The following is a 288,358-nucleotide window of genomic DNA, read 5'->3' as shown; positions in this document are numbered from 1 at the left end:
CACTGCTGGTATATACTTATATCTGCGGTATATACACTGCTTCTATATATGGATCAGAGCGGTATATACACTGCTGGTATATATTTATATCTGCGGTATATTCACTGCTGCTACTCTTTTAATAGAAAAATATAAAACATTACAAAATAAACGGTATTTACAAAACAAACACAACAAAACAAAACTTATGTACATTTCTGTACAATTTACCCAGCCTGGCCCTTCTTACATAAATCCCTATGCATACATAACTATAATCCCATACTCATTCATACACACACCTAAACCCCCCCAACCCCAAGAAAACATAACTATAACACTATATACAACATACTCTTAAAAACCATGTGCCAACCAATGGCCCCCTAAAAAAAAAAAAAAATCAAGACATATATAAAACAAAATAAATAATAATCACAATAATAATATAAACAAAATAATAATAATAATAATAATAATAAACTCTGAAAATAAAAGTTACCATCCCATGGTGCACTTACTCCAGTGCACCATGTAAATGAAAAGAAAAGAACAAAACACAAAAAAAACAAAAAAAAATATATATATATATATATATATATATATATATATATATATATATATATATATATATATATATATATATATATATTTATTTATTTCTTTCTAATTTTTTTCAATTATTATTTTTTTTTTTTTTTTTTTTTTTTATATATTTTTTACTTTTTTTTTATTTTATTTTATTAACTTATCCACATTCATACCTAACCCTGTACACACTAACTTATCCATCACCACCCATCACCTCCCCCAACCAGCATCACGCCTCATGTCCTTCCATGTCCGCATAGTTCAGATGCTGGCCCCCACCACCCAACACATCACCCACCCAGCCCGATCCCACGTCTCATGTCCTCCTCACGTCCACGTAGTCCAGAATCGGGATGGGCACACCCCCAGGCCCCCCACCCCACCTATCTACTGCCCATCTTATCTAAACATTCACTCAAACCCATGCATACACCTATACACCATATAATCATACCGACACATAACTATAACAAAATATCATACTGTATACAATAACCCGAAAACCTAAGTTTGGCTGCTTGTAAGCCCTTTTTCTGTCTCCAAAAAGCTCAAAACAAAAACCTACTTGTGCTTACTCAGCCCATCACCAGAGGAGAGAGAGAGGAAAGCCCCCCTAGAGCACCAGCCCAGAGGCCAAAGCCAACCCCCAACCACCACCCCGGTCCCTATCGCTAAACCTATGCTGCTTGCCCTATCTCTATCCCTTATTACTTTATAAACTAATCTGTCCCTCCTGCTGTCTCTCATTCTGTCCCTATCGCTATTTCCCGGTGTCATGGCCAGGTGCAGACCCCCACCTCCAGTCTAATACCCAGGGGCACTCCCTCCCCTCCCCCTGAAGGTTGGTTCCACCTAGGGCACCCTAAAATTGAAGCCCCTCCAAAGTCGAGAGGCCTTGGATGCACCCAGTTTCTCAACCTCCAGAGACCGGACCTTCACCAGGTCACCCATGATATTCCTACACACCTCGTCCTCCAGGAGGATTTTACACTGAGTCGATACTAAGCACCGTGCGTTCCACGTGAAATACCTGATCACTAAACTAACTAAAAAAGAAGTGCAATGATCCCTTCCACCCAGGTCTCCGAATGCCCCATAGGCCCAACCAGCGTAGGAGAGGTTGGTCAGACCGGGCCAACCGATGGAGGCACCCACCCGTTTGTAAACCTCTGCATTGAAGGGACACTGAAGCAAGAAATGGTCCATGCTTTCCAGCGTGTCATCGCACTCCTCCCGAGGACAACCTCTTTCATCGGAGTTTCTGTACTTCAGATTGCCCCTTACATACAGCCTCCCATGGAAGCAGCGCCAAGCCAGATCCCAAAACTTCTGGGGAATCCTCACAGAGTTTAAAAGTTTTAATCCCACCCCGAGGTCGCTACTTGGGCAGTCCCTGAGCGCCAGGGGCTTCTGGAAGCAGGTCAACAAGACCTTTCTGTCAAGAAATTTTCTCGACATGGTCTTGATCTCCCTCGCCTCCAGACCCCACCGACGAACAACCTTCAGAACCGGGGCGGCATAAGCCGGGAGGTGCCCATGGGGTACACGCAGGTCTTTCGCTTGGCCTCCTGTCTCCCATTCCTGGAAGAAAGGCCGAAACCATCCCCTGCAGGAGGATATCCACAGAGGAGCCCTTTCTCTTTCAAAGAGGTTTGCCAAATTAATTTTAATGAAGGTGTTTACTAGAAACACCACTGGGTTAACCATACCTAACCCACCTAGTTTCCTCGGTAGGTAAGTAACCTCCCTCTTGATTAGGTTAAGCCTGTTTCCCCATAACAGTTGGAAGAACAGGCTATAGACCCGAGTCCAGAGAGGTTCTGGCAACATGCACACGCTGCCAAGGTAGAGCAACATGGGCATCAGGTAAGCCTTGGCCAGGTGAACCCTTTCCCTAAGGGACAAAGACCATCCCTTCCATTGGCCAACCTTCTGGGCAGCTATTGATAGCCTACCTTCCCAGTTTTTCATGGGGTAATCACCCGGGCCAAATTCAATGCCTAAGATTTTAGCAGACCCTTTGGGCTCTGGGAGGGTGTCCGGGAGATCAAAACTAGGATCCCCTCCCCCCAGCCAGAGACTTTCACACTTGTCCCGGTTGATCCTGGACCCAGATGCCCGTGAGTAGCGCTCAACTTCTGACATCACCCACTCTGCCTCCCCTCTCGAGGAGACAAAGATAGTGACGTCATCCGCGTACGCAACCACCCTCTGAGTGGCTTCCGGCTCCTCCAAGTCCATCCCCACCCCCGCCAATGGCCCACGATCGAGCCGCCTAAGAAAGGGGTCGATCGCGAAAACATACAGCAAGGGGCTTAAGGGACAACCCTGGCGGACACCAGACCCAACCTCAAAGGGGGTTCCAGTCCAACCGTTCACCAGTGCAAAAGACTCAGCCCCAGCGTATAGGGTCTGGAGCCAATTAACGAACTCACCCGGTAGGCCATACCTCAGAAGGACTGACCAAAGGTACTTGTGATTCACCCGGTCAAAAGCTTTGGCCTGATCCAAGGACAGCATGTACCCCTCCCATCGGCCAGAATGTCCCTGCTCCACTGCCTCTCTGACACTGAGGACAGCACTAAAGGTGCTGCGGCCTGGAACAGAGCAATGCTGGGCCGACGAAAGGAGCCGGGGTGCAAACTTCACCAGCCGATTAAACAGTACTTTTGCGAGAACCTTTCTGTCCGTATTGAGGAGCGCTATGGGACGCCAGTTCTCAATACGTGTCGAATCCTTACCCTTTGACAGAATGATCAAGGCCGACTTGCCCATTGACTTTGGAAGAGCGCCCGAGGAGAGGCACTCATTAAAAACCGCAGTCAAGAGGGGAACTAAGGTTCCCTTAAAAGCCTTATAAAACTCAGATGTTAAGCCATCTGGGCCTGGCGACTTTTTGATGGCCAACCCATCAATCGCCAGCATCACTTCCTCTTCCTTGATCGACTCTGTCAAAACACCAAGCGAGGGGTCTGCTCCTGGCTCAGGGATGGTTTCAGCCAGGAAAGCCGACATTTCGTCTCGGTTTAGATCCTGCTCACCCAAAAGCTGCGAATAAAAGGATCTGATGACCTCCAGGATCCCTGATTTGGATCTCATCAGGGAGCCTGTACTATCTACCAGTCCTGTCACCACCTTACGACTCACTGACATCTTGCAGTTCTTGTAAGGGTCGGGCGAGCGGTACTTCCCGAAATCCCGTTCAAGAACCAAAGACGTGTGCCTATCATATTGGCATCTTTTGAGCAGAGCTTTCACCACGGAGATTTCCTCACGGCTACCTCCGGTTGAGACTAGATGTTCGAGTTTCCTCCTCATGTCTTGATACAGGCGATACCTGCTCATAGACCTGAGGCACGAGATCTGACGGAAAAACTCAGCCACCCGTTCTTTGAACACCTCCCACCACTCAGACTTAGTACCACCTAGATCCAATAAAGGTACCTGGCTCTGAAGAAAATCCTCGAAGGCCTGTCTTATCTCTGCTTCTTCCAGGAGAGTAGAATTCAGCCTCCATATACCTCTTCCCATCTGGAGGGACTCTGCAACATTCAAAGAAAACATAATCATACAGTGATCGGAGAACTCCACCTCAACGACGGACACTGCCGAAGAGATGGCGTCCTCCTTTAAAAAAAACCTGTCTATTCTGGATCTACGACTACCACTATGATAGGTGAATCCCGAGTGGCCTGGGGTATACCGAATGTGGATGTCCTCCAGGCGAGCATCACTAGCTATTCTATTCAACTCGACACTATCATAGGCCAGTACCTTTCTGGAACCTCCTCTGTCTTGGGGCCTAACGACAGTGTTAAAGTCCCCTCCAAAAATGACTTGTCGGCCTGTAAAAAGGAAGGGCTTAATCCTCATGAAGAGACTTTTCCGGTCCCACTTTGTCTGGGGACCGTAGATGTTAATGAGTCTTAGTTCTTGTCCCCTCATGAGAACATCTAAGATCAAGCACCGCCCCATTTCTAACTCGATCATCCGCCGGCATGTGACCGGTGCGGTAAAAAGTACCGCCACCCCGCTATATGGCTCAGCCGCAAGAGACCAGTAGGAGGGCCCACGTCGCCACTCCCTCCTAGCTTTCACGACCTCTGCCAAAAGTGACAGTCTGGTCTCCTGCAAAAACAAAATGTCAGCTTCAACCCGGCCGAGAAAATCAAAGGCTGCAAATCTAGCCATATTCGACTTAATGCTGGCAACGTTAATCGATGCCAGCGTCAACGGAGTGGGTGCCGCCATCATAAATGATTGAGTTAGACGGTTTTCTTCTTCCCACCCCTTGCTTTCTCCTCTGAGGAGGACCCCTCACCCTCTTTACCTCTTTTTTTTGTTGTTGAGGAGTCCATAACCTCCACCACCCCCCTCCCATTCTCATCTCCTGGGTCCGGGCCGACCCCCTCCCCCGGGGACAGTGGCCCCCGCAGAAGAGGAGGCTCAACGACTCCTAGACTCCCTACCGTGCTCTCCCCCCCGGCCTGGGGGTCTGGAATATCCATGAGAACACGGTATCGGTTGGGGGAGCACACCAGGGGGGTGCAGGTTTTGCCTTCCTTGGCCGGGGCAGAGCCAGATGTTTTTAGCCCTGTTTTGATGTTACCCGGTGTCCCCTGTTTTGTTTTAGGCTGTGACCTCCCTTCCTCTTCCACACTTTCATAGTGGGAGGACTGGGAGTCCTCAGCCCTCTGCTCTCTCTCTATCCTCCTTATCTCCTCGTCCAGTACGGCCCCCCCAAGAGCATCAGTATCCTGGGGGGCATCCAGGTCCGAGCCAGAGGAGTCCCCAGTTTCCTGGGTCCTCCTCAGCTCTCGTTCCCTTCTGCGTTTTTCCACCCTTCTCTGACGAGAAGGGGGTCCCCTCCTGGCGTTCGTCCTTTGCTCTTGGGCTCTATCGTCTCTGTCCGCCCCCTCGCCCACGGAGACCTCCCTCCTTACATTCTCCGTAGGGTTGGAACAGACATTGACGACTGAGCGCGGACACCGACTGAAAGGGTGACCTAGGTCACCACACAGGTTACACCTAATCTGCTCACACGATGCGGCCAGATGGCCTACCCCCCCACAATGAGCGCACTTCTGCACAGTGCAGCCTGCGCTCAAGTGTGAGGGGTCGCCACACCGGTGACACAGCTTCGGCTGCCCCTGGTAGAAGACAAGGATTCGATCTCTTCCCAAGAAAGCAGATGATGGTATGTGGGACACCGTCTGCCCCAGACGCTTAAGTTTAACCATAAACGTCCAGGCTCCCGACCAGATGCCAAACTCATCGCAGTTCTTCCGTGGCATCTCTGCTACCTCACCGTATCTTCCCAACCAGGTCATGATGTCCACACAGGAAAGCGACTCGTTACGGGTAAGAACGGTCACTTTCCTGAGACCATTCTGGCGAGAGATTGCTTGCGCAGCAAACCCTCGCCAGCCGGGCTCGCTTTTCACCAGCTCATAGTTCCCCCAGAAGACCTCAAGGCCCCCCGGCTGAACAAAGCTGATGTCAAACTCAGCCGTACCATGAGGATGTATCAAGGCGTAGATGTCACTCGCCTTGAAGCCCATCTCCAGCAGCAGCTCCACCACCCTCTTACGAGGAGGGCACGCATCATTGCCACGCCACTGGAGACGGACTACATTCCTCCTGGCCACGGCCGGCCCGGTTGTTGGGAGCGACCACTGATCTCCCCGTCTCTCTCGGAAGGCATCCAGACCATACCTATTTATCCAAAAGGATAGGTCCTTCTGCACTCCCCCTACTGTTATCGTCTGCTTCCCCTCCCTTAAGGCTTCTAGGAGGCGCTGTTGCAAACTGCCGTCCCCGGGCCCAGAAGATGAGGATGGGTGGGCCGACGGTCCCCCCACCACAACGCCCGCATACGACCTGCCGGGCGCTCTGGCAGAAGGAGCAACCGGCCCGCCACTGGTTGACACTCCCCCCACAATATTACAACCCACATTAACATCCACAACATTACCACCACCAACAATATTACCAACACTACTAACGCTACCATTAATATTTACATTTCCACTTACATTCCTCTCCACAACTTTCATACCGGCCAGGCTGGTTACAGAGTTCTTCCTCTTGTCCATGGGCTTTTTATAAGTTGTTTTTGTCGTTTTTGGGGTCTCCACATCATCAGGTGCCGCTACTTCTGGGGCGCCGCCGGATATCTCAGGCGGCAATCCCTCAGCACCCTCCGCTTCACCGACCTCCATATCTGCTGCGCCACCAATGCAATGTTCGGGAGGAGGGGTGCCGTCACCCCCCGTGCCCGCTAAACCCCTCCCACCGCCTTGCGGCGATGCAGATGGAGGGGCCGCAGGCACCGCTAGAGCCGCTCCCGGCACCAAACCAACCCCCCCTCCCGTCGGGGGATGGCCAGCAGTGCCGGAGCCTCTCCTACCGCCACCACTCGCTGCCGCAACACTTTTTGGTGCGTCCGCCGGCCGAGTCACATGACCAGCGGACTTCCGGTTTTCCGGCGCCACATCCGGTTTCCGGTTCCCCCCGTCCCCCGGCCTCCGGCTTGCGCCAGAGACCGGCTTCTGAGGTTCCCCATCCGCCGGACATGGGGACACGCCCCCTAGCGCCACGTGGCCATCGACACCACCTCCTTTACAGGAGACGGCATCTGGCGCCATCTTGGCCACATTGCTCAAAACCAGCACCATATTTTTCTGCCCACATACCCGCCACGACCCCACTGCAGAGGCCGGAGCTGGGGGATTTGCGGGGTTTGCGTCCCGAACCGAGCTCTCACCCGGTCCGGAACGCAAGGAAGACAGGTAGGAATACTTATAGGTTACTCCACCTGTCTTCGCCTTTGCCTTCTTCCTCATCTTCCATAATTTTTTCTTCTTCCTTTTTTCCTCCTCTGGCGGCAACTCTGCTCCAAACGAAAAATTCTGCATAGACACTGGGGACTCCTGCTGCCGTATTTGTGTGAGCAACCCCGGGGGGTGCTCACTGTTAGATTCATAGTTCTCCACAGATCGGTTATAGGAATGTTCCACATTTGCCTCTCCATTGCTGCTTTCCCAGGGGGCCTCTGAGCCCGTCTCCGTCTCCCCCCGGGTCAGCATCCTCTCCTCCTCCGCTTCCACACTCTCCTCCGCTTCCACACTCTCCTCCATCTCCACAATTTCTCCAGCCTCCACTTCCACGGCCTCCGTTTCCACGGCCTCCACTTCCACGGCCTCCACTTCCACGGCCTCCACTTCCACGGCCTCCATGTTTATAGCAGCATTAGCATCCTTATTTTTCCTGACTTTGCTGTCTTTCTTTTTTGCTACTTCCCCTTTCCAGGGGGTTTCGTTACCTTGTGTGGGGGACGCCATCAGGGAAAACCTCTCATCGTTTTCCAGCTTCTCCCCGAAGGCTCCCCCACCAGCCACGATCTCCGATCGCCTTTCCTCCACCGCCTTGACTTCCTCCAGGATTTGTTTTACCTGGAGACTATACCGGGACCTCTTGGTGCCTGATGTTTTTGCGGCTCGTCCCCTGGCGACCGCCAGATCTTCACGCAGCCGCCGCAGGGACTTACCGAGGTCCCGGTATTCTTCCAGCCGGGCAGCTAGGCGGGAGCTGAACGTCTCCATCGACTCCCCCGACTGCAGTAGCCCCCACTCCTCGACCGTGCTCTGGTCCCTTGGTCGGGCATCTGGCCTTGCTGGGCCTTCTGGTCCTCCACCTGGATGATCCGCCATGTCTCTCCTCCTGGCTCCTTCCAGAGCCCCAGCATCAGGGGGGGCCGCACAGATCTTTACACGGAATGACCTTCTCACCCCTGATGCTGGCTGCACGCTCCCAGCAGGTTGGGAAGACCCCCTACCCCCCGCCTGCATGCTCCAGGGGGTAGAGGTCTGAGGCTCCATGTATGAATGGAGCCTCCTTCAGGGAAGCTTCCTTAGCCCAGGCAGGTGATAGAAACCTGGGCTGGTGAAAGAAAGGAAACTCCCTGGATTCCGGGTGTGGTCCACACAGCACACAAACAGCACACACTCAGGAGCTCTCTCACACACAACCTCCCTCCTTGCTAGTCACTGCTGCTACTCTTTTAATAGAAAAATATAAAACATTACAAAATAAACGGTATTTACAAAACAAACACAACAAAACAAAACTTATGTACATTTCTGTACAATTTACCCAGCCTGGCCCTTCTTACATAAATCCCCATGCATACATAACTATAATCCCATACTCATTCGTACACACACCTATACCCCCCCAACCCCAAGAAAACATAACTATAACACTATATACAACATACTCTTAAAAACCATGTGCCAACCAATGGCCCCCTAAAAAAAAAATTAAGACATATATAAAACAAAATAAATAATAATCACAATAATAATATAAACAAAATAATAATAATAATAATAATAATAATAATAATAATAATAATAAACTCTGAAAATAAAAGTTACCATCCCATGGTGCACTTACTCCAGTGCACCATGTAAATGAAAAGAAAAGAACAAAACACAAAAATATATATATATATATATATATATATATATATATATATATATATTTATTTATTTATTTTTTTCTAATTTTTGAAATTATTATTTTTTTTTTTTTTTTTTTTTTTTTTATATATTTTTTACTTTTTTTTATTTTATTAACTTATCCACATTCATACCTAACCCTGTACACACTAACTTATCCATCACCACCCATCACCTCCCCCAACCAGCATCACGCCTCATGTCCTTCCATGTCCGCATAGTTCAGATGCTGGCCCCCACCACCCAACACATCACCCACCCAGCCCGATCCCACGTCTCATGTCCTCCTCACGTCCACGTAGTCCAGAATCGGGATGGGCACACCCCCAGGCCCCCCACCCCACCTATCTACTGCCCATCTTATCTAAACATTCACTCAAACCCATGCATACACCTATACACCATATAATCATACCGACACATAACTATAACAAAATATCATACTGTATACAATAACCCGAAAACCTAAGTTTGGCTGCTTGTAAGCCCTTTTTCTGTCTCCAAAAAGCTCAAAACAAAAACCTACTTGTGCTTACTCAGCCCATCACCAGAGGAGAGAGAGAGGAAAGCCCCCCTAGAGCACCAGCCCAGAGGCCAAAGCCAACCCCCAACCACCACCCCGGTCCCTATCGCTAAACCTATGCTGCTTGCCCTATCTCTATCCCTTATTACTTTATAAACTAATCTGTCCCTCCTGCTGTCTCTCATTCTGTCCCTATCGCTATTTCCCGGTGTCATGGCCAGGTGCAGACCCCCACCTCCAGTCTAATACCCAGGGGCACTCCCTCCCCTCCCCCTGAAGGTTGGTTCCACCTAGGGCACCCTAAAATTGAAGCCCCTCCAAAGTCGAGAGGCCTTGGATGCACCCAGTTTCTCAACCTCCAGAGACCGGACCTTCACCAGGTCACCCATGATATTCCTACACACCTCGTCCTCCAGGAGGATTTTACACTGAGTCGATACTAAGCACCGTGCGTTCCACGTGAAATACCTGATCACTAAACTAACTAAAAAAGAAGTGCAATGATCCCTTCCACCCAGGTCTCCGAATGCCCCATAGGCCCAACCAGCGTAGGAGAGGTTGGTCAGACCGGGCCAACCGATGGAGGCACCCACCCGTTTGTAAACCTCTGCATTGAAGGGACACTGAAGCAAGAAATGGTCCATGCTTTCCAGCGTGTCATCGCACTCCTCCCGAGGACAACCTCTTTCATCGGAGTTTCTGTACTTCAGATTGCCCCTTACATACAGCCTCCCATGGAAGCAGCGCCAAGCCAGATCCCAAAATTTCTGGGGAATCCTCACAGAGTTTAAAAGTTTTAATCCCACCCCGAGGTCGCTACTTGGGCAGTCCCTGAGCGCCAGGGGCTTCTGGAAGCAGGTCAACAAGACCTTTCTGTCAAGAAATTTTCTCGACATGGTCTTGATCTCCCTCGCCTCCAGACCCCACCGACGAACAACCTTCAGAACCGGGGCGGCATAAGCCGGGAGGTGCCCATGGGGTACACGCAGGTCTTTCGCTTGGCCTCCTGTCTCCCATTCCTGGAAGAAAGGCCGAAACCATCCCCTGCAGGAGGATATCCACAGAGGAGCCCTTTCTCTTTCAAAGAGGTTTGCCAAATTAATTTTAATGAAGGTGTTTACTAGAAACACCACTGGGTTAACCATACCTAACCCACCTAGTTTCCTCGGTAGGTAAGTAACCTCCCTCTTGATTAGGTTAAGCCTGTTTCCCCATAACAGTTGGAAGAACAGGCTATAGACCCGAGTCCAGAGAGGTTCTGGCAACATGCACACGCTGCCAAGGTAGAGCAACATGGGCATCAGGTAAGCCTTGGCCAGGTGAACCCTTTCCCTAAGGGACAAAGACCATCCCTTCCATTGGCCAACCTTCTGGGCAGCTATTGATAGCCTACCTTCCCAGTTTTTCATGGGGTAATCACCCGGGCCAAATTCAATGCCTAAGATTTTAGCAGACCCTTTGGGCTCTGGGAGGGTGTCCGGGAGATCAAAACTAGGATCCCCTCCCCCCAGCCAGAGACTTTCACACTTGTCCCGGTTGATCCTGGACCCAGATGCCCGTGAGTAGCGCTCAACTTCTGACATCACCCACTCTGCCTCCCCTCTCGAGGAGACAAAGATAGTGACGTCATCCGCGTACGCAACCACCCTCTGAGTGGCTTCCGGCTCCTCCAAGTCCATCCCCACCCCCGCCAATGGCCCACGATCGAGCCGCCTAAGAAAGGGGTCGATCGCGAAAACATACAGCAAGGGGCTTAAGGGACAACCCTGGCGGACACCAGACCCAACCTCAAAGGGGGTTCCAGTCCAACCGTTCACCAGTGCAAAAGACTCAGCCCCAGCGTATAGGGTCTGGAGCCAATTAACGAACTCACCCGGTAGGCCATACCTCAGAAGGACTGACCAAAGGTACTTGTGATTCACCCGGTCAAAAGCTTTGGCCTGATCCAAGGACAGCATGTACCCCTCCCATCGGCCAGAATGTCCCTGCTCCACTGCCTCTCTGACACTGAGGACAGCACTAAAGGTGCTGCGGCCTGGAACAGAGCAATGCTGGGCCGACGAAAGGAGCCGGGGTGCAAACTTCACCAGCCGATTAAACAGTACTTTTGCGAGAACCTTTCTGTCCGTATTGAGGAGCGCTATGGGACGCCAGTTCTCAATACGTGTCGAATCCTTACCCTTTGACAGAATGATCAAGGCCGACTTGCCCATTGACTTTGGAAGAGCGCCCGAGGAGAGGCACTCATTAAAAACCGCAGTCAAGAGGGGAACTAAGGTTCCCTTAAAAGCCTTATAAAACTCAGATGTTAAGCCATCTGGGCCTGGCGACTTTTTGATGGCCAACCCATCAATCGCCAGCATCACTTCCTCTTCCTTGATCGACTCTGTCAAAACACCAAGCGAGGGGTCTGCTCCTGGCTCAGGGATGGTTTCAGCCAGGAAAGCCGACATTTCGTCTCGGTTTAGATCCTGCTCACCCAAAAGCTGCGAATAAAAGGATCTGATGACCTCCAGGATCCCTGATTTGGATCTCATCAGGGAGCCTGTACTATCTACCAGTCCTGTCACCACCTTACGACTCACTGACATCTTGCAGTTCTTGTAAGGGTCGGGCGAGCGGTACCTCCCGAAATCCCGTTCAAGAACCAAAGACGTGTGCCTATCATATTGGCATCTTTTGAGCAGAGCTTTCACCACGGAGATTTCCTCACGGCTACCTCCGGTTGAGACTAGATGTTCGAGTTTCCTCCTCATGTCTTGATACAGGCGATACCTGCTCATAGACCTGAGGCACGAGATCTGACGGAAAAACTCAGCCACCCGTTCTTTGAACACCTCCCACCACTCAGACTTAGTACCACCTAGATCCAATAAAGGTACCTGGCTCTGAAGAAAATCCTCGAAGGCCTGTCTTATCTCTGCTTCTTCCAGGAGAGTAGAATTCAGCCTCCATATACCTCTTCCCATCTGGAGGGACTCTGCAACATTCAAAGAAAACATAATCATACAGTGATCGGAGAACTCCACCTCAACGACGGACACTGCCGAAGAGATGGCGTCCTCCTTTAAAAAAAACCTGTCTATTCTGGATCTACGACTACCACTATGATAGGTGAATCCCGAGTGGCCTGGGGTATACCGAATGTGGATGTCCTCCAGGCGAGCATCACTAGCTATTCTATTCAACTCGACACTATCATAGGCCAGTACCTTTCTGGAACCTCCTCTGTCTTGGGGCCTAACGACAGTGTTAAAGTCCCCTCCAAAAATGACTTGTCGGCCTGTAAAAAGGAAGGGCTTAATCCTCATGAAGAGACTTTTCCGGTCCCACTTTGTCTGGGGACCGTAGATGTTAATGAGTCTTAGTTCTTGTCCCCTCATGAGAACATCTAAGATCAAGCACCGCCCCATTTCTAACTCGATCATCCGCCGGCATGTGACCGGTGCGGTAAAAAGTACCGCCACCCCGCTATATGGCTCAGCCGCAAGAGACCAGTAGGAGGGCCCACGTCGCCACTCCCTCCTAGCTTTCACGACCTCTGCCAAAAGTGACAGTCTGGTCTCCTGCAAAAACAAAATGTCAGCTTCAACCCGGCCGAGAAAATCAAAGGCTGCAAATCTAGCCATATTCGACTTAATGCTGGCAACATTAATCGATGCCAGCGTCAACGGAGTGGGTGCCGCCATCATAAATGATTGAGTTAGACGGTTTTCTTCTTCCCACCCCTTGCTTTCTCCTCTGAGGAGGACCCCTCACCCTCTTTACCTCTTTTTTTTGTTTTTGAGGAGTCCATAACCTCCACCACCCCCCTCCCATTCTCATCTCCTGGGTCCGGGCCGACCCCCTCCCCCGGGGACAGTGGCCCCCGCAGAAGAGGAGGCTCAACGACACCTAGACTCCCTACCGTGCTCTCCCCCCCGTCCTGGGGGTCTGGAATATCCATGAGAACACGGTATCGGTTGGGGGAGCACACCAGGGGGGTGCAGGTTTTGCCTTCCTTGGCCGGGGCAGGGCCAGATGTTTTTAGCCCTGTTTTGATGTTACCCGGTGTCCCCTGTTTTGTTTTAGGCTGTGACCTCCCTTCCTCTTCCACACTTTCATAGTGGGAGGACTGGGAGTCCTCAGCCCTCTGCTCTCTCTCTATCCTCCTTATCTCCTCGTCCAGTACGGCCCCCCCAAGAGCATCAGTATCCTGGGGGGCATCCAGGTCCGAGCCAGAGGAGTCCCCAGTTTCCTGGGTCCTCCTCAGCTCTCGTTCCCTTCTGCGTTTTTGCGCCCTTCTCTGACGAGAAGGGGGTCCCCTCCTGGCGTTCGTCCTTTGCTCTTGGGCTCTATCGTCTCTGTCCGCCCCCTCGCCCACGGAGACCTCCCTCCTTACATTCTCCGTAGGGTTGGAACAGACATTGACGACTGAGCGCGGACACCGACTGAAAGGGTGACCTAGGTCACCACACAGGTTACACCTAATCTGCTCACACGATGCGGCCAGATGGCCTACCCCCCCACAATGAGCGCACTTCTGCACAGTGCAGCTTGCGCTCAAGTGTGAGGGGTCGCCACACCGGTGACACAGCTTCGGCTGCCCCTGGTAGAAGACAAGGATTCGATCTCTTCCCAAGAAAGCAGATGATGGTATGTGGGACACCGTCTGCCCCAGACGCTTAAGTTTAACCATAAACGTCCAGGCTCCCGACCAGATGCCAAACTCATCGCAGTTCTTCCGTGGCATCTCTGCTACCTCACCGTATCTTCCCAACCAGGTCATGATGTCCACACAGGAAAGCGACTCGTTACGGGTAAGAACGGTCACTTTCCTGAGACCATTCTGGCGAGAGATTGCTTGCGCAGCAAACCCTCGCCAGCCGGGCTCGCTTTTCACCAGCTCATAGTTCCCCCAGAAGACCTCAAGGCCCCCCGGCTGAACAAAGCTGATGTCAAACTCAGCCGTACCATGAGGATGTATCAAGGCGTAGATGTCACTCGCCTTGAAGCCCATCTCCAGCAGCAGCTCCACCACCCTCTTACGAGGAGGGCACGCATCATTGCCACGCCACTGGAGACGGACCACATTCCTCCTGGCCACGGCCGGCCCGGTTGTTGGGAGCGACCACTGATCTCCCCGTCTCTCTCGGAAGGCATCCAGACCATACCTATTTATCCAAAAGGATAGGTCCTTCTGCACTCCCCCTACTGTTATCGTCTGCTTCCCCTCCCTTAAGGCTTCTAGGAGGCGCTGTTGCAAACTGCCGTCCCCGGGCCCAGAAGATGAGGATGGGTGGGCCGACGGTCCCCCCACCACAACGCCCGCATACGACCTGCCGGGCGCTCTGGCAGAAGGAGCAACCGGCCCGCCAATGGTTGACACTCCCCCCACAATATTACAACCCACATTAACATCCACAACATTACCACCACCAACAATATTACCAACACTACTAACATTACCATTAATATTTACATTTTCACTTACATTCCTCTCCACAACTTTCATACCGGTCAGGCTGGTAACGGAGTTCTTCCTTTTGTCCATAGGCTTTATATATGTTGTTTTTGGGGTCTCCACATCATCAGGTGCCGCTACTTCTGGGGCGCCGCCGGATATCTCAGGCGGCAATCCCTCAGCACCCTCCGCTTCACCGACCTCCATTTCTGCTGCGCCACCAATGCAATGTTCGGGAGGAGGGGTGCCGTCACCCCCCGTGCCCGCTAAACCCCTCCCACCGCCTTGCGGCGATGCAGATGGAGGGGCCGCAGGCACAGCTAGAGCCGCTCCCGGCACCAAACCACCCCCCCCTCCCGTCGGGGGATGGCCAGCAGTGCCGAAGCCTCTCCTACCGCCACCACTCGCTGCCGCAACACTTTCTGGTGCGTCCGCCGGCCGAGTCACATGACCAGCGGACTTCCGGTTTTTCGGCGCCACATCCGGTTTCCGGTTCCCCCCGTCCCCCGGCCTCCGGCTTGCGCCAGAGACCGGCTTCTGAGGTTCCCCATCCGCCGGACATGGGGACACGCCCCCTAGCGCCACGTGGCCATCGACACCACCTCCTTTACAGGAGACGGCGTCTGGCGCCATCTTGGCCACATTGCTCAAAACCAGCACCATATCTTTCTGCCCACATACCCGCCACGACCCCACTGCAGAGGCCGGAGCTGGGGGATTTGCGGGGTTTGCGTCCCGAACCGAGCTCTCACCCGGTCCGGAACGCAAGGAAGACAGGTAGGAATATTTATAGGATACCCCACCTGTCTTCGCCTTTGTTTTCTTCCGCCTTAACTTCCAAAGCTTCTTCTTCTGTACTTTGTCCTCCTCTGGTGGCAACTCAGCTCCAAAAGTAAAGTTCTGGAGGGACACTGGGGACTCCTGCAGCCGTATTTGCGTGAGCAACCCCGGGGGGTGCCCACTGCCCGATTCAATGTCTTGCACACCTTGGCTGCAGGAAAGTTCCCCACTTGCCCCTCCATTACTGCCCTCCCAGGGGTCCTCCGAGCCCGTCTCCTCCCGGGTAGGCGTCCTCTCCACCTCCACGCTTTCCTCCATTTCTGTGGCCTCCACTTCTGCGGCCTCCAATTTTGCGGCCTCCATTTTTTCGGCCTCCACTTTTGCGGCCTCCACTTTTGCGGCCTCCACTTTTGCGGCCTCCACTGCCTCTGCACTTTTAGCAGCCAATGCCTTTACTCCCCTTTTGCAGGGGGTTTCATTACTTTGCGTGGGGGACGCCATCAGGGAAAACCTTTCATCATTCTCCAATTTCTCCCCGAAGGCTCCCCCACCGACCACAATCTCCATCTTTCTCTCCTCCACCATATTAATTTCTTCCAGTATTTCCTTTACCTGTAGATTATACCGGGACCTCTTGGAGCCTGATGTTTTAGCTGCTCGTCCCCTTGCGGCCGCCAGATCTTCCCGCAGCCGCCGCAGGGACTTACCGAGGTCCCGGTATTCTTCCAGCCGGGCAGCTAGGCGGGAGCTGAACGTCTCCACAGACTCTCCTGACCGAAGTAGCCCCCACTCCTCGACCGTGCTCTGGTCCCTTGGTCGGGCATCTGGCCTTGCTGGGCCTTCTGGTCCTCCACCTGGATGATCCGCCATGTCTCTCCTCCTGGCTCCTTCCAGAGCCCCAGCATCAGGGGGGGCCGCACAGATCTTTACACGGGATGACCTTCTCACCCCTGATGCTGGCTGCACGCTCCCAGCAGGTTGGGAAGACCCCCTACCCCCCGCCTGCATGCTCCAGGGGGTAGAGGTCTGAGGCTCCATGTATGAATGGAGCCTCCTTCAGGGAAGCTTCCTTAGCCCAGGCAGGTGATAGAAACCTGGGCTGGTGAAAGAAAGGAAACTCCCTGGATCTCGGGTGTGGTCCACCAAACACACACACACAGCAGCTCTCTCACACACAACCTCCCTCCTTGCTGGTCACTGCTGCTATGTATTGATCTGTGCGGTATATACACTGCTGCTATATATGGATCTGTGCGGTATATACACTGCTGCTATATATGGATCTGTGCGGTATATTCACTGCTGCTATATATGGATCTGTGCGGTATATTCACTGCTGGTACATATTTATTTATAGGTTGTGCGCAGTTTATTTTTTGCTTTGCTTCTGTTCCATATGCCTTTTTTTCTAAATATACATTTTTGCCCCTCGAAGTTAAAGGGGTTGTTCCAAGATTAAATGTTATCCCCTGTCTACAGGACAGGACATAACATGCTGATCGGTGGGGGTCTGACCACTGGGACCCCCACTGATAACTGGAACGGTGGTCCCTTGTACCCCTGAGTAACTGGAGCGGCAGGGTGTATGCTTGACCTGCAGCGTCATTAACTCAGGGGTACGAGGGACCCCCACTGATCAGCATGTTATCTCCTATCCTGTAGAGAGGGGATAACATTTAATCTTGGGACGACCCCTTTAAGACCTGAACATGCAGTGAATAGTTTTCAGATTATATTACTGGCTCGATGATCACATTCATTCCTAGTCTGGTCTGTGCAGTTTCGGTTTACAAATATTACGGATTGGCAGTACAGATCCAACAGACGTGGACAGAAAGCAAGTGCAGCGTGCGTTACTATACTGACTGTAAAGTGCAGCGTGCGTTACTATACTGACTGTAAAGAGCAGCATGTGTTACTATACTGACTGTAAAGTGCAGCATGTGTTACTATACTGACTGTAAAGTGCAGCATGCGTTACTATACTGACTGTAAAGTGCAGCGTGTGTTACTATACTGACTGTAAAGAGCAGCATGCGTTACTATACTGACTGTAAAGTGCAGCGTGTGTTACTATACTGACTGTAAAGTGCAGCATGTGTTACTATACTGACTGTAAAGAGCAGCATGTGTTACTATACTGACTGTAAAGAGCAGCGTGTGTTACTATACTGACTGTAAAGAGCAGCGTGTGTTACTATACTGACTGTAAAGAGCAGCGTGCGTTACTATACTGGCTGTAAAGTGCAGCATGCGTTACTATACTGACTGTAAAGAGCAGCGTGTGTTACTATACTGACTGTAAAGTGCAGCATGCGTTACTATACTGACTGTAAAGTGCAGCATGCGTTACTATACTGACTGTAAAGTGCAGCGTGTGTTACTATACTGACTGTAAAGAGCAGCATGCGTTACTATACTGACTGTAAAGTGCCGCATGTGTTACTATACTGACTGTAAAGAGCAGCATGCGTTACTATACTGACTGTAAAGAGCAGCATGCGTTACTATACTGACTGTAAAGAGCAGCATGCGTTACTATACTGACTGTAAAGAGCAGCATGCGTTACTATACTGACTGTAAAGTGCCGCGTGTGTTACTATACTGACTGTAAAGAGCAGCGTGCGTTACTATACTGACTGTAAAGAGCAGCATGCGTTACTATACTGACTGTAAAGTGCCGCATGTGTTACTATACAGACTGTAAAGAGCAGCGTGTGTTACTATACTGACTGTAAAGTGCAGCATGTGTTACTATACTGACTGTAAAGTGCAGCATGTGTTACTATACTGACTGTAAAGTGCAGCGTGCGTTACTATACTGACTGTAAAGAGCTGCGTGTGTTACTATACTGACTGTAAAGTGTAGCGTGTGTTACTATACTGACTGTAAAGTGCAGCAGGTGTTACTATACTGACTGTAAAGTGCAGCGTGCGTTACTATACTGACTGTAAAGAGCAGTGTGTGTTACTATACTGACTGTAAAGTGCAGCATGTGTTACTATACTGACTGTAAAGTGCAGCGTGTGTTACTATACTGACTGTAAAGTGCAGCATGTGTTACTATACTGACTGTAAAGTGCAGCGTGCGTTACTATACTGACTGTAAAGAGCAGCGTGTGTTACTATACTGACTGTAAAGAGCAGCGTGTGTTACTATACTGACTGTAAAGTGCCGCATGTGTTACTATACTGACTGTAAAGTGCCGCATGTGTTACTATACTGACTGTGAAGAGCAGCGTGCGTTACTATGCTGACTGTAAAGAGCAGCGTGCGTTACTATACTGACTGTAAAGTGCAGCGTGCGTTACTATACTGACTGTAAAGAGCAGCGTGCGTTACTATACTGACTGTAAAGTGCAGCGTGTGTTACTATACTGACTGTAATGTGCAGCATGTGTTACTATACTGACTGTAAAGAGCAGCATGTGTTACTATACTGACTGTAAAGTGCCGCGTGTGTTACTATACTGACTGTAAAGTGCAGCGTGCGTTACTATACTGACTGTAAAGTGCAGCGTGCGTTACTATACTGACTGTAAAGTGCTGCATGTGTTACTATACTGACTGTAAAGTGCAGCGTGCGTTACTATACTGACTGTAAAGTGCAGCGTGTGTTACTATACTGACTGTAAAGTGCAGCGTGCGTTACTATACTGACTGTAAAGTGCAGCGTGCGTTACTATACTGACTGTAAAGTGCAGCATGCGTTACTATACTGACTGTAAAGAGCAGCATGCGTTACTATACTGACTGTAAAGTGCCGCATGTGTTACTATACTGACTGTAAAGTGCAGCATGCGTTACTATACTGACTGTAAAGAGCAGCGTGTGTTACTATACTGACTGTAAAGAGCAGCGTGTGTTACTATACTGACTGTAAAGTGCAGCGTGTGTTACTATACTGACTGTAAAGTGCAGCGTGCGTTACTATACTGACTGTAAAGTGCAGCAGGCGTTACTATACTGACTGTAAAGTGCAGCGTGCGTTACTATACTGACTGTAAAGTGCAGCGTGTGTTACTATACTGACTGTAAAGTGCCGCATGTGTTACTATACTGACTGTAAAGTGCCGCATGTGTTACTATACTGACTGTAAAGTGCAGCATGTGTTACTATACTGACTGTAAAGTGCAGCATGTGTTACTGTACTGACTGTAAAGTGCAGCATGCATTACTATACTGACTGTAAAGTGCAGCGTGTGTTACTATACTGACTGTAAAGTGCAGCGTGTGTTACTATACTGACTGTAAAGAGCAGCGTGTGTTACTATACTGACTGTAAAGTGCCGCATGTGTTACTATACTGACTGTAAAGTGCCGCATGTGTTACTATACTGACTGTAAAGTGCAGCATGTGTTACTGTACTGACTGTAAAGTGCAGCATGTGTTACTATACTGACTGTAAAGTGCAGCGTGTGTTACTATACTGACTGTAAAGTGCAGCGTGTGTTACTATACTGACTGTAAAGAGCAGCGTGTGTTACTATACTGACTTTAAAGTGCCGCATGTGTTACTATACTGACTGTAAAGTGCCGCATGTGTTACTATACTGACTGTGAAGAGCAGCGTGCGTTACTATGCTGACTGTAAAGAGCAGCGTGCGTTACTATACTGACTGTAAAGTGCAGCGTGCGTTACTATACTGACTGTAAAGAGCAGCGTGCGTTACTATACTGACTGTAAAGTGCAGCGTGTGTTACTATACTGACTGTAAAGTGCAGCGTGTGTTACTATACTGACTGTAATGTGCAGCATGTGTTACTATACTGACTGTAAAGAGCAGCATGTGTTACTATACTGACTGTAAAGTGCCGCGTGTGTTACTATACTGACTGTAAAGTGCAGCGTGCGTTACTATACTGACTGTAAAGTGCAGCGTGCGTTACTATACTGACTGTAAAGTGCTGCATGTGTTACTATACTGACTGTAAAGTGCAGCGTGCGTTACTATACTGACTGTAAAGTGCAGCGTGTGTTACTATACTGACTGTAAAGTGCTGCATGTGTTACTATACTGACTGTAAAGTGCAGCGTGCGTTACTATACTGACTGTAAAGTGCAGCGTGCGTTACTATACTGACTGTAAAGTGCAGCATGCGTTACTATACTGACTGTAAAGAGCAGCATGCGTTACTATACTGACTGTAAAGTGCCGCATGTGTTACTATACTGACTGTAAAGTGCAGCATGCGTTACTATACTGACTGTAAAGAGCAGCGTGTGTTACTATACTGACTGTAAAGAGCAGCGTGTGTTACTATACTGACTGTAAAGTGCAGCGTGTGTTACTATACTGACTGTAAAGTGCAGCGTGCGTTACTATACTGACTGTAAAGTGCAGCAGGCGTTACTATACTGACTGTAAAGTGCAGCGTGCGTTACTATACTGACTGTAAAGTGCAGCGTGTGTTACTATACTGACTGTAAAGTGCCGCATGTGTTACTATACTGACTGTAAAGTGCCGCATGTGTTACTATACTGACTGTGAAGAGCAGCGTGCGTTACTATGCTGACTGTAAAGAGCAGCGTGCGTTACTATACTGACTGTAAAGAGCAGCGTGCGTTACTATACTGACTGTAAAGTGCAGCGTGTGTTACTATACTGACTGTAAAGTGCAGCGTGCATTACTATACTGACTGTAATGTGCAGCATGTGTTACTATACTGACTGTAAAGAGCAGCATGTGTTACTATACTGACTGTAAAGTGCCGCGTGTGTTACTATACTGACTGTAAAGTGCAGCGTGCGTTACTATACTGACTGTAAAGTGCAGCGTGCGTTACTATACTGACTGTAAAGTGCTGCATGTGTTACTATACTGACTGTAAAGTGCAGCGTGTGTTACTATACTGACTGTAAAGTGCAGCAGGCGTTACTATACTGACTGTAAAGAGCAGCATGCGTTACTATGCTGACTGTAAATTGCAGCGTGTGTTACTATACTGACTGTAAAGAGCAGCATGTGTTACTATACTGACTGTAAAGTGCAGCATGTGTTACTATACTGACTGTAAAGTGCAGCATGTGTTACTATACTGACTGTAAAGAGCAGCGTGTGTTACTATACTGACTGTAAAGAGCAGCATGTGTTACTATACTGACTGTAAAGTGCAGCATGTGTTACTATACTGACTGTAAAGTGCAGCATGTGTTACTATACTGACTGTAAAGTGCCGCATGTGTTACTATACTGACTGTAAAGTGCAGCATGTGTTACTATACTGACTGTAAAGAGCAGCGTGCGTTACTATACTGACTGTAAAGTGCCGCGTGTGTTACTATACTGACTGTAAAGTGCAGCGTGCGTTACTATACTGACTGTAAAGTGCAGCGTGCGTTACTATACTGACTGTAAAGTGCAGCGTGCGTTACTATACTGACTGTAAAGTGCAGCGTGCGTTACTATACTGACTGTAAAGTGCAGCGTGCGTTACTATACTGACTGTAAAGTGCAGCGTGCGTTACTATACTGACTGTAAAGAGCAGCATGCGTTACTGTACTGACTGTAAAGTGCCGCATGCGTTACTATACTGACTGTAATGTGCAGCATGTGTTACTATACTGACTGTAAAGAGCAGCATGTGTTACTATACTGACTGTAAAGTGCCGCGTGTGTTACTATACTGACTGTAAAGTGCAGCGTGCGTTACTATACTGACTGTAAAGTGCAGCGTGCGTTACTATACTGACTGTAAAGTGCTGCATGTGTTACTATACTGACTGTAAAGTGCAGCGTGTGTTACTATACTGACTGTAAAGTGCAGCAGGCGTTACTATACTGACTGTAAAGAGCAGCATGCGTTACTATACTGACTGTAAATTGCAGCGTGTGTTACTATACTGACTGTAAAGTGCAGCATGCGTTACTATACTGACTGTAAAGTGCAGCGTGTGTTACTATACTGACTGTAAAGTGCAGCGTGCGTTACTATACTGACTGTAAAGAGCAGCATGCGTTACTATACTGACTGTAAAGTGCCGCGTGTGTTACTATACTGACTGTAAAGAGCAGCGTGCGTTACTATACTGACTGTAAAGAGCAGCATGCGTTACTATACTGACTGTAAAGTGCCGCATGTGTTACTATACTGACTGTAAAGTGCAGCATGTGTTACTATACTGACTGTAAAGAGCAGCGTGTGTTACTATACTGACTGTAAAGTGCAGCATGTGTTACTATACTGACTGTAAAGTGCAGCGTGCGTTACTATACTGACTGTAAAGAGCAGCGTGTGTTACTATACTGACTGTAAAGTGCAGCGTGTGTTACTATACTGACTGTAAAGTGCAGCAGGTGTTACTATACTGACTGTAAAGTGCAGCGTGCGTTACTATACTGACTGTAAAGAGCAGTGTGTGTTACTATACTGACTGTAAAGTGCAGCATGTGTTACTATACTGACTGTAAAGTGCAGCGTGTGTTACTATACTGACTGTAAAGTGCAGCATGTGTTACTATACTGACTGTAAAGTGCAGCGTGCGTTACTATACTGACTGTAAAGAGCAGCGTGTGTTACTATACTGACTGTAAAGAGCAGCGTGTGTTACTATACTGACTGTAAAGTGCAGCATGTGTTACTATACTGACTGTAAAGTGCAGCGTGTGTTACTATACTGATTGTAAAGTGCAGCGTGTGTTACTATACTGACTGTAAAGTGCAGCATGCGTTACTATACTGACTGTAAAGAGCAGCATGCGTTACTATACTGACTGTAAAGTGCAGCGTGTGTTACTATACTGACTGTAAAGTGCAGCATGCATTACTATACTGACTGTAAAGAGCAGCGTGTGTTACTATACTGACTGTAAAGTGCAGCATGTGTTACTATACTGACTGTAAAGTGCAGCGTGCGTTACTATACTGACTGTAAAGAGCAGTGTGTGTTACTATACTGACTGTAAAGTGCAGCATGTGTTACTATACTGACTGTAAAGTGCAGCGTGTGTTACTATACTGACTGTAAAGTGCAGCATGTGTTACTATACTGACTGTAAAGTGCAGCGTGCGTTACTATACTGACTGTAAAGAGCAGCGTGTGTTACTATACTGACTGTAAAGTGCAGCATGTGTTACTATACTGACTGTAAAGTGCAGCGTGTGTTACTATACTGATTGTAAAGTGCACCGTGTGTTACTATACTGACTGTAAAGTGCAGCATGCGTTACTATACTGACTGTAAAGAGCAGCATGCGTTACTATACTGACTGTAAAGTGCAGCGTGTGTTACTATACTGACTGTAAAGTGCAGCATGCATTACTATACTGACTGTAAAGAGCAGCGTGTGTTACTATACTGACTGTAAAGTGCAGCATGTGTTACTATACTGACTGTAAAGAGCAGCATGCGTTACTATACTGACTGTAAAGTGCCGCATGTGTTACTATACTGACTGTAAAGAGCAGCGTGTGTTACTATACTGACTGTAAAGAGCAGCGTGCGTTACTATACTGACTGTAAAGTGCCGCATGTGTTACTATACTGACTGTAAAGAGCAGCGTGTGTTACTATACTGACTGTAAAGAGCAGCGTGCGTTACTATACTGACTGTAAAGTGCAGCGTGTGTTACTATACTGACTGTAAAGAGCAGCATGCGTTACTATACTGACTGTAAAGTGCCGCATGTGTTACTATACTGACTGTAAAGAGCAGTGTGTGTTACTATACTGACTGTAAAGTGCAGCGTGTGTTACTATACTGACTGTAAAGAGCAGCGTGCGTTAATATACTGACTGTAAAGTGCAGCAGGCGTTACTATACTGACTGTAAAGTGCAGCAGGCGTTACTATACTGACTGTAAAGAGCAGCATGCATTACTATACTGACTGTAAAGTGCCGCATGTGTTACTATACTGACTGTAAAGAGCAGCGTGTGTTACTATACTGACTGTAAAGTGCAGCGTGTGTTACTATACTGACTGTAAAGAGCAGCGTGCGTTACTATACTGACTGTAAAGTGCAGCAGGCGTTACTATACTGACTGTAAAGTGCAGCGTGTGTTACTATACTGACTGTAAAGTGCAGCGTGTGTTACTATACTGACTGTAAAGTGCCGCATGTGTTACTATACTGACTGTAAAGAGCAGCGTGTGTTACTATACTGACTGTAAAGAGCAGCATGTGTTACTATACTGACTGTAAAGTGCAGCGTGTGTTACTATACTGACTGTAAAGAGCAGCGTGCGTTACTATACTGACTGTAAAGTGCAGCAGGCGTTACTATACTGACTGTAAAGAGCAGCATGTGTTACTATACTGACTGTAAAGTGCAGCGTGTGTTACTATACTGACTGTAAAGTGCAGCGTGCGTTACTATACTGACTGTAAAGAGCAGCATGCGTTACTATACTGACTGTAAAGTGCCGCATGTGTTACTATACTGACTGTAAAGTGCAGCGTGTGTTACTATACTGACTGTAAAGAGCAGCGTGCGTTACTATACTGACTGTAAAGTGCCGCATGTGTTACTATACTGACTGTAAAGTGCAGCGTGCGTTACTATACTGACTGTAAAGTGCCGCATGTGTTACTATACTGACTGTAAAGTGCAGCGTGCGTTACTATACTGACTGTAAAGTGCCGCATGTGTTACTATACTGACTGTAAAGTGCAGCGTGCGTTACTATACTGACTGTAAAGAGCAGCGTGCGTTATTATACTGACTGTAAAGAGCAGCGTGTGTTACTATACTGACTGCAAAGTGCAGCGTGCGTTACTATACTGACTGTAAAGTGCAGCAGGCGTTACTATACTGACTGTAAAGTGCAGCATGCGTTACTATACTGACTGTAAAGTGCCGCATGTGTTACTATACTGACTGTAAAGTGCAGCGTGTGTTACTATACTGACTGTAAAGTGCCGCATGTGTTACTATACTGACTGTAAAGTGCAGCGTGTGTTACTATACTGACTGTAAAGTGCCGCATGTGTTACTATACTGACTGTAAAGTGCCGCATGTGTTACTATACTGACTGTAAAGTGCAGCGTGTGTTACTATACTGACTGTAAAGTGCCGCATGTGTTACTATACTGACTGTAAAGTGCAGCATGTGTTACTGTACTGACTGTAAAGTGCAGCATGCGTTACTATACTGACTGTAAAGTGCAGCGTGTGTTACTATACTGACTGTAAAGTGCCGCATGTGTTACTATACTGACTGTAAAGTGCCGCATGTGTTACTATACTGACTGTGAAGAGCAGCGTGCGTTACTATACTGACTGTAAAGTGCAGCGTGCGTTACTATACTGACTGTAAAGAGCAGCGTGCGTTACTATACTGACTGTAAAGTGCAGCGTGTGTTACTATACTGACTGTAAAGTGCAGCATGTGTTACTATACTGACTGTAAAGTGCAGCGTGTGTTACTATACTGACTGTAAAGAGCAGCATGTGTTACTATACTGACTGTAAAGTGCCGCGTGTGTTACTATACTGACTGTAAAGTGCAGCGTGCGTTACTATACTGACTGTAAAGTGCTGCATGTGTTACTATACTGACTGTAAAGTGCCGCATGCGTTACTATACTGACTGTAAAGTGCAGCGTGTGTTACTATACTGACTGTAAAGTGCAGCAGGCGTTACTATACTGACTGTAAAGAGCAGCATGCGTTACTATACTGACTGTAAAGTGCAGCGTGTGTTACTATACTGACTGTAAAGTGCAGCGTGCGTTACTATACTGACTGTAAAGTGCAGCGTGCGTTACTATACTGACTGTAAAGTGCAGCGTGCGTTACTATACTGACTGTAAAGTGCAGCATGTGTTACTATACTGACTGTAAAGAGCAGCATGCGTTACTATACTGACTGTAAAGTGCCGCATGTGTTACTATACTGACTGTAAAGTGCAGCATGTGGTACTATACTGACTGTAAAGTGCAGCGTGCGTTACTATACTGACTGTAAAGAGCAGCATGTGTTACTATACTGACTGTAAAGTGCAGCAGGCGTTACTATACTGACTGTAAAGTGCAGCGTGCGTTACTATACTGACTGTAAAGTGCAGCGTGTGTTACTATACTGACTGTAAAGTGCCGCATGTGTTAATATACTGACTGTAAAGTGCAGCGTGTGTTACTATACTGACTGTAAAGTGCAGCGTGTGTTACTATACTGACTGTAAAGTGCCGCATGTGTTACTATACTGACTGTAAAGTGCCGCATGTGTTACTATACTGACTGTAAAGTGCAGCATGTGTTACTATACTGACTGTAAAGTGCCGCATGTGTTACTATACTGACTGTAAAGTGCAGCATGTGTTACTATACTGACTGTAAAGTGCAGCAGGCGTTACTATACTGACTGTAAAGTGCAGCGTGCGTTACTATACTGACTGTAAAGTGCAGCATGTGTTACTATACTGACTGTAAAGTGCCGCATGTGTTACTATACTGACTGTAAAGTGCAGCGTGTGTTACTATACTGACTGTAAAGTGCAGTGTGTGTTACTATACTGACTGTAAAGTGCTGCATGTGTTACTATACTGACTGTAAAGTGCCGCATGTGTTACTATACTGACTGTAAAGTGCAGCGTGTGTTACTATACTGACTGTAAAGTGCCGCATGTGTTACTATACTGACTGTAAAGTGCAGCATGTGTTACTGTACTGACTGTAAAGTGCAGCATGCGTTACTATACTGACTGTAAAGTGCAGCGTGTGTTACTATACTGACTGTAAAGTGCAGCGTGTGTTACTATACTGACTGTAAAGAGCAGCGTGTGTTACTATACTGACTGTAAAGTGCCGCATGTGTTACTATACTGACTGTAAAGTGCCGCATGTGTTACTATACTGACTGTGAAGAGCAGCGTGCGTTACTATGCTGACTGTAAAGAGCAGCGTGCGTTACTATACTGACTGTAAAGTGCAGCGTGCGTTACTATACTGACTGTAAAGAGCAGCGTGCGTTACTATACTGACTGTAAAGTGCAGCGTGTGTTACTATACTGACTGTAAAGTGCAGCGTGTGTTACTATACTGACTGTAATGTGCAGCATGTGTTACTATACTGACTGTAAAGAGCAGCATGTGTTACTATGCTGACTGTAAAGTGCCGCGTGTGTTACTATACTGACTGTAAAGTGCAGCGTGCGTTACTATACTGACTGTAAAGTGCAGCGTGCATTACTATACTGACTGTAAAGTGCTGCATGTGTTACTATACTGACTGTAAAGTGCAGCGTGCGTTACTATACTGACTGTAAAGTGCAGCGTGTGTTACTATACTGACTGTAAAGTGCAGCGTGCGTTACTATACTGACTGTAAAGTGCAGCGTGCGTTACTATACTGACTGTAAAGTGCAGCATGCGTTACTATACTGACTGTAAAGAGCAGCATGCGTTACTATACTGACTGTAAAGTGCCGCATGTGTTACTATACTGACTGTAAAGTGCAGCATGCGTTACTATACTGACTGTAAAGAGCAGCGTGTGTTACTATACTGACTGTAAAGAGCAGCGTGTGTTACTATACTGACTGTAAAGTGCAGCGTGTGTTACTATACTGACTGTAAAGTGCAGCGTGCGTTACTATACTGACTGTAAAGTGCAGCAGGCGTTACTATACTGACTGTAAAGTGCAGCGTGCGTTACTATACTGACTGTAAAGTGCAGCGTGTGTTACTATACTGACTGTAAAGTGCCGCATGTGTTACTATACTGACTGTAAAGTGCCGCATGTGTTACTATACTGACTGTAAAGTGCAGCATGTGTTACTATACTGACTGTAAAGTGCAGCATGTGTTACTATACTGACTGTAAAGTGCAGCGTGTGTTACTATACTGACTGTAAAGAGCAGCGTGTGTTACTATACTGACTGTAAAGTGCCGCATGTGTTACTATACTGACTGTAAAGTGCCGCATGTGTTACTATACTGACTGTAAAGTGCAGCATGTGTTACTGTACTGACTGTAAAGTGCAGCATGCGTTACTATACTGACTGTAAAGTGCAGCGTGTGTTACTATACTGACTGTAAAGTGCAGCGTGTGTTACTATACTGACTGTAAAGAGCAGCGTGTGTTATTATACTGACTGTAAAGTGCCGCATGTGTTACTATACTGACTGTAAAGTGCCGCATGTGTTACTATACTGACTGTGAAGAGCAGCGTGCGTTACTATGCTGACTGTAAAGAGCAGCGTGCGTTACTATACTGACTGTAAAGTGCAGCGTGCGTTACTATACTGACTGTAAAGAGCAGCGTGCGTTACTATACTGACTGTAAAGTGCAGCGTGTGTTACTATACTGACTGTAATGTGCAGCATGTGTTACTATACTGACTGTAAAGAGCAGCATGTGTTACTATACTGACTGTAAAGTGCCGCGTGTGTTACTATACTGACTGTAAAGTGCAGCGTGCGTTACTATACTGACTGTAAAGTGCAGCGTGCGTTACTATACTGACTGTAAAGTGCTGCATGTGTTACTATACTGACTGTAAAGTGCAGCGTGCGTTACTATACTGACTGTAAAGTGCAGCGTGTGTTACTATACTGACTGTAAAGTGCAGCGTGCGTTACTATACTGACTGTAAAGTGCAGCGTGCGTTACTATACTGACTGTAAAGTGCAGCATGCGTTACTATACTGACTGTAAAGAGCAGCATGCGTTACTATACTGACTGTAAAGTGCCGCATGTGTTACTATACTGACTGTAAAGTGCAGCATGCGTTACTATACTGACTGTAAAGAGCAGCGTGTGTTACTATACTGACTGTAAAGAGCAGCGTGTGTTACTATACTGACTGTAAAGTGCAGCGTGTGTTACTATACTGACTGTAAAGTGCAGCGTGCGTTACTATACTGACTGTAAAGTGCAGCAGGCGTTACTATACTGACTGTAAAGTGCAGCGTGCGTTACTATACTGACTGTAATGTTCAGCGTGTGTTACTATACTGACTGTAAAGTGCCGCATGTGTTACTATACTGACTGTAAAGTGCCGCATGTGTTACTATACTGACTGTAAAGTGCAGCATGTGTTACTATACTGACTGTAAAGTGCAGCATGTGTTACTGTACTGACTGTAAAGTGCAGCATGCATTACTATACTGACTGTAAAGTGCAGCGTGTGTTACTATACTGACTGTAAAGTGCAGCGTGTGTTACTATACTGACTGTAAAGAGCAGCGTGTGTTACTATACTGACTGTAAAGTGCCGCATGTGTTACTATACTGACTGTAAAGTGCCGCATGTGTTACTATACTGACTGTAAAGTGCAGCATGCGTTACTGTACTGACTGTAAAGTGCAGCATGTGTTACTATACTGACTGTAAAGTGCAGCGTGTGTTACTATACTGACTGTAAAGTGCAGCGTGTGTTACTATACTGACTGTAAAGAGCAGCGTGTGTTACTATACTGACTTTAAAGTGCCGCATGTGTTACTATACTGACTGTAAAGTGCCGCATGTGTTACTATACTGACTGTGAAGAGCAGCGTGCGTTACTATGCTGACTGTAAAGAGCAGCGTGCGTTACTATACTGACTGTAAAGTGCAGCGTGCGTTACTATACTGACTGTAAAGAGCAGCGTGCGTTACTATACTGACTGTAAAGTGCAGCGTGTGTTACTATACTGACTGTAAAGTGCAGCGTGTGTTACTATACTGACTGTAATGTGCAGCATGTGTTACTATACTGACTGTAAAGAGCAGCATGTGTTACTATACTGACTGTAAAGTGCCGCGTGTGTTACTATACTGACTGTAAAGTGCAGCGTGCGTTACTATACTGACTGTAAAGTGCAGCGTGCGTTACTATACTGACTGTAAAGTGCTGCATGTGTTACTATACTGACTGTAAAGTGCAGCGTGCGTTACTATACTGACTGTAAAGTGCAGCGTGTGTTACTATACTGACTGTAAAGTGCTGCATGTGTTACTATACTGACTGTAAAGTGCAGCGTGCGTTACTATACTGACTGTAAAGTGCAGCGTGCGTTACTATACTGACTGTAAAGTGCAGCATGCGTTACTATACTGACTGTAAAGAGCAGCATGCGTTACTATACTGACTGTAAAGTGCCGCATGTGTTACTATACTGACTGTAAAGTGCAGCATGCGTTACTATACTGACTGTAAAGAGCAGCGTGTGTTACTATACTGACTGTAAAGAGCAGCGTGTGTTACTATACTGACTGTAAAGTGCAGCGTGTGTTACTATACTGACTGTAAAGTGCAGCGTGCGTTACTATACTGACTGTAAAGTGCAGCAGGCGTTACTATACTGACTGTAAAGTGCAGCGTGCGTTACTATACTGACTGTAAAGTGCAGCGTGTGTTACTATACTGACTGTAAAGTGCCGCATGTGTTACTATACTGACTGTAAAGTGCCGCATGTGTTACTATACTGACTGTGAAGAGCAGCGTGCGTTACTATGCTGACTGTAAAGAGCAGCGTGCGTTACTATACTGACTGTAAAGAGCAGCGTGCGTTACTATACTGACTGTAAAGTGCAGCGTGTGTTACTATACTGACTGTAAAGTGCAGCGTGCATTACTATACTGACTGTAATGTGCAGCATGTGTTACTATACTGACTGTAAAGAGCAGCATGTGTTACTATACTGACTGTAAAGTGCCGCGTGTGTTACTATACTGACTGTAAAGTGCAGCGTGCGTTACTATACTGACTGTAAAGTGCAGCGTGCGTTACTATACTGACTGTAAAGTGCTGCATGTGTTACTATACTGACTGTAAAGTGCAGCGTGTGTTACTATACTGACTGTAAAGTGCAGCAGGCGTTACTATACTGACTGTAAAGAGCAGCATGCGTTACTATGCTGACTGTAAATTGCAGCGTGTGTTACTATACTGACTGTAAAGAGCAGCATGTGTTACTATACTGACTGTAAAGTGCAGCATGTGTTACTATACTGACTGTAAAGTGCAGCATGTGTTACTATACTGACTGTAAAGAGCAGCGTGTGTTACTATACTGACTGTAAAGAGCAGCATGTGTTACTATACTGACTGTAAAGTGCAGCATGTGTTACTATACTGACTGTAAAGTGCAGCATGTGTTACTATACTGACTGTAAAGTGCAGCATGTGTTACTATACTGACTGTAAAGAGCAGCGTGCGTTACTATACTGACTGTAAAGTGCCGCGTGTGTTACTATACTGACTGTAAAGTGCAGCGTGCGTTACTATACTGACTGTAAAGTGCAGCGTGCGTTACTATACTGACTGTAAAGTGCAGCGTGCGTTACTATACTGACTGTAAAGTGCAGCGTGCGTTACTATACTGACTGTAAAGTGCAGCGTGCGTTACTATACTGACTGTAAAGTGCAGCGTGCGTTACTATACTGACTGTAAAGAGCAGCATGCGTTACTGTACTGACTGTAAAGTGCCGCATGCGTTACTATACTGACTGTAATGTGCAGCATGTGTTACTATACTGACTGTAAAGAGCAGCATGTGTTACTATACTGACTGTAAAGTGCCGCGTGTGTTACTATACTGACTGTAAAGTGCAGCGTGCGTTACTATACTGACTGTAAAGTGCAGCGTGCGTTACTATACTGACTGTAAAGTGCTGCATGTGTTACTATACTGACTGTAAAGTGCAGCGTGTGTTACTATACTGACTGTAAAGTGCAGCAGGCGTTACTATACTGACTGTAAAGAGCAGCATGCGTTACTATACTGACTGTAAATTGCAGCGTGTGTTACTATACTGACTGTAAAGTGCAGCATGCGTTACTATACTGACTGTAAAGTGCAGCGTGTGTTACTATACTGACTGTAAAGTGCAGCGTGCGTTACTATACTGACTGTAAAGTGCAGCGTGCGTTACTATACTGACTGTAAAGTGCAGCGTGCGTTACTATACTGACTGTAAAGTGCAGCGTGCGTTACTATACTGACTGTAAAGTGCAGCGTGCGTTACTATACTGACTGTAAAGAGCAGCATGCGTTACTATACTGACTGTAAAGTGCCGCATGCGTTACTATACTGACTGTAAAGTGCAGCATGCGTTACTATACTGACTGTAAAGTGCCGCATGCGTTACTATACTGACTGTAAAGTGCAGCATGTGTTACTATACTGACTGTAAAGTGCAGCAGGCGTTACTATACTGACTGTAAAGTGCAGCGTGCGTTACTATACTGACTGTAAAGTGCAGCGTGTGTTACTATACTGACTGTAAAGTGCCGCATGTGTTACTATACTGACTGTAAAGTGCAGCGTGTGTTACTATACTGACTGTAAAGTGCAGCGTGTGTTACTATACTGACTGTAAAGTGCCACATGTGTTACTATACTGACTGTAAAGTGCCGCATGTATTACTATACTGACTGTAAAGTGCAGCGTGTGTTACTATACTGACTGTAAAGTGCCGCATGTGTTACTATACTGACTGTAAAGTGCAGCGTGCATTACTATACTGACTGTAAAGTGCAGCAGGCGTTACTATACTGACTGTAAAGTGCAGCGTGCGTTACTATACTGACTGTAAAGTGCAGCGTGTGTTACTATACTGACTGTAAAGTGCCGCATGTGTTACTATACTGACTGTAAAGTGCAGCGTGTGTTACTATACTGACTGTAAAGTGCAGCGTGTGTTACTATACTGACTGTAAAGTGCCGCATGTGTTACTATACTGACTGTAAAGTGCCGCATGTATTACTATACTGACTGTAAAGTGCAGCGTGTGTTACTATACTGACTGTAAAGTGCCGCATGTGTTACTATACTGACTGTAAAGTGCAGCAGGCGTTACTATACTGACTGTAAAGTGCAGCGTGCGTTACTATACTGACTGTAAAGTGCAGCGTGTGTTACTATACTGACTGTAAAGTGCTGCATGTGTTACTATACTGACTGTAAAGTGCAGCGTGTGTTACTATACTGACTGTAAAGTGCAGTGTGTGTTACTATACTGCCTGTAAAGTACCGCATGTGTTACTATACTGACTGTAAAGTGCCGCATGTATTACTATACTGACTGTAAAGTGCAGCGTGTGTTACTATACTGACTGTAAAGTGCCGCGTGTGTTATTATACTGACTGTAAAGTGCAGCGTGCGTTACTATACTGACTGTAAAGAGCAGCATGCGTTACTATACTGACTGTAAAGTGCAGCGTGCATTACTATACTGACTGTAAAGAGCAGCGTGTGTTACTATACTGACTGTAAAGTGCCGCATGTGTTACTATACTGACTGTAAAGTGCAGCATGTGTTACTATACTGACTGTAAAGTGCCGCATGTGTTACTATACTGACTGTAAAGTGCCGCATGTGTTACTATACTGACTGTAAAGTGCCGCATGTGTTACTATACTGACTGTAAAGTGCTGCATGTGTTACTATACTGACTGTAAAGAGCAGCATGTGTTACTATACTGACTGTAAAGTGCAGCATGTGTTACTATACTGACTGTAAAGAGCAGCGTGCGTTACTATACTGACTGTAAAGTACAGCGTGTGTTACTATACTGACTGTAAAGTGCAGCATGTGTTACTATACTGACTGTAAAGTGCAGCATGCGTTACTATACTGACTGTAAAGTGCAGCATGTGTTACTATACTGACTGTAAAGTGCAGCGTGTGTTACTATACTGACTGTAAAGTGCTGCATGTGTTACTATACTGACTGTAAAGTGCCGCATGTGTTACTATACTGACTGTAAAGTGCCGCATGTGTTACTATACTGACTGTAAAGTGCAGCGTGTGTTACTATACTGACTGTAAAGTGCCGCATGTGTTACTATACTGACTGTAAAGTGCAGCGTGTGTTACTATACTGACTGTAAAGTGCCGCATGCGTTACTATACTGACTGTAAAGTGCAGCATGCGTTACTATACTGACTGTAAAGAGCAGCATGTGTTACTATACTGACTGTAAAGTGCAGCGTGTGTTACTATACTGACTGTAAAGTGCTGCATGTGTTACTATACTGACTGTAAAGTTCCGCATGTGTTACTATACTGACTGTAAAGTGCCGCATGTGTTACTATACTGACTGTAAAGTGCAGCGTGTGTTACTATACTGACTGTAAAGTGCCGCATGTGTTACTATACTGACTGTAAAGTGCAGCGTGTGTTACTATACTGACTGTAAAGTGCCGCATGTGTTACTATACTGACTGTAAAGTGCAGCATGCGTTACTATACTGACTGTAAAGAGCAGCGTGTGTTACTATACTGACTGTAAAGTGCAGCATGTGTTACTATACTGACTGTAAAGTGCCGCATTTGTTACTATACTGACTGTAAAGTGCAGCATGTGTTGCTATACTGACTGTAAAGTGCCGCATTTGTTACTATACTGACTGTAAAGTGCCGCATGTGTTACTATACTGACTGTAAAGTGCAGCATGTGTTACTATACTGACTGTAAAGTGCCGCATTTGTTACTATACTGACTGTAAAGTGCAGCATGTGTTACTATACTGACTGTAAAGTGCAGCATGTGTTACTATACTGGCTGTAAAGTGCAGCGTGTGTTACTATACTGACTGTAAAGTGCCGCATGTATTACTATACTGACTGTAAAGTGCAGCATGTGTTACTATACTGACTGTAAAGAGCAGCATGTGTTACTATACTGACTGTAAAGTGCCGCATGTGTTACTATACTGACTATAAAGTGCAGCATGTGTTACTATACTGACTGTAAAGTGCAGCGTGCGTTACTATACTGACTGTAAAGAGCAGCGTGTGTTACTATACTGACTGTAAAGTGCAGCATGCGTTACTATACTGACTGTAAAGAGCAGCGTGTGTTACTATACTGACTGTAAAGTGCAGCATGTGTTACTATACTGACTGTAAAGTGCCGCATTTGTTACTATACTGACTGTAAAGTGCAGCATGTGTTGCTATACTGACTGTAAAGTGCAGCATGTAATACTATACTGACTGTAAAGTGCCGCATGTGTTACTATACTGACTGTAAAGTGCAGCATGTGTTACTATACTGACTGTAAAGTGCCGCATTTGTTACTATACTGACTGTAAAGTGCAGCATGTGTTACTATACTGACTGTAAAGTGCAGCATGTGTTACTATACTGGCTGTAAAGTGCAGCGTGTGTTACTATACTGACTGTAAAGTGCCGCATGTATTACTATACTGACTGTAAAGTGCAGCATGTGTTACTATACTGACTATAAAGTGCAGCATGTTTTACTATACTGACTGTAAAGTGCAGCGTGCGTTACTATACTGACTGTAAAGTGCCGCATGTGTTACTATACTGACTGTAAAGTGCAGCGTGTGTTACTATACTGACTGTAAAGTGCCGCATGTGTTACTATACTGACTGTAAAGAGCAGCATGTGTTACTATACTGACTGTAAAGTGCAGCATGTGTTACTATACTGACTATAAAGTGCAGCATGTTTTACTATACTGACTGTAAAGTGCAGCGTGCGTTACTATACTGACTGTAAAGTGCCGCATGTGTTACTATACTGACTGTAAAGTGCAGCGTGTGTTACTATACTGACTGTAAAGTGCTGCATGTGTTACTATACTGACTGTAAAGTGCTGCATGTGTTACTATACTGACTGTAAAGTGCAGCGTGTGTTACTATACTGACTGTAAAGTGCTGCATGTGTTACTATACTGACTGTAAAGTGCTGCATGTGTTACTATACTGACTGTAAAGTGCTGCATGTGTTACTATACTGACTGTAAAGTGCTGCATGTGTTACTATACTGACTGTAAAGTGCAGCGTGTGTTACTATACTGACTGTAAAGTGCTGCATGTGTTACTATACTGACTGTAAAGTGCTGCATGTGTTACTATACTGACTGTAAAGAGCAGCATGTGTTACTATACTGACTGTAAAGAGCAGCGTGTGTTACTATACTGACTGTAAAGTGCCGCATGTGTTACTATACTGACTGTAAAGAGCAGCGTGTGTTACTATACTGACTGTAAAGAGCAGCGTGCATTACTATACTGACTGTAAAGTGCAGCGTGTGTTACTATACTGACTGTAAAGTGCAGCGTGTGTTACTATACTGACTGTAAAGTGCAGCATGTGTTACTATACTGACTGTAAAGTGCAGCGTGCGTTACTATACTGACTGTAAAGTGCAGCATGTGTTACTATACTGACTGTAAAGTGCAGCGTGTGTTACTATACTGACTGTAAAGTGCAGCATGTGTTACTATACTGACTGTAAAGTGCAGCGTGTGTTACTATACTGACTGTAAAGTGCAGCATGTGTTACTATACTGACTGTAAAGTGCCGCGTGTGTTACTATACTGACTGTAAAGTGCCGCATGTGTTACTATACTGACTGTAAAGTGCAGCGTGTGTTACTATACTGACTGTAAAGTGCAGCGTGTGTTACTATGCTGACTGTAAAGAGCAGCATACGTTACTATACTGACTGTAAAGTGCCGCATGTGTAACTATACTGACTGTAAAGTGCCGCATGTGTTACTATACTGACTGTAGAGAGCAGCATGTGTTACTATACTGACTGTAAAGTGCAGCGTGCGTTACTATACTGACTGTAAAGTGCCGCATGTGTTACTATACTGACTGTAAAGTGCAGCGTGCGTTACTATACTGACTGTAAAGTGCAGCGTGCGTTACTATACTGACTGTAAAGTGCAGCATGTGTTACTATACTGACTGTAAAGTGCAGCGTGCGTTACTATACTGACTGTAAAGTGCCGCATGTGTTACTATACTGACTGTAAAGTGCAGCGTGCGTTACTATACTGACTGTAAAGTGCAGCGTGCGTTACTATACTGACTGTAAAGAGCAGCATGTGTTACTATACTGACTGTAAAGTGCAGCGTGTGTTACTATACTGACTGTAAAGTGCAGCGTGTGTTACTATACTGACTGTAAAGTGCAGCGTGCGTTACTATACTGACTGTAAAGAGCAGCGTGCGTTACTATACTGACTGTAAAGAGCAGCATGTGTTACTATACTGACTGAAAAGAGCAGCGTGCGTTACTATACTGACTGTAAAGAGCAGCGTGCGTTACTATACTGACTGTAAAGAGCAGCATGTGTTACTATACTGACTGTAAAGAGCAGCATACGTTACTATACTGACTGTAAAGTGCCGCATGTGTTACTATACTGACTGTAAAGTGCAGCGTGTGTTACTATACTGACTGTAAAGTGCCGCATGTGTTACTATACTGACTGTAAAGTGCCGCATGTGTTACTATACTGACTGTAAAGTGCAGCGTGTGTTACTATACTGACTGTAAAGTGCCGCATGTGTTACTATACTGACTGTAAAGTGCCGCATGTGTAACTATACTGACTGTAAAGTGCCGCATGTGTTACTATACTGACTGTAGAGAGCAGCATGTGTTACTATACTGACTGTAAAGTGCAGTGTGTGTTACTATACTGACTGTAAAGTGCCGCATGTGTTACTATACTGACTGTAAAGTGCAGCGTGCGTTACTATACTGACTGTAAAGTGCAGCGTGCGTTACTATACTGACTGTAAAGTGCAGCGTGTGTTACTATACTGACTGTAAAGTGCAGCATGTGTTACTATACTGACTGTAAAGAGCAGCATGTGTTACTATACTGACTGTAAAGTGCAGCGTGTGTTACTATACTGACTGTAAAGTGCAGCGTGTGTTACTATACTGACTGTAAAGTGCAGCGTGCGTTACTATACTGACTGTAAAGAGCAGCGTGCGTTACTATACTGACTGTAAAGAGCAGCATGTGTTACTATACTGACTGTAAAGAGCAGCATACGTTACTATACTGACTGTAAAGTGCCGCATGTGTTACTATACTGACTGTAAAGTGCAGCGTGTGTTACTATACTGACTGTAAAGTGCAGCGTGCGTTACTATACTGACTGTAAAGAGCAGCGTGCGTTACTTTACTGACTGTAAAGAGCAGCATGTGTTACTATACTGACTGTAAAGTGCATCGTGTGTTACTATACTGACTGTAAAGAGCAGCATGTGTTACTATACTGACTGTAAGGTGCAGCATGTGTTACTATACTGACTGTAAAGTGCCGCATGTGTTACTATACTGACTGTAAAGTGCAGCGTGTGTTACTATACTGACTGTAAAGTGCAGCGTGCGTTACTATACTGACTGTAAAGAGCAGCGTGCGTTACTATACTGACTGTAAAGAGCAGCATGTGTTACTATACTGACTGTAAAGTGCAGCGTGTGTTACTATACTGACTGTAAAGTGGTGCATGTGTTACTATACTGACTGTAAAGAGCAGCATGTGTTACTATACTGACTGTAAGGTGCAGCATGTGTTACTATACTGACTGTAAAGTGCAGCGTGTGTTACTATACTGACTGTAAAGTGCAGCGTGTGTTACTATACTGACTGTAAAGAGCAGCATGCGTTACTATACTGACTGTAAAGTGCAGCGTGTGTTATTATACTGACTGTAAAGAGCAGCATGTGTTACTATACTGACTGTAAAGAGCAGCATGTGTTACTATACTGACTGTAAAGTGCAGCGTGTGTTACTATACTGACTGTAAAGTGCAGCATGTGTTACTATACTGACTGTAAAGAGCAGCGTGTGTTACTATACTGACTGTAAAGTGCAGCGTGCGTTACTATACTGACTGTAAAGTGCCGCATGTGTTACTATACTGACTGTAAAGAGCCATTAAGGGGGCCCTGACACAAGTTTGAACACTGACATTGTTCTTTCATTTTTGTGTTTGAATTTTGGATACACGTTGCCCTGGTCATTTTACTAGTATTTATAGCTGGGGCAATATAGGGATATTTACTACACAATTGCCTGTAGCATTATGAGACCTTGCAGTTTATAACAACGATGTTCAATAAGGGCCTGTTCACATCACCGTTCCGTTCCGTAGTCGACTTCGCTATTGATTCCGTCGGAAAACTGGAAACCAGCCGGAATGGTGACGAACGGAAGCCATTAGCGATGTTTCCATCAACATTGAGATCAATGGTGACTGAAACGGAAGCTGTGCTGTCACTTTCACTTTCCGTTGCGGGGTTCACCCGACAGAACCTCGGAACGGAAGCGAACGGTGATGTGAACAGGCACTAATGTATTTTTTTGTTCACACAGCTTTAATTTTTTTGTTCCGTTTTACAAGTTGTTTCTTACTTACAATTTCTTTTTATTTATTTTTTTTGTGTGGAGGGGGGGGGGGGGCGCCATTTCCATTTTTGCCTCAGGCAGCAGAAAAGCTAGAATCGGCCCTGTATCTACCTATCTATCTATCTCATATCTATCTATCTATCTATCTATCTATCTATCTATCTATCTCATATCTATCTATCTATCTATCTATCTATCTATCTATCTATCTATCTATCTATCTATCTATCTATCTATCTATCTATCTATCTATCTATCTATCTCATATCTATCTATCTATCTCTTTTCCCATTACATACTTTTATTGCTTATTGATTAGATTTATCATCAAAAGAATTGCCGCTCCAGTCATTGGGAATTATATCAAAACCTGTTTCCTTATCTCTCATTAACTCCCATTAACAAGATTGTTGGAGGTCCGGGTGGTCAGACCCCGCTGAGCAGTTTTATTTTATATCCTGTATAATCAATATGGTCTGTCATGGGAAAAATATCCTTGAAATGTCCCTGGAGGACCCAGGACAATTTGATAATCCAAAACCAAAACCATGAACAATCCAGTAATCTGTATTCTATAGGTGTTGAGAATATCAAAAAAGAAATAAAAATGCCTCTGGCTGCCCAAACACATACAATGGCTGTCGGTCGATCGACAACTATTCTTTTTGACTCCCTCATATACTGTACGTGCACCCTTGACTCGGCCGAGCCACCTCTGCGACCTACTTATCTCCTGGGAAAACAAGGGATCGGGCATGTTAGATCTATCGTTTTCCTGCCCAACATCTGCCACCGGGGGTGGGGGGGGGGGGTCAGGATACCCCCATACACATTAGATAGTCGTCAGACATTCTATGTTATGTGTTTGGGAACCTTTAGGACATGTTCACACAGCTTTTTTTTTTGAGCATTACTTCCCATCCCAAGTAATGAAATCATAAATCAGATTCTCGGTATAGAAGTAATGACGGATAATATAGATGATATCAGTGGTGAGTAATGGAAGGCGAATTACCAATAAATCGTATTTCTGGAATTGATCGCTAACATGTATATTTTGAGTCTACATCAAATATGTAATCGGAGGTTATATGGACAAAAGTATTGGGACCCAGCTCTTAATCATTGAATTCCGGTGTTTCATTCAGTCCCACAGGTGTATAAATCCAGAACTCGCCGTGCAGTCGCCTTTACAGACATTTGTGATAGAATGGGTCATTGTAAAGACATCACTGAATCCCAGCGCGGTCCTGTAATAGGACGTCATCGATGTAACAAGTCAGTTTGTGATATTTCTTCCCTCCTAGATATTCCACTATCAGCTGTGAGTGATATTATTGTAAAGTGGAAGTGTTTAGGAGCCTCAGCAACTCAGCCACGAAGTGCAGACCACGTAAAGTTACACAGCCGGGCGCCGAGTGTTGTGGCGTTTAGTGTATAAAAGTCGCCAACGCTCTGCTGACTCAATAACTGCAGAGTACAGACCTCCTCTGGCATTAATATCTGTACAATCACTGTGCCCCAGGAGCTTCATGGCACGGGGTCCAAGCAGCTCCATGCCAGTCTTACAAAGTCTAAAGTTTTTTACTTTATTTTAGCTTGTATGTGATATTCGCAGGAAAATCTACAGCGGCTAATGCACACTGTTTTTGGTAGCAGAAAGCAAATTCGCACCAAAATTTTCTGGATTCGTGATGGGTGTGGATTTAGTCTAACAGTCTATCAGTGTTGTCTGAAGTGTTCCCTTAAAGGGGCTGTCCAAGATTAGAAAAAGGGTCTGGGGGGGCGTGGCCTGACTGCCGAACTGGATGGCTATGTGAGTGCTTAGCTCCTGCACCGTTAAGCAACTAAAGCGACTTTCAACGGATTTAAACTCTTTTTTTCTGGCTACACCCGGTTTACTGCTTATTTACGATGCCTAGAAGGAAGAGACCGCTGAAGAAACCGGAGAAACTCCTAGATTTCTTCTTTCCCGCGACCTCGGGCAGAATCCAAGATGGCGCCGGGGAAGACTCACACGCAGAGTCTCTGACTTCGGAGCCTGCACTGGAACGTTCAGAGCAGGGAGAGGATGAGGACGCTGTACACGCTAGGAGGAGTACATCCTTACCTCCTAGATCGAGATCGTCAGTATTACCTCCCTCCCGTTTAAGAGGCATCCCAGACCGACATATATCAGGTGAAGGGACACATACCTCAGAACAACAGGGCGTTGTCCAGCGCCGCTCACAGGATGGGGCCTCGTCAACTTCTTCATCTCCTCGGCCGTGTAGTCCTGAATCACGGAGACCGAGGATACAGCCGCAAGATACCCTCCTGGCACAGGTGAGAGATACACCCTCACCACTGTTATCTGTTGCAAATGAGCTCCCTGACGGGTTTGATGAACTGCCGGCTTCCAATATGGCGGTTACAGAAGCCACCATGAAACATATGTTGCAGGCCTTACGCCAATCTCTGCAAGCGGGGTTTGCCAACCTTACACATCCTATTTCCACATCTTTACAAGAAGAGGAGAACCGGGTTAACCACGTGGAAACCAAAATGGGGTCGTTTGCCACCTCACATAATGATCTCATAGACGCTCATTATGGCCTTGAAACGGAAGTACAACAATTACGTGCTAAAGTTGCCGACTTGGAGGATAGATCAAGGCGCAATAACGTGAAGTTTCGATGTATCCCTGAATCGGTTATGCCACAAAATCTGACCCTATGTATTCAATCTCTTGCAAAATGCATACTGCCTGACTGTACCCCGCAGGACTTGATTATTGATAGAGCACACCGGGTGCCACGACCTAAGCATTTGGGAGAACATGTTCCAAGGGATGTCTTGGTTCGTGTCCATTTTTTCCAAACTAAGGAAAACCTGATGTATGCGGCTAGGAAGATGAATCGCCTGCCGGAACCTTATCAGATGGTCACTCTATATATTGATCTATCTTCTACTACCTTGCAACTCCGACGCCAACTATCCCCTATTACTTCAGCATTGAGAGATCAGAAAGTTTTATATAAATGGGGTTTCCCGGTTCGCCTGCTCATCACCCGAAATAATGTTCTACACATCGTTAGAACACTGGAAGAAGGTTCTGCATTATTACACCAATGGAAGATCCCGCTTTCATCAAGACAAGCTCCTCTGCCAACATCTCCTAAACGTATCACGAATGAATGGCGTGTTGCTGGTTCTCCAAAGCACCCACACCGTTGAGGTACTCTCGCTATATTACAGGTGCTTCCTCGGGATGGTTCTCCCAAACCTTGAGGAAACTCACTGACTGTTCTACCCCCCTCTCTTGTAAGACGGCTATAATGCTGTTATGGTCTAACAAAATGTTGTTTTATTGCTGGTATATCAGCTTGTTTTTCTATATGTTTGTTTATTTTTTCCTGTTAGTCATTATGTGGAAAGATGCATCAACTAATTCTTTCTCCAAGGCTGTAATTGCAATATGGTACAGTGATGGTGGAAATAGTCTGTTGTCATGTAATATCCAGCTTAAATGTGAACATCAAGAATCTTACTCTGCACTTATTGACATATCCTAATGGTGTTAAAAATGGCATCCCTTAATGTGAAAGGTCTTAATAGTCCGCAAAAGAGAGCATTTATGTGGGCAGAAGCCCGGGATCTGTCATGTGATGTTTTTTGCATCCAGGAAACGCATATTATCCAGAAAGATGCGTTTAGGATAAAACACCCTAGCTTCCCAGTAATATACCAATCGCATTTCACTTCTAAATCCAGAGGAGTTCTCCTAGCCGTAAAAAATACTATAGCATTCCAACTTATCCAGGAGAAAATAGATACTGCAGGCCGGTATGTTATTTGGGTTTGTTCCCTCAATAATGTCATATATACAGTGGTGTCGGTTTATGCTCCTAATACGGGTCAAATTCGCTTCTTTAATAAGGTAATGCGCCTCATATCTAAAGTGCGGCAGGGAAAACTCCTTATATGTGGCGATTTCAACACAATAACGGATACGAACCTGGATACTACCTCTAGTGTGAGAAGACAACCCAATTCATTGGGTGAGAGTTTATGGAAGGAGGAACTATACGATGCCTGGCGTGTTTTACATAGCACGGAGAGGGATTACTCTTATTTCTCTACGGTTCACAATAGTTATTCTAGGCTAGATATGTTTCTGGTGGACAGAGCATTACTGTTTATGTCTAAATCTTCTACCATTGAAACTATTACATGGTCTGACCATGCGGCAATCACAATTCACATAGAGGAAAAACATAAGGCTCCAGACACCTATCTCTGGCGATGCAATCCATACCTTCTCTCTCATTCTGCACATAAATCTACGATAGAACGGGATCTCAGAGAATTTTTCAGCTTAAATGCCCCATCTGTTACTAGCTCAGATATTCTATGGAATGCTCATAAAGCATATATTAGAGGAACTTTCATTAAACTTGGGCATAGAGACAGGAGGGAGCAGACAAAACAGACGCTGTCCCTTATAGAGAATATCAAACAGCTAGAATGACTAAATAAAACCCAACAAACATCAGATCACGCTGAGAAACGTATGGATCTGAGAAATCAGTTAAGAGCGTGCCTGCTACAAAAATATGACAAGAAGGTTAGGAAAACGAATTCCCACTATTATTCTCAAAACAATAAAGCGGGTAAACTATTGGCCTCCAGACTTAAACGGCAATATACGAAAGCCAGAATCCCATTTCTATTAACAGAAGGAGCAAAGGGAAAAGTGTATGACCCGAGGGAAATTGCTAACAAATTTAAGGCTTACTACTCGTGGCTTTACAATTTGAAGGAGGAGCCTGGATCTTCTCTGGTGACAGAAGACAATATTCAGGAATTTTTACAATCTATTAATCTCCCCACTTTGACCTTAGACCAACTGTCCACCCTTAACTGTCCTATTACTGATGCAGAAATTCTGACTGTAATTAAAAAGCTTCCTTTGGGGAAATCACCCGGCCCTGATGGGTTAACAAATGAATATTATAAAACCTTCCAAAATATCCTTATTAAATATCTTAGACAGACATACCAAGACGCGAGTCTGACTGGCAGATTCCCCAAAGAGAATCAGTCCGCATTGATAGTTACCCTTCCCAAACCCGGAAAGAGCCCAGACGCTCCCCAAAACTTTCGACCTATTTCGCTGTTAAATACTGATTTGAAGATATATGCTAAAGTGCTAGCGTCTAGATTAGCTCCACTTTTACCGAATCTGATTAGGGAAGATCAGGTTGGATTCATAAAAGGTAGACAAGCGACTGATAATACTAGAAGGGTATTAAATATCACTAACTATCTATCCACACGAGAGATACCTGCAATTTTACTTTCGCTCGACGCCGAAAAGGCTTTCGACCGCATCAATTGGATGTATGCCTTTTCCGCGCTGAAGCGGATGGGTTTCTCGGGACATATTCTATCCGCAATTCAAGCTTTATACTCAGACCCGTCGGCCAGGGTATTTACTAACGGCTCTCTGTCAGACGAATTTCCCATTACTAATGGTACCAGGCAGGGGTGCCCTTTATCCCCTCTAATTTTTGTGCTATCTATTGAACCCCTTGCGCAGGTTACACGGGAGGATAGCTTGGTAAAGGGTATACAAATTGGAGATCGTACTCATGTTATATCTTTATATGCGGATGACGTCATACTTACATTGAGTGCCCCTGGCATATCGTTAGGGAGAACTCTCGATATTATCAAGGACTTCGGGAATATCTCAGGGTATAAATTGAACACACAGAAATCACAGATACTACCTTTTCACATCACCTCCGATCCACTCTCCATTTTGAAACATAGATTCCCTTTGGATTGGCAATCAGAGGACATACAGTATTTGGGCCTCACGTTAACTGTCTCACATCAAAAACTCTATAAGGCTAATTATCTGCCACTTCTAGAAGCTATCTCTACTGAAGCATGTCGACTTTCAGCATTTGAAGTTTCATGGATTGGCAGAATAGCGGCTTTTAAAATGCTCCTATTGCCGAGACTTCTTTATTTATTTAGAACGCTCCCTATTGAAGTCCCAGGGTCCTTTTTTACTTCCATACGTCGGGTTGTTTCTTCGTTCATATGGGCTAACCGCATGCCACGAATTTCATACAAACTGCTTACTAAAGATAAGACGAAAGGTGGCTTGGGGGTACCCGATATACACGAATATTTTGTAGCATGTCAAGTCTCTCAGATTAAATGCTGGTGGTCGCTGGATACTGCTAAACACTGGGTACATATAGAAAAATTTTTGGCTTCCCCTACCAATTTGAAAGCGTTATTGATAGCTAATCTATGGAATATTAAAGAGTCAACCCAGATTTCTCCTTTCACAAGGTCATCACTAGTATGCTGGGCTTATTTCCATAGAAACTCAGAGGTAAACACTAGAGATGAGCGAACTTTTCAAAAGTTCGGTTCCGCTAGTTCGCCGAATTTCACAAAAAAGTTTGATTCGGACCAAACTAGTTCGGACCGAACCTGTCACTTCCGTGCGCCGAGCATGCTACTGTCCAGGGTGCTGATAGAGTTAATGGGCTGCACTAACTCTTTCAGCAACCTTGACAGTACATGCTCGACGCGCGGAAAATACAATTTAAATGTAACAAAAAAATAAAAATTATACGTTCGTACTTACTTTCCGCCTGTCCGGCCTCCAGCAATGACGTTTCATCCCTTTCGCCGCTGCAGCCAATCACAGGCTGTAGTGGCGGTCACGCACGTCAGGATGACGCTTCATCCCACGTGACCGCCTCTGCAGCCAATCACAGGCTGCAGCGGCGACATGGATGAAACGTCATCACTGGAGGCCGGACAGGAGGAAAGTAAGTATGAACGTATTATTTTTTTTTTTGGGCATGTATGTATGTTTGTATGTATATTTGCATGTATATATTTGCATGTTTGCATGAATGTATGTATGTATGTTTGCATGTATGTATGTTTGCATGAATGTATGTTTGTATGTATGTATGTATGTATGTTGTCATGTATGTATGTATATATGTGCATGTTTGTATGTATATTTGCATGTATATATTTGCATGTATGTATGTATGTTTGCATGTATGTATGTATGTATGTATGTATGTTGTCATGTATGTTTGCATGTTTTTATTTTTGCATGTATGTTTATATATATGTGCATGTATGTAATTATGTTTGCATGTATTTATGTTTGCATGTATATTTGTGCATGATTGTATATATGTATGTATGTATGTATGTATCTTTGCATGTTTGTATGTATGTATGTTTTCATGTGTGCGTATGCATGTATGTATGATAGTTTGCATGTATGTATGTATATATGTGTGTATGTTTGCATGTATATGTTTGCATGTATGTATGTTTGCATGTATGTTTGTTTGTATATATGTCTGTATGGCGATGTATGATACTGTCTGCTGGCGCCCTGTATCTAAGTCAACTTCGCGGCAGGCTTCTATACATGGTATAACAGTCAGTATCACACATTAAACTGAATCTAAGCCTACGACATGTTTTATTTCATTATTTTTTTTTTACAGGTTTGGTGTTTGGACTACGTCGGTTTCGAGGACTACTTTGATGACAGTTTTTTTTTCTACAATAAAATGGTTAATGAGGGTTGTGTTGGGGGTGCTTTATTTCAATAAAATATTTTATCTATATCTCTGTCTTTTTCTTTTCAAATTTTATTACTACCACTTTAGTAATGGCCGCTGTCTGCGTGACAACATCCATTACTAAGGTGAGGCTTAATGTTAGCCGGTGCAGAGGCTAACACTAAACACCATTATTACCCCGGTACCCACCACCACCAGGGGTGCCGGGAAGAGGCAGGTACGATCCAGTACCCGACCATCTGTTGTGATGGTCGGGCTCTGGGGCGGCCGCAGGCTGGTATTACGAGGCTGGGAAGGGCCAAAAACAGTGGACCTTCCCACCCTTGTAATGCTAGGCTGCTGCTGCTGTGTTGTATCTGGCTGGTTATAAAAGTGGGGGGGACCCCAGGTCATTTTTTTAAATTATTATTATTTTTTTTTTTTTTTTTTTTAAAAAGACATGGGGTTCCACCCAAATTATCATAACCAGCCACATACAACACAGTGTTATTAGCCTGGGAATGGACAAAACCAGTGGCCCTTCCCACCAATGTAATGCCAGACTGCTGCGGCCTTGTATATGGCTGGTTATTAAAAATGTGGGGGACCCAACGTCTATTGTTAAATTTGTTAAATTCAAAAAAAAAAAACGACGTGGGGGTCCCCCCCATTTTTATAACCAGCCCGATACAACACAGCAGCAGCAGCCTAGCATTACAAGGGTGGGAAGGTCCACTGATTTTGGCCCTTCCCAGCCTCATAATACCAGCCTACGGCCGCCCCAGTACCCGACCATCACAACAGATGGTCGGGTACTGGATCGTACCAAGCTCTTCCCGGCACCCCTGGTGGTGGTGGGTACCGGGGTAATAATAGGTGGTTAGTGCTAGCCTCTGCACCGGCTAACATTAAGTACCGCCTTAATAATGGACGCTGTCAATCAGCCAACTGCCATTATCTAGGCACTAATAAAGTTTTAAAAAAAACACAAAGACAATTCTTTTTTATTGAAATAAGAAATCCCCAACAAAACCCTCGTTAACCATTTTATTAAAATTTGAAAAAACGTAGATCTACGCAGTAGTCCAACGAATCGAAGATGTAGTCCAATCGGTACATCAAAATCTGCAACAACATAAAAAAACAGTTATCAATGTGAACAATACCAATACTTCTACTCACCTACACACATATATACACGCACACACAAAGAAACAACCATACACAAACACACACATACACACATATAAACAAACACCCATGTACACAAACACACACATATACAAAAACACACACAAACATCTACACACAAACATATACACAAATACACCCATATATACACACACATATACACAAACACATATACACAAACACACCCATATATACACAAACACACACATAATCACACACCCATACACACACACACACACACACACACACACAAACATCTACACACAAACATATACACATACACCCATATATACACACACACATATACACAAACACATATACACAAACGCACCCATATATACACAAACACACATATACACAAACACACATATAAAAACAAAAACAGACAAAGACACATACCCAAACACACACACTGTTTCTTTTAAATGCTGCCGGGGAACCCGCTCGATCCACTATATAAGGCTGCAATATAGTGCAGCATTTAAAAGAAACAGGATCCTGACCTGTCCATAGAGTTTAAGGCAGCACAGAGTATTTCAGGAGATGAGCGTGCAGATTCAGTGCTGCTGTGAACTCTGCTCTTACCATTACGTAGCTCTCAGTCTGTTACCTCTCCTCCACTCCTGTCCTCAAGAACACCTTCACATGATTGGCAAGTCACCACGTAATGGTAAGAGCAGAGTTCACAGCAGCACAGAGTATTTCAGGAGATGAGCGTGCGGATCTTGTGCGGGGTGGTGACTTGCCAATCATGTGAAGGTGTTATTGAGGACAGGAGTGGAGGAGAGGAAACAGACTGAGCTACGTAATGGTAAGAGCAGAGTTCACAACATCACAGAATCTGCACGCTCCTCTCCTGAAATATTATGTGCTGCTGTGTACTCTGCTCTTACCATTATGTAGCTCTCAGTCTGTTACCTCTCCTCCACTCCTGTCCTCAAGAACACCTTCACATGATTGGCAAGTCACCACGTAATGGTAAGAGCAGAGTTCACAGCAGCACAGAGTATTTCAGGAGATGAGCGTGCGGATCTTGTGCGGGGTGGTGACTTGCCAATCTTGTGAAGGTGTTATTGAGGACAGGAGTGGAGGAGAGGAAACAGACTGAGCTACATAATGGTAAGAGCAGAGTTCACAGCAGCACAGACTCTGCACGCTCCTCTCCTGAAATATTCTGTGCTGCTGTGAACTCTGCTCTTACCATTACGTAGCTCTCAGTCTGTTACCTCTCCTCCACTCCAGTCCTCAAGAACACCTTCACATGATTGGCAAGTCACCACCGCACACAAGATCCGCACGCTCATCTCCTGAAATACTCTATGCTGCTGTGAACTCTGCTCTTACCGTTACGTAGTGACTTGCCAATCATGAAGGTGTTATTGAGGACAGTAATGGAGGAGAGGTAACAGACTGAGAGCTACGTAATGGTAAGAGCAGAGTTCACAGCAGCACTGAATCTTCACGCTCATCTCCTGAAATACTCTGTGCTGCCTTAAAGTCTGTGGACAGGTCAGGATCCTGTTTCTTTTAAATGCTGCACTGTAGCGCAGCCTTATATAGTGGATCGAGCGGGTTCCCTAGCAGCATTTAAAAGAAACAGGATCCTGACCTGTCCACAGAGTTTAAGGCAGCACAGAGTATTTCAGGAGATGAGCACGGCCGGCCACAGGCAGCCGGTCGTTTTTCCAAGCCGTGCTCCAATTATGCACACGACCGTAAAAACACCCGTTATTGCGGGTCGTAATTACGACCCGCAATAATGGGCTCATAGACTTCTGTTACCCACGGGTACCTTCCCGTTTTCTCACGGGAAGGTGCCCGTGCCGTTAAAAAAATAGAACATGTTCTATTTTTCTATTTTACGGGTCGTGCTGCTATAATTAGGGTATGTTCACACGACAGCGTCCGTAACGGCTGAAATTACGGGGATGTTTCCGCCTGAAAACATCCCCGTAATTTCAGCCGTAACGGCATGTGCAGGCGCTTGAACGCCGCGTCCATTACGGACGTAATTGGCGCTGCTATTCATTGGAGTCAATGAATAACGGCTCCAATTACGGCCAAAGAAGTGACAGGTCACTTCTTTGACGCGGGCGTCTATTTACGCGCCGTCATTTGACAGCGGCGCGTAAATATACGCCTCGTGTGAACAGACAAACGTCTGGCCATTGCTTTCAATGGGCAGATGTTTGTCAGCGCTATCGAGGCGCTATTTTCGGGCGTAATTCGGGGCAAAAACGCCCGAATTACGTCCGTAATTAGTGCGTGTGAAAACACCCTTATAATGACAGCACGGCTCGCAAAAGCGGCCGGCTGCCCGTGGCCGGCCGTGCTCGTAATTACGAGTCGTAATTACGAGCACGGCCTGTAAAATAAAAAAATAGAACATGTTCTATCTTTTTAACGGCACGGGCACCTTCCCGTGAGAAAACGGGAGGGTACCCGTGGCTAACAGAAGTCTATGGGCCCGCTATTTCGGGTCGTAATTACGACCCGTAATAACGGGTGTTTTTACGGTCGTGTGCATGAGGCCCTGTAATGACGGGTGGCTACATGTGTGCACCCGTCATTACGGCAGCGTTGCTAGGCGACGTCAGTAAATAGTCACTCTCCAGGGTGCTGAAAGAGTTAACTGATCGGCAGTAACTGTTTCAGCACCCTGGACAGTGACTACCGATCACAATATAGAGTACCTGTAAAAAAAAAAAGACGTTCATACTTACCAGGAACTCCCTGCTTCCTCCAGTCCGGTCTCCTGGCCGTTGCCTTGGTGACGCGTCCCTCGCGACATCCGGCCCGACATTCCTTGATGACGATGCAGCCCATGTGAGCGCTGCAGCCAATCACGGGCTGCAGAGGCCTCTGCAGCCAATCACAGGCTGCAGAGGCCTCTGCAGCCAATCACAGGCTGTCGCGTCAGAAAAGGAGGTCGGACTGGAGGAAGAAGAGGGACTCGTCCGCAAGACAACGACCAGGTACGTATGAAATGCTTTTTATTTTATTTTTAATCAGCAGTGATTGATAGAGACAAGTGGCTGCTGATTTGTATAATATTTTTGACCGGGTTCGGTCAAAACGGGTTCGGCCGAACCCGGTGAAGTTCGGATTCGCTGCGAACCGAACTTTTCCGGAAGTTCGGACCGAAACCGGGTTCGGTTGTCCCGGTTCGCTCATCTCTAGTAACAGGCATGGTAATTCAGTCCAGGAGGGTTTTAAATGTCCAAAGTGTGGTTGACATTGATATCGTTTTTCCATTCATACAATATGTATTTCCAGGGTAGGTGCTCTTATTGTGGCAGTCCAATTGCGGTCCTGAGCTGATCCGCAATATGTATCCAACTTAATATTGATATACTCTATCCTGTAATTGGATAAGGCTTTGTGCAGCAAGTAGATACCTCTACAGCCTCTCATCGAGTCTGCACGTTCTGTGGGGTTTACGATGTTGCTTCCGGGTATGTCAGCTGACGGCCGGGAGTCACATGGTTGAGCGTCACGGATGTGGTGGGCGAGTGTGATTGGCTGGTTTGGAGTATGCCGCCGAAGCCAGGGGGAGGAGTATCCAGTTCATAGTAACTCAGAGTCCCGTAGTGAAACATGCCGCTGACATCTATGCGTGCATGCTTCCGTGTTGTGCAGTAGAATATCTGCTGCTGAAGAAATATCGCTGGCATCCTGGCCAGACTGACCAAGCTACAGACCCCTGATGATAAGTATAGAAACGCGTAGGGTCGGGTTAAGTGAGGGGGCAGTGGCATTGTTGTGTATCCTTTACATCAGGAGATTTAGGTGCGGTTAACTGCAGGCTCCGGTGTGTTTTAGGGTCTAAACCACTGTCACACCAATGTTTAAACGCTGATTCCATGTTTGATATCTCTGTATATACCCAGTCATAGAGGGTTCGCAAACGAATTAGGATTAGTATTTATTTGTTTAATACGTTTTTAAAATACACGGTTGGGCTTTTCACAGTGGTGATTGTACCCCTGTTTTTAGATAGCTATGAAATAAAAATGATACATTTTACTCATTTATCACTTCAGTGAATTTACAATTTTTCATATTTGTGGGAGCACAATATATATCGTTTAAATACAGTGAATTACCATCTGTAAATTTGATAATATTTTTTCAATATATGAAAGCTTAAAAAAATCGCAGAGAAGATAGATTAGGAAGCTTGGGCCTTTAATCATTTAAGCTAGAAGGCAACTCTCTGACTCTTGGGCATCGGGAAATGGTATGACCATCATGACTCAGGAACCTCAATAACCTCTTTGATTTTCAGCACAGACGGGACAGTAGACAGAGAGTGGAATATGTTTCTTTTAGATTTGCCTTAGAGCTAAACCCAGGGGTTGATTGAGAGAATATTAAATCCTTACCTAAACATGCCCCGTAGAGTATATGAACTTTCAGAAGGGAATCCCCAGGTTGTATACCCGGAGTAGTCTTCAAAGCATCAGCTAACTTCTATCCTATAGGGATTTCTGACGCGTGGTACCGTAATTGATAGGCAGAAGAGTAGTAGCAAAAGGTCAGGGCTGGCAGAGTTCATGCTAATACTGGTAAACACACACAGGTCAGGGCAGGCAGCGGTCAATAAATGTAGTCATAAAACAGTACAAGTCAATCCAAAATATCAACAAAACACCTTCATAATAACCACAGGAACGGTTCCATACAGTTGGCACTATAGAATATACTGATTGTAAGCACATATAAATTGTACTGGGAGAACTCCCAATAAAATCCACATCGTAAATGATGACATTCTAGAATAATTCCCATTATGATTTATGCAAAGTGACTGTATATTTCTTGGTGTGTCGCAAAACGATAATCAAGTTTCTGAGCTTTTAGGAGTGGCACAGCACCAGGTTGGGTAGTATAGATAAAAGAATAGAAGCAGAATATGTCATATTTTTCCAGTAGGTTAACAAACAATAGAAAAAAATACCATCCTGATATGATGTAGGAGGTTGGTTAGTTAAAATTGAGGGCACCAAAACATGGTATCTTCAAAATGCCACCACTATAAGTAGAAGATGTCACAACCAGCAGAGATCCATAATAAGAGGAGTTTCTCTTTAATTGTCTTCTCAAAAATAGTACCTAGTGTTTGTTAACCATAACCCCTTAATGACCGCCCACCGTCTTTTGATGGCAACCAGTACAGGTGCTTAATCTACAGCGACGTCTTTTGGCGCTGTTGTAGAAGAGGCTGATGAGCGCTCCTGTGAGCACTCATCCTCTAAGCAGGAACTGTAACTTACAGCTCCTGAACTGAGAGCAGCCTACTGAATACAACTGGGATCGGAAAACATTCCGACCCCAGCTGTTTAACCCTTTGATCGCCGCTGTCCGTTCCGGGGCATGATCAAAGGGCCATTCAGCGCCTTTCCACGAATGAAGCAACTGGTACCTTTTGTACCAGTGACGCTTCCGTCGATGAAAGACGCTGACCTGCCCAGCCAATCAGCGCCTTTCATAGACGCTGTGTTCAACCCCCTGGAGACCTGCGCAGAAGAGCGCAGGTCACCATGGCTGCCGGACGGTGTGGGAGCGGGAATAAGGTGAGTTTGAATATTTTTTTATTTTTTTAACTGTGTTAGAAGTGTGTGTCTGTATCTGCGGGGGGGGGTTATCTACAAGGGGGACTTTATCTACACGGGGGGGCTTTATCTACGGGGGGGTGTCTATCTACAGGGGGGGCTATATACAGGGGGAGCTATATACAGGGGGACTATATCTACAGGGGGACTATATCTACAGGGGGGCTATATCTACAGGGGGTGGGCTATATACAGGGGGACTATATCTACAGGGGGGCTATATACTGGGGTGGGCTATCTACAGGAAGATACAAATTTGCAATTAAGCAAAATGAGAAAAAGATGCCTTTATTTCCAGTCAAGCTATAGTAATATGTAATGTATATGTAAATAAAATATAACTTTTAATGGTTAAGATTAAATACAATTAGAACAGAGACAAAAAATCTAAAATTTAGCCAGAGTTCACTGACAGGTAGATTTGTATCGATCAGATACAGTCAGTATGTGGTGTAAACTGTCTGCCTTTGTGTCTCCTGCGGCATCTGCAGAACACCGGGCGACACAATCGAGTGGCGTATATGTCTCAGTCAGTGAAGACTCTGAGATTAAAAGTAGTGTGGAAGCCCCCCCAGGTGGACTATATCTACAGGGGGTGGGCTATATACAGGGGGACTATATCTACAGGGGGTGGGCTATATACAGGTGGACTATATCTACAGGGGGTGGGCTATATACAGGGGGACTATATCTACAGGGGGGCTATATCCTGGGGTGGGCTATCTACAGGGGGACCATATCTACAGGGGGTGGGCTATATACAGGTGGACTATCTACAGGGGGTAGGCTATATACAGGGGGACTACAGCCCACCCCTGTAGATATAGCCCACCCCAGTAGATATAGCCCCCTATAGATATGGCCCACCCCTGTAGATATAGCCCACCCCTGTAGATATAGCCCACCCCTGTAGATATAGCCCCCCTGTAGATATAGCCCACCCCTGTAGATATAGCCCACCCCTGTAGATATAGCCCACCCCTGTGTATAGCCCAGCCCTGTAGATATGGTCCCCCTTTAGATATGGACGTTGCGGATGACACAGGTGCAGTAGACACGACTCCAACTAGTAGGCACAGGAACAAGAACACAGTACGGGATACAGGAATGGGTAACAGGGCACGGGTAACAACTGGAACGGGAAACAGTAAGGGACCATTTGAAAGACAGACTTGGGGTATACTAACAATGCTCAGGCAAGGATCAGATGGGTTGGGCCCTTCTTATAGTCCAGGAAATCATGTGTGTTGATGATGGTGATTTCCTACATGTGCGTGCGCTGGCCCTTTAAGAGTGGGCACGAGCGTGCGCGCGCACCCTACAGGACAGAACAGATCGTAGCAGAAGTGAGCGCTGGCGTCTCCTGGGAAGGAGATGGGAACCAGCGCTCACAGATCCATGGCTGCGGGCGTCAGGTGAGTGGACCCGATGGCCCTGGACGCTACACTATCCCCCCCTCTTACGCCCCCTCTTCTTGGGACTAGAGTGAGAGAGGAACTTCTAAACAAGAGCAGAGGCATCAAGGCTCTCCTCTGGCTCCCAGGACCTCTCCTCAGGACCAAACCCTCTCCAGTCCACCAAATAGAAAGTCCTTCCTCCTACCCTCTTGCAGTCCAGGATCTCCCTCACCTCGAACACATCAGAAGAACCGCTGGGAGCAGTTGTGGAACAGGAAGTCTTGCTGTAGCAGTTCAGGACCACTGGTTTCAGGAGGGACACATGAAAGGAGTTGGGGATTCTGAGGGTAGGTGGCAGCCGCAGTTTATAGGAGACAGGGTTAATCTGTTGCCGAATCTCAAAAGGACCGAGAAACCTGGGAGCAAACTTGTATGAAGGCACCCTCAAACGAATGTTCCATGAGGACAGCCAGACTTTGGTACCTGGAAGATACTGCGGCGGCTCTCTTCTTGTATCCGCTTTTCGCTTCATGCCCTAGTCTGTTGCCAGATTTACAGGAAGTCCCCAAATGCAGAGTCAGCAGCGGGTACCTGAGAAGTAGTAGACACTGGAAGAGGCACTCTAGGATGTTGACCGTATACAATGTAAAACGGAGTGGAAGTGGTGGACTCGCTTGTGTGGTTGTTGTACGAGAACTCGGCCCATGTAAGAAGCTGTTCCCAGTTATCATGCTGTAAGGAAATGAAGTGACGGAGATAATTCTCCATGATCTGGTTGATCCTCTCGACTTGCCCATTGGACTGGGGGTGATAGGCTGTGGAAAAGTCCAATATCACATCCAGGAGTTTACAGAGAGCCCTCCAGAACCTCGAGGTAAACTGAAACCCCCGATCGGACACAATGTGAAGGGCAAGCCATGCAAGCGGTAGATGTGCTGGATGAAGAGATTCGCCATTCGGGGAACAGAAGGTAGGCCGGTCAGCGGTATAAAATGTGCCATCTTCGAGAACCGGTCCACCACCACCCAGACAGTGTTGCATCCTGCTGAGGGAGGAAGGTCAGTGACAAAGTCCATCACAATGTGCTGCAAGGTGGCATTGGGTATAGGCATAGGTTGATGGAGGCCGACAGGCTTGGAGTTAGTAACCTTGTTAGAAGCACACACCGTGCAAGAAGAGACAAAGTCCACAACATCCTTGGGCAGCGTGGGCCACCAAAAGTGACGAGCAATCAGGTCTCGGGTTTTACGAACACCAGGGTGCCCAGCCAGTTTAGAACTGTGTCCCCATCGGAGAATTCTTCTCCTGCCTGCTAATCGAACAAAAGTCCTCCCCGGAGGGATGTCTCTAACCTGCAAAGGATTGGCAGTGATAATGCAGGACGGGTCTATGATAGTTTGAAGAGTCTCCACCGTGTCATCCGTTTAAAATGACCTGGACAGGGCATCGGCCCTCACATTCCTGTCAGCGGGACGGTAGTGGAGCACAAATTGTAAACGGGTGAAGAACAGCGGCCACTCTGCGTGACAGGGATTTAGTCGTTGAGCGGACTGAAGGTAGGTGAGGTTCATGTGGTCGGTGTAGATTAGGATGGGGTGAGCTGCGCCCTCCAGCAGATGGCTCCACTTCTCCAGAGCCAATTTGATGGCCAGTAGCTCCTGATCCCCAACAGAGTAAATGCGCTCTGCAGAAGAAAAAAGTCTCGAGTAGTAGCCACATACTACTGCCTTTCCTTTGGGGCTCCTCTGGAACAGAAGTGCGCCTGCACCAACATAAGAGGCGTCCACCTCCAAAGAAAACTGTATATATACGTCAGGATGATAGAGGATCGAGGCAGAAGTAAAGGCTTTTTTGAGACTAAAAAATGTGGACTCTGCCTCTGGGGTCCACACCTTGGCGTTCACACCGTTCTTGGTAAGGGTGGGAATAGGAGATGTCAGTGATGAGACGTTTGGGATAAACTGCCGGTAGAAATTGGCAAATCCCAGGAAACGCTGTATGGACCTCAGACCAGGACGTGGCAACTCCAGGACAGCTCTCACTTTCTCAGGATCCATCTTGAGACCTTGATCCGATATGATGTAGCTCAGGAAGTGCAGAGAACTCCTCTCAAAGACGCACTTCTCCAGCTTGGCGTATAAATGATTCTCCCTTAATCGTAGTAGAACTTGACGGACATGCCTCCGATGAGTTGTCGGATCTGGGGAGAAAATCAAAATATCATCGAGATAAACAACAACACAGATAAAGAGGAGATCTCGGAAGATATCATTAACGAGTTCCTGAAACACTGTAGGAGCGTTACACATAGAGATGAGCGAACCGGGACAACCGAACCCGGTTTCGGTCCGAACTTCCGGAAAAGTTCGGTTCGCAGCAAATCCGAACTTCACCGGGTTCGGCCGAACCCGTTTTGACCGAACCCGGTCAAAAACATTATACAAATCGGCAGCCACTTGTCTCTATCAATCACTGATAGAGAAAAGAGGCTGCTGATTAAAAATAAAATAAAAAGCATTTCATACGTACCCGGTCGTTGTCTTGGTGACGAGTCCCTCTTCTTCCTCCAGTCCGACCTTTTCTGACGCGGCAGCCTGTGATTGGCTGCAGAGGCCTCTGCAGCCTGTGATTGGCTGCAGAGGCCGCGGCAGCCTGTGATTGGCTGCAGCGCTCACATGGGCTGCATCGTCATCAAGGGATGTGTATAACTGTGTGTGTGTTTGGATATGTGTGTTTTTGTTTGTATATGTGTGAGTTTGTGTATATGTGTGTGTGTGTTTGTCTGTTTATGTGTGTGTGTGTGTGTGTGTTTGTATATCTTGTTGTGTTTGTGTATATATGTGTGTTTGTGTATGTTTGTTTGTTTGTGTGTGCGTGTATATATGTGTGTAGGTGAGTAGAAGTATTGTTATTGTTCGCATTGATAACTGTTTTTTTATGTTGTTGCAGATTTTGATGTACCGATTGGACTACATCTTCGATTCGTTGGACTACTGCGTAGATCTACGTTTTTTCAAATTTTAATAAAATGGTTAACGAGGGTTTTGTTGGGGATTTCTTATTTCAATAAAAAAGAATTGTCTTTGTGTTTTTTTTAACTTTATTAGTGCCTAGATAATGGCAGTTGGCTGATTGACAGCGTCCATTATTAAGGCGGTACTTAGTGTTAGCCGGTGCAGAGGCTAGCACTAACCACCTATTATTACCCCGGTACCCACCACCACCAGGGGTGCCGGGAAGAGCTTGGTACGATCCAGTACCCGACCATCTGTTGTGATGGTCGGGTACTGGGGCGGCCGTAGGCTGGTATTATGAGGCTGGGAAGGGCCAAAATCAGTGGACCTTCCCACCCTTGTAATGCTAGGCTGCTGCTGCTGTGTTGTATCGGGCTGGTTATAAAAATGGGGGGGACCCCCACGTCGTTTTTTTTTTTGAATTTAACAAATTTAGCAATAGACGGGTCCCCCACATTTTTAATAACCAGCCATATACAAGGCCGCAGCAGTCTGGCATTACATTGGTGGGAAGGGCCACTGGTTTTGTCCATTCCCAGGCTAATAACACTGTGTTGTATGTGGCTGGTTATGATAAATTGGGTGGAACCCCATGTCTTTTAAAAAGAAAAAATTTAAATAAATAATTAAAAAAAATGACGTGGGGTCCCCCCCACTTTTATAACCAGCCAGATACAACACAGCAGTAGCAGCCTAGCATTACAAGGGTGGGAAGGTCCACTGTTTTTGGCCCTTCCCAGCCTCATAATACCAGCCTGCGGCCGCCCCAGAGCCCGCCCATCACAACAGATGGTCGGGTACTGGATCGTACCTGGCTCTTCCCGGCACCCCTGGTGGTGGTGGGTACCGGGGTAATAATGGTGGTTAGTGTTAGCCTCTGCACCGGCTAACACTAAGCCTCGCCTTAGTAATGGATGTTGTCACTCAGACAGTGGCCATTACTAAAGTGGTAGTAATAAAATTTGAAAAGAAAAAGACAAAGATATAGATAAAATATTTTATTGAAATAAAGCACCCCCAACACAACCCTCATTAACCATTTTATTGTAGAAAAAAAACACATCATCTAAGTAGTCCTCGAAACCGACGTAGTCCAAACACCAAACCTGTGGAAAAAAAAAATTAAATAAAACATGTCGTAGGCTTAGATTCAGTTTAATGTGTGATACTGACTGTTATACCATGTATAGAAGCCTGCCGTGAAGTTGACTTAGATACAGGGCGCCAGCAGACAGTATCATACATGGCCATACATACATATATACAAACATACATACAAGCATGCACATATATACATGCAAATATACATACATGCAAACATACACACATATATACATGCAAACTATCATACATACATGCATACACACACACACACACACATGAAAACATACATACAAACAAACATGCAAAGATACATACATACATATATACAAGCATGCACAAATATACATGCAAACATAAATACATGCAAACATAATTACATACATGCACATATATATAAACATACATGCAAAAATAAAAACATGCAAACATACATACATGCACATATATACATACATACATGACAACATACATACAAACATACATGACAACATACATACATGCAAACATACATACATACATGCAAACATACATACACACATGCAAACATATATACATGCAAATATACATACAAACATGCACATGTATACATACATGCCAACATACATGCAAACATACATGCACATATATACATACATACATACATGCAAATATATACATGCAAATATACATACATACACACATGCACATATATACATACATGCCAACATACATGCACATATATACATACATGACAACATACATACATACATACATACATGACAACATACATATATATATATACACACATGCAAATATACATACAAACATGCATACATACATACATGCAAACATACATTCATGCAAACACACATACATGCAAACATACATACATTCATGCAAACATACATACAAATATACATACACACATGCACATATATACATACATACATACATACATGACAACATACATACATACATACATGACAACATACATGCAAAAATACATACATGCAAACATACATACATGCAAATATATACATGCAAATATACATACAAACATGCACATATATACATACATGCCAACATACATGCACAGATATACATACATGACAACATACATACATGCCAACATACATACATACATACATGCCCAAAAAAATAATAATACGTTCATACTTACTTTCCTCCTGTCCGGCCTCTATGTAGATATTGCATTCAAAACCAGACGTTTGCACCTAGAATAGTAATTTACCACATTAACAATGTATAGAGTGTATTCCTGATTAATTTAATGTTATCTTCAATGAAAAAAACTGTGCTTTTCTTTCAAAAATAAGGAAATTTCTAAGTGACCCAAAACTTTTGAACGGTAGTGTATATACATACATACATGCAAACTATCATACATACATGCATACACACACACACACATGAAAACATACATACATACAAACAAACATGCAAAGATACATACATACATATATACAAGCATGCACAAATATACATGCAAACATAAATACATGCAAACATAATTACATACATGCACATATATATAAACATACATGCAAACATACATGCAAAAATAAAAACATGCATACATACATACATACATACATGACAACATACATACATACATACATACATGCAAACATACATACATACATGCAAATATATACATGCAAATATACATACAAACATGCACATATATACATACATGCCAACATACATGCAAACATACATGCACATATATACATACATGACAACATACATACATGACAACATACATACATACATACATACATGCAAACATACCTTCATGCAAACATACATAAATGCAAACATACAAACATACATACATATAAACATACATTCATGCAAACATACATACATACATGCAAATATATACATGCAAATATACATACACACATGCACATATATACATACATGCCAACATACATGCAAACATACATGCACATATATACATACATACATGACAATATACATACATGCAAACATACATACATACATGCAAACATACACACATGCAAACATACATACATGCAAATATATACATGCAAATATACATACAAACATGCACATATATACATACATGCCAACATACATGCACAGATATACATACATGACAACATACATACATGCCAACATACATACATACATACATGCCCAAAAAAATAATAATACGTTCATACTTACTTTCCTCCTGTCCGGCCTCCAGCGATGACGTTTCATTCATGTCGCCGCTGCAGCCTGTGATTGGCTGCAGAGGCGGTCACGTGGGATGAAGCGTCATCCTGGCGTGCGTGACCGCCACTACAGCCTGTGATTGGCTGCAGCGGCGAAAGGGATGAAACGTCATCGCTGGAGGCCGGACAGGAGGAAAGTAAGTACGAACGTATAATTTTTATTTTTTTATTACATTTATTAAAATTGTATTTTCCGCGCGCCGAGCATGTACTGTGAAGGTTGCTGAAAGAGTTAGTGCAGCCCATTAACTCTATCAGCACCCCGGACAGTAGCATGCTCGGCGCACGTAAGTGACAGGTTCGGTCAGAACTAGTTCGGTCCGAACCGAACTTTTTTGTGAAATTCGGCGAACTAGCCGAACCGAACTTTTGATAAGTTCGCTCATCTCTAGTTACACAGTCCGAAGGGCATCACTACGTATTCGTAGTGCCCGTCACGGGTGTTAAATGCCGTCTTCCATTCGTTACCCTAGCGGACCGGAGCGGAAGTGAGATGGGGACCAGCGCTCACAGATCCATGGCTGTGGGCGTCAGGAGGTGAGTGGAACCGACGGCCCGCGGCCATAGATGCTACATGTGAGTAAACTCGCTAATATACATTCCCGTCCCCCTTGGTGCTGTTTCTGAGATTTTCATAGATTTTTATAGCGCTGATGAGGAACCGGAGGTCTAGTTGTATAGTCTTCTTTGGTGACGACACGACTCTTCGTCATGTAATCGGCCCCGCTGTACTCTATGTACTCGCTGTACTACTGCTCCTGCAGTATACGGAGCACAGCGCCGCTCTCTGAGAGGTTCCTCTGAGAGGTTCCTGTTGTTTCTCCTTTGCTTTATCCAATGCTAAAAACTAATAATGATGTTTTTTGTTTTTTTTTTAAATGCAAGCCCCTCAGTTGGAGTCACTGGGACCCAACACTAGAATTTCATCTGATTTGACAGATTATGGCACAATTTTCTATGGGGAACTTATGGTGGTTATTTTGATATTCCCATACTGTTTTTTGACACAGACCACCTACCTAAACATTGCTACAGACAAATCCACCTCTTCATGGTAAAGGTATTCTCTAATGTCAGTGCTGTCTTACAGCAGGATAATGCCCCCGCCACACTGCAAAAATCGTTCAGGACTGATGTGAGGAACATGACAAAGAGTTCAAGGTGTTGACATCTGACATTATCTAAAGGGAGACATTTCCTCAACCTGTTGCAGAAAAATTTTATGGGCCAGTTTTTGGAAGACCCAACTAGAGGTGAAGCTCTGTTGGATCTGGTCATTTCTAATAATGCAGATCTTGTGGGGAATGTCAATGTTCGTGAAAACCTTGGTAACAGTGATCACAATATAGTTACATTTTACCTATACTGTAAAAAACAAACGCAGGCTGGGAGGGCAAAAACATTTAATTTTAAGAAAGCCAATTTCCCCAGGATGCAGGAGCAATTCAGGATATAGACTGGGAAGAACTAATGTCAAGTAATGGGACAAATGATAAATGGGAGATTTTCAAATCTACTTTGGGTTATTATAGTGCAAAATGTATTCCTATAGGTAACAAGCATAAACAATTAAAATTAAATCCCACATGGCTTACACCTTCTGTGAAAGGGGCAATACATGACAAAAAAAGGGCATTTAAAAAATACAAATCTGAGGGTACATCTGAAGCCTTTGTAAAATATAAGGAGCTTAATAAAATCTGTAAAAATGTAATAAAATTAGCAAAAATACAAAATGAAAGGCAGGTAGCCAAGGATAGTAAAACAAATCCCCAAAAATTCTTCAAGTATATAAATGCTAAAAAGCCAAGGTCTGAACATGTAGGACCCCTAGATAGTGGTAATGGGGAGTTGGTCACAGGGGATCAAGAGAAGTCAGAGTTACTAAATGGGTTCTTTAGCTCTGTATATACAACAGAAGAAAGAGCAGCTGATGTAGCCGGTGCCAGTGCTGTTAATATATCAGTTGATATATTGAATTGGATGAATGTAGATATGGTCCAAGCTAAATTAAATAAAATAAATGTGCACAAGGCCCCGGGACCAGATGGGATACACGCTAGACTTCTTAAAGAGCTTAGTTCAGTTATTTCTGTCCCCCTTTTCATAATATTAAGAGAATCTCTAGTGACTGGTATAGTGCCAAGGGACTGGCGTAGGGAAAATGTGGTGCCTATTTTCAAAAAGGACTCTAGGTCTTCCCCGGGTAATTATAGACCAGTAAGCTTAACATCCATCGTGGGGAAAATGTTTGAGGGGCTATTGAGGGACTATATACAGGATTATGTGACAATAAATAGTATTATAAGTGACAGCCAGCACGGTTTTACTAAGGACAGAAGTTGTCAAACTAACCTAATCTTTTTGTATGAAGAGGTGAGCAGAAGCCTAGACACAGGGGCCGCTGTGGATTTAGTGTTTTTGGACTTTGCAAAGGCATTTGACACTGTCCCCCATAGACGCCTAATGGGTAAATTAAGGACTATAGGTTTAGAAAATATAGTTTGTAATTGGATTGAGAATTGGCTCAAGGACCGTATCCAGAGAGTTTTGGTCAATGATTTCTACTCTGAATGGTCCCCGGTTATAAGTGGTGTACCCCAGGGTTCAGTGCTGGGACCACTATTATTCAACTTATTTATTAATGATATAGAGGATGGGATTAATAGCACTATTTCTATTTTTGCAGATGACACCAAGCTATGTAATATAGTTCAGTCTATGGAAGATGTTCATGAATTGCAAGCAGATTTAAACAAACTAAGTGTTTGGGCATCCACTTGGCAGATGAAGTTTAATGTAGATAAATGTAAAGTTATGCATCTGGGTACGAACAACCTTCATGCATCATATGTCCTAGGGGGAGCTACACTGGGGGAGTCACTTGTTGAGAAGGATCTGGGTGTACTTGTAAATCATAAACTCAATAACAGCATGCAGTGTCAATCAGCTGCTTCAAAGGCCAGCAGGATATTGTCGTGTATTAAAAGAGGCATGGACTCGCGGGACAGGGATGTAATATTGCCACTTTACAAAGCATTAGTGAGGCCTCATCTAGAATATGCAGTTCAGTTCTGGGCTCCAGTTCATAGAAAGGATGCCCTGGAGTTGGAAAAAATACAAAGAAGAGCAACGAAGCTAATTAGGGGCATGGAGAATTTAAGTTATGAGGAAAGATTAAAAGAATTAAACCTATTTAGCCTTGAAAAAAGACGACTAAGGGGGGACATGATTAATTTATATAAATATATTAATGGCACTTACAAAAAATATGGTGAAATCCTGTTCCATGTAAAACCCCCTCAAAAAACAAGGGGGCACTCCCTCCCTCTGGAGAAAAAAAGGTTCAACCTGCAGAGGCGACAAGCCCTCTTTACTGTGAGAACTGTGAATCTATGGAATAGCCTACCGCAGGAGCTGGTCACTGCAGGGACAGTAGATGGCTTTAAAAAATGGTTAGATAATTTCCTAGAACAAAAAAGTATTAGCTCCTATGTGTAGAAATTTTTTCCTTCCCTTTTCCCGTCCCTTGGTTGAACTTGATGGACATGTGTCTTTTTTCAGCCGTACTAACTATGTAACTATGTAACTATGACATGTGTCACTTTATGTGGTAATAACTTTGGAATGCCTTTATTTATCCAAGTGATTCTGAGACTGTTTTCTGGTGACACATTGAACTTTATGTTAGTGGTAAAATTTGGTTGATACATTCAGTGAAAAACAGAAAAAATTACAGAAAATGTGGTGTAAGGCAGATGGTTATACCACACAAAATAGTTATTAATTAACAATTTGTTTTTTTAAATAAAGGACTTAATATTGAAAAAAGGTTTTTTATACAACTGTTTTTTTTTTGTCTCACTAGGTGACTTGAAGTCAGGAATCCCTGATCGCTATTCTAATACACTGCACTACATGCGTAGTGCAGTGTAAAAGTGCTGTCAGTTACTCACTGACAGCAAACCTAAGGCAGGACAAACTAGGCTTCCGTAGATGACAAACCCGGAGGCCATTGTTAGGCCTCCTGTTGCCATAACATGATGGAATAGAACGTCAAGGAGCAGGAAGGGGTTAAAGGATCTGCTAACGTCTTGGTGCCAGATACCACAGGACACTTTTAAATATCTTCTGAAATCCATGTCCCAACGGGTCAGAGCTATTATGGCAGCACGAGGAGGACTACACAAGGCAGGTGGTTTTAATGTTATGTCTGGATGGTGTATATGTTAGTAATTAATTTCTATTCATTTGACACATTGATGGAAATTAGGGTATGTTCACACGCAAACTCAAAAATATCTGAAAATACAGAGCTGTTTTCAAGGTTTTCAGCGTTTTTTACGGCCGTTTTTGTGGCTGTTTTCAATATTGTCTAGGAAAAACGGCTCCAAAAGCGGCCCAAGAAGTGACTTGCACTTCTTTTGTGAACATACCCTAAAAAAAGAGTAACTTTTCTGTGCTTTTTATTTTTACAATATATATCAATCACCCTAAATATTGTAATCTTGGGGCCTACATTGCTCCTATGTAAACATGGGAACGCCACCATTCTCACCAGTTTTAAGGCATAATGTAAGTCTTAGGCCAAAACGTAGTAGTAGTCGAAACGCCAATCCAACCGAGATGGAATATGAAATATCCAAGATAGAAGGGAGTCCCAGGCATAAAATAAGATAAGATAACTTTATTAATCCCTGAAGGGAAATTCCAGTATCACATAAATGGATTCTGGGAAACGGCATCAGGGATCTTTTATTATTAGGTCTCTGTGCAGATGGAGATTCTGGCGTCCAAGGTGAAGATGATGAAGAAGTCTAGGTGGTACTGTAGACAAAACAATAAATAATCAGACCAGACGATAATCACTCAGCAATATACTGGTGCCGAAGCTCCAGCCATGATTTCACAAAAATACTATAGATGTCAGTGATCATACCTGTACTGCTGGTGTTTCTTCTGTACCACAGCTGTTGGTACTTATCTCCTCCTCTTTCTTTGAAAGGCATGGACGCGGCACAAGGGACAGCGTGGATTTGTCGGGATCCAATGTGCAATACAAGGCAGATGGAATATGTGAGAACATGGCAGAACGGTGACTTGCTCTCCAATCTCATAGTCCTCTAGGCATATAGTGCAGGACTGGATGTCTTCGTTTTCAGTAAAGTTTCGAGATGCGAGTCTATCAATCTGCCTGCCTCTCCTGCCTCGCCGACGTTGTCTTCTCTGCACAGGTCTGCTGTCTGTGGTCTCTGTTGTCGACTGTTGGTTGGGAAGCAGCTGACTGGTGCTTGGTGTTGGCTCCACCAGCCTGTTAGATGTTTGCTGAGGAGATCTGCTTCCTTCTCTGGACGGCTGCAGGTTTGGTAGCGGCTCACTGGTGCTGGGGTCTTGTGTTGGTTCCTCCAGCCTTTCGGATCTCTCCTGAGTAGTTGATGGAGTAGACCCAGGCTGGGATTCTCCAGGAATTCTGAGCTCGGTCTCACTATTAATACGACGGCCACTTGTCGTTTCAGACTGTTCTATTGGCTCAGGTCGTAATGGGGACCGGCTTCTGTCCGCTCCGTCTTGCTGCAACCTACGGCGCGGTGGAACTTGACCACGTCTTCGTCTCCTGTCGGGGACATTGTCATGGTCTTCATCCTGCTCCACACTCTGACGCCTTCTATGTCCAGATCTTAATCTTCCATCAGCAATGCCTAGATGTGAAACAATGTGTATAACATATATTAATTATGTACAGAAAAAATGGGAAAAAAGATCAATACCAGACATTTCCTATGAACTCGCGTGGCCTTCTTTCTAGAGGAAAGCTCCCATGTTTTTCTAATCTTGGACAACCGTTTTGATACTATGAATACATACACAGGTGAGTCACATTATTATAACTACTACTAATATCCAGAGTAACCGGCGTGTGCAGCACGGACAGCAGTAGACGGGCTGGGAGTGACTCAATAAGGTGCTGGTCAGTGGTCTCATATGTGGAGCCTCGCTGACTCCATACATCCCACATTTACTGGAGGGTGCGTGGGGGAGGATCCATAAAGCGAATAACACGATTGACGTGGTCCCACAGATGCTCAATTGCGTTCAAGTCTGGAGAAATAGGGGGCCAGGGAAGTACTTGGAAGTCTTGGTCGTGCTCTTCCAACCACTGTCGGGCATTTATAGTCGTGTGACATGTCGCATTGTCTTGCTTTAAGATTCCATTTTCTCCAGGGAAGACAATCAGCATGTAGGATGAATGTAGATATGGTCCAAGCTAAATTAAATAAAATAAATGTGCACAAGGCCCCGGGACCAGATGGGATACACGCTAGACTTCTTAAAGAGCTTAGTTCAGTTATTTCTGTCCCCCTTTTCATAATATTAAGAGAATCTCTAGTGACTGGTATAGTGCCAAGGGACTGGCGTAGGGAAAATGTGGTGCCTATTTTCAAAAAGGACTCTAGGTCTTCCCCGGGTAATTATAGACCAGTAAGCTTAACATCCATCGTGGGGAAAATGTTTGAGGGGCTATTGAGGGACTATATACAGGATTATGTGACAATAAATAGTATTATAAGTGACAGCCAGCACGGTTTTACTAAGGACAGAAGTTGTCAAACTAACCTAATCTTTTTGTATGAAGAGGTGAGCAGAAGCCTAGACACAGGGGCCGCTGTGGATTTAGTGTTTTTGGACTTTGCAAAGGCATTTGACACTGTCCCCCATAGACGCCTAATGGGTAAATTAAGGACTATAGGTTTAGAAAATATAGTTTGTAATTGGATTGAGAATTGGCTCAAGGACCGTATCCAGAGAGTTTTGGTCAATGATTTCTACTCTGAATGGTCCCCGGTTATAAGTGGTGTACCCCAGGGTTCAGTGCTGGGACCACTATTATTCAACTTATTTATTAATGATATAGAGGATGGGATTAATAGCACTATTTCTATTTTTGCAGATGACACCAAGCTATGTAATATAGTTCAGTCTATGGAAGATGTTCATGAATTGCAAGCAGATTTAAACAAACTAAGTGTTTGGGCATCCACTTGGCAGATGAAGTTTAATGTAGATAAATGTAAAGTTATGCATCTGGGTACGAACAACCTTCATGCATCATATGTCCTAGGGGGAGCTACACTGGGGGAGTCACTTGTTGAGAAGGATCTGGGTGTACTTGTAAATCATAAACTCAATAACAGCATGCAGTGTCAATCAGCTGCTTCAAAGGCCAGCAGGATATTGTCGTGTATTAAAAGAGGCATGGACTCGCGGGACAGGGATGTAATATTGCCACTTTACAAAGCATTAGTGAGGCCTCATCTAGAATATGCAGTTCAGTTCTGGGCTCCAGTTCATAGAAAGGATGCCCTGGAGTTGGAAAAAATACAAAGAAGAGCAACGAAGCTAATTAGGGGCATGGAGAATTTAAGTTATGAGGAAAGATTAAAAGAATTAAACCTATTTAGCCTTGAAAAAAGACGACTAAGGGGGGACATGATTAATTTATATAAATATATTAATGGCACTTACAAAAAATATGGTGAAATCCTGTTCCATGTAAAACCCCCTCAAAAAACAAGGGGGCACTCCCTCCCTCTGGAGAAAAAAAGGTTCAACCTGCAGAGGCGACAAGCCCTCTTTACTGTGAGAACTGTGAATCTATGGAATAGCCTACCGCAGGAGCTGGTCACTGCAGGGACAGTAGATGGCTTTAAAAAATGGTTAGATAATTTCCTAGAACAAAAAAGTATTAGCTCCTATGTGTAGAAATTTTTTCCTTCCCTTTTCCCGTCCCTTGGTTGAACTTGATGGACATGTGTCTTTTTTCAGCCGTACTAACTATGTAACTATGTAACTATGACATGTGTCACTTTATGTGGTAATAACTTTGGAATGCCTTTATTTATCCAAGTGATTCTGAGACTGTTTTCTGGTGACACATTGAACTTTATGTTAGTGGTAAAATTTGGTTGATACATTCAGTGAAAAACAGAAAAAATTACAGAAAATGTGGTGTAAGGCAGATGGTTATACCACACAAAATAGTTATTAATTAACAATTTGTTTTTTTAAATAAAGGACTTAATATTGAAAAAAGGTTTTTTATACAACTGGTTTTTTTTTGTCTCACTAGGTGACTTGAAGTCAGGAATCCCTGATCGCTATTCTAATACACTGCACTACATGCGTAGTGCAGTGTAAAAGTGCTGTCAGTTACTCACTGACAGCAAACCTAAGGCAGGACAAACTAGGCTTCCGTAGATGACAAACCCGGAGGCCATTGTTAGGCCTCCTGTTGCCATAACATGATGGAATAGAACGTCAAGGAGCAGGAAGGGGTTAAAGGATCTGCTAACGTCTTGGTGCCAGATACCACAGGACACTTTTAAATATCTTCTGAAATCCATGTCCCAACGGGTCAGAGCTATTATGGCAGCACGAGGAGGACTACACAAGGCAGGTGGTTTTAATGTTATGTCTGGATGGTGTATATGTTAGTAATTAATTTCTATTCATTTGACACATTGATGGAAATTAGGGTATGTTCACACGCAAACTCAAAAATATCTGAAAATACAGAGCTGTTTTCAAGGTTTTCAGCGTTTTTTACGGCCGTTTTTGTGGCTATTTTCAATATTGTCTAGGAAAAACGGCTCCAAAAGCGGCCCAAGAAGTGACTTGCACTTCTTTTGTGAACATACCCTAAAAAAAGAGTAACTTTTCTGTGCTTTTTATTTTTACAATATATATCAATCACCCTAAATATTGTAATCTTGGGGCCTACATTGCTCCTATGTAAACATGGGAACGCCACCATTCTCACCAGTTTTAAGGCATAATGTAAGTCTTAGGCCAAAACGTAGTAGTAGTCGAAACGCCAATCCAACCGAGATGGAATATGAAATATCCAAGATAGAAGGGAGTCCCAGGCATAAAATAAGATAAGATAACTTTATTAATCCCTGAAGGGAAATTCCAGTATCACATAAATGGATTCTGGGAAACGGCATCAGGGATCTTTTATTATTAGGTCTCTGTGCAGATGGAGATTCTGGCGTCCAAGGTGAAGATGATGAAGAAGTCTAGGTGGTACTGTAGACAAAACAATAAATAATCAGACCAGACGATAATCACTCAGCAATATACTGGTGCCGAAGCTCCAGCCATGATTTCACAAAAATACTATAGATGTCAGTGATCATACCTGTACTGCTGGTGTTTCTTCTGTACCACAGCTGTTGGTACTTATCTCCTCCTCTTTCTTTGAAAGGCATGGACGCGGCACAAGGGACAGCGTGGATTTGTCGGGATCCAATGTGCAATACAAGGCAGATGGAATATGTGAGAACATGGCAGAACGGTGACTTGCTCTCCAATCTCATAGTCCTCTAGGCATATAGTGCAGGACTGGATGTCTTCGTTTTCAGTAAAGTTTCGAGATGCGAGTCTATCAATCTGCCTGCCTCTCCTGCCTCGCCGACGTTGTCTTCTCTGCACAGGTCTGCTGTCTGTGGTCTCTGTTGTCGACTGTTGGTTGGGAAGCAGCTGACTGGTGCTTGGTGTTGGCTCCACCAGCCTGTTAGATGTTTGCTGAGGAGATCTGCTTCCTTCTCTGGACGGCTGCAGGTTTGGTAGCGGCTCACTGGTGCTGGGGTCTTGTGTTGGTTCCTCCAGCCTTTCGGATCTCTCCTGAGTAGTTGATGGAGTAGACCCAGGCTGGGATTCTCCAGGAATTCTGAGCTCGGTCTCACTATTAATACGACGGCCACTTGTCGTTTCAGACTGTTCTATTGGCTCAGGTCGTAATGGGGACCGGCTTCTGTCCGCTCCGTCTTGCTGCAACCTACGGCGCGGTGGAACTTGACCACGTCTTCGTCTCCTGTCGGGGACATTGTCATGGTCTTCATCCTGCTCCACACTCTGACGCCTTCTATGTCCAGATCTTAATCTTCCATCAGCAATGCCTAGATGTGAAACAATGTGTATAACATATATTAATTATGTACAGAAAAAATGGGAAAAAAGATCAATACCAGACATTTCCTATGAACTCGCGTGGCCTTCTTTCTAGAGGAAAGCTCCCATGTTTTTCTAATCTTGGACAACCGTTTTGATACTATGAATACATACACAGGTGAGTCACATTATTATAACTACTACTAATATCCAGAGTAACCGGCGTGTGCAGCACGGACAGCAGTAGACGGGCTGGGAGTGACTCAATAAGGTGCTGGTCAGTGGTCTCATATGTGGAGCCTCGCTGACTCCATACATCCCACATTTACTGGAGGGTGCGTGGGGGAGGATCCATAAAGCGAATAACACGATTGACGTGGTCCCACAGATGCTCAATTGCGTTCAAGTCTGGAGAAATAGGGGGCCAGGGAAGTACTTGGAAGTCTTGGTCGTGCTCTTCCAACCACTGTCGGGCATTTATAGTCGTGTGACATGTCGCATTGTCTTGCTTTAAGATTCCATTTTCTCCAGGGAAGACAATCAGCATGTATGGTGGATGTGATCTGTAACGATGGATTCATATCTAAATCGACAACAACCTATAGGTACAAACAGGAAGCGATCTCATCAAATTAAATGTAAATGTAAATTGAGTGAAAAACGAGATCCTCTGTAAAACCAAGTATATCTTGGTGCACTGACCCTCAACATCTAATATAAAGCCTATAAGGTGTGGGGTACAATTAACACAACAATGTAGCAGGAAAGAGAATAACAATCTTTATTGAAAAAATCACAGGATTAAAAAGATGAGTCATGCACAGCATGAAATTAAAACGTTCGTCTGATGCCAGAGATACAAGTGCACCATGGGTGGGTAGACACATATATACGGTAGTAACAGCTATGTTGAATAGATAGACCATACAAGTCTGATTAGAAGTTAATCGGACAGGACAGAGATTGTAAAACACAAGTGAAAAAAGTAGATAAGTACATTGGTGAAGTCTCTGTGTCAGTACAGGTTAGAAAATCAGGTCTATGAAAAAAACAGCAAAGAAAGATGAATGTAGCTGGTCACATACCCATGGTGATGTCTCAGGCAGGAGAGATCGTCAGACCCGACGCGCGTTTCGGCGGGATGCCTTCGTCCGGGCTGGGAGTGACTCAATAAGGCTGGGAGTGACTCAATAAGGTGCTGGTCAGTGGTCTCATATGTGGAGCCTCGCTGACTCCATACATCCCACATTTACTGGAGGGTGCGTGGGGGAGGATCCATAAAGCGAACAACACGATTGACGTGGTCCCACAGATGCTCAATTGGGTTCAAGTCTGGAGAAATAGGGGGCCAGGGAAGTACTTGGAAGTCTTGGTCGTGCTCTTCCAACCACTGTCGGGCATTTATAGTCGTGTGACATGTCGCATTGTCTTGCTTTAAGATTCCATTTGCTCCAGGGAAGACAATCAGCATGTATGGTGGATGTGATCTGTAACGATGGATTCATATCTAAATTGGTTCAGAGCCTTCCATATGGATGAGAGGCCCAGAGAGTGCCATGGAAAAATACCCCAGACGCTGACGTCGCCGCCAGCTTTTTCCAGCAATGGTTGTAAAGTCCATCCTTTCGATGAAGCAGAAAACGTGATTTATCGGAGAAGACAACCCTTTGCCAATCATCGGTGCTCTGAGACCAATACTGCCGTGCAAATTGAAGCCATTTTCTCTGATGCACCTTTGTTACATAGGAGCAGTGACCATCCGTCGGGTTCGGAGCCCCATACGCAGTCGGGTTCGCTGAACTGTTGTATTAGACACACGTCTGGTAGCCAACGTTCACCTCTCAAATACATGGCACGTGGTGCTCTGCAGTTTCCATGTCCGTTATTCCCAATGGTGCCATTTGTCCACTCACGATACACTGTCACCACAGCAGCACGCAAACAGTTCACAAACTGCGCTGTTTGAGAAATACCGCCGCCCTTGGTCCGAAAGCCAATAATCATCCCTTTTTGCAACTGAAAAACGGTGCATTTTTTGCGGACGCAAAACGGACACGTTTGTGTGAAACTAGCCTGAATGTATCTGATATAACAAGTTCCACTTACCTTGATTTATCCGGGAACTTTCGTCTATTGCAAGCTGCAAGAGTTCTCGGTAACTCATTGTTCCTTGTAGCAGGCGGCTTGATGTTTAAATTCAGGAACAATGGAAAAACGGGATTCCTCAAATAAGAGGGAATCTACCACGATGTTCAGAAGTTGCACTGGTGTTTAAGTGCTCTGAACAGATGATGTAGTAGTCGCTTTGTAGCACAAATTCGCTCTTTGAAAAACCAAGTGAAGTTTCAGCATCAGCATCAACTCGAGATATGGCACTGATGTGACCGCGCTTGGGGTCCTTAGAACTTCACGCCATTGTGATGTCACTGCTATAGATGCCACACCCTCCATTGTTCTGATGACATCACTGCCTGCAGTGATGTCATAATGCTTACGGTATGTCATAAACGGTCCCCTGCTCTGCATTATACCAATCACTGCAGCAAAGCCTCCAAATAAATAAATAAATAAATATATATTAATTTTTTTTATATTTACATATTGCAGCTGAAAATCTCTAATATTTGATTAGTAAATTTTTCTCTATAAATGTTTAGTAAATGTTGTAGCACACAATTCATCTAAGAAAAAGTCTAAGTAACAGATTACCACAATGGAGAGGTGGAAATGTTACTTTATTTTTCTAAAACTAGATGGTTCTGGAGTAAATAAGAATCCTTTATAACCTAAAGAGGTTGTCTGGTATAAGAAACCCATTGTAAATACCCTATTGGGGAATTCTAAGTTAAGAAAGGACAAGTCTCTTATTGATTTCACTGTGTAATGCTTAGTTTCTCCTGTGGTGGCGCTGCAGGGGAATTCAACACTTCTCAAGTTCCATCACAGATTAAATCTGATCGCTGGGGGTCACAATCAGCGACATTAAGCTGCACTATCTGGATGTACAAATTACACTGGATAAGGGCCGTATTGTTACAGACATTTACACCAAACCAACTGACTGAAAATAACTTTTTAATTTTAGCTTTCAACCCAAATCAGCACAAAAATAAAATTTCACAAAGCCAACTACATAGTGATAGAAAATGCCGCAGAACTTCGCATATAAATGAGACGGATATGTGAGAGGCAGATAGGGCGTGCTCTAGCAAAGTACAAAATGAGCCCCCCATTACTTTATTTTTCTGATCTAAAATGCCAAGATACAATCCCGTTAGTAAGCCCTAAATATACACCTCCTGCAATGAGCCATAATACAATTGTGGGGATCAGACCTTAACCACTTCCGGCCGCAGCCATTTTGAATTTTTTTATTTTTGTTCTTTCCTCCTCACCTTCCAAAAGCCACAACTTTTTTATTTTTCTGTTGATATATCCATATGAGGGCTTGATTTTTGCAGGACGAGTTGTAGTTTTTCATGGCACCATTTATTGTACTAATGAAATGGGAAACTGAAAGAACTTTCTTTGTGGGGTGAAATAGGAAAAAAACAGATTTCTCCATTGTTTTTTGGGTTTAGTTTTTATGGAGATCACCGCGCGGTTTTGTTTCGCCATTATCTGAGAGCCATACGTTTTGTTTTCTTTCCGTCGCTGCAGCAGTGTGAGGGCTTGTTTTTTTGTGGCACGAGCTGTCGTTTTTATTGGTTCATGAGACTTTTTGATCATCTTTTATTCCATTGTTTGTGGGAGATGAGATGACCAAAAAACAGTGATTCTGCCCTCGACATTTTTTGTTTGTTTTAATGCATTCACCATGTGGGTTAAGTAAAGTTATATTGTTATAGCTCTGACTTTTACGGACGTGGCAATACAAGTTATGTTAATTTACTTTTTTTACATTGCTTTATTTTAAACTTTTAATATTTTAACTTTATATATATATATTTATATGTATATATAAACTTAATTTAACTGTATTTTACTTTCTTTACTTGCCCTCTAGGGGACTTAAACCAGCAATCATTGGATCGCTTGCAGGATATACTACAATACTAATGTATTGCAGTATATCGTGTTCTTTACCTGCTCTTATTAAGCCTTGCCAGGGGTGCAAAGATGGCAGACCTGAGGGCCTACATTAGTCCTCCAAGCTGCAATGACAACCATCGGCACCCCACAATCGCAGGGGGGCAATGGGCCATCAGAGATGGCCACCCCCATCTTTCTAATGGCTTAGTTACCGCAGTTACTATTGACCTCAGCATCTAAGGGGTTAAACGAGTGGGATCGTAGTAATCTACGATTTCGCTCGTCGCAGTGAACTGTCAGTTGTAACATACAACCAACACCAGCAAATTATGGAGTAAGCTCAGTCCGTGACCCCACTCCATACTTCCCTCCTGGCCTACACCGTATATATACACGTTGGTTGTCGTGGAAGGGGCTAGGCAGCATTGAAGGGTTATGGTGCTATAAAGCAGATCTTCCCTTACAAAACTAATGACGTTTTGGCAACCAAAGGTGCCCCCCTCAGCATCAGAGCCCCATAGCAGCTTCTATGGCTACTAGGGCTATAGTTATGTCCATGTACAGGGGGAAGATTTGACAGTAACACTACAGGTGATGTATTATCACATTATACATCTAGTATTAGGATAAAATAGAATGACGTACTAGTCCCCAGACATTAGTAGATACGGGTCACTAAGCAAATCATGGTAGTTCCAAGTACCAGGCTCAGGACCAACACCTACTAGAGGAGGAGAGAGAATAAGGAGGTTAAAACGTGGCCAGGTGCGGTGGATTCACTGCTTGTACACAATGCATCTTAAAGGGGTTATGCCGGGGACTAAAAATTATTAGCAGTGTTCTCACTGCATTATGTGATGTCACGGTTTGTGGGTATGTGGACCCACCAGGCCGCACCGCCATAGCAGCGAGGTAGCCGGCCAAACAACAGGGAACCCCAGAAATACAAAGTCCCGCACAAGGGTACAAGGATAGTCCAGACAGTGGCCGCAGCTCTGGCACGGATGGAGGTAGGTAACACAGGATGTGGCGGATGACACAGGTGCAGTAGACACGACTCCAACTAGTAGGCACAGGAACAAGAACACAGTATGGGATACAGGAACGGGTAACAGGGCACGGGTAACAACTGGAACGGGAAACAATAAGGGGCCATTTAAAAGACAGACTTAGGGTATACTAACAATGCTCAGGCAAGGATCAGATGGGTTGGGCCCTTCTTATAGTCCAGGAAATCATGTGTGTTGATGATGGTGATTTCCTACATGTGCGTGCGCTGGCCGTTTAAGAGCGGGCACGAGCGTGCGCGCGCACCCTACGGGACAGAGCAGATCATAGCAGAAGTGAGCGCTGGCGTCTCCTGGTAAGGAGATGGGAACCAGCGCTCACAGATCCATGGCTGCGGGCGTCAGGTGAGTGGACCCGATGGCCCTGGACGCTACAGTATCCTCCTCCTCTTCTTGGGACAAGAGCGAGAGAGGAACTTCTTAACAAGAGCAGAGGCATCAAGGTTCTCCTCCGGCTCCCAGGACCTCTCCGGACCAAACCCTCTCCAGTCCACCAAATAGAAAGTCCTTCCTCCTACCCTCTTGCAGTCCAGGATCTCCCTCACCTCGAACACATCAGAAGAACCGCTGGGAGCAGTTGTGGAACAGGAAGTCTTGCTGTAGCAGTTCAGGACCACTGTTTTCAGGAGGGACACATGAAAGGAGTTGGGGATTCTGAGGGTAGGAGGCAGATGCAGTTTATAGGAGACAGGGTTAATCTGTTGCCGAAACCTGGGAGCAAACTTGTATGAAGGCACCCTCAAACGAATGTTCCATGAGGACAGCCAGACTTTGGTACCTGGAAGATACTGCGGCGGCTCTCTTCTTGTATCCGCTTTTCGCTTCATGCCCGGGTCTGTTGCCAGATTTACAGGAAGTCCCCAAATGCTGAGTCAGCAGCGGGTACCTGAGAAGTAGTAGACACTGGAAGAGGGACTCTAGGATGTTGACCGTATACAATGTAAAACAGAGTGGAAGTGGTGGACTCGCTTGTGTGGTTGTTGTACAAGAACTCGGCCCATGGAAGAAGCTGTACCCAGTTATCATGCTGTAAGGAAATGAAGTGACGGAGATAATTCTCCATGATCTGGTTGATCCTCTCGACTTGCCTATTGGACTGGGGGTGATAGGCTGTGGAAAAGTCCAATATCACATCCAGGAGTTTACAGAGAGCCCTCCAGAACCTCGAGGTAAATTGAAACCCCCGATCGGACACAATGTGAAGGGCAAGCCATGCAAGCGGTAGATGTGCTGGATGAAGAGATTCGCCATTCGGAGAACAGAAGGTAGGCCGGTCAGCGGGATAAAATGTGCCATCTTCGAGAACCGGTCCACCACCACCCAGACAGTGTTGCATCCTGCTGAGGGAGGAAGGTCAGTGACAAAGTCCATCACAATGTGCTGCAAGGTGGAATTGAGTATAGTCACAGGTTGATGGAGGCCGGCAGGCTTGGAGTTAGTAACCTTGTTAGAAGCACACACCGTGCAAGAAGAGACAAAGTCCACAACATCCTTGGGCAGCGTGGGCCACCAAAAGTGACGAGCAATCAGGTCTCGGGTTTTACGAACACCAGGGTGCCCAGCCAGTTTAGAACTGTGTCCCCATCTGAGAATTCTTCTCCTGCCTGCTAATCGAACAAAAGTCCTCCCCGGAGGGATGTCTCTAACCTGCAAAGGATTGGCAGTGATAATGCAGGACGGGTCTATGATAGTTTGAAGAGACTCCACCGTGTCATCCGTTTCAAATGACCTGGACAGGGCATCGGCCCTCAAATTCTTGTCAGCGGGACTTAGTGGAGCACAAATTGTAAACGGGTGATGAACAGCGGCCACCTGGCTTGACGGGGATTTAGTCGTTGAGTGGACTGAAGGTACAGTGAAGGAAATAAGTATTTGATCCCTTGCTGATTTCGTAAGTTTGCCCACTGTTAAAGTCATGAACAGTCTACAATTTTTAGGCTAGGTTAATTTTACCAGTGAGAAATAGATTATATAATTTAAAAAAAAGAAAATCACATAGTCAAAATTATATATATTTATTTGCATTGTGCACAGAGAAATAAGTATTTGATCCCCTACCAACCATTAAGAGTTCAGCCTCCTCCAGACCAGTTACACGCTCCAAATCAACTTGGTGCCTGCATTAAAGACAGCTGTCTTACATGGTCACCTGTATAAAAGACTCCTGTCCACAGACTCAATTTATCAGTCTGACTCTAACCTCTACAACATGGGCAAGACCAAAGAGCTTTCTAAGGATGTCAGAGACAAGATCATAGACCTGCACAAGGCTGGAATAGGCTACAAAACCATAAGTAAGACGCTGGGTGAGAAGGAGACAACTGTTGGTGCAATAGTAAGAAAATGGAAGACATACAAAATGACTGTCAATCGACATCGATCTGGGGCTCCATGCAAAATTTCACCTCGTGGGGTATCCTTGATCCTGAGGAAGGTGAGAGCTCAGCCGAAAACTACACGGGGGAACTTGTTAATGATCTCAAGGCAACTCGGACCACAGTCACCAAGAAAACCATTGGTAACACATTACGCCGTAATGGATTAAAATCCTGCAGTGCCCGCAAGGTTCCCCTGCTCAAGAAGGCACATGTACAGGCCCGTCTGAAGTTTGCAAATGAACATCTGGATGATTCTGAGAGTAATTGGGAGAAGGTGCTGTGGTCAGATGAGACTAAAATTGAGCTCTTTGGCATTAACTCAACTTGCCGTGTTTGGAGGAAGAGAAATGCTGCCTATGACCCAAAGAACACCATCCCCACTGTCAAGCATGGAGGTGGAAACATTATGTTTTGGGGGTGTTTCTCTGCTAAGGGCACAGGACTACTTCACCGCATCAATGGGAGAATGGATGGAGCCATGTACCGTCAAATCCTGAGTGACAACCTCCTTCCCTCCACCAGGACATTAAAAATGTCTCGTGGCTGGGTATTCCAGCACGACAATGACCCGAAACATACAGCCAAGGCAACAAAGGAGTGGCTAAAAAGAAGCACATTAAGGTCATGGAGTGGCCTAGCCAGTCTCCAGACCTTAATCCCATCGAAAACTTATGGAGGGAGCTGAAGATCCGAGTTGCCAAGCGACAGCCTCGAAATCTTAATGGTTTACAGATGATCTGCAAAGGCCAAAATTCCATCTAACATGTGTGCAAACCTCATCATCAACTACAAAAAACGTCTGACTGCTGTGCTTGCCAACAAGGGTTTTGCCACCAAGTATTAAGTCTTGTTTGCCAAAGGGATCAAATACTTATTTCTCTGTGCACAATGCAAATAAATATATATAATTTTGACTATGTGATTTTCTGTTTTTTTTAAATATAATCTATCTCTCACTGGTAAAATTAACCTAGCCTAAAAATTCTAGACTGTTCATGTCTTTGACAGTGGGCAAACTCACAAAATCAGCAAGGGATCAAATACTTATTACCTTCACTGTAGGTGAGGTTCATGTGGTCGGTGTAGATTAGGATGGGCCAATTTGATGGCCAGTAGCTCCTCATCCCCAACAGAGTAAATGCGCTCTGCAGAAGAAAAAAGTCTCGAGTAGTAGCCACATACTACTGCCTTTCCTTTGGGGCTCCTCTGGAACAGAAGTGCACCTGCACCAACATAAGAGGCGTCCACCTCCAAAGAAAACTGTATATATACGTCAGGATGATAGAGGATTGAGGCAGAAGTAAAGGCTTTTTTGAGACTAAAAAATGTGGACTCTGCCTCTGGGGTCCACACCTTGACGTTCACACCGTTCTTGGTAAGGGTGGAAATAGGAGATGTCAGTGATGAGACGTTTGGGATAAACTGCCTGTAGAAATTGGAAAATCCCAGGAAACGCTGTATGGACCTCGGACCTTGAGGACGTGGCCACTCCAGGACAGCTCTCACTTTCTCAGGATCCATCTTGAGACCTTGATCCGATATGATGTAGCCCAGGAAGTGCAGAGAACTCCTCTCAAAGACGCACTTCTCCAGCTTGGCGTATAAATGATTCTCCCTTAATCGTAGTAGAACTTGACGGACATGCCTCCGATGAGTCGTCAGATCTGGGGAGAAAATCAAAATATCATCGAGATAAACAACAACACAGATATAGAGGAGATCTCGGAAGATATCATTAACGAGTTCCTGAAACACTGTAGGAGCGTTACACAGTCCGAAGGGCATCACTACGTATTCGTACTGCCCGTCACGGGTGTTAAATGCCGTCTTCCATTTGTCACCCTGGCGGACCGGAGCGGAAGTGAGATGGGGACCAGCGCTCACAGATCCATGGCTGTGGGCGTCAGGAAGTGAGTGGAACCGACAGCCCGCGGCCATAGATGCTACATGTGAGTAAACCCGCTAATATACATTACCGTCCCCCTTGGTGCTGTTTCTGAGATTTTCATAGATTTTTATAGCGTTGATGAGGAACCGGAAGTCTAGTTGTACAGTCTTCTTTGGTGACGACACGACTCTTCATCATGTGATCGGCCCCGCTGTACTCTATGTACTCGCTGTACTACTGCTCCTGCAGTATACGGAGCACAGCGCCGCTCTCTGAGAGGTTCCTCTGAGAGGTTCCTGTTGTTTCTCCTTTGCTTTATCCAATGCTAAAAACTAATAATGATTTTTTTTTTTTTTTAAATGCAAGCCCCTCAGTTGGAGTCACTGGGACCCAACACTAGAATTTCATCTGATTTGACAGATTATGGCACAATTTTCTATGGGGAACTTATGGTAGTTATTTTGATATTCCCATACTGTTTTTTGACACAGACCATTGCTACATTGCTACAGACAAATCCACCTCTTCATGGTAAAGGTATTCTCTAATGTCAGTGCTGTCTTACAGCAGGATAATGCCCCCGCCACACTGCAAAAATCGTTCAGGACTGATGTGAGGAACATGACAAAGAGTTCAAGGTGTTGACCTGGCCTCCATATTCTTAATTCAATCGATCATCTGTGAAATGTGCTGGAAAAACAAATCCAATCCATGGAGACCCCTACTCACAACTTACAGGACTTAACCCCTTAATGACGAAGCCTAGGTTGGGCCTTAAGGCTCAGAGCCCATTTGTCTAATCTGACATTATCTAAGGGGAGACATTTCCTCAACCTGTTGCAGGAAAATTTTATGGGCCAGTTTGTGGAAGACCCAACTAGAGGTGAAGCTCTGTTGGATCTGGTCATTTCTAATAATGCAGAGCTTGTTGGGAACGTCAATGTTCGTGAAAACCTCGGTAACAGTGATCACAATATAGTTACATTTTACCTATACTGTAAAAAACAAACACAGGCTGGGAGGGCAAAAACATTTAATTTTAAGAAAGCCAATTTCCCCAGGATGAAGGCGGCAATTCAGGATATAGACTGGGAAGAACTAATGTCAAATAATGGGACAAATGATAAATGGGAGATTTTCAAATCTACTTTGGGTTATTATAGTGCAAAATTTATTCCTATAGGTAACAAGTATAAGCGACTAAAATTAAATCCCACATGGCTTACACCTTCTGTGAAAAGGGCAATACATGACAAAAAAAGGGCATTTAAAAAATACTAATCTGAGGGTACATCTGAAGCCTTTGTAAAATATAAAGAGCTTAATAAAATCTGTAAAAATGTAATAAAATTAGCAAAAATACAAAATGAAAGGCAGGTAGCCAAGGATAGTAAAACAAATCCCAAAAAATTCTTAAAGTATATAAATGCTAAAAAGCCAAGGTCTGAACATGTAGGACCCCTAGATAGTGGTAATGGGGAGTTGGTCACAGGGGATCAAGAGAAGGCAGAGTTACTAAATGGGTTCTTTAGCTCTGTATATACAACTGAAGAAAGAGCAGCTGATGTAGCCGGTGCCCGTGCTGTTAATATATCAGTTGATATATTGAATTGGATGAATGTAGATATGGTCCAAGCTAGAATTCTTAAAGAGCTTAGTTCAGTTATTTCTGTCCCCCTTTTCAAAATATTCTCAGAATCTCTAGTGACTGGAATAGTGCCAAGGGACTGGCGCAGGGCAAATGTGGTGCCTATTTTCAAAAAGGGCTCTAGGTCTTCCTCGGGTAATTATAGACCAGTAAGCTTAACATCCATCGTGGGAAAAATGTTTGAGGGGCTATTGAGGGACTATATACAGGATTATGTGACAAAAAATAGCATCATAAGTGACAGCCAGCACGGTTTTACTAAGGACAGAAGTTGTCAAACTAACCTAATGTAAAGGATCTGCCAGGCACAGCTTCGGGGTTAGCGCCCATAGGTAATCAGTCGGCACCTGAGTCTATGTCTCTGAGACTGACTCCAGCTTCCACCACTCAGGCTGGCAGGCTTAGGAGTGGGAGAGCCTATCGCAGCCTGGCCAGACTCAGCTAGCTCCCGCCCTCGGTCTATTTATACCTGCCTTTCCTGTTCCTCCTTTGCTTGTGATTCTTCTCGTGTGGTTTCCTGGCCCAGCTACAGCTTCTGACTATTTGATCCTGCTCCATACTGACCCTGGCTTACTGACTACTCTCCTGCTCTGCGTTTGGTACCTCGTACACTCCTGGTTTGACTCGGCTCGTTCAACTCTCTTTTTGCTCACGGTGTTGCCGTGGGCAACTGCCCCTTTTCCCTTAGCTTTGTGTACCCTTGTCTGTTTGTCTCGTGCACTTACTGAGCGTAGGGACCGCCGCCTAGTTGTGCCCCGTCGCCTAGGGCGGGTCGTTGCAAGTAGGCAGGGACAGAGTGGCGGGTAGATTAGGGCTCACTTGTCCGTTTCCCTACCCCTATCATTACTTAATCACAAGCCCATTACCTAGTCTACCCTGGTCCCATTCTCTACTATGGACCCCTTGAGACCCTGGCCCAGCAAATGCAGGGTCTCTCCCTACAGGTCCAGGCCCTGGCTCAGAGGGTCAACCAGCCTGACGCTACCATGGTAGTGCCCCTCACCTCACCTCTTGAACCCCACCTCAAGTTGCCTGACCGGTTCTTAGGGGACTGGAGGAATTTTCTCTCCTTTCGGGAGAGTTGTAGGCTCTACTTTCGCTTAAAGCCTCACTCCTCAGGTTCTGAGAGCCAGCGGGTGGGTATAATTATGTCCCGGCTCCAGGAAGGGCCCCAAGAGTGGGCCTTCTCCTTGGCTCCTGATGCCCCTGAACTTTCCTCCGTTGATCGTTTCTTTTCTGCTCTCGGACGCATATATGACGAGACTGACAGGACTGCCTTTGCCGAGAGTCAGCTGGTGACCTTACGTCAGGGTAAGAGACCTGTTGAGGAGTATTGTTCTGACTTTAGGAAGTGGTGCGTAGCTTCTCGGTGGAATGACCCTGCCTTAAGGTGCCAGTTTAGGTTGGGTCTGTCGAACGCCCTGAAAGACCTGCTAGTTAGCTATCCCTCGTCTGACTACCTAGACCAGGTTATGGCTTTAGCGGTACGACTTGACCGACGTCTCAGGGAACGACAACTTGAACGTTTTTGTGTTTTCCCCTCTGACTCCCCCATGATGCCTCCCGAGGTCCCGTTGCTTCGCTCTTCCACGGAAGACTCGGAGGTACCTATGTAACTCGGGGCCTCCGTGTCCACCCGACAACGTAGAGAGTTCCGCAGGAAGAATGGTCTCTGCTTCTATTGTGGGGATGACAAGCATCAAGTGAACACCTGTCCTAGGCGTAAGAATAAGCAGCCGGAAAACTTCCGCGCCTAAGTGATCATCGGGGAGGTCACTTGGGCGCACAGGTATTTCCCGTAAATATGAAACGTAATAAAATCTTGCTTCCCTTTCAGGTCTCTTTTGGTGGTAGGTCTGCTACCGGCAGTGCCTTCGTGGATTCAGGGTCTTCTTATAATATCATGTCTGTGGAATTTGCTATGTCTCTAGCTATGCCTTTGATTGATTTGCCTAAACCAGTCCCGGTAGTGGGTATCGACTCCACTCCTCTTGCTAATGGTTATTTTACACAGCATACCCCTGTTTTTTAACTCCTTGTTGGCTCCATGCATTTGGAGCAGTGCTCTGTACTGTTGATGCAGGGATTATCGTCCGATTTGGTTTTAGGCCTTCCCTGGTTGCAGTTGCATAATCCCACGTTTGACTGGAATACTGGGGAGCTTACCAAATGGGGTAATGAATGCTTGACGTCATGTTTTGCTGTTAATTCCATTTCTCCCCCTGAGGAGGTGAACACGCTACCTGAGTTTGTGCAGGACTTCACTGATGTTTTCTATAAGGAGGCCTCCGAAGTTTTACCTCCTCATAGAGAATACGATTGCGCTATCGAATTGGTACCAGGAGCTAAGCTCCCTAAGGGTAGGATATTTAATCTTTCTTGTCCCGAACGTGAAGCCATGAGAGAGTATATCCAGGAATGCCTGGCCAAGGGTTACATTCGCCCCTCTACTTCTCGGGTAGGTGCTGGCTTCTTCTTCGTAGGGAAGACGGATGGTGGTCTTAGGCCATGCATTGACTACCGTACCCTGAATAAGGTCACTGTAAGGAACCAGTATCCCCTTCCTTTGATTCCTGATCACTTTAATCAGGTTCAGGGGGCCCAATGGTTCTCTAAGTTTGATCTACGGGGGGCGTATAACCTTATCCGCATCAAAGAGGGGGATGAGTGGAAGACTGCGTTTAACACGCCCGAAGGTCATTTTGAATACCTCGTCATGCCCTTTGGGTTGTGTTAATGCTCCGGCGGTCTTCCAGAATTTCATAAATGAGATTTTGAGAGATTACCTGGGGATATTTCTTGTAGTGTACCTTGATGACATACTTGTGTTTTCCAAGGACTGGCCCTCCCACATTGAGCATGTCAGGAAGGTGCTCCAGGTCCTTCGGGAAAACAAACTGTTTGCAAAAACCGAAAAAATGTGTGTTTGGGGTACAGGAGATACCATTTTTGGGTCAAATCCTCACTCCTCATGAATTCCGCATGGACCCCGCCAAGGTTCAGGCTGTGGTTGGATGGGTCCAACCTGCCTCCCTGAAGGCGTTACAGTGTTTTTTGCTGTTCGCTAATTATTACAGGAGATTTATTGCTAACTTCTCGGTCATCGCTAAGCCTCTTACGGACCTCACTCGCATAGGTGCTGATCTCCTCCACTGGCCTCCTGAGGCTGTCCAGGCTTTTGAGGTCCTTAAGAAGTGCTTTATCTCGGCCCCGGTGCTGGTTCAGCCCAACCAAATGGAGCCATTTATCGTGGAAGTTGACGTGTCCGAGGTGGGAGTGGGGTCTGTCTTGTCCCAGGGTACCAGGTCCCTCACCCATCTCCGCCCCTGTGTCTACTTCTCCAGGAAGTTTTCGCCCACTGAGAGTAATTATGATATTGGCAACCGCGAACTCAGGAAGATCCTGCTTGTATTTTGCCTCCCGGTATAATCATTTCTTCTATTGATTCTGATTTAGTCTCTGAAATTGCGGCTGATCAAGGTTCAGCTCCCGGGAACCTTCCTGAGGACAAGCTGTTTGTTCCCCTGCAATACCGGCTAAGGGTACTTAGGGAAAATCATGACTCCGCACTATCTGGTCATCCAGGCATCCTGGGTACAAAACACCTCATTGCCAGAAACTATTGGTGGCCTGGTTTGCCTAAAGACGTTAAGGCCTACGTTGCCGCTTGTGAGGTTTGTGCTAGGTCCAAGACTCCCAGGTCCCGACCAGCGGGCTTTCTACGTTCGTTGCCCATTCCCCAGAGACCTTGGACACATATCTCCATGGATTTTATCACCGATTTGCCTCCATCCCAAGGCAAGTCGGTGGTGTGGGTGGTAGTAGATCGCTTCAGTAAGATGTGCCACTTTGTGCCCCTCAAGAAACTACCCAACGCCAAGACGTTAGCTACCTTGTTTGTCAAACACATCCTGCGTCTCCATGGGGTCCCAGTCAATATTGTTTCGGACAGAGGGGTACAATTTGTTTCTTTGTTTTGGAGAGCCTTCTGTAAGAAGTTGGAGATTGATCTGTCCTTCTCCTCTGCCTTTCATCCTGAAACCAATGGCCAAACTGAGAGGACTAATCAATCTCTAGAACAATATTTAAGGTGTTTTATCTCTGACTGTCAATATGATTGGGTCTCATTCATTCCCCTCGCTGAATTTTCCCTTAATAACCGGGTCAGTAACTCGTCAGGGGTCTCCCCCTTTTTCTGTAATTTTGGGTTTAATCCACGGTTCTCCTCCATTTCACCTGGTAGTTCCAACAATCCCGAGGTAGAGGTCGTTCATCTGGAACTGTGCACAGTCTTGGCCCAGGTTCAGAAGAACCTAGAGGCGTCCCAGAGCGTACAAAAAACTCAGGCTGATAGAAGACGTTCTACTAACCCCTTGTTTATGGTCGGGGATCTGGTGTGGTTATCGTCTAGCAACTTGCGTCTTAAGGTCCCGTCCAAGAAGTTTGCTCCCCGGTTTATTGGGCCGTATAAGGTCATTGAAGTCCTCAATCCTGTCTCCTTCCGGCTGGAGTTACCCCCATCTTTTCGTGTGCACTACGTGTTTCATGCCTCCCTCCTTAAACGCTGCTCCCCGTCCTTGGCTCCCTCGAGGAGATCTCCTGTTCCCGTTCTCACCCCTGAGGGGGTGGAATTCGAGGTGGCCAAGATTGTGGACAGCAAGATGGTCCAAGACTCCCTCCAGTACCTGGTCCATTGGAGAGGATACGGGCCTGAGGAGAGGACTTGGGTACCCGCCCGGGATGTTCACGCTGGGGTATTGGTGAGGAAGTTCCACCTTCGTTTCCCCAGTAAACCAGGTCCACTTAGAAAGGGTCCGGTGGCCCCTCATAAAAGGGGAGGTACTGTAAAGGATCTGCCAGGCACAGCTTCGGGGTTAACTCCCATAGGTAATAAGTCTACACCTGAATCTACGTCTCTGAAACTTACTCCTTCTTCCACCACTCAGGATGGCGGGCTTGGGAGTGGGAGAGCCTATCGCAGCCTGGCCAGACGGAGCTAGCTCCCGCCCTCTGTCTATTTGTGCCTGCCTTTCCTGTTTCTCCCTGGCTTTTGATTCTTTCCGTGTGGTTTCCTGGCCCAGCTACAGCTCCTAACTATTTGATCCTGCTCCATACTGACCCTGGCTTACTGACTACTCTTCTGCTCTGCGTTTGGTACCTCGTGCTCTCCTGGTTTGACTTGGCTCGTTCACCACTCTGTTGCTCACGTTGTTGCCGTGGGCAACTGCCCCTTTCCCTTTGCTTTGTATTCCCTTGTATGTTTGTCTCGTGCACTTACTGAGCGTAGGGACCGCCGCCCAGTTGTACCCCGTCGCCTAGGGCGGATCGTTGCAAGTAGGCAGGGACAGATTGGCGGGTAGATTAGGGCTCACTTGTCCGTTTCCCTACCCCTATCATTACTCCTAATCTGTTTTTATGAAGAGGTGAGCAGAAGCCTAGACACAGGGGCCGCTGTGGATTTAGTGTTTTTGGACTTTGCAAAGGCATTTGACACTGTCCCCCATAGACGCCTAATGGGTAAATTAAGGACTATAGGTTTAGAAAATATAGTTTGTAATTGGATTGAGAATTGGCTCAAGGACCGTATCCAGAGAGTTCTGGTCAATGATTCCTACTCTGAATGGTCCCCGGTTATAAGTGGTGTACCCCAGGGTTCAGTGCTGGGACCACTATTATTCAACTTATTTATTAATGATATAGAGGATGGGATTAATAGCACTATTTCTATTTTTGCAGATGACATCAAGCTATGTAATATAGTTCAGTCTAGGGAAGATAGTCATGAATTGCAAGCGGATTTAAACAAACTAAGTGTTTGGGCATCCACTTGGCAGATGAAGTTTAATGTAGATAAATGTAAAGTTATGCATCTGGGTACGAACAACCTGCATGCCTCATATGTCCTAGGGGGAGCTACACTGGGGAGTCAATTGTTGAGAAGGATCTGGGTGTACTTGTAAATCATAAACTAAATAACAGCATGCAGTATCAATCAGCTGCTTCAAAGGCCAGCAGGATATTGTCGTGTATTAAAAGAGGCATGGACTCGCGGGACAGGGATGTAATATTGCCACTTTACAAAGCATTAGTGAGGCCTCATCTAGAATATGCAGTTCAGTTCTGGGCTCCAGTTCATAGAAAGGATGCCCTGGAGTTGGAAAAAATACAAAGAAGAGCAACAAAGCTAATTAGGGGCATGGAGAATTTAAGTTATGAGGAAAGATTAAAAGAATTAAACCTATTTAGCCTTGAAAAAAGATGACTAAGGGGGGACATGATTAATTTATATAAATATATTAATGGCACATACAAAAAATATGGTGAAATCCTGTTCCATGTAAAACCCCCTCAAAAAACAAGGGGACACTCCCTCCGTCTGGAGAAAAAAAGGTTCAACCTGCAGAGGCGACAAGCCTTCTTTACTGTGAGAACTGTGAATCTATGGAATAGCCTACCGCAGGAGCTGGTCACTGCAGGGACAGTAGATGGCTTTAAAAAAGGGTTAGATAATTTCCTAGAACAAAAAAGTATTAGCTCCTAAGTGTAGACATTTTTTCCTTCCCTTTTCCCGTTCCTTGGTTGAACTTGATGGACATGTTTCTTTTTCAGCCGTACTAACTATGTAACTATGTAACTATGACATGTGTCACTTTATGTGGTAATAACTTTGGAATGCCTTTATTTATCCAAGTGATTCTGAGACTGTTTTCTGGTGACACATTGAACTTTATGTTAGTGGTAAAATTAGGTTGATACATTCAGTGAAAAACAGAAACAATTACAGAAAATGTGGTGTAAGGCAGATGGTTATACCACACAAAATAGTTATTAATTAACAATTAGTTTTTTTTAAATAAAGGACTTAATATTAAAAAAGGTTTTTTATACAACTGTTTTTTTTTTTTGTCTCACTAGGTGACTTGAAGTCAGGAATCCCTGATCGCTACTCTAATACACTGCACTACATGCGTAGTGCAGTGTAAAAGTGATGTCAGTTACTCACTGACAGCAAACCTAAGGCAGGACAAACTAGGCTTCCGTAGATGACAAACCCGGAGGCCATTGTTAGGCCTCCTGTTGCCATAACATGATGGAATAGAACGTCAAAGGGCAGGAAGGGGTTAAAGGATCTGCTAACGTCTTGGTGCCAGATACCACAGGACACTTTTAAAGATCTTCTGAAATCCATGTCCCAATGGGTCAGAGCTATTATGGCAGCACGAGGAGGACTACACAAGGCAGGTGGTTTTAATGTTATGTCTGGATGGTGTATATGTTAGTAATTAATTTATATTCATTTGTACATTGATGGAAATTAGGGTATGTTCACATGCAAACTCAAAAATATCTGAAAATACAGAGCTGTTTTCAAGGTTTTCAGCGTTTTTTACGGACGTTTTTGGAGCTGTTTTCAATATTGTCTAGGAAAAACGGCTCCAAAAGTGGCCCAAGAAGTGACTTGCACTTCTTTTGTGAACATACCCTAAAAAAAGAGTAATTTTTCTGTGCTTTTTATTTTTAAAATATATATCAATCACACTAAATATTGTAATCTTGGGGCCTACATTGCTCCTATGTAAACATGGGAACGCCACCATTCTCACCAGTTTTAAGGCGTAATGTAAGTCTTAGGCCAAAACGTAGTAGTAGTCGAAACGCCAATCCAACCGAGATGGAATATGAAATATCCAAGATAGAAGGGAGTCCCAGGCATAAAATAAGATAAGATAACTTTATTAATCCCCGAAGGGAAATGCCAGTATCACATAAATGGATTCTGGGAAACGGCATCATGGATTTTTTATTATTAGGTCTCTGTGCAGATTGAGATTCTGGCGTCCAAGGTGAAGATGATGAAGAAGACTAGGTGGTACTGTAGACAAAACAAAAAATAATCAGACCAGACGATAATCACTCAGCAATATACTGGTGCCGAAGCTCCAGCCATGATTTCACAAAAATACTATAGATGTCAGTGATCATACCTGTACTGCTGGTGTTTCTTCTGTACCACAGCTGTTGGTACTTATCTCCTCCTCTTTCTTTGAAAGGCATGGACGCGGCACAAGGGACAGCGTGGATTTGTCGGGATCCAATGTGCAATACAAGGCAGATGGAATAGGTGAGAACATGGCAGAACGGTGACTTCCTCTCCAATCTCATAGTCCTCTAGGCATATAGTGCAGGACTGGATGTCTTCGTTTTCAGTAAAGGTTCGAGATGGGAGTCTATCAATCTGCCTGCCTCTCCTGCCTCGCCGACGTTGTCTTCTCTGCACAGGTCTGCTGTCTGTGGTCTCTGTTGTCGACTGTTGGTTGGGAAGCAGCTGACTGGTGCTTGGTGTTGGCTCCACCAGCCTGTTAGATGTTTGCTGAGGAGATCTGCTTCCTTCTCTGGACGGCTGCAGGTTTGGTAGCGGCTCACTGGTGCTGGGGTCTTGTGTTGGTTCCTCCAGCCTTTCGGATCTCTCCTGAGTAGTTGATGGAGTAGACCCAGGCTGGGATTCTCCAGGAATTCTGAGCTCGGTCTCACTATTAATACGACGGCCACTTGTCGTTTCAGACTGTTCTATTGGCTCAGGTCGTAATGGGGACCGGCTTCTGTCCGCTCCTTCTTGCTGCAACCTACTGCGCGGTGGAACTTGACCACGTCTTCGTCTCCTGTCGGGGACATTGTCATGGTCTTCATCCTGCTCCACACTCTGACGCCTTCTATGTCCAGATCTTAATCTTCCATCAGCAATGCCTAGATGTGAAACAATGTGTATAACATATATTAATTATGTACAGAAAAAATGGGAAAAAAGATCAATACCAGGCATTTCCTATGGACTCGTGTGGCTTTCTTTCTAGAGGAAAGCTCCCATGTTTTTCTAATCTTGGACAACCGTTTTGATACTATTTATATATACACAGTCGAGTCACATTATTATAACTACTACTAATATCCAGAGTAACCGGCGTGTGCAGCACGGACAGCAGTAGATGGGCTGGGAGTGACTCAATAAGGTGCTGGTCAGTGGTCTCATATGTGGAGCCTCGCTGACTCCATACATCCCACATTTACTGGAGGGTGCGTGGGGGAGGATCCATAAAGCGAACAACACGATTGACGTGGTCCCACAGATGCTCAATTGGGTTCAAGTCTGGAGAAATAGGGGGCCAGGGAAGTACTTGGAAGTCTTGGTCGTGCTCTTCCAACCACTGTCGGGCATTTATAGTCGTGTGACATGTCGCATTGTCTTGCTTTAAGATTCCATTTGCTCCAGGGAAGACAATCAGCATGTATGGTGGATGTGATCTGTAACGATGGTTTCATATCTAAATCGGTTCAGAGCCTTCCATATGGATGAGTGGCCCAGAGAATGCCTGTGAAAAATACCCCAGACGGTGATGTCGCCGCCAGCTTTTTCCAGCAATGTTTGTAAAGTCCATCCTTTCGATGAAGCAGAAAACGTGATTTATCGGAGAAGACAACCCTTTGCCAATACTGAGACCAATACTGCAGTGCAAATTGAAGCCATTTTCTCTGATGCACCTTTGTTACATAGGAGCAGTGACCATGCGTCGGGTTCGGAGCCCCATACGCAGTCGGGTTCGCTGAACTGTTGTATTAGACACACGTCTGGTAGCCAACGTTCACCTCTCAAATACATGGCACGTGGTGCTCTGCAGTTTCTATGTCCGTTATTCCCAATGGTGCCATTTGTCCACTCACGATACACTGTCACCACAGCCGCACGCGAACAGTTCACATCTGCGCTGTTTGAGAAATACCGCCGCCCTTGGTACGAAAGCCAATAATCATTCCTTTTTGCAACTGAAAAATGGTGCATTTTTTGCGGACGCAAAACGGACACGTTTGTGTGAAACTAGCCTAAATGTATCTGATATAACAAGTTCCACTTACCTTGATTTATCCGGGAACTTTCGTCTATTGCAAGCTGCAAGAGTTCTCGGTAACTCATTGTTCCTTGTAGCAAGCGGCTTGATGTTTAAATTCAGGAACAATGGAAAAACGGGATTCCTCAAATAAGAGGGAATCTACCACGATGTTCAGAAGTTGCACTGGTGTTTAAGTGCTCTGAACAGATGATGTAGTAGTCGCTTTGTAGCACAAATTCGCTCTTTGAAAAACCAAGTGAAGTTTCAGCATCAGCATCAACTCGAGATATGGCACTGATGTGACCGCGCTTGGGGTCCTTAGAACTTCACGCCATTGTGATGTCACTGCTATAGATGCCACACCCTCCATTGTTCTGATGACATCACTGCCTGCAGTGATGTCATAATGCTTACGTATGTCATAAACGGTCCCCTGCTCTGCATTATACCAATCACTGCAGCAAAGCCTCCAAATAAATAAATAAATATATATTCAATTTTTTTATATTTACATATTGCAGCTGAAAATCTCTAATATTTGTTTAGTAAATGTTTCTCTATAATTGTTTAGTAAGTGTTGTAGCACACAATTCATCTAAGTAAAAGTCTTAGTAACAGATTACCACAATGGAGAGGTGGAAATGTAACTTTATTTTTCTAAAACTAGATGGTTCTGGAGTAAATAAGAATCCTTTATAACCTAAAGAGGTTGTCTGGTATAAGAAACCCATTGTAAATACCCTATTGGGGAATTCTAAGTTAAGAAAGGACAAGTCTCTTATTGATTTCACTGTGTAATGCTTAGTTTCTCCTGTGGTGGCGCTGCAGGGGAATTCAACACTTCTCAAGTTCCATCACAGATTAAATCTGATCGCTGGGGGTCACAATCAGCGACATTAAGCTGCACTATCTGGATGTACATATTACACTGGATGAGGGCCGTATTGTGACAGACATTTACACCAAACCAACTGACTGAAAATAACTTTTTAATTTTAGCTTTCAACCCAAATCAGCACAAAAATAAAATTTCACAAAGCCAACTACATAGTGATAGAAAATGCCGCAGAACTTCGCATATAAATGAGACGGATATGTGAGAGGCAGATAGATAGGGCGTGCTCTAGCAAAGTAAAAAATGAGCCCCCCATTACTTTATTTTTCTGATCTCAAATGCCAAGATACAATCCCGTTAGTAAGCCCTAAATATACACCTCCTGCAATGAGCCATAATACAATTGTGGGGATCAGACCTTAACCACTTCCTGCCGCAGCCATTTTGAATTTTTTTAATTTTTTTCTTTCCTCCTCACCTTCCAAAAGCCACAACTTTTTTATTTTTATGTTGATGTATCCATATGAGGGCTTGATTTTTGCAGGACGAGTTGTAGTTTTTCATGGCACCATTTATTGTACTAATGAAATGGGAAACTGAAAGAACTTTCTTTGTGGGGTGAAATAGGAAAAAAACAGATTTCTCCATTGCTTTTTGGGTTTAGTTTTTATGGAGATCACCGCGCGGTTTTGTTTCGCCATTATCTGAGAGCCATACGTTTTGTTTTCTTTCCGTCGCTGCACTAGTGTGAATTTAACTGTATTTTACTTTCTTTACTTGCCCTCTAGGGGACTTAAACCAGCAATCATTGGATTGCTTGCAGGATATACTGCAAAACTAATGTATTGCAGTATATCGTGTTCTTTACCTGCTCTTATTAAGCCTTGCCAGGGGTGCAAAGATGGCAGAGCTGAGGGCCTACATTAGTCCTCCAAGCTGCAATGACAACCATCGGCACCCCGCAATCGCAGGGGGGCAATGGGCCGTCAGAGATGGCCACCCCCATCCTTCTAATGGCTTAGTTACCGCAGTTACTATTGACCTCAGCATCTAAGGGGTTAAAAGAGTGGGATCGTAGTAATCTACGATTTTGCTCGTCGCAGTGAACTGTCTGTTGTAACATACAACCAACACCAGCAAATTATGGAGTGAGCTCTGTCCGTGACCCCACTCCATACTTCCCTCCTGGCCTACACCGTATATATGCACGTTGGTTGTCGTGGAAGGGGCTAGGCAGCATTGAAGGGTTATGCTGCTATAAAGCATATCTTCCCTTACAAAAACTAATGATGTTTTGGCAACCAAAGGTGCCCCCTCAGCATCAGAGCCCCGTAGCAGCTTCTATGGCTACTAGGGCTATAGCTATGTCCATGTACAGGGGGAAGATTTGACAGTAACACTACAGGTGATGTATTATCCCAGTATACATCTAGTATTAGGATAAAATAGAATGACGTACCAGTCCCCAGACATTAGTAGATACGGGTCACTAAGCAAATCATGGTGGTTCCAAGTACCAGGCTCAGAACCAACACCTACAAGAGGAGGAGAGAGAATAAGGAGGTTAAAACGTGGCCAGGTGTGGTGGATTCACTGCTTGTACACAATGCATCTTAAAGGGGTTATGCGGGGACTAAAAATTATTAGCAGTGTTCTCACTGCATTATGTGATGTCACGGTTTGTGGGTATGTGGACCCACCAGGCCGCACCGCCATAGCAGCGAGGCAGCTGGCCAAACAACAGGGAACCCCAGAAATACAAAGTCCCGCACAAGGGTACCAGGATAGTCCAGACAGTGGCCGCAGCTCTGGCACGGATGGAGGTAGGTAACACAGGACGTGGCGGATGACACAGGTGCAGTAGACACGACTCCAACTAGTAGGCACAGGAAGAAGAACACAGTACGGGATACAGGAACGGGTAACAGGGCACGGGTAACAACTGGAACGGGAAACAGTAAGGGACCATTTGAAAGACAGACTTGGGGTATAATAACAATGCTCAGGCAAGGATCAGATTGGTTGGGCCCTTCTTATAGTCCAGGAAATCATGTGTGTTGATGACGGTGATTTCCAACATGTGCGTGCGCTGGCCCTTTAAGAGCGGGCACGAGCGTACCCTACGGGACTGAGCAGATCGTAGCAGAAGTGAGCGCTGGCGTCTCCTGGGAAGGAGATGGGAACCAGCGCTCACAGATCCATGGCTGCGGGCGTCAGGTGAGTGGACCCGATGGCCCTGGACGCTACAGTATCCCCCCTCTTACGCCCCCTCTTCTTGGGACTAGAGCGAGAGAGGAACTTCTTAACAAGAGCAGAGGCATCAAGGTTCTCCTCCGGCTCCCAGGACCTCTCCTCAGGACCAAACCCTCTCCAGTCCACCAAATAGAAAGTCCTTCCACCTACCCTCTTGCAGTCCAGGATCTCCCCCACCTCGAACACATCAGAAGAACCGCTGGGAGCAGTTGTGGAACAGGAAGTCTTGCTGTAGCAGTTCAGGACCACTGGTTTCAGGAGGGACACATGAAAGGAGTTGGGGATTCTGAGGGTAGGAGGCAGCCGCAGTTTATAGGAGACAGGGTTAATCTGTTGCCAAATCTCAAAAGGACCGAGAAACCTGGCAGCAAACTTGTATGAAGGCACCCTCAAACGAATGTTCCATGAGGACAGCCAGACTTTGGTACCTGGAAGATACTGTGGCGGCTCTCTTCTTGTATCCGCTTTTCGCTTCATGCCCAGGTCTGTTGCCATATTTACAGGAAGTCCCCAAATGCAGAGTCAGCAGCGGGTACCTGAGAAGTAGTAGACACTGGAAGAGGGACTCTAGGATGTTGACCGTATACAATGTAAAACGGAGTGGAAGTGGTGGACTCACTTGTGTGGTTGTTGTACGAGAACTCGGCCCATGGAAGAAGCTGGGACCCAGTTATCATGCTGTAAGGAAATGAAGTGACGGAGATAATTCTCCATGATCTGGTTGATCCTCTCGACTTGCCCATTGGACTGGGGGTGATAGGCTGTGGAAAAGTCCAATATCACATCCAGGAGTTTACAGAGAGCCCTCCAGAACCTCGAGGTAAATTGAAACCCCCGATGTGCTGGATGAAGAGATTCACCATTCGGGGAACAGAAGGTAGGCCGGTCAGCGGGATAAAATGTGCCATCTTCGAGAACCGGTCCACCACCAACCATACTGTGTTGCATCCTGCTGAGGGAGGAAGGTCAGTGACAAAGTCCATCACAATGTGCTGCAAGGTGGAATTGGGTATAGGCACAGGTTGATGGAGGACGGCAGGCTTGGAGTTAGTAACCTTGATAGAAGCACACACCGTGCAGGGAAGAGACAAAGTCCACAACATCCTTGGGCAGCGTGGGCCACCAAAAGTGACGAGCAATCAGGTCTCGGGTTTTACGAACACCAGGGTGCCCAGCCAGTTTAGAACTGTGTCCCCATCGGAGAATTCTTCTCCTGCCTGCTAATCGAACAAAAGTCCTCCCCGGAGGGATGTCTCTAACCTGCAAAGGATTGGCAGTGATAATGCAGGACGGGTCTATGATAGTTTGAAGAGACTCCACCGTGTCATCCGTTTCAAATGAACTGGACAGGGCATCGGCCCTCACATTCTTGTCAGCGGGACATAGTGGAGTACAAATTATAAACGGGTAAAGAACAGCGGCCACCTGGCTTGACAGGGATTTAGTCGTTGAGCGGACTGAAGGTAGGTGAGGTTCATGTGGTCGGTGTAGATTAGGATGGGGTGAGCTGCGCCCTCCAGCAGATGTCTCCACTTCTCCAGAGCCAATTTTATGGCCAGTAGCTCCTGATCCCCAACAGAGTAAATGCGCTCTGCAGAAGAAAAAAGTCTCGAGTAGTAGCCACATGCTACTGCCTTTCCTTTGGGGCTCCTCTGGAACAGAAGTGCGCCTGCACCAACATAAGAGGCATCCACCTCCAAAGAAAACTGTATATATACGTCAGGATGATAGAGGATTGAGGCAGAAGTAAAGGCTTTTTTTAAATTAAAAAACTGGAGTCCACACCTTGACGTTCACACCGTTCTTGGTAAGGGTGGAAATAGGAGATGTCAGTGATGAGACGTTTGGGATAAACTGCCGGTAGAAATTGGCAAATCCCAGGAAACGCTGTATGGACCTCAGACCTTGAGGACGTGGCCACTCCAGGACAGCTCTCACTTTCTCAGGATCCATCTTGAGACCTTGATCCGATATGATGTAGCCCAGGAAGTGCAGAGAACTCCTCTCAAAGACGCACTTCTCCAGCTTGGCGTATAAATGATTCTCCCTTAATCGTAGTAGAACTTGACAGACATGCCTCCGATGAGTCGTCGGATCTGGGGAGAAAATAAAAATATCATCGAGATAAACAACAACACAGATATAGAGGAGATCTCGGAAAGGTATCATTAACGAGTTCCTGAAACACTGCAGGAGCGTTACACAGTCTGAAGGGCATCACTACGTATTCGTAGTGCCCGTCACGGGTGTTAAATGCTGTCTTCCATTTGTCACCCTGGCGGACCGGAGCGGAAGTGAGATGGGGACCAGCGCTCACAGATCCATGGCTGTGGGCGTCAGGAGGTGAGTGGAACCGACGGCCCGCGGCCATAGATGCTACATGTGAGTAAACTCGCTAATATACATTCCCGTCCCCCTTGGTGCTGTTTCTGAGATTTTCATAGATTTTTATAGCGCTGATGAGGAATCGGAAGTCTAGTTGTACAGTCTTCTTTGGTGACGACACGACTCTTCGTCATGTGATCGGCCCCGCGGTACTCTATGTACTCGCTGTACTACTGCTCCTGCAGTATACGGAGCACAGCGCCGCTCTCTGAGAGGTTCCTCTGAGAGGTTCCTGTTGTTTCTCCTTTGCTTTATCCAATGCTAAAAACTAATAATGATTTTTTTTTTTTTTTAAATGCAAGCCCCTCAGTTGGAGTCACTGGGACCCAACACTAGAATTTCATCTGATTTGACAGATTATGGCACAATTTTCTATGGGGAACTTATGGTGGTTATTTTGATATGCCCATACTGTTTTTTGACACAGACCACCTACCTAAACATTGCTACAGACAAATCCACCTTTTCATGGTAAAGGTATTTTCTAATGCCAGTGCTGTCTTACAGCAGGATAATGCCCCCGCCACACTGCAAAAATCGTTCAGGACTGTTGTGAGGAACATGACAAAGAGTTCAAGGTGTTGACCTGGCCTCCATATTCTTAATTCAATCGATCATCTGTGAGATGTGCTGAAAAAACAAATCCAATCCATGGAGACCCCTACTCACAATTTACAGGACTTAACCCCTTAATGACGAAGCCTAGGTTGGGCCTTAAGGCTCAGAGCCCATTTGTCTAATCTGACATTATCTAAGGGGAGACATTTCCTCAACCTGTTGCAGGAAAATTTTATGGGCCAGTATATGGAAGACCCAACTAGAGGTGAAGCTCTGTTGGATCTGGTCATTTCTAATAATGCAGAGCTTGTTGGGAACATCAATGTTCGTGAAAACCTCGGTAAGAGTGATCACAATATAGTTACATTTTACCTGAACTGTAAAAAACAAACGCAGGCTGGGAGGGCAAAAACATTTAATTTTAAGAAAGCCAATTTCCCCAGGATGAAGGCGGCAATTCAGGATATAGACTGGGAAGAACTAATGTCAAATAATGGGATAAATGATAAATGGGAGATTTTCAAATCTACTTTGGGTTATTATAGTGCAAAATTTATTCCTATAGGTAACAAGTATAAACGACTAAAATTAAATCCCACATGGCTTACACCTTCTGTGAAAGGGGCAATACATGACAAAAAAAGGGCATTTAAAAAATACAAATCTGAGGGTACATCTGAAGCCTTTGTAAAATATAAAGAGCTTAATAAAATCTGTAAAAATGTAATAAAATTAGCAAAAATACAAAATGAAAGGCAGGTAGCCAAGGATAGTAAAACAAATCCCCAAAAATCCTTCAAGTATATAAATGCTAAAAAGCCAAGGTCTGAACATGTAGGACCCCTAAATAGTGGTAATGGGGAGTTGGTCACAGGGGATCAAGAGAAGGCAGAGTTACTAAATGGGTTCTTTAGCTCTGTATATACAACTGAAGAAAGAGCAGCTGATGTAGCCGGTGCCAGTGCTGTTAATATATCAGTTGATATATTGAATTGGATGAATGTAGATATGGTCCAATCTAAATTAAATAAAATAAGTGTGCACAAGGCCCCGGGACCAGATGGGATACACCCTAGAGTTCTTAAAGAGCTTAGTTCAGTTATTTCTGTCCCCCTTTTCATAATATTCAGAGAATCTCTAGTAACTGGAATAGTGCCATGGGACTGGCGCAGGGCAAATGTGGTGCCTATTTTCAAAAAGGGATCTAGGTCTTCCCCGGGTAATTATAGACCAGTAAGCTTAACATCCATCGTGGGGAAAATGTTTGAGGGGCTATTGAGGGACTATATACAGGATTATGTGACAAAAAATAGTATTATAAGTGACAGCCAGCACGGTTTTACTAAGGACAGAAGTTGTCAAACTAACCTAATCTGTTTTTATGAAGAGGTGAGCAGAAGCCTAGACACAGGGGCCGCTGTGGATTTAGTGTTTTTGGATTTTGCAAAGGCATTTGACACTGTCCCCCATAGACGCCTAATGGGTAAATTAAGGACTATAGGTTTAGAAAATATAGTTTGTAAATGGATTGAGAATTGGCTCAAGGACCGTATCCAGAGAGTTGTGGTCAATGATTCCTACTCTGAATGGTCCCCGTTTATAAGTGGTGTACCCCAGGGTTCAGTGCTGGGACCACTATTATTCAACTTATTTATTAATGATATAGAGGATGGGATTAACCCCTTCCCGCTCCTGGACGTACTATTACGTCATGGCAGCTGTATCGTTCGCACTCCATGACGGAATAGTACGTCTCGGGAGTAACGGCCGTTTCGGCCGTCCTCCCGACAAATACAGGAGCTGTGACAGCTGCTGTCTTGTTCAGCAGCTGTCACAGCTCCTACAGCGGGGACCGATCGCTGTGTCCCCGCTGATTAACCCCTTAAAAGCCGTGTTCTATAGAGATCGTGGCTTTTTAGGGGTAAAGCTGCCATCGCCGGCCTGCTACGCGATAGCGGCCGGCGATGGTGACTATGGCAACCGGACACCAAACAATGGCGTCCTGCTTGCTGTCAGTGAGTAGTTGACAGTTCTAATACACTGCACTATGCACTCAAGTCCCCTAGTGGGACAAAGTAATACAGTAAAAAAAAAGTTAAAAGAAGTTGTGTAAAAATAAGAAAATAAAAGTTTTAAAAGTATTAAAAGTAAAAATCCCCCTTTTTCCCTTATCAGTCATTTATTATTAATAAAAATATATAAACAAACAAATAAACTGTACATAATTGGTATCGCCGCGTCCGTAACCTCCTGAACTACAAAATTATTTCATTATTTATCCCGCACGGTGAACGCCGTAAAGGAAAATAATAATAAACCGTACCACAATCACAATTGTTTGGTCACTTCACCTTCCAAAAAATGGAATAAAAAGAGATCAAAAAGTCGCATGTACCAAAAATGGTACGCATCGAAACTACAGTTCGTTACGCAAAAAATAAGTCCTCGCACGGCTTTATTGATTGAAAGATAAAAACGTTATGGCTCTTAGAATAAGGCAACACAAAAAGTAAATGATTGTTTACAAAACGTATTTTATTGTGCAAACGCCATAAGACATAAAAAAAAACTATAAACATCTGGTATCGCCGTAATCGTATCGCCCCGCAGAATAAAGTGAATATGTCATTTATAGCGCACGGTGCACGCAGTAAAAAAAAAAGAATAAAAAAACAATAGTAGAATTGCTGTTTTTTATTCACCACGCAACCTAAAAATAGAATAAAAACTGATCAAAAAGCCGCATGCACCCCAAGAAACTACAATGGATTCCTCAAGGGGTCTAGTTTCCAAATTGGGGTCACTTTTGGGGGGTTCCCAATGTTTTGGCACCACAAGACCTCTTCAAACCGCACATGGTGCCTAATAAAAAAGAGGCCTCAAAATCCACTATGTGCTCCTTTGCTTCGGAGGCCGGTGCTTCAGTCATTACAGCACTAGGGCCACATGTGGGATATTTCTCAAAACTGCAGAATCTGGGCAATACGTATTAAGTTGCGTTTCTGTGATAAATCCTTTTGTGTTATAAAAAAAATGGTATAAAGAGGATTTTCTGACAAAAAAAAAAAAATGTAAATTTCACCTCTACTTTGCTCTAAATTTCTGTGAAACACCTAAAGGGTTCATAAACTTTCTAAATGCTGTTGTGAATACTTTGAGGGGTCTAGTTTCTAAAATGGCATATTTGATAGGGGTTTCTAATATATGGGCCCCTCAAAGCAACTTCAGAACTGAACTGGAACCTAAAAAAATAAATAAATGAGGCAATACTTCGCTTCTTACATTATACTGATAATGAGTCGTGCCCACCCCGAGATGACCCCAGTTTTGACCGTTTGTATAAACGGAGACCCCTATTAGACCGTTCCAGTGCCCGGTTTTCCCAAGCATTCACCCCCGAGAAGTGTATTTCTATTGATGAGTCCCTGGTACATTTTAAAGGGAGGGTTCAATTCCGGGAGTACCTGCCGGGTAAGAGGGCAAGGTATGGCGTGAAGATGTATAAGCTGCGAGAGTGCATCCGGGTATACCTACAGGTTTAGGATATATGAAGGAAAGGCCACCCCCAAACCAGACTGCATCCTGGACTACAATAGGTACATGGGAGGTGTGGACTTGTCAGATCAAATCCTGAAGCCCTACAGCGCCATGCGGTGTGGTATAAGAAGCTGGCAGGGCACATCATACAGATGGCATTGTACAATGCGTACGTGCTATGTCGTTCCTGGAATTTCAAGAGGTGATTATCAAGAACCTAATCTTTAGGGACCAAGAAGGGGGGGCACCCAGTACTTCTGGAAGCGGGGCCACACGCATCGTACCAAGGCGGCAACACTTTCCAGGAGAAGTTCCCCAAACTGGCAAGAAGGAAAAAGTCAAAAGAGGTGCAATGTCTGCTATAAGGGATGACACAATATATCAATGTGACACGTGTCCCGAATAACCAGAGCTCTGTATGAAAGTCAGTTTTAAAATTTATCATACATCCCTTGGTTTATAATTTACCCCAATTTTACTTACCCTGATGCACTCCGCACAGCTTATCCCCCCTCGTCTTTCCCCTCTGAGCCCTGCTGTGTGTCCAGGCAGCTGATAACAACCACATGTAGGGTATTGCCATACCCGGGAGAACCCACATTACAGTTTATGGGGTGTAGGTCTCTGGTCAAAATGCTCACTACACCTCTAGATGAATGCCTTAAGGGTGTAGTTATTAAAATGGGGTCACTTCTTTCGGGTTTCAACTGTACTGGTACCTCAGGTGCTTCTGCATACATGACTTCGCACTAGAAAATCCCCAGTAGGCCAAATGGTGGTCCTTTCCTTCTGAGCCCTCCCATGGGCCCAAACGGCAGTTTATCACCACAAATGGGGTATTGCCGCACTCAGGACAAATTGGGCAACAAAATGGAGTATTTTATTTCTTGTGAAAATAAGAATTTTTGAGCTAAAATGACATATTATAGGAAAAAATATATTTTTTTTAAATTCCCAGACCAATTCAAATAAGTTCTGTGAAGAAACTATGGGGTCTAAAAGGTCACATTACCCATAAATGAATTCCTTGAGGGGTATAGTTTCCAAAATGGGGTCACTTCTGATGGGTTTCCGTTGCTTTGATACCTCTGGGGCTCTGCAAATGCGACATGGCACCCGAAAACCAAACCAGCAAAATCTGTACTCCAAAGAACACACAGCGCTCCTTCCTTTCTGAGGCCTCCCATGGGCCCAAACGGCAGTTTATTGCCACAAATGGGGTTTTGCTGCACTCAGGAAAAATTGGGCAACAAAATTTAGTATTTTGTTCCCTGTAAAAATAAGAAATTTTGATAAACAATTACATCTTATTGGAAAAAATGTCATTTTTTTAATGTCAAAGCCCAATTGAAATAGGTGCTGTGAAAAAACTGTGTGGTCAAAATGCTAACAACAACCATAAATGAATTCCTTGAGGGGTGTAGTTTCCAAAATGGGGTCACTTTTGGTGGGTTTCCATTGCTTTGATACCTCTGAGGCTCTGCAAATGCGACATGGCACCCGAAAACCAATCCAGCAAAATCTGGACTCCAACAAACATATAGCGCTCCTTTCCTTCTGAGCCCTCCCATGGGCCCAAACGGCAGTTTATCACCACATATGGGGTATTGCCACACTAAGGACTAATTGGGCAACAAAATGGGGTATTTTGTTCCCTGTGAAAATAAGAAATTATGATCACAAATGACATTTTATTGGAAAAAATGACATTTTTTTCATTTCACAGCCCAATTCAAATACGTGCTGTGAAAAAACTGTGCGGTCAAAATGGTAACAACAACCATAAATGAATTCCTTGAGGGGTGTAGTTTCCAAAATGGGGTCACTATTGGAGGATTCCTACTGTTTTGGCACCTCAACACCTCTTCAAACCTGGCATGCTGCCTAAAATATATTCTAATAAAAAAAGAGGACTTAAAATGCACTAGGTGCTTCTTTGCTTCTAGGGCTTGTGTTTTATTCCACGAGCGCAGTAGAGCCACATGTGGGACATTTCTAAAAACTGCAGAATCTGGACAATACATATTTAGTAGTGTTTCTCTGGTAAAACCTTCTGTGTTACAGAAAAAAAATGAATAAAATTGAAATTCAGCAAGAAAAATGAAATTTGCAAATTTCACCTCCACTTTGCTTTAATTCCTGTGAAATGCCTGAAGGGTTAAAAAACTTTCTAAATGCTGTTTTGAATACGTTGAGGGGTCTAGTTTTTAAAATGGGGTGCTTTATCAGGACAGATAGTCTCGGTCTTAAATTGTAATATTTATCATTTAATACATATTTTTTCACCATTTAATCTGTATTATTTGTTCTCTCTTCACTTAATAAATACACATATTGAGTCTCTGTTAGTACTCCCTTCACTTTAAAATATATGTATATCATCTAATGATTAAATCTTAATATTTACCATGATGTCTATAGTCGATCCCCTGAATGTGCCGCTCCAGGTTAATCTCGGGGGTTTTTCCGGGGGACAGGTGCCGTCCATCTAAAGATAGATCTGCTTAATCAAATACAGACCACATCCTTGGAGTTGCGCATGAGCAGGGATGCTGGACGCGCGACTCGGTCCCCTCTCTTCTATACGCCCCTCTGCGTTTGCGCGATCTCCATGGAGACGCGTCTTTGGAGACGCGCGTGCGCAGTCGGGGCGTGATGACTGGTGACCGAGTTCTCGTGGTCTATGCAACAATCCCGCGCATGCGCCGTGGACCTCTGATGTGGACTGACACCCGGAACTTCTCTTCTATCCCTCCTCTTTTCTGCGATCCGGGCCGTGGGACAATATAAAAGGGTGGACAGGATATAGTTTAGATCAGACCCCCTGAGGAAGCTGATACAGCGAAACGCGCGTTGGGGTGGCCTTTCACTGTCTGTGGATCACGACTGCACTTTCTTTCAACCATGGGTGAGTTTACGCTTCCTGGCTCTACCCGGTGATTCCGGAGTAGTAGCCGTGCATATGGTGTATACTTTGCACATTGAGTGCAGCTATCACTATAAGTCCTTGGACTTTTTAGATTGGATGGCACTTTGTACCAGTAGTAGGGATCTCTTTGTACGGCACATTCACCTTTGACATAGACTTCATGCTGTCCTTCTTCCCTTTAATATCAGCAGTGCTGGTTAAATTGCTAACTGTGCATTTGAGCAATATATACCTGTATGCTCCTGTGTCATTCATTGTCTATTATACTAATGTACCCATGGTCGTATACTCTCCAAATGTGACCCACAGGCATATCTCTTCTTTTTAGAAACCTCGCCATGTTTTTTATTAAATTATTTATGTTAATTATATCAAATAAAAATTGTATTTTGTACTTCGTACTTTATATATAGCTTATGACTCTTTCTTTCTCATATATATGCTATGCTATCAGTGAGTTTGCTATCTCATGACACTGTGGGGGTACTTTATACCAATGTGGGTTGTACCCAACCAGCTACCTGTCCCTGTGAGACATCTGTTTATAATTAATCTAGAGGTGTAGTGAGCATTTTGACCGGAGACCTACACCCCATAAACTGTAATGTGGGTTCTCCCGGGTATGGCAATACCCTACATGTGGCTGTTATCAGCTGCCTGGGCACACAGCAGGGCTCAGAGGGGAAAGACGAGGGGGGATAAGCTGTGCGGAGTGCATCAGGGTAAGTAAAATTGGGCTAAATTATAAACCAAGGGATGTATGATAAATTTTAAAACACTCTTTCATACAGAGCTCTGGTTATTCGGGACACGTGTCACATTAATATATTGTGTCATCCCTTATCGCCCTCTTATAGCAGACTTTGCACCTCTTTTGACTTTTTCCCTTCTTGCCAGTTTGGGGAACTTCCCCTGGAAAGTGTTGCCGCCCTGGTACGATGCGTGTGGCCCCGCTTCCAGAAGTACTGGGTGCCCCCCCTTCTTGGTCCCTAAAGATTAGGTTCTTGATAATCACCTCTTGAAATTCCTGGAAAGTTCCCGTCTGGCCTGCACATCGACGTAGCATGTACGCATTGTACAATGCCATCTGTATGATGTGCATGGCCAGCTTCTTATACCACACCGCATGGCGCTGTAGGGCTTCAGGATTTGATCTGACAAGTCCACACCTCCCATGTACCTATTGTAGTCCAGGATGCAGTCTGGTTTGGGGGTGGCCTTTCCTTCATATATCCTAAACCTGTAGGTATACCCTGATGCACTCTCGCAGCTTATACATCTTCTGGCCATACCTTGCCCTCTTACCCGGCAGGTACTCGTGGAATTGAACCCTCCCTTTAAAATGTACCAGGGACTCATCAATAGAAATACACTTCTCGGGGTGTATGCTGGGGAAAACCGGGCACTGGAACGGTCTAATAGGGGTCTCCGTTTATACAAACGGTCAAAACTGGGGTCATCTCGGGGTGGGCACGGCTCATTATCAGTATAATGTAAGAAGCGAAGTATTGCCTCATTTATTTATTTTTTTAGGTTCCAGTTCAGTTCTAAAGTTGCTTTGAGGGGCCCATATATTAGAAACCCCTATGAAATACCCCATTTTAGAAACTAGACCCCTCAAAGTATTCACAACAGCATTTAGAAAGTTTATGAACCCTTTAGGTGTTTCACAAAAATTTAGAGCAAAGTAGAGGTGAAATTTAAATTATTTTTTTTGTCAGAAAATCCTCTTTATACCATTTTTTTTATAACACAAAAGGATTTATCAGTGAAACGCAACTTAATACTTATTGCCCAGATTCTGCAGTTTTGAGAAATATCCCACATGTGGCCCTAGTGATGGACTGAAGCGCCGGCCTCCGAAGCAAAGGAGAACCTAGTGGATTTTGAGGCCTCTTTTTTATTAGGCACCATGTCCGGTTTGAAGAGGTCTTGTGGTGCCAAAACATTGGGAACCCCCCAAAAGTGACCCCAATTTGGAAACTAGACCCCTTGAGGAATCCATTGTAGTTTTCTTGGGGTGCATGCAGCTTTTTGATCAGTTTTTATTCTATTTTTAGGTGGCGGGGTGACTAAAAAACAGCAATTCTACTATTGTTTTTTTATTCTTTTTTTTTTACAGCGTTCACCGTGCGCTATAAATGACATATTCACTTTATTCTGCGGGGCGATACGATTACGGCGATACCAGATGTTTATAGGTTTTTTTATGTCTTATGGCGTTTGCACAATAAAATACGTTTTGTAAAAAATCATTCACTTTTTGTGTTACCTTATTCTAAGAGCCATAACGTTTTTATTTTTCAATCAATAAAGCCGTGCGAGGACTTATTTTTTGCGTAACGAACTGTAGTTTCGATCAGTACCATTTTTAGGTACATACGACGTTTTGATCTCTTTTTATTCCATTTTTTGGGAGGTGAAGTGACCAAAGAATTGTGATTGTGGTACGGTTTATTATTATTTTATTTTACGGCGTTCATCGTGTGGGATAAATAACGAAATAGTTTTGTAGTTCAGGCCGTTACGGACGCGGCGATACCAATTATGTATAGTTTATTTGTTTGTTTATATATTTTTATTAATAATAAATGACTGATAAGGGAAACAGGGGGATTTTTACTTTTATTACTTTTAAATCTTTTATTTTCTTATTTTTACACATCTTTTTTTTACTTTATTACTTTGTCCCACTAGGGGACTTGAGGGCAGGAGGCCCTGATCGCTATTCTAATACACTGCACTACATGCGTAGTGCAGTGTATTAGAACTGTCAGCTTCTCACTGACAGCAAGCATAGTGGGTCCTGACGTTGTCAGAACCCACTAGGCTTCCGTCTATGGCATAGCCGGACGCCATTGTTTGGTGTCCGGTTGCCATAGTCACCATCGCCGGCCGCTATCGCGTAGCAGGCCGGCGATGGCAGCTTAACCCCTAAAAAGCCGCAATCTCTATAGAACGCGGCTTTTAAGGGGTTAATCAGCGGGGACACAGCGATCGGTCCCGCTGTAGGAGCTGTGACAGCTGCTGAACAAGACAGCAGCGTCACAGCTCCTGTATGTGTCGGGAGGACGGCCGAAACGGCCGTTACTCCCGTGACGTACTATTACGTCATGGAGCGCGAACGATACAGCTGCCATGACGTAATAGTACGTCAAGGAGCGGGAAGGGGTTATGGGGTTAATAGCACTATTTCTATTTTTGAAGATGACACCAAGCTATGTAATATAGTTCAGTCTATGGAAGATGTTCATGAATTGCAAGCGCATTTAAACAAACTAAGTGTTTGGGCATCCACTTGGCAGATGAAGTTTAATGTAGATAAATGTAAAGTTATGCATCTGGGTACGAACAACCTGCATGCATCATATGTCCTAGGGGGAGCTACACTGGGGAGTCACTTGTTGAGAAGGATCTGGGTGTACTTGTAAACAGGGGCGTAGCTAAAGGCTCATGGGCCCGGGTGCAAGAATTCAGCTTGGGCCCCCCTACCCCTCCCCAGCACCACCATCATCATCAGACCCCTGCGCGCTCCTATGCCCAGACGCCTTGCCCAACAGCCCCCATAGTATAATGCCCCCACACAGTTAATGCTCCCATAGCTGCCCCAAATATCAGCCCCCCCATACAGTATAATGCCCCCATATGTGCATAATTACTTACCTATTCCCGTTCCCACGTCGAGTGGAGGATCCTTCGCCTCCTCCGGTGTGTGGTATGAGTGACTCAGCGCAGGAAGGCGCGATAATGTCGCTACATCCCGCCTGCCTGCGTCGAGCCGCTCACGGCACAGGGAATGCTGGATCAAGGCGATGTCAGCTCCTTGCTCCAGCATTGATTGGAACCGGGACCTCGGTGAGTGACTCACGAACCCCCAGGGGGACGCGACCCACAGTGTAGGGATGTCACGATACCAAAATTTGGACTTTCGATACCGATACTTCGTTTACTTTGCCAACAGTAATAAAAATGAAAAAAAAGTTCTTCCATTTTCTGATGTGAGGCACGGGGTGTGATGATGAATTTTGAATGTGCCTCACATTAATAGTAATTAACCTCATCATGTTTCTCAGTCATAATGGGTTAATGTGTAAGGTACATGATGGGGTTAATTACTATTAATCTGAGGCACATGGAGGTTAAATTCATCATCGCACCTCGTGCCTCACAATTAGGCCCCATGCACACGACCGTAAATAACCTCCATTCACTTTCATTGAGCGCGTACACATTTCCGTAGCGCTACGGATGGGTGTCTGTGCCGTAGAAATGTTCCGAAAATTATGGAACATGTCCGTCCTTTTGCATTTTGCGGGCCGTTCTCCCATACTTTGTATGGGAGCACGGCCCGAAAATGCGGGTGGCAGTCGGCGACCGGCCGTGCCCGCAATCGCGGGCCCTGATTGCGGGCACGGTCGTGTGAATGGGGCCTAAGTGATAGAAAGCAATTTTTATTTTATTTTTTTACAGAGTACACATCATAAATGATGCAAAAAAATTGTTGTGCAGGTTATTAAGGGGGCGCCAATACCGAGTATGTCTATGTTTTATGTATTGAGACTTATTTTAATGTTTATTATAAAAAAAGTGTATGTGTATTTTTTTTATTTAACATTACTTTGTTTTTATTTTATTTTTAAACTTCAATGTACTGGCCTATATCAGATATATGCCAGTACATTAGCCTGTGTACAGATAGTACACAGGCAGTTGTTAGGACATACCTCAGGTATGCCCTAACAACAGGAAATATGGTAGGACAGCCCTGGGGTCCTTCAACAGACCCTGGGCTGTCTGCCCATATATGGTATGGCCCTCGATCGCGTCCCAGGAATTCCCTGTGACGCGATCCAGGGGCATCCCCCCTTCTCATTTTCCCCTGAATGCTGCAGTCAGCTTTGATTGCAGTATTCAGGAGAATAGCGGCGGAGATGAGAGGTTTCTCTGATCTCCGCCGTTATAGAGCGGGGCTGCAGCTGTGTAATACAGCCATTGCCCCACTCCTGATATAAGTGCGCGCGTGGTCAGCATAAGGAGATGCGGCCGGCGCTGCACTAATGAGCGGCGGTTCAGGCAATGAGGACAGAACATGGGGGTGTTTTGTAGCGCGCCCACCATGTTCTGTCTTCAGTGTCGCCGCTCATTAGTGCAGCGCCGGCCGCATCACATCATCCTGACGGCGCGCACATGTTAGGACTCAGGAGCGGGGCAGTGACTGTATTACACAGCCGCAGCCCCGCTCTCATACACTGATGTGTACTATACTGTATTGTGCAGTTTGCGGTGGAGGAGGGGGGGGGTGTGATTTAACGCTCCCCCCCTCTCCACCGCATACAACACAATACATTACAAGGCATCACATACATTACATTACAATACATAACGTTACAACACAATACATTACATTACACTGCAGCTTACCTGGAGTCCTCCGCACCGACTCTTCTGCTCTGTCTGGAAGCCGTGTCACGTGACAACACGGTCACATGGTACACTAAGTGAACCATGTGACCGTAACCCGGAAGTGCCGGCTTCACGGCACAGACGATTTTGTTACAAAAAATGCTGTATGGCAACGGGGGCCCGTGGGCCCCCCAGGCTTAGGGGCCCGGTCGCAACTGCGACCGCTGCGACCCCTATAGCTACGCCACTGCTTGTAAATCATAAACTCAATAACAGCATGCAGTGTCAATCAGCTGCTTCAAAGGCCAGCAGGATATTGTCGTGTATTAAAAGAGGCATGGACTCGCGGGACAGGGATGTAATATTGCCACTTTACAAAGCATTAGTGAGGCCTCATCTAAAATATGCAGTTCAGTTCTGGGCTCCAGTTCATAGAAAGGATGCCCTGGAGTTGGAAAAAATACAAAGAAGAGCAACAAAGCTAATTAGGGGCATGGAGAATTTAAGTTATGAGGAAAGATTAAAATAATTAAACCTATTTAGCCTTGAAAAAAGACGACTAAGTGGGGACATGATTAATTTATATAAATATATTAATGGCACATGCAAAAAATATGGTGAAATCCTGTTCCATGTAAAACCCCCTCAAAAAACAAGGGGGCACTCCCTCCGTCTGGAGAAAAAAAGGTTCAACCTGCAGAGGCGACAAGCCTTCTTTACTGTGAGAACTGTGAATCTATGGAATAGCCTACCGCAGGAGCTGGTCACAGCAGGGACAGGAGATGGCTTTAAAAAAGGGTTAGATAATTTCCTAGAACAAAAAAGTATTAGCTCCTATGTGTAGAAATTTTTTCCTTCCCTTTTCCCGTCCCTTGGTTGAACTTGATGGACATGTGTCTTTTTACAGCCATACTAACTATGTAACTATGTAACTATGTAACTATGACATGTGTCACTTTATGTGGTAATAACTTTGGAATGCCTTTATTTATCCAAGTGATTCTGAGACTGTTTTCTGGTGACACATTGAACTAAAGTTAGTGGTAAAATTTGGTTGATACATTGCCTTTATTTATCCTTTATTTAGCCTTTATTTATCCAAGTGATTCTGAGGCTATGTTCACACGGGGTATTTTGCCGAGTTTTTTGACGCGGAAACCGCGTCGCAAAACTCGGCAGAAACGGCCCGAGAACGCTTCCCATTGATTTCAATGGGAGGCGTCGGCGTCTATTTCCCGCAAGCAGTAAAACTGCCTCGCGGGAAAAAGAAGCGACATGCCCTATCTTCGTGCGCTTCCGCCTCCGACCTCCCATTGACTTCAATGGCAGGCAGGAGAAAGCGTATTTCTCGCTGTTTTATGCCCGCGGCGCTCAATGGCCGCGGGCGAAAAACGGCGCGATAATTGCCGCGAAAATCGGCGTGCAGGGAGAGGAATATCTGCCTCAAAGTTCCAAACGGAATTTTGAGGCAGATATTCCTCCCCCAAAATACTCTGTGTGAACATAGCCTGAGACTGTTTTCTGGTGACACATTGAACTAATGTTAGTGGTAAAATTTGGTTGATACATTCAGTGAAAAACAGAAAAAATTACAGAAAATGTGGTGTAAGGCAGATGGTTATACCGCACAAAATAGTTATTAATTAACAATTAGTTTTTTTAAATAAAGGAATTAATCTTGAAAAAAGTTTTTTTATACAACTGTTTTTTTTTGTCTCACTAGGTGACTTGAAGTCAGGAATCCCTGATCGCTATTCTAATACACTGCACTACATGCGTAGTGCAGTGTAAAAGTGCTGTCAGTTACTCACTGACAGCAAACCTAAGGCAGGACAAACTAGGCTTCCGTAGATGACAAACGCAGAGGCCATTGTTAGGCCTCCTGTTGCCATAACATGATGGAATAGAACGTCAAGGAGCAGGAAGGGGTTAAAGGATCTGCTAACGTCTTGGTGCCAGATACCACAGGACACTTTTAAAGATCTTCTGAAATCCATGTCCCAACGGGTCAGAGCTATTATGGCAGCACGAGGAGGACTACACAAGGCAGGTGGTTTTAATGTTATGTCTGGATGGTGTATATGTTAGTAATTAATTTCTATTCATTTGTACATTGATGGAAATTAGGGTATGTTCACACGCAAACTCAAAAATATCTGAAAATACAGAGCTGTTTTCAAGGTTTGCAGCGTTTTTTACGGCCGTTTTTGGAGCTGTTTTCAATATTGTCTAGGAAAAACGGCTCCAAAAGCGGCCCAAGAAGTGACTTGCACTTCTTTTGTGAACATACCCTAAAAAAAGAGTAATTTTTCTGTGCTTTTTATTTTTACAATATTTATCAATCACCCTAAATATTGTAATCTTAGGGCCTACATTGCTCCTATGTAAACATGGGAACGCCACCATTCTCACCAGTTTTAAGGCGTAATGTAAGTCTTAGGCCAAAATGTAGTAGTAGTCGAAACGCCAATCCAACCGAGATGGAATATGAAATATCCAAGCTAGAAGGGAGTCCCAGGCATAAAATAAGATAAGATAACTTTATTAATCCCTGAAGGGAAATTCCAGTATCACATAAATGGATTTTGGGAAACGGCATCAGGGATCTTTTATTATTAGGTCTCTGTGCAGATTGAGATTCTGGCGTCCAAGGTGAAGATGATGAAGAAGACTAGGTGGTACTGTAGATAAAACAAAAAATAATCAGACCAGACGATAATCACTCAGCAATATACTGGTGCCGAAGCTCCAGCCATGATTTCACAAAAATACTATAGATGTCAGTGATCATACCTGTACTTCTGGTGTTTCTTCTGTTCCACAGCTGTTGGTACTTATCTCCTCCTCTTTCTTTGAAAGGCATGGACGCGGCACAAGGGACAGCGTGGATTTGTCGGGATCCAATGTGCAATACAAGGCAGATGGAATATGTGAGAACATGGCAGAACGGTGACTTCCTCTCCAATCTCATAGTCCTCTAGGCATATAGTGCAGGACTGGATGTCTTCGTTTTCAGTAAAGGTTCGAGATGGGAGTCTATCAATCTGCCTGCCTCTCCTGCCTCGCCGACGTTGTCTTCTCTGCACAGGTCTGCTGTCTGTGGTCTCTGTTGTCGACTGTTGGTTGGGAAGCAGCTGACTGGTGCTTGGTGTTGGCTCCACCAGCCTGTTAGATGTTTGCTGAGGAGATCTGCTTCCTTCTCTGGACGGCTGCAGGTTTGGTAGCGGCTCACTGGTGCTGGGGTCTTGTGTTGGTTCCTCCAGCCTTTCGGATCTCTCCTGAGTAGTTGATGGAGTAGACCCAGGCTGGGATTCTCCAGGAATTCTGAGCTCGGTCTCACTATTAATACGACGGCCACTTGTCGTTTCAGACTGTTCTATTGGCTCAGGTCGTAATGGGGACCGGCTTCTGTCCGCTCCGTCTTGCTGCAACCTACGGCGCGGTGGAACTTGACCACGTCTTCGTCTCCTGTCGGGGACATTGTCATGGTCTTCATCCTGCTCCACACTCTGATGCCTTCTATGTCCAGATCTTAATCTTCCATCAGCAATGCCTAGATGTGAAACAATGTGTATAACATATATTAATTATGTACAGAAAAAATGGGAAAAAAGATCAATACCAGACATTTCCTATGGACTCGCGTGGCCTTCTTTCTAGAGGAAAGCTCCCATGTTTTTCTAATCTTGGACAACCGTTTTGATACTATGAATATATACACAGTCGAGTCACATTATTATAACTACTACTAATATCCAGAGTAACCGGCGTGTGCAGCACGGACAGCAGTAGACGGGCTGGGAGTGACTCAATAAGGTGCTGGTCAGTGGTCTCATATGTGGAGCCTCGCTGACTCCATACATCCCACATTTACTGGAGGTTGCGTGGGGGAGGATCCATAAAGCGAACAACACGATTGACGTGGTCCCACAGATGCTCAATTGGGTTCAAGTCTGGAGAAATAGGGGGCCAGGGAAGTACTTGGAAGTCTTGGTCGTGCGCTTCCAACCACTGTCGGGCATTTATAGTCGTGACATGTCGCATTGTCTTGCTTTAAGATTCCATTTGCTCCAGGGAAGACAGTCAGCATGTATGGTGGATGTGATCTGTAACGATGGATTCATATCTAAATCGGTTCAGAGCCTTCCATATGGATGAGTGGCCCAGAGAATGCCATGGAAAAATACCCCAGACGCTGACGTCGCCGCCAGCTTTTTCCAGCAATGGTTGTAAAGTCCATCCTTTCGATGAAGCAGAAAACATGATTTATCGGAGAAGACAACCCTTTGCCAATCATCGGTGCTCTGAGACCAATACTGCCGTGCAGATTGAAGCCATTTTCTCTGATGCACCTTTGTTACATAGGAGCAGTGACCATCCGTCGGGTTCGGAGCCCCATACGCAGTCGGGTTCGCTGAACTGTTGTATTAGACACACGTCTGGTAGCCAACGTTCACCTCTCAAATACATGGCACGTGGTGCTCTGCAGTTTCCATGTCCGTTATTCCCAATGGTGCCATTTGTCCACTCACGATACACTGTCACTACAGCAGCACGCGAACAGTTCACAAACTGCGCTGTTTGAGAAATACCGCCGCCCTTGGTCCGAAAGCCAATAATCATCCCTTTTTGCAACTGAAAAACGGTGCATTTTTTGCGGACGCAAAACGGACACGTTTGTGTGAAACTAGCCTAAATGTATCTGATATAACAAGTTCCACTTACCTTGATTTATCCGGGAACTTTCGTCTATTGCAAGCTGCAAGAGTTCTCGGTAACTCATTGTTCCTTGTAGCAGGCGGCTTGATGTTTAAATTCAGGAACAATGGAAAAACGGGATTCCTCAAATAAGAGGGAATCTACCACGATGTTCAGAAGTTGCACTGGTGTTTAAGTGCTCTGAACAGATGATGTAGTAGTCGCTTTGTAGCACAAATTCGCTCTTTGAAAAACCAAGTGAAGTTTCAGCATCAGCATCAACTCGAGATATGGCACTGATGTGACCGCGCTTGGGGTCCTTAGAACTTCACGCCATTGTGATGTCACTGCTATAGATGCCACACCCTCCATTGTTCTGATGACATCACTGCCTGCAGTGATGTCATAATGCTTACGGTATGTCATAAAAGGTCCCCTGCTCTGCATTATACCAATCACTGCAGCAAGGCCTCCAAATAAATAAATAAATATATATTACATTTTTTTATATTTACATATTGCAGCTGAAAATCTCTAATATTTGTTTAGTAAATGTTTCTCTATAATTGTTTAGTAAATGTTGTAGCACACAATTCATCTAAGTAAAAGTCTTAGTAACAGATTACCACAATGGAGAGGTGGAAATGTAACGTTATTTTTCTAAAACTAGATGGTTCTGGAGTAAATAAGAATCCTTTATAACCTAAAGAGGTTGTCTGGTATATGAAACCCATTGTAAATACCCTATTCGGGAATTCTAAGTTAAGAAAGGACAAGTCTCTTATTGATTTCACTGTGTAATGCTTAGTTTCTCCTGTGGTGGCGCTGCAGGGGAATTCAACACTTCTCAAGTTCCATCACAGATTAAATCTGATCGCTGGGGGTCACAATCAACGACATTAAGCTGCACTATCTGGATGTACAAATTACACTGGATGAGGGCCGTATTGTGACAGACATTTACACCAAACCAACTGACTGAAAATAACTTTTTAATTTTAGCTTTCAACCCAAATCAGCACAAAAATAAAATTTCACAAAGCCAACTACATAGTGATAGAAAATGCCGCAGAACTTCGCATATAAATGAGACGGATATGTGAGAGGCAGATAGATAGGGCGTGCTCTAGCAAAGTAAAAAATGAGCCCCCCATTACTTTAGTTTTCTGATCTCAAATGCCAAGATACAATCCCGTTAGTAAGCCCTAAATATAAACCTCCTGCAATGAGCCATAATACAATTGTGGGGATCAGACCTTAACCACTTCCTGACGCAGCCATTTTGAATTTTTTTATTTTTGTTCTTTCCTCCTCACCTTCCAAAAGCCACAACTTTTTTATTTTTCTGTTGATATATCCATATGAGGGCTTGATTTTTGCAGGACGAGTTGTAGTTTTTCATGACACCATTTATTGTACTAATGAAATGGGAAACTGAAAGAACTTTCTTTGTGGGGTGAAATAGGAAAAAAACAGATTTCTCCATTGTTTTTTGGGTTTAGTTTTTATGGAGATCACCGCGCGGTTTTGTTTCCCCATTATCTGAGAGCCATACGTTTTGTTTTCTTTCCGTCACTGCAGCAGTGTGAGGGCTTGTTTTTTTGTGGCACGAGCTGTCGTTTTTATTGGTTCATGAGACTTTTTGATCATCTTTTATTCCATTGTTTGTGGGAGATGACCAAAAAACAGTGATTCTGCCCTCGACATTTTTTGTTTGTTTTAATGCATTCACCATGTGGGTTAAATAAAGTTATATTGTTATAGCTCTGACTTCTACGGACGTGGCAATACAAGTTATGTTAATTTACTTTTTTTACATAGCTTTTTTTTTTACTTTTAATATTTTAACTTTATATATAAATATATATATATATATATATATATATATATATATATATATATATATATATATATATATATATATAAACTTAATTTAACTGTATTTTACTTTCTTTACTTGCCCTCTAGGCGACTTAAACCAGCAATCATTGGATCGCTTGCAGGATATACTGCAATACTAATGTATATCAGTATATCGTGTTCTTTACCTGCTCTTATTAAGCCTTGCCAGGGGTGCAAAGATGGCAGACCTGAGGGCCTACATTAGTCCTCCAAGCTGCAATGACAACCATCGGCACCCCACAATCGCAGGGGGGCAATGGGCCGTCAGAGATGGCCACCCCCATCTTTCTAATGGCTTAGTTACCGCAGTTACTATTGACCTCAGCATCTAAGGGGTTAAACGAGTGGGATCGTAGTAATCTACGATTTCGTTCGTCGCAGTGAACTGTCAGTTGTAACATACAACCAACACCAGCAAATTATGGAGTGAGCTCAGTCCGTGACCCCACTCCATACTTCCCTCCTGGCCTACACCGTATATATACACTTTGGTTGTCGTGGAAGGGGCTAGGCAGCATTGAAGGGTTATGGTGCTATAAAGCAGATCTTCCCTTACAAAAACTAATGACGTTTTGGCAACCAAAGGTGCCCCCCTCAGCATCAGAGCCCCATAGCAGCTTCTATAGCTACTAGGGCTATAGTTATGTCCATGTACAGGGGGAAGATTTGACAGTAACACTACAGGTGATGTATTATCACAGTATACATCTAGTATTAGGATAAAATAGAATGACGTACCAGTCCCCAGACATTAGTAGATACGGGTCACTAAGCAAATCATGGTGGTTCCAAGTACCAGGCTCAGGACCAACACCTACAAGAGGAGGAGAGAGAATAAGGAGGTTAAAACGTGGCCAGGTGCGGTGGATTCACTGCTTGTACACAATGCATCTTAAAGGGGTTATGTGGGGACTAAAAATTATTAGCAGTGTTCTCACTGCATTATGTGATGTCACGGTTTGTGGGTATGTGGACCCACCAGGCCGCACCGCCATAGCAGCGAGGCAGCTGGCCAAACAACAGTGAACCCCAGAAATACAAAGTCCCGCACAAGGGTACCAGGATAGTCCAGACAGTGGCCGCAGCTCTGGCTCGGATGGAGGTAGGTAACACAGGACGTGGCGGATGACACAGGTGCAGTAGACACGACTCCAACTAGTAGGCACAGGAACAAGAACACAGTACGGGATACAGGAACGGGTAACAGGGTACGGGTAACAACTGGAACGGGAAACATTAAGGGACCATTTGAAAGACAGTCTTGAGGTATACGAACAATGCTCAGGCAAGGATCAGATGGGTTGGGCCCTTCTTATAGTCCAGGAAATCATGTGTGTTGATGATGGTGATTTCCTACATGTGCGTGCGCTGGCCTTTAAGAGCGGGCACGAGCGTGCGCGCGCACCCTACGGGACAGAGCAGATCGTAGCAGAAGTGAGCGCTGGCGTCTCCTGGGAAGGAGATGGGAACCAGCGCTCACAGATCCATGGCTGCGGGCGTCAGGTGAGTGGACCCGATGGCCCTGGACGCTACAGTATCACCCCCTCTTACGCCCCTCTCTTCTTGGGACTAGAGCGAGAGAGGAACTTCTTAACAAGAGCAGAGGCATCAAGGTTCTCCTCCGGCTCCCAGGACCTCTCCTCAGGACCAAACCCTCTCCAGTCCACCAAATAGAAAGTCCTTCCTCCTACCCTCTTGCAGTCCAGGATCTCCCTCACCTCGAACACATCAGAAGAACCGCTGGGAGCAGTTGTGGAACAGGAAGTCATGCTGTAGCAGTTCAGGACCACTGGTTTCAGGAGGGACACATGAAAGGAGTTGGGGATTCTGAGGGTAGGAGTCAGCCGCAGTTTATAGGAAAAAAAACAGAGAAGCAAAAAGCACGGCGCCACATGGTGCAGGTCAATAGGATTAAAAAGGGTAATAAACGTGGTCTGTTATGCTCACCACGTTAATGTTTGATAAAAGCAGTAGGTAAAACCACTAGTGCTGCCGCCAGGATCCGAACCGGTAAACCGGGTGGTTACCGCTAGATAGAACATAGGGAAAATAGTGGAAAAAAGGGAGGATCCTATGGGGCGCTGCTGCGTGGTTGTTGTGGATATCAATGATGATAGATAAGGAGATATATGAATAGATATTTATTGAAACATTAATTCTACGCGTTTCAACGCTGTACTAGCGTCTTCCTCAGGCCATAAAAAACACATACAAAGAGGTTGCTTATATACCAACAAGAATCAAACAAACAGGAAGGGAATAAAGGTCATACAGGGGAAAGGTCAAAAGGTGACTATGACGTCATAAGCAACACAGGTATCAAGAGATTATCTTAAAGAGGCTCTGTCACCAGATTTTGCAACCCCTATCTGCTATTGCAGCAGATAGGCGCTGCAATGTAGATTCTAGTAACGTTTTTATTTTTTAAAAACGAGCATTTTTGGCCAAGTTATGACCATTCTTGTAGTTATGCAAATGAGGCTTGCAAAAGTCCAAGTGGGCGTGTATTATGTGCGTACATCGGGGCGTTTTTAATACTTTTACTAGCTGGGCGTTCTGATGAGAAATATCATCCACTTCTCTTCAGAACGCCCAGCTTCTGGCAGTGCAGATCTGTGACGTCACTCACAGGTCCTGCATCGTGTCAGACGAGCGAGGACACATCGGCACCAGAGGCTACAGTTGATTCTGCAGCAGCATCAGCGTTTGCAGGTAAGTAGCTACATCGACTTACCTGCTAACGCCGATGCTGCTGCAGAATCATCTGTAGCCTCTGGTGCCGATGTGTCCTCGCTCGTCTGACACGATGCAGGACCTGTGAGTGACGTCACAGCGTGATCTGGCAGAAGCTGGGCGTTCTGAAGAGAAGTGGATGATACTTCTCATCAGAACGCCCAGCTAGTAAAAGTATTAAAAACGCCCCGATGTACGCACATAATACACGCCCACTTGGACTTTTACTTTTAAACACGCCCACTTGGACTTTTGCAAGCCTCATTTGCATAACTACAAAAATGGCCATAACTTGGCCAAAAATGCTCGTTTTTTAAAAATAAAAACGTTACTGTAATCTACATTGCAGTGCCTATCTGCTGCAATAGCAGATAGGGGTTGCAAAATCTGGTGACAGAGCCTCTTTAAAATAAGTTGTTTACGAACAAATTGATATCTGTACCTAGGGGAAAAAAGACGGGAACAGTACCAGTATTAGTATCTTAAAAATCCATAAATTGACATTCATAAATTAACATACATACAATTATGATCAGAACAATGCGTCCTTCAAATGCAATTTTGAAGAGTTAAAAGGAAACGTTAGTAATTCATTTAAAACTTGCAAACTATAAAATAAAACTTAGGACAATAGTGGGTAATAACAAAATGGGAAATTGTCAAAATATTAGTACAATACATACTTGTATTTTTGTCCCTAACCCCTTCCCGACATTTGACGGAAATGTACGTCATGGAAAGCATTAACTTCCCGCAAAATGCCGTACATTTACGTCAAATGTTTGGCATCGGCTCAGAAGCTGAGTCGGTGCCATCATCGTCGGATCTCAGCTGTATCTTACAGCTGACATCCGACTGTAACAGCGGGGACCGAAATTAGCGTAGATCCCCGCCATTAACCCCTTAAGTGCAGCGCTCAAACGCGATCGCTGCACTTAAGGTGTTTGCAGCTCATCGGAGCCCCAGCAATGAAATTGCCGGGGTTCCGGTGGCTGCAATGGCAACCGGAGGCCTAATACTGGCCTCCCGGTCTGCCTAGCACCGAAGCCGGTCAAGTTTTGCCCGGCGGCAGAGACTTGATCGGCTTCCGTAGCTGCCGGCAAGATGGCGCCGGGTCAGGAGCTGATCCGGCGTCATCAGCGGTGGAAGTCAGCTGTACTGTACAGCTGACATCCACCTGTAACGGCAGGAACCGGAGCTAGCTCTGATCCCTGCCATTAACCCCTTTGATGCAGCAATCGAAAGCGATTGCTGCATCGTAGCGGTTACTAGCAGATCGCCAGCCCTGAGAGGCAATCGGGACTGGCGACTGCTGTTATGGCAACAGGAGACACAATGGTCTCCTGCTCTGCCATTACGAAAGCCGATTTAGGCCCCGCCGGGAGGCGAAGCCTAATCGGCTTGCTGTCAGTGAATGACTGACAGATCTAATACATTGCACTACATAGGTAGTGCAATGTATTAGAAAAAAAAAAATCTGACCGTTGGACCTTCAAGTCCCCTAGTGGGACTTGAAGAAAAGTGTAAAAAAAGTATAAAAAAGTGTAAAAAAAAGTGCAAAAAATAAAAGTTTGAAAACGATAAAAGTTTCAAGTAATCAAATAAAACACAATCCCCCTTTTACTCTTATCAAGTCCTTTATTATTGAAAAATAATAATAAACCATATGTATTTGGTATCGCCACGACCGTAACGACCTGAGGTATCAAAATATTATATTATTTATTGCACGCGGTGAACAGCGTAAAAAAAAAACCTTACCAGAGTTTCTGTTTTTTGGTCACTTTGCCCTACAAATATTAGAATAAAAAGTGATCAAAAAGTCGCACGTATCCAAAAATGGTACCTATAAAAACTATAGCTCGTCCCGCAAAAAACAAGCCCTCATACACCTCCGTCGACAAAAAAATTAAAAAGTTATGGTTCTCACAACTTGGCGACAGAAAAAATACATTCTTTTTACAAAAGTAATTTTATTGTGCAAAAAGTTGTAAAACATAAAAATGTGCTATAAATTAGGTATCGCCAGAATCGTACCGACCCGCAGAATAAAGGTAACATGTAGTTTATAACGCATGGTGAACGCTGTATAAAAAAACGAAAAAAGCTGTGCCAGAATTGCGTTTTTTTTTTTACCTGGCATCCCAAAAAATAGGATAAAAGGTGATCAAAAAGTCACATGTACCCCAAAATGGTACCAATAATAACTACAGCTCGTCCCGCAACAAACTAGCCCTCATACCGCTACGTCTATGAAAAATAAAATTAGTTATGGCTCCAATAAGTCAGGAAATAAAAAAATATGCAGTTGTGCCCGAGGGGAATATTTCTTCTGTTTCAAGAGGCGATTTATCAAGGACCTAAAATTAGGGAACCAGGAAGGGGAGAGCCCAAACATATCCGCTGGAAGCGACGGTGCCCGTATTATACCAGGACAACACTTTCCCAGCAAAATTCCCCAAACTACAAAAGGTGCAGAGTGTGGACCAAAAGGGGGATAAGAAATGACACCATTTATCAGTGCGACACCGGCCTGTGCGGAAAGGATTGCTTCACAGCGTAACACACATCTATGGATTATTATTTTTTTTTTATACCACCTGACTATGCCCCTTATATACTCCGCCCCGCTTACATGTACCCCCACATTATAAAACACCAGCAATACTCAAACAAATATAGTACCAAGCAAACTCCGCTCTCCAAAAGCCAAATGGTGCTCCCTCGGCTCTGAACCCTACAGCGTCCCCAAACAGCAGTTTCCTTCAACATATATGGCATCGTCATACCCGGGAGAACCCTTTTAACAATTTTTGGGGAGTGTGTCTCCAGCGTCATAAGCTGGGCATGACATATTTGCCACTGAATGGCATATCTAGGGAAAAATATAAATTTTTAATTTGCACCATCCGCAGCGCATTCATTTATGGAAAAGACCTGTGGGGTGAAAATGCTCACTATACCCCTTAATAAATGCCTTGAGGGGTGCAGTTTCCATAGTGGGGGTCACTTATCAGGGGTTTCTTTTTATTATTTCACATCTGAGCCTCTGCAGTTGTGAACCAATACTTTGTAAATCGCCAAATTAGGCCTCCACTCCGCATGGTACTCTTCACTTCTGAGCCCTGTCATATGTCCAGACAAAAGATTAGGGCCACATGTAGGGTGTTTCTAAAACCGGGAAACACTGCATAATAATTAGAGAGCTGTCTTGTTATGGTTGCACAAGCCGGGCACCACATATTGGCATATCTATGGAAAAAAATCCCATTTTCACTCTGCAACATCGAGTGAACACTAATTTCTACAAAACACCTGCAGGGTTAAAATGCTTACTACACCCCTTGGTAAATGCATTGAGGGGTGTAGTTTCCAAAATGGGGTCACTTCTGGGGGGTTTCCACTGTTTTGGGCACACAGGCGCCCAGAAACCAATCCAGCAACATCTGCACTCCAAATGGCGGTCCTTCCCTTCTGTGCCCTGCCGTTTGCCCAAACAGCAGTTTATGACCACATATGGGGTATAGCCGTACTCGGGAGAAATTGCTTTACAAATGTTGGGTTCTTTTTTTCCTTTATTTGTTGAGAAAATGAAAAAATTTGCGCTAAAGCTACGTCTTATTGAAGAAAAAGGACTGTTTTTATTTTCACTGCCTAATTCTAATAAATTCTATGAAACATCTGTGGGGTCAAAATGCTCACTACACCCCTAGATGAATTCCTCAAGAGGTGTAGTTTCCTAAATGGAGTCCCTTTTTGGGCGTTTTCATTGTTTTGTCCCCTCAGGGGCTTTGCAAATGTGACCTGGCCTCCGCAAATCATTCCTGCTAAATGTGATATCAAAAAGCCAAATAGTGCTCTTTCCCTTCTAAGCCCTGCCGTGTGTCCAAACAGCCGTTTATTACCACATGTGGGGTATTGTTTTACTCGGGAGAAATTGCTTTACAAATTTTGTGGTGCTTTTTCTCCTTCAGTCCTTCTGGAAATGAGAAAAAATTAGCTAAACCTAGATTTTTTTTGAAAAAGTGTAGATTATTATTTTCAGGGCCTACTTCCAATAATTTCTGCAAAAAAACTGTGGGGTCAAATCGCTCACTATACCCCTAGATAATTTCCTCAATGGGTGCAGTCTCCAAAATGGGGTCACTTGTGGGGGGTTTCCACTGTTTTGTCCCCTCAGGGGCTTTGTAAATGCGACATGACCTCCGCAAACCATTCCTGCTAAATGTGAACTCCAAAAGCCAAATAGCGCTCTTTTCCTTCTCAGCCACGCCGTATCTCCAAACAGCCGTTTATTACCACATGTGGAGTATTGTTTTACTCGGGAGAAATTTCTTTACAAATTTTATGGTGCTTTTTCTCCTTTAGTCCTTGTGGAAATGAAAAAAAATGAGCTAAACCTACATTTTATTTGAAAAAATGTCGATTTTTATTTTCACAGCCTACTTGCAAAAATTTCTGCAAAAAACCTGTGGGGTCAAAATGCTCACTATACCCCTAGATAATTTCCTCAAGGGGTATAGTTTCCAAAATGGGGTCATTTGTTGGGGATTTCCACTGTTTTGTCACCTCAGGGGCTTTGTAAATATGACATGGCCTCCGCAAACCATTCCTGCTAAATGTGAACTTCAAAAGCCAAATAGCGCTCTTTCCCTTCTCAGCCACGCTGTGTCTCCAAACAACCGTTTATTACCACATGTGAGGTATTGTTTTACTCGGGAGAAATTGCTTTACAAATTTTGTGGTGCTTTTTCTCCTTTAGTCCTTGTGGAAATGAGAAAAAAAATCGCTAAACCTACATTTTCTTTGAAGAAATGTTGATTTTAATTTTCTCGGCCTACTTCCAATAATTTCTGTAAAAAACCTGTGCGGTCAAAATGCTCACTACACCCCTAGATAATTTCCTTAAAGGTGTCTAGTTTCCCAGATGGGGTCACTTTTGGGGGATTTTTACCGTTTTGGCACTGCACGAGCCCTTCAAACCTGACATGGTGCCTAAAATATATTCTAACAAAAATAAGGCCCCAAAATCCACTAGGTGCTCCTTTGCTTCTGAGGCCGGTGCTTCATTCCACTAGCACGCTACGGCCACATGTGGGATATTTCCTAAAACTGAAGAAACTGGGCAACAAATATTGAGTTGCATTTCTCTGATAAAACCTTCTGTGTTATAAAAAAAATTGTATTAAAAATTTATTTCTGCAGAAAAATATGAAATTTGTAAATTTCACCTCTACTTTGCTTTAATTCCTGTGAAATGTGTAAAGGGTTAAGACATTTTCTAAATGCTGTTTTGAATACTTTGAGGGGTGAAGTTTTTAAAATGGGGTGACTTTTTGGGGGTTCCTAATATATAAGGCCCTCAAAACCACTTCACAACTGAACTGGCCCCTGTAAAAATAGCCTTTTGAAATTTTCTTGAAAATGTGAGAAATTGCTGCTAAAGTTCTAAGCCTTGTGAGGTCATAGAAAAATAAAAGGATGTTCAAAAAACGATGCCAATCTAAATTAGACATATGGGTGATGTTAATTAGCAACAATTTTGTGTGGTATAACTGCCTGTCTTACAAGCAGATACATTTAAATTGAGAAAAATGCTAATTTCCAGTACATCCCTCATGACAGCACTACAGGAGGTTGCCCTCTTGACCTCTGTAGGGACAGGAAGACAGAGAGGTTAAAAGGCCCCTCCCACCATCCACTTGCCAGTGTTCTTCCTGTCCCCACAAGGGTCAGGAGCAGAGAGCATCGCTCCTGTATTAGTGCAGGAAAGAAACTCGGGCAGGGGGCAAGATCGGGGGGTCCGTGCACTCCCCCTTCTCTTCCCCCTAAAGCCCAGGCTAACACCCCTCATACGACGGGTCCCTTAGCTCCCTCCCTAAGACACCTACCGGAGGAATCCTAGGCAGGGTTCTGGTAGTTTGTGGGGGCTGGGGTTTCCCAAGCAGGCTTCGGCCGGACCGCGGACCAGGCGGGGACCGGCAGCTCCATAGGCATGGATGCACCGGCAGGGATCCTCGCTGCACCGCATAGCAAGCCTTAGCGCCGGCTGTGGCGGCTGCTCTCCAGGTACACGCTGGACGAATAGCCGACCGGATATGACGTCGGGCTACTTCCGGTCCGCGGCCATCTTGGAAGGCGGGAAATTCAAAACGCCCGCATTTAAAGGGACACGCACAGGTATGTAGTTAGAGCTGATAACTCTAACTTGGATTTATTTTTTGTGGTTTGCATATTGCATTGCCTGTTACCTGTCGCGATATGGAACTTCCTCGTCCTGATGGAACTCCTGATATGTCCCAGGGTCACGTTAGTCTAACCCTTGGGGAAGGGTATGACCCCTTATGTATGTACACCATACTTTACCTACCTTCTGTTTTCTCTAGGAAAAAGATTTCTCTCAGAGACAAACTGATAAAAAGAAGGTTAAAAAATGTGCGACTTGTGCAAAAAAATTGCCAGAGTCCCATAAAAAACAGTTGTGTCAGCTACTTCACAGAACTACAGCGGGAAAGGGAAGTCCGGTCGCTGGAGTTACCCCAAAAGGAAAAGGGGTCGAGGATATCTCCTTAACCCAAATAATTCATTCCAGCCCTCAAAGCAATGACGCCAAGAGTGTGGGGGGAAGACTCCTACAATTTTATCCCGAATGGTCGAGAATAACCCAGAACCCCTGGGTTCTAAAGATAATAGAAGAAGGATACAAAATAGAATTTTCCTTCATTCCTCCAGAGAAATTCCTAATAACCCAGTACCAAGCAAAAGATCTTCATCAGATACTTATCCAGGACGTCCAGAAACTACTCAGATTGAGAGCCATTTCCCCAGTTCCCCACAACGAGATATGCAAGGGCCACTATTCGAAAATCTTCTTGGTCAAAAAACCAAACGGTTCCTACAGGACAATAATCAACCTGAAGTTCCTAAACAAATGGGTGAATTATCGGAAATTCAAGATGGAGTCTATCAGATCGACTATTCCTCTAATAAGGGAAGAGGCATCAATGGGTACGATCGATTTAAAGGATGCGCATTATCACGTTCCTATCCACCCCGCGTACCAGAGATTCCTCAGATTCGCAATTCAGGACGGTCCTTCCATTCTCCACTTCCAGTTTGTCTGCCTCCCCTTCGGCCTTTCCTCCGCCCCCAGAATTTTTACAAAAATTATGGCAGAGATCATGGCATTCATAAGAAGTCAAGGTATAGTAATTATCCCATATCTAGACGACTTCTTGTTGACAGCAGATACTCCGGCTATCTTAGTCAGTCATCGGTCACAGGTTCTTTCCCTACTACAAGAATTGGGATGGATAATCAACTTTCAGAAGTCGAGTCTTCCTCCCCAGAAACAGAAGGTCTTATTAGGAGTACTGCTGGACTCCTCCATTCAACATTCCTTCCTCCCAAGAGAGAAACAAATACTCCTACTGGCAGAAGTAAGAAAATTTTGGGGGAAAGACACCTGTTCCATAAGGGAATGTATGCGGATGTTGGGAATGATGACGTCTTGCATCCAATATATTCCATGGAGCCAATTTCACTCCAGACCCTTACAGAATCTGATCTTGTCCCGGTGGGATCGAAAACAGAATTCCCTGAATTTAAAAATTCAAATTTCCGAGACTGTGAAATCATCTCTCCTGTGGTGGCTCTGCACAAACAACATAGACAAGGGAGTCCCCTGGAGAACTTCTCCTTATGTAGTGATTACCACAGATGCCAGCAAACACGGCTGGGGGTCAGTAATCCAAGACCAACACTTTCAGGGCACATGGACTGGTCAAATGAAGATGATGTCTTCAAACTTCAAAGAACTAAGAGCTGTATGGGAGACACTTATAAAAGCTTCACCCACCATAAAAGGGAAGCATATAAGAATTTTATTGGACAACATGACAGCAGTGTCCTTTCTTCGCCATCAAGGGGGAACAAGACACACTCTTCTTCAGGGCCTCTCTGCACAAATTTTCAGTTGGGCAGAACAAAAAGGTCCTATCAGTCACGGCAGTCCACCTAAAAGGCTCAGAGAACCTATCAGCAGATTTCCTGAGTCGGGAAAAAATAGACCCAGGAGAATGGTCCCTAAACAAGGAAGTCTTTCAGTCCCTAACCCGAAATTGGGGTTATCCACAAATAGACCTGTTTGCCACAAGGAAAAACACTCAAGTAGAGACATTCTTCTCCCTAAATCTCAGAGACAACCCATTGGGAGTAGATGCATTGTCCCAACACTGGGACATGGATCTGGCCTATGCCTTTCCTCCGTTTCCTCTAATACCAAGGGTGTTAAGAAAAATCCAGGAAGATTTGACAAAGCTCATCATTATTCTTCCCTATTGGCCGAAAAGAAGTTGGTTTCCAATTGTACAATATCTAGCGTTGGAAGATCCTATCATGCTCCCAGTCAAGGAGAATCTTCTCTCCCAGGGTCCCTTATTCTTCCAGGGAATAGAGACTCTGAAATTGTCAGCCTGAATCCTGAAAGGCAGATCTTGAGGAACCACGGTCTGTCAGACGAGGTCATTTCAACTATCTTATCAAGTCATAAAGAAGTTACCTCTAAAATCTATCAAAAAATTTGGAAGAAATTCTGTTCCTGGCATGGAATCCCAGGACCAGATCCCTTTTCTCCCAACATTGCAAAAATCCTAGATTTTTTACAATCGGGATTCAAAAAAGGACTTAGCCCTAGTACCTTAAAGGTACAGATTTCAGCCTTAGGTAATTTTTTTAACACTCCTCTGGCTGAACATCGGTGGATCAGAAGATTCACCCAAGCGGTCTCTAAACTGAAACCTTCCCTAAAGAAATCAGTTCCTACCTGGGATTTGAATGTGGTGTTAACGACTCTTTGTGAGCCCCCCTTTGAGCCGCTCGACGAAATTAGTATGCATTTTTTAACTCTAAAAGCTGCATTCTTAGTCGCTATTACTTCAGCAAGAAGGATTGGAGAAATCCAATCTCTGTCAATCATAGAACCGTACCTAAAAGTACAAGAGGATAAGATCATCCTAAAGCTGGATCCCTCATTTATTCCAAAGGTATCTACCGCTTTCCATAGAGAACAAGAAATAATTCTACCTTCCTTTTATCCAGATCCAAAAGACCAACAAGAAGAAAAATTCCATTGCCTGGATGTCAGGCGAACAATTCTTCAGTATCTGGATAGAACCTCCTCCTGGAGACAAGATAAAAATCTATTTGTCCTATCTGGGGGAAAGAATAGAGGAAAGAAAGCCTCAAAAGGCTCTCTAGCGAGATGGGTAAAAACCACCATACAAGAAGCCTACAAGTCCCAAGGACTATCTGCCCCACAAGGCATCAGAGCCCATTCAACGAGGGCTGTTTCGGCATCCTGGGCAGAAAGAAGAGAAGCCTCTATGGACCAAATCTGTAAAGCTGCCACTTGGTCAAGCCATCATACGTTTTACAAACATTATAGACTCGATGTGCTGTCCGATACGGATTTAAGTTTTGGACGGAAAGTCCTCCAATCCATAGTCCCGCCCTGAGCATTATAATCTGGTATTGCTCCTGTAGTGCTGTCATGAGGGATGTACTGGAAAATAGCAATTAGACCTACCGGTAATTGTATTTCCAGGAATCCATCATGACAGCACCATTATATTCCCTCCCTTATTGAATTCTGATTTGTGCATTTAACATGTCAGTTATTATCCCTAGAAATAAAATAGGGTTGCATCCATCCTGGTGTAGTAATTGAAAAACACTGGCAAGTGGGTGGTGGGAGGGGCCTTTTAACCTCTCTGTCTTCCTGTCGAGGTCAAGAGGGCAACCTCCTGTAGTGCTGTCATGATGGATTCCTGGAAATACAATTACCGGTAGGTCTAATTGCTATTTTTTTTGCAATTTTTCGCTAATTTTTTGTGTTTTTCACAATTAAATACTGAACATATCGAGCAAATTTTGCATGTAACATAAAGTCCAATGTGTCACGAGAAAACAATCTCAGAATCGCTTGGATAGGTGAAAGCATTCCGCAGTTATTACCACATAAAGTGACACATGTCAGATTTGAAAAATGAGGCTTTGTCAGGAAGGTCAAAAGTGGCTAAAGAGGGAAGGGGCTAATACTAAAAATAACCTATCAGGCGAGAATTTTTTCTTTGTTTGAATAGTATTGGAAGTAAAGGATTTTTTTGTAATGGATAATAAACCACTCAAGTACAAAAAACGGGTGAAAGGACATGCAAGGTGTGATTGGGACAATAAATGTTTCAATAAATATCTATTCATATATCTCCTTATCTATCATCATTGATATCCACAACAACCACGCAGCAGTTTATAGGAGACAGGGTTAATCTGTTGCCGAATCTCAAAAGGACCGAGAAACCTTGGAGCAAACTTGTATGAAAGCACCCTCAAACGAATGTTCCATGAGGACAGCCAGACTTTGGTACCTGGAAGATACTGCGGCGGCTCTCTTCTTGTATCCGCTTTTCGCTTCATGCCCGGGTCTGTTGCCAGATTTACAGGAAGTCCCCAAATGCAGAGTCAGCAGCGGGTACCTGAGAAGTAGTAGACACTGGAAGAGGGACTCTAGGATGTTGACCGTATACAATGTAAAATGGAGTGGAAGTGGTGGACTCGCTTGTGTGGTTGTTGTACGAGAACTCGGCCCATGGAAGAAGCTGGGACCCAGTTATCATGCTGTAAGGAAATTAAGTGACGGATATAATTCTCCATGATCTGGTTGATCCTCTCGACTTGCCCATTGGACTGGGGGTGATAGGCTGTGGAAAAGTCCAATATCACATCCAGGAGTTTACAGAGAACCCTCCAGAACCTCGAGGTCAACTGAAACCCCCGATCGGACATAATGTGAAGGGCAAGCCATGCAAGCGGTAGATGTGCTGGATGAAGAGATTCGCCATTCAGGGAACAGAAGGTAGGCCGGTCAGCGGGATAAATTGTGCCTTCTTCGAGAACCGGTCCACCACCACCCAGACAGTGTTGCATCCTGCTGAGGGAGGAAAGTCAGTGACAAAGTCCATCACAATGTGCTGCAAGGTGGCATTGGGTATAGGCACAGGTTGATGGAGGCCGGCAGGCTTGGAGTTAGTAACCTTGTTAGAAGCACACACCGTGCAAAAAGAGACAAAGTTCACAACATCCTTGGGCAGCGTGGGCCACCAAAAGTGACGAGCAATCAGGTCTCGGGTTTTATGAACACCAGGGTCCCCAGCCAGTTTAGAACTGTGTCCCCATCGGAGAATTCTTCTCCTGCCTGCTAATCGAACAAAAGTCCTCCCCGGAGGGATGTCTCTAACCTGCAAAGGATTGGCAGTGATAATGCAGGACGGGTCTATGATAGTTTGAAGAGACTCCACCGTGTCATCCGTTTCAAATGACCTGGACAGGGCATCGGCCCTCACATTCTTATCAGCGGGACGGTAGTGGAGCACAAATTGTAAACGGGTGAAGAACAGCGGCCACCTGGCTTGACAGGGATTTAGTCGTTGAGCGGACTGAAGGTAGGTGAGGTTCATGTGGTCGGTGTAGATTAGGATGGGATGAGCTGCGCCCTCCAGCAGATGTCTCCACTTCTCCAGAGCCAATTTGATGGCCAGTAGCTCCTGATCCCCAACAGAGTAAATGCGCTCTGCAGAAGAAAAAAGTCTAGAGTAATAGCCACATACTACTGCCTTTCCTTTGGGGCTCCTCTGGAACAGAAGTGCGCCTGCACCAACATAAGAGGCGTCCACCTCCAAAGAAAACTGTATATATACGTCAGGATGATAGAGGATCGAGGCAGAAGTAAAGGCTTTTTTGAGACTCAAAAATGTGGACTCTGGGGTCCACACCTTGCCGTTCACACCGTTCTTGGTAAGGGTGGAAATAGGAGATGTCAGTGATGAGACGTATGGGATAAACTGCCGGTAGAAATTGGCAAATCCCAGGGAAAACTGTATGGAACTCAGACCTTGAGGACGTGGCCACTCCAGGACAGCTCTCACTTTTTCAGGATCCATCTTGAGACCTTGATCCGATATGATGTAGCCCAGGAAGTGCAGAGAACTCCTCTCAAAGACGCACTTCTCCAGCTTGGCGTATAAATGATTCTCCCTTAATCGTAGTAGAACTTGACGGACATGCCTCCGATGAGTTTTCGGATATGGGGAGAAAATCAAAATATCATCGAGATAAACAACAACACAGATATAGAGGAGATCTCAGAAGATATAATTAACGAGTTCCTGAAACACTGCAGGAGCGTTACACAGTCCGAAGGGCATCACTACGTATTCGTAGTGCCCGTCACGGGTGTTAAATGCCGTCTTCCATTCGTCACCCTGGCGGACCGGAGCGGAAGTGAGATGGGGACCAGCGCTCACAGATCCATGGCTGTGAGCGTCAGGAAGTGAGTGGAACCGACGGCCCGCGGCCATAGATGCTGCATGTGAGTAAACTCGCTAATATACATTCCCGTCCCCCTTGGTGCTGTTTCTGAAATTTTCATAGATTTTTATAGCGCTGATGAGGAACCGGAAGTCTAGTTGTACAATCTTCTTTGGTGACGACACGACTCTTCGTCATATGATCGGCCCCGCTGTACTCTATGTTCTCGCTGTACTACTGCTCCTGCAGTATACGGAGCACAGTGCCGCTCTCTGAGAGGTTCCTCTGAGAGGTTCCTGTTGTTTCTCCTTTGCTTTATCCAATGCTAAAAACTAATAATGATTTTTTTTTTTTTTTAAATGCAAGCCCCTCAGTTGGAGTCATTGGGAACCAACACTAGAATTTCATCTGATTTGACAGATTATGGCACACTTTTCTATGGGGAAATTATGGTGGTTATTTTGATATTCCCATACTGTTTTTTGACACAGACCACCTACCTAAACATTGCTACAGACAAATCCACCTCTTCATGGTAAAGGTATTCTCTAATGCCAGTGCTGTCTTACAGCAGGATAATGCCCCCGCCACACTGCAAAAATCGTTCAGGACTGATGTGAGGAACATGACAAAGAGTTCAAGGTGTTGACCTGGCCTCCATATTCATCTGTGAGATGTCCTGGAAAAACAAATCCAATCCATAGAGACCCCTACTCACAACTTACAGGACTTAACCCCTTAATGACGAAGCCTAGGTTGGGCCTTAAGGCTCAGAGCCCATTTGTCTAATCTGACATGTGTCACTTTATGTGGTAATAACTTTGGAATGCCTTTATTTATCCAAGTGATTCTGAGACTGTTTTCTGGTGACACATTGAACTTTATGTTAGTGGTAAAATTTGGTTGATACATTCAGTGAAAAACAGAAAAAATTACAGAAAATGTGGTGTAAGGCAGATGGTTATACCACACAAAATAGTTATTAATTAACAATTTGTTTTTTTAAATAAAGGACTCAATATTGAAAAAAGGTTTTTTATACAACTGTTTTTTTTTTGTCTCAATAGGTGACTTGAAGTCAGGAATCCCTGATCGCTATTCTAATACACTGCACTACATGCGTAGTGCAGTGTAAAAGTGCTGTCAGTTACTCACTGACAGCAAACCTAAGGCAGGACAAACTAGGCTTCCGTAGATGACAAACCCGGAGGCCATTGTTAGGCCTCCTGTTGCCATAACATGATGGAATAGAACGTCAAGGAGCAGGAAGGGGTTAAAGGATCTGCTAACGTCTTGGTGCCAGATACCACAGGACACTTTTAAAGATCTTCTGAAATCCATGTCCCAACGGGTCAGAGCTATTATGGCAGCACGAGGAGGACTACACAAGGCAGGTGGTTTTAATGTTATGTCTGGATGGTGTATATGTTAGTAATTAATTTCTATTCATTTGTACATTGATGGAAATTAGGGTATGTTCACACGCAAACTCAAAAATATCTGGAAATACAGAGCTGTTTTCAAGGTTTGCAGCGTTTTTTACGGCCGTTTTTTGAGCTGTTTTCAATATTGTCTAGGAAAAACGGCTCCAGAAGCTGCCCAAGAAGTGACTTGCACTTCTTTTGTGAACATACCCTAAAAAAAGAGTAATTTTTCTGTGCTTTTTATTTTTACAATATATATCAATCACCCTAAATATTGTAATCTTGGGGCCTACATTGCTCCTATGTAAACATGGGAACGCCACCATTCTCACCAGTTTTAAGGCGTAATGTAAGTCTTAGGCCAAAACGTAGTAGTAGTCGAAACGCCAATCCAACCGAGATGGAATATGAAATATCCAAGATAGAAGGGAGTCCCAGGCATAAAATAAGATAAGATAACTTTATTAATCCCCGAAGGGAAATTCCAGTATCACATAAATGGATTCTGGAAAACGGCATCAGGGATCTTTTATCATTAGCTCTCTGTGCAGATTGAGATTCTGGCGTCCAAGGTGAAGATGATGAAGAAGACTAGGTGGTACTGTAGACAAAACAAAAAATAATCAGACCAGACGATAATCACTCAGCAATATACTGGTGCCGAAGCTCCAGCCATGATTTCACAAAAATACTATAGATGTCAGTGATCATACCTGTACTGCTGGTGTTTCTTCTGTACCACAGCTGTTGGTACTTATCTCCTCCTCTTTCTTTGAAAGGCATGGACGCGGCACAAGGGACAGCGTGGATTTGTCGGGATCCAATGTGCAATACAAGGCAGATGGAATATGTGAGAACATGGCAGAACGGTGACTTGCTCTCCAATCTCATAGTCCTCTAGGCATATAGTGCAGGACTGGATGTCTTCGTTTTCAGTAAAGGTTCGAGATGGGAGTCTATCAATCTGCCTGCCTCTCCTGCCTCGCCGACGCTGTCTTCTCTGCACAGGTCTGCTGTCTGTGGTCTCTGTTGTCGACTGTTGGTTGGGAAGCAGCTGACTGGTGCTTGGTGTTGGCTCCACGAGCCTGTTAGATGTTTGCAGAGGAGATCTGCCTCCTTCTCTGGACGGCTGCAGGTTTGGTAGCGGCTCACTGGTGTTGGGGTCTTGTGTTGGTTCCTCCAGCCTTTCGGATCTCTCCTGAGTAGTTGATGGAGTAGACCCAGGCTGGGATTCTCCAGGAATTCTGAGCTCGGTCTCACTATTAATACGACGGCCACTTGTCGTTTCAGACTGTTCTATTGGCTCAGGTCGTAATGGGGACCGGCTTCTGTCCGCTCCTTCTTGCTGCAACCTACGGCGCGGTGGAACTTGACCACGGCTTCGTCTCCTGTCGGGGACATTGTCATGGTCTTCATCCTGCTCCACACTCTGACGCATTCTATGTCCAGATCTTAATCTTCCATCAGAAATGCCTAGATGTGAAACAATGTGTATAACATATACTAATTATGTACAGAAAAAATGGGAAAAAAGATCCATACCAGACATTTCCTATGGACTCGCGTGGCCTTCTTTCTAGAGGAAAGCTCCCATGTTTTTCTAATCTTGGACAACCGTTTTGATACTATGAATATATACACAGTCGCGTCACATTATTATAACTACTACTAATATCCAGAGTAACCGGCGTGTGCAGCACGGACATCAGTAGATGGGCTGGGAGTGACTCAATAAGGTGCTGGTCAGTGGTCTCATATGTGGAGCCTCGCTGACTCCATACATCCCACATTTACTGGAGGGTGCGTGGGGGAGGATCCATAAAGCGAACAACACGATTGACGTGGTCCCACAGATGCTCATTTGGGTTCAAGTCTGGAGAAATAGGGGGCCAGGGAAATACTTGGAAGTCTTGATCGTGCTCTTCCAACCACTGTCGGGCATTTATAGTCGTGTGACATGTCGCATTGTCTTGCTTTAAGATTCCATTTGCTCCAGGGAAGACAATCAGCATGTATCGTGGATGTGATCTGTAACGATGGATTCATATCTAAATCGGTTCAGAGCCTTCCATATGGATGAGTGGCCCAGAGAATGCCATGGAAAAATACCCCAGACGCTGACGTCACCGCCAGCTTTTTCCAGCAATGGTTCTAAAGTCCATCCTTTCGATGAAGCAGAAAACGTGATTTATCGGAGAAGACAACCCTTTGCCAATCATTGGTGCTCTGAGACCAATACTGCCGTGCAAATTGAAGCCATTTTCTCTGATGCACCTTTGTTACATAGGAGTAGTGACCATCCGTCGGGTTCGGAGCCCCATACGCAGTCGGGTTTGCTGAACTGTTGTATTAGACACACGTCTGGTAGCCAACGTTCACCTCTCAAATACATGGCACGTGGTGTTCTGCAGTTTCCATGTCCGTTATTCCCAATGGTGCCATTTGTCCACTCACTATACACTGTCACCACAGCAGCACGCGAACAGTTCACAAACTGTGCTGTTTGAGAAATACCGCCGCCCTTGGTCCGAAAGCCAATAATCATCCCTTTTTGCAACTGAAAAACGGTGCATTTTTTGCGGACGGAAAACGGACACGTTTGTGTGAAACTAGCCTAAATGTATCTGATATAACAAGTTCCACTTACCTTGATTTATCCGGGAACTTTCGTCTATTGCAAGCTGCAAGAGTTCTCGGTAACTCATTGTTCCTTGTAGCAGGCGGCTTGATGTTTAAATTCAGGAACAATGGAAAAACGGGATTCCTCAAATAAGAGGGAATCTACCACGATGTTCAGAAGTTGCACTGGTGTTTTAGTGCTCTGAACAGATGATGTATTAGTCGCTTTGTAGCACAAATTCGCTCTTTGAAAAACCAAGTGAAGTTTCAGCATCAGCATCAACTCGAGATATGGCACTGATGTGACCGCGCTTGGGGTCCTTAGAACTTAACGCCATTGTGATGTCACTGCTATAGATGCCACACCCTCCATTGTTCTGATGACATCACTGCCTGCAGTGATGTCATAATGCTTACGGTATGTCATAAACGGTCCCCTGCTCTGCATTATACCAATCACTGCAGCAAAGCCTCCAAATAAATAAATAAATATATATTAAAAATTTTTATATTTACATATTGCAGCTGAAAATCTCTAATATTTGTTTAGTATATGTTTCTCTATAGTTGTTTAGTAAATGTTGTAGCACACAATTCATCTAAGTAAAAGTCTTAGTAACAGATTACCACAATGGAGAGGTGGAAATGTAACTTTATTTTTCTAAAACTAGATGGTTCTGGAGTAAATACGAATCCTTTATAACCTAAAGAGGTTGTCTGGTATAAGAAACCCATTGTAAATACCCTATTGGGGAATTCTAAGTTAAGAAAGGACAAGTCTCTTATTGATTTCACTGTGTAATGCTTAGTTTCTCCTGTGGTGGCGCTGCAGGGGAATTCAACACTTCTCAAGTTCCATCACAGATTAAATCTGATCGCTGGGGGTCACAATCAGCGACATTAAGCTGCACTATCTGGATGTACAAATGACACTGGATGAGGGCCGTATTGTGACAGACATTTACACCAAACCAACTGACTGAAAATAACTTTTTAATTTTAGCTTTCAACCCAAATCAGCACAAAAATAATATTTCACAAAGCCAACTACATAGTGATAGAAAATGCCGCAGAACTTCGCATATAAATGAGACGGATATGTGAGAGGCAGATAGATAGGGCGTGCTCTAGCAAAGTAAAAAATGAGCCCCCCATTACTTTATTTTTCTGATCTCAAATGCCAAGATACAATCCCGTTAGTAAGCCCTAAATATACACCTCCTGCAATGAGCCATAATACAATTGTGGGGATCAGACCTTAACCACTTCCTGCCGCAGCCATTTTTAATTTTTTTATTTTTGTTCTTTCCTCCTCACCTTCCAAAAGCCACAACTTTTTTATTTTTCTGTTGATATATCCATATGAGGGCTTGATTTTTGCAGGACGAGTTGTAGTTTTTCATGGCACCATTTATTGTACTAATGAAATGGGAAACTGAAAGAACTTTCTTTGTGGGGTGAAATAGGAAAAAAACAGATTTCTCCATTGTTTTTTGGGTTTAGTTTTTATGGAGATCACCGCGCGGTTTTGTTTCGCCATTATCTGAGAGCCATACGTTTTGTTTTCTCTTCCGTCGCTGCAGCAGTGTGAGGGCTTGTTTTTTTGTGGCACGAGCTGTCATTTTTATTGGTTCATGAGACTTTTTGATCATCTTTTATTCCATTGTTTGTGGGAGATGAGATGACCAAAAAACAGTAATTCAGCCCTCGACATTTTTTGTTTGTTTTAATGCATTCACCATGTGGGTTAAATAATGTTATATTGTTATAGCTCTGTCTTTTACGGACGTGGCAATACAAGTTATGTTAATTTCCTTTTTTTGCATTCCTTTTTTTTAACTTTTAATATTTTAACTTTATATATATATATATATATATATATATATATATATATATATATATATATATATATATATATATGTATATATATAAACTTAATTTAACTGTATCTTACTTTCTTTACTTGCCCTCTAGGGGACTTAAACCAGCAATCATTGGATCGCTTGCAGGATATACTGCAATACTAATGTATTGCAGTATATTGTGTTCTTTACCTGCTCTTATTAAGCCTTGCCAGGGGTGCAAAGATGGCAGAGCTGAGGGCCTACATTAGTCCTCCAAGCTGCAATGACAACCACTGGCACCCCGCAATTGCAGGGGGCCAATGGGCCATCAGAGATGGCCACCCCATCTTTCTAATGGCTTTGTTACCGCAGTTACTATTGACCTCAGCATCTTAGGGGTTAAACGAGTGGGATCGTAGTAATCTACGATTTCGCTCGTCGCAGTGAACTGTCAGTTGTAACATACAACCAACACCAGCAAATTATGGAGTAAGCTCAGTCCGTGACCCCACTCCATACTTCCCTCCTGGCCTACACCGTATATATACACGTTGGTTGTCGTGGAAGGGGCTAGGCAGCATTGAAGGGTTATGGTGCTATAAAGCAGATCTTCCCTTACAAAAACTAATGACGTTTTGGCAACCAAAGGTGCTCCCCTCAGCATCAGAGCCCCATAGCAGCTTCTATGGCTACTAGGGCTATAGTTATGTCCATGTACAGGGGGAAGATTTGACAGTAACACTACAGGTGATGTATTATCACAGTATACATCTAGTATTAGGATAAAATAGAATGACGTACCAGTCCCCAGACATTAGTAGATACGGGTCACTAAGCAAATCATGGTGGTTCCAAGTACCAGGCTCAGGACCAACACCTACAAGAGGAGGAGAGAGAATAAGGAGGTTAAAACGTGGCCAGGTGCGGTGGATTCACTGCTTGTACACAATGCATCTTAAAGGGGTTATGCGGGGACTAAAAATTATTAGCAGTGTTCTCACTGCATTATGTGATGTCACGGTTTGTGGGTTTGTGGACCCACCAGGCCGCACCGCCATAGCAGCGAGGCAGCTGGCCAAACAACAGGGAACCCCAGAAATACAAAGTCCCACACAAGGGTACCAGGATAGTCCAGACAGTGGCCGCAGCTCTGGCACGGATGGAGGTAGGTAACACAGGACGTGGCGGATGACACAGGTGCAGTAGACACGACTCCAACTAGTAGGCACAGGAACAAGAACACACTACGGGATACAGGAACGGGTAACAGGGCACGGGTAACAACTGGAACGGGAAACAATAAGGGACCCTTTGAAAGACAGACTTGGGGTATACTAACAATGCTCAGGCAAGGATCCGATGGGTTGGGCCCTTCTTATAGTCCAGGAAATCATGTGTGTTGATGATGGTGATATCCTACATGTGCGTGCGCTGGCCCTTTAAGAGCGGGCACGAGCGTGCGCCCGCACCCTACGGGACAGAGCAGATCGTAGCAGAAGTGAGCGCTGGCGTCTCCTGGGAAGGAGATGGGAACCAGCGCTCACAGATCCATGGCTGCGGGCGTCAGGTGAGTGGACCCGATGGCCCTGGATGCTACAGTATCCCCCCCTCTACGCCCCCTCGTCTTGGGACTAGAGCGAGAGAGGAACTTCTTAACAAGAGCAGAGGCATCAAGGTTCTCCTCCGGCTCCCAGGACCTCTCCTCAGGACCAAACCCTCTCCAGTCCACCAAATAGAAAGTCCTTCCTCCTACCCTCTTGCAGTCCAGGATCTCCCTCACCTCGAACACATGAGAAGAACCGCTGGGAGCAGTTGTGGAACAGGAAGTCTTGCTGTAGCAGTTCAGGACCACTGGTTTCAGGAGGGACACATGAAAGGAGTTGGGGATTCTGAGGGTAGGAGGCAGCCGCAGTTTATAGGAGACAGGGTTAATCTGTTGCCAAATCGCAAAAGGACCGAGAAACTTGGGAGCAAACTTGTATGAAGGCACCCTCAAACGAATGTTCCATGAGGACAGCCAGACTTTGGTACCTGGAAGATACTGCGGCGGCTCTCTTCTTGTATCCGCTTTTCGCTTCATGCCCGGGTCTGTTGCCAGATTTACAGGAAGTCCCCAAATGCAGAGTCAGCAGCGGGTACCTGAGAAGTAGTAGACACTGGAAGAGGGACTCTAGGATGTTGACCGTATACAATGTAAAACGGAGTGGAAGTGGTGGACTCGCTTGTGTGGTTGTTGTACGAGAACTCGGCCCATGGAAGAAGCTGTACCCAGTTATCATGCTGTAAGGAAATGAAGTGACGGAGATAATTCTCCATGATCTGGTTGATCCTCTCGACTTGCCCATTGAACTGGGGGTGATAGGCTGTGGAAAAGTCCAATATCACATCCAGGAGTTTACAGAGAGCCCTCCAGAACCTCAAGGTAAATTGAAACCCCCGATCGGACACAATGTGAAGGGCAAGCCATGCAAGCGGTAGATGTGCTGGATGAAGAGATTCGCCATTCGGGGAACAGAAGGTAGGCCGGTCAGCGGGATAAAATGTGCCATCTTCGAGAACCGGTCCACCACCACCCAGACAGTGTTGCATCCTGCTGAGGGAGGAAGGTCAGTGACAAAGTCCATCACAATGTGCTGCAAGGTGGAATTGGGTATAGGCACAGGTTGATGGAGGCCGGCAGGCTTGGAGTTAGTAACCTTGTTAGAAGCACACACCGTGCAAAAAGAGACAAAGTTCACAACATCCTTGGGCAGCGTGGGCCACCAAAAGTGACGAGCAATCAGGTCTCGGGTTTTATGAACACCAGGGTGCCCAGCCAGTTTAGAACTGTGTCCCCATCGGAGAATTCTTCTCCTGCCTGCTAATCGAACAAAAGTCCTCCCCGGAGGGATGTCTCTAACCTGCAAAGGATTGGCAGTGATAATGCAGGACGGGTCTATGATAGTTTGAAGAGACTCCACCGTGTCATCCGTTTCAAATGACCTGGACAGGGCATCGGCCCTCACATTCTTGTCAGCGGGACGGTAGTGGAGCACAAATTGTAAACGGGTGAAGAACAGCGGCCACCTGGCTTGACAGGGATTTAGTCGTTGAGCGGACTGAAGGTAGGTGAGGTTCATGTGGTCGGTGTAGATTAGGATGGGATGAGCTGCGCCCTCCAGCAGATGTCTCCACTTCTCCAGAGCCAATTTGATGGCCAGTAGCTCCTGATCCCCAACAGAGTAAATGCGCTCTGTAGAAGAAAAAAGTCTCAAGTAATAGCCACATACTACTGCCTTTCCTTTGGGGCTCCTCTGGAACAGAAGTGCGCCTGCACCAACATAAGAGGCGTCCACCTCCAAAGAAAACTGTATATATACGTCAGGATGATAGAGGATCGAGGCAGAAGTAAAGGCTTTTTTGAGACTCAAAAATTTGGACTCTGGGGTCCACACCTTGGCGTTCACACCGTTCTTGTTAAGGGTGGAAATAGGAGATGTCAGTGATGAGACGTTTGGGATAAACTGCCGGTAGAAATTGGCAAATCCCAGGAAAAACTGTATGGAACTCAGACGTTGAGGACGTGGCCACTCCAGGACAGCTCTCACTTTCTCAGGATCCATCTTGAGACCTTGATCCGATATGATGTAGCCCAGGAAGTGCAGAGAACTCCTCTCAAAGACGCACTTCTCCAGCTTGGCGTATAAATGATTCTCCCTTAATCGTAGTAGAACTTGACGGACATGCCTCCGATGAGTTTTCGGATATGGGGAGAAAATCAAAATATCATCGAGATAAACAACAACACAGATATAGAGGAGATCTCAGAAGATATAATTAACGAGTTCCTGAAACACTGCAGGAGCATTACACAGTCCGAAGGGCATCACTACGTATTCGTAGTGCCCGTCACGGGTGTTAAATGCCGTCTTCCATTCGTCACCCTGGCGGATCAGAGCGGAAGTGAGATGGGGACCAGCGCTCACAGATCCATTGCTGTGAGCGTCAGGAAGTGAGTGTAACCGGATGCCCGCGGCCATAGATGCTGCATGTGAGTAAACTCGCTAATATACATTCCCGTCCCCCTTGGTGCTATTTCTGAGATTTTCATAGATTTTTATAGCGCTGATGAGGAACCGGAAGTCTAGTTGTACAGTCTTCTTTGGTGACGACACGACTCTTCGTCATATGATCGGCCCCGCTGTACTCTATGTTCTCGCTGTACTACTGCTCCTGCAGTATACGGAGCACAGTGCCGCTCTCTGAGAGGTTCCTCTGAGAGGTTCCTGTTGTTTCTCCTTTGCTTTATCCAATGCTAAAAACTAATAATGATTTTTTTTTTTTTTTAATGCAAGCCCCTCAGTTGGAGTCACTGGGACCCAACACTAGAATTTCATCTGATTTGACAGATTATGGCACAATTTTCTATGAGGAACTTATGGTGGTTATTTTGATATTCCCATACTGTTTTTTGACACAGACCACCTACCTAAACATTGCTACAGACAAATCCACCTCTTCATGGTAAAGGTATTCTCTAATGTCAGTGCTGTCTTACAGCAGGATAATGCCCCCGCCACACTGCAAAAATCGTTCAGGACTGATGTGAGGAACATGACAAAGAGTTCAAGGTGTTGACCTGGCCTCCATATTCTTAATTCAATCGATCATCTGTGAGATGTGTTGGAAAAACAAATCAAATCCATGGAGACCCCTACTCATAACTTACAGGACTTAACCCCTTAATGACGAAGCCTAGGTTGGGCCTTAAGGCTCAGAGCCCATTTGTCTAATCTGACATTATCTAAGGGGAGACATTTCCTCTACCTGTTGCAGGAAAATTTTATGGGCCAGTTTGTGGAAGACCCTACTAGAGGTGAAGCTCTGTTGGATCTGGTCATTTCTAATAATGCAGAGCTTGTTGGGAACGTCAATGTTCGTGAAAACCTCGGTAACAGTGATCACAATATAGTTATATTTTACCTATACTGTAAAAAACAAGCACAGGCTGGGAGGGCAAAAACATTTAATTTTAAGAAAGCTAATTTCCCCAGGATGAAGGCGGCAATTCAGGATATAGACTGGGAAGAACTAATGTCAAATAATGGGACAAATGATAAATGGGAGATTTTCAAATCTACTTTGGGTTATTATAGTGCAAAATTTATTCCTATAGGTAACAAGTATAAACGACTAAAATTAAATCCCACATGGCTTACACCTTCTGTGAAAGGGGCAATACATGACAAAAAAAGGGCATTTAAAAAATACAAATCTGAGGGTACATCTGAAGCCTTTGTAAAATATAAAGAGCTTAATAAAATCTGTAAAAATGTAATAAAATTAGCAAAAATACAAAATGAAAGGCAGGTAGCCAAGGATAGTAAAACAAATCCCAAAAATCTCTTCAAGTATATAAATGCTAAAAAGCCAAGGTCTGAACATGTAGGACCCCTAGATAGTGGTAATGGGGAGTTGGTCACAGGCGATCAAGAGAAGGCAGAGTTACTAAATGGGTTCTTTAGCTCTGTATATACAACTGAAGAAAGAGCAGCTGATGTAGCCGGTGCCAGTGCTGTTAATATATCAGTTGATATATTGAATTGGATGAATGTAGATATGGTCCAAGCTAAATTAAATAAAATAAATGTGCACAAGGCCCCGGGACCAGATGGGATACACGCTAGAATTCTTAAAGAGCTTAGTTCAGTTATTTCTGTCCCCCTTTTCATAATATTCAGAGAATCTCTAATGACTGGAATAGTGCCAAGGGACTGGCACAGGGCAAATGTAGTGCCGATTTTCAAAAAGGCCTCTAGGTCTTCCCCGGGTAATTATAGACCAGTAAGCTTAACATCCATCGTGGGAAAAATGTTTGAGGGGCTATTGAGGGACTATATACAGGATTATGTGAAAAAAAATAGTATTATAAGTGACAGCCAGCACGGTTTTACTAAGGACAGAAGTTGTCAAACTAACCTAATGTAAAGGATCTGCCAGGCACAGCTTCGGAGTTAGCGCCCATAGGTAATCAGTCGGCACCTGAGTCTATGTCTCTGAGACTGACTCCAGCTTCCACCACTCAGGCTGGCAGGCTTAGGAGTGGGAGAGCCTATCGTAGCCTGGCCAGACTCAGCTAGCTCCCGCCCTCGGTCTATTTATACCTGCCTTTCCTTTTCCTCCTTTGCTTGTGATTCTTCTCGTGTGGTTTCCTGGCCCAGCTACAGCTTCTGACTATTTGATCCTGCTCCATACTGACCCTGGCTTACTGACTACTCTCCTGCTCTGCGTTTGGTACCTTGTACACTCCTGGTTTGACTCGGCTCGTTCACCTCTCTTGTTGCTCAAGGTGTTGCCGTGGGAAACTGCCACTTTTCCCTTAGCTTTGTGTACCCTTGTCTGTTTGTCTTGTGCACTTACTGAGCGTAGGGACCGCCGCCCAGTTGTACCCCGTCGCCTAGGGCGGGTCGTTGCAAGTAGGCAGGGACAGAGTGGCGTGTAGATTAGGGCTCACTTGTCCGTTTCCCTACCCCCATCATTACATAATCACAAGCCCATATACCTAGTCTACCCTGGTCCCTCTCTCTACTATGTACCCCCTTGAGACCCTGGCCCAGCAAATGCAGGGTCTCTCCCTACAAGTCCAGGCCCTGGCTCAGAGGGTCAACCAGCCTGACGCTACCATGGTAGTGCCCCTCACCTGACCGGTTCTCAGGGGACTGGAGGTTTTCTCTCTCCTTTCAGGAGAGTTGTAGGCTCTACTTTCGCTTAAAGCCTCACTCCTCAGGTTCTGAGAGCCAGCGGGTGGGTATAATTATGTCCCGGCTCCAGGAAGGGCCAAAAGAGTGGGCCTTCTCCTTGGCTCCTGACGCCCCTGAACTTTCCTCCGCTGATCGTTTCTTTTCTGCTCTCGGACTCATTTATGACGAGACTTACAGGACTGCCTTTGCCGATAGTCAGCTGGTGACCTTACGTCAGGGTAAAAGACCTGTTGAGGAGTATTGTGCTGACTTTAGGAAGTGGTGCGTAGCTTCTCGGTGGAATGACCCTGCCTTAAGATGCCAGTTTAGGTTGGGTCTGTCGAACGCCCTGAAAGACCTGCTAGTTAGCTATCCCTCTTCTGACTCCCTAGACCAGGTTATGGCTTTAGCGGTACGACTTGACCGACGTCTCAGGGAATGACAACTTGAACGTTTTTGTGTTTTCCCCTCTTACTCCCCCATGATGCCTCCCGAGGTCCCGTTGCTTCGCTCTTCCACGGAAGACTCGGAGGTACCTATGCAACTCGGGGCCTCCGTGTCCCTCCGACAACGTAGAGAGTTCCGCAGGAAGAATGGTCTCTGCTTCTATTGTGGGGATGGCAAGCATCAAGTGAACACCTGTCCTAGGCGTAAAAATAAGCAGCCGGAAAACTTCCGCACCTAAATGATCATCGGGGAGGTCACTTGGGCGCACAGGTATTTCCCGTACATATGAAACGTAGTAAAATTTTGCTTCCCTTTCAGGTCTCTTTTGGTGGTAGGTCTGCTACCGGCAGTGCCTTCGTGGATTCAGGGTCTTCTGCTAATATCATGTCTGTGGAATTTGCTATGTCTCTAGCTATGCCTTTGATTGATTTGATCTGTCCCGGTAGTGGGTATCGACTCCACTCCTCTTGCTAATGGTTATTTTACACAGCATACCCCTGTTTTTGAACTCCTTGTTGGCTCCATGCATTTGGAGCAGTGCTCTGTACTGTTGATGCAGGGATTATCGTCCGATTTTGTTTTAGGCCTTCCCTGGTTGCAGTTGCATAATCCCACGTTTGACTGGAATACTGGGGAGCTTACCAAATGGGGTAATGAATGCTTGACGTCATGTTTTGCTGTTAATTCCATTTCTCCCCCTGAGGAGGTGAACACGCTACCTGAGTTTGTGCAGGACTTCGCTGATGTTTTCTCTAAGGAGGCCTCCGAAGTGTTACCTCCTCATAGAGAATACGATTGCGCTATCGAATTGGTACCAGGAGCTAAGCTCCCTAAGGGTAGGATATTTAATCTTTCTTGTCCCGAACGTGAAGCCATGAGAGAGTATATCCAGGAATGCCTGGCCAAGGGTTACATTCGCCCCTCTACTTCTCCGGTAGGTGCTGGCTTCTTCTTCGTAGGGAATAAGGATGGTGGTCTTAGGCCATGCATTGACTACCGTAACTTGAATAAGGTAACTGTAAGGAACCAGTATCCCCTTCCTTTGATTCCTGATCTATTTAATCAGGTTCAGTGGGCCCAATGGTTCTCTAAGTTTGATCTACGGGGGGGCGTATAACTTTATCCGCATCAAAGAGGGGGATGAGTGGAAGACTGCGTTTAACACGCCCGAAGGTCATTTCGAATACCTCGTCATGCCCTTTGGGTTGTGTAATGCTCCTGCGGTCTTCCAGAATTTCATAAATGAAAATTTAAGGGATTACCTGGGGGTATTTCTTGTAGTGTACCTTGATGACATACTGGTGTTTTCCAAGGACTTGTCCTCCCACATTGAGCATGTCAGGAAGGTGCTCCAGGTCCTTCGGGAAAACAAACTGTTTGCGAAAAATGTGTGTTTGGGGTACAGGACAAACCATTTTTGGGTCAAATCCTCACTCCTCATGAATTCCGCATGGACCCCGCCAAGGTCCAGGCTGTGGCGGAATGGGTCCAACCTGCCTCCCTGAAGGCGTTACAGTGTTTCTTTGGGTTCGCTAATTATTACAGGAGATTTATAACTAACTTCTCGGTCATCGCTAAGCCTCTTACGGACCTCACTCACAAAGGTGCTGATCTCCTCCACTGGCCTGCTGAGGCTGTCCAGGCTTTTGAGGTCCTTAAGAAGTGTTTTATCTCGGCCCCGGTGCTGGTTCAGCCCAAACAAATGGAGCCATTTATCGTGGAAGTTGACGCATCCGAGGTGGGAGTGGGGGCTGTCTTGTCCCAGGGTACCATGTCCCTCACCCATCTCCGTCCCTGTGCCTACTTCTCCAGGAAGTTTTCGCCAACTGAGAGTAACTATGATATTGGCAACCGCGAACTCTTAGCCATTAAATGGGCATTTGAAGAGTGGCGCCACTTCCTGGAGGGGGCTAGGCACCAGCTAACGGTCCTTACCGACCACAAGAATCTGGTTTTCCTAGAATCTGCCCGGAGGCTAAACCCGAGACAAGCTCGATGGGCGCTATTTTTTACCAGAATCAACTTTTTGGTTACCTATAGGGCTGGGTCGCGTAGCTTCATGGCCAGCCCCCCTTCGGAGGAAAATCCTGCTTGTATTCTGCCTCCTGGTATAATAATTTCTTCTATTGATTCTGATTTAGTCTCTGAGATTGCGGCTGATCAAGGTTCAGCTCCCGGGAACCTTCCTGAGGACAAGCTGTTTGTTCCCCTGCAATTCCGGCTTAGGGTACTTAGGGAAAATCATGACTCCGCACTATCTGGTCATCCAGGCGTCCTGGGTTCCAAACACCTCATTGCCAGAAACTATTGGTGGCCTGGGTTGCCTAAAGACGTTAAGGCCTACGTCGCCGCTTGTGAGGTTTGTGCTAGGTCCAAGACTCCCAGGTCCCGACCAGCAGGCTTACTACGTTCTTTGCCCATTCCCCAGAGACCTTGGACCCATATCTCCATGGATTTTATCACCGATTTGCCTCCATCTCAAGGCAAGTCGGTGGTGTGGGTTGTAGTAGACCGCTTCAGTAAGATGTGCCTTTTTGTGCCCCTCAAGAAACTACCCAATGCCAAGACGTTAGCTACCTTCTTTGTCAAACACATCCTGCGTCTCCATGGGGTCCCAGTCAATATTGTTTCGGACAGAGGGGTACAATTTGTTTCATTGTTTTGGAGAGCCTTCTGTAAAAAGTTGGAGATTGATCTGTCCTTCTCCTCTGCCTTCCATCCTGAAACTAATGGCCAAACCGAGAGGACTAATCAATCTCTTATATTTAAGGTGTTTTATCTCTGACTGTCAATATGATTGGGTCTCATTCATTCCCCTCGCCGAATTTTCCCTTAATAACCGGTCAGTAACTCGTCAGGGGTCTCCCCCTTTTTCTGTAATTTTGGGTTTAATCCACGGTTCTCCTCCGTTTCACCTGGTAGTTCCAACAATCCCGAGGTAGAGGTCGTTCATCGGGAACTGTGCACAGTCTTGGCCCAGGTTCAGAAGAACCTAGAGGCGTCCCAGAGCGTACAAAAAACTCAGGCTGATAGAAGACGTTCTGCTAACCCCTTGTTTATGGTCGGGGATCTGGTGTGGTTATCGTCTAGGAACTTGCGCCTTAAGATCCTGTCCAAGAAATTTGCTCCCCGGTTTATTGGGCCGTATAAGGTCATTGAAGTCCTCAATCCTGTCTCCTTCCGACTGGAGTTGCCCCCATCTTTTCGAGTACACGACGTGTTTCATGCCTCCCTCCTTAAACGCTGCTCCCCGTCCTTGGCTCCCTCGAGGAAACCTCCTGTCCCCGTTCTCACCCCTGAGGGGGTAGAATTCGAGGTGGCCAAGATTGTGGACAGCAAGATGGTCCAAGGCTCCCTCCAGTACCTGGTCCATTGGAGAGGATACGGGCCTGAGGAGAGGACTTGGGTACCCGCCCGGGATGTTCACGCTGGGGTATTGGTCAGGAGGTTCCAGCTTCGTTTCCCCAATAAACCAGGTCCATCTAGAAAGGGTCCGGTGGCCCCTCATAAAAGGGGGGTTACTGTTAAGGATCTGCCAGGCACAGCTTATGTATCCACGCCCATAGGTAATCAGTCGGCACCTGAGTCTATGTCTCTGAGACTGACTCCATCTTCCACCACTCAGGATGACAGGCTTAGGAGTAGGAGAGCCTATCACAGCCTGGCCAGACGGAGCTAGCTCCCGCCCTCTGTCTATTTATACCTGCCTTTCCTGTTCCTCCTTGCTTGTGATTCTTCTCTGTTGGTTTCCTGGCCCTGCTGCAGCTTCTTGAACTACTTGTCCCTGCTTCGTATTGACCCTGGCTTACTGACTACTCTTCTGCTCTGTGTTTGGTACCTCGTACACTCATGGTTTGACTCGGCTTGTTCACTACTCTCCTGCTCTGCGTTTGGCACCTCGTACTCTCCTGGTTTGACTCGGCTCGTTTACTACTCTTGTTGCTCACGGTGTTGCCGTGGGCAACTGCCCCATTTCCCTTGTTCTGTGTTTCCTTGTCTGGTTGTCTGTCGTGCACTTACTGAGTGTAGGGACCGTCGCCCAGTTGTACCCCGTCGCCTAGGGCGGGTCGTTGCAAGTAGGCAGGGACTGAGTGGCGGGTAGATTAGGGCTCACTTGTCTGTTTCCCTATCCCTGTCATTACAACCAGGTACAATTTCATTGTTACCTACAGGCCTGGTTCAAAGAATATTAAAGCGGATGCTTTGTTCCGTAGTTTTCTGGCCACCCCTCCGCCTGAGACCGAACCCAAAGGAGTATTGCTTCCTGGTGCGGTAGTGGCAACCGTAGACTCTGACCTGACCACAGAGATCACGGCCAGTCAGGACTCTGCCCCTTCCAGAGGGCAAATTGTTTGTACCCCTACACCTCCGGCTGAGGCTCCTCCAGGAGTGTCATGACTCAGTCCTGTCAGGTCACCCAGGCATCTCTGGTACCAGGGACCTTGTCATCCGTGGTTTCTGGTGGCCAGGGCTGCTACGGGATGTCCAAGCCTACGTGGTCTCATGTGAGACCTGCGCCCGGTCTAAAACTCCCAGATCCCGACCTGCAGGCTTGCTGTGTCCTTTGCCTGTGCCCAAGGACCCTGAACCCATCTAGCCATGGATTTTATCACCGATCTCCCTTCGTCCCAGGGCAGGTCGGTGATCTGGGTAGTGGTAGACCGATTTAGTAAAATGGCCCACTTCATTCCCCTGAAGAAATTGCCCAATGCTAAAGAGCTAGTTAACCTCTTTATTAAACATATATTACGTTTACCTGTTAACATCGTCTCTGACAGGGGGGTCCAATTGGTATCATTGTTTTGGAGGGCGTTCTGCAAGCAGTTAGGACTAGACTTGTCCTTTTCATCGGCCTTCCATACAGAAACTAATGGCCAGACTGAGAGGACCAATCAGTCTCTGGAACAGTATCTCAGATGTTTGAGGCCGACGGGTTTACTCTCCTCCTGATGCCCGCAGCCATGGATCCGTGAGCGCTGGTTCCCATCTCCTTCCTAGGAGACGCCAGCGCTCACTTCCGTTCCGTTCTGCTGTGTCCCGTAGGACACACATAGGAAATCGTCTTCATCATCAACGGCCATGATTTCCTGGTCTATAAGAAGAACCCAGGCCTTCTGATCCTTGCCTGAGCGTTGTTAGTCTATCCCAGTCTGTCTTGCAAATGGTCCCTTAGTGTTTCCCCATTTCAGTTGTTACCCGTACCCCATTCCTGTATCCCGTATTGTTCCTGTTCCTGTGCCTACCAGTGTTGGAGTCGTGTCTACTGCACCTACTGTCGTTTGCCACGTCCAGTGTCGTTTTCCACGTCCAGTGTCGTTTGCCACGTCCAGCGTCTTCTGCCACGTCCAGTGTCTTCTGCCACATCCAGTGTCTTCTGCCACATCGGATACTGCCCGCCACATCTCGCGCTACCTGCCGCACCGGCCTCCATCCGTGCTGAAACCACAGTCACCGTCTGAAATAGTTCAGGTACCCAAGCGTTGCTATCTGCTATTGACTTTCGTGTAGACTGTGACCTGGTCAGCTGCCTCCCTGCTACGGCGGAGTGGCCTAGTGGGTCCACATACCCTGTGACCGTGACAAAGCCAATAAAAGGTGTTCGGCTAATCCTGATTTCTTGGTGGGAGATCGGGTTTGGTTATCTTCCAGAACCTCCACCTGAGGGTACCCTCAAAAATGTTCGCCCCCAGGTACATCGGTCCTTATGAAGTCATGGAGAGGATCAACCAGGTCTCCTGGCGCTTAAAATTACCCCCCTCCTTCCGCATCCACGATGTGTTTCATTCCTTCCATCTGAAATGATTTGTTCCCCCATCCTTCCCATAGGGAAACCCGAGGTTCGAGGTGGCCAGGTGTTGCTAGACAGTAGAAAGCTTCAGGGGTCTATCCAGTAGATAGTCCATTGGAAAGGATATGGTCCAGAGGAGAGGACTTGGGTCCCAGTCCGAGATATCGACGCTCGGACCCTTATAAAAAACTTTCATAAAAAGTTTCCGAATAAACCTGGTTCGGGGGTTGAGAGTCCAGTGGCCCCTCGTAAAAAGGGGGGGGGGGTACTGTCACGTACTCTCTGCCTGCGGCCTCCTCAGTCTCCAGGACATCGAGAGTTACTCGCTCGGGCGTCGCCCGGCCTGGCACACTGAGGCAGTCTGCAGCGAATAGGAGCTCAGGAGCGTCAGGCCAATCAAAGCCTGGCTGATGTTCGTTAGCTCCCACCCTCTCCTTATTTAGTTCAGCCTGGGATAGTTGGCCTTTGTCTGTAATTAGAGTTTCCTTGCCTGGTGCTTTCTCTTATTTTCAGACTCCCCTGAGAGACTTGCTTTTTGACTTCTTGTGACCTGACCTTGGCTGGACTCCTGACTTTTCTTTTTTCATTCTGACTTTTGTTTTTCCGCCCTCTCCCGGTTTGACCCTGCCTGCCTGACTCTGCCTTTTGCGCACGGAATTGTCCGCGGCGCAATTGCCCTGCCTCTCCCTCCGTATACTTCCCAGGTGACCCTTTGTTTTTTCGTACTGTCTCTGTCTTATCTGTTTGTCAGTTTCACTTTTACCAGTATTAGGAACGCCGCCCAGTTGTGCGCCGTCGTTTAGGGCGGGTCTTACAAGTAGGTAGAAACAGAGGTTTGGGAAGAACAGGGACCTCACTGTTTACTGTGTATTTGTTTATGACAGATGGGGTCCTAAAAATCTACTGGGGTCTGGCCCAGCCCAGCTCACCCCTGGCAGGCCAGAGGGGAACATTCCATTCGTTTCTTGAGGTGGTTATCAAGGTCCTAATATTTGGTAACCAAGTAGGGGAGGACCCGTCCACATCCGCCCATATTATACCAGAAGAATAATTTTCTAGCAAAGTTTTCAAAACTGTAAAGAAGGAAAAGACCTAAAAAGGTGCAGAGCGTGAGTAAGGGTGCACCCGTACTTACCTCTCCCCGTGGGCCAACGCAGGAACACGGGCTTGCCGGGCGGCTCGGGAGTTTGGCTCCGGAGCGGACCAGCGTCTTGGGCGTCATGGCGACGGCCGCACTGTCGACAGCCATGACGCATGCGCCCAGCGGTGAAGCAGGGCGAAGTCTCGCGATGCCGGGACTTGGGGAGGAGGAGGAGACCGGATGAAGAGAGAGGACGGGAGAGGTGGGCGGAAGTGAGGGAGCGTGGCTGGAAAGTGTGTGGAGGAAGGAGCAGGGAAAGCAAGAGCGAGAACGCTAAAAGTTGGAAAGTAAGGTCAGGTGACCGACCCCAGCCGAACGAGCAGAGGGGAACCCACAGCGTGGATACAAGAGGCAGAACCACAGAGGGCTGCCGGATCAGCGACCGCAAGGAGGGAAATCAGTGTGGCAGCAGCAGAGGACCGACAGGAGGAACGTGTCTCCCTGCAGTGGAGAGAGAGAAACAGGGGGTGCACCCAAACAGAGGACTGACCGAAGCAGGTGCGGATTGGAGCATCAGCATCCGTTACAGGTACCAGCCACACCCCGTAGCCCCTAACTAGGACCCTCAGATCTTCCCAGGGACAGTACCAGTAACCGCATTACAGCCTGACCCTCCAAGAGAAGTACGGCCCTCGTTTATCCTGGTCACAGAGTACTTTAAAGACTAGCCTTACACTATCCTCGGATGATTTAGCCTGAATTAGGCCTAGTACAGGCTCGCTACCTCATTAACCACGCCAGTGTCCCTGCGTGTCCTCCAGAGTGTAAACAACTGTAATATTTGCATGGAACTGTTGTTGATGAATCTTGTTGGATCAGGAGCAGACAGAAGGAACGGTCGTGTTGACAGTACTTTATTGGACTATTAGCTGGACTTTGTGAAACCTTAGCGTTAACCCGCCGGTTCAGTTGCGTCCTAGGGGGTCCACCGCTTGGACCGCCGACTGAGGAGAGAGAGGGTTTGTCGTGAAAGGTAGCGGATAGCTCCGCAAGCACCCGTGACGGTGCCAGTACGTACGGGTAGTTCACTGATTCCCACAACGCGACCCATGGGCCGGGAGTGTGACTCTTACCCTGGTAGCTCACACCGTGACTGACAGCGGCGTGACCGTAGCCAAGCCTGGCAACGTGGGGTCAGGCACAACCTCTATCCGGGGGACTTCCAGCGGGATCGAAAGTCCTCAACCTCAGGATTCCTGTCTGCTCCATGCAAGAGAATTTCCTGTTACCTGTTCATTGCAGTAAAGAAGTTGAACAAAAGAATACAATAGAAACTGGGGAGGAGACCTCCAGCTCACCTAACACACTCCGGTGTGTTGTGGATGGCACTCGGATCCTCGTGTCGACACACGGTGGATAAGCAAAAAGGGAAGCCAAGTTTAAGGACGCGGCAGTCGTCCGAAACGCGTAGGCCCCGAGGACAATACCTTCACTTCTTACCAACCCAGGACTATCCACAACTGGACTTCCTTTTAACATCCATGCCATTAAACTTGGAACAGAAAATCCATTTTAAACTTGACTTAGCGCTGGATCCTACTCCTTCCCTTTTTGAACAAAAGAAGTTGTGTCTCTTGCATTGCATACCGATAGTGGTAATTCCTTCTACATAATTGGTGTAGTCGGCAGGATCTGAAGCCTCGCCGCGATGGAGCCGTCCAGCAGCGAAACACTACCGCCGACACCGACCGTCATGATACCCATGGGAGCCGCTCTAATGAACATCCCCAAGTTTGACGGAAAGAGCGTATCGATTGCAGACTGGACGGAACGAGTTTGTACTGCGGCCCGGTTATTCCAGGTACCTGTGACCCACCAAGCCGACCTGGCATTCAACTCGCTCGAAGGGGACGTTAGACAAGCTGTCTTGGTCTTACCGCTAGAACACCACAATACGCTAGAAGCAATCATCAGCCGATTGGAATCCCTCTATGGAGATGTCACCTCAGCCATCGATCTGCGGAAGAAATTCTATACCAGGGTACAGAGGAACGGTGAATCACTCCAGCAATTCGTGGTAGGACTACAAGGAATGTGGAGTTGACTAGTAAGGAAGGATCCCGCATGGTGCGCAGCCTTACCAGAGCCGGACCGAATTGTGCGAGACCAGTTTGTATCCGGGCTGGACAGCCAGACCATGAGGAGCGCCGTGAGAGACCTCGTCCGGGTAACTCCTACTGCCACAATGAGGGAGGTGTTATGAGAAGCACTATAAGTTTACAGAGAAGAGTTGGGAGAGACTAGCATGGCCCTGCAAAACGTGGGTGCCCCCGAGCCACCTCCAAGAGATAGCGGACGGCCAGAAGCGGTGTTCACAGAATTCGCCCTGGAATGTCAAGGAAGCTATTAGGGAATTGAAAACAGATGTTGCTCAATTGAGAGTAATGGCCGATCGACCGGAACAGCTCCCTCGTTCACCCAGATCGACACAAGGAGGGCCTCGACGCTGTTGGCAGTGTAATCAGCCGGGTCATTTCACCAGAGATTGCAGGATGAGACGCTATCCAAGACGGGAACAGCCACCTTTAAACTACGGTACCCCGCCGCTGAGGGCCAAGCTGCGGGCATTCCATCAACAGGCCCAAAAAGAAGGGTGGAACTTTTGACAAGAAAATGCCCCGTATTTACAGCCATGATCGGGAGGGTTAAAGTCCCTTGCCTTATTGACACTGGTTCAGAGGTAACCACCATGACCTATCAGTTGTTCCATGAACAGTTTCAAGGTCGACAGACTCTAGAATCACCCTGGATCGAACTTACGGCGGCTAATATCCTGCCAATTTCCATTGCCGGGGTTACGTGGTTAGAATTAGAAGTGTTTAATCGTAACTTCCCCCGGGCTGGTATTGTGGTAGTACATAATTGTGTAAGGCCGGGTATACCTGTTATAATTGGCATGAATGTGTTGCAGGAAATACATGGCATGATGTTCAATGGCATGATGTTCAACCCTAGGGGTCGTCGAAATACCGGCCGGCACGGTACTAGCTAATGTTGAGATAGTTAGGTAAGAGGACGTGACGGACCCGTCCATGGCCGAAACTCTAAAGGAGACATCGTCAGAAGATGCAATGAGTGAGGCTGATGTGAACGAACGGACTGACCGACTGTGGAGCCAACTCTAACTGGATGGGGTGGCCCCAGATACCAGGTCGGAGGAACAACTGAGGACGCTTCTGCGATGCATCGGCAGGGTTTTCGCGCAGCATGAAGAAGGTTTTGGATGCACCGCTAGCATTGAGCATAGGATTCACACGGGGGCGGCACCGCCCATCAGGGAGCGTTATCGCAATATACCTCCCGCTCTGTATCGGGAGGTAAAAGAGCTTCTCCAGAAGATGTTACACAGGCAGGTGATCAGAGAGCATCAGAGCCCATGGGCAGCCCCGATTGCCCTGGTAAGGAAGAAGGATGGGTCGCTCCGGTTTTGTGTCGATTACCGTAAGTTGAACGCCTGTACTCATCGGGACGCCTACCCACTTCCCCGGGTGGAGGAATCCTTAACAGCCATGCAGGAGGCTCGATACTACACGACACTCGATTTAGCCAGTGGGTATTGGCAGGTACCCATGAAGGAAGAGGATAAGGAGAAGACGGCGTTCATCACTCCCTCATGCTTGTTAGAATTCAACCGGATGCCGTTCGGGCTAACAAATGCGCCCAGTACTTTCCAACGTCTAATGGAGCATTGTCTGGGAGATCTAAACTATGAGTCAGTCTTGATTTATTTGGATGATATTGTCATTTTTTCAAAGACCTTTCCGGAACACCTGCGGCATCTACAGGTCATGTTGGAACGATTGGGAAAGTATGGACTCAAACTAAAACCCAGTAAATGCCGGCTGGGCCGCCGGCAGATCAAGTACCTAGGCCATGTCGTGAATGCAGCAGGAATTGCACCTGACCCAGATAAGATCAAAGCCGTACAGGAGTGGCCTATTCCGCAGAACACCACGGAAATACGAGCTTATCTCGGATTGGTCGGTTACTATCGGAGATACATCCGAGACTTCGCAAAAATTGCGAGTCCCTTGAATCAGCTCCTCTGTGGACAACCCACACAAAAGAAGGGGAGTCGAAGCCCCAGGGTAGGGGACCATAGGCAGGAGCCACAACAAGCGGCATTTGAAGCATTGAAGACTCGGCTGGTGACAGCACCCATCCTCGCGTTTGCAGCGCCAACGACTGGATGAACCAGACACCAGGAGGTACAAGCGCCTGATGAAGGTCTAATATACAACCGAAACGTCACACTAAACCTCTGGCATCAAGTTTTGATAAAATAAAACCGAAAGATTTGCTAAAATCATCACCTTGTGTGCCGAATATTTCTTTACTACGTAATTGGGTTGGGACCCTATTCGTGCACCTACCGGATCTTGTGCGCTCTGAACCACTACATATCATAATATAGCGTTGGTGAAAGCAGTAAAAAAATATATATATATACAAATATATAAAATATAAAAAGCAAATTGCTGTTTTTTGGTCACCTTAGCGCTCCAAACAAATAGAATAAAAAGTGATCAAAAGTCGCTTGCACCCCAAAATGGTATCAGTGAAAACTACAGCTCGCCCCACAAAATGTAAGCCCTCACACCGGTATAGTGACGGAAAAATAAAAAAAGTTATGGCTCTGAGAATAAGGTGACACAAAACATTATTTTTCTTTAGCAAATAGTTTTATTTTTTCTAAAAGTGGTAAAACATAAAACAAAACATAACAATGTGGTATCACTGTAATCGTATCAACCTGTAGAATAAGTTAAACATGTAGTTTTTTACCGCCTGATGGACGCTGTTAAAACAAAACCCCCCAAAAAAATGGCGTAATTGCTGTTTTTTGCCTATTTGACATCACAAATAATTTTTGATTCAGCTTCCCAGTATATTATGCTGTAGAATAAATGGTGCCATGAAAAACTACAACTTGTCCCGCAAAACACAAGCCCTCATATGGCTACGTAGACGAAAAAATACCAAAAAAGTTATGGCTTTTGGAAGGCGGGAAGGAAAAGGCTAAAATGAAAAAACTCAAATTGGTCGTGTCCTTAAGAGGTTAAAGTTTATTCAGTATACAGTAAACATTTCTACAACTTTCTAATATACTTTGTGTTTCATTGTTCGGTCATTTAGAGGCTAAAAATCTGTGACAGGATCTATCAGGCCGTCGTGGGAACGGGTAAGGTGAGTTTTCTTTTTATTGGTGCAAAGGGGGCCTAACTTATCTATGGTAAAACACAGGGGGGCCTAACTTATCTATGGTAAAACACAGGGCGCCTAACTTATCTATGGTAAAACACAGGGGCCTAACTTATATATGGTAAAACACAGGGGACCTAACTTATCTATGGTAAAACACAGGGGCCTAACTTATCTATGGTAAAACACAGGGGCCTAACTTATCTATGGTAAAACACAGGGGCCTAACTTATCTATGGTAAAACACAGGGGCCTAACTTATCTATGGTAAAACACAGGAAGGCCTAATTTATCTATGGTAAAACACAGGGGGGCCTAACGTATCTATGGTAAAACACAGGGGGGCCTAACTTCTCTATGGTAAAACACAGGGGGCCTAATTTATCTATGGTAAAACACAGGGGGCCTAACCAGGACCGGCCCCAGGATAGATGGCGCCCTTTGCAAAATGATCTTTCGGCGCCCCACCCCATGCACCAGTCCTCTGGAATGCGCTACCCCAGACAATCAGATTAATTCCCAATATCCACAGTTTTAAATGCGCCCTGAAAACACATCTATTTAGGCAGGCCTATAACATTCCCTAATCTGACTCCTTTCCATGGCCCTCCTTTTAGATTAGTCATCAGAATAAGATTCCCTCACACTCCTTCTCTTCATGTCAGTCATACACGGAGACTGGCTGGTGACCGGCTCATGCAGCTTTATGTGTACCACCCCATGTGTATAAAAATGGCTGGACTATTGTACAGAACAAACTGTTAAACGTTGTGTCTCCTTTATTTCCTCATAGATTGTAAGCTCTTGCGAGCAGGGTCCTCACTCCTCAGGTTTGAATTGTAAATGAACTTTGTCACTATGTAATGTCTGATATTGTTTGTTTCATGTTCCCTCTAAATTGTAAAGTGCTGCGTAATATGTTGGCGCTATATAAATAAAGATTATTATTTATTATTATTATTATTATTATTATTATTATCATTAAAAAAAATGCCCCATAAAAAAAATTATAATGCCCCTTTAGTGCCCCCAGACAGCATAATACTAATAATATTTAACAATATAATTTATTACAACCCCTTCAAGGACACAGTATTTTGTCCTCTAATTGTGCCCACAGTATTATGCCCCCTGTAGTACCTCTACACAGTATAATGTCTGCTTAGTGGCCCTACACAGTATAGTGCCCCCCTGTAGATTTTGCCATATAGCCTCCCTCTAGACAGTGCCATAATCCCCCACCGCCTTTTTGTAGATCGTGCCATACAGCCCCCCACCTCCCCCTTGTAGACAGTGCCAGACAGTCCCCCACCTCCCCCTTGTAGACCGTGTCCCCAAACAAAAACAAAAATTGTACTCACCTAGGCCCCGTTCCCATGACGTACTGAGCTGCTCCACGATGGGATCCTGTGGCCTAGTACAGAGTTTCTCAACCTTTTCGGACTCGAGGCAGCACTGGAAAAATAAAAATTTCCTCAGGGCCCCCCTACCAAATTTTTTTTTGAGAAAGACAGAAAAAAGGCTGTGAACAAGCACTACACTAGTAGGGTTTGTTCACACACGTTTTTTGTAAGGCAAAAAAATCTGCCTCAAAATTCCTTCAGGAACTAACAGTGTTGTTTGACCTTTTTTTTGTGTTTTTTCTTAAGCTGTTGAAGCGAATGCAAAAAACGCAGAAAAAAAAGCTCCAAACGAGCGCCGCAGGTATTTTCTGCCTCCTATTAATTTCAATTGGAGGTCAGAGGCGGAAATCACTTGAAGACCCTCAGCCCCCCACTCACAGTAAAATTACCATCAGCCCCCCCACTCACAGATTCCCCCTGTAGGTAGCGCCACACAGCCCCTTGTAGGTAGCGCCACACAGCCCTTTGTGGGTAGCGCCACACAGCCCTTTGTGGGTAGCGCCACACAGCCCCTTATAGGAAAGACCACACAGCCCCTTGTGGGTAGCGCCACACAGCCCCCTTGTGGGTAGCGCCACACAGCCCCTTGTGGGTAGCGCCTCACAGCCCCTTGTGGGTAGCGCCACACAGCCCCTTGTGGGTAGCACCACACAGCCCTTTGTAGGTAGCACCACACAGCCCCCTTGTGTGTAGCGCCACACAGCTCCTTGTAGATAGCGCCACAAAGCCCCCTTGTAGATAGCTCTACACAGCCCCCTGTAGGGAGTGCCACACAGCACCCTGGTAGGAAGTGCCGCACAGCCCCCCCGGTAGGAAGTGCCGCACAGCCCCCCCGGTAGGAAGTGCCGCACAGCCCCCTGGTAGGAAGTGCCGCACAGCCCCCTGGTAGGAAGTGCCGCACAGCCCCCTGCTAGGGAGTGCCGCACAGCCCCCCTGCTAAGGAGTGCCGCACAGCCCCCCTGCTAGGGAGTGGCGCACAGCCCCGTGCTAGGGAGTGGCGAACATCCCCCTGCTAGGGAGTGCCGCACAGCCCCCTGGTAGGGAGTGCCGCACAGCCCCCTGGTAGGTAGTGCCACACTGCCCACAGCCCCCCTGTAGGTAGTGCAAGGACTACGAAATGACCCTGATAGCTGGTGGGCAATAGACATTCAAAAAAGGACAACTGTGCAAGAGCACACAATATACCCAGCTTTCCCAGCTATCAAATAAATGTGTGGAAATAAAAGAAGATATAACTTTTATTTAGTCTAGCTAAAGGATTAATCCTTTTAGCTAGATTAAATAATAGTTATATCTTAGTTTATTTCCACAGATTTATTTGATAGCCGGGAAAGCTGGGTATTTTGTGTGCTCCCGCACAGTTGTCCTTTTTTGTAAGTAGTGCCACACAGCCCACGGCCCCCCTGTAGATAGCAAACCCCCCCCCCCCTTTCCAGTATAGATAGCGCCACAGTAGTTCCCTGAAGGAGCGGAATCCCCGTGTGGCTGGGGATTCCGCTCCTGGAGCGCTGCTTGATGCTTCTGTCCATATATGGACAGTGACATCAGGGGAAACTCCTGAAGCGGAATCCCCGGTCACAGCGTTGCTCACGCTGTGACCGTTGATTCCACTCCAGGAGAAGCTCCTGTCATCTGTGTCCATGACGTCATTGGCTTCTCCTGGAGTGGAATAACTGGTCATATCGTCTGCAACGCTGTGACCGGGGATTCCGCTTCAGGAGTTTCCCCTGATGTCACTTTCCATATATGGACAGAGACTTCAAGCAGCGCTCCAGGAGCGGAAACCCCGGCCACACGAGGATTCCGCTCCTTCAGGGAGTTACAGTGGCACAAGTAGATAGCAGAGGAGGGAGATACCTCCCTGCTCTGCTATAGTGCCGTCGCTACCGCTATAGCCGCCGCAGCAGCTGCTAGCGGCGCCACCAACCTCATGCCCGGTATCACCGCTAGCAGCTGCTATGGCTAATACAGCGGTAGCGACTGCCACTAAGTGAAGAAGCGCCCGGGTGGAAAGGCGACTGTAGTTAGTGTGTGCATCCCCACTGCTAGTTGCAACGGCGCGAGGATACACACACCCGCTGGCGCCCCTCTTGCAGTGTGGCGGCTGGCGCCCTGTGCGACCGCACTGGTCGAACGTATCTAAGGCCGGCCATGGGCCTAACTTACCTATGGTAAAACACAGGGTGCCTAACTTATCTATGATAAAACGCAGGGGGCCTAACTTATCTATGGTAAAACACAGGGGGCCTTACTTATCTATGGTAAAACACAGGGGGCCTTACTTATCTATGGTAAAACACAGGGGGCCTAACTTATCTATGGTAAAACAAAGGGGGCCTAACTTATCTATGGTAAAACACAGGGGGCCTAACTTATCTATGGTAAAACACAAGGGGCCTAACTTTTTCTTTTTGGTGTCTAGTTTCTTCCATTTTACTGCCGCTGCCGCCGAGTAAGTTGCACCGCAAAAGGGGTCACTAAGACCATGTTCACACGGTGGATTTTGCTTGGTGGGTCCCGCCAGGGCCGCCATCAGGAATTTCAGGGCCCCCTACAGCTAAATTTTCTGGGCCCCCCTACCGTGGCACCGCCTGTTAACGGTACTCCGTCCAGCACTATATCATGGTACCCAGGGCCGCAATCAGGGGGGGGTATTAGGGGTACTGATGTGAGAGGCCCGGCCAAACCTATTTGAAAGGGGGGCCCGGCCAACTGCCGCGACTTGCCTTTGGTAGAAAAAAAACAGGCCCCTGCAATGGGGCCTGATTTTTTCACCAAAAGAATGTCATGAGCTGAGGGCCCCCCTTTCAATTAGGCTTGGCCGGGCCTCTCACATTAGTACCCCTAATACCCCCCCTGATGGCGGCCCTGGGTAGCATGGGGGTCGTCATGGGGGCCGTCAAACACCGCCGCCCGTGCGACCGATCGCGCGCACCCGCAAACTCCCGCGCATGCGCATCGGCGACCGCCTGGAACCGCGCACTGAATTTTGAGGCAGATTTTGACCTGCCCACACTATCTTGCCGCATTTTTTGCCTGCGGCGATTGAGGAGAGCAGACAAAAAACGCAGCGAAAAATGCATTTTCTGCCTCCCATTGATTTCGATGGGAGGTGAGAGGCGGAACAGCGGCAAGAAAGGACGTGCTGCTTTTTCTTTTTTCCGCGACTGGCTCCCATTGATTTCAGATTAAATCAATGGGAGGCGGTTTTGGAAGTTGTTTGGTGCTGATTCTGACGCAGTGTCCGAGTCAATATCAAGGCCCAAAAACTCTGTGAACTGGGCCTTATTGTTAGGGCTTATTCAGACGAACGTGTAATACATCCGTGCAACGTGCGTGATTTTCACGCGCCTCGCACGGACCTATGTTACTCTATGGGGCCGTGTAGACTGTCAGTGATTTTCACGCAGCGTGAGTCCGTTGCGTAAAACTCACGACATGTCCGATATTTGTGCATTGTTCGCGCATCACGCACCCATTGAAGTCAATGGGTGCGTGAAAATCACGCCTAGCACTTCCGCAGCCGTATAAACTATGAATGAAAACAGAAAAGCACCACGTGCTACACACATACAAACAGAGTGTCATAATGATGGCGGCTGCGCGAAAATCACTCAGCCGCGCATCATACGCTGCTGACACACGGAGCTGTTATGGACCTTTTGCATGCGCAAAACGCCACGTTTTTGCGCGCGCAAAAAGCATACGCTCGTGTAAATCCGGCCTTAGGGTAGGAACACACTAGGCATGAACACTGCGGATTTTATGCAACACATTTTATTGTGGAAAATCCGCAGCGTATTACAGTCGCAGCAGAGTGGATGAGATTTGAACAAATCTCATCCACACGCTGCAAAAAAAATGGACCTGCAGTGTGGCTTTTGGCTTTTTAAGCCACAGCATGTCAATGTATTCTGTGGAATCGCTGCTCCTCTGTTGCGGAAATGCTGCGATTCTGCCGCAAAAATCACAAATGAGAAAAAAAAAAAAGGCACTTTTTTACATTTATAAAAAAGTTTAGACTTACCCCGGCCGTAGTCCTGGTGACGCGATCCTCTATTCTTAGCGCAGCTCGGCCTCCTGTCATGACGTTTCATCCCATGTGACTGCTGCAGCGGTCACATGGTCTACAGCGTCATCCCAGGAGGCGGGGCTACGTTCAGAAGAGAGAGATGCGTCACCTAAACTACGGCCGGGGCAAGTCTAAACTTTTTTTTCCCTGCAGGATTCCCGCAGCGGACACGCCTCACCAAACCTGCGCCACTATTTGGTGCGGTTTTGCTGGCAGAATTAACTGCGGCTACCAGGGCGGATAAGCTGTGTGGTTTTACTCAGCGTATCCGCCTAGTGTGTTCCTACCCTTATGATGCGCTCCTGGAGCTGCTGCCGGTCTCTAAATAGGCAGTTGGTTCAGTAGAATTTGGAATTATTTTTTTTTGTGAACCAGCTTAAAAAAATACAAAACTTTTGTGTTAGGGGGCCTGTTCACATCACCGTTCGCTTCCGTTCCGGGGTTCCGTCTGAGGTTTCCGTCGGGTGAACCCCGCAACGGAAAGTGAAAGTGACAGAACAGCTTCCGTTTCCGTCACCATTAGCGCAGTCGACTGCGCTATTGATTCCGTCCGAAAACCAGCCGGAATGGTGACGAACGGAAACCATTAGCGATTTTTCCGTCACCATTGAGATCAATGGTGACTGAAACGGAAGCTGTGCTGTCACTTTCACTTTCCGTTGCGGGGTTCACCCGACAGAAACCTCGGACGGAACCCCGGAGCGGAAGCGAACGGTGATGTGAACAGGCCCTAACACAAAAGTTTTGTATTTTTTTAAGCTGGTTCACAAAAAAAAATAATTCCAAAATCTACTGGACCAATTGCCTATTTAGGGACAGGCAGCAGCTCCAGGAGCGACATCATAAGGGACACACTAGGCGGATATGCTGAGTAAAACTACACAGCTTATCCGCCCAGGTAGCCGCAGGGAATTCCGAAAGCAAAACCGCACCAAATAGTGGCGCAGGTTTGGTGAGGCGTGTCCGCTGCGGGAATCCTGCAGGGGAAAAAAAGTTTAGACTTGCCCCGGCCGTAGTTTAGGTGACGCATCTCTCTCTTCTGAACGTAGCCCCGCCTCCTGGGATGACGCTGTAGACCATGTGACCGCTGCAGCAGTCACATGGGATGAAACGTCATGACAGGAGGCCGAGCTGCGCTAAGAATAGAGGATCGCGTCACCAGGACTACGGCCGGGGTAAGTCTAAACTTTTTTATCAATTTAAAAAAGTACCTTTTTTTTTCTCATTTGTGATTTTTGCGGCAGAACCGCAGCATTTCCGCAATAGAGGAGCAGCGATTCCACAGAATAAATTGACATGCTGCGGCTTAAAAAGCCAAAAGCCACACTGCAGGTCCATGACCTGCCTAAGTAGAGTCGTGTGTTAATGAACCTTCACTTATCCCTTCTTTTTCGTCCACCACCACCTTTGAGAAAAGACACATGACACCGAGGTTGGATGTGAAATGGCCACAGCAGCCGTTTATTAATTTCACAGTTTTAAAAAAAAATGCAATTTAAATCCGAAACATTCGGATAACTAGTTAGGAATCCACCAGAGAATTCCTCCTAATAATTCACATGACCCAACATGGGTCAGAATCATAAATAACAATTTTACGTTAACATTAATCCGAGCAGGGGAAGTCCTCGAAGCCATTTTAGATATTCCTTTTAAAAACTCGAATTAGCCATCTGCAACACCACCAAGACCTTACCTCCAGCCGTAAACCAGCTCGGAGGCACCGCTCACCTCTGCAGATGGCTCCAACCACCAGAAGTCCACTTCAAAGGGATAACACCCGATGAAGTCTTCAACCATGTACCTTTTTTGGGGGACGCATACCCCCGATGCGACTCCCCCACCATTTTGTACTGACCGACCTCTGTAAGGAATTTTGAGGCAGATTTTTTTCTGCCTGCCATACTTAATCAGAACTTTGAGACACTTTACTCACTGTGTCTGAAGAGCTGCTGGCTCCCACTCCAGTCCTCTTCAGGCGATGTCTTCGGTCCAGACGTCCAGTCCTTCACCTCCAGCCAGGCTCCAGGTAAGTTGTGTCCATGTGTGTGTCCGCAGCTGCGCGCGCTGCTTTCGCGGGTGCGCGCGGTCTCGAGTGCGGGATGTCGTGGGTGCGTGCTCGCGGACGCTCGCGAGTGCGCACGAGTTTCCTTGACGAGAGGGGGGCCCGCAGCTCACGACACTCTGTGGTGAAAAAAAACGGGCCCCATTGCAGGGGTCCGTTTTTTTCTACCAATGGCAAGTCGCGGCAGTTGCCGGGCCCCCCTTTCAATTAGGTTTGGCCGGGCCCCTCACACCAGTACCCCTAATACCCCCCTGATAGCGGCCCTGGGTCCCGCTGCAAAATCGGCCGCAGAATTATTCCTGCCGTCAGCCAAAAGATTCCTACTCCCATTCACTTCAGATCGGGCAGGACGCTTCTTTTATCCGCTAGCTGAAAAAATCAGCAAGCGGTAAAAAGAAGCATCCGCCTCCCACTGAAATAGAGATCTGCAGAACATTGCTCTCTCCTCTCTACCGCCTGACAGATACATAGTGATATATTCTGCAGATTATTACACCACTGACCTCTCTAGAGATCTGCAGAACATTGCTCTGTCCTCTCTACCGCCTGACAGATACATAGTGATATATTCTGCAGATTATTACACCACTGACCTCTCTAGAGATCTGCAGAACATTGCTCTGTCCTCTCTACCTCCTGACAGATACATAGTGATATATTCTGCAAATTATTACACCACTGACTTCTCTAGAGAGCTGCAGAACATTGCTCTTGCCTCTCTACCTCCTGACAGATACACAGTGATATATTCTGCGACTGCAAGGACCCATTATCCACTTTACCTGCCCAGGACCTTAACCATCCTTCTTTGAATCAACACACCAACACCTTCTTTATGGAAATGTGGAAGTGGCCACAGCTTTATTCTTATTTACAAACATCGGCATGAAGACATATATATATATATATTTATTTCTCTCTCCTCCTGAAATGCCGATGCTCCCTGTCTCCATCAGGCATGTAGGGTGCTACCTCCGTCTTCATCTGCCGTACTTTCCGCCAGCTGTGACATCTACGAAAAAAACAGAAAAACGCCAGAACAAGAATATCACCGTAGAAAAATCTTTCAAAAACAAAACCAAAAACAAAACCACCAGGGGAGGGAGGGTGTTTCTTCCACTGCAGCTTGAAGGTAAGAGGGCTTCCTGCTCCAAACCCCTGCCTTATATCTTCTTAACCACGCCCCTCTTACTCCTTGTTAACCAATCCTGGTCCTGGGCATTATTTTAAACCGTTTCATCCTTTCTTAACCCCTTGCAGTCCCTGACACTCTCCCTAGGCGCTTCAGTGTCTGCAAAGATTATTACACCACTAACCTCTCCAGAGATCTGCAGAACATTGCTCCTCTAACACCTGACAGATACATAGTGATATATTCTGCAGATTATTACACCACGGACCTCTCTGGAGATCTGCAGAACATTGCTCCTCTACCTCCTGACAGATAGATAGTGATATATTTTGCAGATTATTACACCACTGAATTCTCTAGAGATCTGCAGAACATTGCTCCTCTACCTCCTGACAGATACAAAGTGATATATTCTGCAGACTATTACACCACTGACCTCTCTGGAGATCTGCAGAACATTGCTCCTCTACCTCCTGACAGATACAAAGTGATATATTCTGCAGACTATTACACCACTGACCTCTCTGGAGATCTGCAGAACATTGCTCCTCTACCTCCTGACAGATACATAGTGATATATTCTGCAGACTATTACACCACTGACCTCTCTGGAGATCTGCAGAACATTGCTCCTCTACCTCCTGACAGATACATAGTGATATATTCTGCAGATTATTATACCACTGACCTCTCTGGAGATCTGCAGAACATTGCTCCTCTACCTCCTGACAGATAGATAGTGATATATTCTGCAGACTATTACACCACTGACCTCTCTGGAGATCTGCAGAACATTGCTCCTCTACCTCCTGACAGATATGTAGTGATATATTCTGCAGATTATTACACCACTGACCTCTCTGGAGATCTGCAGAACATTTCTCCTCTACCTCCTGACAGATACATAGTGATATATTCTGCAGATTATTACACCACTGACCTCTCTAGAGATCTGCAGAACATTGCTCCTCTACCTCGTGATAGATACATAGTGATATATTCTGCAGATTTTTACACCACTGACCGCTCCGGAGATCTGCAGAACATTGCTCCTCTACCTCCTGACAGATACATAGTGATATATTCTGCAGACTATTACACCACTGACCTCTCTGGAGATCTGCAGAACATTGCTCCTCTACCTCCTGACAGATACAAAGTGATATATTCTGCAGACTATTACACCACTGACCTCTCTGGAGATCTGCAGAACATTGCTCCTCTACCTCCTGACAGATATGTAGTGATATATTCTGCAGATTATTACACCACTGACCTCTCTGGAGATCTGCAGAACATTGCTCCTCTACCTCCTGACAGATACATAGTGATATATTTTGCAGATTATTAAACCACTGACCTCTCTAGAGATCTGCAGAACATTGCTCCATTACCTCGTGATAGATACATAGTGATATATTCTGCAGATTTTTACACCACTGACCGCTCCGGAGATCTGCAGAACATTGCTCCTCTACCTCCTGACAGATACATAGTGATATATTCTGCAGATTATTACACCACTGACCTCTCTAGAGATCTGCAGAACATTGCTCCTCTAACTCCTGACAGATACATAGTGATATATTCTGTAGATTATTACACCACTGACCTCTCTGTAGATCTGCAGAACATTGCTCCTCTACCCCCTGACAGATACATAGTGATATATCCTGCAGATTATTACACCACTGACCTCTCAAGAGATCTGCAGAACATTGCTTCTCTACCTCCTGACAGATACATAGTGATATATTCTGCAGATTATTACACCACTGATCTCTCTGGAGATCTGCAGAACATTGCTCCTCTACCTCCTGACAGATAGATAGTGATATATTCTGCAGATTATTACACCACTGACCTCTCTAGAGATCTGCAGAACATTGCTCCTCTACCTCCTGACAGATACATAGTGATATATCCTGCAGATTATTACACCACTGACAACTCTGGAGAACTGCAGAACATTACTCCTCTACCTCCTGACAGATACATAGTGATATAGTCTGCAGATTATTACACCACTGACCTCTCTAGAGATCTGCAGAACATTGCTCTGTTCTCTCTACCTCCTGACAGATATATAGTGATATATTCTGCAGATTATTACACCACTGACCTCTCTATAGATCTGCAGAACATTGCTCCTCTACCTCCTGACAGATAGATAGTGATATATTCCACAGATTTTTACACCACTGACCGCTCCGGAGATCTGCAGAACATTGCTCTCTCCTCTCTACCTCATGACAGATATATAGTGATATATTCTGCAGATTATTACACCACTGACCTCTCTGGAGATCTGCAGAACATTGCTCTGTCCTCTCTACCTCATGACAGATATATAGTGATATATTCTGCAGATTATTACACCACTGACCTCTCTAGAGATCTGCAGAACATTGCTCCTCTACCTCCTAACAGATACATAGTGATATATTCTGCAGATTATTACACCACTGACCTCTCTAGAGATCTGCAGAACATTGCTCCTCTACCTCCTGAAAGATACATAGGGATATATTCTGCAGATTATTATACCACTGACCTCTCTAGAGATCTGCAGAACATTGCTCCTCTACCTCCTGACAGATACATAGTGATATAGTCTGCAGATTATTACACCACTGACCTCTCTAGAGATCTGCAGAACATTGCTCCTCTAACTCCTGACAGATACTTAGTGATATATTCTGCAGATTATTAAACCATTGACCTCTCTGGAGATCTGCAGAACATTGCTCCTCTAACTCCTGACAGATACATAGTGATATATCCTGCAAATTATTACACCACTGACAACTCTGGAGAACTGCAGAACATTACTCCTCTACCTCCTGACAGATACATAGTGATATAGTCTGCAGATTATTACACCACTGACCTCTCTAGAGATCTGCAGAACATTGCTCTGTTCTCTCTACCTCCTGACAGATATATAGTGATATATTCTGCAGATTATTACACCACTGACCTCTCTAGAGATCTGCAGAACATTGCTCCTCTACCCCCTGACAGATACATAGTGATATATTCTGCAGATTATTACACCACTGACTTCTCTAGAGATCTGCAGAACATTACTCCTCTACCTCCTGACAGATACTTAGTGATATATCCTGCAGATTATTACACCACTGACCTCTCTGGAGATCTGCAGAACATTGCTCCTCTACCTCCTGACAGATAGATAGTGATATATTCTGCAGATTATTACACCAATGACCTCTCTGGAGATCTGCAGAACATTGCTCCTCTACCTCCTGACAGATAGATAGTGATATAGTCTGCAGATTATTACACCACTGACCTCTCTGGAGATCTGCAGAACATTACTCCTCTACCTCCTGAAAGATAGATAGTGATATATTCTGCAGATTATTACACCACTGTCCTCTCTAGAGATCTGCAGAACATTGCTCCTCTACCTCCTGACAGATATATAGTGATATATTCTGCAGAGTATTACACCACTGACCTCTCAAGAGATCTGCAGAACATTGCTTCTCTACCTCCTGACAGATACATAGTGATATATTCTGCAGATTATTACACCACTGATCTCTCTGGAGATCTGCAGAACATTGCTCCTCTACCTCCTGACAGATAGATAGTGATATATTCTGCAGATTATTACACCACTGACCTCTCTAGAGATCTGCAGAACATTGCTCCTCTACCTCCTGACAGATACATAGTGATATATCTTGCAGATTATTACACCACTGACAACTCTGGAGAACTGCAGAACATTACTCCTCTACCTCCTGACAGATACATAGTGATATAGTCTGCAGATTATTACACCACTGACCTCTCTAGAGATCTGCAGAACATTGCTCTGTTCTCTCTACATCCTGACAGATATATAGTGATATATTCTGCAGATTATTACACCACTGACTTCTCTAGAGATCTGCAGAACATTGCTCCTCTACCTCCTGACAGATACATAGTGATATAGTCTGCAGATTATTACACCACTGACCTCTCTAGAGATCTGCAGAACATTTGCTCCTCTACCTCCTGACAGATACATAGTGATATATTCTGCAGATCATTACACCACTAACCTCTCTAGAGATCTGCAGAACATTGCTCCTCTACCTCCTGACAGATACATAGTGATATAGTCTGCAGATTATTACACCACTGACCTCTCTGGAGATCTGCAGAACATTGCTCCTCTACCCCCTGACAGATACATAGTGATATATTCTGCAGATTATTACACCACTGACTTCTCTAGAGATCTGCAGAACATTGCTCCTCTACCTCCTGACAGATACATAGTGATATAGTCTGCAGATTATTACATCACTGACCTCTCTAGAGATCTGCAGAACATTGCTCCTTTACCTCCTGACAGATACATAGTGATATATTCTGCAGATTATTACACCACTAAACTCTCTAGAGATCTGAAGAACATTGCTACTCAACCCCCTGACAGATACATAGTGATATATTCTGCAGATTATTACACCACTGACCTCTCTGGAGATCAGCAGAACATTACTCCTCTACCTCCTGACAGATACTTAGTGATATATTCTGCAGATTATTACACCACTGACCTCTCTGGAGATCTGCAGAACATTGCTCCTCTACCTCCTGACAGATAGATAGTGATATATTCTGCAGATTATTACACCATTGACCTCTCTGGAGATCTGCAGAACATTGCTCCTCTACCTCCTGACAGATAGATAGTGATATATTCTGAAGATTATTACACCACTGATCTCTCTAGAGATCTGCAGAACATTGCTCCTCTACCTCCTGACAGATACATAGTGATATATTCTGCAGATTATTACACCACTGACCTCTCTAGAGATCTGCAGAACATTGCTCCTCTACCTCCTGACAGATACATAGTGATATATCCTGCAGATTATTACACCACTGACAACTCAGGAGAACTGCAGAACATTAATCCTCTAGCTCCTGACAGATACATAGTGATATATTCTGCAGATTATTACACCACTGACTTCTCTGGAGATCTGCAGAACATTTATCCTCTACCTCCTGACAGATACATAGTGATATATTCTGCAGATTATTACACCACTGACCTCTCTAGAGATCTGCAGAACATTGCTCCTCTACCTCGTGATAGATACATAGTGATATATTCTGCAGATTTTTACACCACTGACTGCTCCGGAGATCTGCAGAACATTGCTCCTCTACCTCCTGACAGATACATAGTGATATATTCTGCAGATTATTACACCACTGACCTCTCTGTAGATCTGCAGAACATTGCTCCTCTACCCCCTGACAGATACATAGTGATATATCCTGCAGATTATTACACCACTGACCTCTCTATAGATCTGCAGAACATTGCTCCTCTACCTCCTGACAGATAGATAGTGATATATTCCACAGATTTTTACACCACTGACCGCTCCGGAGATCTGCAGAACATTGCTCTCTCCTCTCTACCTCATGACAGATATATAGTGATATATTCTTCAGATTATTACACCACTGACCTCTCTGGAGATCTGCAGAACATTGCTCTGTCCTCTCTACCTCATGACAGATATATAGTGATATATTCTGCAGATTATTACACCACTGACCTCTCTAGAGATCTGCAGAACATTGCTCCTCTACCTCCTAACAGATACATAGTGATATATTCTACAGATTATTACACCACTGACCTCTCTAGAGATCTGCAGAACATTGCTCCTCTACCTCCTGACAGATACATAGTGATATATTCTGCAGATTATTACACCACTGACCTCTCTAGAGATCTGCAGAACATTGCTCCTCTACCTCCTGACAGATACATAGTGATATATCCTGCAGATTATTACACCACTGACAACTCAGGAGAACTGCAGAACATTACTCCTCTAGCTCCTGACAGATACATAGTGATATATTCTGCAGATTATTACACCACTGACTTCTCTGGAGATCTGCAGAACATTTATCCTCTACCTCCTGACAGATACATAGTGATATATGCTGCAGATTATTACACCACTGACCTCTCTAGAGAACTGCAGAACATTGCTCCTCTACCTCGTGATAGATACATAGTGATATATTCTGCAGATTTTTACACCACTGACTGCTCCGGAGATCTGCAGAACATTGCTCCTCTACCTCCTGACAGATACATAGTGATATATTCAGCAGATTATTACACCACTGACCTCTCTGTAGATCTGCAGAACATTGCTCCTCTACCCCCTGACAGATACATAGTGATATATCCTGCAGATTATTACACCACTGACCTCTCTAGAGATCTGCAGAACATTGCTCCTCTACCTCCTAACAGATACATAGTGATATATTCTGCAGATTATTACACCACTGACCTCTCTAGAGATCTGCAGAACATTGCTCCTCTACCTCCTGACAGATACATAGTGATATATTCTGCAGATTATTACACCACTGACCTCTCTAGAGATCTGCAGAACATTGCTCCTCTACCTCCTAACAGATACATAGTGATATATTCTGCAGATTATTACACCACTGACCTCTCTAGAGATCTGCAGAACATTGCTCCTCTACCTCCTGACAGATACATAGTGATATATTCTGCAGATTATTACACCACTGACCTCTCTGGAGATCTGCAGAACATTGCTCCTCTACCACCTGACAGATACATAGTGATATATTCTGCAGATTATTACACCACTAACCTCTCTAGAGATCTGCAGAACATTGCTCCTCTACCCCCTGACAGATACATAGTGATATATTCTGCAGATTATTACACCACTGACTTCTCTAGAGATCTGCAGAACATTGCTCCTCTACCTCCTGACAGATACATAGTGATATAGTCTGCAGATTATTACACCACTGACCTCTCTAGAGATCTGCAGAACATTGCTCCTTTACCTCCTGACAGATACATAGTGATATATTCTGCAGATTATTACACCACTAACCTCTCTAGAGATCTGCAGAACATTGCTCCTCAACCCCCTGACAGATACATAGTGATATATTCTGCAGATTATTACACCACTGACTTCTCTAGAGATCTGCAGAACATTACTCCTCTACCTCCTGACAGATACTTAGTGATATATCCTGCAAATTATTACACCACTGACCTCTCTGGAGATAAGCAGAACATTGCTCCTCTACCTCCTGACAGATAGATAGTGATATATTCTGCAGGTTATTACACCATTGACCTCTCTGGGGATCTGCAGAACATTGCTCCTCTACCTCCTGACAGATACACAGTGATATAGTCTGCAGATTATTACACCACTGACCTCTCTAGAGATCTGCAGAACATTGCTCTGTTCTCTCTACCTCCTGAAAGATATATAGTGATATATTCTGCAGATTATTACACCACTGACCTCTCAAGAGATCTGCAGAACATTGCTCCTCTACCCCCTGACAGATACATAGTGATATATTCTGCAGATTATTACACCACTGACTTCTCTAGAGATCTGCAGAACATTGCTCCTCTACCTCCTGACAGATACATAGTGATATAGTCTGCAGATTATTACACCACTGACCTCTCTAGAGATCTGCAGAACATTGCTCCTCTACCCCCTGACAGATACATAGTGATATATTCTGCAGATTATTACACCACTGACCTCTCTGGAGATCTGCAGAACATTACTCCTCTACCTCCTGACAGATACTTAGTGATATATTCTGCAGATTATTACACCACTGACCTCTCTGGAGATCTGCAGAACATTGCTCCTCTACCTCCTGACAGATAGATAGTGATATATTCTGCAGATTATTACACCATTGACCTCTCTGGAGATTTGCAGAACATTGCTCCTCTACCTCCTGACAGATAGATAGTGATATATTCTGCAGATTATTACACCACTGACCTCTCTGGAGATCTTCAGAACATTACTCCTCTACCTCCTGACAGATAGATAGTGATATATTCTGCAGATTATTACACCACTGACCTCTCTAGAGATCTGCAGAACATTGCTCTGTTCTCTCTACCTCCTGACAGATATATAGTGATATATTCTGAAGATTATTACACCACTGACCTCTCAAGAGATCTGCAGAACATTGCTCCTCTACCTCCTGACAGATACATAGTGACATATTCTGCAGATTATTACACCACTGACCTCTCTAGAGATCTGCAGAACATTGCTCCTCTACTTCCTGACAGATACATAGTGATATAGTCTGCAGATTATTACACCACTGACCTCTCTAGAGATCTGCAGAACATTGCTCCTCAACCCCCTGACAGATACATTGTGATATATTCTGCAGATTATTACACCACTGACCTCTCTGGAGATCAGCAGAACATTACTCCTCTACCTCCTGACAGATACTTAGTGATATATCCTGCAGATTATTACACCACTGACCTCTCTGGAGATCTGCAGAACATTGCTCCTCTACCTCCTGACAGATAGATAGTGATATATTCTGCAGGTTATTACACCATTGACCTCTCTGGGGATCTGCAGAACATTGCTCCTCTACCTCCTGACAGATAGATAGTGATATATTCTGCAGATTATTACTCCACTGACCTCTCTGGAGATCTGCAGAACATTACTCCTCTACCTCCTGACAGATAGATAGTGATATATTCTGCAGATTATTACACCACTGACCTCTCAAGAGATCTGCAGAACATTGCTCCTCTACATCCTGACAGATACATAGTGACATATTCTGCAGATTATTACACCACTGACCTCTCCAGAGATCTGCAGAACATTGCTCCTCTACTTCCTGACAGATACATAGTGATATAGTCTGCAGATTATTACACCACTGACCTCTCTAGAGAGCTGCAGAACATTGCTCCTTTACCTCCTGACAGATACATAGTGATATATTCTGCAGATTATTACACCACTAAACTCTCTAGAGATCTGCAGAACATTGCTCCTCAACCCCCTGACAGATACATTGTGATATATTCTGCAGATTATTACACCACTGACCTCTCTGGAGATCAGCAGAACATTACTCCTCTACCTCCTGACAGATACTTAGTGATATATCCTGCAGATTATTACACCACTGACCTCTCTGGAGATCTGCAGAACATTGCTCCTCTACCTCCTGACAGATAGATAGTGATATATTCTGCAGGTTATTACACCATTGACCTCTCTGGGGATCTGCAGAACATTGCTCCTCTACCTCCTGACAGATAGATAGTGATATATTCTGCAGATTATTACTCCACTGACCTCTCTGGAGATCTGCAGAACATTACTCCTCTACCTCCTGACAGATAGATAGTGATATATTCTGCAGATTATTACACCACTGACCTCTCAAGAGATCTGCAGAACATTGCTCCTCTACATCCTGACAGATACATAGTGACATATTCTGCAGATTATTACACCACTGACCTCTCCAGAGATCTGCAGAACATTGCTCCTCTACTTCCTGACAGATACATAGTGATATAGTCTGCAGATTATTACACCACTGACCTCTCTAGAGAGCTGCAGAACATTGCTCCTTTACCTCCTGACAGATACATAGTGATATATTCTGCAGATTATTACACCACTAAACTCTCTAGAGATCTGCAGAACATTGCTCCTCAACCCCCTGACAGATACATTGTGATATATTCTGCAGATTATTACACCACTGACCTCTCTGGAGATCAGCAGAACATTACTCCTCTACCTCCTGACAGATACTTAGTGATATATTCTGCAGATTATTACACCACTGACCTCTCTGGAGATCTGCAGAACATTGCTCCTCTACCTCCTGACAGATAGATAGTGATATATTCTGCAGATTATTACACCATTGACCTCTCTGGAGATCTGCAGAACATTGCTCCTCTACCTTCTGACAGATAGATAGTGATATATTCTGCAGATTATTACACCACTGACCTCTCTGGAGATCTGCAGAACATTACTTCTCTACCTCCTGACAGATAGATAGTGATATATTCTGCAGATTATTACACCACTGACCTCTCAAGAGATCTGCAGAACATTGCTCCTCTACCTCCTGACAGATACATAGTGATATATCCTGCAGATTATTACACCACTGACAACTCTGGAGAACTGCAGAACATTACTCCTCTACCTCCTGACAGATACACAGTGATATAGTCTGCAGATTATTACACCACTGACCTCTCTAGAGATCTGCAGAACATTGCTCTGTTCTCTCTACCTCCTGACAGATATATAGTGATATATTCTGCAGATTATTACACCACTGACCTCTCAGGAGATCTGCAGAACAATTCTCCTCTACCTCCTGACAGATACACAGTGATATAGTCTGCAGATTATTACACCACTGACCTCTCTAGAGATCTGCAGAACATTGCTCTGTTCTCTCTACCTCCTGACAGATATATAGTGATATATTCTGCAGATTATTACACCACTGACCTCTCAAGAGATCTGCAGAACATTGCTCCTCTACCCCCTGACAGATACATAGTGATATATTCTGCAGATTATTACACCACTGACTTCTCTAGAGATCTGCAGAACATTGCTCCTCTACCTCCTGACAGATACATAGTGATATAGTCTGCAGATTATTACACCACTGACCTCTCTGGAGATCTGCAGAACATTACTCCTCTACCTCCTGACAGATACTTAGTGATATATTCTGCAGATTATTACACCACTGACCTCTCTGGAGATCTGCAGAACATTGCTCCTCTACCTCCTGACAGATAGATAGTGATATATTCTGCAGATTATTACACCATTGACCTCTCTGGAGATTTGCAGAACATTGCTCCTCTACCTCCTGACAGATAGATAGTGATATATTCTGCAGATTATTACACCACTGACCTCTCTGGAGATCTGCAGAACATTACTCCTCTACCTCCTGACAGATAGATAGTGATATATTCTGCAGATTATTACACCACTGACCTCTCTAGAGATCTGCAGAACATTGCTCTGTTCTCTCTACCTCCTGACAGATATATAGTGATATATTCTACAGATTATTACACCACTGACCTCTCAAGAGATCTGCAGAACATTGCTCCTCTACCCCCTGACAGATACATAGTGATATATTCTGCAGATTATTACACCACTGACTTCTCTAGAGATCTGCAGAACATTGCTCCTCTACCTCCTGACAGATACATAGTGATATAGTCTGCAGATTATTACACCACTGACCTCTCTAGAGATCTGCAGAACATTGCTCCTCTACCCCCTGACAGATATATAGTGATATATTCTGCAGATTATTACACCACTGACCTCTCTGGAGATCTGCAGAACATTACTCCTCTACCTCCTGACAGATACTTAGTGATATATTCTGCAGATTATTACACCACTGACCTCTCTGGAGATCTGCAGAACATTGCTCCTCTACCTCCTGACAGATAGATAGTGATATATTCTGCAGATTATTACACCATTGACCTCTCTGGAGATTTGCAGAACATTGCTCCTCTACCTCCTGACAGATAGATAGTGATATATTCTGCAGATTATTACACCACTGACCTCTCTGGAGATCTGCAGAACATTACTCCTCTACCTCCTGACAGATAGATAGTGATATATTCTGCAGATTATTACACCACTGACCTCTCTAGAGATCTGCAGAACATTGCTCCTCTACCTCCTGACAGATACATAGTGACATATTCTGCAGATTATTACACCACTGACCTCTCCAGAGATCTGCAGAACATTGCTCCTCTACTTCCTGACAGATACATAGTGATATAGTCTGCAGATTATTACACCACTGACCTCTCTAGAGAGCTGCAGAACATTGCTCCTTTACCTCCTGACAGATACATAGTGATATATTCTGCAGATTATTACACCACTAAACTCTCTAGAGATCTGCAGAACATTGCTCCTCAACCCCCTGACAGATACATTGTGATATATTCTGCAGATTATTACACCACTGACCTCTCTGGAGATCAGCAGAACATTACTCCTCTACCTCCTGACAGATACTTAGTGATATATTCTGCAGATTATTACACCACTGACCTCTCTGGAGATCTGCAGAACATTGCTCCTCTACCTCCTGACAGATAGATAGTGATATATTCTGCAGATTATTACACCATTGACCTCTCTGGAGATCTGCAGAACATTGCTCCTCTACCTTCTGACAGATAGATAGTGATATATTCTGCAGATTATTACACCACTGACCTCTCTGGAGATCTGCAGAACATTACTCCTCTACCTCCTGACAGATAGATAGTGATATATTCTGCAGATTATTACACCACTGACCTCTCAAGAGATCTGCAGAACATTGCTCCTCTACCTCCTGACAGATACATAGTGATATATCCTGCAGATTATTACACCACTGACAACTCTGGAGAACTGCAGAACATTACTCCTCTACCTCCTGACAGATACACAGTGATATAGTCTGCAGATTATTACACCACTGACCTCTCTAGAGATCTGCAGAACATTGCTCTGTTCTCTCTACCTCCTGACAGATATATAGTGATATATTCTGCAGATTATTACACCACTGACCTCTCAAGAGATCTGCAGAACATTGCTCCTCTACCCCCTGACAGATACATAGTGATATATTCTGCAGATTATTACACCACTGACTTCTCTAGAGATCTGCAGAACATTGCTCCTCTACCTCCTGACAGATACATAGTGATATAGTCTGCAGATTATTACACCACTGACCTCTCTAGAGATCTGCAGAACATTGCTCCTCTACCCCCTGACAGATACATAGTGATATATTCTGCAGATTATTACACCACTGACCTCTCTGGAGATCTGCAGAACATTACTCCTCTACCTCCTGACAGATACTTAGTGATATATTCTGCAGATTATTACACCACTGACCTCTCTGGAGATCTGCAGAACATTGCTCCTCTACCTCCTGACATAGATAGTGATATATTCTGCAGATTATTACACCATTGACCTCTCTGGAGATTTGCAGAACATTGCTCCTCTACCTCCTGACAGATAGATAGTGATATATTCTGCAGATTATTACACCACTGACCTCTCTGGAGATCTGCAGAACATTACTCCTCTACCTCCTGACAGATAGATAGTGATATATTCTGCAGATTATTACACCACTGACCTCTCTAGAGATCTGCAGAACATTGCTCTGTTCTCTCTACCTCCTGACAGATATATAGTGATATATTCTGCAGATTATTACACCACTGACCTCTCAAGAGATCTGCAGAACATTGCTCCTCTACCTCCTGACAGATACATAGTGACATATTCTGCAGATTATTACACCACTGACCTCTCTAGAGATCTGCAGAACATTGCTCCTCTACTTCCTGACAGATACATAGTGATATAGTCTGCAGATTATTACACCACTGACCTCTCTAGAGAGCTGCAGAACATTGCTCCTTTACCTCCTGACAGATACATAGTGATATATTCTGCAGATTATTACACCACTAAACTCTCTAGAGATCTGCAGAACATTGCTCCTCAACCCCCTGACAGATACATTGTGATATATTCTGCAGATTATTACACCACTGACCTCTCTGGAGATCAGCAGAACATTGCTTCTCTACCTCCTGACAGATAGATAGTGATATATTCTGCAGGTTATTACACCATTGACCTCTCTGGGGATCTGCAGAACATTGCTCCTCTACCTCCTGACAGATAGATAGTGATATATTCTGCAGATTATTACTCCACTGACCTCTCTGGAGATCTGCAGAACATTACTCCTCTACCTCCTGACAGATAGATAGTGATATATTCTGCAGATTATTACACCACTGACCTCTCTAGAGATCTGCAGAACATTGCTCTGTTCTCTCTACCTCCTGACAGATATATAGTGATATATTCTGCAGATTATTACACCACTGACCTCTCAAGAGATCTGCAGAACATTGCTCCTCTACCTCCTGACAGATACATAGTGACATATTCTGCAGATTATTACACCACTGACCTCTCCAGAGATCTGCAGAACATTGCTCCTCTACTTCCTGACAGATACATAGTGATATAATCTGCAGATTATTACACCACTGACCTCTCTGGAGATCTGCAGAACATTGCTCCTCTACCTCCTGACAGATAGATAGTGATATATTCTGCAGATTATTACACCACTGACCTCTCTGGAGATCTGCAGAACATTACTCCTCTACCTCCTGACAGATAGATAGTGATATATTCTGCAGATTATTACACCACTGACCTCTCTAGAGATCTGCAGAACATTGCTCTGTTCTCTCTACCTCCTGACAGATATATAGTGATATATTCTGCAGATTATTACACCACTGACCTCTCAAGAGATCTGCAGAACAGTTGCTCCTCTACCTCCTGACAGATACATAGTGATATATTCTGCAGATCATTACACCACTAACCTCTCTAGAGATCTGCAGAACATTGCTCCTCTACCTCCTGACAGATACATAGTGATATAGTCTGCAGATTATTACACCACTGACCTCTCTGGAGATCAGCAGAACATTACTCCTTTACCTCCTGACAGATACTTAGTGATATATTCTGCAGATTATTACACCACTGACCTCTCTGGAGATCTGCAGAACATTGCTCCTCTACCTCCTGACAGATAGATAGTGATATATTCTGCAGATTATTACACCATTGACCTCTCTGGAGATCTGCAGAACATTGCTCCTCTACCTCCTGACAGATAGATAGTGATATATTCTGAAGATTATTACACCACTGATCTCTCTAGAGATCTGCAGAACATTGCTCCTCTACCTCCTGACAGATACATAGTGATATATTCTGCAGATTATTACACCACTGACCTCTCTAGAGATCTGCAGAACATTGCTCCTCTACCTCCTGACAGATACATAGTGATATATCCTGCAGATTATTACACCACTGACAACTCAGGAGAACTGCAGAACATTAATCCTCTAGCTCCTGACAGATACATAGTGATATATTCTGCAGATTATTACACCACTGACTTCTCTGGAGATCTGCAGAACATTGCTCCTCTACCTCGTGATAGATACATAGTGATATATTCTGCAGATTTTTACACCACTGACTGCTCCGGAGATCTGCAGAACATTGCTCCTCTACCTCCTGACAGATACATAGTGATATATTCTGCAGATTATTACACCACTGACCTCTCTGTAGATCTGCAGAACATTGCTCCTCTACCCCCTGACAGATACATAGTGATATATCCTGCAGATTATTACACCACTGACCTCTCTATAGATCTGCAGAACATTGCTCCTCTACCTCCTGACAGATAGATAGTGATATATTCCACAGATTTTTACACCACTGACCGCTCCGGAGATCTGCAGAACATTGCTCTCTCCTCTCTACCTCATGACAGATATATAGTGATATATTCTTCAGATTATTACACCACTGACCTCTCTGGAGATCTGCAGAACATTGCTCTGTCCTCTCTACCTCATGACAGATATATAGTGATATATTCTGCAGATTATTACACCACTGACCTCTCTAGAGATCTGCAGAACATTGCTCCTCTACCTCCTAACAGATACATAGTGATATATTCTGCAGATTATTACACCACTGACCTCTCTAGAGATCTGCAGAACATTGCTCCTCTACCTCCTGACAGATTTATAGTGATATATTCTGCAGATTATTACACCACTGACCTCTCTAGAGATCTGCAGAACATTGCTCCTCTACCTCCTGACAGATACATAGTGATATATCCTGCAGATTATTACACCACTGACAACTAAGGAGAACTGCAGAACATTACTCCTCTAGCTCCTGACAGATACATAGTGATATATTCTGCAGATTATTACACCACTGACTTCTCTGGAGATCTGCAGAACATTTATCCTCTACCTCCTGACAGATACATAGTGATATATTCTGCAGATTATTACACCACTGACCTCTCTAGAGATCTGCAGAACATTGCTCCTCTACCTCGTGATAGATACATAGTGATATATTCTGCAGATTTTTACACCACTGACTGCTCCGGAGATCTGCAGAACATTGCTCCTCTACCTCCTGACAGATACATAGTGATATATTCAGCAGATTATTACACCACTGACCTCTCTGTAGATCTGCAGAACATTGCTCCTCTACCCCCTGACAGATACATAGTGATATATCCTGCAGATTATTACACCACTGACCTCTCTATAGATCTGCAGAACATTGCTCCTCTACCTCCTGATAGATAGATAGTGATATATTCCACAGATTTTTACACCACTGACCGCTCCGGAGATCTGCAGAACATTGCTCTCTCCTCTCTACCTCATGACAGATATATAGTGATATATTCTGCAGATTATTACACCACTGACCTCTCTGGAGATCTGCAGAACATTGCTCTGTCCTCTCTACCTCATGACAGATATATAGTGATATATTCTGCAGATTATTACACCACTGACCTCTCTAGAGATCTGCAGAACATTGCTCCTCTACCTCCTAACAGATACATAGTGATATATTCTGCAGATTATTACACCACTGACCTCTCTAGAGATCTGCAGAACATTGCTCCTCTACCTCCTGACAGATACATAGTGATATATTCTGCAGATTATTACACCACTGACCTCTCTAGAGATCTGCAGAACATTGCTCCTCTACCTCCTAACAGATACATAGTGATATATTCTGCAGATTATTACACCACTGACCTCTCTAGAGATCTGCAGAACATTACTCCTCTACCTCCTGACAGATACTTAGTGATATATCCTGCAGATTATTACACCACTGACCTCTCTGGAGATCTGCAGAACATTGCTCCTCTACCTCCTGACAGATAGATAGTGATATATTCTGCAGATTATTACACCATTGACCTCTCTGGAGATCTGCAGAACATTGCTCCTCTACCTCCTGACAGATAGATAGTGATATAGTCTGCAGATTATTACACCACTGACCTCTCTGGAGATCTGCAGAACATTACTCCTCTACCTCCTGACAGATAGATAGTGATATATTCTGCAGATTATTACACCACTGTCCTCTCTAGAGATCTGCAGAACATTGCTCTGTACTCTCTACCTCCTGACAGATATATAGTGATATATTCTGCAGAGTATTACACCACTGACCTCTCAAGAGATCTGCAGAACATTGCTTCTCTACCTCCTGACAGATACATAGTGATATATTCTGCAGATTATTACACCACTGACCTCTCTGGAGATCTGCAGAACCTTGCTCCTCTACCTCCTGACAGATAGATAGTGATATATTCTGCAGATTATTACACCACTGACCTCTCAAGAGATCTGCAGAACATTGCTCTGTTCTCTCTACCTCCTGACAGATATATAGTGATATATTCTGCAGATTATTACACCACTGACCTCTCAAGAGATCTGCAGAACATTGCTCCTCTACCCCCTGACAGATACATAGTGATATATTCTGCAGATTATTACACCACTGACTTCTCTAGAGATCTGCAGAACATTGCTCCTCTACCTCCTGACAGATACATAGTGATATAGTCTGCAGATTATTACACCACTGACCTCTCTAGAGATCTGCAGAACATTGCTCCTCTACCCCCTGACAGATACATAGTGATATATTCTGCAGATTATTACACCACTGACCTCTCTGGAGATCTGCAGAACATTACTCCTCTACCTCCATACAGATACTTAGTGATATATTCTGCAGATTATTACACTACTGACCTATCTGGAGATCTGCAGAACATTGCTCCTCTACCTCCTGACAGATAGGTAGTGATATATTCTGCAGATTATTACACCATTGACCTCTCTGGAGATCTGCAGAACATTGCTCCTCTACCTCCTGACAGATAGACAGTGATATATTCTGCAGATTATTACACCACTGACCTCTCTGGAGATCTGCAGAACATTACTCCTCTACCTCCTGACAGATAGATAGTGATATATTCTGCAGATTATTACACCACTGACCTCTCTAGAGATCTGCAGAACATTGCTCCTCTACCTCCTGACAGATACATAGTGATATATTCTGCAGACTATTACACCACTGACCTCTCTGGAGATCTGCAGAACATTGCTCCTCTACCTCCTGACAGATACATAGTGATATATTCTGCAGATTATTATACCACTGACCTCTCTGGAGATCTGCAGAACATTGCTCCTCTACCTCCTGACAGATAGATAGTGATATATTCTGCAGATTATTACACCACTGACCTCTCTAGAGATCTGCAGAACATTGCTCCTCTACCTCGTGATAGATACATAGTGATATATTCTGCAGATTTTTACACCACTGACCTCTCTGGAGATCTGCAGAACATTTCTCCTCTACCTCCTGACAGATACAAAGTGATATATTCTGCAGACTATTACACCACTGACCTCTCTGGAGATCTGCAGAACATTGCTCCTCTACCTCCTGACAGATATGTAGTGATATATTCTGCAGATTATTACACCACTGACCTCTCTGGAGATCTGCAGAACATTTCTCCTCTACCTCCTGACAGATACATAGTGATATATTCTGCAGATTATTACACCACTGACCTCTCTAGAGATCTGCAGAACATTGCTCCTCTACCTCGTGATAGATACATAGTGATATATTCTGCAGATTTTTACACCACTGACCGCTCCGGAGATCTGCAGAACATTGCTCCTCTACCTCCTGACAGATACATAGTGATATATTCTGCAGATTATTACACCACTGACCTCTCTAGAGATCTGCAGAACATTGCTCCTCTAACTCCTGACAGATACATAGTGATATATTCTGTAGATTATTACAACACTGACCTCTCTGTAGATCTGCAGAACATTGCTCCTCTACCCCCTGACAGATACATAGTGATATATCCTGCAGACTATTACACCACTGACCTCTCTATAGATCTGCAGAACATTGCTCCTCTACCTCCTGACAGATAGATAGTGATATATTCCACAGATTTTTACACCACTGACCGCTCCGGAGATCTGCAGAACATTGCTCTCTCCTCTCTACCTCATGACAGATATATAGTGATATATTCTGCAGATTATTACACCACTGACCTCTCTGGAGATCTGCAGAACATTGCTCTGTCCTCTCTACCTCATGACAGATATATAGTGATATATTCTGCAGATTATTACACCACTGACCTCTCTAGAGATCTGCAGAACATTGCTCCTCTACCTCCTAACAGATACATAGTGATATATTCTGCAGATTATTACACCACTGACCTCTCTAGAGATCTGCAGAACATTGCTCCTCTACCTCCTGACAGATACATAGTGATATATTCTGCAGATTATTACACCACTGACCTCTCTGTAGATCTGCAGAACATTGCTCCTCTACCCCCTGACAGATACATAGTGATATATCCTGCAGATTATTACACCACTGACCTCTCTAGAGATCTGCAGAACATTGCTCCTCTACCTCCTGACAGATACATAGTGATATATTCTGCAGATTATTACACCACTGACCTCTCTAGAGATCTGCAGAACATTGCTCCTCTACCTCCTAACAGATACATAGTGATATATTCTGCAGATTATTACACCACTGACCTCTCTAGAGATCTGCAGAACATTGCTCCTTTACCTCCTGACAGATACATAGTGATATATTCTGCAGATTATTACACCACTAACCTCTCTAGAGATCTGCAGAACATTGCTCCTCAACCCCTTGACAGATACATAGTGATATATTCTGCAGATTATTACACCACTGACTTCTCTAGAGATCTGCAGAACATTACTCCTCTACCTCCTGACAGATACTTAGTGATATATCCTGCAGATTATTACACCACTGACCTCTCTGGAGATCTGCAGAACATTGCTCCTCTACCTCCTGACAGATAGATAGTGATATATTCTGCAGATTATTACACCATTGACCTCTCTGGGGATCTGCAGAACATTGCTCCTCTACCTCCTGACAGATAGATAGTGATATATTCTGCAGATTATTACACCACTGACCTCTCTGGAGATCTGCAGAACATTACTCCTCTACCTCCTGACAGATAGATAGTGATATATTCTGCAGATTATTACACCACTGACCTCTCTAGAGATCTGCAGAACATTGCTCTGTTCTCTCTACCTCCTGACAGATATATAGTGATATATTCTGCAGATTATTACACCACTGACCTCTCAAGAGATCTGCAGAACATTGCTCCTCTACCCCCTGACAGATACATAGTGATATATTCTGCAGATTATTACACCACTGACTTCTCTAGAGATCTGCAGAACATTGCTCCTCTACCTCCTGACAGATACATAGTGATATAGTCTGCAGATTATTACACCACTGACCTCTCTAGAGATCTGCAGAACATTGCTCCTCTACCCCCTGACAGATACATAGTGATATATTCTGCAGATTATTACACCACTGACCTCTCTGGAGATCTGCAGAACATTACTCCTCTACCTCCTGACAGATACTTAGTGATATATTCTGCAGATTATTACACCACTGACCTCTCTGGAGATCTGCAGAACATTGCTCCTCTACCTCCTGACAGATAGATAGTGATATATTCTGCAGATTATTACACCATTGACCTCTCTGGAGATCTGCAGAACATTGCTCCTCTACCTCCTGACAGATAGATAGTGATATATTCTGCAGATTATTACACCACTGACCTCTCTGGAGATCTGCAGAACATTACTCCTCTACCTCCTGACAGATAGATAGTGATATATTCTGCAGATTATTACACCACTGACCTCTCTAGAGATCTGCAGAACATTGCTCTGTTCTCTCTACCTCCTGACAGATATATAGTGATATATTCTGCAGATTATTACACCACTGACCTCTCTAGAGATCTGCAGAACATTGCTCCTCTACCTCCTGACAGATACATAGTGATATATCCTGCAGATTATTACACCACTGACAACTCTGGAGAACTGCAGAACATTACTCCTCTACCTCCTGACAGATACATAGTGATATAGTCTGCAGATTATTACACCACTGACCTCTCTAGAGATCTGCAGAACATTGCTCTGTTCTCTCTACCTCCTGACAGATATATAGTGATATATTCTGCAGATTATTACACCACTGACCTCTCAAGAGATCTGCAGAACATTGCTCCTCTACCCCCTGACAGATACATAGTGATATATTCTGCAGATTATTACACCACTGACTTCTCTAGAGATCTGCAGAACATTGCTCCTCTACCTCCTGACAGATACATAGTGATATAGTCTGCAGATTATTACACCACTGACCTCTCTAGAGATCTGCAGAACATTGCTCCTCTACCCCCTGACAGATACATAGTGATATATTCTGCAGATTATTACACCACTGACCTCTCTGGAGATCTGAAGAACATTACTCCTCTACCTCCTTACAGATACTTATTGATATATTCTGCAGATTATTACACCACTGACCTCTCTGGAGATCTGCAGAACATTGCTCCTCTACCTCCTGACAGATAGGTAGTGATATATTCTGCAGATTATTACACCATTGACTTCTCTGGAGATCTGCAGAACATTGCTCCTCTACCTCCTGACAGATAGATAGTGATATATTCTGCAGATTATTACACCACTGACCTCTCTGGAGATCTGCAGAACATTACTCCTCTACCTCCTGACAGATAGATAGTGATATATTCTGCAGATTATTACACCACTGACCTCTCTAGAGAACTGCAGAACATTGCTCTGTTCTCTCTACCTCCTGACAGATATATAGTGATATATTCTGCAGATTATTACACCACTGACCTCTCAAGAGATCTGCAGAACATTTGCTCCTCTACCTCCTGACAGATACATAGTGATATATTCTGCAGATTATTACACCACTAACCTCTCTAGAGATCTGCAGAACATTTGCTCCTCTACCTCCTGACAGATACATAGTGATATATTCTGCAGATTATTACACCACTAACCTCTCTAGAGATCTGCAGAACATTGCTCCTCTACCTCCTGACAGATACATAGTGATATAGTCTGCAGATTATTACACCACTGACCTCTCTAGAGATCTGCAGAACATTGCTCCTTTACCTCCTGACAGATACATAGTGATATATTCTGCAGATTATTACACCACTAACCTCTCTAGAGATCTGCAGAACATTGCTCCTCAACCCCTTGACAGATACATAGTGATATATTCTGCAGATTATTACACCACTGACTTCTCTAGAGATCTGCAGAACATTACTCCTCTACCTCCTGACAGATACTTAGTGATATATCCTGCAGATTATTACACCACTGACCTCTCTGGAGATCTGCAGAACATTGCTCCTCTACCTCCTGACAGATAGATAGTGATATATTCTGCAGATTATTACACCATTGACCTCTCTGGGGATCTGCAGAACATTGCTCCTCTACCTCCTGACAGATAGATAGTGATATATTCTGCAGATTATTACACCACTGACCTCTCTGGAGATCTGCAGAACATTACTCCTCTACCTCCTGACAGATAGATAGTGATATATTCTGCAGATTATTACACCACTGACCTCTCTAGAGATCTGCAGAACATTGCTCTGTTCTCTCTACCTCCTGACAGATATATAGTGATATATTCTGCAGATTATTACACCACTGACCTCTCAAGAGATCTGCAGAACATTGCTCCTCTACCTCCTGACAGATACATAGTGACATATTCTGCAGATTATTACACCACTGACCTCTCAAGAGATCTGCAGAACATTGCTCCTCTACCTCCTGACAGATACATAGTGATATATCCTGCAGATTATTACACCACTGACAACTCTGGAGAACTGCAGAACATTACTCCTCTACCTCCTGACAGATACACAGTGATATAGTCTGCAGATTATTACACCACTGACCTCTCTAGAGATCTGCAGAACATTGCTCTGTTCTCTCTACCTCCTGACAGATATATAGTGATATATTCTGCAGATTATTACACCACTGACCTCTCAAGAGATCTGCAGAACATTGCTCCTCTACCCCCTGACAGATACATAGTGATATATTCTGCAGATTATTACACCACTGACTTCTCTAGAGATCTGCAGAACATTGCTCCTCTACCTCCTGACAGATACATAGTGATATAGTCTGCAGATTATTACACCACTGACCTCTCTAGAGATCTGCAGAACATTGCTCCTCTACCCCCTGACAGATACATAGTGATATATTCTGCAGATTATTACACCACTGACCTCTCTGGAGATCTGCAGAACATTACTCCTCTACCTCCTGACAGATACTTAGTGATATATTCTGCAGATTATTACACCACTGACCTCTCTGGAGATCTGCAGAACATTGCTCCTCTACCTCCTGACAGATAGATAGTGATATATTCTGCAGATTATTACACCATTGACCTCTCTGGAGATCTGCAGAACATTGCTCCTCTACCTCCTGACAGATAGATAGTGATATATTCTGCAGATTATTACACCACTGACCTCTCTGGAGATCTGCAGAACATTACTCCTCTACCTCCTGACAGATAGATAGTGATATATTCTGCAGATTATTACACCACTGACCTCTCTAGAGATCTGCAGAACATTGCTCTGTTCTCTCTACCTCCTGACAGATATATAGTGATATATTCTGCAGATTATTACACCACTGACCTCTCTAGAGATCTGCAGAACATTGCTCCTCTACCTCCTGACAGATACATAGTGATATATCCTGCAGATTATTACACCACTGACAACTCTGGAGAACTGCAGAACATTACTCCTCTACCTCCTGACAGATACATAGTGATATAGTCTGCAGATTATTACACCACTGACCTCTCTAGAGATCTGCAGAACATTGCTCTGTTCTCTCTACCTCCTGACAGATATATAGTGATATATTCTGCAGATTATTACACCACTGACCTCTCAAGAGATCTGCAGAACATTGCTCCTCTACCCCCTGACAGATACATAGTGATATATTCTGCAGATTATTACACCACTGACTTCTCTAGAGATCTGCAGAACATTGCTCCTCTACCTCCTGACAGATACATAGTGATATAGTCTGCAGATTATTACACCACTGACCTCTCTAGAGATCTGCAGAACATTGCTCCTCTACCCCCTGACAGATACATAGTGATATATTCTGCAGATTATTACACCACTGACCTCTCTGGAGATCTGAAGAACATTACTCCTCTACCTCCTTACAGATACTTATTGATATATTCTGCAGATTATTACACCACTGACCTCTCTGGAGATCTGCAGAACATTGCTCCTCTACCTCCTGACAGATAGGTAGTGATATATTCTGCAGATTATTACACCATTGACTTCTCTGGAGATCTGCAGAACATTGCTCCTCTACCTCCTGACAGATAGATAGTGATATATTCTGCAGATTATTACACCACTGACCTCTCTGGAGATCTGCAGAACATTACTCCTCTACCTCCTGACAGATAGATAGTGATATATTCTGCAGATTATTACACCACTGACCTCTCTAGAGAACTGCAGAACATTGCTCTGTTCTCTCTACCTCCTGACAGATATATAGTGATATATTCTGCAGATTATTACACCACTGACCTCTCAAGAGATCTGCAGAACATTTGCTCCTCTACCTCCTGACAGATACATAGTGATATATTCTGCAGATTATTACACCACTAACCTCTCTAGAGATCTGCAGAACATTGCTCCTCTACCTCCTGACAGATACATAGTGATATAGTCTGCAGATTATTACACCACTGACCTCTCTGGAGATCTGCAGAACATTGCTCCTCTACCCCCTGACAGATACATAGTGATATATTCTGCAGATTATTACACCACTGACTTCTCTAGAGATCTGCAGAACATTGCTCCTCTACCTCCTGACAGATACATAGTGATATAGTCTGCAGATTATTACACCACTGACCTCTCTAGAGATCTGCAGAACATTGCTCCTTTACCTCCTGACAGATACATAGTGATATATTCTGGAGATTATTACACCACTAAACTCTCTAGAGATCTGAAGAACATTGCTACTCAACCTCCTGACAGATACTTAGTGATATATTCTGCAGATTATTACACCACTGACCTCTCTGGAGATCTGCAAAACATTGCTCCTCTACCTCCTGACAGATAGATAGTGATATATTCTGCAGATTATTACACCATTGACCTCTCTGGAGATCTGCAGAACATTGCTCCTCTACCTCCTGACAGATAGATAGTGATATATTCTGCAGATTATTACACCACTGATCTCTCTAGAGATCTGCAGAACATTGCTCCTCTACCTCCTGACAGATACATAGTGATATATTCTGCAGATTATTACACCACTGACCTCTCTAGAGATCTGCAGAACATTGCTCCTCTACCTCCTGACAGATACATAGTGATATATCCTGCAGATTATTACACCACTGACAACTCAGGAGAACTGCAGAACATTACTCCTCTAGCTCCTGATAGATACATAGTGATATATTCTGCAGATTATTACACCACTGACTTCTCTGGAGATCTGCAGAACATTTATCCTCTACCTCCTGACAGATACATAGTGATATATTCTGCAAATTATTACACCACTGACCTCTCTAGAGATCTGCAGAACATTGCTCCTCTACCTCGTGATAGATACATAGTGATATATTCTGCAGATTTTTACACCACTGACTGCTCCGGAGATCTGCAGAACATTGCTCCTCTACCCCCTGACAGATACATAGTGATATATCCTGCAGATTATTACACCACTGACCTCTCTATAGATCTGCAGAACATTGCTCCTCTACCTCCTGACAGATAGATAGTGATATATTCCACAGATTTTTACACCACTGACCGCTCCGGAGATCTGCAGAACATTGCTCTCTCCTCTCTACCTCATGACAGATATATAGTGATATATTCTGCAGATTATTACACCACTGACCTCTCTGGAGATCTGCAGAACATTGCTCTGTCCTCTCTACCTCATGACAGATATATAGTGATATATTCTGCAGATTATTACACCACTGATCTCTCTAGAGATCTGCAGAACATTGCTCCTCTACCTCCTGACAGATACATAGTGATATATTCTGCAGATTATTACACCACTGACCTCTCTAGAGATCTGCAGAACATTGCTCCTCTACCTCCTGACAGATACATAGTGATATATCCTGCAGATTATTACACCACTGACAACTCAGGAGAACTGCAGAACATTACTCCTCTAGCTCCTGACAGATACATAGTGATATATTCTGCAGATTATTACACCACTGACTTCTCTGGAGATCTGCAGAACATTTATCCTCTACCTCCTGACAGATACATAGTGATATATTCTGCAGATTATTACACCACTGACCTCTCTAGAGATCTGCAGAACATTGCTCCTCTACCTCGTGATAGATACATAGTGATATATTCTGCAGATTTTTACACCACTGACTGCTCCGGAGATCTGCAGAACATTGCTCCTCTACCCCCTGACAGATACATAGTGATATATCCTGCAGATTATTACACCACTGACCTCTCTATAGATCTGCAGAACATTGCTCCTCTACCTCCTGACAGATAGATAGTGATATATTCCACAGATTTTTACACCACTGACCGCTCCGGAGATCTGCAGAACATTGCTCTCTCCTCTCTACCTCATGACAGATATATAGTGATATATTCTGCAGATTATTACACCACTGACCTCTCTGGAGATCTGCAGAACATTGCTCTGTCCTCTCTACCTCATGACAGATATATAGTGATATATTCTGCAGATTATTACACCACTGACCTCTCTAGAGATCTGCAGAACATTGCTCCTCTACCTCCTAACAGATACATAGTGATATATTCTGCAGATTATTACACCACTGACCTCTCTAGAGATCTGCAGAACATTGCTCCTCTACCTCCTGACAGATACATAGTGATATATTCTGCAGATTATTACACCACTGACCTCTCTAGAGATCTGCAGAACATTGCTCCTCTACCTCCTAACAGATACATAGTGATATATTCTGCAGATTATTACACCACTGACCTCTCTAGAGATCTGCAGAACATTGCTCCTCTACCTCCTGACAGATACATAGTGATATATTCTGCAGATTATTACACCACTGACCTCTCTGGAGATCTGCAGAACATTGCTCCTCTACCACCTGACAGATACATAGTGATATATTCTGCAGATTATTACACCACTAACCTCTCTAGAGATCTGCAGAACATTGCTCCTCTACCCCCTGACAGATACATAGTGATATATTCTGCAGATTATTACACCACTGTCTTCTCTAGAGATCTGCAGAACATTGCTCCTCTACCTCCTGACAGATACATAGTGATATAGTCTGCAGATTATTACACCACTGACCTCTCTAGAGATCTGCAGAACATTGCTCCTTTACCTCCTGACAGATACATAGTGATATATTCTGCAGATTATTACACCACTAACCTCTCTAGAGATCTGCAGAACATTGCTCCTCAACCCCCTGACAGATACATAGTGATATATTCTGCAGATTATTACACCACTGACTTCTCTAGAGATCTGCAGAACATTACTCCTCTACCTCCTGACAGATACTTAGTGATATATCCTGCAGATTATTACACCACTGACCTCTCTGGAGATCTGCAGAACATTACTCCTCTACCTCCTGACAGATACTTAGTGATATATTCTGCAGATTATTACACCACTGACCTCTCTGGAGATCTGCAGAACATTGCTCCTCTACCTCCTGACAGATAGATAGTGATATATTCTGCAGATTATTACACCATTGACCTCTCTGGAGATCTGCAGAACATTGCTCCTCTACCTCCTGACAGATAGATAGTGATATATTCTGCAGATTATTACACCACTGACCTCTCTGGAGATCTGCAGAACATTACTCCTCTACCTCCTGACAGATAGATAGTGATATATTCTGCAGATTATTACACCACTGACCTCTCTAGAGATCTGCAGAACATTGCTCTGTTCTCTCTACCTCCTGACAGATATATAGTGATATATTCTGCAGATTATTACACCACTGACCTCTCTAGAGATCTGCAGAACATTGCTCCTCTACCTCCTGACAGATACATAGTGATATATCCTGCAGATTATTACACCACTGACAACTCTGGAGAACTGCAGAACATTACTCCTCTACCTCCTGACAGATACATAGTGATATAGTCTGCAGATTATTACACCACTGACCTCTCTAGAGATCTGCAGAACATTGCTCTGTTCTCTCTACCTCCTGACAGATATATAGTGATATATTCTGCAGATTATTACACCACTGACCTCTCAAGAGATCTGCAGAACATTGCTCCTCTACCCCCTGACAGATACATAGTGATATATTCTGCAGATTATTACACCACTGACTTCTCTAGAGATCTGCAGAACATTGCTCCTCTACCTCCTGACAGATACATAGTGATATAGTCTGCAGATTATTACACCACTGACCTCTCTAGAGATCTGCAGAACATTGCTCCTCTACCCCCTGACAGATACATAGTGATATATTCTGCAGATTATTACACCACTGACCTCTCTGGAGATCTGAAGAACATTACTCCTCTACCTCCTTACAGATACTTATTGATATATTCTGCAGATTATTACACCACTGACCTCTCTGGAGATCTGCAGAACATTGCTCCTCTACCTCCTGACAGATAGGTAGTGATATATTCTGCAGATTATTACACCATTGACTTCTCTGGAGATCTGCAGAACATTGCTCCTCTACCTCCTGACAGATAGATAGTGATATATTCTGCAGATTATTACACCACTGACCTCTCTGGAGATCTGCAGAACATTACTCCTCTACCTCCTGACAGATAGATAGTGATATATTCTGCAGATTATTACACCACTGACCTCTCTAGAGAACTGCAGAACATTGCTCTGTTCTCTCTACCTCCTGACAGATATATAGTGATATATTCTGCAGATTATTACACCACTGACCTCTCAAGAGATCTGCAGAACATTTGCTCCTCTACCTCCTGACAGATACATAGTGATATATTCTGCAGATTATTACACCACTAACCTCTCTAGAGATCTGCAGAACATTGCTCCTCTACCTCCTGACAGATACATAGTGATATAGTCTGCAGATTATTACACCACTGACCTCTCTGGAGATCTGCAGAACATTGCTCCTCTACCCCCTGACAGATACATAGTGATATATTCTGCAGATTATTACACCACTGACTTCTCTAGAGATCTGCAGAACATTGCTCCTCTACCTCCTGACAGATACATAGTGATATAGTCTGCAGATTATTACACCACTGACCTCTCTAGAGATCTGCAGAACATTGCTCCTTTACCTCCTGACAGATACATAGTGATATATTCTGGAGATTATTACACCACTAAACTCTCTAGAGATCTGAAGAACATTGCTACTCAACCTCCTGACAGATACTTAGTGATATATTCTGCAGATTATTACACCACTGACCTCTCTGGAGATCTGCAAAACATTGCTCCTCTACCTCCTGACAGATAGATAGTGATATATTCTGCAGATTATTACACCATTGACCTCTCTGGAGATCTGCAGAACATTGCTCCTCTACCTCCTGACAGATAGATAGTGATATATTCTGCAGATTATTACACCACTGATCTCTCTAGAGATCTGCAGAACATTGCTCCTCTACCTCCTGACAGATACATAGTGATATATTCTGCAGATTATTACACCACTGACCTCTCTAGAGATCTGCAGAACATTGCTCCTCTACCTCCTGACAGATACATAGTGATATATCCTGCAGATTATTACACCACTGACAACTCAGGAGAACTGCAGAACATTACTCCTCTAGCTCCTGATAGATACATAGTGATATATTCTGCAGATTATTACACCACTGACTTCTCTGGAGATCTGCAGAACATTTATCCTCTACCTCCTGACAGATACATAGTGATATATTCTGCAAATTATTACACCACTGACCTCTCTAGAGATCTGCAGAACATTGCTCCTCTACCTCGTGATAGATACATAGTGATATATTCTGCAGATTTTTACACCACTGACTGCTCCGGAGATCTGCAGAACATTGCTCCTCTACCCCCTGACAGATACATAGTGATATATCCTGCAGATTATTACACCACTGACCTCTCTATAGATCTGCAGAACATTGCTCCTCTACCTCCTGACAGATAGATAGTGATATATTCCACAGATTTTTACACCACTGACCGCTCCGGAGATCTGCAGAACATTGCTCTCTCCTCTCTACCTCATGACAGATATATAGTGATATATTCTGCAGATTATTACACCACTGACCTCTCTGGAGATCTGCAGAACATTGCTCTGTCCTCTCTACCTCATGACAGATATATAGTGATATATTCTGCAGATTATTACACCACTGATCTCTCTAGAGATCTGCAGAACATTGCTCCTCTACCTCCTGACAGATACATAGTGATATATTCTGCAGATTATTACACCACTGACCTCTCTAGAGATCTGCAGAACATTGCTCCTCTACCTCCTGACAGATACATAGTGATATATCCTGCAGATTATTACACCACTGACAACTCAGGAGAACTGCAGAACATTACTCCTCTAGCTCCTGACAGATACATAGTGATATATTCTGCAGATTATTACACCACTGACTTCTCTGGAGATCTGCAGAACATTTATCCTCTACCTCCTGACAGATACATAGTGATATATTCTGCAGATTATTACACCACTGACCTCTCTAGAGATCTGCAGAACATTGCTCCTCTACCTCGTGATAGATACATAGTGATATATTCTGCAGATTTTTACACCACTGACTGCTCCGGAGATCTGCAGAACATTGCTCCTCTACCCCCTGACAGATACATAGTGATATATCCTGCAGATTATTACACCACTGACCTCTCTATAGATCTGCAGAACATTGCTCCTCTACCTCCTGACAGATAGATAGTGATATATTCCACAGATTTTTACACCACTGACCGCTCCGGAGATCTGCAGAACATTGCTCTCTCCTCTCTACCTCATGACAGATATATAGTGATATATTCTGCAGATTATTACACCACTGACCTCTCTGGAGATCTGCAGAACATTGCTCTGTCCTCTCTACCTCATGACAGATATATAGTGATATATTCTGCAGATTATTACACCACTGACCTCTCTAGAGATCTGCAGAACATTGCTCCTCTACCTCCTAACAGATACATAGTGATATATTCTGCAGATTATTACACCACTGACCTCTCTAGAGATCTGCAGAACATTGCTCCTCTACCTCCTGACAGATACATAGTGATATATTCTGCAGATTATTACACCACTGACCTCTCTAGAGATCTGCAGAACATTGCTCCTCTACCTCCTAACAGATACATAGTGATATATTCTGCAGATTATTACACCACTGACCTCTCTAGAGATCTGCAGAACATTGCTCCTCTACCTCCTGACAGATACATAGTGATATATTCTGCAGATTATTACACCACTGACCTCTCTGGAGATCTGCAGAACATTGCTCCTCTACCACCTGACAGATACATAGTGATATATTCTGCAGATTATTACACCACTAACCTCTCTAGAGATCTGCAGAACATTGCTCCTCTACCCCCTGACAGATACATAGTGATATATTCTGCAGATTATTACACCACTGTCTTCTCTAGAGATCTGCAGAACATTGCTCCTCTACCTCCTGACAGATACATAGTGATATAGTCTGCAGATTATTACACCACTGACCTCTCTAGAGATCTGCAGAACATTGCTCCTTTACCTCCTGACAGATACATAGTGATATATTCTGCAGATTATTACACCACTAACCTCTCTAGAGATCTGCAGAACATTGCTCCTCAACCCCCTGACAGATACATAGTGATATATTCTGCAGATTATTACACCACTGACTTCTCTAGAGATCTGCAGAACATTACTCCTCTACCTCCTGACAGATACTTAGTGATATATCCTGCAGATTATTACACCACTGACCTCTCTGGAGATCTGCAGAACATTGCTCCTCTACCTCCTGACAGATAGATAGTGATATATTCTGCAGATTATTACACCATTGACCTCTCTGGGGATCTGCAGAACATTGCTCCTCTACCTCCTGACAGATAGATAGTGATATATTCTGCAGATTATTACACCACTGACCTCTCTGGAGATCTGCAGAACATTACTCCTCTACCTCCTGACAGATAGATAGTGATATATTCTGCAGATTATTACACCACTGACCTCTCTAGAGATCTGCAGAACATTGCTCTGTTCTCTCTACCTCCTGACAGATATATAGTGATATATTCTGCAGATTATTACACCACTGACCTCTCTGGAGATCTGCAGAACATTACTCCTCTACCTCCTGACAGATACATAGTGATATATTCTGCAGATTATTACACCACTGACTTCTCTGGAGATCTGCAGAACATTTATCCTCTACCTCCTGACAGATACATAGTGATATATTCTGCAGATTATTACACCACTGACCTCTCTAGAGATCTGCAGAACATTGCTCCTCTACCTCGTGATAGATACATAGTGATATATTCTGCAGATTTTTACACCACTGACTGCTCCGGAGATCTGCAGAACATTGCTCCTCTACCTCCTGACAGATACATAGTGATATATCCTGCAGATTATTACACCACTGACAACTCAGGAGAACTGCAGAACATTACTCCTCTAGCTCCTGACAGATACATAGTGATATATTCTGCAGATTATTACACCACTGACTTCTCTGGAGATCTGCAGAACATTTATCCTCTACCTCCTGACAGATACATAGTGATATATTCTGCAGATTATTACACCACTGACCTCTCTAGAGATCTGCAGAACATTGCTCCTCTACCTCGTGATAGATACATAGTGATATATTCTGCAGATTTTTACACCACTGACTGCTCCGGAGATCTGCAGAACATTGCTCCTCTACCCCCTGACAGATACATAGTGATATATCCTGCAGATTATTACACCACTGACCTCTCTATAGATCTGCAGAACATTGCTCCTCTACCTCCTGACAGATAGATAGTGATATATTCCACAGATTTTTACACCACTGACCGCTCCGGAGATCTGCAGAACATTGCTCTCTCCTCTCTACCTCATGACAGATATATAGTGATATATTCTGCAGATTATTACACCACTGACCTCTCTGGAGATCTGCAGAACATTGCTCTGTCCTCTCTACCTCATGACAGATATATAGTGATATATTCTGCAGATTATTACACCACTGACCTCTCTAGAGATCTGCAGAACATTGCTCCTCTACCTCCTAACAGATACATAGTGATATATTCTGCAGATTATTACACCACTGACCTCTCTAGAGATCTGCAGAACATTGCTCCTCTACCTCCTGACAGATACATAGTGATATATTCTGCAGATTATTACACCACTGACCTCTCTAGAGATCTGCAGAACATTGCTCCTCTACCTCCTAACAGATACATAGTGATATATTCTGCAGATTATTACACCACTGACCTCTCTAGAGATCTGCAGAACATTGCTCCTCTACCTCCTGACAGATACATAGTGATATATTCTGCAGATTATTACACCACTGACCTCTCTGGAGATCTGCAGAACATTGCTCCTCTACCACCTGACAGATACATAGTGATATATTCTGCAGATTATTACACCACTAACCTCTCTAGAGATCTGCAGAACATTGCTCCTCTACCCCCTGACAGATACATAGTGATATATTCTGCAGATTATTACACCACTGTCTTCTCTAGAGATCTGCAGAACATTGCTCCTCTACCTCCTGACAGATACATAGTGATATAGTCTGCAGATTATTACACCACTGACCTCTCTAGAGATCTGCAGAACATTGCTCCTTTACCTCCTGACAGATACATAGTGATATATTCTGCAGATTATTACACCACTAACCTCTCTAGAGATCTGCAGAACATTGCTCCTCAACCCCCTGACAGATACATAGTGATATATTCTGCAGATTATTACACCACTGACTTCTCTAGAGATCTGCAGAACATTACTCCTCTACCTCCTGACAGATACTTAGTGATATATCCTGCAGATTATTACACCACTGACCTCTCTGGAGATCTGCAGAACATTGCTCCTCTACCTCCTGACAGATAGATAGTGATATATTCTGCAGATTATTACACCATTGACCTCTCTGGGGATCTGCAGAACATTGCTCCTCTACCTCCTGACAGATAGATAGTGATATATTCTGCAGATTATTACACCACTGACCTCTCTGGAGATCTGCAGAACATTACTCCTCTACCTCTTGACAGATAGATAGTGATATATTCTGCAGATTATTACACCACTGACCTCTCTAGAGATCTGCAGAACATTGCTCTGTTCTCTCTACCTCCTGACAGATATATAGTGATATATTCTGCAGATTATTACACCACTGACCTCTCAAGAGATCTGCAGAACATTGCTCCTCTACCTCCTGACAGATACATAGTGACATATTCTGCAGATTATTACACCACTGACCTCTCTAGAGATCTGCAGAACATTGCTCCTCTACTTCCTGACAGATACATAGTGATATAGTCTGCAGATTATTACACCACTGACCTCTCTAGAGAGCTGCAGAACATTGCTCCTTTACCTCCTGACAGATACATAGTGATATATTCTGCAGATTATTACACCACTAAACTCTCTAGAGATCTGCAGAACATTGCTCCTCAACCCCCTGACAGATACATAGTGATATATTCTGCAGATTATTACACCACTGACCTCTCTGGAGATCAGCAGAACATTACTCCTCTACCTCCTGACAGATACTTAGTGATATATTCTGCAGATTATTACACCACTGACCTCTCTGGAGATCTGCAGAACATTGCTCCTCTACCTCCTGACAGATAGATAGTGATATATTCTGCAGATTATTACACCATTGACCTTTCTAGAGATCTGCAGAACATTGCTCCTCTACCTCGTGATAGATACATAGTGATATATTCTGAAGATTATTACACCACTGACCTCTCTGGAGATCTGCAGAACATTACTCCTCTACCTCCTGACAGATAGATAGTGATATATTCTGCAGATTATTACACCACTGACCTCTCTGGAGATCTGCAGAACATTGCTCCTCTACCCCTGACAGATACATAGTGATATATTCTGCAGATTATTACACCACTGACCTCTCTAGAGATCTGCAGAACATTGCTCCTCTACCTCCTGACAGATACATAGTGATATATCCTGCAGATTATTACACCACTGACAACTCTGGAGAACTGCAGAACATTACTCCTCTACCTCCTGACAGATACACAGTGATATAGTCTGCAGATTATTACACCACTGACCTCTCTAGAGATCTGCAGAACATTGCTCCTCTACCTCCTGACAGATACATAGTGATATATTCTGCAGATTATTACACCACTAACCTCTCTAGAGATCTGCAGAACATTGCTCCTCTACCTCCTGACAGATACATAGTGATATAGTCTGCAGATTATTACACCACTGAGCTCTCTGGAGATCTGCAGAACATTGCTCCTCTACCCCCTGACAGATACATAGTGATATATTCTGCAGATTATTACACCACTGACTTCTCTAGAGATCTGCAGAACATTGCTCCTCTACCTCCTGACAGATACATAGTGATATAGTCTGCAGATTATTACACCACTGACCTCTCTAGAGATCTGCAGAACATTGCTCCTTTACCTCCTGACAGATACATAGTGATATATTCTGCAGATTATTACACCACTAAACTCTCTAGAGATCTGAAGAACATTGCTACTCAACCCCCTGACAGATACATAGTGATATATTCTGCAGATTATTACACCACTGACCACTCTGGAGATCTGCAGAACATTGCTCCTCTACCTCCTGACAGATACTTAGTGATATATTCTGCAGATTATTACACCACTGACCTCTCTAGAGATCTGCAGAACATTGCTCTGTTCTCTCTACCTCCTGACAGATATATAGTGATATATTCTGCAGATTATTACACCACTGACCTCTCTAGAGATCTGCAGAACATTGCTCCTCTACCTCCTGACAGATACATAGTGATATATCCTGCAGATTATTACACCACTGACAACTCTGGAGAACTGCAGAACATTACTCCTCTACCTCCTGACAGATACATAGTGATATAGTCTGCAGATTATTACACCACTGACCTCTCTAGAGATCTGCAGAACATTGCTCTGTTCTCTCTACCTCCTGACAGATATATAGTGATATATTCTGCAGATTATTACACCACTGACCTCTCAAGAGATCTGCAGAACATTGCTCCTCTACCCCCTGACAGATACATAGTGATATATTCTGCAGATTATTACACCACTGACTTCTCTAGAGATCTGCAGAACATTGCTCCTCTACCTCCTGACAGATACATAGTGATATAGTCTGCAGATTATTACACCACTGACCTCTCTAGAGATCTGCAGAACATTGCTCCTCTACCCCCTGACAGATACATAGTGATATATTCTGCAGATTATTACACCACTGACCTCTCTGGAGATCTGAAGAACATTACTCCTCTACCTCCTTACAGATACTTATTGATATATTCTGCAGATTATTACACCACTGACCTCTCTGGAGATCTGCAGAACATTGCTCCTCTACCTCCTGACAGATAGGTAGTGATATATTCTGCAGATTATTACACCATTGACTTCTCTGGAGATCTGCAGAACATTGCTCCTCTACCTCCTGACAGATAGATAGTGATATATTCTGCAGATTATTACACCACTGACCTCTCTGGAGATCTGCAGAACATTACTCCTCTACCTCCTGACAGATAGATAGTGATATATTCTGCAGATTATTACACCACTGACCTCTCTAGAGAACTGCAGAACATTGCTCTGTTCTCTCTACCTCCTGACAGATATATAGTGATATATTCTGCAGATTATTACACCACTGACCTCTCAAGAGATCTGCAGAACATTTGCTCCTCTACCTCCTGACAGATACATAGTGATATATTCTGCAGATTATTACACCACTAACCTCTCTAGAGATCTGCAGAACATTGCTCCTCTACCTCCTGACAGATACATAGTGATATAGTCTGCAGATTATTACACCACTGACCTCTCTGGAGATCTGCAGAACATTGCTCCTCTACCCCCTGACAGATACATAGTGATATATTCTGCAGATTATTACACCACTGACTTCTCTAGAGATCTGCAGAACATTGCTCCTCTACCTCCTGACAGATACATAGTGATATAGTCTGCAGATTATTACACCACTGACCTCTCTAGAGATCTGCAGAACATTGCTCCTTTACCTCCTGACAGATACATAGTGATATATTCTGGAGATTATTACACCACTAAACTCTCTAGAGATCTGAAGAACATTGCTACTCAACCTCCTGACAGATACTTAGTGATATATTCTGCAGATTATTACACCACTGACCTCTCTGGAGATCTGCAAAACATTGCTCCTCTACCTCCTGACAGATAGATAGTGATATATTCTGCAGATTATTACACCATTGACCTCTCTGGAGATCTGCAGAACATTGCTCCTCTACCTCCTGACAGATAGATAGTGATATATTCTGCAGATTATTACACCACTGATCTCTCTAGAGATCTGCAGAACATTGCTCCTCTACCTCCTGACAGATACATAGTGATATATTCTGCAGATTATTACACCACTGACCTCTCTAGAGATCTGCAGAACATTGCTCCTCTACCTCCTGACAGATACATAGTGATATATCCTGCAGATTATTACACCACTGACAACTCAGGAGAACTGCAGAACATTACTCCTCTAGCTCCTGATAGATACATAGTGATATATTCTGCAGATTATTACACCACTGACTTCTCTGGAGATCTGCAGAACATTTATCCTCTACCTCCTGACAGATACATAGTGATATATTCTGCAAATTATTACACCACTGACCTCTCTAGAGATCTGCAGAACATTGCTCCTCTACCTCGTGATAGATACATAGTGATATATTCTGCAGATTTTTACACCACTGACTGCTCCGGAGATCTGCAGAACATTGCTCCTCTACCCCCTGACAGATACATAGTGATATATCCTGCAGATTATTACACCACTGACCTCTCTATAGATCTGCAGAACATTGCTCCTCTACCTCCTGACAGATAGATAGTGATATATTCCACAGATTTTTACACCACTGACCGCTCCGGAGATCTGCAGAACATTGCTCTCTCCTCTCTACCTCATGACAGATATATAGTGATATATTCTGCAGATTATTACACCACTGACCTCTCTGGAGATCTGCAGAACATTGCTCTGTCCTCTCTACCTCATGACAGATATATAGTGATATATTCTGCAGATTATTACACCACTGATCTCTCTAGAGATCTGCAGAACATTGCTCCTCTACCTCCTGACAGATACATAGTGATATATTCTGCAGATTATTACACCACTGACCTCTCTAGAGATCTGCAGAACATTGCTCCTCTACCTCCTGACAGATACATAGTGATATATCCTGCAGATTATTACACCACTGACAACTCAGGAGAACTGCAGAACATTACTCCTCTAGCTCCTGACAGATACATAGTGATATATTCTGCAGATTATTACACCACTGACTTCTCTGGAGATCTGCAGAACATTTATCCTCTACCTCCTGACAGATACATAGTGATATATTCTGCAGATTATTACACCACTGACCTCTCTAGAGATCTGCAGAACATTGCTCCTCTACCTCGTGATAGATACATAGTGATATATTCTGCAGATTTTTACACCACTGACTGCTCCGGAGATCTGCAGAACATTGCTCCTCTACCCCCTGACAGATACATAGTGATATATCCTGCAGATTATTACACCACTGACCTCTCTATAGATCTGCAGAACATTGCTCCTCTACCTCCTGACAGATAGATAGTGATATATTCCACAGATTTTTACACCACTGACCGCTCCGGAGATCTGCAGAACATTGCTCTCTCCTCTCTACCTCATGACAGATATATAGTGATATATTCTGCAGATTATTACACCACTGACCTCTCTGGAGATCTGCAGAACATTGCTCTGTCCTCTCTACCTCATGACAGATATATAGTGATATATTCTGCAGATTATTACACCACTGACCTCTCTAGAGATCTGCAGAACATTGCTCCTCTACCTCCTAACAGATACATAGTGATATATTCTGCAGATTATTACACCACTGACCTCTCTAGAGATCTGCAGAACATTGCTCCTCTACCTCCTGACAGATACATAGTGATATATTCTGCAGATTATTACACCACTGACCTCTCTAGAGATCTGCAGAACATTGCTCCTCTACCTCCTAACAGATACATAGTGATATATTCTGCAGATTATTACACCACTGACCTCTCTAGAGATCTGCAGAACATTGCTCCTCTACCTCCTGACAGATACATAGTGATATATTCTGCAGATTATTACACCACTGACCTCTCTGGAGATCTGCAGAACATTGCTCCTCTACCACCTGACAGATACATAGTGATATATTCTGCAGATTATTACACCACTAACCTCTCTAGAGATCTGCAGAACATTGCTCCTCTACCCCCTGACAGATACATAGTGATATATTCTGCAGATTATTACACCACTGTCTTCTCTAGAGATCTGCAGAACATTGCTCCTCTACCTCCTGACAGATACATAGTGATATAGTCTGCAGATTATTACACCACTGACCTCTCTAGAGATCTGCAGAACATTGCTCCTTTACCTCCTGACAGATACATAGTGATATATTCTGCAGATTATTACACCACTAACCTCTCTAGAGATCTGCAGAACATTGCTCCTCAACCCCCTGACAGATACATAGTGATATATTCTGCAGATTATTACACCACTGACTTCTCTAGAGATCTGCAGAACATTACTCCTCTACCTCCTGACAGATACTTAGTGATATATCCTGCAGATTATTACACCACTGACCTCTCTGGAGATCTGCAGAACATTGCTCCTCTACCTCCTGACAGATAGATAGTGATATATTCTGCAGATTATTACACCATTGACCTCTCTGGGGATCTGCAGAACATTGCTCCTCTACCTCCTGACAGATAGATAGTGATATATTCTGCAGATTATTACACCACTGACCTCTCTGGAGATCTGCAGAACATTACTCCTCTACCTCCTGACAGATAGATAGTGATATATTCTGCAGATTATTACACCACTGACCTCTCTAGAGATCTGCAGAACATTGCTCTGTTCTCTCTACCTCCTGACAGATATATAGTGATATATTCTGCAGATTATTACACCACTGACCTCTCTGGAGATCTGCAGAACATTACTCCTCTACCTCCTGACAGATACATAGTGATATATTCTGCAGATTATTACACCACTGACTTCTCTGGAGATCTGCAGAACATTTATCCTCTACCTCCTGACAGATACATAGTGATATATTCTGCAGATTATTACACCACTGACCTCTCTAGAGATCTGCAGAACATTGCTCCTCTACCTCGTGATAGATACATAGTGATATATTCTGCAGATTTTTACACCACTGACTGCTCCGGAGATCTGCAGAACATTGCTCCTCTACCTCCTGACAGATACATAGTGATATATCCTGCAGATTATTACACCACTGACAACTCAGGAGAACTGCAGAACATTACTCCTCTAGCTCCTGACAGATACATAGTGATATATTCTGCAGATTATTACACCACTGACTTCTCTGGAGATCTGCAGAACATTTATCCTCTACCTCCTGACAGATACATAGTGATATATTCTGCAGATTATTACACCACTGACCTCTCTAGAGATCTGCAGAACATTGCTCCTCTACCTCGTGATAGATACATAGTGATATATTCTGCAGATTTTTACACCACTGACTGCTCCGGAGATCTGCAGAACATTGCTCCTCTACCCCCTGACAGATACATAGTGATATATCCTGCAGATTATTACACCACTGACCTCTCTATAGATCTGCAGAACATTGCTCCTCTACCTCCTGACAGATAGATAGTGATATATTCCACAGATTTTTACACCACTGACCGCTCCGGAGATCTGCAGAACATTGCTCTCTCCTCTCTACCTCATGACAGATATATAGTGATATATTCTGCAGATTATTACACCACTGACCTCTCTGGAGATCTGCAGAACATTGCTCTGTCCTCTCTACCTCATGACAGATATATAGTGATATATTCTGCAGATTATTACACCACTGACCTCTCTAGAGATCTGCAGAACATTGCTCCTCTACCTCCTAACAGATACATAGTGATATATTCTGCAGATTATTACACCACTGACCTCTCTAGAGATCTGCAGAACATTGCTCCTCTACCTCCTGACAGATACATAGTGATATATTCTGCAGATTATTACACCACTGACCTCTCTAGAGATCTGCAGAACATTGCTCCTCTACCTCCTAACAGATACATAGTGATATATTCTGCAGATTATTACACCACTGACCTCTCTAGAGATCTGCAGAACATTGCTCCTCTACCTCCTGACAGATACATAGTGATATATTCTGCAGATTATTACACCACTGACCTCTCTGGAGATCTGCAGAACATTGCTCCTCTACCACCTGACAGATACATAGTGATATATTCTGCAGATTATTACACCACTAACCTCTCTAGAGATCTGCAGAACATTGCTCCTCTACCCCCTGACAGATACATAGTGATATATTCTGCAGATTATTACACCACTGTCTTCTCTAGAGATCTGCAGAACATTGCTCCTCTACCTCCTGACAGATACATAGTGATATAGTCTGCAGATTATTACACCACTGACCTCTCTAGAGATCTGCAGAACATTGCTCCTTTACCTCCTGACAGATACATAGTGATATATTCTGCAGATTATTACACCACTAACCTCTCTAGAGATCTGCAGAACATTGCTCCTCAACCCCCTGACAGATACATAGTGATATATTCTGCAGATTATTACACCACTGACTTCTCTAGAGATCTGCAGAACATTACTCCTCTACCTCCTGACAGATACTTAGTGATATATCCTGCAGATTATTACACCACTGACCTCTCTGGAGATCTGCAGAACATTGCTCCTCTACCTCCTGACAGATAGATAGTGATATATTCTGCAGATTATTACACCATTGACCTCTCTGGGGATCTGCAGAACATTGCTCCTCTACCTCCTGACAGATAGATAGTGATATATTCTGCAGATTATTACACCACTGACCTCTCTGGAGATCTGCAGAACATTACTCCTCTACCTCTTGACAGATAGATAGTGATATATTCTGCAGATTATTACACCACTGACCTCTCTAGAGATCTGCAGAACATTGCTCTGTTCTCTCTACCTCCTGACAGATATATAGTGATATATTCTGCAGATTATTACACCACTGACCTCTCAAGAGATCTGCAGAACATTGCTCCTCTACCTCCTGACAGATACATAGTGACATATTCTGCAGATTATTACACCACTGACCTCTCTAGAGATCTGCAGAACATTGCTCCTCTACCTCCTGACAGATAGATAGTGATATATTCTGCAGATTATTACACCATTGACCTTTCTAGAGATCTGCAGAACATTGCTCCTCTACCTCGTGATAGATACATAGTGATATATTCTGAAGATTATTACACCACTGACCTCTCTGGAGATCTGCAGAACATTACTCCTCTACCTCCTGACAGATAGATAGTGATATATTCTGCAGATTATTACACCACTGACCTCTCTGGAGATCTGCAGAACATTGCTCCTCTACCCCTGACAGATACATAGTGATATATTCTGCAGATTATTACACCACTGACCTCTCTAGAGATCTGCAGAACATTGCTCCTCTACCTCCTGACAGATACATAGTGATATATCCTGCAGATTATTACACCACTGACAACTCTGGAGAACTGCAGAACATTACTCCTCTACCTCCTGACAGATACACAGTGATATAGTCTGCAGATTATTACACCACTGACCTCTCTAGAGATCTGCAGAACATTGCTCCTCTACCTCCTGACAGATACATAGTGATATATTCTGCAGATTATTACACCACTAACCTCTCTAGAGATCTGCAGAACATTGCTCCTCTACCTCCTGACAGATACATAGTGATATAGTCTGCAGATTATTACACCACTGAGCTCTCTGGAGATCTGCAGAACATTGCTCCTCTACCCCCTGACAGATACATAGTGATATATTCTGCAGATTATTACACCACTGACTTCTCTAGAGATCTGCAGAACATTGCTCCTCTACCTCCTGACAGATACATAGTGATATAGTCTGCAGATTATTACACCACTGACCTCTCTAGAGATCTGCAGAACATTGCTCCTTTACCTCCTGACAGATACATAGTGATATATTCTGCAGATTATTACACCACTAAACTCTCTAGAGATCTGAAGAACATTGCTACTCAACCCCCTGACAGATACATAGTGATATATTCTGCAGATTATTACACCACTGACCACTCTGGAGATCTGCAGAACATTGCTCCTCTACCTCCTGACAGATACTTAGTGATATATTCTGCAGATTATTACACCACTGACCTCTCTGGACATCTGCAGAACATTGCTCCTCTACCTCCTGACAGATAGATAGTGATATATTCTGCAGATTATTACACCACTGACCTCCCTAGAGATCTGCAGAACATTGCTCCTCTACCTCCTGACAGATACTTAGTGATATATTCTGCAGATTATTACACCACTGACCTCTCTAGAGATCTGCAGAACATTGCTCCTCTACCTCCTGACAGATACTTAGTGATATATTCTGCAGATTATTACACCACTGACCTCTCAAGAGATCTGCAGAACATTGCTCCTCTACCTCCTGACAGATACATAGTGATATAGTCTGCAGATTATTACACCACTGACCTCTCTAGAGATCTGCAGAACATTGCTCTTTTCTCTCTACCTCCTGACAGATACATAGTGATATATTCTGCAGATTATTACACCACTAACCTCTCTGGAGATCTGCAGAACATTGCTCCTCTACCTTTTGAGATAGATAGTGATATATTCTGCAGATTATTACACCATTGACCTCTCTAGAGATCTGCAGAACATTGCTCCTCTACCTCCTGACAGATAGTGATATATTCTGCAGATTATTACACCACTGACCTCTCTAGAGATCTGCAGAACATTACTCCTCTACCTCCTGACAGATACATAGTGATATATTCTGCAGATTATTACACCACTGACCTCTCTGGAGATCTGCAGAACATTACTCTTCTACCTCCTGACAGATAGATACAGGGCCGCACCTGCCATTAGGTGAGGTGAAGCAGCGGCCTCAGGCGGCAACACCGAGCTAAAAACGGGGGGCGGCATATTGTGGCAGGGCCAGGGGGGATGCGTGGGGAGAATACTTTACCTAGCAGACGTGCAGCACGATAGGCGCACGTCTGCTAGTACACCCCCCTCTGTGACGCTGCACGCGCCGTGAGAGAGGAGCATAGGGAACCTGGAGGACTGCGGGAGGAGCGGCCGAACGCTCTCTCCTGAAGAAAAGAAGAGCAGCTGGTAAGTAATGAGTTGAGGACAGGAGGCTGAGTCGTTGATAAAGACTAGAGCGGCAGAGTGCCAATTACTGCGCTCAGCCTCCTGCCCTCACTAATTTAAAAGTGATGGCTGCTACCATACTGACAAGAGGGGGGCATCTGACTGACTGCATTGGGCAGCCTTAGAGGTGTGCGACATGGTGCTGCATCCTCCCACCATGTAGGGGGCGCAACTGTGCAGGCCGTGCTTTGGACTCTATATTCTCTGCTCCTCGTTACACACACTGAGGAAGCAGAGGAAGTGCAGAGCCGAGGAGGAAGCTCCGCCCACAGTCCGACCTGCAAGAAACCTGTGCAGCTGGAGAGATGGTAAGTTCCTGTGAGTGTGTGAGTGTGTGAGTGTGTGAGTGTGTGAGTGTGTGTGTGTGTGTGTATATATATATATATATATACAGTGAAGGAAATAAGTATTTGATCCCTTGCTGATTTTGTAAGTTTGCCCACTGTCAAAGACATGAACAGTCTAGAATTTTTAGGCTAGGTTAATTTTACCAGTGAGAGATAGATTATATAAAAAAAATCAAAAAAAAATCACATTGTCAAAATTATATATATTTATTTGCATTGTGCACAGAGAAATAAGTATTTGATCCCTTTGGCAAACAAGACTTAATACTTGGTGGCAAAACCCTTGTTGGCAAGCACAGCAGTCAGACATTTTTAGTAGTTGATGATGAGGTTTGCACACGTTAGATGGAATTTTGGCCCACTCCTCTTTGCAGATCATCTGTAAATCATTAAGATTTCGAGGCTGTCGCTTGGCAACTCGGATCTTCAGCTCCCTCCATAAGTTTTCGATGGGATTAAGGTCTGGAGACTGGCTAGGCCACTCCATGACCTTAATGTGCTTCTTTTTGAGCCACTCCTTTGTTGCCTTGGCTGTATGTTTCGGGTAATTGTCGTGCTGGAAGACCCAGCCACGAGCCCTTTTTAATGTCCTGGTGGAGGGAAGGAGGTTGTCACTCAGGATTTGACGGTACATGGCTCTATCCATTCTCCCATTGATGCGGTGAAGTAGTCCTGTGCACTTAGCAGAGAAACACCCCCAAAACATAATGTTTCCACCTCCATGCTTGACAGTGGGGACGGTGTTCTTTGGATCATAGGCAGCATTTTTCTTCCTCCAAAAATGGCGAGTTGAGTTAATGCCAAAGAGCTCAATTTTAGTCTCATCTGACCACAGCACCTTCTCCCAATCACTCTCAGAATCATCCAGATGTTCATTTGCAAACTTCAGACGGGCCTGTACATGTGCCTTCTTGAGCAGGGGGACCTTGCGGGCACTGCAGGATTTTAATCCATTAAGGCGTAATGTGTTACCAATGGTTTTCTTGGTGACTGTGGTCCCAGCTGCCTTGAGATCATTAACAAGTTCCCCCCGTGAAGTTTTCGGCTGAGCTCTCACCTTCCTCAGGATCAAGGATACCCCACGAGGTGAGATTTTGCATGGAGCCCCAGATCGATGTCGTTTGACAGTCATTTTGTATGTCTTCCATTTTCTTACTATTGCACCAACAGTTGTCTCTTTCTCACCCAGCATCTTACTTATGGGTTTGTAGCCCATTCCAGCCTTGTGCAGGTCTATGATCTTGTCCCTGACATTCTTAGAAAGCTCTTTGGTCTTGCCCATGTTGTAGAGGTTAGAGTCAGACTGATTAAATGAGTCTGTGGACAGGAGTCTTTTATACAGGTGACCATGTAAGACAGCTGTCTTTAATGCAGGCACCAAGTTGATTTGGAGCGTGTAACTGGTCTGGAGGAGGCTGAACTCTTAATGGTAGGTAGGGGATCAAATACTTATTTCTCTGTGCACAATGCAAATAAATATATATCATTTTGACAATGTGATTTTCTTTTTTTTTTTTTATATAATCTATCTCTCACTGGTAAAATTAACCTAGCCTAAAAATTCTAGACTGTTCATGACTTTGACAGTGGGCAAACTTACAAAGTCAGCAAGGGATCAAATACTTATTTCCTCCACTGTATATATATATATATATATATATATATATGTGTGTCTGTATATGCATACATGCCTTGTGTCTGATTGTGTGTGTGTGTATATATATATATATATATATATATGTGTGTCTGTATATGCATACATGCCTTGTGTCTGATTGTGTGTGTGTGTATATATGTGTCTCTATATGTATACATGCTTTGTGTGTGTGTATATATATGTGTCTGTATATGCATACATGCCTTGTGTCTGTATGTGTGTGTGTATATATGTGTCTATATGTATACATGCCTTGGGTCCGTCTATGTGTGTATATATGTGTGTATACATGCCTTGTGTCTGTCTGTGTGTGTGTATATATATATGTGTCTCTATATGTATACATGCTTTGTGTGTGTGTGTGTGTGTGTGTGTGTGTATATATATCTGTCTGTATGTGTGTATATATGTGTCTATATGTATACATGCCTTGGGTCCGTGTGTGTGTGTGTGTGTGTGTGTGTGTGTGTGTGTGTGTGTGTGTGTATATATATATATGTGTATATTTGCCTGTATTTGTAGAGGGCAGCAATAGAGTCCCCCGCACAGTGCGCCATCCAACCTAAGGCCGGCCGGTAATATAATTAAAAAAAAAAAACAAAGACATAAGAAAACATTTTTTATTGAAATAAAAACTCCCCCGCACAACCCTCTTTCACCATTTTATAAAAAAACGTACATTATCGAAGTAGTCCAACTAATCTATGACTAAGGCTGGGTTCACACGACCTATTTTCAGACGTAAACGAGACGTATTATGCCTCGTTTTACGTCTGAAAATACGGCTACATCACGTCGGCAAACATCTGCCCATTCATTTGAATGGGTTTGCCGACGTACTGTGCAGACGACCTGTCATTTACGCGTCGTCGTTTGACAGCTGTCAAACCACGACGCGTAAAATGACTGCCTGGTCAAAAGAAGTGCAGGACACTTATATACATTATATGCGGTACACTTATATACATTATATGCGGGACACTTATATACATTATATGCGGGACACTTATATACATTATATGCAGCACACTTATATACATTATATGCGGGACACTTATATACATTATATGCGGGACACTTATATACATTATATGCAGCACACTTATATACATTATATGCGGGACACTTATATACATTATATGCGGGACACTTATATACATTATATGCGGGACACTTATATACATTATATGCAGGACACTTATATACATTATATGCGGGACACTTATATACATTATATGCAGGACACTTATATACATTATATGCGGGACACTTATATACATTATATGCGGGACACTTATATACATTATATGCGGGACACTTATATACATTATATGCGGGACACTTATATACATTATATGCGGGGCACTTCTATACATTATATGCGGGGCACTTCTATACATTATATGCAGGACACTTATATACATTATATGCGGGACACTTATATACATTATATGCGGGACACTTATATACATTATATGCGGGACACTTATATACATTATATGCGGGACATTTATATACATTATATTCGGGACACTTATATACATTATATGCGGGACACTTATATACATTATATGCGGGACACTTATATACATTATATGCGGGACACTTATATACATTATATGCGGGACACTTATATACATTATATGCGGGACACTTATATACATTATATGCGGGACACTTATATACATTATATGCGGGACACTTATATACATTATATGCGGGACACCTATATACATTATATGCGGGCCACTTATATACATTATATGCGGGCCACTTATATACATTATATGCGGGACACTTATATACATTATATTCGGGACACTTATATACATTATATTCGGGACACTTATATACATTATATTCGGGACACTTATATACATTATATGCAGGACACTTATATACATTATATGCGGGACACTTATATACATTATATGCGGGACACTTATATACATTATATGCGGGACACTTATATACATTATATGCGGGACACTTATATACATTATATGCGGGACACTTATATACATTATATGCGGGACACTTATATACATTATATGCGGGACACTTATATACATTATATGCGGGACACTTATATACATTATATGCGGGACACTTATATACATTATATGCGGGCCACTTATATACATTATATGCGGGACACTTAGGGCATGACCACACGTGGCGGAATTTCACTTAAATTCCGCTGCGGACACTCCGCAGCGTTAATCCGCAGCGGAGCCGTTTGTCCATTGACTTACACTTTAATTTAGCAGTGTTCGTTTAGACGAGGCTGAAAATTCCGCTGCGGAGCATAGGCTGCGGAGCGGAATTTGGTGTCCGCAGCATGCTCTGTCTGTTGCGGAGCAGTGGCGGACTGGTTGCGGACTCATGGCGGAATTTCTCCATTGACTTCAATGGAGAGTCAAAATTCCGCAATGAAGTCCGCAGATCTTATGTGTGCTGCGGAGCGTATTGTTTTTACTACCATGACATTTCTTCATTCTGGCTGGACCTATGTATTTCTAGGTCTACAGCCAGACTGAGGAAGTCAATGGGGCTCCCGTAATGACGGGAGCGTTGCTAGGAGACGTCTGTAAATAGTCACTGTCCAGGGTGCTGAAAGAGTTACGCGATCGGCAGTAACTGTTTCTGCACCCGGGACAGTGACTACCGATCACAATATACATGTATCTGTAAAAAAACATATAAGTTCATACTTACCGAGAACTCCCTGCGTCTGTCTCCAGTCCGGCCTCCCAGGATGACGTTTCAGTCTAAGTGACGGCTGCAGCCAATCACAGGCCAAGCACAGGCTGCAGCGGTCACATGGACTGGAGCGTCATCCAGGGAGGTCGGGCTGGATGCCGAAAGAGGGACGCGTCACCAAGACAACGGGCGGTAAGTATGAATTTCTTTGACTTTCACTAGGGAAAGTGCTGTCCCTTCTCTCTATCCTGCACTGAATAGGGAGAAGGGAAGCACTTTTCCTGCAGTCCGCAGCGGCCAGTCCGCATCAATTTTCTGCACATTTTGTGCAGATCCGCAGCAGAATCTGCAACGCAGATTCTGTGCGGCATTGATGCGGACAGTTGCGGAGGAAATCCGCCACGTGTGGTCATGCCCTTATATACATTATATGCGGGACACTTATATACATTATATGCGGGACACTTATATACATTATATTCGGGACACTTATATACATTATATGCGGGACACTTATATACATTATATGCGGGACACTTATATACATTATATGCGGGACACTTATATACATTATATGCGGGACACTTATATACATTATATGCGGGACACTTATATACATTATATGCGGGACACTTATATACATTATATGCGGGACACTTATATACATTATATGCGGGACACTTATATACATTATATGCGGGACACTTATATACATTATATGCGGGACACTTATATACATTATATGCGGGACACTTATATACATTATATGCGGGACACTTATATACATTATATGCGGGACACTTATATACATTATATGCGGGACACTTATATACATTATATGCAGGACACTTATATACATTATATGCGGGACACTTATATACATTATGTGCGGGACACTTATATACATTATATGCGGGACACTTATATACATTATATGCGGGGCACTTATATACATTATATGCGGGGCACTTATATACATTATATGCAGGACACTTATATACATTATATGCAGGACACTTATATACATTATATGCAGGACACTTATATACATTATATGCAGGACACTTATATACATTATATGCAGGACACTTATATACATTATATGCAGGACACTTATATACATTATATGCAGGACACTTATATACTTTATATGCAGGACACTTATATACAATATGTGCAGGACACTTATATACATTATATGCAGGACACTTATATACATTATATGCAGGACACTTATATACATTATATGCACGGCACTTATATACATTATATGCGGGACACTTATATACATTATGTGCGGGACACTTATATACATTATATGCGGGACACTTATATACATTATGTGCGGGACACTTATATACATTATATGCAGGACACTTATATACATTATATGCGGGACACTTATATACATTATGTGCGGGACACTTATATACATTATATGCGGGACACTTATATACATTATGTGCGGGACACTTATATACATTATATGCGGGACACTTATATACATTATGTGCGGGACACTTATATACATTATATGTAGGACACTTCTTTGGACGTTTTTGGAGCCGTTTTCTCATAGACTCCAATGAAAACAGCTCCAAAAACGGACGTAAAAAACGCAGCGAAAACGCAGCGAAAAACGCGAGTTGCTCAAAAAAAGTCTGAAAATCAGGGGCTGTTTTCCCTTGAAAACAGCTCGGTATTTTCAGCCGTTTTTGGTCACTACGTGTGCACATACCCTTAGTCTAAATGGTCCAGCCGAACATAGCAAAAAAATAAAAGTTAGCAGTATTACAAATATAAAACCTATACTTTTTTCTCCCCTGCGCCACAATAGAAACTAGAGGTCAAGGAAAAATAATTTCCCTTCATGTAACTCTGCTTCCTGTCAACTGAAAAGTCATCCGCCAGAGGGAAAAAATGTTTCCGCTTTGTGGAGTACAAGAAAGTCTAATTCCCAGGTGGGGCTTTCTTGTACTCATCGGGAAACATTTTTCCTTAGGACAGATGATTTTTCCGTTAACAGGTGACAGAGTTCAATAGGGGGGGTGTTAGGGGGAGGAGGGGGGAAAATATGGTCTGTTCACAGTTTGTGTTTTTTCCACCCCTGCCCTAGATTTCAATCCTATATCCGCCCCTGTGTGCAGAATATCACAAGTTCACAACAGAGCTTGCAGCGGAAAAGCGCACGCCCCTGCGGACCACGATACAGAGAGCGCGTCTAACCAGTGAGTATGGCAACTCTGCACCTCTCCTCAGCCTCCACATGTTATTGGATGAGAGGAGGAGGAGAAGGGCGGACTGCGGCTGATAACATTCACTGCTGGTATATATTTATATCTGCGGTATATTCACTGCTGCTATATATGGATCTGTGCGGTATATACACTGCTGCTATATATGGATCTGTGCGGTATATACACTGCTGCTATATATATGGATCTGTGCGGTATATATGGATCTGTGCGGTATATACACTGCTGCTACTCTTTTAATAGAAAAATATAAAACATTACAAAATAAACGGTATTTACAAAACAAACACAACAAAACAAAACTTATGTACATTTCTGTACAATTTACTCAGCCTGGCCCTTCTTACATAAATCCCCATGCATACATAACTATAATCCCATACTCATTCATACACACACCTAAACCCCCCCAACCCCAAGAAAACATAACTATAACACTATATACAACATACTCTTAAAAACCATGTGCCAACCAATGGCCCCCTAAAAAAACACCACATATATAAAACAACATAAATAATAATCACAATAAAAATAAACAAAAAAATAATAATAATAATAATAAACTCTAAAAATAAAAGTTACCATCCCATGGTGCACTTACTTCAGTGCACCATGTAAATGAAAAGAAAAGAACAAAACATAAAAAACAACAAAACAAACCCCAAAAAAAAAAAAAAATATTTTTTTTTATATATATATTTTTTTCCTTTTTATTAACTTATCCACATTCATACCTAACCCTGTACATACTACCTTATCCATCACCACCCATCACCTCCCCCAACCAGCATCACGCCTCATGTCCTTCCATGTCCGCATAGTTCCGATGCTGGCCCCCACCACCCAACACATCACCCAACCAGCCCGATCCCACGTCTCATGTCCTCCTCACGTCCACGTAGTCCAGAATCAGGCTGGGCACACCCCCAGGCCCCCCACCCCACCTATCTACTGCCCATCTTACCTAAACATTCACACAAACCCATGCATACACCTATACACCATATAATCATACCGACACATAACTATAACAAAATATCATACTGTATACATAAACCCGAAAACCTAAGTTTGGCTGCTTGTAAGCCCTTTTTCTGTCTCCAAAAAGCTCAAAACAAAAACCTACTTGTGCTTACTCAGCCCATCACCAGAGGAGAGAGAGAGGAAAGCCCCCCCTAGAGCACCAGCCCAGAGGCAAAAGCCAACCCCCAACCACCACCCCGGTCCCTATCGCTAAACCTATCCTGCTTGCCCTATCTCTATCCCTTATTACTTTATAAACTAATCTGTCCCTCCTGCTGTCTCTCATTCTGTCCCTATCGCTATTTCCCGGTGTCATGGCCAGGTGCAGACCCCCACCTCCAGTCTAATACCCAGGGGCACTCCCTCCCCTCCCCCTGAAGGTTGGTTCCACCTAGGGCACCCTAAAATTGAAGCCCCTCCAAAGTCGAGAGGCCTTGGATGCACCCAGTTTCTCAACCTTCAGAGACCGGACCTTCACCAGGTCACCCATGATATTCCTACACACCTCGTCCTCCAGGAGGATTTTACACTGAGTCGATACTAAGCACCGTGCGTTCCACGTGAAATACCTGATCACTAAACTAACTAAAAAAGAAGTGCAATGATCCCTTCCACCCAGGTCTCCGAATGCCCCATAGGCCCAACCAGCGTAGGAGAGGTTGGTCAGACCGGGCCAACCGATGGAGGCACCCACCCGTTTGTAAACCTCTGCATTGAAGGGACACTGAAGCAAGAAATGGTCCATGCTTTCCAGCGTGTCATCGCACTCCTCCCGAGGACAACCTCTTTCATCGGAGTTTCTGAACTTCAGATTGCCCCTTACATACAGCCTCCCATGGAAGCAGCGCCAAGCCAGATCCCAAAACTTCTGGGGAATCCTCACAGAGTTTAAAAGTTTTAATCCCACCCCGAGGTCGCTACTTGGGCAGTCCCTGAGCGCCAGGGGCTTCTGGAAGCAGGTCAACAAGACCTTTCTGTCAAGAAATTTTCTCGACATGGTCTTGATCTCCCTCGCCTCCAGACCCCACCGACGAACAACCTTCAGAACCGGGGCGGCATAAGCCGGGAGGTGCCCATGGGGTACACGCAGGTCTTTCGCTTGGCCTCCTGTCTCCCATTCCTGGAAGAAAGGCCGAAACCATCCCCTGCAGGAGGATATCCACAGAGGAGCCCTTTCTCTTTCAAAGAGGTTCGCCAAATTAATTTTAATGAAGGTGTTTACTAGAAACACCACTGGGTTAACCATACCTAACCCACCTAGTTTCCTCGGTAGGTAAGTAACCTCCCTCTTGATTAGGTTAAGCCTGTTTCCCCATAACAGTTGGAAGAACAGGCTATAGACCCGAGTCCAGAGAGGCTCTGGCAACATGCACACGCTGCCAAGGTAGAGCAACATGGGCATCAGGTAAGCCTTGGCCAGGTGAACCCTTTCCCTAAGGGACAAAGACCATCCCTTCCATTGGCCAACCTTCTGGGCAGCTATTGATAGCCTACCTTCCCAGTTTTTCTTGGGGTAATCACCCGGGCCAAATTCAATGCCTAAGATTTTAGCAGACCCTTTGGGCTCTGGGAGGGTGTCCGGGAGATCAAAACTAGGATCCCCTCCCCCCAGCCAGAGACTTTCACACTTGTCCCGGTTGATCCTGGACCCAGATGCCCGTGAGTAGCGCTCAACTTCTGACATCACCCACTCTGCCTCCCCTCTCGAGGAGACAAAGATAGTGACGTCATCCGCGTACGCAACCACCCTCTGAGTGGCTTCCGGCTCCTCCAAGTCCATCCCCACCCCCGCCAATGGCCCACGATCGAGCCGCCTAAGAAAGGGGTCGATCGCGAAAACATACAGCAAGGGGCTTAAGGGACAACCCTGGCGGACACCAGACCCAACCTCAAAGGGGGTTCCAGTCCAACCGTTCACCAGTGCAAAAGACTCAGCCCCAGCGTATAGGGTCTGGAGCCAATTAACGAACTCACCCAGTAGGCCATACCTCAGAAGGACTGACCATAGGTACTTGTGATTCACCCGGTCAAAAGCTTTGGCCTGATCCAAGGACAGCATGTACCCCTCCCATCGGCCAGAATGTCCCTGCTCCACTGCCTCTCTGACACTGAGGACAGCACTAAAGGTGCTGCGGCCTGGAACAGAGCAATGCTGGGCCGACGAAAGGAGCCGGGGTGCAAACTTCACCAGCCGATTAAACAGTACTTTTGCGAGAACCTTTCTGTCCGTATTGAGGAGCGCTATGGGACGCCAGTTCTCAATACGGGTCGAATCCTTACCCTTTGACAGAATGATCAAGGCCGACTTGCCCATTGACTTTGGCAGAGCGCCCGAGGAGAGGCACTCATTAAAAACCGCAGTCAAGAGGGGAACTAAGGTTCCCTTAAAAGCCTTATAAAACTCAGATGTTAAGCCATCTGGGCCTGGCGACTTTTTGATGGCCAACCCATCAATCGCCAGCATCACTTCCTCTTCCTTGATCGACTCTGTCAAAACACCAAGCGAGGGGTCTGCTCCTGGCTCAGGGATGGTTTCAGCCAGGAAAGCCGACATTTCGTCTCGGTTTAGATCCTGCTCACCCAAAAGCTGCGAATAAAAGGATCTGATGACCTCCAGGATCCCTGATTTGGATCTCATCAGGGAGCCCGTACTATCTACCAGTCCTGTCACCACCTTACGACTCACTGACATCTTGCAGTTCTTGTAAGGATCGGGCGAGCGGTACCTCCCGAAATCCCGTTCAAGAACCAAAGACGTGTGCCTATCATATTGGCATCTTTTGAGCAGAGCTTTCACCACGGAGATTTCCTCACGGCTACCTCCGGTTGAGACTAGATGTTCGAGTTTCCTCCTCATGTCTTGATACAGGCGATACCTGCTCATAGACCTGAGGCACGAGATCTGACGGAAAAACTCAGCCACCCGTTCTTTGAACACCTCCCACCACTCAGACTTAGTACCACCTAGATCCAATAAAGGTACCTGGCTCTGAAGAAAATCCTCGAAGGCCTGTCTTATCTCTGCTTCTTCCAGGAGAGTAGAATTCAGCCTCCATATACCTCTTCCCATCTGGAGGGACTCTGCAACATTCAAAGAAAACATAATCATACAGTGATCGGAGAACTCCACCTCAACGACGGACACTGCCGAAGAGATGGCGTCCTCCTTTAAAAAAAACCTGTCTATTCTGGACCTACGACTACCACTATGATAGGTGAATCCCGAGTGGCCTGGGGTATACCGAATGTGGATGTCCTCCAGGCGAGCATCACTAGCTATTCTATTCAACTCGACACTATCATAGGCCAGTACCTTTCTGGAACCTCCTCTGTCTTGGGGCCTAACGACAGTGTTAAAGTCCCCTCCAAAAATGACTTGTCGGCCTGTAAAAAGGAAGGGCTTAATCCTCATGAAGAGACTTTTCCGGTCCCACTTTGTCTGGGGACCGTAGATGTTGATAAGTCTTAGTTCTTGTCCCCTCATGAGAACATCTAAGATCAAGCACCGCCCCATTTCTAACTCGATCATCCGCCGGCATGTGACCGGTGCGGTAAAAAGTACCGCCACCCCGCTATATGGCTCAGCCGCAAGAGACCAGTAGGAGGGCCCACGTCGCCACTCCCTCCTAGCTTTCACGACCTCTGCCAAAAGTGACAGTCTGGTCTCCTGCAAAAACAAAATGTCAGCTTCAACCCGGCCGAGAAAATCAAAGGCTGCAAATCTAGCCATATTCGACTTAATGCTGGCAACGTTAATCGATGCCAGCGTCAACGGAGTGGGTGCCGCCATCATAAATGATTGAGTTAGATGGTTATCTTCTTCCCACCCCTTGCTTTCTCCTCTGAGGAGGACCCCTCACCCTCTTTACCTCCTTTTTTTTTTTTTTTTTTGAGGAGTCCATAACCTCCACCACCCCCCTCCCATTCTCATCTCCTGGGTCCGGGCCGACCCCCTCCCCCGGGGACAGTGGCCCCCGCAGAAGAGGAGGCTCAACGACTCCTAGACTCCCTACCGTGCTCTCCCCCCCGGCCTGGGGGTCTGGAATATCCATGAGAACACGGTATCGGTTGGGGGAGCACACCAGGGGGGTGCAGGTTTTGCCTTCCTTGGCCGGGGCAGGGCCAGATGTTTTTAGCCCTGTTTTGATGTTACCCGGTGTCCCCTGTTTTGTTTTAGGCTGTGACCTCCCTTCCTCTTCCACACTTTCATAGTGGGAGGACTGGGAGTCCTCAGCCCTCTGCTCTCTCTCTATCCTCCTTATCTCCTCATCCAGTACGGCCCCCCCAAGAGCATCAGTATCCTGGGGGGCATCCAGGTCCGAGCCAGAGGAGTCCCCAGTTTCCTGGGTCCTCCTCAGCTCTCGTTCCCTTCTGCGTTTTTCCGCCCTTCTCTGACGAGAAGGGGGTCCCCTCCTGGCGTTCGTCCTTTGCTCTTGGGCTCTATCGTCTCTGTCCGCCCCCTCGCCCACGGAGACCTCCCTCCTTACATTCTCCGTAGGGTTGGAACAGACATTGACGACTGAGCGCGGACACCGACTGAAAGGGTGACCTAGGTCACCACACAGGTTACACCTAATCTGCTCACACGATGCGGCCAGATGGCCTACCCCCCCACAATGAGCGCACTTCTGCACAGTGCAGCTTGCGCTCAAGTGTGAGGGGTCGCCACACCGGTGACACAGCTTCGGCTGCCCCTGGTAGAAGACAAGGATTCGATCTCTTCCCAAGAAAGCAGATGATGGTATGTGGGACACCGTCTGCCCCAGACGCTTAAGTTTAACCATAAACGTCCAGGCTCCCGACCAGATGCCAAACTCATCGCAGTTCTTCCGTGGCATCTCTGCTACCTCACCGTATCTTCCCAACCAGGTCATGATGTCCACACAGGAAAGCGACTCGTTACGGGTAAGAACGGTCACTTTCCTGAGACCATTCTGGCGAGAGATTGCTTGCGCAGCAAACCCTCGCCAGCCGGGCTCGCTTTTCACCAGCTCATAGTTCCCCCAGAAGACCTCAAGGCCCCCCGGCTGAACAAAGCTGATGTCAAACTCAGCCGTACCATGAGGATGTATCAAGGCGTAGATGTCACTCGCCTTGAAGCCCATCTCCAGCAGCAGCTCCACCACCCTCTTACGAGGAGGGCACGCATCATTGCCACGCCACTGGAGACGGACCACATTCCTCCTGGCCACGGCCGGCCCGGTTGTTGGGAGCGACCACTGATCTCCCCGTCTCTCTCGGAAGGCATCCAGACCATACCTATTTATCCAAAAGGATAGGTCCTTCTGCACTCCCCCTACTGTTATTGTCTGCTTCCCCTCCCTTAAGGCTTCTAGGAGGCGCTGTTGCAAACTGCCGTCCCCGGGCCCAGAAGATGAGGATGGGTGGGCCGACGGTCCCCCCACCACAACGCCCGCATACGACCTGCCGGGCGCTCTGGCAGAAGGAGCAACCGACCCGCCACTGGTTGACACTCCCCCCACAATATTACAACCCACATTAACATCCACAACATTACCACCACCAACAATATTACCAACACTACTAACACTACCATTAATATTTACATTTCCACTTACATTCCTCTCCACAACTTTCATACCGGCCAGGCTGGTTACAGAGTTCTTCCTCTTGTCGATGGGCTTTTTATAAGTTGTTTTTGTCGTTTTTGGGGTCTCCGCATCATCAGGTGCCGCTACTTCTGGGGCGCCGCCGGATATCTCAGGCGGCAATCCCTCAGCACCCTCCGCTTCACCGACCTCCATATCTGCTGCGCCACCAATACAATGTTCGGGAGGAGGGGTGCCGTCACCCCCCGTGCCCGCTAAACCCCTCCCACCGCCTTGCGGCGATGCAGATGGAGGGGCCGCAGGCAACGCTAGAGCCGCTCCCGGCACCAAAGCAACCCCCCCTCCCGTCGGGGGATGGCCAGCAGTGCCGGAGCCTCTCCTACCGCCACCACTCGCTGCCGCAACACTTTTTGGTGCGTCCGCCGGCCGAGTCACATGACCAGCAGACTTCCGGTTTTCCGGCGCCACATCCGGTTTCCGGTTCCCCCCGGCCTCCGGCTTGCGCCAGAGACCGGCTTCTGAGGTTCCCCATCCGCCGGACACGGGGACACGCCCCCTAGCGCCACGTGGCCATCGACACCACCTCCTTTACAGGAGACGGCGTCTGGCGCCATCTTGGCCACATTGCTCAAAACCAGCACCATATTTTTCTGCCCACATACCCGCCACGACCCCACTGCAGAGGCCGGAGCTGGGGGATTTGCGGGGTTTGCGTCCCGAACCGAGCTCTCACCCGGTCCGGAACGCAAGGAAGACAGGTAGGAATACTTATAGGTTACTCCACCTGTCTTCGCCTTTGCCTTCTTCCTCATCTTCCATAATTTTTTCTTCTTCCTTTTCTCCTCCTCTGGCGGCAACTCTGCTCCAAACGAAAAATTCTGCATAGACACTGGGGACTCCTGCTGCCGTATTTGTGTGAGCAACCCCGGGGGGTGCTCACTGTTAGATTCATAGTTCTCCACAGATCGGTTATAGGAATGTTCCACATTTGCCTCTCCATTGCTGCTTTCCCAGGGGGCCTCTGAGCCCGTCTCCGTCTCCCCCCGGGTCAGCATCCTCTCCTCCTCCGCTTCCACACTCTCCTCCGCTTCCACACTCTCCTCCATCTCCACAATTTCTCCAGCCTCCACTTCCACGGCCTCCGTTTCCACGGCCTCCACTTCCACGGCCTCCTCTTCCACGGCCTCCACTTCCACGGCCTCCACTTCCACGGCCTCCATGTTTATTGCAGCATTAGCATCCTTATTTTTCCTGACTTTGCTGTCTTTCTTTTTTGCTACTTCCCCTTTCCAGGGGGTTTCGTTACCTTGTGTGGGGGACGCCATCAGGGAAAACCTCTCATCGTTTTCCAGCTTCTCCCCGAAGGCTCCCCCACCAGCCACGATCTCCGATCGCCTTTCCTCCACCGCCTTGACTTCCTCCAGGATTTGTTTTACCTGGAGACTATACCGGGACCTCTTGGTGCCTGATGTTTTTGCGGCTCGTCCCCTGGCGACCGCCAGATCTTCACGCAGCCGCCGCAGGGACTTACCGAGGTCCCGGTATTCTTCCAGCCGGGCAGCTAGGCGGGAGCTGAACGTCTCCATCGACTCCCCCGACTGCAGTAGCCCCCACTCCTCGACCGTGCTCTGGTCCCTTGGTCGGGCATCTGGCCTTGCTGGGCCTTCTGGTCCTCCACCTGGATGATCCGCCATGTCTCTCCTCCTGGCTCCTTCCAGAGCCCCAGCATCAGGGGGGGCCGCACAGATCTTTACACGGGATGACCTTCTCACCCCTGATGCTGGCTGCACGCTCCCAGCAGGTTGGGAAGACCCCCTACCCCCCGCCTGCATGCTGCAGGGGGTAGAGGTCTGAGGCTCCATGTATGAATGGAGCCTCCTTCAGGGAAGCTTCCTTAGCCCAGGCAGGTGATAGAAACCTGGGCTGGTGAAAGAAAGGAAACTCCCTGGATCTCGGGTGTGGTCCACCAAACACACACACACAGCAGCTCTCTCACACACAACCTCCCTCCTTGCTGGTCACTGCTGCTACTCTTTTAATAGAAAAATATAAAACATTACAAAATAAACGGTATTTACAAAACAAACACAACAAAACAAAACTTATGTACATTTCTGCACAATTTACCCAGCCTGGCCCTTCTTACATAAATCCCCATGCATACATAACTATAATCCCATACTCATTCATACACACACCTAAACCCCCCTAACCCCAAGAAAACATAACTATAACACTATATACAACATACTCTTAAAAACCATGTGCCAACCAATGGCCCCCTAAAAAAAAAATCAAGACATATATAAAACAAAAAAATAATAATCACAATAATAATATAAACAAAATAATAATAATAATAATAATAATAATAATAAAAAACTCTGAAAATAAAAGTTACCATCACATGGTGCACTTACTCCAGTGCACCATGTAAATGAAAAGAAAAGAACAAAACACAAAAAACAAAAAAAAATATATATATATATATATATATATATATATATTTATTTATTTTTTTCTAATTTTTTTAAACTATTATTTTTTTTTTTTTTTTTTTTTTTTTAAATATATTTTTTACTTTTTTTTATTTTATTAACTTATCCACATTCATACCTAACCCTGTACACACTAACTTATCCATCACCACCCATCACCTCCCCCAACCAGCATCACGCCTCATGTCCTTCCATGTCCGCATAGTTCAGATGCTGGCCCCCACCACCCAACACATCACCCACCCAGCCCGATCCCACGTCTCATGTCCTCCTCACGTCCACGTAGTCCAGAATCGGGAAGGGCACACCCCCAGGCCCCCCACCCCACCTATCTACTGCCCATCTTATCTAAACATTCACTCAAACCCATGCATACACCTATACACCATATAATCATACCGACACATAACTATAACAAAATATCATACTGTATACAATAACCCGAAAACCTAAGTTTGGCTGCTTGTAAGCCCTTTTTCTGTCTCCAAAAAGCTCAAAACAAAAACCTACTTGTGCTTACTCAGCCCATCACCAGAGGAGAGAGAGAGGAAAGCCCCCCTAGAGCACCAGCCCAGAGGCCAAAGCCAACCCCCAACCACCACCCCGGTCCCTATCGCTAAACCTATGCTGCTTGCCCTATCTCTATCCCTTATTACTTTATAAACTAATCTGTCCCTCCTGCTGTCTCTCATTCTGTCCCTATCGCTATTTCCCGGTGTCATGGCCAGGTGCAGACCCCCACCTCCAGTCTAATACCCAGGGGCACTCCCTCCCCTCCCCCTGAAGGTTGGTTCCACCTAGGGCACCCTAAAATTGAAGCCCCTCCAAAGTCGAGAGGCCTTGGATGCACCCAGTTTCTCAACCTCCAGAGACCGGACCTTCACCAGGTCACCCATGATATTCCTACACACCTCGTCCTCCAGGAGGATTTTACACTGAGTCGATACTAAGCACCGTGCGTTCCACGTGAAATACCTGATCACTAAACTAACTAAAAAAGAAGTGCAATGATCCCTTCCACCCAGGTCTCCGAATGCCCCATAGGCCCAACCAGCGTAGGAGAGGTTGGTCAGACCGGGCCAACCGATGGAGGCACCCACCCGTTTGTAAACCTCTGCATTGAAGGGACACTGAAGCAAGAAATGGTCCATGCTTTCCAGCGTGTCATCGCACTCCTCCCGAGGACAACCTCTTTCATCGGAGTTTCTGTACTTCAGATTGCCCCTTACATACAGCCTCCCATGGAAGCAGCGCCAAGCCAGATCCCAAAATTTCTGGGGAATCCTCACAGAGTTTAAAAGTTTTAATCCCACCCCGAGGTCGCTACTTGGGCAGTCCCTGAGCGCCAGGGGCTTCTGGAAGCAGGTCAACAAGACCTTTCTGTCAAGAAATTTTCTCGACATGGTCTTGATCTCCCTCGCCTCCAGACCCCACCGACGAACAACCTTCAGAACCGGGGCGGCATAAGCCGGGAGGTGCCCATGGGGTACACGCAGGTCTTTCGCTTGGCCTCCTGTCTCCCATTCCTGGAAGAAAGGCCGAAACCATCCCCTGCAGGAGGATATCCACAGAGGAGCCCTTTCTCTTTCAAAGAGGTTTGCCAAATTAATTTTAATGAAGGTGTTTACTAGAAACACCACTGGGTTAACCATACCTAACCCACCTAGTTTCCTCGGTAGGTAAGTAACCTCCCTCTTGATTAGGTTAAGCCTGTTTCCCCATAACAGTTGGAAGAACAGGCTATAGACCCGAGTCCAGAGAGGTTCTGGCAACATGCACACGCTGCCAAGGTAGAGCAACATGGGCATCAGGTAAGCCTTGGCCAGGTGAACCCTTTCCCTAAGGGACAAAGACCATCCCTTCCATTGGCCAACCTTCTGGGCAGCTATTGATAGCCTACCTTCCCAGTTTTTCATGGGGTAATCACCCGGGCCAAATTCAATGCCTAAGATTTTAGCAGACCCTTTGGGCTCTGGGAGGGTGTCCGGGAGATCAAAACTAGGATCCCCTCCCCCCAGCCAGAGACTTTCACACTTGTCCCGGTTGATCCTGGACCCAGATGCCCGTGAGTAGCGCTCAACTTCTGACATCACCCACTCTGCCTCCCCTCTCGAGGAGACAAAGATAGTGACGTCATCCGCGTACGCAACCACCCTCTGAGTGGCTTCCGGCTCCTCCAAGTCCATCCCCACCCCCGCCAATGGCCCACGATCGAGCCGCCTAAGAAAGGGGTCGATCGCGAAAACATACAGCAAGGGGCTTAAGGGACAACCCTGGCGGACACCAGACCCAACCTCAAAGGGGGTCCCAGTCCAACCGTTCACCAGTGCAAAAGACTCAGCCCCAGCGTATAGGGTCTGGAGCCAATTAACGAACTCACCCGGTAGGCCATACCTCAGAAGGACTGACCAAAGGTACTTGTGATTCACCCGGTCAAAAGCTTTGGCCTGATCCAAGGACAGCATGTACCCCTCCCATCGGCCAGAATGTCCCTGCTCCACTGCCTCTCTGACACTGAGGACAGCACTAAAGGTGCTGCGGCCTGGAACAGAGCAATGCTGGGCCGACGAAAGGAGCCGGGGTGCAAACTTCACCAGCCGATTAAACAGTACTTTTGCGAGAACCTTTCTGTCCGTATTGAGGAGCGCTATGGGACGCCAGTTCTCAATACGTGTCGAATCCTTACCCTTTGACAGAATGATCAAGGCCGACTTGCCCATTGACTTTGGAAGAGCGCCCGAGGAGAGGCACTCATTAAAAACCGCAGTCAAGAGGGGAACTAAGGTTCCCTTAAAAGCCTTATAAAACTCAGATGTTAAGCCATCTGGGCCTGGCGACTTTTTGATGGCCAACCCATCAATCGCCAGCATCACTTCCTCTTCCTTGATCGACTCTGTCAAAACACCAAGCGAGGGGTCTGCTCCTGGCTCAGGGATGGTTTCAGCCAGGAAAGCCGACATTTCGTCTCGGTTTAGATCCTGCTCACCCAAAAGCTGCGAATAAAAGGATCTGATGACCTCCAGGATCCCTGATTTGGATCTCATCAGGGAGCCTGTACTATCTACCAGTCCTGTCACCACCTTACGACTCACTGACATCTTGCAGTTCTTGTAAGGGTCGGGCGAGCGGTACTTCCCGAAATCCCGTTCAAGAACCAAAGACGTGTGCCTATCATATTGGCATCTTTTGAGCAGAGCTTTCACCACGGAGATTTCCTCACGGCTACCTCCGGTTGAGACTAGATGTTCGAGTTTCCTCCTCATGTCTTGATACAGGCGATACCTGCTCATAGACCTGAGGCACGAGATCTGACGGAAAAACTCAGCCACCCGTTCTTTGAACACCTCCCACCACTCAGACTTAGTACCACCTAGATCCAATAAAGGTACCTGGCTCTGAAGAAAATCCTCGAAGGCCTGTCTTATCTCTGCTTCTTCCAGGAGAGTAGAATTCAGCCTCCATATACCTCTTCCCATCTGGAGGGACTCTGCAACATTCAAAGAAAACATAATCATACAGTGATCGGAGAACTCCACCTCAACGACGGACACTGCCGAAGAGATGGCGTCCTCCTTTAAAAAAAACCTGTCTATTCTGGATCTACGACTACCACTATGATAGGTGAATCCCGAGTGGCCTGGGGTATACCGAATGTGGATGTCCTCCAGGCGAGCATCACTAGCTATTCTATTCAACTCGACACTATCATAGGCCAGTACCTTTCTGGAACCTCCTCTGTCTTGGGGCCTAACGACAGTGTTAAAGTCCCCTCCAAAAATGACTTGTCGGCCTGTAAAAAGGAAGGGCTTAATCCTCATGAAGAGACTTTTCCGGTCCCACTTTGTCTGGGGACCGTAGATGTTAATGAGTCTTAGTTCTTGTCCCCTCATGAGAACATCTAAGATCAAGCACCGCCCCATTTCTAACTCGATCATCCGCCGGCATGTGACCGGTGCGGTAAAAAGTACCGCCACCCCGCTATATGGCTCAGCCGCAAGAGACCAGTAGGAGGGCCCACGTCGCCACTCCCTCCTAGCTTTCACGACCTCTGCCAAAAGTGACAGTCTGGTCTCCTGCAAAAACAAAATGTCAGCTTCAACCCGGCCGAGAAAATCAAAGGCTGCAAATCTAGCCATATTCGACTTAATGCTGGCAACGTTAATCGATGCCAGCGTCAACGGAGTGGGTGCCGCCATCATAAATGATTGAGTTAGACGGTTTTCTTCTTCCCACCCCTTGCTTTCTCCTCTGAGGAGGACCCCTCACCCTCTTTACCTCTTTTTTTTGTTGTTGAGGAGTCCATAACCTCCACCACCCCCCTCCCATTCTCATCTCCTGGGTCCGGGCCGACCCCCTCCCCCGGGGACAGTGGCCCCCGCAGAAGAGGAGGCTCAACGACTCCTAGACTCCCTACCGTGCTCTCCCCCCCGGCCTGGGGGTCTGGAATATCCATGAGAACACGGTATCGGTTGGGGGAGCACACCAGGGGGGTGCAGGTTTTGCCTTCCTTGGCCGGGGCAGAGCCAGATGTTTTTAGCCCTGCTTTGATGTTACCCGGTGTCCCCTGTTTTGTTTTAGGCTGTGACCTCCCTTCCTCTTCCACACTTTCATAGTGGGAGGACTGGGAGTCCTCAGCCCTCTGCTCTCTCTCTATCCTCCTTATCTCCTCGTCCAGTACGGCCCCCCCAAGAGCATCAGTATCCTGGGGGGCATCCAGGTCCGAGCCAGAGGAGTCCCCAGTTTCCTGGGTCCTCCTCAGCTCTCGTTCCCTTCTGCGTTTTTCCACCCTTCTCTGACGAGAAGGGGGTCCCCTCCTGGCGTTCGTCCTTTGCTCTTGGGCTCTATCGTCTCTGTCCGCCCCCTCGCCCACGGAGACCTCCCTCCTTACATTCTCCGTAGGGTTGGAACAGACATTGACGACTGAGCGCGGACACCGACTGAAAGGGTGACCTAGGTCACCACACAGGTTACACCTAATCTGCTCACACGATGCGGCCAGATGGCCTACCCCCCCACAATGAGCGCACTTCTGCACAGTGCAGCTTGCGCTCAAGTGTGAGGGGTCGCCACACCGGTGACACAGCTTCGGCTGCCCCTGGTAGAAGACAAGGATTCGATCTCTTCCCAAGAAAGCAGATGATGGTATGTGGGACACCGTCTGCCCCAGACGCTTAAGTTTAACCATAAACGTCCAGGCTCCCGACCAGATGCCAAACTCATCGCAGTTCTTCCGTGGCATCTCTGCTACCTCACCGTATCTTCCCAACCAGGTCATGATGTCCACACAGGAAAGCGACTCGTTACGGGTAAGAACGGTCACTTTCCTGAGACCATTCTGGCGAGAGATTGCTTGTGCAGCAAACCCTCGCCAGCCGGGCTCGCTTTTCACCAGCTCATAGTTCCCCCAGAAGACCTCAAGGCCCCCCGGCTGAACAAAGCTGATGTCAAACTCAGCCGTACCATGAGGATGTATCAAGGCGTAGATGTCACTCGCCTTGAAGCCCATCTCCAGCAGCAGCTCCACCACCCTCTTACGAGGAGGGCACGCATCATTGCCACGCCACTGGAGACGGACTACATTCCTCCTGGCCACGGCCGGCCCGGTTGTTGGGAGCGACCACTGATCTCCCCGTCTCTCTCGGAAGGCATCCAGACCATACCTATTTATCCAAAAGGATAGGTCCTTCTGCACTCCCCCTACTGTTATCGTCTGCTTCCCCTCCCTTAAGGCTTCTAGGAGGCGCTGTTGCAAACTGCCATCCCCGGGCCCAGAAGATGAGGATGGGTGGGCCGACGGTCCCCCCACCACAACGCCCGCATACGACCTGCCGGGCGCTCTGGCAGAAGGAGCAACCGGCCCGCCACTGGTTGACACTCCCCCCACAATATTACAACCCACATTAACATCCACAACATTACCACCACCAACAATATTACCAACACTACTAACGCTACCATTAATATTTACATTTCCACTTACATTCCTCTCCACAACTTTCATACCGGCCAGGCTGGTTACAGAGTTCTTCCTCTTGTCCATGGGCTTTTTATAAGTTGTTTTTGTCGTTTTTGGGGTCTCCACATCATCAGGTGCCGCTACTTCTGGGGCGCCGCCGGATATCTCAGGCGGCAATCCCTCAGCACCCTCCGCTTCACCGACCTCCATATCTGCTGCGCCACCAATACAATGTTCGGGAGGAGGGGTGCCGTCACCCCCCGTGCCCGCTAAACCCCTCCCACCGCCTTGCAGCGATGCAGATGGAGGGGCCGCAGGCACCGCTAGAGCCGCTCCCGGCACCAAACCAACCCCCCCTCCCGTCGGGGGATGGCCAGCAGTGCCGGAGCCTCTCCTACCGCCACCACTCGCTGCCGCAACACTTTTTGGTGCGTCCGCCGGCCGAGTCACATGACCAGCGGACTTCCGGTTTTCCGGCGCCACATCCGGTTTCCGGTTCCCCCCGTCCCCCGGCCTCCGGCTTGCGCCAGAGACCGGCTTCTGAGGTTCCCCATCCGCCGGACACGGGGACACGCCCCCTAGCGCCACGTGGCCATCGACACCACCTCCTTTACAGGAGACGGCATCTGGCGCCATCTTGGCCACATTGCTCAAAACCAGCACCATATTTTTCTGCCCACATACCCGCCACGACCCCACTGCAGAGGCCGGAGCTGGGGGATTTGCGGGGTTTGCGTCCCGAACCGAGCTCTCACCCGGTCCGGAACGCAAGGAAGACAGGTAGGAATACTTATAGGTTACTCCACCTGTCTTCGCCTTTGCCTTCTTCCTCATCTTCCATAATTTTTTCTTCTTCCTTTTTTCCTCCTCTGGCGGCAACTCTGCTCCAAACGAAAAATTCTGCATAGACACTGGGGACTCCTGCTGCCGTATTTGTGTGAGCAACCCCGGGGGGTGCTCACTGTTAGATTCATAGTTCTCCACAGATCGGTTATAGGAATGTTCCACATTTGCCTCTCCATTGCTGCTTTCCCAGGGGGCCTCTGAGCCCGTCTCCGTCTCCCCCCGGGTCAGCATCCTCTCCTCCTCCGCTTCCACACTCTCCTCCGCTTCCACACTCTCCTCCATCTCCACAATTTCTCCAGCCTCCACTTCCACGGCCTCCGTTTCCACGGCCTCCGTTTCCACGGCCTCCGTTTCCACGGCCTCCACTTCCACGGCCTCCATGTTTATTGCAGCATTAGCATCCTTATTTTTCCTGACTTTGCTGTCTTTCTTTTTTGCTACTTCCCCTTTCCAGGGGGTTTCGTTACCTTGTGTGGGGGACGCCATCAGGGAAAACCTCTCATCGTTTTCCAGCTTCTCCCCGAAGGCTCCCCCACCAGCCACGATCTCCGATCGCCTTTCCTCCACCGCCTTGACTTCCTCCAGGATTTGTTTTACCTGGAGACTATACCGGGACCTCTTGGTGCCTGATGTTTTTGCGGCTCGTCCCCTGGCGACCGCCAGATCTTCACGCAGCCGCCGCAGGGACTTACCGAGGTCCCGGTATTCTTCCAGCCGGGCAGCTAGGCGGGAGCTGAACGTCTCCATCGACTCCCCCGACTGCAGTAGCCCCCACTCCTCGACCGTGCTCTGGTCCCTTGGTCGGGCATCTGGCCTTGCTGGGCCTTCTGGTCCTCCACCTGGATGATCCGCCATGTCTCTCCTCCTGGCTCCTTCCAGAGCCCCAGCATCAGGGGGGGCCGCACAGATCTTTACACGGGATGACCTTCTCACCCCTGATGCTGGCTGCACGCTCCCAGCAGGTTGGGAAGACCCCCTACCCCCCGCCTGCATGCTCCAGGGGGTAGAGGTCTGAGGCTCCATGTATGAATGGAGCCTCCTTCAGGGAAGCTTCCTTAGCCCAGGCAGGTGATAGAAACCTGGGCTGGTGAAAGAAAGGAAACTCCCTGGATCTCGGGTGTGGTCCACCAAACACACACACACAGCAGCTCTCTCACACACAACCTCCCTCCTTGCTGGTCACTGCTGCTATATATGGATCTGTGCGGTATATACACTGCTGCTATATATGGATCTGTGCGGTATATACACTGCTGCTACATATTTATTTATAGGTTGTGCGCAGTTTATTTTTTGCTTTGCTTCTGTTCCATATGCCTTTTTTTCTAAATATAAATTTTTGCCCCTCGCAGTTAAAGGGGTTGTTCCAAGATTAAATGTTATCCCCTGTCTACCGGACAGGACATAACATGCTGATCGGTGGGGGTCTGACCACTGGGACCCCCACTGATAACTGGAACGGTGGTCCCTTGTACCCCTGAGTAACTGGAGCGGCAGGGTGTATGCTTGACCTGCAGCGTCATTAACTCAGGGGTACGAGGGACCCCCACTGATCAGCATGTTATCTCCTATCCTGTAGAGTAGAATAAGGAGAAAAGAGCCACGGCGCCACTTGGTATGGATCAAAGAAGGTGAGGTGAGAATAGGAGGATATATATATGCTCACCGTGAGGTTTAAAAGAGTTCAGCGCTGGGGTCCACGGGGTAGCTGCTGCCAGATCCGGGCCGGTCGCCAAGGAGACCGCTTGGGTACGAGAGATGCAGATAAAACAATAGGATCTATGACGGCGCTGCTGCTTATTGTGGACAAGGTATGTATCCTGAAGTCAAGTATAGAGTTTGTAAAAACTGTTTATTCGCAACGCGTTTCAGCACCGAACTGGCGCTTTCATCAGGCATAGGGTTACAGAAAAAAAGAGACATGTTTATATAGGGCCAGTTCAGATTAGATAATTGGGTAAAAAACCGCGAAAAAACAACAGCAGGTCAAAGTTCAAATTGTACGATCTAATATAATATAATATGAGTAAAGGTTTTAATGAATACATAGGGGGCGATAAAAAAGCATAAATAATAAAAGACTGTGCATCCTGTCAAAAATTGATTTTGGAGCGTAGTGAGTTAAAAACATGTGCAATGTATAATGTATATACAACCGGTATCATTTAATTACTAGAAACATAAATTGGTGCCATCGGGAGACAGGGGTGGGTAGACGTGATTTTATTAATGGGTGTGTGTGTAGTGTTTTGGGAAGTAATACTGTATGTTATTTACAATGTTTACACGTTGCCTCGGGAACCAGAGGAGTTACGGAGGCCGAGGTGCTCCAAAATGAAATGGAACGCATGGTGAACCGCATTCGCGAAGGACGGATGAAATGCTCAGACGGGACCGGCGGTGACTCTGCCGAACCGAACTGGAATATGAAGATCGGACGGAGGGTGAGTGAAAAATCAATATCAAATGTGGATTAGATCCAGAAGCTTTGATTAATAAGTTGGTTTGTCACTTGTGGACGTTTGTTTGGAGGAACGTACATCAGTTGTAGTGGGTGAGGACAACGGGGATATGATTGTCCATACCTGTATTGTCCAAACCCCAGGTTGATTTTCTAACAAACTGCATTGACTTCATCCTCAAACACAACATCTTCAGTTTTGACAGCAGCTTCTACCATCAAATAAAAGGGTGTGCAATGGGCAGCCGGTTTGCACCATCCTATGCAAATTTGTATATGGGGTCATTTGAAAAAACATACATCTATGGCGAACACCCCTACAAAAATAATATACTACTATACAAACGGTACATCGATGACCTGTTTTTAATATGGAAGGGCACTGAGGAGGAAGCTGTGCGTTTCATTGAAACCCTAAATAAAAACAATTATGACCTAGCATTTACATATACATTCTCCCCAACATCTATAGATTATTTAGATCTGACCATTAATTACGACATTGTCAGCAACAAATTTATAACGAAAACACATTTTAAACTAGTTGATGTCAATAGTTATATTGACTTCAGAAGCGCCCACCACCGCCCCTGGTTGAAAAACATACCCTTTGGTCAATTCAGGAGGATTAGGAAAAATTGCAGTACTGACAATGACTTCAACAAAGAATGCGTAGTCCTTGAAAAAAGGTTCAAAGACAAAGGTTTCCCAACTAATCTCATAAAAGGCGCACGATCAAAAGCTTCAGAACTCACTCAAATGTCCTGTCTGAACCCCTCCATTAAGAATTCCAAATTGGGTACTAATAGTTCTAATCTCAACTTCATCACCACTTACAACAGAGGCAATAAAACAATCAGGAACATTCTCTCCAAGCATTGGCATATCCTTAAAAATGATCCGTACCTAAAAGACACATTATTATGTAAACCCAATATCACTTTCAGACGGTCCCTAACCCTCAAAAATATTTTGGCTCCTAGCAGAGTAAGAAAACATCCTATAACACATACAGACTTCCTTTCCAACATCAAAGGGTCATATAAATGTGGACATTTACGCTGCCTGTGCTGCAATTCCATCAGCCATAAAAAACATGATTACACATCCACAGTTACCAACGAAACCTTCAGTATACAAACTCTCCTAAACTGTGGCAGCTCCTATGTTATTTACTTATTAGAGTGCCCTTGCCATTTGCAATATATTGGTAGAACCACTCAATGTCTAAGAACCAGAGTCAACAACCATCGGTTTAATGTAAACAACGGGTACCTCAAGCATAGTGTTTCCCGTCATTTCCTCCAAATACATGACTGCCAATTCAATAAAATCAAAATCACACCAATAGAACATATCAGTATTGATGTCCCAAACAGATTCAGCAAGTTAAAACAAAGAGAAAACTACTGGATTTTTAAAATGAATACACTTCACCCTTTGGGTCTAAATGACATTACAGAGTCATCTTTAGACTAATCGATCTGACTATGTAATAAACCAGTAATAAAACATCGCTTAGACCCCTTCAGAATTGCAGCATTCCGTCATATCCCATCTCCAGATGGGCAATAATTATACACCACTTAATGTACTTTACGCGTTTTTTCCTATATTAAACCAAAAATCCAATTCTCCTGCAAAGTATTGCACAATGTGCCAATTGTAACAAAAACATATTTATATAATATATAAAAAAATACAGGTATGGACAATCATATCCCCGTTGTCCTCACCCACTACAACTGATGTACGTTCCTCCAAACAAACGTCCACAAGTGACAAACCAACTTATTAATCAAAGCTTCTGGATCTAATCCACATTTGATATTGATTTTTCACTCACCCTCCGTCCGATCTTCATATTCCAGTTCGGTTCGGCAGAGTCACCGCCGGTCCCGTCTGAGCATTTCATCCGTCCTTCGCGAATGCGGTTCACCATGCGTTCCATTTCATTTTGGAGCACCTCGGCCTCCGTAACTCCTCTGGTTCCCGAGGCAACGTGTAAACATTGTAAATAACATACAGTATTACTTCCCAAAACACTACACACACACCCATTAATAAAATCACGTCTACCCACCCCTGTCTCCCGATGGCACCAATTTATGTTTCTAGTAATTAAATGATACCGGTTGTATATACATTATACATTGCACATGTTTTTAACTCACTACGCTCCAAAATCAATTTTTGACAGGATGCACAGTCTTTTATTATTTATGCTTTTTTATCGCCCCCTATGTATTCATTAAAACCTTTACTCATATTATATTATATTAGATCGTACAATTTGAACTTTGACCTGCTGTTGTTTTTTCGCAGTTTTTTACCCAATTATCTAATCTGAACTGGCCCTATATAAACATGTCTCTTTTTTTCTGTAACCCTATGCCTGATGAAAGCGCCAGTTCGGTGCTGAAACGCGTTGCGAATAAACAGTTTTTACAAACTCTATACTTGACTTCAGGATACATACCTTGTCCACAATAAGCAGCAGCGCCGTCATAGATCCTATTGTTTTATCTGCATCTCTCCTATCCTGTAGAGAGGGGATAACATTTAATCTTGGGACGACCCCTTTAAGACCTGAACATGCAGTGAATAGTTTTCAGATTATATTACTGGCTCGATGATTACATTCATTCCTAGTCTGGTCTGTGCAGTTTCGGTTTACAAATATTACGGATTGGTAGTACAGATCCAACAGACGTGGACAGAAAGCAAGTGCAGCATGCGTTACTATACTGACTGTAAAGTGCAGCGTGTGTTACTATACTGACTGTAAAGAGCAGCGTGTGTTACTATACTGACTGTAAAGAGCAGCGTGTGTTACTATACTGACTGTAAAGAGCAGCGTGTGTTACTATACTGACTGTAAAGTGCCGCATGTGTTACTATACTGACTGTAAAGAGCAGCATGTGTTACTATACTGACTGTAAAGTGCAGCGTGTGTTACTATACTGACTGTAAAGAGCAGCATGTGTTACTATACTGACTGTAAAGTGCCGCATGTGTTACTATACTGACTGTAAAGAGCAGCATGTGTTACTATACTGACTGTAAAGTGCAGCGTGTGTTACTATACTGACTGTAAAGTGCCGCATGTGTTACTATACTGACTGTAAAGTGCCGCATGTGTTACTATACTGACTGTAAAGAGCAGCATGTGTTACTATACTGACTGTAAAGTGCCGCATGTGTTACTATACTGACTGTAAAGTGCAGCGTGTGTTACTATACTGACTGTAAAGTGCAGCGTGTGTTACTATACTGACTGTAAAGTGCAGCGTGTGTTACTATACTGACTGTAAAGTGCAGCGTGTGTTACTATACTGACTGTAAAGTGCAGCATGTGTTACTATACTGACTGTAAAGTGCAGCGTGCGTTACTATACTGACTGTAAAGAGCAGCGTGTGTTACTATACTGACTGTAAAGAGCAGCGTGTGTTACTATACTGACTGTAAAGTGCAGCGTGCGTTACTATACTGACTGTAAAGTGCAGCGTGCGTTACTATACTGACTGTAAAGTGCCTCGTGTGTTACTATACTGACTGTAAAGTGCAGCGTGCGTTACTATACTGACTGTAAAGTGCAGCGTGCGTTACTATACTGACTGTAAAGTGCAGCGTGCGTTACTATACTGACTGTAAAGTGCAGCGTGCGTTACTATACTGACTGTAAAGTGCAGCGTGCGTTACTATACTGACTGTAAAGTGCAGCGTGCGTTACTATACTGACTGTAAAGAGCAGCATGCGTTACTATACTGACTGTAAAGAGCAGCGTGCGTTACTATACTGACTGTAAAGAGCAGCATGTGTTACTATACTGACTGTAAAGTGCAGCGTGCGTTACTATACTGACTGTAAAGTGCAGCGTGTGTTACTATACTGACTGTAAAGAGCAGCGTGTGTTACTATACTGACTGTAAAGAGCAGCGTGTGTTACTATACTGACTGTAAAGTGCAGCGTGCGTTACTATACTGACTGTAAAGAGCAGCATGTGTTACTATACTGACTGTAAAGAGCAGCATGTGTTACTATACTGACTGTAAAGAGCAGCATGTGTTACTATACTGACTGTAAAGAGCAGCATGTGTTACTATACTGACTGTAAAGAGCAGCATGTGTTACTATACTGACTGTAAAGAGCAGCATGTGTTACTATACTGACTGTAAAGAGCAGCATGTGTTACTATACTGACTGTAAAGTGCCGCATGTGTTACTATACTGACTGTAAAGAGCAGCGTGCGTTACTATACTGACTGTAAAGTGCTGCGTGCGTTACTATACTGACTGTAGAGTGCAGCGTGTGTTACTATACTGACTGTAAAGAGCAGCGTGCGTTACTATACTGACTGTAAAGTGCAGCGTGTGTTACTATACTGACTGTAAAGTGCAGCATGCGTTACTATACTGACTGTAAAGTGCCGCGTGCGTTACTATACTGACTGTAAAGTGCAGCGTGCGTTACTATACTGACTGTAAAGAGCAGCGTGCGTTACTATACTGACTGTAAAGAGCAGCATGTGTTACTATACTGACTGTAAAGTGCCGCGTGCGTTACTATACTGACTGTAAAGTGCAGCGTGCGTTACTATACTGACTGTAAAGAGCAGCGTGCGTTACTATACTGACTGTAAAGAGCAGCATGTGTTACTATACTGACTGTAAAGTGCAGCGTGTGTTACTATACTGACTGTAGAGTGCAGCATGTGTTACTATACTGACTGTAGAGTGCAGCATGTGTTACTATACTGACTGTAAAGTGCCGCATGCGTTACTATACTGACTGTAAAGTGCCGCATGTGTTACTATACTGACTGTAAAGTGCAGCATGTGTTACTATACTGACTGTAAAGAGCAGCGTGTGTTACTATACTGACTGTAAAGTGCCGCATGTGTTACTATACTGACTGTAAAGTGCAGCGTGTGTTACTATACTGACTGTAAAGTGCAGCGTGTGTTACTATACTGACTGTAAAGTGCAGCGTGTGTTACTATGCTGACTGTAAAGAGCAGCGTGCGTTACTATACTGACTGTAAAGAGCAGCGTGCGTTACTATACTGACTGTAAAGTGCAGCGTGTGTTACTATACTGACTGTAAAGAGCAGCGTGTGTTACTATACTGACTGTAAAGAGCAGCATGTGTTATTATACTGACTGTAAAGTGCAGCAGGCGTTACTATACTGACTGTAAAGAGCAGCGTGTGTTACTATACTGACTGTAAAGAGCAGCGTGTGTTACTATACTGACTGTAAAGTGACGCATGTGTTACTATACTGACTGTAAAGTGCAGCATGTGTTACTATACTGACTGTAAAGTGCCGCATGTGTTACTATACTGACTGTAAAGTGCAGCATGTGTTACTATACTGACTGTAAAGAGCAGCGTGTGTTACTATACTGACTGTAAAGTGACGCATGTGTTACTATACTGACTGTAAAGAGCAGCATGTGTTACTATACTGGCTGTAAAGTGCAGCATGCGTTACTATACTGACTGTAAAGTGCAGCGTGCGTTACTATACTGACTGTAAAGTGCAGCATGCGTTACTATACTGACTGTAAAGAGCAGCATGTGTTACTATACTGACTGTAAAGTGCAGCGTGTGTTACTATACTGACTGTAAAGTGCCGCATGTGTTACTATACTGACTGTAAAGTGCCGCATGTGTTACTATACTGACTGTAAAGTGCAGCATGTGTTACTATACTGACTGTAGAGAGCAGCGTGCGTTACTATACTGACTGTAAAGTGCAGCATGTGTTACTATACTGACTGTAAAGAGCAGCGTGTGTTACTATTCTGACTGTAAAGAGCAGCATGTGTTACTATACTGACTGTAAAGTGCAGCGTGCGTTACTATACTGACTGTAAAGTGCCGCATGTGTTACTATACTGACTGTAAAGTGCAGCGTGTGTTACTATACTGACTGTAAAGTGCAGCATGTGTTACTATACTGACTGTAAAGTGCCGCATGTGTTACTATACTGAGTGTAAAGTGCCGCATGTGTTACTATACTGACTGTAAAGAGCAGCGTGCGTTACTATACTGACTGTAAAGTGCCGCGTGTGTTACTATACTGACTGTAAAGAGCAGCGTGTGTTACTATTCTGACTGTAAAGAGCAGCATGTGTTACTATACTGACTGTAAAGTGCAGCGTGCGTTACTATACTGACTGTAAAGTGCCGCATGTGTTACTATACTGACTGTAAAGTGCAGCGTGTGTTACTATACTGACTGTAAAGTGCAGCATGTGTTACTATACTGACTGTAAAGTGCCGCATGTGTTACTATACTGAGTGTAAAGTGCCGCATGTGTTACTATACTGACTGTAAAGAGCAGCGTGCGTTACTATACTGACTGTAAAGTGCAGCGTGCGTTACGCTTGATGCATGTACGGGCATCAGATAGTGATCGATTCCAAAGTGGGGCATGACATACTGTGATTGAGAACTTTTTGTTATAAATTAAATTATTATTTTTCACTTTTTCCTCCTTGCCTTAACTTTTTTATTTTTCTGTCGACATTGTTAGCGGGACGAGTTGTAGTTTTTAATGGCACTATTTATTGTACCTTATAATGTACTGGGGAACAGAAAAAAAAATCCTTTGTGAGGTGAAATGGGGAAAAACAGCAATTCCACCATAGTTTTTTGGGTTTCCTTTTTGTGGGCGAGGGTTTTTTTTACAGCGTTCACAGCACGGTAAAAAATACATTTTAACTTTATTCTGCAGGTCGATACGATTACAGTGATACCAAATTGATATAGTTTTTTATGCTTTACCACTTTTACATATTCTGAGAGCCAAAACTTTTAGATTTAGTTTTTTTCTACAGCATTCACTGTGCATGGTAAATAGTTTGTACTTGTAGATGCGGCGATACCAACTACGTAAATGTAAAAAAAAAATGACATTACTTTAGGGAGAACATGGGAAACGTTTTTTTAAAAAAACAACTTTATTTAACAGTTTTTTTACTTTTTTTTTATTAGTCCCTGTGGGGAACTTGAACTAGCGATTGTTAGAATGCTTGCACAATATACCGCAATACTTATGTATTGCAGTATATTGTGTTTATTACCTGCTCCTATTAAGCCGTGCCATACAAAGATTGCAGACCTGGAGGCCTTCATTGGGCTCCTAGGCTGCAATGGCAATTATCAGAAACCCACGATCGCTTAGATGCTGCGGTTGCTATTGACCATGGCATCTAAGTGGTTAAACAGCTGGAATAGGACCTATCTTCGATCCCAGCTTCTGCAGTGATGTGTCAGCTGTATGTTACAGCTGACACCCGATAAGTATGAAGTATGGAGCGTGACATCTGGCAAGGGCTCCCCCATGGTGGCTGTCATGTACGTGTATGTGACATTTTGCCAAGGGGTTAAAACAAATAGCAATTGTTAGGATTCTCACTGAAGTGGATCCTTGAACCGCAATCGGTTTGGCACTGTCTAAGCGGAGGTAAGGAGTTGAAGAAATCTGCGGTGGCAGAGGTGCAAGATGAAGGCAGAATCCAGGGGCAAGGCCAAGGTCAGGGTCGAGGTTAAACAGTAAATAGCTGAATAGAAAGTACCTTAATCTACACAATAGTGTATCATCAGATTTCTCCTTAAATATACCACTAGGCCTGACATCATCAAAGGGGGACTGTTGCAAAGGCAACCGGAGCTGGCCAGCGGTTGAAAGCAGAAAGGCCTCTGCCGCAAGCAAATCGGCGTTGGATCGGGGAGAGGTATCAGTAATAAGAGATCTGTATTAACCACTGCTGTTTTTCTCACTGCATATACGGTATAACTAAACAGCACCGTGTGGGAGGGGCTCCCGTGTGATTGACAACTCTGTGTGGGAGGGGCTCCCATGTGATTGACAGCTCTGTGTGGGAGGGGCTCCCATGTGATTGACAGCTCTGTGTGGGAGGGGCTCCCATGTGATTGACAGCTCTGCTCTGTAACTACAGATCCTCTTATGCCGCTGTCCTGTGCTAGAAGATTAATGTGCATCAGAATTTTAAATTATCCTTATTAAAGATACACAAACGCCTGTGTGTACATTTAAAAATGATGTCATACTATGTTAATTTCTGTGTGTAGTGATCGGCCAACAAAACCGCTACAGATGCACAAACTGGGGGACGTTTCTATGCCAGTGTTCTGGTGTAAAAAAAAATCATCCAAAAGTTTTGGCTTTTTTACCATGCCCTCGCAAGTTTTTTGTGACGGGGTGTGACTTTCCAAAAGGGGGTGGAGTCACTACAGCCTGACTAAATAAGACATAAAACACTTTTTTCACACCTTTAAGGAATGTTTCAGGTAGTTCTCATTGAAATGAAATAAACCGGTCTATCAATCTAGAATTTGCATCTATTCCCAGACTAATTGACCTGGATATTCTACCTTATATTTTTTATTACATAATAACCTTAGCTAATGGCTTTGTCAAGGATTTATAAGCTTTCATTGAATTGGTTGACAATTCCCTTGTTTATCACGGGATGAATTTTAACAATAGACATGAAACCAATCAGGCAGACTTGAGCAGTAACATTGTATCTCCAGCCAAGTTCTGCCTCCCAATGTGTCGAATCCTTCAGAGTTTACTGAAACCGATGTAAGCACAAAACATATAATTTTCTTACAGTGTCGGACAGGAGTACCTTGGGCCCACTAGAGGAGATAATTTGTGGGGCCCACCTTTCAGCTATATAGAAATAATGCAACCACTCTTGATTGTGTAGTAAAATGTTTGTAGTAAAACAAATTACCACTATACAGTGACCATATAGAGGTAGAAACCAGTCCTACACAGGCTCTCTGCAGACCATATAAGTGACTACAGTACAGTGAAATCCAGTAACTCACAGGTGATGTCTTCTCTGTTTGGAGTCATACACTTCCCTATTCTTCTTCATCCGTCCCAGAACGCCATGACGACTTATTCCAGCCACAAATCGCCTCTGCAGAATTTGCAACACAAACATCTTTGGCTCCTCACTTTTCCAGCACCCTCCGCACCTATTCCCCACCCTCTACAATAACTTGCCATTTATAGTGCCCCAGATGGAAATGGTGCCCCACACTGTAATAGTACCCTCTTTTAGGCCCCATTCAGTAATAGTGCTCCTCCTAGTGCCCCACACAGTAATAGTGCACCCAAACAGTAATAGTGCCTTCCTTAGGCCTCACACAGTAACAGTGCCCCCCAATAGTAATAATGTCACCTTTAGGCCTCACTCAGAATAAGTGCCCCCAAACAGCAATTTTGCCACCCTATAGGCCTCACACAGTAATAGTGTCCCTTTGTACTCCTTACAAAGGAATTCCTCCATCTGTGCTCCCACACAGAAGCAAAGTCCCCCTTTTTGCCCCATACAGTAGTTAGGTCCACTTTGTGCTCCTCTATAGTAGTTAGGTCCTGCTTTGTGTTCCCTTACAGTAGTTAGGTCCCTTTGATGCCCCATATAGTAGTAAGCACCCCCTTATGCCCCTATATCAGGGATCTCAAACTCGGTCGGGTAAGTGGGCCACATATAGAAAAATGGGAAGTTGACGGGCCGCATTACTTTCAAATTTGATACAATACAAAATTATTGTTAATCAATTAGTTATTTGAATTACTATAACACTATATTACTATAATAATAATTCTACATTACAATAATAATAATACATTACTATAATACCGCTATTTTTAAAATTTGAGAGAATTCTCCACCTGCTTATTTCAACAATCCAGTTTTCCAGTTTAAGTGTCGCTAAATGCAGTCCGGCGGCTCAGTTGGCAGCGTTTGGCAGACATACATGTCAGGATTGGGCAGCCCCTTTTTAGATAGTGCCACAGAGTCCTCTGTAGATAATGCCACAGTGCCCTCTGTAGATAATGCCACAGTGCCCTCTGTAGATAATGCCACAGTGCCCTCTGTAGATAATGCAACACACCCCTGGATAAGGCCACAGTGTCCTCTGTAGATACTGCCACACACCCACTTGTAGATGCTGCCACAGTGCCCTCTGTAGATGCTGCCACAGTGCCCTCTGTAGATGCTGCCATAGTGCCCGCTGTAGACCAACAGTGCCCTCTGTAGATGCTGCCACAGTGTCATCTGTAGATGCTGCCACAGTGCCCTCTGTAGATGCTGCCACAGTGCCCTCTGTAGATGCTGCCACAGTGCCCTCTGTAGATGCTACCACTGTGCCCTCTGTAGATACTGCCACAGTGCCCTCTGTAGATGCTACCACAGTGCCCTCTGTAGATGCTACCACAGTGCCCTCTGTAGATGCTACCACAGTGCCCTCTGTAGGTACTACCACAGTGCCCTCTGTAGATGCTACCACAGTGCCCTCCGTAGATGCTGCCACAGTGCCCTCCAAAGATGCTGCCACAGTGCCCTCCAAAGATGCTGCCACAGTGCCCTCTGTAGATGCCGCCACAGTGCCCTCTGTAGATGCCGCCACAGTGCCCTCTGTAGATGCCGCCACAGTGCCCTCTATAGATGCTGCCACAGTGCCCTCTATAGATGCTGCCACAGTGCCCTCTATAGATGCTGCCACAGTGCCCTCCGTAGATGCTGCCACAGTGCCATCTGTAGATGCTACCACAGTGCTCTCCATAGATGCTGCCACAGTGGCCTCCATAGATGCTGCTACAGTGCCCTCCAAAGATGCTGCCACAGTGTGGTTGACATTGATATCGTTTTTCCATTCATACAATATGTATTTCCAGGGTAGGTGCTCTTATTGTGGCAGTCCAATTGCGGTCCTGAGCTGATCCGCAATATGTATCCAACTTAATATTGATATACTCTATCCTGTAATTGGATAAGGCTTTGTGCAGCAAGTAGATACCTCTACAGCCTCTCATCGAGTCTGCACGTTCTGTGGGGTTTACGATGTTGCTTCCGGGCATGTCAGCTGACGGCCGGGAGTCACATGGTTGAGCGTCACGGATGTGGTGGGCGAGTGTGATTGGCTGGTGTGGAGTATGCCGCCGAAGCCAGGGGGAGGAGTATCTGGTTCATAGTAACTCAGAGTCCCGTAGTGAAACATGCCGCTGACATTTATGCGTGCATGCTTCCGTGTTGTGCAGTAGAATATCTGCTGCTGAAGAAATATCGCTGGCATCCTGGCCAGACTGACCAAGCTACAGACCCCTGATGATAAGTATAGAAACACGTAGGGTCGGGTTAAGTGAGGGAATTTTGCGTAGGGGGCAGTGGCATTGTTGTGTATCCTTTACATCAGGAGATTTAGGTGCGGTTAACTGCAGGCTCCGGTGTGTTTTAGGGTCTAAACCACTGTCACACCAATGTTTAAACGCTGATTCCATGTTTGATATCTCTGTATATACCCAGTCATAGAGGGTTCGCAAACGAATTAGGACTTTTCACAGTGGTGATTGTACCCCTGTTTTTAGATAGCTATGAAATAAAAATTATACATTTTACTCATTTATCACTTCAGTGAATTTACAATTTTTCATATTTGTGGGAGCACAATATATATCGTTTAAATACAGTGAATTATTACGAATTAGTACAGTTAATTACTTATATATTACATCTGGGTATGGCAGCCTTTGCACTCTCTGATCTAAATACAGAAGGATGGATGAGTAAGGCAAAAAGCGTCTTCTCTGAGTGTGAACTTGTGTATACAACGCAGGGTGCGTCCCTTAAATCCACTTTTAAAAACCTCACTAGATTACATAAGGATTATACAAGAAGTTGGTGGGAAATTCAGAGTCTAGAGAACTATCTCAAGAATAAAATAGTGCCTAGAGGCCTGAGAGTCCCTATCGCTCCAGCACCCAGATTAAAGACATCTAATATAAAAGAAAGGTGGGAGCAGGAGATCACAGGGAGTTCACTGAGATTAATGCAAATTTTGGTAGAGGAAGAGATTATCCAGTTTGATAATATCAGTGTGGAATTGAAAAAAGAGATTGAGACAGTCAAGACTCTGGTTGATACCCCAGGTTTTGACAAAAAAGACAAAACCTTGCAACAATCCTTAGAGAGGTTTACTAGTCATCTAAAGGAGCGTAAGCACTTCCAGTTCCAGAGAGATCTGCAGGAATTTAGGGAGAAAAAAGCTTATGATTTTGTTAATCAGCAACAACAACAGCATCAGCAGTTAAATAGGGGTCAAAAAGAATCTGACCCATCTACATCTGAGAGTGAAACAACAGACTCTGAAAGAGTAGGCCCATTATTTGGGACTGGTGGTGGTAGACAAAAATATAGGGGAGGTGCCAGAGGAAGGAATAGAGGCCGGGCTAGAGCTTCTTCCAACATTGGCAGTCATTTTTTATCCAACAATCCCCCCATTTCCCGCTACATGCTGAGGGGACAAAAGGATTTATAAAGGGAATAGGAACAGATAAGTTACAAATAATTAATTTGTCTGCATACACTTTGAGTCCATCTGAAATCATGCTTTTAGAGAAGGGACTTTCATTTGTCCCCACAGTGAAATTTGATTCATTTACCTGGATCAAGGACTTAAACTTGTTTGCTCGTAAATTAAAATGGATTAAGTTCTTTAAACATCAGAACAGGAAAAAATGTCTGGAAATGGGTTTAGAGGAATCTGATTTGGAGGGCCTAGAAGCCTTGGAAGGGTTACTTGAGGAATCGAGTAGAGCTCCAGGACTGGGTCCTTTTACTAATTTGAAAACTAGAAGTAGGAAGTTGCCGCCATTGGGAGATTTTACCAACGTAGATCTGTTCGTAGATTTGGTGGGTGAAGAGATCAAAGCTTTGAGTCAGGATATGAGGGGCATTGATAACAATCTGTCTTGGTCTGAACATGTAGCTCTTACCACTTTGGAAAAAAGACGGAATATCATTCTTAAAGCATCCGATAAGGGTGGGAACATTGTGGTTATGAGTCGAGAAGACTATAAGAAAATGTGTGAGGACATTTTGCTCAATCCTGACTGTTACACCATTCTAAAAGATAACCCCACAGCAGTGTTCAAGAAGGAGCTCTTAGGTATCCTACGGGATGCAAAGAGCAGGTCCCTGATCAGTGCTGGTGAATTCAACTTTTTATTTCCACAATTTCCTATCATGGCATGCTTTTATAGCCTGCCAAAGATCCACAAAGGGTATCCTCCCCTATGTGGTAGACCTATTGTATCAGGTATTAACAATCTAACCCAGAATGTGAGTACATATATAGACCAGGTGCTGCGTCCGTTTGTACTAGGTCTCACATCATATGTACGTGATACCATGGATGTTTTAAAACAAATTGAGGGTATCACATTGGAACAAAATACATTTCTGGCCAGTTTGGATGTAGAGGCCTTATATTCCTCCATTCCACATAGACTTGGTTGTGAAGCAGTGGAATATTTTTTAAAATCTAGGGGCACTCAATATGTGGCTCATAACCAGCTTGTTCTGCAATTACTACACTTTGTGTTAGAAATGAATGTATTTATCTTTGAAGACCGCATCTTTCATCAGCAACGCGGTACAGCAATGGGGAGTCCCACTGCTCCCACCTATGCTAACTTGTTTCTTGGCTGTTGGGAAGAGACAGTGGTCTTTGGGGATAAATTTGTTAAATGGACTTCATCAATAGGTATCTGGATTAGATATATTGATGACGTGTTGTTGCTTTGGAATTCCACAGTGGAGGAATTCAATAACTTTCTGGCAGCCCTTAATGTAAACGATCTAGGGCTCAGGTTCACAAGTGAAATCAGTGATCAGGAATTATCTTTTTTAGATCTTAAGATAATAAAAACTAAGGAAGGCGCAATACCTACTAAAGTACATCGTAAGGAGACCGCAACCAATAGTTTCCTTCAATGGAACAGTTGTCACCCTTATCCCCTACAACGAGGGATCCCCAGAGGCCAATTTATGAGGGTACGCCGTAATTGTAGTTCGATGGACGATTTTGAGTTACAGGCATATGACCTCACAAAGAGATTGAAGGAGAGAGGCTTCCCTAAGGGGGTAATTAGAAAGGCCTATGAGGGAGCGAGGGATGCAGATAGGCAAAGTCTTTTAATCCCTAGACAACGGAAAGAGGAAAGGGTCACGAGGCTTATAGGTACTTTTGACTCCAAACAATCTGAGATCATGGAAATACTCAAAAGGTACTGGCGTATCCTAGGTGCTGACGTGGACCTGGTGGATCAGATAACACAATGACCTTCAGTGACGTTCCGTAGAGGTAAAAACATTAGGGACAGGGTGATGCAGAGCTGTTTTGATCCCATAACACAAAAAGGCACTTGGTTGGATAGGCAGATACCGGGTACACATAGATGCGGTAGTTGTAGAGCCTGTGACTTTATCCAAAGTGGGAAAAAATTCAAAAGTGTCACCACTAAGATTGAGTATGACATCCGAGATTTCGTTAACTGCAAAACGGCTGGTGTGGTCTATTTAATTACATGTCCATGCCCACTGAATTATGTGGGCAAAACGGTGCGGCAGTTTCGGCGCCGGATTAGGGAACATGTTGGAGATGTTTTAAATTCGAGAGATACGTCCATATCAAAACATGTACATGCAAAACATCAAGGTAGGGCAGAATGTTTGAGATTTCAGGCAATCGAACTGGTACGTCCTCCTAAACGGGGAGGGGATTGGGATAACCTCATTCTGCGTAAAGAGGCCCAATGGATTTACAGACTGGCTTGCGTACAGCCTGAAGGCTTAAACGAGCAAACAAATTATACCTGTTTTATTTAGAGCTACAGGATCTGTCGGTCCTCTAGGCAGGGGTATGGCAATTTTATCCTAGTCCAAGCACAGTTACTTGCAGTATACCATTCAATAGTAACAGGCATGGTAATTCAGTCCAGGAGGGTTTTAAATGTCCAAAGTGTGGTTGACATTGATATCGTTTTTCCATTCATACAATATGTATTTCCAGGGTAGGTGCTCTTATTGTGGCAGTCCAATTGCGGTCCTGAGCTGATCCGCAATATGTATCCAACTTAATATTGATATACTCTATCCTGTAATTGGATAAGGCTTTGTGCAGCAAGTAGATACCTCTACAGCCTCTCATCGAGTCTGCACGTTCTGTGGGGTTTACGATGTTGCTTCCGGGCATGTCAGCTGACGGCCGGGAGTCACATGGTTGAGCGTCACGGATGTGGTGGGCGAGTGTGATTGGCTGGTTTGGAGTATGCCGCCGAAGCCAGGGGGAGGAGTATCCAGTTCATAGTAACTCAGAGTCCCGTAGTGAAGCATGCCGCTGACATCTATGCGTGCATGCTTCCGTGTTGTGCAGTAGAATATCTGCTGCTGAAGAAATATCGCTGGCATCCTGGCCAGACTGACCAAGCTACAGACCCCTGATGATAAGTATAGAAACGCGTAGGGTCGGGTTAAGTGAGGGAATTTTGCGTAGGGGGCAGTGGCATTGTTGTGTATCCTTTACATCAGGAGATTTAGGTGCGGTTAACTGCAGGCTCCGGTGTGTTTTAGGGTCTAAACCACTGTCACACCAATGTTTAAACGCTGATTCCATGTTTGATATCTCTGTATATACCCAGTCATAGAGGGTTCGCAAACGAATTAGGACTTGGAGTATTTATTTGCTTTTCACAGTGGTGATTGTACCCCTGTTTTTAGATAGCTATGAAATAAAAATTATACATTTTACTCATTTATCACTTCAGTGAATTTACAATTTTTCATATTTGTGGGAGCAAAATATATATCGTTTAAATACAGTGAATTACCATCTGTAAATTTGATAATATTTTTTCAATATTTGAAAGCTTAAAAAAATCGCAGAGAAGATAGATTAGGAAGCTTGGGCCTTTAATCATTTAAGCTAGAAGGCAACTCTCTGACTCTTGGGCATCGGGAAACTGGTATGACCATCATGACTCAGGAACCTCAATAACCTCTTTGATTTTCAGCACAGACGGGACAGTAGACAGAGAGTGGAATATGTTTCTTTTAGATTTGCCTTAGAGCTAAACCCAGGGGTTGATTCAGAGAATATTAAATCTTTACCTAAACATGCCCCGTAGAGTATATGAACTTTCAGAAAGAAATCCCCAGGTTGCATCCCCGGAGTAGTCTTCAAAGCATCAGCTAACTTCTATCCTATAGGGATTTCTGACTCGTGGTACCATAATTGATAGGCAGAAGAGTAGTAACAAAAGGTCAGGGCTGGCAGAGTTCATGCTAATACTGGTAAACACACACAGGACAGGGCAGGCAGCGATCAATAAATGTAGTCATAAAACAGTACAAGTCAATCCAAAATAGCAACAAAACACCTTCATAATAACCACAGGAACGGTTCCATACAGTTGGCACTATAGACTCTACTGATTGTAAGCACATATAAATTGTACTGTGAGAACTCCCAATAAAATCCACATCGTAAATGATGACATTCTAGAATAATTCCCATTATGATTTATGCAAAGTGACTGTAAATTTCTTGGTGTGTCGCAAAACGATAATCAAGTTTCTGAGCTTTTAGGAGTGGCACAACACCAGGTTGGGAAGCGTAGATAAAGGAATAGAAGCAGAATATCTCATATTTTTCCAGTAGGTTAACAAACAATAGAAAACCGATACCATGCTGATATGATGTAGGAGGTTGGTTCGTTAAAATTGAGGGCACCAAAATATGGTATCTTCAAAATGCCACCACTATAAGTAGAAGATGTCACAACCAGCAGAGATCCATAATAAGAGGAGTTTCTCTTTAATTGTCTTCTCAAAAATAGTACCTAGTGTTTGTTAACCATAACCCCTTAATGACCGCCCACCGTCTTTTGATGGCAACCAGTGCAGGTGCTTAATCTACAGCGACGTCTTTTGGCGCTGTTGTAGAAGAGGCTGATGAGCGCTCCTGTGAGCACTCATCCTCTAAGCAGGAACTGTAACTTACAGCTCCTGAACAGAGAGCAGCCTACTGAATACAACTGGGATCGGAAAACATTCCGCCGACCCCAGCTGTTTAACCCTTTGATCGCCGCTGTCCGTTCCGGGGCATGATCAAAGGGCCATTCAGCGCCTTTCCACGAATGAAGCAACTGGTACCTTTTGTACCAGTGGCGCTTCCGTCGATGAAGGGTGCTGACTGACTGACAGGGAAAGTCATCCTGCCCAGCCAATCAGCGCCTTTCATAGACGCTGTGTTCAACCCCCTGGAGACCTGCACAGAAGAGCGCAGGTCTCCATGGCTGCCGGACGGCGTGGGAGCGGGAATAAGGTGAGTTTGAATATTTTTTATTTTTTTAAACTGTAATAGAAGTGTGCGTCTGTATCTGCGGGGGGGGGGGCTTTATCTATAAGGGGGACTTTATCTACAAGGGGGGGGGGGCTTTATCTACGGGGGGGTGTCTATATACAGGGGGGCTATATACAGGGGGAGCTATATACAGGGGGACTATATCTACAGGGGGGCTATATCTACAGGGGGTGGGCTATATACAGGGGGACTATATCTACAGGGGGGCTATATACTGGGGTGGGCTATCTACAGGGGGACCATATCTACAGGGGGTGGGCTATATACAGGTGGACTTTATCTACAGGGGTTGGGCTATATACAAGGGGACTATATCTACAGGGGGTGGGCTATATACAGGTGGTCTATATCTACAGGGGGTGGGCTATATACAGGGGGACTATATCTACAGGGGAACTATATACTGGGGTGGGCTATCTACAGGGGGACCATATCTACAGGGGGTGGGCTATATACAGGTGGACTATATCTACAGGGGGTGAGCAATATACAGGGGGACTACAGCCCACCCCTGTAGATATATCCCACCCCTGTAGATATAGCCCACCCCTGTAGATATAGCCCACCCCTGTGTATATCCCAGCCCTGTAGATATGGTCCCCCTGTAGATATGGTCCCCCTGTAGATAGCCCACCCCTGTAGATATAGTCCCCCAGTAGATATAGCCCACCCCTGTATATAGTATCCCACAAATAGCTCCCCCTATAGTGGTCCACAGAAAGCCCACCCCTGTATATAGCCCCCTTGTACATATAGTCCACCCCTGTATATAGTGCTCCACAGATAGCCCACTACTGTATATACTATATACAAGGGTGGGCTATCTGTGGAGCACTATATACAGGGGTGGACTATCTAGTGGAGCACTATATGTAAAAGGGGGGCTATATACAGGGGTGGGCTATCTGTGAAGCACTATTTACAGGGGTGGACTATATGTGGAGCACTATATACAGGGGTGGGCTATATCTACAGGGGGGCTACATACATGGTTGGGCTATCTGTAGAGTACTAAATACAGGGGTGGGCTATATCTACAGGGGGCTATATACAGGGGTGGGCTATCTGTAGTGCACTATAGGGGGAGTTATTTGTGGGACACTATATACAGGGGTGGTCTATATGGGGGCACTATCTACAGGGGCTCTATGGCAGGCACTATCTACAGGGGGCTCTATGGCAGGCACTATCTACAGGGGGCACAGTGTGTGTGTGTGTGTGTGTGTGTGTGTGTGACACGGTGTATGGTGCTATTATAATTAGAGGTGCAGTGTATGGCGCTATTATATTTAGGGGCGTAGTGTGTGGTATAATGATAACTTTATTGTAATGACAGGGATAGGGAAACAGACAAGTGAACCCTAGTCTACCCGCCACTCAGTCCCTGCCTACTTGCAACGACCCGCCCTAGGCGACGGGGTACAATTGGGCGACGGTCCCTACCCTCAGTAAGTGCACGACAGACAACCAGACAAGGAAACACTGAATAAAGGGAAACGGGGCAGTTGCCCACGGCAACACCGTGAGCAACAAGAGTAGTAAACGAGCCGAGTCAAACCAGGAGAGTACGAGGTGCCAAACGCAGAGCAGGAGAGTAGTGAACAAGCCGAGTCAAACCAGGAGTGTACGAGGTACCAAACGCAGAGCAGAAGAGTAGTCAGTAAGCCAGGGTCAATACGAAGCAGGGACAAGTAGTTCAAGAAGCTGCAGCAGGGCCAGGAAACCAACAGAGAAGAATCACAAGCAAGGAGGAACAGGAAAGGCAGGTATAAATAGACAGAGGGCGGGAGCTAGCTCCGTCTGGCCAGGCTGTGATAGGCTCTCCCACTCCTAAGCCTGCCATCCTGAGTGGTGGAAGATGGAGTCAGTCTCACAGACATAGAAGCAGGTGCAGACTGATTACCTATGGGCGTGGATACAGAAGCTGTGCCTGGCAGATCCTTAACATTTATATTTATTTATAGGTGCAGAAATGTTGGAAAAGTGAGAAGCTGAAGACATGTGAGCGGCAAACTGCAGAAATGGGCTGTGACCGGGAGAAGCCACCATAGAGGTCTGGACCAGATGGAGTAAAAGAACTAGAATCTGAGACGTCACCGGTGAGTCACTTAATGTAAATGTTTATTCTGCCTCTAATCAGCACTGTAGTCACTGTATGATCTGCAGCGAGATGATGGGTGGTATGATTATGATAGGATTTATTTTTTGTGAAACGGCATCTCCCAGCATATCCTTATCATTGTTCGGGCCATGCTGGGAGCTGTAGTTTTACGCCGTACACACCTATACGGCAGGAGTTGCACTAAATTGAGCTGTATTTGTGCTGGTGTTGTATATATGTAGTGAGCTTGGTTCTGGTGTTGTGTATAGAACCATATTGCTTGCAAAATGTACAAATGTTTTTATGCTCGCGTTACATAAAAATAAATGACACGTCGATTGGTAGAGAAAACAAACACGGTGAGGGGGAAGGAGATGTCGGGAAAGAGGCTGGTGGGGGGGGGGGGGGCGCCAAACTGAATCTTTGCCCCGGGTGCTGGAGAACCTAGCTACGCCTCTGCATTATCTGTAAACTGCTATGTTTCTCCCCGGAGAAGTGGATCCTCTAATCAGTTTGGACATGGCAAAACTAGGGTGCAGAGTCCAAAGAATCTTCCTGTTCCTACACGCTTAACCCCCACAAGGAGATATAGACCTTCATGGTCGGGATCCCAGTTTGCGATACCGAGAATAGTCACGGATTGGTGGCAGGAGCAATGATACAACTTTAGCCTATTTAGGAAGGGGTCATAGCCAGGGGTCATCACCAGGATAGCGGTCAGAATGCGACAACCAGAGAATGAGACAGAGACATAGTTAGAGTACAGGCCAAAGGTTAAAATCAGGAAGAGAATAACCGGTACCAGGTAACAAATCCAAGGGATGACACAGAAGCGAAATCCGGAAGGCCAAGGTCAGCATCAGAGTCAATAGCAAAGGATATACGTTAAAAAAAAGACAAGGCTTTGAGGCTAGAGTCCGCTTTAAATAAGCTACCAGAGTGATGTCATCTAGGAGGGTTCGGTTGCCATGGCCCGCCAGAACTGCCAGCAGGAGGCATCGCCGGAGGGGGGAGAAATCATTCAGTTTGCAAGGTAACTTGATGCAGCCTGTGGCTAGAGCCACGGCTGCCACTGGCGACCCGCTGCTGGAACAGGGTAAGGCCTCATGCACACGAACGTATTTTTTTACATCCAGGGAGGCCGTACTGGAGGAAGAAGCAGGGAGTTCTGGGTAAGTATGAGCTTCTATTTTTTTTACATGTTGATCTATATTGTGATCGGAATTCACTGTCCAGGGTGCTGAAAGAGTTACTGCCGATCGTTTAACTCTTTCAGCACCCTGGACAGTGACTATCCCCTGACGTCGCCTAGCAACGCTCCCGTAATTACAGGTGCACACACGTAGTCACCAGTATTTACGGAAGCCCCATAGGCTTCTATGGGCCTGCCCGTGCCATTATTACGGCCTGAAATAGGACATATAAATAACATATCTATATATAGCAGGTGGGTATTACCCCTAGGTAGTCACTCAGGTTATTTTTAAGATCACAACTGGATATCTGCTTTTACCATATTGATCTAGAATGAGATGCGGTGAAACCAAACCTTTTTCTATTGACTACATGAATCCTTACATATGATATAGGGCTTTTCAGACCTTCATATAACAGCTCCATGTGGGGTCAGACGCCGATCAGCCAGAACATTAAAACCACCTGCCTAATATTGTGTAGTTAATCTCATACTGTCAAAGCATGTCATGCATGGACACCAAAAAGACATCTGAAGGCGTCCTGTAGTATCTGGCAGCAAGACGTAAGATACACTATATGGACAAAAGTATTGGGACACACCTCTTATTAATTAAATTTAAGTCGGTCCCATTGCTACAAGTGTATAAAATCCAGCACTCGCCATGGAGTCGCCTTTACAGCCATTTGTGATAGAACGGGTCGTTGTAAAGACATCACTGAATCCCTGCGCGGTCCTGTAATAGGATGTCACCGATGTAACGAGTCAGTTCATGAAATTTCATCCGTCCAAGTTATTCCACCATCACCTGGGAGCGATACTATTGTAAAGTGGAAGCGTATAGGAACCACAGCAACTCAGCCACGAAGTGGGGACCACGTAAAGTTACAGAGCCGAGGGCTGAGGCACATAGTGCATAAAAGTCACCAACGCTCTGATGACTCAATAACTGCAGAGCTCCAAACCTCCTCTGGCATTAATATCCACACAAAAACTGCCCCGGGAGCTTCATGGCACGGGGGCCGAGCAGCTGTATGCCAGTCTTACATCACCAAGCACATGCCAAGCGTCAGATGGAGTGGTGTAAAGCCGCCGCCACTGGACTCTGGAGCGGTGGAAACGTGTTCTGTGGAGTGATGGATCACGATTCTCTATCTGGAGTCTGATGGACGAGTCTGGGTTTGGTTAATGCCAGGAGAACGTTACCCGCCTGTCTGCATTGTGCCAGATGTAATGTTTGGTGGAAGAGGATAATGCTATGGGGATGTTTTTCAGGTATCGGCCTCTTCGTTTCTGTGAAAGGAAATCTTAATCCTTCAGCACACAAGACATTTATGATAATTGTAGCTTCCAACTTTGTTGGAAAAGATTATTAAAGAGAAGGCTTAAGGCCCCAGGCATTTTGCATCTACAGGCTTCTATATCCCATACAAATTTACTTCTTTTTTTTCTGCAGAGTTTACTAAAGGAACCTTCTATTGACTGTAACCCTGGGTGGTCCGCTAATTTATTGCAGACCCAAATCAGGCCACTTTAAAGCCCCTTTAAATTGTACCTCTAGTTATACTGACTCATGTACTGACTGCAGATGACCGTGGGTAGTTTTAGCAGCTGGATATCCATGGGATATATTTACAAAGGGGGCTGTTTTGTTGAATTACCCTTAAAGTGGTTGTCCACTACCAGACAGCCTATCCAATGGATAGGTCATCAGTATATGATCTGTGGGGGTCTGACACCCAGACCCCGCACCGATCAGCTGCTCCGACTGCCTGCGGGCACCGGACGTCCATGCCGGAAGCAGATGGCTCCGGTCACGAAATAGCGGCCGATTCAAGTGAATAGGAGCAGAGCTGCAGCTCGGCCCCTATGCAATGTATGGAGCCAACTGCTTCCAGCCCCGTACATTGCATACTGTGCAATGACATCTGATGCCTGCAGGCAGACTGAGCAGCTGATCGGTCCGGGGCCCAGGTGTCAGACCCCCACAGATCATATACTGATGACCTATCCGGTGGATAGGTCATCAGTTGTCCGGTAGTGGACAACCCCTTTAACGTAATTAAATTCTAGCTGCCTAAAGTCACCACTAGAGGGAGCACATTTTGCACTTATTTATATGGAGGTGTGTAAAGGATCTGCCAGGCACAGCTTCGGGGTTAACTCCCATAATTAATCAGTCAGCACCTGAATCTACATCCCTGAGACTGACTCCAGCTTCCACCACTCAGGCTGGCAGGCTTAGGAGTGGGAGAGCCTATCGCAACCTGGCCAGACTCAGCTAGCTCCCGCCCTCGGTCTATTTAAGCCTGCCCTTCCTGTCCCTCGGTGCTTGTAACTCTTTTCGTGTGGTTTCCTGGCCCAGCTACAGCTCCTTCTATTTTGATCCTGCTCCATACAGACCCTGGCTTACTGACTATTCTTCTGCTCTTCGTTTGGTACCTCGCACACTCCTGGCTTGACTCGGCTCGTTCACCACCCTGGTTGCTCACGGTGTTGCCGTGGGCAACTGCCACTTTCCCTTGCTTGTATTTCCTTGTATGTTTGTCGTGCACTTACTGAGTGCAGGGACCGTCGCCCAGTTGTACCCCGTCGCCTAGGGTGGGTCGTTGCAAGTAGGCAGGGACAGAGTGGCGGGTAGATTAGGGCTCACTTGTCCGTTTCCCTACCCCCCGTCATTACAAGGTGTATACATTTGTATATGGTAAGACCTTAGTGGTGGCTGAAGAATTGCATTATTGACCTCTAGAACTATATGTATGGAGCTCTGTATAAAAAAATACAAAGCTGCATCCTCTATAAACATATTTTATTTCATAATTCTTTATAGAAGTTTGATGCCCTAAAAATTAAATGTTTAAAGCTAAAACTAGAACTAATGAATATTAGGATTATAATAAATATGCAGATATTTTGAGTTTAAAGGCTATGTACACCTTCACCATCATTTTTTGTATTGTCCCAAAGCATCTAAAATGTAAAGTGAAGCAAATTTGCAAATAGTCCTGATTAAAAATGTTGTTTTATGTCAGGCCTGTGTCTCCATGGTAACAGACTACAAGTAAACCCTATGTAGTCTGATCTCGCAGCTATGCTATCTAACATCTGTCCCCAACCTATTGCTAGCCTACCACAGGTAACTTTTCTTTATTCATTACGGGGGGGGGGGAAAAGAGCAAGCTGTCTCTATAGAACCACCTATAGGTGACTACCCAGTAAGTCAATGTCTAACCAAGGAGAATCAGTACCTTCCCAGATCTGCATTAAAGGAATCTCACACAATTGTGCTGTCTAAAATAGGGTATCTCTAGTTTGGCTATTAACCCAAATCTTGTTTCAAGTCTCTAGAAAGTTTCGGGCATTAGGTTACAGAATAGTCACCTATAGGTGGCACTAGACAGACAGTTTTCCTCCTTCTGGAGTACCGGTATTTTGTATACATTTTCCCAGGTAACATTGCCTTTAAGACTCCCTGCCAGCAAGAAGAATCAGCACTTTCCAAGAGAAAAAAAAGGAGAAGACTCAAAGTTATGTTTATAAATTTTTATTTATTTCCTACCATTATTACCCTATAACTATTAATATAATATTACTAGGATTATATTACTGCTATCATTATTACCTTAACTCTATGAGATCCCTATTCCTAAAGCTGTTGATCCAGAAGAAGGCGAAAAACCCTGGACAATTTGAGCCAATTCATGTCACAAGGGGAAAATTCCTTCTTGACCCCGGGAAAAGGCGATCAGTCCGAGAACCCTGGATCAAAGCTGCTAATTCCTATTACAGTTTACTAATTATTACAGTTAATTAACCTAAATTATAATGAAATTAAATTATTATATTGTTAGTATTACTTTGGTGTTGTTAATAATAATATAATGATACTACTATTGCTATCACTAATATCTAAGTCCCTATTCCTAAAGCTGTTGATCCAGAAGAAGGCGAAAACCATGGACACATTCAGCCAATTCGTGCCACAGGGGGAAAATTCCTTCTTGACCCCGGCAAAAGGCGATCAGTCCGAGGACCCTGGATCAAACTCGCTGCTAAATATTATAGTTTACTTTATTTTATAGTTAATTTCCCTAAATATGTTATTATTATATTAATTTGTTATTATTAGATTATTATTATTATTATTATTACTATTATTATTATAGTGATATTTCCATTACACATTTTTTAATAAGACTATACTATAATTATTAGTTTATTGAGATTATTCTATTTTTTATATCATCTTATTACTACTATATAACTACTAATATTACTAACATTTTTATTGTTATTTTCTTATTTATATTTATTATATCCCTATTCCTAAAGCTGTTGATCCAGAAGAAGGCGAAAAACCCTGGACAATTTGAGCCAATTCATGCCACAGGGGGAAAATTCCTTCTTGACCCCGGGAAAAGGCGATCAGTCCGAGAACCCTGGATCAAAGCTGCTGCTATTATTATATAATTATTTATGTTATTACTCTCTTATTAGTATACTATTTCTAATATTACTGCACTCTTGCTACCAATATTAATATGACTGACCTTTTTAATCTAACAATTATTAATATTATTATTATTATCATATTATTAATATTACTGTCGTTGCTGTTGATGTAATAACAGTTAAGATGTTTCCATACAAGTCTTCATCTTCTCATTGGTCTGAGGAGGATGGTCCAGATGATGTTCCTCTTCCCTCTGATGTTCTTCATCATATCACGGAGGAAGGAATGCTGGCGGATTTTCTTTCTTCTTCCTGTCTGACACTGAATTCTTCTCATCGCCATGCTGACTTCTTCCTTGGTTTCTTCTTGCTCTTTAACCGTTTTCTCTTCCTCCTCTTTCTCTTCAACCACACTCTCTTCTTCCTCATCCTCGTTGTCTGATTTCTCATCAACCTCCATGTCTTCCACTTCATTGTCTACCTCCTCCTTGTCTTCCTCCTCCATGTCTTCCACTTCATTGTCTTCCTCCTCCTTGTCTTCCTCCTCCTTGTCTTCCTCCTCCTTGTCTTCCTCCTCCTTGTCTTCCTCCTCCTTGTCTTCCTCCTCCTTGTCTTCCTCCTCCTTGTCTTCCTCCTCCTTGTCTTCCTCCTCTTTGTCTTCCTCCTCTTTGTCTTCTTGCACTTGTTCCTCCTCGCGCTCTTCTGCCTCTCCTTCCTCCTTCTTGACCTCTTCTTCCTTCAGATCCTCACACAGATGGCTTGATGTAGGTTTGGGCTCTTCTTCATCCCACGGCCATGGCAGATATTTCCTCTGAGCTTCGCGGTTCGTTGGCATGAGGCGCTAAGAAGATAAAATATTCAATCAATTGTCTATTGAAACGTTCCAATAACATTTTTCCATCTATAGAAAGAACATGGATAAATCTGTTATAGAGAGACCATAATAACCAGTATGATCACTGACCTCCATCTTGAAGATTGGGGATGGTAAGAATTTCGTGCAGTAGATCAGGCGCTGTAGAACTCTCTCCTCCGTGGTGCTGGGGTAAGCTGAAGAGAGAAAACAACCAGATAATGGGATCAGTCATAAAACGACACCATAAACCATAACATAACATAACAAAAATATTCCTTTAATCTGTCATCAATGGGACATGAAAGGTGCTTTATTTTAAAATATTCTGGATTATTGGACGGGCATAGAAAAGTAGAGAAATCTTAGTTTCAATCTTCAATTTCCTTACTGGTTCTCTCTGCTCAGTCTTCCACATTATAGTACAGTTCTGTGCTAAATGACCACATTTTCGGGATTATCAGATACAAAGGAATTTTACTGTATTTTGAGATCATCTATCAATCACTTTCTTGTGGTAAAGTCTAATTATTTAAAAAAAACTCACTTATGAAGGGTCTAAGTCCAAAAGCGGATTCCTGCTGCCGATAGATGTCCTAAAGAGAAGAGAATCCAGTCAGTGACCTCTTATCCCTCCTCAGGAATGGACAGTAGGACAAGGGGTCAGTTTTACAAATGAGCAGCCGGTGATTTGTGGACTTGTTACCTGTCCGGGGCTCTTACTCAATAAGCCGCTACTTGTCTGAGTGGACAGCCGGCCACATGGACCTCTCCTGCTGGATCCAAGTCTCCTGCTACATGTCCATCACAGGGAAGGAAAAAACAAGACAATGAAGCCACTGACCTCCAGAGATCTGCTGCCCGCTGCCATCCTGTACCCGTCCTGAACTGTAGAATTCAAATCACAATCTGAAACACAAAAAAGAGATGTATTCCCCGATCTGATAAAGACCCAAAATCCTGCAACTTTCCACATGTATTAATGGTGAATGTCCAAAAATATATATATATATTTTTTTAATCTAAAACGATACAAAATTCTGAGTTGAATAATTAATTGTTTGGGACGCCAATTTCATACGATACCTTCAAGTTTGTGGCCTGTGATTGGTGCCTCAGGTCACATGATCTATGACCCATAAGGAATAGCAGTGCACAAGTACAGACCGCGCAGCGCCATAATCTGGGCAGTACAGCGCTTGGCGGTCCTATAGCTCCCATAGATCTTGTATGAGGTGTCAGTGTGCGGCTGCATCTCTTCTTACAATCTCCTCCACACTGCGGTCGTCCGGTTGTGGAGGAGAGCAGGGGCGTAGCTATAGGGGTGCAGAGGTAGCAGTAGTACCCAGACCCTGATACCTGAGGGGACCAGAGGCTGAATAAGAAGACACCAGTATGACAAACATCACATAGTAGATGGGGGCCCTGTTATAAATATCACACTGGGCCCCAGGAGTTTCACAATATGCCTCTGGAGAAACGGATACTGGGGACCCAGTACTATTGATCGTGGGGGTCCCGGCAGTGATTAAACATGTATGGCCCCTCCGGTGTATAGGTGAGAAATGTTTCAGGTGGGAGAATCTCTTTATCATGTGCGATCATCGTTTTCTGCGCTGTTTATTTCTTACATCTTGACATTATAGAACATTTATCTCTGGAAATCTTCATGTAACATTCTCCACGGTGGATTTTACTGTATTTTGGGCTTTGTACTCTCATATATATATATATATATATATATATATATATATATATATATATATATATATATATATATACAGACAGTGATAATACATTGGAGTGTGGCCTGTACTGGTATTTGTAGCCGTATAGGAGGAGGAATATAGGTAATACTGGACACAAATACATATGCTATATGGGATTTCATTGCTGCCCTATAAAGATATATGTATAATATTTTGTCTATGTTAATTCCATTCACAAGTACAGAATACACCCCAAAACATCAACCAAAGAGTCCCCATTTACAGCGTCATAAGAGTGACCCTATAAACAGTTCCAGCAGACCGCCCTCATTAAAAATAATGCCAGCAATGCCCCCACATAATGCCAGCAGAGTGTCCCTAATAAACATTACAACTGGCAGAAGAGAGTCCCTAAGAAACATTACTGGCAGCAGAGAGTCCCTAATAAACATTACTGGCAGCAGAGAATCCCTAATAAACATTACTGGCAGCAGAGAGCCCCTAATAAATATTACTGGCAGCAGAGAATCCCTAATAAACATTACTGGCAGCAGAGAGTCCTTAATAAACATTACTGGCAGCAGAGTCCCTAATAAATATTACTGGCAGCAGAGAGTCCCTAATAAACATTACTGGCAGCAGAGAGTCCCTAATAAACATTTCTGGTAGCAGAGAGTCCCTAATAAACATTACTGGCAGCAGAGCGTCCCTAATAAACTTTACTGACAGCAGAGAGTCCCTAATAAATATTACTGGCAGCAGAGAGTCCCTAATAAACATTACTGGCAGCAGAGAGTCCCTAATAAACATTTCTGGTAGCAGAGAGTCCCTAATAAACATTACTGGCAGCAGAGCGTCCCTAATAAACTTTACTGACAGCAGAGAGTCCTTAATAAACATTACTGGCAGCAGAGTCCCTAATAAATATTACTGGCAGCAGAGAGTCCCTAATAAACATTACTGGCAGCAGAGAGTCCCTAATAAACATTTCTGGTAGCAGAGAGTCCCTAATAAACATTACTGGCAGCAGAGCGTCCCTAATAAACTTTACTGACAGCAGAGAGTCCTTAATAAACATTACTGGCAGCAGAGTCCCTAATAAATATTACTGGCAGCAGAGAGTCCCTAATAAACATTACTGGCAGCAGAGAGTCCCTAATAAACATTTCTGGTAGCAGAGAGTCCCTAATAAACATTACTGGCAGCAGAGCGTCCCTAATAAACTTTACTGACAGCAGAGAGTCCCTAATAAACATTACTGGCAGCATAGAGTCCCTAATAAACATTACTGGCAGCAGAGGGTCCCTATTAAACATTACTGACAGCAGAGGGTCTCTAATAAATATTACTGGCAGCAGAGGGTCCCTAATAAATATTACTGGCAGCAGAGGGTCCCTAATAAATATTACTGGAAGCAGAGAGTCCCTAATAAACATTACTGGCAGCAGAGAGTACATAATAAACATTACTGGCAGCAGAGCGTCCCTAATAAACATTACTGGTAGCAGAGAGTCCCTCATAAACATTACTGGCAGCAGAGAGTCCCTAATAAACATTACTGGTAGCAGAGAGTCCCTAATAAACATTACTGGCAGCAGAGAGTCCCTAATAAACATTACTGGCAGCAGAAAGTCCCTAATAAACATTACTGGCAGCAGAGGGTCCCTAATAAACATTACTGACAGCAGAGAGTCCATAATAAACATTACTGGCAGAAGAGAGTCCCTAATAAATATTATTGGCAGCAGAGAGTCCCTAATAAACATTACTGGCAGCAGAGAGCCCCTTATAAACTTTACTGGCAGCAGAGAGTCCCTAATAAACATTACTGGCAGCAGAGGGTCCCAAATAAACATTACTGGCAGCAGAGAGTCCCTAATAAACGTTACTGGCAGCAGAGAGACCCTAATAAACATTACTACTGGCAGCAGAGAGTCTCTAATAAACATTACTGGCAGGAGAGGGTCCCTAATAAATATTACTGGCAGCAGAGGGTCCCTAATAAATATTACTGGCAGCAGAGAGTCCCTAATAAACATTACTGGCAGCATAGAGTCCCTTATAAACATTACTAGCAGCAGAGAGTCCCTAATAAACATTACTGGCAGCAGAGGGTCCCTTATAAACATTACTGGCAGCAGAGAGTCCCTAATAAACGTTACTGGCAGCAGAGGGTCCCTAATAAACATTACTGGCAGCAGGGAGTCCCTAATAAACATTACTGACAGCAGAGAGTCCCTAATAAACATTACTGGCAGCAGAGGGTCCCTAATAAACATTACTGGCAGCAGAGAGTCCCTAATAAACATTACTGGCAGCAGAGGGGCCCTAATAAACATTACTGGAAGCAGAGGGTCCTATATAACCAGTTCCAGCAGACGCTTCCCATCACACAGCCATAGAATAAATGATAAAATGCTGGCTGCCTGCGGCCACCACTAGGGGGAGCTCACAATTTCCATTTTTATACAGGTTATATAGAAGTTATTGGGGGTAATATAAATACAATGTGACAGCTCCCCCTCGTGGTGGTTTCCAGCACACTTTGTGGGGGCCTAGTCTGCTGTGTCAGGAGATCTCCCCTATGTCTGGAAACTCACAGACAATCCGGGATTTGGGGTAAATGATAAATTCCTAATAACATGAATGAAGCATCATGGGAGATGAGATAAATGGGGGTCAGTTATATCACATTATGGGGGAACTCATTGACGTCCAACTTCACTCGCCGTTGTCCTGTAACACACTGAGGACCACTGAGCGGTTGTTGTTTCAAATCCAGCGATCCCATTGGCTGCTGCTCAGTGATGTATTTAACAGTAAATTTAAAGGGACATGACTCTTATTTCACGAGACTGCATTTATGATATGTTTGCTATAATTCTGCTTATAACATGAAGCTGTGGAGATAATCTGCAGGGACGGGTTATATTTCTCTTAATATTGGGATTGGGATTAGAGGTTATATCATTTTCTATCCTGTATCAGGACATTTCTTTTATAATTTGACATATTATTAACTATCAATGTGCCATGAAGGATCTGATATCTGAAATCACAGTTGTTTAATGGGCGTTGCAGTTTAACCCCTTCCTGAGCAGGTTATTTGGGGTGATCAGATCTCGGGGTTTCCATCTCTTTATCATTCCAGTGTTTGGTTTATTTCTATCATTTTATTGTAAATGATAATGGAAGTCGGATGACGGCAAATAAGCAGCGAGACCCTCTGTGCTAAGTGGTCAGGGGTGTCATGGTCTCATCCAGCATCAGAAGGGGGCGCTGTTTTTCTCTTTGCTATGAGGCCCCATAAATTCTTACAGAAACATTTGTGCTGCCGATCAGAGAGATTTACCATTCAGGAACATAATAAATCTGGGTGACGAGTCCTATGTGCGCTGTAATGGCAGCTGTACTGGTTGTCACCCAGCTTTCCCAGTCTCCTGAATGACAAGTCTGCCTAATTATACAGTGACCCTGCCCCTGCTGTTATACTGCTGCATTATTAGGTAGGTTTACCCTTCAGGGGTCTAGGCAAGTTGGGTAACAACCCTTTTGGAGGCGGTCGTTCTCACCCAGCTTTTCCAGAAACAGACAAAAACATAAGGCCTCGAGCCGCCCGCAAATCGCGGCCGTGCACATGGCCACGACCATTATTTTCTATGAGCCTGGACCGCAGAAGACGGCCGTAATAAGACATGCCCGTTCTTTCTGCGGTCCAGGCTCCTGGGCCATGTACGGACCGTGGAAACTATGGTTGTGTGCATGGCCCCATAGCAATGAATAGGGCCGCAATTCTCCCGTGGATTTTCAGGGGAACTGCGGCCGCAAAAGCACGTTCGTGTGCATGGGGCCTAAGGAAAGCAGAGAGAACGGGCAAGCCTTATTACGGCCTGTTCTGCGGTCTGGGCTCTTTAAAAATAATGGCCGCGGCCATGTTCACGGCCCGCGATATGCGGGCGGCTCGCAGCTGTCACTCCGTGGCCGACCCGAAAATCGCGGCCGTGCACATGGCTACAGTCGTCTACATGAGGCCTAATATAAACATTGTACCAAAAACATGTAAAAAACAATGTAATGAGGACCCCGGGTGTGATGTGATGGGGCAGATCAGAAGCGTGTAAGTGATTGTTGTAAAAGGCTGAGCCAACATAATGCTCCGTCTATTAAATAATTAGGACATTGCCAGCGGGCAGGGAGTGGGCATGTAAGGGGCAGGTGCCACACAGGGATAACTCCTTGGCAGAACGCCACTTATTAGGGATAATTGTAAAGTACAGAAGCCAAAACAAATAAGACTGGATAATATCTGTGTACAATCCTAATATATATATAATGTACCGGCCGCTGGAGTCACATATTATATCTATCTATCTATCTATTCATCTATCAATTCAATTCAAAGAAGCTTTATTGGCAGGACCAAATACATATTAGCATTGCCAAAGCAAGTAAGAAGTAAGGGAATGAGGGATAGGGACTGAGGGATTGGGGGATAGGGACACATCTAGGGTCGGGCTTATACAAGTCCATGGCATATCATGTCTCTCTCAGTCTATGGCATGCAGTGACATATTGTGCCGCTGTGCCCACTGTGGTTTCCTCTTCACCCAGCAGGATGTAGAGTTTCTCTTCCTCTTCCATGGAGCTGAAGTCCGGTAAGAGATCAGAGAGTCTCCTGAAGTGAGTGTCCCTCACTGCTGAGTATTTGAACCAGTGCAGCAGGAAGTGGGCCTCATCCTCCACGGCCTCCTAGTGGCACTGTTGGCACAGTCGGCTCTCCCTGGGCTTGTACGTCTGTCTGTGGCGATCGGATTCGATGAGCAGGTTGTGGGCGCTCAGTCTGTAGCGGCTCAGGATCTGTCTGTCTCTGGGGTTTGGCAGTTTCTCCAGATATGGCGCCAGTTTATATTCCCGCTGTAGACTCCGGTATATTGTCAGTTTCTGGGATGTATTTATATCGTTCCTCCAGTCACTGATATACTCCTCTTGGCCTTTGTTTATTGTCTCCTTGATTTCGGCTTTTGTGAGGCCGCGCTGAGTGACATTTTCTTCAGGCCGGGTCAGGGTGAGATGTTCTGGGGGGCCTGGTTTACCTGCGACCCCTTGGTGTAGCAAGGCTTTATGGTGATAGGAACTTTGCCTGCTGCTGTGTAGATGGGCCCAGAATGATAGCGCCCTCTTCTGGATTGTGAGGTGTAGTGGGAATCAGCCCAGTTCTGCCCGACAGGCACTATTTGTGGTGCTCCGATGGACTTGGAGAAGGTGTTTACAGAATTCTAGGTGGAAAATTTCTGTTGGGCTGGAATCCCACCTTGACCAGTTTGGGTATGTGTCCGGACCCCAGACTTCACTGGCATACAGGAGGATTGGGGAGATGATGGAGTCAAAGATTTTCAGCCAGACCGTTACTGGTGGTTTGAGGTGATAGAGTTTTCTTCTGATGGCATAGAAGGTTTTGCACGCCTTGTCTTTCAGAATCTCGATGGCTTGTTTAAAGCTTCCTGATTGGTTGATTTCTAGGCCCAGGTAAGTGTACCTGTCGGTCGCTGTGAGTGTGGCGTTATTTAGTGTGAAGGTCGGGTTCCTGGGGGACTTTGAGTTTCTCTTCTGGAACACCATGATGTTGGTTTTCTTTGCATTGATGGGTAGTGCCCACGTGGAGCTGAATTTTTCAAGGATTTGCAGGTTGTCTTGGAGACCTTTCTCGGTTGGCGATAGCAACAGAAGGTCATCTGCATACAACAGAAATGTCACCTGGGTGTCATGGAGGGTGAGACCTGGTGCTGAGGAGGATTCCAGAGCTGTGGCCAGTTCATTGATGTAGATGTTGAAGAGCGTTGGGCTGAGGCTGCAGCCCTGTCTGACTCCTCGGCTCTGCTGGAAATCAGCCGTTCTTCTCCCGTTCACCTTCACGCTGCATCTGTTCTCTGTGTAGGAGCTTCTGATGACGTCATAGGTTTTACCTCCTATTCCGCTCTCCAGCAGTTTCAGGAATAGGCCCGGGTGCCACACTGAGTCGAAGGCCTTCTTAAAGTCCACAAAACAGGCGTAAATCTTCCCATGCTTTGTATTGTGGACGTGGCTCTTGATGAGGCTGCGCAGGGTGTAGATGTGGTCAGTGGTGCGGTGGTTTGGCATGAACCCAGCTTGGCTTTGGTGGAGGACATTGTGCTGGGTGAGGAAGCTGAGGATTCTCTTATTCAGGATGGTGTTGAACAGTTTCCCCAGGTTGCTGCTGACACATATCACTCGGTAGTTGGCTGGGTCGTACCTGTCCCCACTCTTGTGGATTGGTGTTATAAGGCCTTGGTTCCAGATTTGAGGGAAGTAGCCGGCATTCAGCACCATATTAAATAGTTTTACTATTGCGGCCTGTATTTCTGGCGAGCTGTGTTTTATAATTTCTGGTGAAATTCCGTCTAGGCCGCTGGATTTTTTACACCTTATGTCTGCGGTTCTCTCTGTTACTTCTTGCAGTGTTATTGGTGCGTCCAGGGGGTTTTGAGAATCTTTAAGTATTTCCTCCATCGCCTTCAATTTTGATATTATTTGTTTTTGTTCTTGGCTTTGTTCTTCTTTCGGGATATCTTTGTAGAGGTCCTTGAAATATTGGAGCCAGATGTTGCCATTTTGAATATGAAGGTTGTTTTTCTTGCAATTTTTGCCCATGTGTTTCCATAATTCCCAGAACGAGTTGTCATGGAGGGCATCTTGGAGTTGGGTAAGTTTGATGGAGATGTGCCTTTGTTTTTTCTTTCGGAGGATGGTCTTGTATTGCCTCTGTATGTTGCTGTAGGCCTCCTTCAGACCGGTGTTGTTTGGGTCTCGGTGTTTCTTATTTGAGGCATTTCTTAGGGTTTTCCGTACTTCTTTGCACTCACGGTCAAACCAACCGTTAGGATGTATTTCTTGTGGCCTCTTGTAGTCACATCTTTTCAGGTCGGACTTCTCTGCCATGGTATAGAATATATTATTGAGGTAATTTAAGGCCTGATTTACCCCTCCTGGGCTGGTCTCATACAACTTGTTGTAGAGGTTGTGAAGCATCTCCTGCATTTCTAGTCTGTTGATTGTCTCTTTATATTTTATAGTTGACGTTTTGGACCATTTAAAAGATGGCGGCAGGTTGAAGAGGCCGGTTTGATGTGGTTTTTGTGAAGATGGTTTGTTTGTGGATTTGATGTATAGAAGTAATTGGTTGTGATCTGACAGGTGCGTTTGTGGAGTGACTATGAGCGCCAATGTTGGCAGGGTCCATGTCCGTGATGGCATAGTCTACTACAATGCTGCCTACATGGGAGTTTAGTGTATACCTTCCTAAAGAGTCTCCCTTGGTGCGGCCATTCAGTATGTGGAGACCTAAGCTTCGACATAGATTCAGTAGTTTTTTCCCACTTTTGTTGACGGTGCTGTCATAGCTGTTTTTCTCTTTCTGTAGGTAGTTATGACAGTCGGCCTCTGCTCCAAAGATCAAGATGTTTCCATCATTGGTCAGGTAGTCTTTATCTCTCCCCGTTCTTGCATTGAGGAGTCCGTAGATGAGAATGCTGCCCAGGGTCTGGAAATGGGCGGCTTCCCTTTGTATAATCTCAAAGCTGTCTGGGTTGGAGTACGGGGACTCTGGCGGTGCGATGTACGTTGCGCAGAGGTATATGTCAGACTGAGAGGTGAGGATGGAGCTGCCTATTCTTATCCAGATGTGGCTGTCTCCTCGCTTCACGGCTTTGATCTGCTCATGGAGCTCCTCTTTGTACCAGACTAATATTCCTCCTGAACACCGGCCCTGCTTGATGTTTTTATTTTTCAGGGCGGGGACAGAGATTTCCCTGTATCCAGTGGGCACCAGGGACTCATTCTCTGTCCTAGTCCATGTTTCCAGGAGGATTTGTATATCAATATTTTTCAGTCTCTGGTTGAAGTCTGGGATCGTTAGTTTTGCATCCAAAGGCTGAGGCGTTGAGGCCTTGAATATTCCAGCTGCTAATTATAAAGGACGTCATTGTGTGTCCATATACCTTGTAATGAGCGGCACTGTGTAGGACGGGCTGGAGATGTGACTGCTGGATGTGTTGTAGATGTTCTCGTGTTGTACAGTCACATTAGTTTTCTACATAGAGTGCTGAGCAGGGTCTTTATCTCCTCCATGTCTCTGCTCTGCGTGTCTCTGTGTGAGGCAGGGGGTTTCCTCCATGTCTCTGCTCGTCTCTGTGTGAGGCAGGGGGTTACCTCCATGTCTCTGCTCTGCGTGTCTCTGTGTGAGGCAGGGGGTTTCCTCCATGTCTCTCCCCTGCATGTCTCTGTGTGAAGCAGGGGGTTTCCTCCATGGCTTTTGCCTCTGTTGGTCTGACCTTGGGTAAAGGGGTTTTTCTCCTGGGTGTAGTGAGGTGTGTGGGGTTTGAGGTCTTTTCATTGTTAGTGATGTCTATCTATCTATCTATCTATCTATCTATCTATCTATCTATCTATCTATCTATCTATCTATCTATCTATCTATCTATCTATCTACAGTGGAGGAAATAAGTATTTGATCCCTTGCTGATTTTGTACGTTTGCCCACTGTCAAAGTCATGAACAGTCTAGAATTTTTAGGCTAGGTTAATTTTACCAGTGAGAGATAGATTATATATAAAAAAAATAAAGAAAATCACATAGTCAAAATTATATATATTTATTTGCATTGTGCACAGAGAAATAAGTATTTGATCCCCTACCAACCATTAAGAGTTCAGCCTCCTCCAGATCAGTTACACGCTCCAAATCAACTTGGTGCCTGCATTATAGACAGCTCTTACATGGTCACCTGTATAAAAGACTCCTGTCCACAGACTCAATGAATCAGTCTGACTCTAACCTCTACAACATGGGCAAGATCAAAGAGCTTTCTAAGGATGTCAGGGACAAGATCATAGACCTGCACAAGGCTGGAATGGGCTACAAAACCATAAGTAAGACGCTGGGTGAGAAGGAGACAACTGTTGGTGCAATACTAAGAAAATGGAAGACATACAAAATGACTGTCAATCGACATCGATCTGGGGCTCCATGCAAAATCTCACCTCGTGGGGTATCCTTGATCCTGAGGAAGGTGAGAGCTCAGCCGAAAACTACACGGGGGGAACTTGTTAATGATCTCAAGGCAGCTGGGACCACAGTCACCAAGAAAACCATTGGTAACACATTACGCCGTAATGGATTAAAATCCTGCAGTGCCCGAAAGGTCCCCCTGCTCAAGAAGGCACATGTACAGGCCCGTCTGAAGTTTGCAAATGAACATCTGGATGATTCTGAGAGTGATTGGGAGAAGGTGCTGTGGTCAGATGAGACTAAAATTGAGCTCTTTGGCATTAACTCAACTCGCCGTGTTTGGAGGAAGAGAAATGCTGCCTATGACCCAAAGAACACCGTCCCCACTGTCAAGCAAGGAGGTGGAAAAATTATGTTTTGGGGGTGTTTCTCTGCTAAGGGCACAGGACTACTTCACCGCATCAATGGGAGAATGGATGGAGCCATGTACCGTCAAATCCTGAGTGACAACCTCCTTCCCTCCACCAGGACATTAAAAATGGCTCGTGGCTGGGTCTTCCAGCACGACAATGACCCGAAACATACAGCCAAGGCAACAAAGGAGTGGCTCAAAAAGAAGCACATTAAGGTCATGGAGTGGCCTAGCCAGTCTCCAGACCTTAATCCCATCGAAAACTTATGGAGGGAGCTGAAGATCCGAGTTGCCAAGCGACAGCCTCGAAATCTTAATGATTTACAGATGATCTGCAAAGAGGAGTGGGCCAAAATTCCATCTAACATGTGTGCAAACCTCACCATCAACTACTAAAAACGTCTGACTGCTGTGCTTGCCAACAAGGGTTTTGCCACCAAGTATTAAGTCTTGTTTGCCAAAGGCATCAAATACTTATTTCTCTGTGCACAATGCAAATAAATATATATCATTTTAACAATGTGATTTTCTTTTTTTTTTTTATATATAATCTATCTCTCACTGGTAAAATTAACCTAGCCTAAAAATTCTAGACTGTTCATGTCTTTGACAGTGGGCAAACTTACAAAATAAGCAAGGGATCAAATACTTATTTCCTTCACTGTATCTATCTATCCATCCATCCATCCATCCATCTAGTGGCGTAACTACCGCTGTAGCAGCCGTAGCAGCTGCTACAGGGCCCGCGGCACGAGGGGGCCCGTGTCGCCCGCCGGCACGGGCCCCCACCATGGCCGCAGCCTCCGCTAGCAGCCGCTATGGCTGCTACAGCGGGACGCCACTGAATACTACGGCAGAGCAGGGAAGTATCTCCCCGCTCTGCCATTAACAAAATACATGTATCCCCTATCCACAGGATAGGGGATACATGTGTGATCGCTGGCATTGATAGGGAGAACGGGGGGACTGAAAGTTCCCTGAAGTTCTCTATCACAAACCTCGGACTTCCGGGTTCTGTGTCGGCAGCTCCGTGGAAATGAATGGAGCGCCGGTCGCGCTTGTGCGCATGCGTGACCAGCGCTCCTTTCATTTTTATTGAGCTGCCGACACAGACACCGGAAGTCAGAGCTTAGTCATGGAGAACTTGGGGGGACTTTCAGTCCCCCGTTCTCCCTATCAATGCCAGCGATCGCACATGTATCCCCTATCCTGTGGATATGGGATGCATGTTATTTGTAGGACACAACAACACTGTAGGACACATTTTTTGGGGGGGGTTGAGGACGCTGTATGGCGTTCCCTGCAGGGGGGGGCACTGTATGGCGTTTCCTGCAGGGGGGGGGGGGCGCTGTATGGCTTTCCCTGCAGGGGGGGCGCTGTATGGCGTTCCTTGCAGGAGGGGCTGTATGGCGTTCTCTACAGTGGGGGCTGTATGGTGTTCTCTACAGTGGGGGCTGTATGGCGTTAGCGCCATACAGCCCCCTCTGTAGAGAACGCCACACACTCCCCCTGTAGATAACGCCACACAGTCCCCCCTGTAGATAACGCCACACAGTCCCCCTGTAGATAACGCCACACAGTCCCCCCTGTAGATAACGCCACACAGATAACGCCACACAGTCCCCCTGTAGATAACGTCACACAGACCCCCCTGTAGATAACGCCATACAGCCCTCTCCCTGTAGATAACGCCACACAGCCCCCTGTACATAACGCCACACAGTCCCCCCTGTAGATAACGCCATACAGTCCCCCCTGTAGATAACGCCATAGAGTCCCTCCTGTAGATAACGCCATAGAGTCCCTCCTGTAGATAACGACACACAGTCCCCCCTGTAGATAACGCCACAGTTCCCCCTGTAGATAACGCCACACAGTCCCCCCTGTAGATAACGCCATACAGTCCCCCCTGTAGATAACGCCACACCCCCCCCTGTAGATAACGCCACAGTCCCCCCTGTAGATAACACCACACAGTCCCCCCTGTAGATAACGCCACACAGTCCCCCCTGTAGATAACGCCACACAGTCCCCCCTGTAGAAAACGCCATACAGTCCCCCCTGTAGATAACGCCATACAGTCCCCCCTGTAGATATCTACAAAGGGGGCTGTATGGCGTTATCTACAGGGGGGGCTGTATGGCGTTATCTACAGGGGGCTGTATGGCGTTATCTACAGGGGGGGCTGTAAAAAAGGCACTATCTACAAGGCGGGGGGTTGTGTGACTCCCAGGGGAGGGGGGGGCCCCAGTCAAAAGTTTGCTATGGGGCTCAGTCTTTCCTAGTTACGCCCCTGTATCTAACTATCTATCTATCTATCTTATATCTCATATCTATCTATCTATCTATCTATCTATCTATCTATCTATCTATCTAGCAGATATAAAAAAATGGCGACAGCACCCTGCAACACTAATGCCACCTAAACCCCTAAATATAAATAGATATGCACTAAAGCTAAATCTACCTACAAATAGGGAGGTTCTTAGTGCACATTTTGAACAAAAAGTGTTAGCCCACCTGCCACGACAAGGCGACCTCTGTAAGGTGGGAACCTACGCTGCACATACACCCAGAACTGGGACTAAGCCTACATATATACCTGGGGATGGTAGGATCCAGCATTGAACTGATTAAAATCACCCAGGGCAGAGTGGGAGGAGTTCAAGAACAACAAGTGGAGGCAGTCACTAACCCCACATATATGGATACCATAAACACAACAAAAATTGAACAGCACATCCAACTAAATGATACAAAATACGCAGGTGCAAGAACACCTATGACTGCAGATATACAGCAGATATAAAAAAATGGCGACAGCACCCTGCAACACTAATGCCACCTAAACCCCTAAATATAAATAGATATGCACTAAAGCTAAATCTACCTACAAATAGGGAGGTTCTTAGTGCACATTTTGATCAAAAAGTGTTAGCCCACCTGCCACGACAAGGCGACCTCTGTAAGGTGGGAACCTACGCTGCACATACACCCAGAACTGGGACTAAGCCTACATATATACCTGGGGATGGTAGGATCCAGCATTGAACTGATTAAAATCACCCAGGGCAGAGTGGGAGGAGTGCAAGAACAACACATATCTATCTATCTATCTATCTATCTCTTTTCCCATTACATACTTTTATGGCTTATTGATTCGATTTATCACCAAAAAAATTGCCGCTCCAGTGTTGCTCCAGGCATTGGGAACCCAAACAAAACCTGTTTCCTTATCGCTCATTAACTCCCATCAACAAGATTGTTGGAGGTCCGGGTGTTCAGACCCCGCTGAGCAGTTTTATTTTATATCCTGTATAATCAATATGGTCTGTCATGGGAAAAATATCCTTGAAATGTCCCTGGAGGACCCATGACAATTTGATAATCCAAAACCAAAACCATGAAAAATCCAGTAATCTAGATTTTATAGGTGTTGAGAATATCAAAAAAGAAATAAAAATACCTCTGGCTGCCCAAACACATACAATGGCTGTCGGTCGATACCCCCATACACATTAGATAGTTGTCAGACTTTTTTATGTTATGTGTTTGGGAACCTTTAGGACATGTTCACACAGCTTTTTTTTTTGAGCATTACTTCCCATCCCAAGTAATGAAATCATAAATCAGATTCTCGGCATAGAAGTAATGACGGATAATATAGATGATATCAGTGCTGAGTAATGGAAGGCGAATTACCAATAAATCGTATTTTTGGAATTCATCTCTAACATGTATATTTTGAGTCTACATCAAATATGTAATCGGAGGTTCACTATATGGACAAAAATTGGGACCCAGCTCTTAATCATTGAATTCCGGTGTTTCCTTCAGTCCCTCAGGTGTATAAATCCAGAACCCGCCGTGCAGTCGCCATTACAGACATCTGTGATAGAATGGGTCGTTGTAAAGACATCACTGAATCCCAGCGCGGTCCTGTAATAGGACGTCATCGATGTAACAAGTCAGTACGTGATATTTCTTCCCTCCTAGATATTCCACCATCAGCTGAGAGTGATATTATTGTAAAGTGGAAGCTTCTAGGAACCACAGCAACACAACCACGAAGTGCAGACCACGTAAAGTTACAGAGCCGGGCGCCGAGTGTTGTGGCGTTTAGTGTATAAAAGTCGCCAACGCTCTGCTGACTCAATAACTGCAGAGTACGAAACCTCCTCTGGCATTAATATCTGAACAAGCACTGCGCCCCAGGAGCTTCATGGCACGGGGTCCGAGCAGCTACAAAGTCTAAAGTGTTTTACTTTATTTTAGCTTCTAAGTGAAATTCACGGGAAAATCTGCAGCGGCTAATGCACACTGTTTTGGGTAGCAAATTCGCACCAGGATTTTCTGGATATGCGACGGGTGTGGATTTAGTCTAACACAGTCTATCAGTGTTGTCTGAAGTGTTCCCTTAAAGGGGCTGTCCAAGATTAGAAAAAGGGTCTGGATTTTTTCCAGATACGGCGCCCCTCTTGTCTAATGGTTTTATCCGGTAATACGTTCTTTTGGATGGGAATAAGCTGTAATACCAGACACAGCCCAGAAACAGCGCCACTTTTGTTCATGGTCTGTATCTAGTATTACACTTCAGTTCCATTTACTTTAATGGGAATGGGCTGTAATACCATATACCGCTTCTGGACAGGAGTTATAGGTTTAGGTTATAGTTCTGTGATAAGGAGAAAGATCTCCAAGTTATACAAGTGTATGCTGGATTTTTATGTTTGTAAAGAGTAAAACGCTAACATCTATATGTATAGTAGATGGGGATTACAGTTGTAATGGCCGCCGTTTCCACTGCTCCCCGTCGTCATATACTGACCTCTCCATGGCATCCTCTAGCTCTTGGTGGAGACCACGTTCCTGCCTCACTCTTTTCTAATTGCGGCATCCCATGCTGCTCTCTCCTTCTGTGTTTCATACACTACCTAGTGCGTGCGCTTGCTGACTCCGCCGGTCTTTAGGGCCAGCGTGCACCTACTACTTAATTCTCCCAGGGTATAAAAGGAACCTCCCCCTGTCCACCATTGCTTGAGCAATTTGGATCCTCCTAGCTTGCTAGTGATATCTGATCAATTATTTGTTTTTCCTGTGTCTGACCTCAGCTTTTCCCTTGACTCTCCTTGCCTGCTGCCTGTCCTGACCTTCCTAGTGACCCGTGGCGTACCTCTGCCGCCTGCCCTGACCTTTGGCTTTACCAACCGTGCTCGTCTGCCGGTCTATGCTATACCTAACCCGGCATTCGTCTGCTGTTCCTTTACCATAACGACGGCCATCGCTAAGGGAGACTTCTCTGGGATGTAGTGAATACCTGGGGTTCCCTTAGATTCCGCTATCTGGTTTAGCCCCATGTGACCCTTGATGACACAGTGGGTTCCCACCATCCTCTGTAGGCCCTATGACAGTCTCTCTATCCACAGGCCCCGTTACAACATTCAATAGATAAATGTTACAGATACATTATGAATTGGTTATTGTACTACTTTACTGTTACACTAGGCTCTATTGCCACATGCAGGGTCATTTTAACAACTTTGTGGGGCCCGTGGCAAAGATTTAAAAGGCAAATCGGCCCACACCCAGAAGATGTTCATACCACCCCTGTTATCCCACAAAACAGCTCTCAAGGGTTTATGCAATTGTGACCCAAAATAGGCGTTTATGGGAGGGTCTGTGGGTGTTCCTGGGTGGATCGAGGTAGGGCTTAAAATTTCCCTGGAATGGTGATTCAAATTTTAGGAGATCTCCACCCAGGACAACAGGCTCAAAAGCTCCATGTAGTTCCTCAGACACCGGCATAGACCGCCCCCCAGAGTGCCTGCCACTGATTGCCCACCAGAGTGCTTGTTACAGATCCTTACCCAAGCGGCTCCCTTCAGATAAGTGTATACCGCAATCAGACAGTAGATACAGCGGTCAGATAACATCACATAGCCCCAACATACATATTACACACACTGCCCAGGTGAATAGTGCTATACAGCAGAGGCGTAGCTAGGTTCTCAAGCACCCGGGGCAAAGATTCAGTTTGGCGCCCCCCCCCCTCAACCTCTTTCCCGATATCTCCTTCCCCCTCGCCGTGTTTGTTTTCTCTACCAATCAACGTGTCATTTCTTTTTATGTAACGCGAGCATAAAATTATTTGTACATTTCACAAGCAATATGGTTCTATACACAACACCAGAACCAAGCTCAGTACATATATACAACACCAGCACAAATACAGCTCAATTCAGTGCAACCCCTGCCGTACAGGTGTGTACGGCGTAAAACTACAGCTCCCAGCATGGCCCGAACAATGGTGAGGATATGCTGGGAGATGCTGTTTCACAAAAAATAAATCCTATCATAATCACACCACCATCATCTCGCTGCAGATCATACAGTGACTACAGTGCTGATTAGAGGCAGAGTGAACATTTACATTAGGTGACTCACCGGTGACGTCTCAGATTCTAGTTCTTTTTCTCCATCCTGTCCAGACCTCTATGATGACTTCTCCCGGTCACAGCCCATTTCTGCAGTTTGCCGCTCACATGTCTTCAGCTTTTCACTTTTCCAACATTTCTGCACCTATAAATAAATATAAAGTTATCATTATACCACACACTACACCCCTAAATATAATAGCGCCAAACACTGCACCTCTAATTATAATAGCACCATACACCGTGTCCCACACACACACTGTGCCCCCTGTAGATAGTGCCTGCCATAGAGCCCCCTGTAGATAGTGCCTGCCATAGAGCCCCCTGTAGATAGTGCCTGCCATAGAGCCCCCTGTAGATAGTGCCCCCATATAGACCACCCCTGTATATAGTGTCCCACAAATAACTCCCCCTATAGTGCTCTACAGATAGCCCACCCCTGTATATAGCCCCCTGTAGATATAGCCCACATCTGTATATAGAGCTCTACAGATAGCCCAACCATGTATGTAGCCCCCCTGTAGATATAGCCCACCCCTGTATATAGTGCTCCGCATATAGTCCCCCCCTGTATATAGTGTTTCACAGATAGCCCACCCCTGTATATAGCCCCCCCTTGTACATATAGTCCACCCCTGTATATAGTGCTCCACTAGATAGTCCACCCCTGTATATAGTGCTCCACAGATAGCCCACCCCTGTATATACTATATACAAGGGTGGGCTATCTGTGGAGCACTATATACAGTGGTTGACTATATGTACAAGGGGGCTATATACAGGGGTGGGCTTTCTGTGGAGCACTATTGGGGGAGCTATTTGTGGGATACTATATACAGGGGTGGGCTATATCTACAGGGGGACTATATACAGGGGTGGGCTATATCTACAGGGGGACCATATCTACAGGGGGACCATATCTACAGGGGGACCATATCTACAGGGCTGGGCTATACACAGGGCTGGGATATACACAGGGGGGCTATATCTACAGGGGTGGGCTATACACAGGGGAGCTATATCTACAGAGGGGGGCTATATACAGGGGTGGGCTATACACAGGGGGGCTATATCTACAGGGGTGGGCTATACACAGGGGGGCTATATACAGGGGTGGGCTATATACAGGGGTGGGCTATATACAGGGGGAATATATCTACAGGGCTGGGCTATATCTACAGGGCTGGGCTATATCTACAGGGGGGCTATATACTGGGGTGGGCTATCTATGGAGCACCATATACAGGGGTGGGCTATATCTACAGGGGGCTATATACTATATAGCCCACCCCTGTATATGGTGCTCTATAGACAGCCCACTCCAGTATATAGCCCCCCTGTAGATATAGTCCCCCTGTATATAGCCCAGCCCTGTAGATATAGTCCCCCTGTATATAGCCCACCCCCTGTAGATATCGTCCCCCTGTATATAGCCCAGCCCTGTAGATATAGTCCCCCTGTATATAGCCCAGCCCTGTAGATATATTCCCCCTGTATATAGCCCAGCCCTGTAGATATTGTCCCCCTGTATATAGCCCAGCCCTGTAGATATAGTCCCCCTGTAGATAGACACCCCCCGTAGATAAAGTCCCCTGTGTAGACAAAGTCCCCCCCCCCCACAGATACAGCCACACTTCTATTACAATTAAAAAAAAAAAAAACATTTCAAACTCACCTTATTCCCGCTCCCAAGCCGTCCGGCAGCCATGGAGATCTGCTCTCTCCTGCACAGGTCTCCAGGGGGTTGAACGCAGCGTTTATGAAAGGCGCTGATTGGCTGGGCAGGATTACTTTCCCTGTCAGTCAGTCAGCGCCTTTCATCGACGGAAGCGTCACTGGTACAAAAGGTCACCAGTTTTCCACCCGTATTTATGGGCACGTTTTCGCTTCAAAATTGCACTGCACTAATCGGCAGCCCCTTCTCTCTAGCAGTGCAGGCTAGAGAGAAGGGGCAGCCCTTTCCATAGTAAAAGTAAAAGAAATTCATACTTACCCGGCCGTTGTCTTGGTGACACGTCCCTCTTTCGACATGCAGCCCGACCTCCCTGGATGACGCGGCAGACCATGTGACCGCTGCAGCCTGTGATTGGCTTGTGATTGGCTGCAGCGGTCACATGAGCTGAATCGTCATCCCAGGAGGCCGGACTGCAGGAAGAAGCAGGGAGTTCTGGGTAAGTATGACCGTCTATTTTTTTTACAGGTTGATCTATATTGGGATCGGAAGTCACTGTCCAGGGTGCTGAAACAGTTACTGCCGAACGTTTAACTCTTTCAGCACTCTGGACAGTGACTATCCCCTGATGTCACCTAGCAACGCTCCCGTAATTACGGGTGCACACACGTAGTCACACGTAATTACGGAAGCCCCATAGACTTCTATGGGCCTGCCCGTGCCGTTATTACGGCCTGAAATAGGACATGTTCTATATTTTTCAATGGCCCGGGCACCTTCCCGTACGCATACCCGTGGCCAATAGAAGTCTATGGGCCCGTAATTACGGGCCGTAATTACGGGCCATAATTGCAGGCTTTTTTACGTTTGTGTGCATGGGGCCTAAGGGAAATTATTGAAATCCAACATCAAGAAGAATGGCAGCCAGTAGAACCAAGTGACTATGGGGATTCCAGGAGAGGTAGAAGCTCCATACATATAAATAACATATCTATATATAGCAGGTGGGTATTACCCATAGGTAGTCACTCAGGTTATTTTTCAGATCACAACTGGATATCTGCTTTTACCATATTGATCTAGAATGAGATGCGGTGAAACCAAACCTTTTTCTATTGATTACATGAATCCTTACATATGATAAAGGGCTTTTCAGACCTTCATATTACAGCTCCATGTGGGGTCAGACGCCGATCAGCCAGAACATTAAAACCACCTGCCGAATATTGTGTAATTCCTCTCATACTGCCAAAGCATGTCATGCATGGACACCAAAAAGACATCTGAAGGCGTCCTGTAGTATCTGGCAGCAAGATGTAAGATACACAATATGGACAAAAGTATTGGGACACATCTCTTATTAATTAAATTCAAATCGGTCCCATTGCTACAAGTGTATAAAATCCAGCACTCGCCATGGAGTCGTCTTTACAGACAATTGTGATAGAACGGGTCGTTGTAAAGAGATCACTGAATCCCAGCGCGGTCCCGCAATAGGACGTCACCGATGTAACAAGTCAGTTCATGAAATTTCATCCGTCCAAGTTATTCCACCATCACCTGTGAGTGATATTATTGTAAAGTGGAAGGTTATAGGAACCTCAGCAAATCAGCCACGAAGTGGGGACCACGTAATGTTACAGAGCCGAGGGCTGAGGCACATAGTGCATATAAGTCACCAACGCTCTGCTGACTCAATAACTGCAGAGTACAAAACCTCCTCTGGCATTAATATCCACACAAAAACTGCCCCGGGAGCTTCATGGCACGGGGGCCGAGCAGCTGTATGCCAGTCTTACATCACCAAGCACAACACCAAGCGTCAGATGGAGTGGTGTAAAGCCGCCGCCACTGGACTCTGGAGAAGAGGAAACCTGTTCTGTGGAGTGATGGATCACGATTCTCTATCTGGAGTCTGATGGACGAGTCTGGGTTTGGTTAATGCCAGGAGAACGTTACCCGCCTGACCGCATTGTGCCAGCTGTTATGTTTGGTGGAGGAGGATAATGATATGGGGTTGTTTTTCAGGTGTCGGCCTCTTCGTTCCTGTGAAACGAAATCTTAATCCTTCAGCACACAAGACATTTATGACAATTGTAGCTTCCAACTTTGTTGGAAAAGATTATTAAAGAGAAGGCTTAAGGCCCCAGGCATTTTGCATCTACAGACTTCTATGTCCCATACAAATTTACTTCTTTTTTTTCTGCAGAGTTTACTAAAGGAACCTTCTATAGACTGTAACCCTGGGTGGTCCGCTAATTTATTGCAGACCCAAATCAGGCCACTTTAAAAGCCCCTTTAAATTGTACCTCTAGTTATACTGACTCATGTACTGACTGTAGGTGACCGTGGGTAGTTTAAGAGGCTGGATATCCAGGGGATACATTTATAAAGGGGGCTGTTTTGTTGAATTACCCTTAAAGGGGTTGTCCACTACCAGACAGATTATCCAATGGATAGGTCATCAGTATATGATCTGTGGGGGTCTGACACCCAGACCCCGCACCGATCAGCTGCTACGGCTGCCTGCGGGCACCGGACGTCCATGCCGGAAGCAGATGGCTCCGGTCACGAAATAGCGGCAGATTCAAGTGAATAGGAGCAGAGCTGCAGCTCGGCCACTATGCAATGTATGGAGCCAACTGCTTCCAGCCCCATACATTGCATACTGTGCAATGACATCTGATGCCTGCATGCAGCCGGAGCAGCTGATCGGTCTGGGGCCCGGGTGTCAGACCCCCACAGATCATATACTGATGACCTATCCGGTGGATAGGTCATCAGTTGTCTGGTAGTGGACAACCCCTTTAATGTGATTAAATTCTAGCTGCCTAAAGTCACCACTAGAGGGAGCATATTTTGCACTTATTTATTTGGAGGTGTATACATTTGTATATGGTAAGACCCTAGTGGTGGCTGAAGAATTGCATTATTGACCTCTAGAACTATATGTATGGAGCTCTGTATCAAAAAAAACAAAGCTGCATCCTCTATAAAAATATTTTATTTCATAATTCTTTATAGAAGTTTGATGCCCTAAAAATTAAATGTTTAAAGCTAAAACTAGAACTAATAAATATTAGGATTATAATAAATATGCGGATATTTTGAGTTTAAAGGCTATGTACACCTTTACCACCATTTTTTGTACTGTCCCAAAGCATCTAAAATGTAAAATTAAGCAACTTTGCAAATAGTCCTGATTAAGAATGTCGTTTTATGTCAGGCCTGTGTCTCCATGGTAACAGACTACAAGTAAACACTATGTAGTCTGATCTTGCAGCTATGCTATCTAACATCTGTCCCCAACCTATTGCTAACCTACCACAGGTAACTTTTTTTTATTCATTACGGGGGGAAAAAGGGCAAGCTGTCTCTATAGGACCACCTATAGGTACCTTCCCAGAGCTGCTTTAAAGGAATCTCACTCAATTGTGCTGTCTACAATAGGGTGACTCTAGTTTGGCTATTAATCCAAATCTTGTTTCAAGTCTCTAGAAACTTTCGGGCATTAGGTTACAGAATAGTCACCTATAGGTGGCACTAGACAGACAGTTTTCCTCCTTCTGGAGTACCGTCATTTTGTATACATTTTCCCAGGTAACATTGCCTTTAAGACTCCCTGCCAGCAAGTAGAATCAGTACTTTCCAAGAGAAAAAAAAGGAGAAGACTCAAAGTTATGTTTATAAATTGTAATTTATTTCCTACCATTATTACCCTATAATTACTAATATAATATTACTAGAATTATATTACTGCTATCGTTATTACCCTAACACTATGAGATCCCTATTCCTAAAGCTGTTGATCCAGAAGAAGGCGAAAACCCTGGACACATTCAGCCAATTCGTGTCACAGGGGGAAAATTCCTTCTTGATCCCGGGAAAAGGCGATAAGTTCGAGAACCCTGGATCAAAGCTGCTGCTATTATTATAGTTTACTTTATTTTATAGTTAATTTACCTAAATATGTTATTATTATATTAATTTGTTATTATTAGATTATTATTATTATTATTATTATTATTATTATTATTATTATTATTATAGTGATATTTCTATTGCACATTTTTAATAAGACTATACTATAATTATTAGTTTATTGAGATTATTCTATTTTTTATATAATCTTATTACTACTATATAACTACTAATATTACTAACATTTTTATTGTTATTTTCTTATTTATATTTATTATATCCCTATTCCTAAAGCTGTTGATCCAGAAGAAGGCGAAAAACCCTGGACAATTTGAGCCAATTTATGCCACAAGGGGAAAATTCCTTCTTGACCCCGGGAAAAGGCGATCAGTCCGAGAACCCTGGATCAAAGCTGCTAATTCCTATTACAGTTTACTAATTATTATAGGTAATTAACCTAAATTATAATGAAATTACATTTAATTATTATATTGTTAGTATTACTTTGGTGTTGTTAATAATAATATAATGATACTACTATTGCTATCACTAATATCTAAGTCCCTATTCCTAAAGCTGTTGATCCAGAAGAAGGCGAAATCCCTGGGCACATTCAGCCAATTCATGTCACAGGGGGAAAATTCCTTCTTGACCCCGGCAAAAGGCGATCAGTTCGAGAACCCTGGATCAAACTCGCTGCTAAATATTATAGTTTACTATATTTTATAGTTAATTTACCTAAATATGTTATTATTATATTCATTTGTTATTATTAGATTATTATTATTATTATTATTATTATTATTATTATTATTATTATTATTATTACTATTATTATAGTGGTATTTTTATTGCACATTTTTAATAAGACTATACTATAATTATTAGTTTATTGAGATTATTCTGTTTTTTATATAATCTTATTACTACTATAGAACTACTAATATTACTAACATTTTTATTGTTATTTTCTTATTTATATTTATTATATCCCTATTCCTAAAGCTGTTGATCCAGAAGAAGGCGAAAAATCCTGGACAATTTGAGCCAATTCATGTCACAAGGGGAAAATTCTTTCTTGATCCCGGGAAAAGGCGATCAGTTCGAGAACCCTGGATCAAAGCTGCTGCTATTATTATATAATTATTTTTGTTATTACTCTCTTATTATTATACTATTTCTAATATTGCTGCACTCTTGCTACCAATATTAATATGACTGACCTTTTTAATCTAACAATTATTAATATTATTATTGTCATATTATTAATATTACTGTCGTTGCTGTTGATGTAATAACAGTTAAGATGTTTCCATACAAGTCTTCATCTTCTCATTGGTCTGAAGAGGATGGTCCAGATGATGTTCCTCTTCCCTCTGATGTTCTTCATCATATCACGGAGGAAGGAATGCTGGCGGATTTTCTTTCTTCTTCCTGTCCGACACTGAATTCTTCTCATCGCCATGCTGACTTCTTCCTTGGTTTCTTCTTGCTCTTAAACCGTTTTCTCTACCTCCTCCTCCTCTTTCTCTTCAACCACACTCTCTTCTTCCTCATCCTCGTTGTCTGATTTCTCATCAATCTCCATGTCTTCCACTTCATTGTCTTCCTCCTCCTTGTCTTCCTCCTCCTTGTCTTCCTCCTCCTTGTCTTCCTCCTCATGGTCTTCGTGCACTTGCTCCTCCTTGCGCTCTTCTGCCTCTCCTTCCTCCTTCTTGACCTCCTCTTCCTTCAGATCCTCACACAGATGGCTTGATGTAGGTTTGAGCTCTTCTTCATCCCACGGCCATGGCAGATATTTCCGTTGAGCTTCACGGTTCGTTGGCATGAGGCGCTAAGAAGATAAAATATTCAGTCAATTGTCTATTGAAACGTTCCAATAACATTTTTCCATCTATAGAAAGAATATGGACAAATCTGTTATAGAGAGAACATAATAACCAGTATGATCACTGACCGCCATCTTGAAGATTGGGGATGGTAAGAATTTCGTGCAGTAGATGAGGCGCTGTAGAACTCTCTCCTCCGTGGTGCTGGGGTAAGCTAAAGAGAGAAAACAACCAGATAATGGGATCAGTCATAACATAACATTACAAAAATATTCCTTTAATCTGTCATCAATGGGACATGAAAGGTGCTTTATTTTAAAATATTCTGGATTATTGGACGGGCATAGAAAAGTATAGAAATCTTAGTTTCAATCTTCAATTTCCTTACTGGTTCTCTCTCTTCAGTCTTCCACATTATAGTACAGTTCTGTGCTAAATTACCAAATTTTCGGGATTATCAGATACAAAGGAATTTTACTGTATTTTGAGATCATCTATCAATCACTTTCTTGTGGTAAAGTCTAATTATTAAAAAAAACTCACTTATGAAGGGTCCAAGTCCAAAAGCGTATTCCTGCTGCCGATAGATGTCCTAAAGAGAAGAGAATCCAGTAAGTGACCTCTTATCCCTCCTCAGGAATGGACAGTAGGACAAGTAGTCAGTTTTACAAATGAGCAGCCGGTGATTTGTGGAATTGTTACCTGTCCGGGGCTCTTACTCAATATGCCGCTACTTGTCTGAGTGGACAGCCGGCCACATGGACCTCTCCTGCTGGATCCAAGTCTCCTGCTACATGTCCATCACAGGGAAGGAAAAAACAGGACAATGAAGCCACTGACCTCCAGAGATCTGCTGCCCGCTGCCATCCTGTACCCGTCCTGAACTGTAGAATCCAAATCACAATCTGAAACACAAAAAAGAGATGTAGTCCCCGATCTGATAAAGACCCAAAATCCTGCAACTTTCCATACGTATTAATAGTGAATGTCCAAAAATATAT

This window comes from Rhinoderma darwinii, chromosome 12 (genome assembly GCF_050947455.1).
Source record: "Rhinoderma darwinii isolate aRhiDar2 chromosome 12, aRhiDar2.hap1, whole genome shotgun sequence".
In the NCBI taxonomy this organism is placed as follows: domain Eukaryota; kingdom Metazoa; phylum Chordata; class Amphibia; order Anura; family Rhinodermatidae; genus Rhinoderma; species Rhinoderma darwinii.
Note: the sequence above shows the minus strand (reverse complement) of the source record.